The sequence below is a fragment of the Grus americana genome, chromosome Z (assembly GCF_028858705.1).
Source record: "Grus americana isolate bGruAme1 chromosome Z, bGruAme1.mat, whole genome shotgun sequence".
In the NCBI taxonomy this organism is placed as follows: Eukaryota; Metazoa; Chordata; class Aves; order Gruiformes; family Gruidae; genus Grus; species Grus americana.
The window spans coordinates 27,155,001-27,381,536 of NC_072891.1; the positions used below are offsets into that span (position 1 = coordinate 27,155,001).

A 226,536-nucleotide genomic window follows, 5' to 3' on the forward strand; every position below is an offset into this window, starting at 1 on the left:
AAAGCAACCGCTTCGCTGTCGAGAGCTTCCCCGCAGCCTGCCAGCCAGGAGACAGTCGGAGGCGCTGCCTTTGACTCAGCCGGGGCGAGATGCAGATATTTAGAAAATAAGCAAATAGGAAAACGCTGTTCTTAACCGTGTTTGAGAACAGATGACAGAAGACCCGAGCTCTCCCCGCCGCCCTCAGGGAGGCTGTTTTCGGAACACCTGGCGACTGCGTTTCTGAGCAGCTGCGATCGTTCTTGCCTCGGATGCCTTTAAACTTCATAAAGTTGCTTTCAAAGAAGTATATTTATTGCAGCTACAAAATGCTGCATGCAGCCTAATGTCGTAAAGCAGCGATGATCATCACATTTAGCTCTGACTAGAATGAATAAATTGGGATCTGTAGCTGCTGGCAGCCTTGTCCTTCATTTCCAGAGAAGTCATATTTTCGAGAGGGTTGATTGAAATAAAAACACGTGTTTATGTTTTTCCATTTCTTAACTCCAAATTACGCCTAACGAAAGGATATAGTTTGATTTGTCATTTGTGTTTAGGGTATGCCGATGTGGAAAAGTAAACAGGAGCCTAAGTCACTTGATTTGTTTTCTGTAAGCAAATAACACTCAAAAGCATAGCTGTAATTTACAACGAATTAAAATTGATTCTTTTCATCAGGCAAGAAAATAGAGAAATGTGAGGTCGTTAATTATTGAGGGAGGCGCTTCTCATTAAAGCGAACAATGTTACAATGCAGCACTGAGAAGCGGGAATGTGAATAGTAATATCCGATATTTCAGCACTACTGTCTGGAAATAAAAAAAAAAAAAAAAAAAGCCGCGCGAACAAGCCAGGCAACCAAAAGTTACATTTGATAAACGCTGGGAGCGTTGCTAAGTGTAAAAAGCAATTACGGTGCTCTGCATATAGCAGCCCTCTTAACTGGATGGATGCTCAATAAATACATAAATAAAATATCAAATTACAAACCTTATCAGCCATTTACACCAAGCCACCCTGCTGACTTTAGCAGTTTAACCTTATTTTAGCGTGTTTCTCGCTCCAAATATAATTATTCTGATAAAAGAAGGTTCTGTTCCTAAATCAGAGCAGAATTGGTTAAATACACTTGTTTGTATTACGGCCTCATTCAATCAGGGCTTGAGTTTAGCGGGGAGGGGGAGAGCTCTGGGGGTTGGAAAGTTCTCTACCCTTTCTTCCCAGGGTCACGGCACCGGAGAATTAGGGTTGTATTGCTCCCAAACGCGGCACGCCTCGCTCCCGCGGCCCGTACTCGGGCGGATCGGCCAGTGTGGGCAGGAGAGGGGGGCGGAGGGGAGGGGAGAGCCAGCCCCGGCCGGGACCCCGGGATCGGGCCCGCCGGGCTGGGGAGGGTTGGAAAAGCAACAGAAAGGAAAGAAAAGGAAGGTGCGGGGGGAGATGATCTCCCAATGCCTAGCCCCTTGGCAGGCGCTCCTGTACGAAATTCAATCTCTATTTTTTATGAGAAGTAAACTGTCTAAATAAATTTTATTAGGGGCAACCAATATATTTTCTGGTAGTTCCCTTTGTTCCAGTTCTACGTGTGTGTAACAATCTAAAACCTATTTATTGAGGAAAAATCACTGGATCCGTCATAGAAAATCCTTTTACTTTGCGCTGAAGTGATTTCTGAACACACTCTTGTCACTCTGAAGATTTTGGGCCATTGTGCTAAAGCCTTTTCTTGTTAGGAACTTCAGTTCCTATGATCATGTGGGGAATACCGTAAATTATAACAGGGAATGTACTTGACTGGCAGTTTTCTGGCTAAACTGGGAAAATGGAAAGATGACGGGGAATAAAATCCTTGTAAATACATCTCCGAGAGTGCCCAGGTGAATTCTGGCACTTGACAAAACAAGAGTGCGCGGAAGCGGAATGTGATTAGAGTATTTTACATATGCCCCATTGTCATTTTCTTTCTGACACGCTTAAGTGTCAGCCCTGCCCGCTCTTTTCTCTCCCGCAGACTTCCTTCTGTGATTTTCCCCCTTCCCTTAAGACGATTGCGCTCTGAAGTCTTGGAAGAAATGATTTAGTTTGTTTATACTGCTATAAAAATCAAGAGCAATAGAAAAGTCATAAAATGAAGCGCGCTATCAATCACACCGCAACATTGTTATTCAGCAGTTACTAACAGAGATTGATAATCCTTTGATTTCATCCCATTGTTATTACTCTGATGTGTCTGCGCATTAACTATTACACATTTATTTATCGACCTGAAACATACAACAACACGGAATAGATGCACACGCACGCCGTGAGACCCTGCCCGCGGCACGCTCGGCAGAAGCCGGCTGCAGGCACCTGCAGCGCCCGGACGTGTTTGCCAGTAGCTATAGCTAAAACTGAACCCCAAACATCCCCGGCCGACCCCTGACCACTCGCGTAACTCCAGCCCCAGGTAGGGCCAGACGCGCCGCAGCCGCGAGAGGCTGCTCTCCCCGCGGCTCCCGCCGGCCCCGGCCCGACTTCTCGCCGGCGGGCCCCGGCCCCGGCCCGCACCGCGCCGCTCCGCCGGCGGCTCAGCGGGTTCCGCGGGCTGCGCTCCGCGGGTCCCGGCGTCCGGCAGCGGGCCGGGAGGGCGACCCTCAGGAATTTTCACCGCCAGGGCTTCCTCTCCTGCCCTGGACCTGCACATAGACAATAATTTTCAAAGGGAAAAAGCAAAACAAGCGAGTCATCTCCGCCGTCCCCAGTCCCACCGGGAAAAAAAGGAAGAAAATTCCGAAACTCCCACCCCACCTCCACCTCTTTCTTTCTTTCTTTCTTTCTCTCTCCAGCTAAATTGTGGCCCGGCTCTGAGTGTCTCTCCCTCCTGGTAGCGGCCGTTCCCCGGCACCCAGGTTCATTGCAACAGCCCGACGTCTCGAAAGCTGAATTGAATCAATGTAGCCTGAGCAGGGAGGAGGGAAAAAAAAAAAAAAGCAGCAAAACTGCCCTAGAGATCGGTCGGCCGGTTCCTTTGTCTCCTTGTTCAGTCGCTGCCGAAACCCCTGCACATCTGAGCTGCAAACAAAACCACTCTTGCATCTGTTCGCATGCAGTATTTACAATGTTTTGTGTAAGTCAATTGGATGGCGGAAAAAAAAGCCATTGGCGCTGTATTATTTAACACAGACTTCACTGGGCTCCCTTTTTGGTGGAAGCTTTATTTGCACTAAATGAATAATCTTAATTGCATCACTTTTGAATTAAAAATCAATGTTAATCAAGTTGGAAGTAGTAAATATCAGTTTTCATTGTGCCCGGGTAGAGGGTATTTTTCTTGTTTTGCAAATAAAAATACGAGTCAAATAACTTTAAAAGGGCATTATGTTCTGCTACAAATACAATTGAAACGGATAGTTTAGGAGTGGATCAGAAATGGTACAGAATTTTGCACTTAATTTCCTCAGTTATCATTTACAATAAGAACCTCTTGGCTTGACAGCCAAGTCTAAACAGTAGTAAATTAGTACAAATTTATACTGATTTTACTCTAATAATCGTAATAAAAGCTTATAGATTTGGCACTAATTACATAAATGCCTAATGATCTTGAAAATTACTCTGGTTAGAAATATATTACTAATCTAAACTTTGTTGTTGGCTGGCTTTGAAAAATCAGAACATTAGAAATGGTTCGCTTCACTTGTGCAAAGCACTTTAAATTGTTCAAGTAGTTTAACATATTCAAGAGGAAAATAAGAAGCATTTAACTTTATTTACTGCTTTAAACTGAGTTTGTAGGCTAGCCGAACTTGGAAACTTTACCCGAAAAAAATAGGTATTACGGGCTTTTAAATCCCGGCCAGGGATGCAGCGCTCCCCGGGCGGCCGGGACGCGCGGTGCTTGGCTCCCTTCTCCCGAGCTGCGGTGTGCTTGCGCAGCGAGCGGGGCCGGTCCGGGATGACGGGGACCCCCGGGGGCCAGGGCAGCCTGTGCGGGAACTCGCGCAAGTTTCACTTTCCTCGCCGCCCCACAGCCGTCGGGGCCCGGTGGCGGCGGGTGGGTGGGTGAGAGCCGGGCCGCGGTCTCCACCGCAGACCCCGATCCCCGTTCCCGGGGCGGCCGGCGAGCGGGGCCAGCGCTGCCCGCCCCCGCGCCGCGCCACCGCCCACGCTCACCCATTTACATCCCCCCGGTGGGTGCTGGGCTTGCGAGCCACCCCCGGGAGCCAGACCGGGTAGGGTCCGAGGGGTGCGCTCCGAGGAGGCATTTTAAAAGAAACAAACAAAAAACAAGAAAAAAAACCAATAAATCAGAGGTGACCCGGAGCGGGAGGAGAGTGACAAATGTGCATTTGGAAGAGAAGAGGAGAGGGGGAAGGAGGGCGGTGAAGGCGAGCAGAACAGGGGAAGGGAGCGGCGGCGCGGTGCGGGCCGGGCCGGGCGGCGGGAGGCCGGGGAGGCGGCGGCGGCGGGCGGGCGGAGCGGGGCGCTCCGGGCGCTGACATTTGCAGGCTGCCCTCCTGATTGGTCCCCGCGCCGAGCTGCTCACGGGTTCATTGAAGTGTTAAGCACCTCCCCGTCTCTCTAAAGGACATTATAATGCAAGAGACCCCCTTTTTAACCACACACCGAATTTTCTTTCATTTAGGCGATCTATATATATATATCTTATATCTTATATCTATTTTAAATAACTTAAGGCCGCTAAAATTTGGGGGGGAACAGCCTTCGCCCTGGAGCGGTGCGCGATGCTGTCTCACGCCGACCTCCTGGACGCCCGTCTCGGTGAGTTTCCCCCAGCACCCCCCCGCCCCGCGGCGGCTGCACCGGCAGCGGCGGCGGCGAGCGGGGAGGAAGCCGGGGCAGGAAATTGACAATTTGTTCCTTATTTTACCTTAATGCGATCTAAATGGGCTAATTCCTTTAAAAGTAATTGTACTGTATTAAAGTTTAATTTGATTTAACATAAAAAAAGAGAGAGAGAGAGGGAGACCTACGGAGTATGTAGATCTACAGCGAGTTGTGGATCATTTAATTTCTCTCGCCCCTGTTTTTATATACATACCTACACATTATTGCTATGATGATGATTATTATTATTTTAGGACAGATGATCTCGATGGTATTTACGGAGGAGTTCTGGGTGGCCTTCTCCTGCTCGTCTGCTCGCTTTCCTCTCCCCTTCATTTCCTTTAAAAAAAAGATAAATATCTGCATCTTCCTATTTATGGTTATTCATGCGTTTGTTTAGAGGAGAGGGGAAAGATCGGCTAGGGCGACCGAGGTCCCCGCACATTTGTCGGGGAGGTAAAGCTCCGGGCAGCAGGGCGGCTCGAGTGTTATTTCTTTCTTTCCATCTCTTTCTTTTACCAGCCCCGCTGGAAAAACCAAGCTGAACGCGGTAAAACTTGCCCTCCCCCTTCCTCTCCTTTGGTCTCGTATGGGGAGGCTCGGGAGGGAACTGTTTTTTTAAGCAGGAAGAGGAGCTGCTCAGTGTAAAGTTTTCTCCCACCCGCCCCGAGTTGCGCCGGACCGGGGGCTCTGGGCGCTGCGGGGCTGAGCCGGGCTGCGGGGCTGGCGGGCGGCCGGGGGGCGGTGGGGGCGGCGGGGCGGAGGCGGTGGCTGGATGCCTCTCGCCGGCTCGGTGCGCTGGAAAGCGGCTCTGGTGCATACATGCCCGCATGCAGGGAGTGAACGCGGCTCCTTTGCTTTCGCAGGGATGAAAGATGCAGCCGAGCTGCTGGGACACCGGGAGGCGGTGAAGTGTCGGCTGGGCGTAGGGGGCTCGGATCCGGGGGGACACCCGGGAGACATGGCTCCCAACTCGGACACGGTGGAAGGCACCACCCTGCTGCCGGGGGAGGACATCACCACGGTGGGATCCAACCCCAGCTCCTTAGCCGTCAGCGCCAAAGACCCCGACAAGCAGCAAGGCCAGCAGGGCGGCCAGAACCCCAGCCAGGCTGGCCAGCAGCAGGGGCAGCAGAAGCAGAAGCGGCACCGCACCCGCTTCACGCCGGCGCAGCTCAACGAGCTGGAGAGGAGCTTCGCCAAGACCCACTACCCGGACATCTTCATGCGGGAAGAGCTGGCCTTGCGCATCGGCCTCACCGAGTCTCGGGTGCAGGTATGAGCAGCCGCCTCCGCGTAGTCCCCACCCCCGCCGTGCCCCCCGGTCCCTTCCCCGGGCACACTGACGGCTGCGCGGCCGGCAGCGAGGCAAGACACAAACGGGTCGGGAGGGTGGGTGCACCCAAATCTCAGCCCGACGGCGGGGGGGAGAAAACTAACCCCTGAATGCAACAGTTTGGTCAGGAAACCTTGAAACCGGACACCTTCTACCTTTCCGCAAAGCTGTCCCCTTGGGTTGGTCCCGAGCGGGGCGCGGGCGGCGCTTCCCCTCAGCTCCACGACCCAACCCGGGGCAGGAGAAAGTCCGGCGAGGCACAGCCCGAGAGGGGCGAGTCTCAGCCATCACAATAGCTCTACGCGAAGAGGCGAGCCCAAACCGGTGGGGAATCGGCCCCGTTTCCCGGTGCGGGGTCCGGCGGCGGCAGCAGCGGGGCGCGGTGCCGCTGTCCAGGGTGCTGCCGGCGGCTCTGCCCGGCTCCCCGCGGAGGGGGCGCGGGGCCGCTGTCCAGGGTGCTGCCGACGGCTCTGCCCGCCGGCGGGACGGGGCGTGCCCCGGATCCCGCCGCCGGGAGGGGAGGGGGCGGGGGGGGTGGGGAGCAGGGGAAGGCACACAGCCTCCGGTAAAAGACAGTTGTATGTGGACTCGGAGTTTCCCCGTACCGGCTTTTCTAATGACTGGGGACGGTAGGGGTTCCGAGTAACTTCAACATCTAGGATGTACTTCGTTCTCTAAAGTACAGACATATACATATGCACATAGACATACATATAGTTGCACACAGGCAGATTAGAAACTATTTAGTCAAATAAATGTAAACGAAATTTGGAAAAGGGGGAGATGGATCTAACCGCTAGATTGCTCAGATGCGGCTTTTGTGTGTAGAGGGATGTTTTAGCGACTTTCTGGGCGAGTCTCTTCCAAGGAACGAAAGCCTGCACAATGGAAGGACTTGCGGGATGTGCATCCCCGCTCAGCTCAGCGCACCGGGGATGCCGCCGCACTTTACCGCAGCCGGTGTTCAATATTCCCCTCGGCAAGCCTAGGCTCCTCAGCTAAATAAAGACTCGTCAAAATAAATCCCTAAATGAACGTTTTTATGAACGGAAACAGACTCCGTTCTCGAACGTGACAGAAAATGCATGTCTTGCTTTTAAAAAGTAAAACAATTTGACTGAGCCTACACAGGACTATAATTAGTTTAAATTAAGAAAGAAATTAGATTCACAAATAAAATATAATTGGACAACTGACTCTATGAAAAAAGAAAACGAGGTCGATTAAACTTTATTGGGTTTCTCAAAGGTTAATGATACCAATTTCAATATTAGGAGTGTGGTAAATGAAGTAAAATATAAAATGGAAATAGTTATTTTCTAACAGCACATCACAGAAATTCGTAGGAAGAAAGACAAAGTGTTTTAATGGCCTCGGCATAATCTTAAACCAATGCTAATAGCTCGAGACTGCTGATAAAAACAGTTTAATAGAGTGGCAATTTAAATATTTTTTACAATAATGTTCTGTAGTTTAAAAAGTAATCAGATCAACATAACCTTCTTAATTAACACTTCAAAATGATTAACATTATGTAATCTAAGGCAAAATAATTTATGTAAAATGTATTTACTTCGCAATCCGATGTATCACTGCTCCTTGACCAAATTTAAATTAAATAGTAATTGGTTTATGTTCTTATACGAGTACTTTACAGTTTTCTTTACAGTTAACAGATTGCCTATACATTCCTTGCAGTATGTGGGCTCCACACTGATTAAAGAATACTCCAAATATTTAATTTATAGCGGCTGTATATGTTTTTAAGGGTTTTAGATGCTAGGATAAATCACCACTTTCCTCATTTTAGATCTATATTTAATGTATATGATACATTTAAATAATTGTTAAAGCGGCTGGTGCTTAAACGGGAGTCCAATTCCACGTCTGATATTGCTCTGCTTTTCAGGCTGCTGTAATAAAACCATTCTTTTTATAGCATGCCATTATTAGAAACCAATTTCAGAATTATTTATAACCTGGAATGGCTTATTAAGCAGCAATGCGAGAATCATGCAAATTATGCGATCAAATGCAATATAATAAGCATAATCATTAGTCTCTAGCACGGATTAATTAACTTTCAATATTTTATTTACATAAAAACCAAATCAGTGAAATAACTTCTGCACAGTCAGGCTTGCCTTTCAATATTTTATAGGAACAAAAATAATGTGCTGTAATTCCATTGACCGTGTCCCCCACAATGGTCCCGTCACCTGCCACATCTTAATAGGGGACAAGCTGAGAGTATTTTCTAGTTTTCTAATGGAATGAGAAATTGCATTTTCTTCCTCTCCCAGCACTATTAAAGTGTAATGAATTCGGCCCAGAGTTCACGGCTGGCTGATCGAAATGAACCTGAGATCTGAGCTTTAATACAGCTCTCCAGATTTCCTTCCAAATCTTCACATTAATCATCCGCTGGATTCCAATGAGATCTTCATAAAGCTTCGGCTCCTGGGGAAAAAAAAAAAAAAAGAAAAAAAAAAAGAAAACCAAAAGTGATATTGTCTCCCCTTCTCTCTCTCTCTAACCCATTTATAGCTGGGGAATTAAATGGGCTATATATTTTAAAATACATTTACAGTATGTCTATATTACTGTAACAGCAGACATCATCAAGGTAGATTTTTAGATTCCAACCTCCATTAGATTCTCACTGTTGTATTAATAATTTTCAGGGGCTAGTTGCATTTTAAAAGGAGGCCAAAGTTGCAAAACGCTTGTGGTTAATATATTTCTAGAGTTGTCATGTGTGCATTTTCAAAATCTCCCCCAGGTTTTCCTTGCGTTTTAATCTGTCATGCACCAGTTTTCAACTGGAAACATTCACATTTTAAAAGCATATGCAGCGTAGCTATGAGCTGAGGCGATCAGACCTGATGGAGATTCTTTACAACACCAGTAAACCATGAAACATAAAAAGATTTTGTAGCCGCAATTTAACTATTAACACTAAAACATAATTGAACGCGATTTTTCGATTATTCATATAACATTTCGTTCCCTAACGGCTGTTCATTCCCGCTAATGGGCGCCCGTGTTTCTCAGTCTGGGTACGTAGCACGAATCCACGGACTCCGGCAGGTCCGGGCACTGCGCTCGTCTGGATTTGAAGCGGAGCCGGCTTTTCCCCCCGCAACAACTACCCGGTGCTTTCGGCAGCGGTGCGGCGACACCCAACAAGTCATCCCTGCCTTCATCACGAGCACCCGCTTACCTAAATCACCTTCGATTTTTGTTTTTTTTTTTTAAAACCCAAATGCGGGCGGTTTGGCGGGAGGGTTTCCTGCCCTGGGAGCCGGGCGGGGGTCTGGCCCGGGGCAAGGCTCCTCGCCCCGCTCCGGTAGCGGTTCGGGGGCGCTTCCACGCAAGGACATGAGCCGTGGGCCAGTCTTTCCCCCCGCACCCGCCCTCGCTGGGGGTGGCCAGGCTCCTCTCCCACAGCCTCCCTCCCCTCGAGGGAGGGCGGCCGCAGGCGGCTTCGTCCCGGGACGGACACATCGATAAGTTTGGTTATAAAAAGTTCCAACAGTTTCGTCAACCTGTGACAGGGACACAGGTGGGACGGCGGGTGTGAAGAGCGGCCGTGGGAGACACAACGGCCGGGGAGAGTAGATACTGTGGGGGGGAAGGGGGTGGCAGGAGACGGGGCGGAGGCCGGGGCGGGGGTGGAATATCCCGTTTCACCGAGCCGCGCCCCGGCCGCACCGCGGGTGGGTTGTGGCTAACGGTGCGTGTCGCTGCCGCCGTCCGCAGGTCTGGTTCCAGAACCGTCGGGCCAAGTGGAAGAAGCGCAAGAAGACCACAAACGTTTTCCGCGCCCCGGGCACGCTGCTGCCGACGCCGGGGCTGCCGCAGTTCCCCTCGGCCGCCGCCGCCGCCGCCGCCGCCATGGGCGACAGCCTCTGCTCCTTCCACGCCAACGACACCCGCTGGGCCGCCGCCGCCATGCCGGGCGTGTCGCAGCTGCCGCTGCCGCCGGCGCTGGGCAGGCAGCAGGCCATGGCGCAGTCCCTCTCCCAGTGCAGCCTGGCGGCCGGGCCACCGCCCAACTCCATGGGCCTCTCCAACAGCCTGGCGGGCTCCAACGGCGCCGGGCTGCAGTCGCACCTCTACCAGCCCGCCTTCCCCGGCATGGTGCCTGCCTCTCTGCCTGGCCCCAGCAACGTGACGGGCTCGCCCCAGCTCTGCAGCTCCCCGGACAGCAGCGACGTGTGGCGGGGAACCAGCATCGCCTCTCTCCGCCGCAAAGCACTAGAGCACACAGTCTCCATGAGCTTCACCTAATGGCTGACGCCTCGCCCCGCGCCGCCGCTGCCGCCGCCTCGCCCCGCACCCCAGCCTGGCCCGCCCGCCCCGGCCCGCCCCGGGCCCCCGCCTTCCCCCACCTGACTTACCAGGGAGTCGACTCAGGATCTGACATCAGACGCCAACGGACGGGTTTGTGGGCCGAGAAACACCCCACACACCCCCCCCTCCGCCCCCGCGCATCCCCCGCGCATCCCCTCTGCCTCCTGCGGCCCGTCCCGTCCGGCGGCTGCCTCTCCCTGGCGGCGGGAGAACTCGGGGCCTCCCCGAGCCGGGCCCTGCCTCCCTCCCTAGCCACGACCCGGCGCTCCCGCCAGCCGAAAGATCGGCTTTGCAAAGAAATGCATTTTGATCTTGTTTTCTTAATTTTTACGGTTTATTTAAGGGCAGCGATCTGCCGCCGGCTCCCTCCGTTGCGAGGGCGCCGTCGGGGGACGGCCAGGCGGGTTCGCGGAGCGGTACGGAGACCCCAGAGAGAATCAAATCAGTTTTGATAAAGCGTTTATAAGCGAGAGAGAGCGCGAGAGATGGGGGAGGAAAAAAAAAAGTTTCTTTTTGTAAAAGTAAAACACAAAGGGGATAAAAAGAAAAAAAAAGCTAGAGCACTTCCCTTTTTCGGATTTTTGATTTCGTGACAGTTGAGTTGCCGATCTGCCCCACCTTTATTTACGCATTTATTTACTTTCCTGCTGCTATTGTCCCTCCTGCATCTTCCGCTGCCGCCGGCGGAGGCGCCGCCGCGGCCCCCTACCCGCCCGGCCCGGCCCGGCCCCGCGGCCCGCCCGCCTGCATGTGCCGGTCACCCCGCCGAAGGGCAGGGCCGCTGGAGGAATGAACAAACGATGTGAAATAGGATGTTTTGTGTAGATAAAGCATTCTTGTTACATACTGGTCTATTCGTGATATGTTTTAACTTATTGTCTGTGCTTATTTATTGCATTTTGGGTTTCTTAATAAATGTTTGAGCTAATATAAAGCATATTACTTGACTTTTCCGGACACGTTTATATCAAGTTAATGTGAATGGATAAATAAAATAATTTTCAGTATGTGATATGAAGAATTATGGATTTTGATGTGGTGTGTGAGATATGAGAGGTGTCTTGAACTGCAAGCAAAAAAAAAAAAAAAGACAGGACTTCCTTCTGTGGATTTACTCAGTCCTTTGTCACAAGTTTGGGGATAGTTTGCTTGCTTGAATTTTGCATTGAAGCCTTTCATTTATCACAGTTTTAATATTTCATGATTAATAAACTTTTGTTAATCTTTCTGCGTGGTTTGCCTTTAAACTGCAAGACAAGAAGTTCCGCGGCGGCACAAGGCGGGGCGATGGGCGAGGGAGAGCGGGGCGGCGGGAGGCCGGGGCGGGCCGGGCAGCGGGGGCGCCTGCCCCGGGGCCGGTGCGGGGCCGGGGGACGAGGGCTGGGATTGCGGCGGGAGCGGAGGCGGAGGGGCGCTTCGCCGCGGAGCTTTATGCCGAGGCTGAAATGAGTGCGCGGCTGCTGGTAGGGCAAATCCCACGGAAGAGAAAACCCTCGGTTTACTCCCGTGCAAACTGACACGGGGGAAATAAAAGTGCAGGACTTCGACAAGCATCGTACTGCCCGGTTTGGGTTTCTTTTTTCCTTCTGCCCCCCCCCCCCCCGCGCAACGCACTGAGATCTCTTCTCCTTGTACATCAATTACACACCTCTTAATTACACACCTGAGAGTGCCCAGCTCCATAGGCACCCGCAGAAGGGTCCTTGCCTGCTCCAAAGTGCATATTATGTATGCATATTTAATTTAAAAGAGAAATAAAAGCAGAATAAATTATTGGCGATCCAGGCCATGAGTGAGTCTGCTGGGGGTCACCGGAGAAAGCAGCCCTGTGCCCTTCTGCAGGAGCCTGCTTGTGCAGGTGCCGAAACAGCCCAGGATACTCATCCTGAGGTAGGCCAGTCTAGGTGAGACAGGTCCATACCATAACCCATACCGTGGTAACACCTGGGGTAAAAAGACACTATGCCCCGTCCCTCTTTCCGGCCCTCCCTCTGGTCCCCAGCCCAGCCTTGGGCCAAGCAGTAGCCCCTCTGCACCCAGGTTTAGCTCCGAGTTTTAAATCTGTGATCAGTTTAGATCAGCCATCAAAAATGTAGGTGCACAGGGCACCTATGGAGCAGGGCTGGTCAGACTACACCCAGCCCCCTTATCCCACAGATGCCCCTGCAATCCCAATCCCAATCCCAAAGCAGTCCCTTCCCTGTGCCGTGGCCTGCTGGGAGGACAAACATGTCTCCACTTAAATGCAGAGGAGTGCAAATCTCACTCTACTTCTTCCAAATGTATGGAAGGTTGTTTACAAGCATGTAATTTTTACAGCTGCTTTATATTGCTATAAGCAAGACAGCTTTATGATGTAGGAATGTCGTAAAGTGTGGTATGGAAGATCTTTAAAAAATATGTGCTTTTTAATGGTAGAGAAAAATGCTCTCTCTGGCTGGGGTCAGGGGATTGAGACGCAACCTGTAAGATCCAACTCTTGACACCAAATGCTGCGGTTGTGTGGAAGGGGCCTTACAAAGGTCCTTTGGCTTAATGCTCGCTCCTGTGACATTTATAACTTCCTCCATATTCTAATGCAACTCTTGTCATAGTTATAAACAAAGCTTTTTGATCCTACCCAACTTTACTACAACATTTGTTTCCATGGCAATAGATCTTCATGTTCTGCATCCTGGAGATTTTTGAAATTATATGTACCCTTAGCACCAGCTGAAGCTTTGCAACATAAACCATCTAAGCTGATGCTCTTATGTATTTAACATAAAGGAAGAAGGGAAGGGGACCACAGGTTTCACTCATGTTGCAGGTTGTGTGTGAATGATTTTATTACAAAATCTCACTTGTCCTGATATTAAAAGATAAAAATTAAACAGCACTGACCAGTTCTACCTAACAACATGAACAGCTTTGCTTCATTCATGCAAAGTGATCAAAATAAATGAGCGAATTCCATATAATTCGAGAGGGAACATTTATGCTGAATAGCAATTAGCTTATTACTGACTGAGTAGATAACACCAGGCACTAGCGCTGTTACAAACTGGCCTTATTTGCTTACCTTAAGGTGAGTTTTAGCTTTGAGCAATTCTACCCAGTGTGTAAGTAGACTGAGAGTTACATTTGTATATATGGATTCATTTCCACACTGGCACATATCCACATAGGTTTACTTCTCTCTAAACACAACATCACCCCTAATGTCTAAGGAATATACATAACGATAATGTCACTGAACCTTTCATTTGCTCTCTTGATGAAATGCTTTGACTCTCTCTCCCTCCTCTCTTCCTCCCCTCAAATCCCCCTGGAAGGCAGAACCTGCTCTCCAGCCCGCTGCTGGAGATTGCATTCACTGAGCAATTACTAACATTGGAAGAAAGTTTGTGCAAGGCAAGGGATCAGATAACATTACAGCACAGACTGTATTATTGTACTAGCAGCAATGATCCCTGCTCCTAGAAATGAAAATGTGGTTTAATTTGTATTGTGGTCTTTAAATTTTCATTTTTCAGAATAAAAATCTCTGCACATGAAAATGTATCTTGCAGTAATGGCGGTATGGCAGTTAACCTGTCAGTTGAAAGTATGTAACCTTCCTTTTCTCCTTTTCATGACAAAGGTAATCTCATCTGAGGGCATTTATGTGAAGAAATAACAGCATGGCATGGTGAAACCACTGGCTCATTAATCCTGGCATCTACTTCCTTCAGGGCTTCTTGATTAGTTAGATTCATTCATCAGGTATTTCGGAGTTTTTGATTTCTCACCATTGGCTAGGTTCACTGAGTTCAGGCTAAATTGAGCCAGAAGCAATGTTTATTAGTAATTTTGTAATACAGACTACCCTTATAATTCAGGACAAATATCTCATCTGAAATATATCCATCCACCCTAACACCTAATGCAGTTTGCAGCTGTGTTCAGAGAGAACCGAGAGAACACAAGTGATTGGGCATGTATTTTCTAAATTATTAATATGAGACCTGGTAGTGAACTCCTCTTCATTTCCAATGTTGGAATTAAGATCCCTTTTTTTTAAAGCAAGCCCTGACATGGAGGTGACCACCTCCTGCCTGCCATTAAGGCTGAGCTCAGAGCAGTTGGTCTGGGAAGCACGGCCTGTTTAGCCTTTCAGCATAGAGACAAAAGGGAGAACAAAGGAATTTTAGTTTTTCCCTCATCTATGCTATAAACATTGGAAAAATGTGAATGCTGCAAAAGGAAAAGGAAGACAAATCCTCAGCAATTTGCATCCTGTAATGTCATGGATCTATATCTCAGCAGTTTGATAGCCATAATAGAGTTACAGCTTGGGCAAAAGCGACAAAGAAGCAAAGGCCCTGATCCTGCAGCCTTTAAAGCCCACGCTGACCTGGCTGAGAGTTCAGCAGATGTGTGTGTGAAGATTTGCAGGAGCAGTGCTCAAAATTATTCTGCCAAAAAGCTTTCCCCAATTTTGTAAACTCTCTTTTCTGAAAGAAATAAGAGAACCACGCATGGACAGCATTCAAATGTCTGACCGCAGCTTGTGTCACATCGGCTCATCCAGCCATTGGTAGGAGCTGGGGCTGGAGAGCCAGTTTGACTTTATGAATGCATGCAATGTACCCAAATTCTCCGGGCAAGACAGCTGACAGCTGTGGCTGAACTAAGAGAAGCAGAATTTTCCCCAAAAGACATAGGAGCTACAGACTCCTTTTAAACATCATGGACTGATCATCACCCATGGCAGTGATGCAACTGTGAGAGGAAAACAGAGGTGGTGGTGGTGGTGGAGGGGGAGTATGGACAGCATGGTTTTGATTTTTCACCTCATCACAACAAGAATAGCAGCAAGAGCCAGAGGGGCTGGTAATGCCTGGGATGTGGTAGGGGACTCTCTTTGATTAACTGTCATCCTTTTATTTGACTAGTGCTCAAGGGGCTGCATTAATAGCCATGTAAGGCCCTCTGTGAGATTTACTTCTACTCTGCAGGGAAAAAATGGTAGGACGGTGTCTCTTTTCACGCTGCTCACAGCCAGGGCTCGTGCACAGATCAGCCTGTCTTTGTCTTCCACCTGGGATGTTGTACAATGGTATGGGTGGGAGGTCGCCTCTCTTATTTGCCAATAAATTGTGCCTGCTTCAGCTTCTCCCGAGACCGTCTTTGAGGCTCAAGAGCTCTGCTTCACCTTTATGTTGCATCGTTCATCAATGCTTATGCTTAAATACATTTTTCAGAGCTAAAATCACACTTTTATGAGCTTTGAAATCTTTCAGAGGAGAATCACTCTCCGGGAAGAAGGAATCCAGAAGTGTTTGTGCAGGATTTGCCACTGGAGGTTACACAACTGTTCTGCAGAGATCCTTACCCTCCGTCGAAGGTCGAGAGGGAAAATGCAGAATATGCTTAATACACTGTCTGTGAGGGTGACGTTCTCTCCTGACCCCCATACACAGTTTGTGCCTTGGAGTATGAAGTTTGATTAGCCTTTTCTTGCAGCACTGGAAGCATCATGGTAGTGATCCAAAAAGTACTTTGGAAAAAAACAAACTATGGACTTTCTTTCACTGACCTCCCGCTACAGTGAATTTCATAAGCTGACGATGCACCCTGTAAGGACACATTTCTTTTTTACTGGTTTCAATTTATTGCCCTTTAATATAATTTAAGTGGCAGCTATGATTCCCTGTGGCTCCTTTACAAGCTTTTAAGGTTTATTTTTTGCTAACTTTTTAAAGACCATTTCAGAATGACTATGAGGACCCTTCCTTATTTTTGGTATCTAATAATTAAGAGGAAGCACCACCCCCTGTTTCAATGAGTAAACATTACTTTATAATGAAATTCCTGTGTACTGGAAGGCTGTGATGTTGAGCTTCCTGCCTTGTATCACAGTCCAGGCAAAACTTGATATGACTGTACCACAAGGACCCCCTGTGTCATTGTATCCGGAGGATTTGGTTGTGCCAGAGTCACAGTCAATGTAAGCCAATGTGGGCTGAGTAGAAGACATGATGTTTGAAGGGGGCATAGCATGGTCTAGCTGCTGTTTGCCATGGCCACAGCCATTACACGGTGCTCTCTGGTGTCCCCTGGGCCCCTGAGGCCAGGACACGCTCAGGGAATCCCTGGCAGGGAGGTGGCTCTCATTTCAGCAATGCCACCCGGCTTACAGGCTTGTGTTGCTAGGCGGATATCCACTGAATTCAGATTTATAAACAAAACTGAGTGTAAAAAGGTATTTCAGCAGCTACACGGCCACAAAATGTCACCAGAAATTAACCAGCTTTGCTCTTTCAACTGAAGAACAAAATGAGAAGTCTACAGAAGGTCAGACATATAAAAATGCATTGAGATGAACAGGGAAGAATATTAAATTACTAAATAAAGAATTACACTTGGTACAGTTGGTGGCTCTAATCTGTGTGTCTATTATAAGCAATAATTAACACCCACAACCGTATTCATTGTCAGCTTGTGTTCTTATCTTAAGGTCTCGGTGGCAAATAAATGACTCATACTTTATTCTTGAAATTTTAATTACTATAAGAAATACTTGAAGATAATTCCACTATATTTTATATTACTGTCACTTTGCCCTTTCTGCTTTAACTCCTGTGCAATTTTAAGCTCAGGTTTGCCCAAACTGTGACCGGATAGAGCCCCTCAGGGGTGGGGAATCCTGCTGGGCTCTGAGGGGCCCCATCTAGGTAGAGACAGCTACAATGGAGATGCTTTCTAAAGGATGTGGGATGCTGTGTTATTAGCTGATTGCTCTGGACTTTCTTTGTGTCTCACACAAAAAAATGCTGCCTCTGACCCACTCATCACGTGGTTTGTATCCTCACTTAAATCAGACCTTTCTCATTTCTGTTGGAGATGATTCTTGTTCTATCTACAATAAATTGCTCTAATAGTCCTTCACTCATTATCTCCTCCTCTCTTAGCCTCTCCAGTAGGGTGTAAATCTGTAGATTTCATTCATGGATGTTATAGTCAATCAATTACACCCAAAATATAAAGCCAGCCTGTTACTTGTTGATGTCTTCCATACACATCCTTCTTTATGTTATAACTCTGACAGCAGCTGGTTACACCATTACTTGCTAAATGAAAGCATCCAGTGTTGCAGGTATTTTTTTGAAAAGCATCTAAGTGTCTTGGTACCTAAGTCTCCTCTTCAAAATAATGTAGGCTTCCAAGTTCCATCAATTTTAATCCTCTTGTTACCTTCACCAGCTTCCTATCAAACTACAACTAGTTCAGAATTTTCTTCTTTATCAGGTAACATCCTCTGAACTTGTTCTGTCTGAAGTCGCTACCAATACACAGATCTCTTCTTTCCATTAATTGCACTGCTCTGATCCTGGCCACCTTTGACATTGCTGTTGCCCAGTCATTCTAGAAGTGCTCTTTCTACCAAGCCACAAAGTCCAATCTCATCTTTAAATCTCATCTTGATCCTTGTATTTTACCTCTAGCTTCAGAATGAATTTATGAGTAAAGCAGTTTGGGATCCTCTACATGAAAGATTATCTACCTGCCTACTCCTGCTTTCACTGATGCCTCTAGGATTTTGACACATCACATACTTTAGTGATTACCTGTGTGATTCACATCAGGTGAAAAAAAGATTTAGCTCTCACCTTCAGCCATCATCATGTATGCCACTCCACTGGTGAACCTCCATGAAATGACTTTGATATATCTAGGCACATCTAGGTCTTCTCATTTCCAAACTGGCAGGGGAAAAAAAAAAATCAAAAGAGCTGGCACTTGACCCATCAGCAAATCATTTAGTGGCAAAAGCTTTCCTCATTCCATGTACTCAGGGCAGTTTTAGTTGGCCCTGCCTTGTAGCAGGGTCTGTGCAGTAGTGGAAAGTCCCAAAGGTGTCCTGTTTGCCTCAGCACAAGTTTCTCAAGAGGCTCCCAGCGAAGCAGCTTGACTGGCAAAGGCAGTCAGAGTCTTGCTTGCGTTCTAGCTGACCAGCACTGGCTGGAGTAGCGGTGCATGGGGCCAGGCCATCACTTCCACAGCTTTTGAGAGACTAACATTGTCTTGTGAGTACCTGCATGGGATGCCTCTGCTTATTTCCGAGTCTGCCCTGCCTTGCATGAGAAAGAAACACATGAAAATTTTTCTCAGTTTTGCACTCCTCTGGATAAATAACCATGATGCAGCAGATTGTAGAGACCTACAATGTGCTGCATTTAAGCACAGACTGCTGACATGGTGGCAGCTAGAGCATTCCTGAGTTGTTGAATTGCTCTTTGACTGCTCTGCTTTACAGCATCTTCCTAGAGAGCAAGTGGCTCTTACTAATGGTGGCTTTACAAAGGATTATAGTAGCACTCCTGCATTTGCTAAAGGTGTGTTTGTGTTTTCACACATTCCCAGTTGGTTTGGGTGCCTACATCAAAGCAGCTGGGGCTGATTTTCAAGGTAGTGGTACATGAAACTCTTCAGGCCTTGTGCTGGAGTTGTTGGTGCCCAGGGTCTCTGAATTTCAGATTCTCCTGTTGTTGCATGGGTCATTGGACCCTGGAGGCAGGTAGAAAATCCTCAGATACTCTTATTCTTATGGGCTAATTCAGACTGCAGTTGATACTCATCTGGGGAGAGGATGATAGGCACAAGAGAAGGGTGACACGCTTTCACAGCAGGGTGAGGGAATCTTGTGCCTCTCAATTCCCTAACTGGGGGACTAGGCTGCAGCAGCATTCCTCCAAATCACTCCTTGCTGGCTTCAATTTAGGTACCATAGCACGTTCAAGTGTCCTAAATTTCACCAGTGTCCCTGTGCTCACTCAGTGCATATCTCTGAAGACTCTAAAGAGTGCCAAGGATAAGCCAATAGGAAGTACAAAGCACCAGGTTTATGCTGAATTTAGGTTGTCGGTAGATAGCCGGGTGTGACTCGGATGCCGCTGCAGGAGTTTGTCTTGTGCACTGGGATCCAGTGCCAGGCTTTGGAGTCCAAAATGCAATCCTAGACATCATTCACTGGCCTGGAGTTGTATTTGGTGAGTAATAATATCAGGTCGAGAATCTTACTATGGTTTATTTACTGGTCATATTAGCATGTGAACTGATTCACATTGCCACAGAAAGCCTGTGCTTGCATATGAATGTTATTATGCTATCAACTGCTTCTGATACCTCACAGATTTTTTTCTATTTTCTCCCTCCTAATCTATTTTTTTTAGGCCAACAACCCTGCTTCAATGCCAGCATCTGCCTTTCTAATAATGTAACTATTTACTGCATCATTGTGCTCTACTCTCATTTCATGTTGTCACACTCTCCACGACATTATTTGAAAATTGTCAAAACCCTCAGTGAGAAATTTCTACCAGAACGAAAATGAGAAACACAAACAGTGCAGCCTGGTTACCATGAAAAGGCACGGAGACTGAAGTCGTGCCGTGCCTCTCCAGTGTGACCTCCTTCTGGACTCAGGCTGAGACACTCGGTCCACATGTGCTAGAAAAGCTGATGCTTGGTTTATCTTGCCACGTGTGCTTTCAGTATAGATGCTGAAGTTCGCTCCAAGTCCCTCTGCACAGCTCTGCACTGTATTTCCAACATCATCCTTCGTGTCGTTCGGTCAACAGAATTCACCACTTTCTCCAGCAACAAATGTCCATGCAGCGATCAGTGAGTTATTATAAAAACAGGAATTTCTTTTTTCAAGTTATATCTCCAGGACTGAGCCAGCCCGACTTAAGGTTAAGGGGCTTTAACTGAATCAAATGCACTAGATAAAGGAGAAGAAAAATAACTGGGCACGTTGAATCGAGCGCCATCAAATGTTTCCCTGAGCTCAGTCCCCAGACAACTCTACCTCACAGTTGCTTTGTCCTTGTCAAGGTGATCCTTAGGAATAAAAAAATAGACTGGGCTTTCGGTGCCTTGTCAAAGCCTTCCTGCTGCGTGGCCTCGGCAGCCTGTGGCAGCCCAGGACGTGCAACAGACATCACACTCGGGGTAGGGAATCATAGAATCACAGAACAGTTTGGGTTGGAAGGGACCTCAAAGATCATCTACTTCCAACCCCCCTGCCATGGGCAGGGACACCCTCCACTAGACCAGGTTGCCCAAAGCCTCATCCAACCTGGCCTTAAACACTTCCAGGGAGGGGGCATCCACAGCTTCTCTGGGCAACCTGTTCCAGTGCCTCACCACCCTCACAGTAAAGAATTTCTTTCTAACATCTAATCTAAATCGACCCTCCTTCAGCTTAAACCCATTACCCCTTGTCCTGTCACTACACTCCCTGATAAACAGTCCCTCTCCAGCTTTCCTGTAGGCCCCTTCAGGTACTGGAAGGCCGCAATTAGATCTCCCCGGAGCCTTCTTTTCTCCAGACTGAACAATCCCAACTCTCTCAGCCTGTCCTCATAGGAGAGGTGCTCCAGCCCTCTGATCAGCTTCATGGCCCTCCTCTGGACTCGCTCCAACAGCTCCATGTCTCTCCTGTACTGGGGACCCCAGAGCTGGATGCAATACTCCAGGTGGGGTCTCACAAGAGCGGAGCAGAGGGGCAGGATCACCTCCCTCGACCTGCTGGTCACACTGCTTTTGATGCAGCCCAGGACACGGTTGGCTTTCTGGGCTGCAAGTGCACACTGCCGGCTCATGTTGAGCTTCTCATCAATCGATACCCCCAAGTCCTTCTCCTCGGGGCTGCTTTCAATCCATTCCTCACCCAGCCTATAGCTGTGCTTGGGATTGCACTGACCCACGTGCAGGACCTTGCACTTGACCTTGTGGAACTTCATGCATTTTGCACAGGCCCACCTCTCCAGCCTGTCAAGGTCCCTCTGGATGGCATCCCTTCCCTCCAGTGTGTCGACCACACCACACAGCTCGGTGTCGTCGGCAAACTTGTTGAGGGTGCACTCGATCCCGCTGTCCATGTCGCCGACGAGGATGTTGAACAGTGCTGGTCCCAGTACCGACCCCTGAGGAACGCCACTTGTCACTGTTCTCCACTTGGAAGAAAAGGTGTTTTAGGAAGAATGGTACATTTAGGCAATCAAGTGTTCGGGGCAGTGTGGCTACATGAGAGCTCATCTCTAGGATGTTGCCCACTATTTTCTTACTGTTTCCCAGCTTCAATCCCACATGCCCCAGAATTGCACCAAAGTTATCGCTGAACCAGGTGGTGGCTGCTGAGCTGCTCAGCCGTCCTGGCGCAGAGGGACGCACCTGACACCGACACCTCCCCGCCTCTCCCAGCAGCAGCACGTATCTAAATCTCCATGAGCTGACTCCAGCTGGAATGGACATGTCAGCTGTTAGCCCAGTCCATTCACACCCTGGAGGTCAGAAACACTCCTCTTCAGGCATTACACCAGGATCCTTCGCTGCACAGATGGGGGTTAGCAAGCTGCTGCAGAAGATGCCACCGCAGAAGGGAGCAGCTCAACTGTTGGCAGGCTGGCTGACACTTGGTAGTGTCTGCTTCTCTGGGTAATTTGTTTGTGGAAATGTGCAACCCATTATTCATTAGGTAATGTCTTAGTAGCACATGGATCACCTCTTCTGCGACTGGTGGAACAAGAAGTCTCCAAAACAAGAGGTGCAGAGGTCTGCTTTGTAACCAAACAGTTTTAGACTGACCCAGACAGAATGTTCCTCAGCTGTTCCACAAGCTTCTGAGTAGAACAAGGTAATTTATTTCTGGAACCAGCACTGAAGGGAATGAGGGCTGTCTGCAGTAAAAAAAAAAAAATAAAAAATGTAGTGGTACACATTTAGAGTCTCTCTTCTCAATAAAGAAGCTAAATACAGAATTGTACTGTTTAGGCTTATAAGGCACACAACTGCCGGATGTCTGCGTATCTGTCTCCATCTAATAAACATGATATTGTGCCAAGCGTTATTTCCTGTGGTTTGAAAATCCACCCATGAAGTTAACGTATTGTCCCATATCTGACATGGCTGTATAGAGGCCTTTTCCTAATGTTGATAAGAAAAATGTATACTACAAAAAAATAACATCCCCCCCCAACAAACAAACAGAAATATACATCCAGTTACTCATAATTTTCAGCCAAATCAATTATCAGAATGTCTTCAGAATAAAGCTAATGTAATTTTCTAAGTTTTGTTTGGCTAATCCAATGATGCCACTAAATATTGCCAAGTATTAAGGATGTGAAGTCAAAAAGCTTTTTTTCAGCTCAGCTGTGCTGAATGGCAATTACACATTCTGAACAATCATACAACTTCTTTAATCAAATGAGGTAATATGAAATTGGCTAGATTTTCCTCAATACTTTCAACTTCAGTGAAAAATACAATAATTAAACTCTCGGTACAATGACTTTCAAACCTCTGTGCACTCTCAGCCCCCTCCCTTCTTCTCTCTCTGGATAATAAATCCTTATGAAAGCTGCCACCACGACTGAGACAGGTTGTGAAATTGTTTAATAATGTTGACTCAAGTAGTGACATCATTTTGAGACTTTTGGTTTTCTTGCAACATCTTTAAAGACAACTGCGAGCTGCCGGATGTGACAGAGCAGATACAGCCCCCGGCAGCAGGAAGGAAGGTGTCTGTTGCAAGGGGGGGGCTCTATATTCCCCATGGGGATTGAGGTGAGTCAGCTTCAGGGGGAGGAAACCCCAGCATTGTCCTCTTTCTCCTTCCCTGGTGGCCCATCTTACGAGCTCTTCTTTGAAACACTTCACTTAGGAGAGGGACAGAGACAGGCGAGTTAATGCCTCACATTTTGGCGGCCAGGGAGGGTGCCCAAGCCACTCTTGACGGCCCAAGCAAACCATTTTAACATGCCTGGTGAATAAAAACACTCAGTGGAAAGTAAACCCCGCAGAGCCAATTGCTTTCCCCATTCCGAGAAGCAACCGCCACATCAGGCCCCGGGTGGAGTCAGCAGTCGGACTCTGGGAACATTTGTTTTACAAAACTGATTATTTCACCAGGAAGACGCAAATCTACTTTAAAAAGAAGATAAAGAATGAGCCTGAGAGGTTCCATCCCACTGTCGTGCTTTTTCATCTGTGAATAACGTAAGCCTAACTCCAGCAAAAATAATCATGGTGTATTTCAAATGGCTGTATATTGGGAAAAAAAATCACTTTTGCTCTTCCTCTTATGGGAGGCGTTGTGAGTGAACACCCTGGCTCTGGTGTGAGAAGCACACTGTGTTTCAAAAGGCAGTTCAACCCCCACAAAGTACTGCAAAATAATAACATGCTCCCCAAATATCTTATGGTTTTAAAAGTATGTATCTAACAAATCTGAACATTATCTGTTTAAACGGATGTAAAATGTCTGTCTCTCAAAAGCTGGGCTGTAATTCTAAGGACGCCATGGAAAGAAGAAAAAAAAAATTACTAGCTCTAGTAACAGATGTGAAATTACATTAGATAAATATAATCATTAGTTTCAGTCTCACCCTGGTTAATTTGTTTGTGGAAATGTGCAACCCATTATTCATTAGGTAATTTTTCACACATTGATTAGAAAGGCATGTCGAATTGTGACCCAGCACATTGGGGTTTGCCTATCTTGCAGTGAACTATATCGCTTACAATAGTGGAAATGGGGGACAAAATGTTTATCTCAGGCTGATTTTGTGCCAATAAATAAAGTAAATCAATAGCCAGTGAAGTGTGAACGACATTTCTCTGCTGTATAATATGGTTTTGGGGGCAATTTGACATGCTACAAGGGGAAACAAGGGTCTTGAACAGAAAGGTAATAAAAGCAAATCATGCTGGTAACTGTTACTGAAGTCCTGTATTTTTCTCTACATGGGCAGCTTTAAGATGAGAAAAATAATGCACATAACCGTATAAAAACACCAAGACACTCCCTGGCTTTGTAAACATTGGGGATCAAATCCAGATGTGGTCGAGAGAGGGGCAGGTCTCTAGGAAATAGATGTGCCCACGGTGCCGGCTCTGCCTTTAGGCGGGACCCTGGGCTGCGCTGGCAGTGCCGGCCCTTCCCCGGCAGCGTTTGCCTCCGACGGCTTCTTCCCTCCGGTAGCTTCCTTTCTAGGGGGTTGAATTCTGAGGCTATAAATAGTTTTGCATCAAATCAAAGAAGCAGTATTCCCATATTCCCATGAGACCATTGCAGCATGGATGCAGCTTATTTTAAGTGGTGTTTGCTGCTGGTGTAAAACGGTGGAACTTCATCAGCTTTGGTGTGGTACAGCTGTTTGCACCAGCAGAGAAGTTGACTGTTATTAAACGTTGATATTTTACCTTTGCAAACTGCAGGTAAGTAAAAAGGGAAAGGAGAGAGAATTACACATTTGTGGTTGGTACTGTCAGGTCTCTCTTTTACACCCCTGCCCAAATTATTCTTCCCAAAAGACAGTTTGGGCAAGATAGGTACATGATCACTGATTTTATGCAAGTATCAGTTGCGGAGCACCTTGTTTCATCCACACTGCTTCTTGAGTCTGCCAAATGTAAATGGGAATAAACCAATTTTTTTTTTTTTTTTTTTTTTTTTTTGGTGTATGTGGTGGCATTTCTATAAGAAAGAGAGTGGAAGAGAAGTTACACTACAGTTCAAGCCAGTCTTCAATGAAATCTCAGAAATTAGTCTCAGGTTTCATCACGGCTGGCATCTAGACAAGAAAAGAACACATGGCAAACACAGGGAAAATAGCTCCTTTAGCAAATTTCAGCATCTCCAAAGCACTCTGCAGTTGCATCATCTGCAATGCCCTGCACAGACCAGCACAGCATTCGCAGCAGTCCATGTAAGGTAAAATACAATAACAAACTCATTCTGGAGAAAAAGCAGTGTAATAAACTCATCAAGCCCCAGCCAGGAACCTTTCCCACCCCTGTGCCCACGGCTCTTGGTGGGTCTCAGCTTTCTCCTGTGGAGACCCAAGCAGGCACGTCTGCCCCGCAAGTGGGGACAGTGCAGGGGCTGGAGCAAGCTGTCACCCATCTCCCGGCTCTAAATGCTGGTTAATGGAGCCGAGACTCTATCAACCATTAAACTGAATTTTGGCCAGTGTGAGCAGGTAGGGAGAGGTGGTTCTTGTGTTACCCCAAAGAGTTATGACTATGATGCTTTCTAGTTCGTCCCTTCCCCATCACCCCAGTCTCAGGGGTGGAAATCTGGCAGAAAATCTTCTGCAGTAGTGAGGTCTGTTTGCCCAGGTACTAAGTAGTTTAAGTTAAGAGAAGGCGAGTTGTGTCAGCAGCAGGTTGCAGGAGGGAGGCAGGTTGCTCTAGAGAAACCCTCAGAGTTGGGAAACAGGCAATCCTGTTTTCTTGGGGGTCCTGGCAGTGATTCACATGTGGCACGGTCCCTCTGAGGATGATTGCACAACCGTCTGACTGCCACAGAGGGGGCAGCACAAAGGCATTCGTGTCTATCCAGGAATCAAGATCCTTCAATCAAACCACACACTCTGCCTGCTGAAATTAGAAAGGATCCAGCTTCTGATGTATTTTAAAATAAAAATAAATAATTGATGTAATAAAAAACTATCAATACATCTTATTATCATATAAAATTGGCTATTAATACTGCATTTGTGGTTTTCACAGAAATCAAATTAAATTGTCTGAAAGAGTTTCTACCTGAAAGTCTGCAAAATAATAGAACAACATGTCTATTAAACTCATAGGAGTCTTTTCTAACACCAAAGGGGCAAGAGCAACATATATCTGTCAATTTATAAGGTGCCTCTGCCTGGCATTTTAAGCCTCAGATGTTTTCTTTAAAATAACTTGCATTTTTCCACATAATGCAGACTGCATTAAGGCAATTAACATTTAATTAACAGCAGGTTTTCCTCAGCAGGTCAGATTGCGAAGGGCTCACTGTTGTTGCCATAGAAAGTGGAAGGCTGGGCTGTTTGGTTTCCAGAAAAGAAACAGCTGTGTTTGAGCCCTGACAGTCTGAAATCATCCTGGCTAGGCTATAATGCTCCAAAGGACAAGGAGAGGAGGCGGCTGTCAGTGTCACAGAGACCATCTTGGGCTGCTGGAGAATGTTATCTGCTTTAGAAATCAGTGTGCTGTTGTTAGGGTATTTTTTTTTAATTGAACTGACAGTAGAGCTTTAAAACTCCTGCAAGCACTCAGTAAGCTAATTTAACTGTTTTCTTCTGATGTGCTTTTTAATTGCGTGAATAGAGCAGTGCAATTATTTCTCACAGTTTTGCTTTTCATCTTTTATTTTTGCTGCTTGTCTTCTCTTCAGATTCTTCACTCTTTCTCTTGGTAGCCATTTGGGGCTCATTATGAATATTATCCAAGAATAGATAGATGCACAGATTTCATTAAGAAGTCACATTGTTGCTCTGAATTGAAAGCTGCTATCAAGATGATGCAAACCATATTTGTAAAGGGATCTTTAAAAAGGACAGAAATACTGAAATGAAGATAACGAGATAGATGTAGTGAATCTGTAATAACACAGACTAATATCTCCTGGGGAAAATAAAATTTTTTTTAAAAAAAAGCAAGCCTAAAGAGAACTTGGAAGAGCATGGGGGGTCCCAGAAGGCCAGTGGAGTTTGCCTTTTCAGTAGGCTCAAGACAAGGCTCTAAATGATAATATCAGTGAAATGCAATAGCAACAACAAACAACTGTATTTTTCAACAGCATGATTCAAAGCTTCATGCTGGGGAAGGAGATTGTCCTGGTCTGCTCCTAGACTTTGTAATTGCAGGCAGAGCTGCTCCTACCGTCCAAGGCAGTCAGAGAGAGAGATTCTGACAAAAAAAACCCCAAACAAACCAAATAGTTTTGGTTGTTGTTTTAGTCCTCACTCCTTTCCAGAGCAGAGCAATAGATCAGCTCCCTCTTTTGGTAACAGATTTTAACCGTCAGAACTAATCCATTTGTCCCAGTGAATTCATTAATCCCCATACCTGCGTATGTTTGCTAGAGAGTCTGGCGAGGAAGAGCCATGATGCAGTGACAGACCTCTGGGAAAGTGTGACCCCAGGAATCATACATATATATATATATATATATGACCATTTAAAAAGAATAGCTTGATAACTGCTCTGCTGATGCTCTTCCTCAGATTATGGAGGAGACTTTAAAGAAACATGAAGAAACTAGTCCCCTGAGGGCAAAGGCATGAGCAACAGCTTTGCTAGCTGTGTGTTAGCATGTCCAGCCTGTCCCAGCGTGGCCCTTCAGTGGTGTTAGCTAACACTATGGGATGCACTGACCCAGGAAGCCCAAGGCACGTGACTGAGATAGACCCTGATGAGAAACCCAGAGACAGAAAGAAGCTGGTGCTCTCTGCCTCCACATGTTGGTGCCAGGAGCTGCAATAGTGAACTAAACCCAATCTACACGGACCCCTTTGGGTTTCTTCCTCTTGGGAGGCTCTTGGGAGTGCTGCAGGGCTGTGGGCATCCTCCTCCCTGGCCCCAGAGGTGCAGCTGAGAGCCAGGGCTGGGGCATCACTGCCTTCCTGGGAGCCCTCCATCTCCTCTCTCTCCACCTGGGGGGTTGTGTTTAGTGGAAAATGCTTCAAAAAGAAAAGGAGGACCAAAGTGGTTTAACACTATATTTATCTTCACAAATAGCATGCATTTGCGTAGCTTGGACTGAGGGCACTTAAGGGTGATGGCTTTCTCTGAGTGCCAGTGTGATTGCCTGCAAGGATAGCGCTCTCAATGCACGTGGGGAGTACAACACAGAGAGGGGGAGACAGCGGCTTTATTTATATTTGTTAATGAGGGTAACTGAAAAAATGTGGGAACCTGTCTACTTGGGGAAATCAGTGCAGAGTCAGCAGAGGCGAGGGTTTCTGGAGCCATAGCTCCCCAATGCTCACTTGTGTTCGGCTTCTGTCTAGTGCGAGAAAAGGAGCTTTGGAAATCTTGCTGTTTGGACGAGACTAATCATGCCAAAACTACCCTCTACAGAAACACCCTCTATGAGGAGGAAGAGGATGATCATTGAGATTTCCTTATACCTAAATTGCCTACTGTCTGTCCTCCTCCCAGGGTCAGAACAGCGTTGTGTCCAGGGTGTAGGGCTCCAGGACACCCCCAAAAGATGCACTCTGCATGGGGGCGAGCCACTGCAAAGAGTGCAAACTGCTCCTGGACAGGTTGAGTTGCTTCTGAGCTGGCGGTGTAGGGCCCAGATGTTGTAAATTGGTTGCCATGCCTTGTCTCCCACCTTCCCATTTTTCTTTTGTTTCACGGTTATTATAAAAAATTGGTAGATGGCTAATATTACAAGTCCAGGGCAAAACTACTCATACGTTTAGTGTAAGGACATTTAAATATTTAAAGCAGATGGTTCCCAATGACCTTACATGTCTCCTTTATAAATGTATGTACTGTCTTATAGAACCATCTGCATCCCAATATGCAGCTCATATGTTTCCAAGTGTTTCCTCGTTAACCAGCAGAAAACTTCATCTTCCTTCTGACGTGAGATAAAGGTTCAAGCTCAGTTACCGTCATGTAAGTCAGCACTCCAGTTGGGAGTAGTGTTTACCCCAGGACAGTGAGGTGTTGGTGCCTTACACTTTGCATTCCAGATGGGTTGACAAGGGCAGGATTTGGAGCATACCAGCAGGCTTTCTCACATAAGCTGAGCCTGGGAAGTCCAACAGGAGAACAAACAATTTGCAAAAGCATAGCCACTGATAACGACAGGGCATATGCATTGCCTGATGCATCTGCATTGCCTTGGTGAGGCTTTCTGCAAAATGCAAAGCAGTGCGGAGCGATGCATGATTTCCCATCCCCCTAGATCAGCCTTATTCCTTGCTCCTTATTCCTTCTACAGGAGAGCAGAGCCAAACTAGTAAAAGCAATTTTCCATTCTCGGAGGGACCCAGGGGAGATGAGCTCTGATCTTATGCTCGTCTCACACTCCCGTGATTGCCTGGACTGGCAGCCTTCCTGTGCAAGTCTCCACCATGCAGAGCTGCTCTGTCATTAGAGCAGTATGGTTGCCTCACTCCTTTCAAAGAAAAATCCTTTAATTTTTTAGGTCTCGCCCTGTGACTGGCTGTGTGTTACCTGCACTTTTTTGGTAGGAAATCATCTTAAAGAATTGTTCATAAAATATATATAAGTGGCAGGTGGATGGGAAGTGGCATGCCTCTAATTTAAATTTCGATTAGAAAAAAATACAGAAATGTATTACATGAGGAACTGCTAAGAGTTGTATGGAATATTGTGTTTTAAGACCTACTGTAGATCTATGTCGGTGCCTGTGAAAGAGAGGATAATTAGTGCCCGTACTCTCAGTCATATCAGACTAAAGGTAATGGGGTGTAAGAAATGGTTCATTAGGCTCTCTCAAGTACTTTTACTGTGTCCATACTATTTATACCAGCAGAAAAAATTCAATGTCTTTAAAATCAAGTCAAAGCATTCGCCTTAGATTCTTCAGTTTAAGAAATAACATTGAGTGATGATCTCTTAAAGTCAAATGGAAAAAAAAATGTACATAAAAAACCCCTTAAACTGGTTTTATTAGCATTCTGTGTCACTCCAACGCAGTCTCCATGCCTATGCAAATCCTGCCTCCTTCATTTGTGCTTCCCTCTATATGTTTAGCTTGCATAGGGGAAAATCTGTGGACACAGGAGGCAAGCAGGCAAATGCAAAGCATTTATTTTCAAGAGAAACATGCGTATGGAATATCATTTGCTTTCTGGTCTGAACAAAAGAGCAAACTGTGTGGAGAACAGCAACAAATGTGAGTAAGGGAATGGAAAGAATGACTGATAAAAAAGGGTTAAAAAAACAAAATATGTGTAGCTTGACTAAGTGGGGAGGACAGGATGGCATGCTACAAATGTTTGAAGGGTACAGCTATCAAATGAGGGTGGGAAAGTTATTTAGGCTGACAAAGGAGATATAAGTAGGAGTAATAGGATGAAGTTAACAAAGGAAAAATTTAGGTTAAGAATCAGGAAAAGCTTCCTGACAGCAAATATATAATACAGGTCTGGAGCCATTTCTCATGGGAAGCAGAGAAGCCCCATCACATGAAGCCCTATGCATTTAAAACTAAATTGGAAAAGCATTAGAAAATATAAGGAGAATAAAATATAAGGCACTTTTCTGCTCACCAGAGGCTGGACTGGATAACTGGGGGCTACTCTCCTCGCCCTCTATTTCCAGCTTTTTCTGGTTCTTTGCTAACAATGTGCCATTTGTACTTTCTAGAAAAGTAACTAGCACAGCAAGGGTAAATTTGGGAGTCAGTCTATTAGCATAAATTACACTATATATCTACAAGATAATAAGGGCATAGCAAAGACACATTGTACTAATACTGCATGCAATTCTGAGTGCACTTTTGCACATACCTCATTTTTTGATTTGCAGTCTTGGGCATCTCTGTTTTGAGAATTTGGCCCTAGGTAAGTGCTTAGTCTGGTACCTTTACAGTCTCTGGTAAGAATTAAATGAGCTGCGTTTGACACCATAGGCTCCACCATGGAGTGAGAGACACTGCTAAAACCAGGTGTGGAGCACCCACAGCTCTCACTGGCTTGAGGGGGCAGCTGGGGTGCTCAGCACCTGTTGGTGGTAGGTCCTTCCCACCCCTCTCAGGTCAGAGGCTTGTGTTGCACGGGGCTATGGAAACGCAAGCCCAGCAGTTTGAGCTCGGCACGGCGGGCAAACATGTCACAGGGACAGAAAGTGCGAGCAGGATTGCCTGAGACTACGGTGGCCTAAACTTGTAACCCTTTGCTTTTGGGCACCAGAAAGGGGCTGCATAAATCTTTTCAGTTCCTCTGGGATAATATGTTTTTCAATTGACCTATCTCTAGGGCACAGATTGACCCAGTGGCTATATTGTATAAGGACAGGTAGGACACTCAACTCTTTAACCTACAGACAATGAATGACCGCAACCGGAGAGAATACACAATTAAGGCATCCTGATAAATCTGATATCGCAGAACAGACATACAAGGGGGAATAGGCATATCCCAAAAGAGGTGAAGAGTAACTATCTACCTATGCAAAATATATACCATGTGCATTTAAGTGCCTATTTAAACTTGGGCTGTTGCCACCTGTTCTAAAATTGCCCCATGAAAAGAAAAGCTTCTAACTATACAATATTATTGGGAGGTTTAGTTATACTAGCACCATAAATTGCCTTTGCATACATTTTGGAAGATGTGGTGTCTTGGTCTTAAAAGATCATGGTTTCCCTCACACAAAAGAACAACTGCATCTTGGCTAAAAATATATTGTCATGAAGATGGGAGTATCTTAGAGACTTTTGTCTTTATGTATACACAAAAAAATGGTCAGTGACCCACATCCTCTACCCAGGAAAGTGTTTATGCATAGCTTTCAAATCACAGAGAACAGCTTATGTGCTTCATATAAGCTTGTCCTCCAGAGCTTTCCTGGTGATTTTGATTGTCACAAGCATGTGTAGGCTTTTGTGAGGAAGCCTGACGTTTTCCTGCATTTCCTTGGTCTTCCACAGAAAGAATTTTTGTTTACCCTGAGAATTTAGATTTATTAAAATCAGCCTCTGCAGTCTTTGCAGAGACAGAAGAAATGCTTGAAAGCCTACTGACTTCAATGTTTATTGGATTTCTCTTTTTCTCCTGCACTAAGACTGCAGGACCACACCATATTTACTTTGTGAGTCAAGTATTGGGCTTTCGGCACTCCCTAGGTTTGATGTTTCCTCCTGGAAGACAGACTGAAAAATGATTCATATGTTTTATATTTGATTAGAAAGCAACAACATCCACTCTATGCAGAATGCAGAATGAAAGCTGCCCTCATGTGTTAGCATGAAAAACATTTATTAAATGTTTGGTGAAATTCCGGTGTGTGCTTGCTTTACCTCAAAACCATTCTGTAAATCAGCCTGCATTTGTATCACTTTTTAAAAAATTGTCCTCCGTACTGTGGAAGTGCTTATGAGGGACCAGTAATGAGCCATGATCCTGCTGTGCCAGGCCCCGTACAAAGAGAGAACCGAAAGATGATGCCTGTGTGGAGGAGCTGACACTATTTACATGTGAGAGCACTAAATGATACTTGCATCACGGTTTCTGCACGGATTGAAAACTCTGCGCTAATTCCTGCTGGCGCCAGGTTTGGCAAAGGTAAATCAGGTGCCCAGTAAGCTGCAAAAGCAGGGAAAATGCCAATTCAGATGCTGTGTCCTGCACGAAGGTACAGCACATCTCTCTTCCCAGGAAGCTGCGAGGAGGTACAGCACTCTTTTGATCAGGCACAGTTGCGCGTTACCGGCGTCTTCCTCGCCCTGCCGTGACTCATTTCAGTAAAGCAAGGTATTTCTGCACAGAAACACCCTTTGTAGTAAACTTTTGGACCATTTCACGATTTCACACAGGGCACCTTTGAAAATAAATCACTCTTCATACGGTACTTTGTGCCTTTCTCTAGTTACACTCCCCCCACCCCCCATCCCCCCTTCCAAAATTCAGGGGAATTCCAGAACATTTTGCAATTAGCTAAGGATTATATTTCCTTATTTTTATTAATTTTATGTAAAGTGGGATTTATCAGTGGAGCATTCATTGACACTGACTTCAATTTATTCTGATGAAACTGACTGACATCTGTGTGTGCTGTTCATCAGTCATAATTTAAACCATTCTTAATTGCATTAAATGTAAATTAAGACATTCAATTTCAGCCATTATTTTTCATAAAACACTGTGAACTGAATTTTAGTGGGTCATGAGATCTTACATTCAAAATAAATAGGGTAAATTTGAAACTTACCATTGATGTTCATATTTCACCCTTTGTCGGGTGTATTTCTTTTGTAGCTTACTAGATTGGAACAATTAATTTTCTCTCTGAAGGGAACATGAATGGCTAAAGATGATGTAGCTGAATTTTTTAACAAATGACTTTATCATTTCTAGAGCTTGCTTGTTACCGCAATGTATTAAATATATTAAGAGAAAACACAATTAACCTTTAATCTAAACCAAATGACAAACGAAAGCAGAAAATACAAACCATGCCAGAATCAGACCTCTGATTTTGAATTCACGAGGCTATGCTGCCGGATTTATTTGCTGACTTTCCTCGAGGAGGTTTTGCTTTGCAGCGAGGGCTTGGGTCGGGCAAGGCTCAGAATAACGGGAGGATGCACAAGCTGCCTTTGCTGTCAAGGAGGGTGGCGTTCAGTGAGCGGGTTGGGGGACTGTCCAGGGAAGGTCATATATCTCATTTTTGGAAGTTAAGACCAAAACTCCTTTTTAATCCAGTGGATCCTGTCCCAAATGTCAAGCATAGTGACCAGCAAGCCCCAACGATGAGGAGGTGATTTTTAAAATTGAGCGTGTTTTGCTCCAAATCGAGGGGTGGCTTAACAGAGGGAGCATCCCCGCCACGTTCGCTTTTCAATGGCTCGGCTTGTCCCCAGCTTAACGCCGTGACCTCGGCTGCCAGGGAGCTCGGGTCAGGGAAAGCTTGTGCTGGGGGGATCACCCCATGGGAGAGAGGCAGCTTGTGCTGTGGGCTCTCCCTGAGAAAGGCCAGAAGGCCAGATCCTGGCACCTGGGCTACTGAGCTGGTTTGTGGGGGCAGGCTCTTGGGGAAGGGCTGCAGGGTTTCTCCCTGGGGTTCCTTGTGGTGGATTTGGATGGGCAGTTACACAACTGTTTGCCACTTTATGTCACAGGACTGCTAGTCTTTAGTGGGTGGCACGTTGGTGTAAGTGGGTGTCCACACTGGCTTAAACCAAATGATACACTCATTTGGAAAAGCTTTCCAGCTCAGCTTTAGCACCTGCCTTGTTGCTTCTTTAGACCACATGCCCAGACGGTGCTGGTGTGAAACGGTGCTGAACCCACTTGGTGCCAGCTTTCCTCCCAGCCCACTGCTAAGAAAGTCCCTGTTATGCTGCTAAAGCCCTGGCATGTCCCAAATTGGGACTCCACTCCCAGGATTCACCCTTACAAGTCATTAAGTAAAGGCTGTTCCTGTGGCTACAGCTCTTCAGGATGGGGTGCAAAAGTTGGCCAACAAAGTGGGGACCACAGACCTCCCCTTACACATGTGGTAAAGTTTCATATAACTATTGTATATGACATTTACATTCCCATGCCAGTCCAACTGATGGAGAATGAAGTGCTGCAGTAAGTCTGGAGATGGGTAGTGATGCAATCATTCTCCCAGTTTCTTGCTATTAATATATGTCTCTTACTCATTTTTAAAGATAGCGTAAATGAGAGTACTGAATATAAATGGCTTTTGTAAGTCATTGAGGTCAGTGAAGCATGTCATTGTTTGCAACTTGAATTCCATGAAAGCTCTGGCTGGCTGAGAGGCACACTATATATTTTTCTCATAAATAAAAACCACAAACAATATTCAGTATGTTTAATGATAATTATAAAATAATACTGTGTACAATGAGTTTCCAAAGCCAGAACTAGTTACGAGTGCTTAATAATGTGACCTTACGGTGTCATCTTTAGCGTACGTGATGCCTATATGCCAGCAATGTATAAATTATTTCTCTGGCTGTACGTTAGCAAACATTTGATTATGATTTATTTTGGGGTACTCTGAAAGATGAAGTAAGTTCTTTAATATTAGCATTACTAATGATTTTAATGAGGCATTAAAATGTTGCAGTATTGTAGGAACATTTTTCTTTTTTAATATTATTTCATTAATAGTTTACATGAATGTTAATGTTAAATTGATTATGGAACCTGAAAGAGTAATCCACAAAATGTCAAAGTGCCATTAGCACAGTGAAAGAGCCCTCCAAAGGCAGGGATCTGGTAAGAGCTAATGAGATATCTCTGTACCACATAACACTGAAGCAGCTTTTTCTAAAATTAAGACTGAAAATTAGGTTTTAATATCCTTCACTTTGGGACTCTCCAATCATTTCAGCGACTGAGTATTTGGCCTCAGGCACGCAAAAAGCCAGCTCAGACCCAGGTCCCCGAGACAACTCCCACAGAATTTGGTCTTACATGTGTGAGTTTTTTAAAAATTTAAAAAAGCCAAATGCAAAAAGATTGAAAAAAAAGGTCTTTCATAGGGTGTGACGACTGCACTATCCATCTATTGACACCTCTACAGAGCGGATCAGCTGTGGAGATTTATGGTTCACATGCCATAAATACTGTATGTATTACTCTGCAGCTGAACAAGAAAGAGTGCGATGAACACTTCCACTAAGTTTTGCAAAGCAAGTGTTTAGCTAATGCTCTGTTTTCTCACCCCACAGGGCAGGTGTATTCAGAGGAACATGGGGAAATATGCTGCATTAGAAAACCTAAATGGCAGTAGGGGAAAAGGAGGCCTGGGAAAGGATCTGACACACATCTGTGATGCTCTCCACCGATTCACAGATTTGGGAGGTAGGACTGTTTTGAGAGGCTTGTCCCACAGCAGCTCTGGCTTAAGCAACCGGCACTTATGCAGCAGATGAAACAAGGTCTCACCGACCTTGGCAGCTTTACAAGGGAAAAGTTAATGTAAAGATGAAGTGTTCTCAAACAATGTCGTCTATGTGTTAGGTAAATCCATGCTCTCACATGCTGTCTGTGTATGTCTTGAATTTCCAATGGTATTTTTATTGTGGCTGGGGCAAATAAAATTTACTCTCTAGAGCTGATTTATTCTTATATCATAAGAAGAAATTAAGAGGTGAACTGGGTAATTTTATGGTTCCCTCCTAACTTAGTCCCATGCTATGGAATATGTAAGAGTACCCAGGGATGCTAATTTCTGTAAAAGCGTCATGTTCACACCAGAGCAAAAGGTATATTGTCTTTTAAGTATGACCATCAATAAGAATCCCTGCCTGCAGTCTCCTAGCAGCCCAACAGCTTCTATGATATTCCACATCAAGTCTTGACTACTGATGTCCAAGTCTTTCTCACAGCAGTTATTTCCAGGATCTCAATTTCACCACCAGCCTCCTCCCAGCACCTTTCAAACAGGCATGGCCAGAGGTTCAGATACCCGTGGGTCCTGGGCCGATGGGGACAGCCTCAGGACAAGATGCCATGGCAGGGCAGGTGGCCCTCATATCTTCAGCCTGAAGCACACTGGAAGCAGATCAGGGCTTTGGTGCAGCACAGCACCCTTCACTGTACTTGAACTGCATCCTAAAAACTCTAAGCCCTCACATCACAGCAGCCAAAACTGTGAGGTGTTGAACTTCCTCAAGCAGAGAGGAGCAATTCAGACTTTCTGTAGTATGGGGCTGCTCAATGCTGGCTGCCTTATGGGTGGTGGAGGGAGCTGAGTGCCCAGCTGCAATCTGGATGTAGGCAGGGTGCCAGCCTGGCAGCTCCGGGCGGTGCATGATTTGAACAGCTCCAGGTGTCCCCCTTCAAGGTCCTCCAAACCACCACAATTCTCAAATGAACCTCAGGCAGCAGCAGGTGCTGGAGGGAAATCCTGGTCCTCCACAGCCCAACACCGTAGTGTGTCACCCTCGTCCCTCCAGATCATCTTCCTCTGAGCCGAGGCTCTGGCTGAAGCAGAGGAGAGAGCTCAGCCCCAGGTGGGACTGATGTCTCTCTCTCATCTCATCCATGTAAGACTCTTGTTGCAGTCTGGTAATGGTAATTAATTAGTCCAACAACACCCTTAGGAAAAACACTTCTCCTCTGTCACAGATGAGGAAACTGAGGCTCCGTAGCCTACAGCCTGATTCTGCTTGGCCTCTGCCTGTCAAAACCAGTGAAAATACTTTCATGGGCCAAATGAGAGGACTACAGGTCCTTTCCTATATGTCTTTTCCTATAGACAAAACTCAGAGTACTCATTATTGCGGGAAACAAAAGGACTTGGGGAAATTACTCTGAACTCTTGTATTACAAAATTCCACAGTGGATGTTACTCCCCCGACCTTCCCCATAAAAATTTCTTGGTTGATTTCATAATTCACATATTCAGAATATGTTAATTAAATCTCATAGTTTGGTGGGGTTTTGTTTGTTTGTGTTTTTTCCCCATAAGTAGGAAAACTGGATTGAAAAAAAAGCAGTTGAATAATTTTCTTCTACCATGACTTGTTTGTGTCCCTTTGGTTGGAAAAATGGCTTAATGTAGCTTTGCCCAGTACGTGGACTGAAGTCAGCAAAGCTGGTCCTGAGCATCACTCCATGGCCAGAATGCTCCCATGTTTCCATTACCCCTCGCTTCTCTGTGGGGCAGTGGGCAGTGAAATGCCATTTTGAGTAGCCTTGAGAATGCACTTAGCTGTCAGGAGGCAAAATGAGGAGGCAGCAATCTCTTTCCTTTCGTCTCCCACCTTAGAAATTTGTGATGGCAGCCTTAATCATTAAACCAACAACTTAAAAAAAGCAGTTAAGTATTTAATAAATGGATAATTTTCCAATAATAATGAGAGAGACGATCAGCTGAGAGAGAGACAGTTCTGGCTTTTAAGCAGAATTCCTCTTTCCTCTTCAAGCCCATGCAGAGCTCTTCTTTGTTTTGATTTCACTTGGGAGTTCTGTGCAGAAGCTGATGGTATGATCTGGTCTGTTATACTTAAGAGGGCATGTATTTATTATCCCATTTGTTTCTGTAATCTGAATGTTCCAGCTTGCATCTAATACATGGAAATTACAAATCAGCTTGATATGATGTTCTGAGTACAAGGAATCTGTTTATCTTGTAAAGGCCTGTTTTGTTAAAAATGAGTGATAAGATTAATACGACACTAAACTGCATTGCATTACTCCCTATACTGTTGAGGCAAACCTAATGGCCTCTCCCTGCACTCATATGCGGAAGAGACTTCCACCAAACCTAACAGGAGATTTTCCATATGTGGACACCGTCAGCTTGGCCTTTCATCTGTTCCTAACATTGGTGAATAAGCAAAGAGTTAAACTAGAATTCTTTGCCGTTTGCAATCCAGTGTGCTGGTTTCCTGCTAGGGAGAGCTCGGGGTGAATTAATTTTCAGCTGAATATGTAATTAAAGAACAGGATTTATTAATGACTTATTAATGCAGAGTAAAACTGAGCTCTGGTGCAAATCCTCTAGGATTTGAAGGAAATACACAACTGCTTATGGGGCACGTGGTCTTATATGGCTAGTTCCTGCCATCAGATGTGGATATATAGGCAATATTAAGTATTCTGTTTAACACTGTACACTTATATTCATTACCACTCAGAATAATAAAAACTTCCCATTTTACAGTGACATTTATTTACTGCCGAGCATCAGCCTGGGTGGAAGAACTCCCAGTTCACTCCTGTATATAATCTCAGGGTCTGTCATTCACACGTAGAAAACTCAGCTCTCTATTTAGCACAGTGTTGGTGAAAGATAGACATTTACAGGGCCCCTCTGCCCTTGAGCTGTTCCATTAGTGCATGGAAAGCACCTTGCAGCCTGTGACAAGCGCAGCAGATCGGCACTAAATCAAAAATCAGTGCCAGCCAGGGATCTAAGCCACCATGAAGGTCACAGCCATCAGCTGCATGCCATCTCAATCCAAACAAAACACGCTGGATACAGGGGGATTTTCACTACTCACAATAGGAGACATGCACATCATGTTAGAGTAATCCCCTGATAGCAGTGAAATGGGTAACTGACCTTTTAAATACTTTTGAGTATTCAATAAAACTTTGAAGATGGGGAAAGGAGGTGTTGGTAATTTTTGGGTGCTTTTTGTAGTGTAACTGAAATGTTGGCTCTGTGCCACAGCAACCCAAAACATTAACAAAGAATATCTTTCCAAGTGCTGGGAGACCTTGTATGCTTTAGAAAGTTGATGAATTAATTCACTATATTCAGTTTTTCCCTAATTAAATGCTCCCTGTTCAGAATATTTTTTTCTATTGAATGGTAAGAAACTTACCCAAATGTACAGAAGCGGTTGATTAATCTTGGAGAGATTTAAGGGAAGATACAGTTGTACACAGTACCTTTCTTAAAAATGTAACCCAAAGCAATATCCAGAGCTACATACTGTAATAGCAGCACAAAGCTAAATGTGGAGAAAACAGAGAGACAGGAAGATTAAGAGGTTCAAATAAGGTAGTTAAGGTAGTCTATTGCCCGAGTTGAAATGAGGTGAAGAGAGATTGATTTGGCAGGATCTGGGCCGACCGAGCCGTGTGCCTTCTCTCAGCCAGGCTGCAAGAGGGGAACTGGGTGTCTGGTGGTACTGTGTATGAACCCCCGTGCTGGTATGGACATGTACAGCTGATCTTCTCAGTAGGGTCTGTGCAGAAGGTGTCCATGTCATACATAACTCTCCATCTCTTCTCTGGAGAAAGTGGTGTTGAAAAATGTTTCCCTCTACAGGACTCCTCAGGGTCAAGAGGACAGAGAAGACAGTGATTGAGCTGAAAAAATAAATGCTTTCTTCCTCTGTGGCCACCAGTGTCCTATTCTTTCCCCAGCCCTTGGGTCTGGAGCTTGGGGTCTCCTCACCTCCCACAGGTGCCTGACTGCAGGGGTGGTGGGTTGACCCATGGTGGACCTGCACACACAGGTTTCTGTTTGGGGTGCCCTGGCCTTCTGCAGATTCCCCCTGGGGAAATTTGGGGATTTGGGAGCTAAACCCTAGCATCATTACACTGATTTTGTCCCTTCTCTTTGGGCAAATTTTGGAGCAGACTCCCTAGGTAAACTCCAGAGAAAAATGCCTTCCCTTTCCCAAGTTCCTTCCCTCAGGCTTTGCTGAAGGGGAGCCCTTCCCACTTCTTCAGGGTGAACTATGTACTCTGATGGACGGAGTCTTTATTTCCTCAGCTCTACAATAACTTATGTTCTGCAGCTAAAAAGAAAAAAATACAAATATGCTGCCTGTGTGTCTGTGTGTGTGGCATACAGGGCATGTGCAAGGGCAGGATGGTTTCCCTTCCTTCGCTATCCTACATTGCAAAGCTCACATGCGACTGTGTGAGAGGCGAGTGAGGCCTCGTCAGAAATAAAATGACCAGAAGAGGGATGGTAGAACTGCTTCCCCTTGGAGATCTCCACCTCCTGCTTTAGGAAGGACCATTCCTGTTAGAAATGTAAAATGTGTAAAACAAAAGGAAAGGCTCTGAATGGGTAGTATGGAAATAACATTTATGCAATCTACTCAAACAGATCTATTAAGTGTCAAAGCTTATTTTAGCTATGGTATTTCAGCCTTTGACAGACTAATTGGCTGCATCATTAATTATACAGAAATCTAATTTAAATAAAATACAAACCAATGCACTGGGTCAGGCTATGGGTTCATCGGTGCCCAGCAGTGGATACATTTTCTTAAGAAAAGAGTGTAAGAAGCAGGGCACATACAGAAGTAATCCCCCCTGTGCCATACTTCCATGGCTGTGGGAATCAGCCTCAGCCGGATCTTGAACTAGCGTGTTTAAAAGCCACCAATGGACCTACCTTTCACGAGACTGCCTATTCCTTTCCTGAAACTGTTGCAATGTACTTTCCTAAATAAAGACGAAAGACCTGCCAACATGTTTGCAGGAAAGAAAGGTTTCTCTTAGAGGAGAATATTTGTAAAAATGAATAGCATGTTTACATCACATCGCTGCTCTAAATGCTCATTTTGCTATTAAAACCCCATGCGCATCCACGTACATGTGGCTGATTCACAGATCATTTTATACAGATCAGGTACATCTTATTTTTGTGTCAAAATTATATATATCATTTATATACTTGCACACACAAACACAAGCAAGAACTCTGCAACCTATGGTGGGGTGTTCCAGCTGACAACTAAAGGCAGCCTGTTTGAAAACCAGGTGCTGCGAGGCCATTGCGAATAGAGGGAAACCCGACGGCGTTTTTTCACATCCCGAGAAGTTCCCCGGGATCGCGGAAAAACCCAAAACGGTGCCGAGAAAATGTGCGTTGTGGGCGGCTGCCACCTGGTGGCACCGGGGGACGAGCCCGAAGCGGGGGAACGAGACTCTGGCTCCTGGGGCCGGTTTTTCCTCCTTTCGGCTGAGGGTCGGGATTTTGTCTCCGCTGCGCCAGGGATTTCGGTAAACCCATGCGCATCTCTGAATGGTATTATTTGATTTAAATTCTCCTTAGTGGCAGTTTCGTAGACTCTCAAGCGAGCGAGGCGCTTGAAAAGGGGCTAGCGTGAAGTGTCCTTTCCTCTTTTCCTTTTCTTGTTAGTTAATAAAGTTTTTGTATTCATCATTCATCAGGAGTCAGCCTGGGAGTGTGCTCTGTTTAAACGCTCTGGCTTTTTACTTAATGCATCCCATCTGTTTCTGAAATAAATTGCAATAATCCGTGTTTAATGTTAATCAATGTATTACTAAATATGCAAATTATATTAAAAGACGTGGTTTGAAAAAGCTTTCATTTGTAAATATGGTAGCTTAAAACAGGAAGCATATCTAAAAGCCATTTAGATACAGTAGCCTAACTCTAACAGTGTGGCTGATTTATAAAGCGGTTTGCAAGTTGATCTTTCTCCCACAAGGGGATATGTAAAACTGTTGCATATCAGATTTTGTTAACATCTGATGGGTTACTGCTAACAGTGTAAAAGCCTAATATTCACAACCATGTCTCTTATTTAAATTAAAGCAATCTTATTCCAGCTTTCTAATTTTTGTGCTCATCCTAACATATGAATTTGCATGAAGAGTTTATGAATCACAGTGAAAGTAATTTGAACAAGCTTTTTAATCAGTGCTACATCTCAGTGCCTGATTTAGGTAATTCATTGTCTAAGGGGCTCTCTTGGCCTTTCCTTCTCCTTTTCAGGGGGCCTGGTCTGTGAAGCTGGCTGTCCCTGATGGTGTGGCCACAGTGGCTCCACTTCAGCACATCACTTCACAGGAGGGTCCTGTGTAGGACCCTTGTGATGCTGCTCCCATCACCAATGTGGCTCCCCTCGCCAGCTCACAGAGGCCCTACAGCATTGCTTGTGCTGCTGTTGGACATACAGTAGAGGGTTGTTTGCACTGTTGACTTTCCATTGGGCAGTGGTGCTGCACATCATGGAAATGCATCTGCACATGCAGTAGTTTACATGACCCCTGCACCCAGCCTCATGGCCCTGAATGCAGGAAAGGACACACTGGTGAGGAGCATTGGAGAGAAGATCTAGCTGGGAAGATGAACGTGCTGAGATGTCCTGGAAACAGAGGCGGCCCTTTGTGGTCTTGGGCCAAGGTTAGCCATTGCCTCTCTTTTTGCTTTGTTTTGTTGTTCACACTCCTGCTACCCTCACTGGACAGACTGATGAAATCATTGCTTCTCCAGGCCTGTCTGGAAGTCCTGGGTACTGCAGGCAAGGGCAGGTAGGAGAGGGAGCTGTGACCACTGCAGTAGTTGTTCTCCATAAGGCAGGGGGGAAGCCCAGGAGGTGCTTACCTCCATGGCTAGGGCTGCCTGTGTGAAGGCAACCTCTGCAAGTCCCATCCTTCTCTGAAAATGTAAACTATCTTTTGATAGTTTTGTAGTTTTCCCTCAGCTGGCAGCATTTGCTCAGTTTGTGTTTAGTCTGACAACACTTTTTTTTTTTCTTTTCTATTTTTCCCCTATGCTATGTTATAGAAAATCCTTGATATTTCAGGATGTAAGTCAACCTTTAAACACAGTTGTTTGAAAGGTGGCTTACCCCCTACCCTGGGAGATCATCAAGTCATATCTGCATGTGAGGCAGTTTCTGGTTTGCTTTCCTTTCTTTTTTTTTTTTTTTTCTTTTTGTCGCTTCCTGTGAAGCAGCCAGTGAAATTTGTTGAGACGTCTCAGAGTACAAGGACCAGGAGACCAATTTATTGTAAACTCACCTGTGCTTAATGGGGATCTCGGTTTCTCACATATTTGCTGTAATTTCCATGCCCTTTGGAAATGTAGGCACCATTTTGAATGAATTTGGGACTAGAAACGAGCAAATCTGTGAGTGTTCTGACTGGACGTCTTTCAAATGACCATTTGATGACATATTATTAAATGCTTGATGGCTTTGTCAGTTTCCATGAGAAATTGAGCACAGATGACTTACTAGCTAAGTTTTGCTAACTTTTCAGGTGTCCTGAAACTCAGATCTGGTCTTGTCTGTATATATGAGAAAACCTCTCAGAAGATAAAAATGGGAGCAAGGTTAGCACAAACCCTGTGAACCCAAACTGTTGAGTTCAACGTGGCTCTATTTGTGACACCAATGCTACAGCTCAATAGTACTGTAACCATCACATATCAAGCAGTGAGGGAGAGAGAGAGCAAGTGCTACTGATCTACTGTCATGCATTTTATGTTCAAACTTATAGAAACATTCCCCTTTTTGCCTCGTAAGCTTAATAAAAGTATTTTTGGGAAATGAAAAGCTGAGAAGTAAATAAAAACTCCTACTTTCTCCTGGAGAAGAAACAAGAGGGACATGGTACAAAGGAAAGGATACAAACTGGTTAGAGAAACAGCTGGACTATAGGGTTGAGGGCTATACTTGCCCACATGGCATGGAGCTCTGAGGGAGAGTTAAGTTGATGAACTAGTTGTGATTTCCCTGTTGGTTCCTTGTGTGTGGTACTTAAGGGATTGGTAGCACAGGTCTAGGCACTCCTGAGGGTATCCTGGGAAGGGTGACACAGCCCCCCGTCCCTCTTGGTGAGCAGAAGCCACACGTGAGTTTCTCCCAGGAGGCACTTTTCACTGCCACAACCCTATAAGCTGAGTGCCCATTTTTGGGTCCGAAGTAGCAGCTTGGTTTGACTTCTTTGCAAAGCACTGCTATTCCTTCACATCACGAAGCCTGGGGTTTGACCTCAGTCCTCTGGGGATTTCAGTGACGTCACTGTGTTTGGTGACTGAGATTGGCCTCAAGGAATTTTTTTTAATCTCATCTAATCAAATTGAAAAAGTTAAAGTAACAACCAAGTCTGGAATGAAGATCCCTATTCATAGAGGATTTATTGACAGTACCTTTGAAAGTACTGTTTAATATGCAAGGTAAACAAATTAAAAATCCCAGCTTGTGGTCCAAGGGCATTCACAAATTAGAAATGACCCCCTGCCTGTCCTGAGAGTGCTAATGATATAAAAGCTGAGAGGAGCTGAAGCCTCTTGGGAGAAGAGAGCGGGTCAGAGGGGCTTTTGTTGAATGTACCAATCTGTTTGGCTTTGACAGGCTCTTTGTCTAACTTGGGAGATGACAAGAGGAGCTGAGCCGTCTGGCAAAAGTGGGGATGTCTGTCTACATGGAGCCGCAAGCTTTATGTATTCATCATTTTGTATTTGCTTAGCTGTTGGTACCTCTTGGCTGCCTGAGACCAGGGAAAACACTTTTCATTGCCTGCAGCTACGAGGAGAGAGAAGCAGTAGCCTGAGTCAGTATGTAAAAGTGTGACACCAGAGGGGGCTTAAAACACAAATCCAGTAACTCCGTTTTGCTTCACAGCTGTTCTAATCACAAAGGTTGTCTCTAACCCGGAGCTGAGAAAGCAAAAAGGTCATCCAGTAAACTGTGTATCCACATCTCACTCAAAGGCTGTCATAAGGAGCGGAGTGCAAGTGGTGTCAGCATTGGTGCGGTCTGAAGGCTGAGATGGGTGTCTTGGTGCTGCCAAGGACCATGCACAGGAGCCAGTCTTCTCTCCAACACACACTGACCCTTGTCCTCCAAACCACACTGCTGCTTAGGAAAGACTATCCTGTCCTTTTTGCGCAGCCGAGCTGTTTTGGGTTCTTATACCTTGCACAAGAAAGCAAAGCTCTGTCCCTAGGGATGCACGCACAATTTTCCTTGACTCTATCAAGAGTTTGAGTGAAGTTCTAGCCCCACTGAAGCCTGCACATTTCAAAAGCTGTTCCTGATTTTCGTCTGTCTGTCTAGAATCCCCTTGAGATGCATTTTCCAGAGGCACTGAGCACCAACAGCTGTTGACAGCCCTCCTTTGGTGGGCAGCACTCAGCACTTCTGAAAGTGGACCTAAAGCCCGGCACTGGAAACCAAAACACCCCAAAGTGTGTTAATTTAAGATGGAAGCTACTGAGCTTTGCTCTGGAAAGGTCCACTGGTATTTAGAGCCTTGATAGTTCTTGATGGGAAACATGTCTACCTGCTGAACATATCTCTAGCAGAGAAGAGCAAGAGATTGTTCAAAGATTTCCCATTTTAAGTTCTTAACTGAGTGAGTCCTTGCCAATTCTCTCTCACCTCCACCCTTTCCCTTGCTCACACCCAGGAGGTTTCCCTTGAGCCTGCCAGGGTGCTGAACATAGTCAGAGCTGCTGGGCCACAGCACAACCTCATTTGGGTCTGCTCAAGAGCACCACTCCTTCTCCATCAGTTTTGAAGGCCCTCAGAAGTGGGAGAGGAGCTATGAGCCTGATATTTCGCCATTCCTCCACAACAAGTGATAGGAGCTGTGGCTACCCCCAGGGCAGGAACGTGTCTTTTTTGTCCCCTAATTCTTTCAGTCAGGCTGAGGCTGCCTATTTGGTGGCTCTTTGTAAAGAAGCAGCTCATGTCTGTGAACAGCAATAACTGGACTTTTTGTCTCTTGGGCTGCATGCTGCATGACAAAATGCTAAAACCACCTGAGGCATCCACAATCGTTTCTGTATGGCTTTAATGTAAGCATCATAATCTGAACTGGGTTATGCTTTACCATGACTGAGTTCCCACAGCTGACACAGGAGCCATATTATCTTCTGCTGGACTAAAGATATGTAAGACTCTACCCCAGCAGCTGATCATTGTTTTTTAGAAACTTCTGTTCAGATGAGATATGAGCTTTAATCTTTATCAACCAAGCTCAGCAGTCCGCAGAGCCTACATTCCAGTCATCTCAGAAGTTTTTACTTATGTGGATTCCCTCAAGTACAGTCCCTCAAGTACAGTCACAAAACTTCACATAGTGTTTGGTAGACACCATTCTCTAATTCCTTATATAATGGAAGATGAGTAGTGAGATAAGGTGAGACTATTCCGCAGGGCTTGTGCTCTCACAAGTCTGTGGACAAAAGAGGACATATGTGCAGGTGTGCAAGCTCACAGCATTAGTATAGTAAAGAGATGAGGAAGGAGATGCCAGCTGCTGAGCAAAAATACATCTGGGAAAGAACAAAAAAAATTTGGAAGTAGAAGAAAGTACATAGAACTACAGGAAAGTACTTAGTTGCTCATTTTGCTGACCTGACTGGGAATGAACGGAGTAGCGATTGAAATCTAGCAGAAGAAGACAGACCATGATCCCTGTGGTTGGATGTTATAGCCGGACAAATTCCAAGACTTTTTAAACATTTTTGAACAGTGAGGTGAATCAAGCTCTGGAGTAGCTTGACCACATATGTGTCAGATTCTGTTACGGGAGATCCCTACATGGAGAGTGTCTGCCTTTAAGAGGACTTCTTGCAGCTTGTGTGGAAGCTTGCTATAGAAATGGTTGGGTGAAGTTTTCTGGTTTGTTACATGAAAGATGAGAGTTAGTGAACATAGTAGCTTCTTCTGGCTTAAAATCTATTTCTGAAGAGATAGACTTTTGTAGGAAGAATGCCTGAGAGGAAACGTTTAGAAAGAACTGAAAGTCTATTAAAATGTTCTTCAAGCCAGCACTCCACGGAGACCAGTGCATTACACAAGAAAGCAGTGTTGAAAGAAGACATAACCTGGCCTGGTGTTGGTGTCAACACAGCCTCTCTTATTCTAAGAGGAAAGTGAGAGAGGAGGAGGAGATGATTCTGAGGATCCCTGTTTAGTCAGGGCAGCTGATTCTCCTGAAATCCATGTTGCTTTTATGCCAGCTTTGTTCTTTTGACCAAGGCTCCCGGTCTCATTGGTCACCCATCCTAACTGTTTTTGTGCCCTTTTTTTGGCCCTTCTCGTCATGAAGATAGTGTGAGAGAACAGGCTCTTAGGAATCATTCGCGCACTAAGCGGAAGATTGCAGCTCTCACCTAACTTTCCTTGCAGCCCAGATGCAGCATCTGCCTGTACTTGCTCTGGAAAACAACCAAGACAAGTTTCATACGGGAGGAGGTGAGGAGAGCCAGCACAGTGACAGGACAAATGACACAGCTGGTTAGCTGGCACTCAAACACACTGTGCTGCACCATCCAGACTCTTCTGCCACAAAATTAGCCTTGAGAGCAACACTTTTAAGCTTCCAGCTGTACAATGTGCAAGGATTTATGAGATCAAGGCCAAAGAAAATGGGGCTCTCTCCTGACTTAACCTTACTCATTACTTCAAGGGGGAATTTGTATGAAAAGAGAGCAAAGGATGTGGCCTAATACCGCTGTCTTTTTGTGGCATTTCAGTAGTTTCACATGGAGAAGGGAGTCAGAATTAGAAAACCATTTTATTTAATGACATAGTATGAATTAATATAGTAATATCTTTTAAGCATGGTACCCGTAGAAGGGAACTGTTCCCTAGCTAATCTTCTAAATCATTATGGCTCATCAATTATAATTTTTGTTTGAACTTATTATGTAAAGTTGAATGACATTTTATTTCAAACTGTGCAGACTGAAATGTGAAAGAAAAAACCTCAGTATATGGTGCTCATGTAACCTACACTCTACTGTATTTCTTAACTGGAGTGCTGGATTTTACACTCAGACTGGATAACACCATTTATGACTGAGCCTTTACTCCTTCAGATATTTAGTTGCCTGCTTCCCAGTAACTTGATTGGAATAAATGAATTAAATAATGAAATATTTTCAAGGATTTGGATTTATTCTATTGTTCTGAGTGGCAAGATTTCTCTTGAATAGTGGAAAGGGCATGCCATGTGAAATCCAGTTATGGGCAACATACTTAAACACGGACTTGCCTTTTAATATTTTGCTGACCCAGTTCAGATAGTACACACTGGAAATGTGATGCAAATACTTTGCTAGATTGGACCTTGGCAAATAAATGGTGAAATTTCCCCATCACCTCCACCCTCAGTTCAGAGATCAGTTTATTCCCATCTAATTGTATGGCTGAAGTGGGTACCTAGTGGCCTTGTGCCAGCCCGGTGCACCAGGACAGGAGCATAGGAAGGGATTTCCCCCTCTGTCCCTACAGACCCTTTCTGAAGCTGCCCACCTGCCATTGCACAGCTTCTTAGGGGCTTTTCCCACCAAAACTTTGCTTTTGATTAAAAAACCTTCCCAATTCCCAGCTGCCTTCTAGTGTCTCCAGGATACATTAGGGAGAGTGGTTCTCCCTTCTCCACTTACGTTTGGTTGAGCTGAATTTCTGATGTCATCTGATGTGATCAGCCTTGGGGTTAGGGTGACTGCTCCCTGCTCACATATAGGTGTGAATTCATGCTTTCTGACTGGAGGCCCAGACTTGCACATAACACAGCGAGTCAGCCCTTGCTAGCATCCTGTATGTTGGTCTTCATAAAGCCACGTCTGTACTAGAAGTGTCTCACCATTGCAGTTGCACAGATTAGTTGCACAGTTGCGTCACACTGCCAATGTGTTCATATGGCCAGGAACTGTCACCCCAATGGAATTAAGCAATTAACAGTAGAGGACGTTCAACAACTTCTTCTTTGGCAAGGCCCCAGAGGACACCAAGAAGTGACCTGTCCTCTCATTGTGGTGACTTAATGTGCTGTAGGTATTGAAAGCTTTTGCTGTAGCCACCAGAGTATTCACTGCAGCTAAGGCAGTAAGGCTTTTTCAATTTTGGATCTCTCTGCTATATGCGCGAAACTTTACTATGATCAGCTGTCTGGCTATACTTTGCCTCTCAAGAGGAATTTTTTACAAGGGCAAAGGAATTTCTCAACCATTTCTGAATTAGGGAAGAAGAGAATACCCTGTGACCAGTTTTGCACTTCCTGTGAAGGGGATGCGCTATTAAAATTATAGGTCTATGTTTAACATATAACCATACCTAAATGCCACTAGAAAACACAGGATGAAAAAATGTGACCAACAAATAGGAAGATAACTAAACAGAAATATGTCACATGCACAGTACAAGACAGTCTAAAAAGGGTTATTCATAAGTCTTTGAGCACAAACATACATGACTTTGTTTCAAAATCCATTTACATTCAAAGAAGTTTTTCATTTGTCCATACCAAAGCCTGGTAATACCACCTGCACTAGCTTAGTCCCTAAAAATACAGTGAAATGACTTCTCAGGTGTACTTTTGAGAGTTTTAGGGCTGAAACACAGCAAGACAGATGAAAGTTTGAACTTTAAACTTTCCCTCTGTGTGTCCTGGTGACCCACAGTCTCACACTGCCACAGCAATTTGGGTTTTGTTGCTTTAGGAAGTGTGGTTGATGATATTGTGACTTAGTGACTCCTCCTAAAGTACACTCTGAAAGATATCCAGGGCAGTGTGTAGGCCAATTTTTATTTATGACTTATTACATACCAATGTATTTTAAGCAATAATTTAAATTAGCTCCATTTGCTTTATTAAATATGATTACTGTGTATTTGTGCTGCTGTATCCCACTGGAATCCTCAAGAGGGTCAAAGATCCCATTTGTCTGAGTGCTGCACAAATATAAACTAAAATGGTCCACCTTTCAAAGAGGTTATAATCCAAATACAAGCAAAGAGATTGCAAGGAGACGCAGATGGGGCAGCCCATGGTGCATGTGATAAGGTGACAGTTTTGGTCAGTGCTGTAAGGACGACTTGCAGTGCATCAGCCCAATGGTTTCTAAGGAAGTTGTGGGTGTTGTTGCAAAGGAGAATTGGAAGAAGGGATTCAAGGGGGAGCAGTGAGGGGTTTTTTGTGGGCACTCCTCCCGCACATTTAAGACAGTGTGGGAGAAAGCACGTAAGTGTTCACCAGCAAAGTAACGATTGGGCGTGAGATGGCTGAAAGGGAAAAAAATGTTACAAGCGTGACACCAGACCCCAGTCTTTGAACTGTGAGGCTGATGGGGAGAGAAATGCTTCAGCAGGGAGTAACTCAGGTGAGGAGCTACCTGGGTTAGGCTGAGTCAATCTCTATGGGAGTCATCTCTCCTCCAGTGAATGAGGGAGCTGAAGATGAACCATCAACACCCTCAGCACCTAAACTGGGTGACTAAGTTATGAAGTGCAAGTCATGCTCTTTGCAAAGTTCTACTTGTTACTCCTGGAAGGAAATAAAAAATCCCACCAGAATCCCTTTGCTTTCATGTAGCCATAATATCGAATTCTGCCTGGATTTCATTGTGACTCAGCATCAGTTAATATCCATGTGTTGTAAAGTATTAGTCATAATTGGATTTATACTTTTCTCATAAAGTTGTTGAAATGTAACTAATTTTACTGTAATTGTGATCTTTAAAATGTGAATGGTATCTTTTATTGAATAGCTGTTGCAGGACATCATCAGCTTACGGACTTTAATATCTGGAATATAGTATAATTTACATGATTCCATTAAATGTCATCAGATTTCAAGCTGGGTTTGAGGCTACTGCATTTGAATTACCAAAACGTATACAAATTGGAAACTTAAAAAGAAGGAACAGAGTATGGCTTTAATTTCTTAGTTCAAATATTTCATGAGTGTGAAGAAAATTTCTTTTTAAACAAAAGAATCGGATCCATTCCTTATGAAAACAAATGATTTAGAAAAACAAGGTTAGAATGCCACCTGGGGGCTTATATTGCCATCACACTTCACTTAAGATCAGAGCAGCTTGTGATTTGTACTGTCAGATAAAAAAAGATTGTTCGCTCCATTTTCTTCACAAAGTGCAGTCAGACTTTTAGGAACTCATGAAGGTGTTATTCCATTTTATGGCACCTGCTTCCTTAGTCTTTCAGCAAGAATATAATACAAGAAATGGGCACTGAAGAAGCAAACCAATTTGTTTTGCAAAGGGAAACACAGCATTATGGCTCTATGTAGGATGCTCTGCTTCTTCTCACAAATAAATGTAAACCAAACACAAGATACACAAAAATAAGCATATTTATTCACAACGTACAGTAGAAAACACTAGATTAGATCAGCCATATGACAGAGAAGGCCACAGAGTTCATGGATGCAGAAAAGTGATTTTTCGAGCATAAATAAACTGTGTAATGCAGCAAATCAAAGCATTGAAAATGGAAATATACAGACCACATTTCCAATCCATTAAAGTAGCATTAAAGGTGAGTCCTTCCTTGACTTTAAATTAGGGGATTGTGAAGCCAGTGTGGCAAAAGTGAGAACTGACCCAAATCTTTGCCACAAATTACAACTAAATACAAAGTTTTGCCGTTAGAAACATGTGGGTAACCTCTCCCTACTATTAGTATTCATCTGCATGTTTGGTGAACTCCAATGAATCAGACCAGACAGGAGAACTTAATACACATTTTGCACACTTAGATATTAAAGCGAAAGCCAAGGGGAGAGAGGTGATCCCACTTCCTCGAGAATTTTACCAAGTCACCATTTAGTTTTCCCTCAGTCAGGAGCAATGCAAACCCCTTCCTTAGTTCTCCCCAGTCTCTTGAAATTCTCCATGAAGGGGTAGATGGGAGCACTGTGCTACCTGACTCCATCTTAGCTTATATGATGAGCTGCATCACAGTCATAAGACCCTAAAGCACTCAGGTACCTACTGTTGGATCCTTCCACTGAGCAAGCTGCTCCAGGGCCAAAGGCCTAGGAACCTGGCTGTCCTTGTGGCAAAGTGGACCATGAATGATGTCTATCTCTAGAAGCAGTTATTGTGTATTTGCCCACTTCAGGGATCACTTGCTCACAGAATCACAGATTCACAGAAGGGTAGGGGTTGGAAGGGACCTCTGGAGATCATCTAGTCCAACCTCCCTGCTAGAACAGGATCACCTAGAGCAGGTTGCACAGGATGGCGTCCAGGTGGGTTTTGAATATCTCCAGAGAAGGAGACTCCACAGCCTCTCTGGGCAGCCAGTTCCAGTGCTCAGTCACCATCAGAGTAAAGTTTTTCCATTGAGATGGAACTTCCTGTGTCCCAGTTTGTGCCCAATGCCCCTTGTCCTTCACTGGGGACCATTGAGAAGAGTCTGATCCCATCCTCTTGACATCTGCCCTTTAGATATTTATAAGCTTTGGTGAGATCCCCTCTCAGTCTTCTCCAGGCTAAAGAGATCCAGCTCTCTCAGCCTTTCCTCATACAAGAGATGCTCCAGTCCCCTAATCATCCTTGTAGCGCTCTGCTGGACTCTCTCCAGTAGTTCTTTGTCTTTCTTAAACTGGGAAGCCCAGAACTGGACACAGCACTCCAGATGTGGCCTCACCAGGGCAGAGTAGAGGGGGAGGATAACCCCCCCCGACCTGCTGGCCACGCTCTTCTTAATGCACCCCAGGATACCATTGGCCTTCCTGGCCATGAGGGCACACTGCTGGCTCATGGAGAGCTTGTTGTCCACGAGGATTCCCAAGTCCTTCTCCACAGTGCTGCTTCCCAGCAGGTCAGCCCCTAACCCTTACTGGTGCTTGGGGTTATTCCTCCCTAGGTGTAGGGCCTTACACTTGCCCTTCTCAATGGAGAAAGAAGATAGCATGCAAAGAGTATCCCATGTAATTGGGCAACATACGAGTTTCTGATGTGGCTTCAAGGGCAGCTGAAGCTGTTAACTGGTAGGATTCACAAAGTCTTTTCTGGCAGCCCCAAAAATCTGGTAAAATGCAAAATCATTTATTTGCATTTATGAATCTGAATCCATGCACTTCTTTGGCGCATGGGCAACTCCAGCAACCCTTGACAGAACCAGCTGATTCCTTCTTCAGAGATCTCAGAGACAACACTGTGACTGGCACTGCAGAAACCCTCTCAGGATACATAGAGTCAAGTTAATTACCACTTGTGGTTGAACTTTTATTCCCTAGCAAGTTCTTAGTGGAGTTTAGATCCAGGCTTGCTTAGATCAAGCTAGTATCCCATGCCAGCACAACCTGGACTCAGGTCAGGAGGAAGAATGCAATGTGCTTGGGTGGTATTGCTGGATGGTCTCATGCCCTGCTCCTAAACCTCTATATGCTGATGGTTAGATGTGAGATAGGTGGTGAGACAAAATGCATTGACTACTTGAAGAAATGCCCCCGGATTGCCCTAGTGGCACGTTGCAGGTCTACCACAGTGACCTTGACCTGGCGAGACCCACAAGGTCTGTTTATTTCTCAGCACTTTAAATCACCTTCATTCACTAAGTGAGCTGGTCAGACAGCATGGCCTCAAGCACCAGAATGATGTGACACTTGGCTGTGTTATCCCTCATCACCCAGGGCTGCATCGTACCTCTAAGAGGGCCTATAGATTGAAAGGGCTCACTTCTCTGCAGGAGTAATGGATGTCTGAGCATTTGTATTACTCACTCGACCTGGGGAATGCAACATCATGACCTATTAGCCATTTCCCATGGAGTGGATTTAACTGCCATTGAATACAGGGAACAGCAGAATGGACTTTTAAGACACATATGCTGGTCATGGAGGAGTATAGTGTATGCTGTCCATTGAACTATCATCTGTTGGCTGTACTACTCTGCTTCTAACTCTGTTTCTTTAATATGTATTTGATCCTGGCAGAGTGTGAAATCCTTGCAGGCACTTTTCAACTGATATATTTATTAGACGTAAGGGAAAATACTGTCTGGATTAGGTATGGATTTTGAAACTGAATCACAACTAACTATATCTCCAAGGTTTACAGCCTGATTTAGAGAAGTCACCTTTAAAAGAACGTTTTCTAGTACCTTCTTTGTAAAAATCTCTCCAAGTAATTCTTAAAATGAGACTGATTGCAAACTGTTTACTTGTTCCTAGCTACTCTATTCAGTGAATACAATCTATAGAAAAATTTGAATTGTGAGGAGACTGTAATAGGCTTCAGTAATTTGTAAACGAAGCAATGTCACTGCATTAATCAGTTTATCTCTCTCCTATATAAAATTAAATTCTGATGTACATATATGTTAGCTACATAGATCCATACCTGTGTGTTTTGTACGGGTGTGTATACCTAGATACCTCTGCATAGATACATGCAAGTTCATGCAGCAAACAAATGCCACATTGTGGAAGACAGTCTCCTTTTGCAAGTGTAATCATAACATGCGCTGCTAATTTCCTGCAGTGACAGTTATCCTCAAAGTGACCCATCATTTCTATATTGTTTAAGAGCCTTAAGACAACCCTTTGGCAATGGGCAATGGCTGACAGCAACAAGCCACTACATTACAGAAGACACTGCATCTCGGCCTGGCAACTGGAACGCTGTGGCGGATCGCACTCTTTACCTAGACATAGCACCTGTAAAAACTACACTGGAAAACAGAGAAGTTGTTTCTGCTTCCAGGAAGCGTACAATACATCAGATGTTTGGAATAGCCAACAACAACTCCTTTTTTTAAGATTACAAAAAGGATTTAAAAAAGAAGTATACAGAGATTCATACAACATACAAAGGTAGAGAAATGGAAAATGGAGTAAAATACTGGAAGCAGACTGTGTTGTTAGTTTAAAGACAGAATTCAAAGATGCTCAGAAGCAGAATCCTGAGGTCAGGTCTAATTAATGAGACAAAAAGCACTCTCCTGAAGTTCATCTGTGGTGGGCTGACCCAGGCTGGAGGCCAGGTGCCCCCCAAAGCCGCTCTGTCACTGCCCTCCTCAGCTGGGCAGGGGAGAGAAAGTACAACGAAAGGCTCCTGGGTCGAGATAAGGGCAGGGAGAGATCACTCACCAGTTACCGTCACGGGCAAAACAGAGTCGACTTGGGAAATTAATTTAATTTATTACCAAGCAAATCAGAGTATGACAATGAGAAATTAAAAACAAATCTTAAAACACCTCCCCCCCACCCCTCCCTTCTTCCTGGGCTCAACTTCACTCCCCATTTCTCTCCCTCCTCCCCCCGCAGCGGCACAGGGGGACAGGGAATGGGGGTTGTGGTCAGTTCGTCACATGGTGTCTCTGCCACTCCTTCCTCCTCAGGGGGAGGACTCCTCTCACTCTGCCCCTGCTCCAGCATGGGGTCCCTCCCATGGGAGACAGTCCTCCACCAACTTCTCCAACGTGAGTCCTTCCCACGGGCTGCAGTTTTTCACCAACTGCTTCAGCGTGGGTCCCTTCCACAGGGTGCAGCCCTTCAGGAACAGACTGCTCCAGCGTGGGTCTCCCACAGGGTCCCAAGTCCTGCCAGCAAACCTGCTCCAGCGTGGGCTCCTCTCTCCACGGGGCCACAGGTCCTGCCAGGAGCTTGCTCCAGCATGGGCTTCCCACGGGGTCACAGCCTCCTTCGAGTACCTCCAGCTGCTCCAGGGTGGGGTCCTCCACAGGCTGCAGGTGGATATCTGCTCCACCGTGGACCTCCATGGGCTGCAGGGGATATCTGCTCCACCTTGGTCTTCTCCAGGGGCTGCAGGGGAATCTCTGCTCCGGTGCCTGGAGCACCTCCTGCCCCTCCTTCTTCACTGACCTGGGTGTCTGCAGAGTTGTTCCTCTCACATCTTCTCACTCTTCTCTTCAGCTGCAGTTATATAGTTTTTTTCCCCCTTCTTAACTGTGTTACCTCAGAGGCGCTACCACTGTGGCTGATGCTGTGCAGTCCTTTCTTCCAATAAATGAAATGCAACAAAACGAGTCAACACTTGCTAGTTTGGAGAAGATACCGTATTGTTTAGGGAGACTGCCAAAGACCAGATTTGTGATGACAAAAAATTACCCTGGAAACCCTGGCAGATGTAGCTGCACTGGCTGTGCCCTCAGTCTGCAGGAACAGCACCTCTGAGCTGGGAATCGAGCACAACCGACCTGAAATGGAAAAGCAGAAGTATACTAAAGCAGGAGTAAACATCTCCTGCTTTAAAACTGGTTTATGGCTGTCATCAACTTTAGCTTGCTGAGAAGCTGCAAAGAATTCACAGAAGTTAACAAAAGGCAATACTCAGGTTGTATGCCAATACAATATTGTTTGACCAATACTTGTCAAACTTGTGTCACTACAGTATTTCATCCTAGACCTAGTAAGCATCCCAATGTTTCTGCATACAGGTTAGTCACTACTAGAAGTTCAGGTTTTAGCAAACCACCATTATCTCCTGACCTAGATATTTGGGAAATCTCAGGTATATCTCATGATACTGTGGTGTTGATTACCTGAAACAATGTGGGTGGAAAGACAACAGGACAAGTGAAACGTGTAGATTCAGATGTACAGAGCAGTGCCTGTTGGACATGTCTGTACCTTAGGGGTTTCTTTGTAACCGGTGTCTGCTCAAGAATGGGGTTTGTGAGGCCTTTTGGTTTGGGTTTTGTGATCTTGGTCCATGTGCACCTAAAATTCAAAAAGGCTGCCAAAATCATCGCATTAAGGACAGAGGAGGAGCAGGACTGTGAATTATGTGAGGCTGTCATTTAGCCCAACGGTGCAGCCTCATCTGTATTTGCTGCCCCATCCCAACAAGGACATCACAGACCTAAAGGGGGTTCAGCGAAGGGGAAAGAAAACAGTCGCAGTGAAGAGAAATCTGTTATATACAGAAAATGTTGGTGGTCATTTACTTCAGGAAACAGGTAAGGCGGTCACAATAAAATGGTAATAATTATTCTTTTGTTGCAGCATAAGTTTAATCTGAAATTGGAAGACAGCAAGTAAAAAGCTAGCACAGATTTGTACGTTATACGGAATTAACACGATTGGCAGTTAAACTGCAGCATTGGCCTGCAGGGTAACCTGAACCAGCCTGAAGCTCCCACCACCCCCTTACCACCGTCCCCTCACGGCCGATCCCCCCGCCCCCTCACGGTCCCCGCCTCACCGCCGCCCCCTCACGGCCGATCCCCCCGTCCCCTCACGGTCCCCGCCTCACCGCCGCCCCCTCACGGCCGATCCCCCCGTCCCCTCACGGTCCCCGCCTCACCGCCGCCCCCTCACGGCCGATCCCCCCGTCCCCTCACGGCCCCCGCCCCGCCGCCGCCCCCTCACGGCCGCTGCCCCCCGTCCCCTCACCGCCGCCCCCTCAGAGCGCCCCCCGGCGGCGGCACGGCACCCACTCGGTCATCGATTGCTCAGGCCCCTCTGTGCCCCGCCCGCTGGAGGGCTGCTCGCGGCGCGGAGCTCGATTAAGAGAGTCTTTCCCCCATCGGGAGCCCCCGCCCCCGGCCATCCCGCCGGGCCGCCGTGTGCAGCAGGCGGCGAGGGACAGTCGAGGTGCTGTAGGGAGCCGCCCGTGGGGGGGACGCGGGCGTCGTTCCCGATGCTGCGGTGGCTGATCGGCGGCGGCCGGGAGCCGCAGGGCCTGGCGGAGGTAAGGCGGCGGGCGTGCGTGGCGGAAGGGGGCAGAGCAGCTCGCGACGGGAGGCGTGGCCAGGAGGGGCGTTAGGGCCGTTGGCGGAGGGGGGGGAGCGTTGTCCGTCCGGAGCTGCCGGTCGGGCCGTGGGGCTGCCCGTGGGGACAGCCGCCGTCACGCAGCGCGGCGCCGGTGGAGGGCTGTGGGGAGCTTTAGGTCTGGGGGCGAGGGGAGCGCTGTGACCAAGGGGAGCGCTGGGCGGTGGCCTTTCTGTCGACATGTGTCTGCCGTCCTCTGGTAGCGTGACGGGGCCCTGCGCAGGGCTTTCCGGAGCAAGGGGCCTTCGGGGCTAGCTCGCAGCCTGTGAGGCTTTCTGGTTGTTAGAAAGGGTTACAAGCTTCGTCGAAGAGAAAGAGCAGAGGGGGGAAAAAACCACAAAAGCAAACAGCAGGACCCCGAAGCTGAGCTTGCCCTGGAGGTGAGGGGCTTGGGGGCTGTCCCTGTCATGAGGGTCCCAGCTTCCTCCCTCCTGCTCAGCACATCCTGGGGAAGTGGGCGTTATGAGCAAGTATATGGAGTCCTGCCCTCGGGACTCCCTCGTCCATAATGTAAATTATAGGCAGTGTCATTATTTACGTGGCCTAGTTGTAGTTTGTAGTAACTAAATGCTGGTAGTTTCTAGCATTTATTCTTAATTTCTCATTCATAAAATAAACTAGGCCTACGTAGTACACTGAACGCTGACATCCTTCCTGTTGCCTTACTTGGAAAAAGAGTTTTACTGGATTTGAGGGAGAGATTATTGGGATTTTCTTGTTCCTAAGACTCTACTGAAGTTCTCAGACTGGATTTAACAAGAGTTAATTAACACCATTACTGGCTTCCTTACACTTAGTGCTTTTGTAATCTAGACAAATATGAGGAAATAATTATTTTTCAGCTGCTGTACATGAGCAAGTCATGACGATATCATGGTTGATTTCAAAGTTACTTCAGTGGAAATTGGAGTCTGTACCAATTTTAAATGACAGTATCTGGGAATGCCTCTGACCTTTGTCATCAGTCACAATGCTGGTTCTTTTGCAGCCATATTTAGTAGATTTGTGTGCAGTTGTTTTTAAAAGGAAGTCAGGAACTACGCATCAGCTTTCTAAGATGTTGGAGTAAACTACATTGGTGTGTGTCCCTCTCCAAAGTCTGGCTATTGTTTAGTTGTACTGTGATTTAATAAAGCATAAGCCAAGGTGTGGTCCAGTTCTTCCACTCTGCCATTTGTAGCTTGGTTAAACCCTATCCACAGGAATCTTGTTGCCATTGCTACCACTGCTTTGCTGAATGATGGTGATCATTTTGCTTCTTTGTAGAAAAACTGAATAACAAATATTGATAAGGGTTAGTCCCTAAACTATTTTTCTTTTCTCTTGCATTATGTAATATTGTTTCATCTAAAAATCATCTTCATAACCATTAATTCTCTCTGTACTCTTCTTAAATATAAAGGAAGCCCATAGCCGTGTGTAGGCATAGACTTAGGGTTTTTGTTTCATGTGCTATTGCTTCAGCCAGTCATGAAAAGGCTGGGTGTATTAGAGTGACATTGCACTGGGTGAATAGAGAAAGCCTCTGGCAAAGCTGTCCTAAATTCATGAAATGTAAATTTCTCCTTACCCATTTCTTTTTTTACTATGGAATTGAAAGTCATTTAGACTTAAGCTCCTGAATCTCTTCAGTTCATGGCTGTGGTGTATGTGTTAAGCAAGGTGGCTCTGGTAATGGGAGCAGTCTAACTGCAGTGGCATCATGATCCATGTAAACTAATTTATCATGCTTCATGATACATGCATAAGTATGTCTGTGTACTCTTGTGTCCATATTTTTTGTGAATTGCTTTTGAAAATCCCACTTTTAAATGCTTCAGATCAGAGGGGCTATAGGAAGTTCTGAAGCTAAGATGAATGCAATTTTTTTACTGGTTATTGTAGTGATGCTTACAGGTCCTGCATAAAAACATGCAAGCGGGGAATGGATTCCATTAACATCAGCATCTAGCTTTCTCTTCTAAAATACTTGATGTTGGTATAAGAGGGTTCAATATATCAAAAATAGATTTATTCAGAGAACGAATGCACATGTAACCCAATGCCAGTAAATATTAATGAAGCTCTGAAGAGATCATAGCTTGTTGTATGGGGGAAAACCTGGCGGGTTTTTTTGTTATCTGTAGTGCTTCATCAGCACTGTACCTTTCAATATGCACGGGCATTCTTAGAATTAAGAAAAAATAAGATTAGACACATTGTGCAAAAGAAATAGCAGTGTCTTGTCCTGAATAGGAAGCAACAACAGAATATAGGCATGTTAATGTTACAAATTCTGACTTTTTCAAAACACTCTTACAGTCGTTTGTGAATGTATGTTTCTATTAGTAAACAAAACCGGAAGTCTTCTGACTACAGTATTGCTGATGTCATCCAGTGATGCTGAGATTTACTTAGGATTTTTAGAACTCTCAGTTTTTTAAAGGAATGTTTTGATTAGCTTTTGACAGCTGAACTCCAAGTTTCCTTATTCGTCCAACTTTTCTTTATAACCATGCAGACTCTACTTGCATTATTTTAAACGGGAACTGCTATTCTCACATAATTGCATAAAATGAGGAACAGTTGCTTCATGAAATGCATCAGATAGCACAAAACCAAGATAAAATCACAAGAACTAGCATTTTGACACCCTCTTCATTTTAAAAATAAACACAGATTTCTTTCCCTATTTATTAATTTTGTCATTAACTTCTGAAGAATAGTATCATAGTACCAATAGAGAAGTAATAGCAAATAATTTATTATTTTTGCAAGAAAATGTTGAAGTTTCTGAGGATAGTATGTTTGTCTTTCATGTGGGATTACCTGCTATGTATGCTGCATGTTGTAAAGTGTTCAGTAATTACTGTTTTACAGTGTGGGTTCTGTTGAAGTCCTCAAAGAAGAGACAGTCCTGGAAGTAAGATGATGTTGACTGTTCTGTAAAATAAATCTAGGAGGCGGCGAGTGCTGTCACTGAGTTACTGCTGAGCGATTTAGATTTTGTTTTTTTAAAAAATAATGTGTAACAGCAAGTTGTTTCAGAAAGTGGAAGACCTTAAATACAAAAAAGTTGTCTTCTGTTGAAACAAACTGATGATTGGGATTAGCAGAACTATTGTGCCTTGAAACTGCAGCCCTGTGCAATATTTTATTGACCCTGCCTGGTGATGAGCTTGCTCTGAGTGATTGATTGTTCTTTTAATTAATAGTCTAGTTTGGGGTAATTGCTGATGCTATTCTATAAAATGATTAATCATTCCCTATGTTTTTTTAAGCGGTTTACTTTGGTATTTGTGAATAGAGTCCCAACAGATGATTTATATATTATCTAACAGAACAGCATTTATTCTTATTTATTTTAAATATGTCATCTTTATATAGGATTTTAAAATTGAACGGTAGATGAAAGATATGAGAGGTTCACAGACCTCTCGGAAGAGGTGTAATTTAGTGAAAAACTGAATGTATGGTGAATTGAGTCATGAGGCTGGCTCCACATGACAGGTCATGACTAAACTGGGTTTTCATCTTGGTGTATCAATGATTAAAGCAGTATGAAATGTTTTTTTAAACAGAAAATGCTATATTATAATTTAAAATATATGCTGTAGAAAGGTATTATTTAGTTGAGATAATAAGAAGTGATCTTTTGTCATGATTTTCATTAAGGCAAAATGGTATTTCAGAAATTTAATTTACCTTCAACTGTAACTATACATTCACATAAATACTATAAGTAGATTGTTAGACATTACAAAGATCTGATGAAAATAATTACATTGGTACAAAATAAATTTCATTCCTTTTTTTATGAATTCTAGAAATCATCTGTACAGACAATTGGTGAAGAACAAATACAGAATCCTTATACGGAGCTCCTTGTGTTGAAAGGTCATCAAGATATAGTACGATTTCTAGTGCAAATAGATGACTGCAGGTATGAAATTGCATTGCAAATTGTTTCACAGCATCATTGGCAATATGTCGGAGTATATTTATGAAAATGTAGTAATATTTTTAATCCTCTTTTTTATTTTTTGTAGCTAATTCAGCCCTTCTTTTTCAAGCCATTTGTGGGTTGAATGTTCCTTTCTGTACATTTGTACGCACACTTTCTCCCAGGACAATAGGCAGTAGTATCCACTTCTGTTCTGAGTGGATGCATGTCTTTTATGTTTTTCAATTGAGGACAGTTGTTATTTCACCTGTTGGTTCTACAAAAGAATGTAATAGAGTCCTGTTGCTACAGATACACTGCAGCAATTGAACATGATATTCTCAACAATGCTGTTCCTTTCTTTCCAATCTTTTGTTAAACTTTCGTCTGAAACTCTAGTACTTAATTCACTTGGGGTTCATTTACTGCAACTTTTTTCTGAACTTCTCAAATTTTGAAATTTTCACCACTTTATTCAGAATGACTACTTAGTAAAATTCAACATATCCCTAATCTCTGCATTACATATCTCCTCTAATTCCATCTTGTTCAACTTACTGTACTTCTGTGAAACCTGGCAGTTCCTTTGTTTCTCTCTTCCAATTTTTAGCTTTGTGCACTTGTTTTCACTGACAATTTTTACCTGTTCTGTTCTTAGCTCCTTGTAGCTAGGTCCAACTTTGTTGTGAACTCTGAGGACAGAGTTATCTAAAAACTGGAAAACTAGTTATGAAGCAGAGATGAAGTCACGACATTTACCATTGTCACTTTGGAAGTGTGACTGAGAGAATGAATGATAATAGTTTCACGTTATGAGCTGGCTTCTCTCCTAGCTTTGTCTAAATTACCCTTGCATGTTCTCTAATTTAACTTAATCCTGCAAGAGAGGAAATATTTATCTGCCTTAAAAGAAAGCTTGTGAAGCCTTTAGTCAATAATAAGTGTAGTGACTCTTGGCTGATGTGGAGAATTAAATAGAAAACCTTTAGAACTAAGAAGGTAAATAATAGATGAGTCTCTCTGTTAAGGAGCTATAGTAATTTATATCTTTTATGGATTAGGCACAGAAGGGGATTTCTAATATATTCATCAATACACCACACAAAGTTAACATGGATAAGAGTTTGGTTTATATCCTTGCAGTGTACAGCAAGTGTTGTGTGAAGGAAGAAGGTTCTCTGCTTCCCCATGCATATTGATTGGGCCGGTGGTCTCTTCCAAATTTGGAATGCCTGCAGAATCTTATTTTCTAATAATTTTGTGTGTGTGTGTGTGTGTGTGTATATATATATATAAAATTTCACAGAAGACTCCATGGAGAATTTTTAGCTTGTCAGTTTTCATTCTTAGTGTCATAAATATACATATCAGAAAAGTTACATGCATTACCATGAAATTTATTTTTCTACATTATAGTAATCCACCAGAAGATTCATATAAAATAGAATATTCTTGCAGGGTTTTTTCAGTCCCTTTTTTCCCCCAGGCAAGTTATTAAAATAACCTTTCCTCAAAGTACATTTTTCCCCAAACACATACGCAATAAATGTAACTTATCTTTATAGAAATACCAGAGTATTGTTGGATTGCATGCGCTGTGTGATGCAAAGAAATCTTTTACCATTTTTGGGCTTCATTGTGTGGTAGCAGGTAAATTATTGAAGCTAAACTAATGATAATCAGTGTAAAACTAAAGCCTGGATGGCTGCATTGAAGATAGGTTATAAAATAGCATATGGATAAGGAGCAAGTTATATAGCTGGTTAATATTCTGAGAGTTTGAGGAGTTTAATAGAGTCGCTTCACTGGACAGTAATTCTCAGGTTTTATTTATCAGGAATATGGTAGTTTCTGGATTGTTAAGCAGCTGATAATATTTTTCACTTGATTATTTTCAGTAAAAATTAGTATTGTTACTCAGCTTCTGAAATGTTTTTATTTAGTTTCTGCAGCTATTCCATTGTGTGCTTTTTGTCAACTATTGTAAGCCAAGTTTCACGCTTGAGGTCTTTAGATAATATCATCTTATTGAGAATTTTGCAGAAGGATTTTCTTGTTTTCTCAGTGGCTCAGCTAAAACCAGTGAGTGGAAAATTTTCTCAGATTGGTTTTTGAAGATACTAAATAAATCCTGTATAAATGTAACAGAAAGCTGGTGGGTTTTGGTTGTTGGTTTTTTTGGTTTTTTTTTCTCTTGTACTTTTTGAACATGAAGTAGGGGTCATATTGATTGTAAGATCAGTAAAGAAGGCTAAGTCTCAGCAAGTCTTCCAAAACATGGACTGAGATAAAATTGCATGTAATACACTAGCATTTGACACATTAAACTAAACAGAGTTCATAACACATTTTAAGAATGTTTGGGGTTGGTTGTTTTTTTTTTTTTTTTTTTTGTTACTCATTTGACCATTCCTTGTTCCTTCAGCAAATAAGCAAGGTGACCATGACTGGAAAAGAATCAGGTGACCCATGAATCTTCACCTTGGTGAACAGAATGTAACTGTAGGATAACTGACTTTACAATATGGCTTTCTATTTAGACAGAAATCCTGGTCAGAAGATGAGGAGGAAAATAAACAAAACAGCACTCTATTGAGCTTCTGTGTTAATGAATTACACTCATGCCTTCTTTCAAACACAAGTTTTCTTCCTAGAATTTTGTTCAAGTGGCACACAGCTCCAATGTCACTCAAGAAAGGCATTAGAATTTAAAGGATTATTACTGAATTATCAGGGTCTTGCTATTTTAAATTCTTTATGTTGTGACCAAAAAAAGGTACAATAGTGATAAAAGGCACCTAAAGATAAGAAATTAATGTTATCAGAGATGCGCATGGAAGATTGGTTTTTGTTCTGATCATTTTAAAGAAGAGGCTTGATCGGATATAAAATAATGAAAGATATGAAGAAAGTACAGCTTTTTTTTTTTTTTACTATAATTGAATAAAACAGGAGGATATATGGGAGAAAGAGGGGGAAAAAACCTTACGGCTTTATGCCTGAAAACTTACTTTGTTAGCAAGTTTCACAAACATTGTAATTGCAAAAAGTCCGAAAGAAAAGAACAGGTATATAGTTAATGAAACCATTCATATCTGGTAACAGAAAAAAATTCAGAAGTGATATAAAATCTCTTCTTAGGGACTTTCTTGCACATAGTACAAATTTTAGTTCTCTACATACTAACTGTTTAACCCTTGGTGAAGGCTTAAAACAAAAGGAAAAAAATAGAAGGTAGGTATATTTGCAAGTAACAACTGAATTCACTTTTCTATGGAAGGTCTTGCTGCAGGTTCTAGGCTTTCTCAATTCATAGTACACCTTTGCTGGGATAGCCGAGATATGTGCTCCGGCTACAGTGTAGCTGTGGTGGTCGTAAGGTGCAAATGTAGGCAGATGGTTAGGTATTCACTCTAGCCGAGGGAAAAAGATTGAATTTAGGTCAGATTTTATTAATGTGAGATTAACATGCTAATATGAACCTGTTGTTTCCTCAGATGGTGTGCCTTCCAGATGGATTTTCAGCAGAAGTCAAATTTAGCACCTTAAATGCACTCCCTTTGGGAGTTCTTTTTAAGCTGCAGTTTAAAGTATCATGATGTATACTGGGCTCCTCTACTCCTGACCTGAACTCAGATGACTGGTTTTTAATTTGTTACATGTCTTGCAGTCAGTTGGCTCTGATGAATAGTATTTGGTTTCAGAGTTCACTGTTATTTAGTGTATAAGATCTTATATTTTTAAACAAGAGAACTGGTTCTGTAATATGGTATTCTATTTATAATAGTATGTATTGAAATTCTTAACCCTTGTTCTTATATTGAGTATATGTTGATAAACACCTATTTAAATGTATTGACTTCAGTGTATAAACTGCAATTGGGATTTACAAATATGTGTTTATTCATAGAGTTACAGAACGGTTTGGGTTGGAAGGGACCTTAAAGATCATCTAGTTCCAACTCCCTTGCCATGGGCAAGGACACCTTCTACTAGATCAGGTTGCTTTAAAGCCAGAGTAATAAATATTGCAAATATTTTTCTTACATAACTGTTTACTGCTTTTCCATTACTTTATGCTATATTGAAGTTTTCACAGTTTTGTGGGGTTTTTTTTTCTTTCTTTTTTCATTTCAGGTTTGCATCTGCAGGAGATGATGGAATCATATTTCTTTGGAATGCTCAGGTGAGCTCTTTTTTTGGGGGGGTAGCTTGTGTGCTCTGGAGAGGGTAGAAGTTGGGGAGAGGAGTTAGAAATGTCTAGTAGCAAAAAAGCGGAATAAATAAGAATTGCTGCAGAGCTACTATTTGAAAACGTAAAAGTGAAGGGAGGCTGTCAAATCTTAGTTTTCAAAGGAGAGCTAGGAAAGTAAAAGTTGTGTGAACCCAAGAGAACAGTAAGTTTCAAAAGTTAGAATGTTTTAGGAAGACGTAGTGATTTTAGAGAGATTTGAGATGAAATGGTGATGTGAAAAGCAGAGGTGTGTATGAACTTGTGGCTTTAATTCATTTTTTTAAAATATGCTTGGGATTTGCTGTAAACACTGAAGTGTTGACTGGTAACTCAACAAATATGTAGCAAGGTCCCAATCCTGCCAAGATTTATGTATATACTTAAGTTTTAAGAACATTTCAGTGGTTTTATTAGCAATATCTATTTGTAGTATAACTGATTACACTAAATGGAGAGCTAACACAAAACTGTGTTGGAAAGGCACCAAAGTCAGCAGAAGTTAAACATTTCAGCAGTGCAGAAACAAGGCATTAATTGCTTGCTTAATTGCTGTGATAAAAATATTTTTAAAACCTTGCTAAGACAGTAGATTTATTATAGAAATAGTGCTCTGTAAGTGTGGTGCCCACTATTCTGCTCTTCTGCTCTGTGCCTCCGTATCATTGACAAACTATAGAGAAGGGATGAGCATTAGACTTGTGTTAAGGAGGGCTAGTATACAATTTAGATTGTTCAGTAGGAAGTCTAAAAGGGAGACATACTGTGCTGTCTAAACTGTGAGCATCAGATGTTCAAATTAAGGAAGAAAGAAATCTCAGACTGTAAATTTTTTTAGAAACCTGAAAAATTGGTGACATTTATGATGGTGTAATTGTAAAATATGGAAGGGGAAGCTTGAAACATTTCCTGTCTTTTGAACAGTTTCAGTTAGTGCTTTGCTGTTGTTGAAGGCCTTTTATAATTCTATAATTTGGAAAAGGAAATTGTTTTTCAATATTCAAAACCACATATGTGAGTGTATATATTCTATGTTCTGAGCAGTTTGTGAATGTGAAATGCATTTAGATATCCAGCTTAGGAACTGAGTTCCATTTACTACTTCTGTAGGATTCTTTCTATGTTTTTGTTAAAGCAAATCTTCTGTAGTTTAAATTTAGAAAATTAACCCACAAGTGTAAAGAAGTTTATGGTTGTAACTACCCTGTATTTTAATTGCATGTTTAAAATGCCAGTATGCTTCTGCATGTTTGTTTGTAGGGTTGTGCCTTCTAACTAAACAGAGCAGAAGCATCTGCAGTTATCTAAACCACCAGCTTGAAGCTATAGAAATGTACATACTAAATAAAGCTGTCAGGAAATTGGCAGTACTCTGTTTGCCATAAATATAGGTCAAGTTTTTCTAATCATTAAAAAAAAAAAAACCTTTCAGGAGAGGGTTTGTCAACAAATCTGAATTACTGTAGTATCCATTAAAAAGAGCTAATGACCAATATTTGCATTAAAATGAGATGAGTTTAATACAGAACTTAGTTCTTAAGGGCTTTTACTCTTACTTTATTTTTACTCTTTGAGTAATTTTTATTGCGTGCTACTCCATTACACTTGCACTTAATATTTTATTTGATTCCGTGTAAGATCTTGAACAGTAGTGAAAGTCGTAAGAAGTAAATCCATAAATTACTTTAGAAAGGGAGATTTTAGACTCTTAGGAATTCTTGTTTTCAAAAGTCATTTGGTACCTATGTCATATGCTACAGTAGGCATTTTCCAAATTTTACCCTTAGTTTTCCATGTTTTTTATTTTTCAGACTGGAGAAAAACTTTTTGAACTTCATGGACACACACACAAAATTACAGCTATAGCACCATTTTCTTCATCAGATGCTTCTGAAGAAAAAAAACATTTGATTTTAACAGCATCAGCGGATAGAACAGTTATTGTATCCTTACATCTGGAGAGGATTCAAATTTCTATGGACTTTTTGTTGGTTTTTACTTTTAAAGGTAGCAATGAGACAGGCTGCAGGTGGTTTGAATTTATTACAGAATCACAGAGTGGTAGGGGCTGACAATATCCAGTAAGTATACTTGGATATAGTAGGATTTTAGTAGTTATTGCTCACAAGTAGATGCAATCCTTGCTATGAAAATGAATCCATAACAGACCTTTATCAATATGTCATTTTGGCCAAATAGTGAAAAGGCAGTCAGAGTTTAAAAGACTGAGTCTCTGAATACTTATTTCCCAATCTGTAATTTAGTTACAAACATAGGTGTTATAAATATAATATATAAAATGTTTCCTTTCCTTAATGAATAAAGTCAGGTTTGGGACTGTACTAGTGGCAGACAGGTTCAGAGGGTATCATGTTTCCATTCTACTGTAAAGGTAAGCTGAGGAAACCCTAGGTATGTCTGTTGTTTTGTTCTATACAAGAATCTATTATGTATGGCTCATGAGCCATATGGGCAGGTGTGTTAAAATGAACAGCAGTGTTTGGTTTAAGAACAGGTACATAATGAGGGGCTGAGAAGTGGGCACAATTCTTAATTTGTTTTTGGAACTCTTAATACCTTAATTTTCTTTTTGAAAAGATGTAGAACAAAGGTCATTTTCTGGCTTGGTTTTGTTAGTGTGTTGGAAAAGGCAACCTGTGGTGAAACTAGTTCTTGAATGTTAACAATAGAAAAAAAATCACTGAAAAATCAGTTTTTGCATTGTTGATGGAAAAATGTAACATATAGTACATCATTAAATCTGTATTTCTCAGGAAATTGACACCTTAATACTGTATTTCATAGTACTTACAGCTTTATCTAGCTAAAGTTCATGATCATTTCACTGAGAAATTCCCTGTAGAACTTTTGCAGGGGACATATATCTGATTTTTGTTCGGCAGTGTTTGACAGTTCTTCAAAGACTGGATGTATGGTTGTCTGGAGGGAGTGATCTATGTGTTTGGAACCGAAAATTAGATCTCTTGTGTAAGACCAGTCATCTTACTGATGCAGGTAAAAATGTAAATGACTCATAACAGCTGTTAAAGTGCAAGTAAAATGGATCTGTATAATGATGCAAAACCAACTCGGCAAATTCTCTTTAATTCTAATGATAACATTATGTATTAGAGCCACTATCTATTTTTTTAAATGTCAGACTTAATCATTTCAGAATTAAGATTGCTTTTGATCTCTTGTACTGTGCGAATTTCAGAATATGTCAAATCTCAGTAACTGCACATTAGCTTGGACTTCAAGGGCTAGACCTCAGATGCTGATTTATACATGTTTGCTGTAATGTGGACCAGATCCTTTGGCTGGCTTTTTCTGTGAAAGAGCAGGAGCTTTATTATTCCTAAGTAAAGCTTTGTAGTATTAGAGCAGTAAAGATTTCTTTTTATTATTAAGAATCAGAACTTTTAATGTAGAAAATGCAGATTTTGATAGAAATACAGTAAATGTAATAAGATCTCAATGCCAATCATGCTTTTCTATTAAGAAGCTTATGTATTATCTGTCTACGTGAAGGAAATTGTTGCATGTTATTGCAGTACTTTACAGAGATACTTACAAAACTGTGAATCAAATTGAAAGCTGGAACCCATATTTTCTTTGTTTTTGTCATAGAATGGAGTAGTGGTACGCAAAACCTGAATCTTTGAGGATATTAATACTTCTTTTGGTCAGTGTGAAATATCCTGCCAAATACCCATTGGAAGTGGTGCTATAGTGTTTAGCGTGAGGTGCTGTTGAAACTTTTGTACAAGGAGTCAATGAGATGTGCAGCATGAGCCCTCTCTTCCTTCCTAATCTCTTGCTTCCTTTGCGGGGAAAGAGGCAGATTGCTTATTCCTTGGGGAGTTTTCCTTTAATGGTGTGGCAGCACAGACTGGGGGAATTCTGTACAGGATGAAGGCAGAGTAACAGCAAACTGGACGTTTTACCTTGTGCCCCATTCTCTTTCAGATGGCTCTGCACATTGTTTTAGTACCATGCAGACTGTGGTAGTATTAGCATCTAATAACTTTGGTACTTGTGTATATTTCAAGTCTCAGTAATTACCACAGTGTCCTTAATATTGTCCAGCGTTAGGATATAAACATCTTAACTGTATTTAAAATAGATTATTGAATCTTAGCTTCGTGTCAAGTTTGTTCAGAATTCTGCTGGATTCAGGACCAAAATTCCTGACTCTACCTCCATCTGAGGTAATCTGTTCACTTCCAATGCCGTTTCACTTTCACTTCAGGCAATATGCTTTTATTTTGCTAATAACTTATAAGTGGAAGGAAGATTATGAAGAACTTTTATTAATAAAAGGAATTAACAGTTCGCTGTGTTTTCTTGTGGCCAATGAATATCCCTTTCTCCTTTCTCCTGTATTTTTTTGAAAGGTATCAGTGCTTTGATTGAATTGCCTAAAAATTGTGTAGCGGCAGCTGTTGGCAAAGAGCTAAGTAAGTATGTTGCATTTCTGTTAAATGTTCATGTTCCTCTATAACAGCTGTTTATTAGAGATATGTGTAAAGAGCACACTTCTGGAATTGTATAGGAAAAGTAAATGGTATTAGGTTGTGATTAGCAACCTTCATCCTTTTTCACTTATTTGGCAAAGAGGCAGACAGTACTAATCTCATTGAGGAATTTTGTTGAGATCTAAATGACAAAACTTTTTTATGTTCTTTGTTATTACTGTTGTTGCCACCTGTCCAGATCTTATTGTGGTGATCTACATTTGTCCTTCTGGAGAAGGTCTGAAACTCATTATCTGACCTGACAGATACTAGGCTTCTCTAGAGCCTACTTCTTCCAAGATCAGGAGTATGAGATATTGCCGATCTCATTATACTGTCCGAAGCTATGACGAGACAATGTGATGGTTTCTGTTGCTCACTTGGAGACGGGGTTTTCTATGTATGCAAAGTATAAATCATTGGCTAGCTGTTGTGGAGAGTCTTTTAAATAAGTGTTTTATAAAATTACTGAAATTTCAAAATAAATTATCAAAAGAAATTGCAAGACCAGTTAAAATAAAATCTTAATTCCTGGTGATCTTGATTGCCTTACTGGAGAATATTGCATCCTTTTGAATAATAGTTTTCAGTCTGATGAGCCCTTATGAAAGATAGAATCATAGAATCGTTTATGTTGGAAAAGACCCTTAAAATCATCAGATCCAACCATTAACCTAGCATTGCCAAGTCCACCACTAAACCATGTGCCAAATACCTGCGGGGATGGTGACTCAACCACTTCCCTGGGCAGCCTCTTGCAGCTTGACAACCCTTCTGGTGAAGAATTTTTTCCTAATCTCCTATCTAAACCTCCCCTGCACTACTTGAGGCCATTTCCTCTTATCTTATTGCTTGTTATTTGGGAGAAGAGACCAACACCCACCTGGATATAGCCTCCTGTCAGGTAGCTGTAGACAGCGATAAGGTCTCCCCTCAGCTTCCTTTTCTCCAGACTAAACAGCCCCAGTTCCCTCAGCAGCTCCTCATAAGACTTGTGCTCTAGAGGCTTCACCAGCTCCATTGCTCTTCTTTGGACACACTCCAGCACCTCAATGTCTGTCTTGTAGTGAGGGGCCCAACACTGAACACAGTACTAGAGGTGCAGCTTCACCAGTGCTGAATATACGGGGACAATCACTTTCCCTGATCCTGCTGGCCACACTATTTCTGATACAAGCCAGGATGCTGTTGGCCTTCTGGGCCATCTGGGCATGCTGCCAGCTTGTATTTAAGTCGACCAGGTCCTTTTCCACCAGGCAGCTTTCCAGCCACTCTTCCCCAAGCCTGTAGGGTTGCCTGGGGTTGTTGTGACCCAAGTGCAGGACCTGGCACTCAGGCCTGTTGACTTCATACAGTTGGCCTTGGCCCATTGATCCAGCCTGTCCAGATCCCTCTGTAGAGCCTTCCTACCCTCCAGCAGATCAACACTCCTGCCCAGCTTAGTGTTGCCTGCAAACTTACTGAGGGTGCACTCGATTCCCTTGTCCAGATCATTGATGAAGGTATTAAAGAGAACTGGCCCCAGTACTGAGCCCTGGGGAACACCACTTGTGACCGGCCCCCAACTGGATATAACTTCATTCACCACAACTCTCTGAGCCCAGCCATCCAGCCAGTTTTTTACCCAGTGAAGAGTATAGCTGAGCAAGCCTTGATCAGCCAGTTTCTCCAGGAGAATGCTGTGGGAAACAGTGCCAAAGGCTTTAGTAAAGTCCAGGTAGGCAACATCCACAGCCTTTCTTCACTAAGCGGGTCACCTTGTCATAGAAGGAGATCATGTTGGTCAAGCAGGACCTGCCTTTCATATATGCATGCTGACTGGGCCTGATCACCTAGTTGTCCTGTACGTGCTCGTGATGGCACTCAAGATGATGGTGATCTGCTCCATAACCTTCCCCAGCATCGAGGTCAGACTGACTGGCCTGTAGTTCCCCAGATCCTTCTTACATCCCTTCTTATAGATGTGTGTCACATTTGCTAACTTCCAGTCAACTGTTTCACTTTTAGTTTACTTATCCATAAAGATGTCTAATACTTTTCACTTCTGCTTTCTGCAACTTCTGATGTTGAGCAATTCTCTGAATTTCAGAGTTACTGGGCTGAAATGTTTTATCCTATGGTTGCTGTAGTAAGAGGCTTTTAATAATAACATAGAAATAATTTATTCCCAATTTTTTTTGGTGTTATGAGTAGTCATAAATGGCTTTGTACATCTTGTACTGTCTTATAATATGTGTAGTTTGTATCTTTCAGAAAAAGTGATGTATTTTATTTAAGCATAGCTATGTTTTATTCTGAATAATAAAGCTTATTTAGACAATCTCTGTCTTTGAAGTCATTTTTAGGTTGCTTGCTTCTAATGATAGGTCTGAAGGTTGGAATGTCCTTGAAGTAAAACGCCTTGTTGACCATCAGGATAACATATTGTCATTAGCCAGCGTCAATGGTAAGAATTGTTTTATAACGTTACTAGTTTTGTTAGTTACCAGTGGGATATTTCAACTATGGAGTTTTTATTGGGACCAAACTTTTAACTGGAGTGAAACTTCATAACTAGTAGATGTACCTTCCTGTGTAGCTGCAAAAGTAGTGAAATGTGCAAATATAGTGGCTTTATTTATGGATTAACAGTGAAATGAAACCAAGCAGGTTATGATGTAGAAAAGGCACAAAAGAGGCAATGTCTTTGATGGGAATGGAACTCTAGGTCTTCCTCCTGTTGCGAAAGTTTAAAATTCTATTTTTTTTCTTGTTCCTTCTGATTCTTAAAATGGAATATACAATGCCACATCCTTTGCAATTGTAGTCCCAAAGTAACTGAAAGTTATGGGTGTGTGGATGTGGGCCTGCATATAAATCCATTATTTAGAGGCCCTGGAAGATGCAGTTTCTGCTTCTCATTAGGGCAGTACTGAGCTATTACCTGAAATTCTGCCTACTCTACTGCAGGTATCAACCCCTTCTAATTTGTTCTTCCCTGTCTTTTTTTATGGAGCACCCCTAGAGCCTGGGTCAAGTTATTCCTCGTGTGGTAGAGAGTGTATGTTTGTTCTTGGGCTTATTTGTGTAAGCCTGGTTGGCACGAGGTGGCTGTGGTACAGAGGTAATAAGAAGCTGGAAAGAAGAAAACTTGGATTCTGTGGTAGTTGTTTCTGGGGTTTCCTGTTGCCATTGTTTCCTCCTTTTTGATTATGAAGGGGAAGCAATATTGGGCTTTAAAAGACAATGTGCTACCTGCGTTAAGTATCATTGAAGCAGTTCCTTTCCATGTGTGATTAACAAATTTATAAGCAGCTACTTCAATCTTGCCATTAACTCCTCCATTTAATTTGTGATCAGTATTTGTGTTTATGGCTAAGATGTACTTTGCTGTGTCTGAGGTGTGCTGATAAACCTACTTGTCCGTGGAATAGAAGGGGTTTGTATGTAGGCAACAAGTGAACTTCAGATACTTGTACATACTTCTGGTGGTGTTCCTTGCCTTTGCTCTACTGTACTGGGCACTGTGGCTGGCGAATGTTCTCCTTCCTAGTTTTAATTTTACAAATTTGAGAGAACTCATCTCCCTTTGTTCATTTGAGATATGCTGACCAATCAAATGAGTATTTACTCAAAGGGAGAGGTTTTCGTCCAGTCAGTTATGTACTGCACATTCTACATAGCTTCACTTGAAAATGGGGTCTCTTAACTTTCTAGGGTTGTAACTTTGTGTGAAATTTTTTTTTTATGTATGTCACATGATTTCTCTGTGTGTTGGGTTTTTTTTTGTTGGTGTTTTTTTCCCTCTAGACTTGACTTTTGTGACAGGTTCTCACGTGGGTGAGTTAATAGTTTGGGATGCACTTGACTGGACAAAGCAGGCATCTGAGTGCAACTTCTGGGACTCCTCTGTCCATCCAGATGTACAGCCGGAAATAAAATTATCCCAAAGCCCAAATGAAACTTCAATCCAACACTTAACATCTGATGAGGAGGTAAAAAGCTTTAAACAGAATTAACTACTTCAAGTGAGCTAGCATGACCTTACCACAGAAGGCCAAGTGTTTTGTGTTTTCAATTTGCTTCTTTTAATATGAGAGGTTTCTTTAAAGTGTGCACAGCTGGTTTTATATACAGTTTTGGCAACTGAGCTGACTGAAGGTTATAATATGTTGATGGTATGGAAACTAATATAATGGACTGTCACAACAGCATTTCTTTTTGACTGGCAAAGATTTATTAGTTGTTTACAATACCACTAGAGAAAAATAAATAGGTGTGTGTTTTGATGGCATACATCTTTCATATTCTGTGGTTGTGGAAAAGCAGCTTCCACAATAATGCACCTCTTGAATAGGTATAGCTGAGGGCACTATGAAGTGAATTAAAGAACAGGCATATGTCTATGCTTAGTAGTAAATAAATATTGCTGCTTCTCTTCAGATGGGCTATACTCATTTGTAAAGAGCACAAATACGGGTCCAAAATCCAAGAATTCTTGGTCAGAATACTCAGGCAGAACCCAGTTGTTGTTCAGGAAACACTAAAAATCCTCAGGTTGTTACTTACTTTTGTGAAATGTTACCAGCTGTTAGTGGCAAAAGAAAAGATGTTTCATAGTTGGAGTACAGTGGGATTCTGTTTTGGGGCCTGTAGGTCCGTTGCTGGGGAACGGTTAAGAAGGGGATTCCTGGAAATGGGTTCACAGATATGAGCTATAACAAAATAGCTGTGGAAAAGCCTGAATATAGGCTAAGGGCCAAGTAATGCCCCAGTGAATTTGTCTGTTTGTGAAAAGAGCATTCTTAAAACACTAGACAGCAGATTGTTGGGGGGTGTGGGTGTGAGGGGAAAGAGATGTAGTTGTCTCTAAAAGTAGGATTTCCAGTGGGTTTATTGTGGGTGCTTAGTTCTAGAAAGAGCAAAAAAACAATCCTATTCAGGAAAAGGTCTATAATTGGACTTCAAAACATTTTGATTCCCTGCTTGAAAGCTACACAAGATGTGTTTTAAGGGAGGGGAAAAGAATTTTGTGAAGTTCAGAAGGAGTTAAAACATTGAATGTGGAATCTGAGGTTGCTGAGGACTTTCTTCCATTCATGGACCTGAATTAAATGCTGCAGAATTTTAATTCCTGTGAGGCTTTTGAATGGTGGGAAGAAAAGGTGATTCTAGTGTTAGATCCTGAAATAGAAGGTGCTTTTAGAGCAGAGCTGTCTGCATTGTAAAGTTCCTACTTAGAAAGTGGTGAAGAAATGTATTCCTGTAATGAATTGTTACTTAGTGATCTGTGAAGAGCATCCTTTGCAAAGCTATAAGACCATATGAAACTCAAGAACCTGTCTCAAAGTGGAACACTGTAAGGGAGAAAAGATGAAGATAGAGGAGTGGAAGAGTGATGTGGAAGATGATTGAATTGAGCTTCACACAAAACCAGGAAAATAATAAAAATAGGCGCAGTATTTTTTCCTTCATTTGGTAGAGTGTTGTCAGAAATCTGAGCTTAGTTTCAGAGCTATTTGAGCTCTCACCACAGATGTGCATAAGGAAGAAAACCAACAAGGCCTAAACCAAAACAAAACCCAACAAAAACCTGGACAAAGAGTTTTGAACAGTGTCAAAATGCTGTTGAATATATATAGGAAATTTTAGTCAAAGACCCTAGGTTACCAGTTTTACAGAGTGTTGGCAAGTGTGTAGTGTGAACTGCTTATGAGACATTAGTGTTTGGGCTTGAAGCAGGAAGCAGGCCATTCAGGAAAAAGACCCAAGCATACCGTCAAGGTATGTTCAAAAACCCAAATATCTACTGAATGGAAGCATTTTGTACTCCTCTGTTTGGTACCAAATATTTATCATGTATACATATGCATGATTGTACATTTGTCCTCTCTAAAATCATTACAAGTCATGAGAGGGTCCTGGTCCAGTGATCTGTAAACTGTGGCTTCTTAGGGCTGTGATGGTTATGAAGTGGAATGCCGGCGCTTTTCTGAAGAAGAGCATTGAATGCAAAATGGTTCCAGATCTTTGCAGTATTGTGTAATACCTTTCTGTTCCTTTTCTACACTCAGTAGTGCCCAAATGCTTGAGCAAGACCTCTTTGTGCAGCTTCAGTTAAATTTTAAGAAAATGGCAAAAATGCAGAACAGCTTCCTGTATTCTCAGTCTTTCTTGATAAAACACAGACCATTATTTGTCAAAACAGTTTGTCAGTTTGTCAAAACACAGAGCATTATTTTAGTGTAAGAACATAAATGTTTAATTGCAGAAGTGTGTTGATTTGTTGGTGTCCTTGGTTTCTGCTTAGACTGTAAGGTACAGGATGAAAATACAGAAATAAAACTGCTTAGAGCATAGGAGGATAGCTCTCATTTCCTCTCAAACATCCATATTTTTTCTATAACTTGCTGATTCCATATGTTTGGGATAAAGCAGTAACATGAGGACAGAAACCAGCTAGATAATGCGAGCTAGATGATGTCATAGTACTGCTGGAAATCCATTACACGCAGGGTGATCTTTCAGTATCTGTTTCTGTAAGTTGTTCCATTGAATTTTCTTTCCAGTGTGTGTTTGCTGCTGTTGGGAAAGGCATATACGTATATAATCTTCAAATGAAGCGTGTGATTGCCTGCCAGAGAACTGCTCACGACTCCTCTGTATTGCACATTGAGAAGCTTCCAAACAGGTACGAGTCACGGTACATTTTGTTAATGCAGTAAAGAAATGCAGAAATTGGAAGGGTGGCTAGAGACAGTCTGCAAAACTACATCTAATTTCTAGGGCAGGGACTTGATCTTTAGTTTGATCTGCTTTTTTTTAGGTAGAGCTTGTTGATCTGATTTTTGAAAATGCATCATTATAATTCAATGTGAAGAAACTATAATCCAGTATGCTTGATGCACAGGCTCAGAAATTATTTTCAAAATCAGACTTGATAAAGCACTTTTGTCTATGTTGTGAAAAATATAGCTTAATGGCATTTTACTTCTATATAGCGAAGGCCTATGGCATATTCAGTAAATACTTTTCACTAAATCTTTTGTTAACAGTTGAAATGTTTTAACAAAAAATAAGAACTTCCATGTTTTGTTTATTAGTTCTGAATTTCTAGTTGGAACTTATTTTGACAGCCAAGTTGGGCAATTTGTTACGTATATCTATAATCTAATACTTACATATATATAATCTAACAGTTGCATTGTTAAATCCCTTTATACTCTTGTTCAATGGAGCAAAAGTCTGTCAGAAGATAAAAAATTAGGGCCTTGATCTTGTAAATGCATGTGCTGTTCTAAACTTTTCTAAACATGTAATGAAAAGGAGTATCTTTCTATTTTCTCCATAAGAAAAAATCGTTTATACTTAATGAAAGTAATCTTATGGAAGCCACTTAGTGGAACTGTGTTTGCAGAGTACAGAGTTGTTATTTTTTGTTTTACAGAGTGGTATGCTTTTAAAATGATTGAAAATGTGTATTTTTTTCCATACGTTTTTCAAGTCCATTATAGTTTTTTTCTGCTACAAATACACCTTGTTTTGCATGGAACATCTGGATGTACTGCTGCATTTGAGAGTTTTAGCAAACTTGTGTAGAACCTGGGGCACTTGTCCTTTTTATAGAAGCATCCCAAGGTGACTTGCGCAGATAAGTATCCATGCTAGCATTGCTTATCGACTGATTTTACAGGCAGCTGATCTCCTGTTCAGAAGATGGCAGTGTGCGCATTTGGGAGCTCCGAGAAAAGCAGCAGCTGCCAGCTGAACCGATTCCAACAGGTTTGCTAGTAGTGGGGGCGTGTGTGAAAAAACCATTTAAAACACATTAACGGGAAATCCAGTATTCACCATATAGGAATAGAGAGGCTTACAGGCTTTGTAAGAAAAGATGATGTCTTCTGTTCAACCAACTGCTAACAGGTGTGAGGGGGAAACTGAAGAAGATACGGGTGTACAAGCCCTCCACAATCTGATATGTGAAGTTCAAATGTCCAGCTGAAGCAGTTCTGTGCCATAAAGCTTTTGTAGAGTTTACAGTTATATCAGCTGCTTTAACAAAAATTATGACCTCTCCTGACAAACTTTGATCTACTTCTTGTACTGAATAGTGCTAAATTCTCTTCCAGTCAAGAGTAAATAGTTGCAGAACCTTGTGAAGAAAGGTAAAGAGAGACTTGCATATGAGCAGCTGACACAAAAAAAAATTGTTTTCTACATCTCATTGAACTTGCAGTGATATTGGGATTCGCTTTAAGGCTGTATCCAACTTCACCTACGTACTACCTCTGCGTGTTGCAGTCCTCAGGGCTAGTTGCTAGTGTTTCAGCAAGCGTTTTCCCCAAGTACAGACATTGCCTATGTAGTGCTTGCTGCTCTTTGACCAGCAGCTTCCCTGGGTACTAGTAGTTATGGTCTTGGACAGCTGCTCTGGACAATATAATTAGAATTATGGACTGGGAACAGTAATGAGCTGTTACTCTTTCTTGTAGGATTTTTTTTATTTGAGCTGTGAATAATTTTCTTGATGTATTTTATCTACCTACAGTTGTTCACCTGTTAAAACTAAGTTTTGCAATTATCTTTTTGTTGCCTGGATTGATTTAGAAACGCTTTTTCAGGAGTGTTCTGACTTCAGTATTGCTGCTGACAGCTGATCTATGCAGTTCTGCTTCTTATTGTGACAAGTGGCATTTGGTTTCATATGGGAAATTTATAACTTCTGTGATTTGGAGACATTTGAAAGAAGCCATATGCAATAGTGAGATAGATGGACTGCAGTTGATCTGCTCTATTTTTATTCTAAGGAATCTCCTGAGTAGTTGTTCATCCTTCCAGTTATCTCCCTTGCACCAGGGCCATAGTCTAGCACGCTTGTTTTGTGTGCTGACGGGACTAAGGGAAGGGTCAGGAAGAAAGTCTGAACTGCGTTGTGTGCAGAACATAACTTTCTTACTTCTATCAGTATTATTACACAGTACTGAAGGCTGTGGCACAGATGTGTATCTTCTTGCTATCTAAATGGAACATGTGGAATACTATCTTTACACTCTAGTTTGGCTGATAGTTTTAAGTCTGAAGGAGAGAGCCAGTGGGCAGTATAAAACCAGGCAATTCAGTGTCAGAAACTTGCTTGTTACCTGTATGCCAGCACTATAATGCTTTAGTGCAGGACACACAGGGGAGAGATTGGCACCTCATTTCTCTCCTCTTTGCACAAGTAACAGTTTAAGAGGACAGAGAAAGGTAAACATCACTGTCCTGTATCTACCTTTGCTGTTCAGTTAGTTCATTTAAGGCAGTCCTTGGATTTCTTGCTAAATCTGTACATTGTCTCATCCAGGTGAGTAATTCGACATGTTTGCTGAATTACATCTAGTAAGGACAAAAGACAAAGTAGCTATGTTTCCTTCCTCCCTCAAGATGAATAATCCAGATGTAGAAATGCTGCGCAGTACAATGCTTCTGTCATTTTGCCTTGCAGACTGTCCTGCTTTTAGATTTTCAGTGAGTCCTGTAGTTCTCTCTTTAGCTGGAAGAAATAAATTGTATTTGTGATTTTTGCCAAAATGTTTTTTTCCCCCCCCAGGGTTTTTCAACATGTGGGGATTTGGGAGGGCAAACAAGCAGGCAAACCAAGCTGCTAAGAAGATGCAGGAGAATACACCTATGTATTTCTTGGAGCTGGTTGGTGATTTGATTGGTCATTCATCAGCTGTGCAGGTAGGTCAGCTTTAGTGAGAGCAAGAAAAAGTGAATTTCACGTACTACTGTAATTCTGGCAGTGCTTCTTAAACAGCTGTAACTTTCAATTGTTTGGCTCTGGAGGCTGGGAGCACACTGTGTGGTATATTTAGCGCAGTGTGAAAACAATAATGCATACTGACTTAAAGCTCTAATGAGAACTCAAAGACTCAGTGATGCATGAGGATTGTGTGTGCAGATATATACATTTGTGCTACAGATAATCTGGTGGGGTATTGGGTTTCTTTATAGACTGCAAACAATACATGTGGGAACTGTGTGTTCCAGCTTTCATCTTAAGTTTGCAGTCTAAACAAGGGCTCATATAAACCAAAACCTATTCAGGAATTTCTCAGCGCTCTGTGTTTTGAGCCTTAATGAGGTCTTTTAATTTTAGATCAGGTACCATTCTGTGCTTCTATCTGCCTAATAAAGTATGGTTTTATTTTAAATGGCATTTTCCCTCTGCACCTTTTCACATTTGACAAACCTATTGGAGTAACAAATCACTTTCTTACAGTGGACTTTTATACATAATTTTGGCAGGAGCAGGGGGAAGGGCAGGTAGAGAGTAGTGATGTGGCTTTGGAGTAGTTTTGCTCACAAATAGTCATGAGGCTGACTGGATTTGAGAACTACTACTGCCAAAAGCTGAAAGCTTTTCATGAATAGCTAAGGTGAACCTTTATGTTACAGAGATTTCTGCAAGGCTTTCTGCCCCTCTCTACCATCTTCCTTTCTGAAAAAATGTTGAAAGAGGCCCTATTATCAGTATCAAAAGTTGCTATCTAAGAAAGAGGACATGGTATGTAATTCAGCAAGAGGCACAGCAAAGACAGTGAGAAGCACATGTTGGGTCTTTGCTGGGATGCTGCAGAGCCACGGAGTAACTGAGACGATGGTGAATGTGATTTTCTGCAACATTCTACATACGGAAAATTCCATTTCCAAACACTGGGCAGACTGGAGCAATTGAAGCTGGAAATGTGGAGTAGTGTTGGAATGTGATGGTCAAAGATGTGGGCTTGGCCAGAGTATTTGTACTGGAACCACATAGCTAGTAAGTGGCTGTTCCCAGAGCAGGTGGGCTATAACGCAGTCCTTTACCTGAATGCTTCCCCTGGGCAGATCCCTTCAACAAGCTGAAGAGTCCGGACACTGCAAGCATGCTGTCATGGCATAATGTGACCTGGTTCCATTGGCGGTTGTGTTGAACTGCAATTAGTCACTAATTCTAGGCAGCCTTGTGGAGGTCTCTGAAGTCAGAGATGACTACATGACTTGTCAGCTCCATTGCTCTTGCACAATCCCTCCAGTGCTGCTGTACTTTTGTCCTGTGTTGCAGTTCTTGCTGGTTTGGCTTCCTCGGTGTGACCAGGCACGTGTCGATGTCGGTCGCAGTTGTTTACTCTCTGATCCTTCCAGGCCTTGGTGATGGTAGCCTGTGGTGTTGTGTGGGAAGGGGACAGTGTACCCAAGTGAACAGAACAGTGGCTTCTATTCCTAAGAAACCAGGAGGTCAGAGTTCTTTCAAATCATTCACTCTGCTGCTGCTGACTTGGTACAAGATTCTTCAGTATTCTGTACCTTAGCTTCCCTATCTGTAAGGCTTTAGTGTTTTTTCTGAACTGAGATCTTTCAATGTGAAGTGCTGTTTAAGAGTTGTTTTCGTGTAGGGATTTTATGTCTCAAACATATAGAAAGTATACATTTTAATTTTGCATACCTGTGTTCAAGCAGAACCATTTCAGACACATGTATTTTAGTCCAGCTGTACACTGAAGATTTAAGCAAGCTGACAATCTCATGTGAGCATTGTGGTAATAGTAGTTGTTTCATTGCAGATGTTCCTGTACTTTGGTGAATTGGGACTGGCTACGTGCTCTGCTGACCACCTCATTATTTTGTGGAAAGATGGTGAACGAGAATCTAGACTCCGCAGTTTAACGCTATTTCAAAAATTGGCACAAAATGGTGATTTGCAGCTCAAATTTTAAATTGCTCCAATACAGGCTACATATGTATAAACTGGATGTGTGTTAAATGTGAGCGTAAAGGAAAGTCTGAGCTTCTGGGAATGTGACTACCAGTAAGGTTTACACTTAATGTCATGTATTATATTGGAATTATCATTAGTTGCTACTACTCTTCTCAAGGGAGAATTTTGCATGTTGAAACTTACATGGCTTATTTATGTTTCCGTCAGCAGAAATGGTGTTCTCTTAATAGACTGAAGGTAATGATGACTTACTAAATAGTTTTTAATATTATTCATAATGTTTAAAAATATCATGGGTGGATGTCAAAATAAAGATTTGTGAAGATCCTTAGGTGGATCGTAACTAAAGCAGTTGGGGGCACCCCACGGTGTTACGTGCAGAAAGGAGGCACAGAAAAAAATCTGAGACTTCCTGCTTTATGTAACTTGTTGAAGCTAAACTTTAATCGTTGATGATTCAGATTTATGTATCTACAAAAAAACCCCAAAAGAAACAGTTCTGAAATACTGACTTCAAATGCAAAAATTCTGTCTTGCGGCGAGGGTAAGAGCAAGACAGAAAAGTAGGCAAAAGTAGGCAATACCAGTTTGTTAGGTTTTAATTTTGGGCAAAGCAAGATATCTAGATACTCCTTGCTTGCAGTAGCTGCAATTTTACTGTGGGTTAACCTACGCTACTGGAGTTTATACAGCACCATTACCACGTCTTGCGTGAAGTTTGATTGGTTTAGCTTAGTCTTTCCATAGTGCATTAATCAAATTAATTTGTATCTAATAAAGAGCACTGACTTTACCATGGATTTTCAGGATGCAAAATACTTTCTTAAGCAGTAGCAGTTGATGTGTTCAATCCTAGCAAAATACTTCTGCGAAATGAGTACTAAATTCTCAGCTGAAGTTTCACTGCAGAGAAATCTGCACCAAGTTTGTAAGGATAAATAGAGGCTTTTTATTTTTAAACTCTAAGTACACCATGCTTTTTTCAAGTCTGAGATAGCAGCAGTAATCTGCAAGCTAAACACAAGTAGGAAAAAACCCCAAACTAAAACAAAATCCCAAACCCAAGCAACAAACACCCAAAAGCACCAAAAAAAGCAAAACCACCACCACCAGACAAAAACAAAAAAAAAGCAAAACTAAAGTTAAATCCAGAACTGCTACAAAGAAAGTGGGAGGGAAGATGAGATAATGAGTGGTAAGTTACCATTCCAACAGAGAAGAGCTAGCGAAGGGGGCAGTTTGGGACCTTAGGGGTCATGAAGCCATGTAGAAGAGGGTGCCACTGTCCTCAGTTCTATTCAGAAATTCCAGCACTAAAACAGCTTAGGAGTAAGTCTCATGGAACTTTTCAGTGCCATCTCTCCCCTTTGAATAAATGAGAACTGTTTTCAATACAGGAGATTATAGGGCTTCAGAGCTAGTGACTGCAGTAAGTGTAGTTAAAACAAAGGGCTAAGCAGATCCTCACAAGAGCAGAAGCAAAAGGAGGAAGCTCCAGCTTCCTAGAAGAAACAAAGGAGCCTTTTAGACTTGCTTTCCCCCAGCCCCTGTGGGCATTTGCCTTGCCCCTACCACCCAAAAGCTAAGCTTTGCCTCCGAAGTCTGACCATAATCTACCCTGGAAGGTGTGGAGCAGAGAGACAGTAAAATTTTGAGCTGTATTTTTTTTCCTGTCACTTTAGTCAACTTGTACAACTAATCTTAGTTGAGTGTAGAGCTCAAAATGGCATATTTCAAAACCAAAAACAGATGGACAAATTGTTAATCATAGAATGGTTTGAGATGGAAGGGACCTTAAAGATCATCGAGTTCCAACCCCCCCTGCCATGGGTAGGGACGCCCTCCACTAGACCATGTTGCCCAAAGCCCCATCCAACCTGGCCTTGAACACTTCCAGGGATGGGGCATCCACAACCTCTCTGGGCAACCTGTTCCAGTGCCTCACCACCCTCACAGTAAGGAATTTCTTTCTAACATCTAATCTAAATCTACCTTCTTTTAGTTTAACTCATTACCCCTTGTCCTGTCACTACACTCCCTGATAAACAGTCCCTCACCGTCTTTCCTGTAGGCCCCCTTCAGGTACTGGAAGGCTGCAATTAGGTCTCCCCAGAGCCTTGTCTTCTCCAGGCTGAACAAGCCCAACTCTCTCAGCCTGCCCTCATAGGAGAGCCCTCTGATCAGCTTCGTGGCCCTCCTCTGGACTCTCTCCAACAGCTCCATGTCTCTCCTGTACTGGGGCCCCCAGAGCTGGACGCAGTACTCCAGGTGGGGTCTCACAAGAGCAGAGTAGAGGGGCAGGATCACCTCCCTCCACCTGCTGGTCACACTTCTTTTGATGCAGCCCAGGACACAGTTGGCTTTCTGGGCTGCAAGCACACACTGCCAGCTCATGTTGAGCTTCTCCTCCACCAGCACCCCCAAGTCCTTCTCCTCAGGGCTGCTTTCAATCCATTCTCTGCCCAGCCTGTAGTTGTGCTTGGGATTGCCCCGACCTACATGCAGGACCTTGCACTTGACCTTGTTGAACTTCATGCAGTTCACATGGGTCCACCTCTCCAGCCTGTCAAGGTCCCTCTGGATGGCATCCTTTCCCTCCAGTGTGTCGACCGCACCACACAGCTTGGTGTCATCAGCAAACTTGCACTCAGGACAGTTTTTCTGTATTCTTCCCAGGCTACCTGCCCTTGCTTCCACCCTTTCTGTGTTTGAGTTTGTCCAGAAGCTCCTTGTTCATCCATGCAGGCCTCCTGGTGTTTTTGCCTGACTTCCTTTTTGCTGGCATGCATCGCTCCTGAGCTTGAGGAGGTGATCCTTGAACACTAGCCAGCTGTCTTGGGTCCCTCTTCTCTTCAGGGCTTTGTCCCATGGTGCTCTACCAAGCAGGTCCCTGAAGAAGCCAAAGGCTGCTCTCCTGAAGTCCAGGGTAGTGACCTTGCTGCGCGCCCTCCTTGCTGTCCTGAGGATCTTGAAATCCACCATTTACTTCATGGTCACTGCAGCCAAGTCTGCCCTTGAGCTTCACGTTCCCCACCAACCCCTCCTTGTGGGTGAGAACAGGGTCCAGCATGGCACCTCTCCTTGTTGCCTCCTCTGTCACTTGGAGGAGGAAGTTGTCATCAACACATTCCAGGAACTTTCTGGATGGCTTGTGCCCTGCTGTGTTGTCCTTCCAGCATATGCAAGGTGGTTGAGATCCCCCATGAGGACCAGGGCTTGTGAATGTGAGACTGCTCCTATCTGTCTATAGAGGACCTCATCCACTCGGTCTCCCTGGTCAGGTGGCCTGTAGCAGACTCCCACTATGATGTCCCCTGTCCCTGTATGCTCCTTTTAGTCTTGACTCATAAGCTCTTGCTTGGCTCCTCATCCATCCCCAGGTGGAGCTGCATGCACTCCAGCTGCTCATTGACATAGAGGGCAACACCCCCTCCTTGTCTCCCCTGCCTGTCCTTCCTGAAGAGCCTGTACCCTTCCACCCCAACACTCCAGTCACAGGAGCCATCCCACCACATCTCCACATGATGCCAATAAGATCACAGCCCCGCAGGCGTGCGCACTTCAACTCCTCATTTGTTCCCTATGCTACATAGAGGCATTTCAGTTGGGCCACCAGTGAGGCTGACTGACTGGCTGGAGTGGCTGGAATTCCTCTGACGTAGTTTACCAGTGCTTCCCTGTTGGCTTGTATTACCTCAGGAGCCCTTAGCTTATCTCCTCTAGACTTCAAGTATTCCGCAGTGTGTCCAGCACATCTCAGAGCAACAGGCTGAGGGCCCTGGCTGGCAGCCTGTCCCTCCAACCTTGGCATGTCATCACACAGCTTGTCGCAGGCATGCCTGATATTATCCCCCTCCCCCTTTGAGCCTAGTTTAAAGCTCTGTCAGTGAGCCCCGCTAGCTCCTGGGCAAAGACCTGTTTTCCCGTTTGAGAGAGGTGAATCCGATCTGAATTCATCAAGTCTCGTGCTTTGTAGGCCATCGCATTGTCAAAAAAACAAAACTGTGGTGGTGATACCAGCCATGGAGCCGTGTATTAATGGACTGTGTCCATTTCTTCCTCCCAGTGTTGCTGCCCCCAACTGAAAGGAGGTAGGAAAGAATAACCTGCCCACCAGATTCCTTCTTAAATTACCCTATCCTTTCAATTCAGAAAGGTTAAGTCAGCATTAAATTCTGAGCTGCACGGTCTTTGTTCAGGGTGGCTATTCTTTAGACCAGCATAGGAAAAGCATTTGGATTGCAGCCGATGATAACATGCCTTTGGGTATATGGTATTAAACTTGGGGGGAGAAGGCATGTTAAGTCTTTCCGCCTGTTAGTCTGCATTGTTTCAGCTTGTCTTTATCAGCAAGTACAGCTGGGGAGATCAGCTTCTCTTTGTCTCTTTTTGCCTTGTTTCAATTGAAAAATAATTGTTTAGTTGTATATAACGTGCATGTTTATACATTGTTACTAAAACTTTACAGTGAAAGCTTATAAAATGAATTTTTTTTGGAGAGGCTACTGCTATCATAAGTTATAACTGGTGAGAAGGTAGTTACTATCTTTCTTCCTATACCATGAGAACAACTATTTCATTTTTATGTGACTACTTTTAAGTGAATACCTGGTAGAGAAACAGACCTATTTAACTGAACAGTTCTAGTCACAAAACTCATTGCGCATTTTACAGGGATGTAATTCAGCCTTCAGTAGTCCTACATGCATGTATAAATATTTATATCTATCAAAAGTGCTGTTGTTCTCAGATACACTCTGTTTGTAATAGATCTCCCAAGGGTCTCTTCCTTTAAAGATGGTTGAGCTGAAAGTATTACATCGAGTTCTATGTTTTTCAAATGAACTTTGAGCATAACAGTGAACACAGTAGGGTTATAGTAGCCCACTCCTGTTAAATAAGTTTGTCACTTGCTGTTGGGAAGTGCAGTGAACAGAATTAGGGTGATCAGGTTAGAAATTTTACTTCCACCTTGTGTCCTTTTAAATTTCTTTTTCCACCTCACTGTAATGCAGAATTCCGTATGTTCACATCATGAAAGTAAATATCAGACCTACCCTTAACAAACACTTGTACAGAGGTGGCTGTTTTATGTATCTGTGCACCTACAATAGCAGGAAACAAGCAGCTGTTAGGCAACTGGACAGGTTAGCGTCTATAGGAGATCTGACACAACAGTCAGATGATGATTAATCTATGCTGATTTCATAGAATCATAGAATGGTTTGGGTTGGAAGGGACCTCAAACACCACCTCATTCCAACCACCCTGCCATGTATCCCATTCACTAGACCAGGTTGCCCAAAGCCCCATTCAACCTGGCCTTGAACATTTCTTTTCCTCTTAAAGAGGACGTATCTCCACACAAATTACTTTTTTTGCTTAGTCTCTGACTGTGGGAAGAAACAGGATCTTGCAACAAATATACTGATGCCACATTAACACCTTAACTCATGAACCAGAACTGAGGCTGAACTTTATTTCTTAGGTTCCTTCCACCATACACGTTTTCTTCCTTGTGACAAAATTGTGACAAAATTGTGACAAAAATAATGAATTGAAATGTTTTGCATGGATGTGGTCTTACAGTGCTGCTGCATTTAACAAATTAAGATGACAAAGCTTTGAATCTTGTGAAATTCTTTTCTGTAATACAAGCTGCAGTGAGTGTTCAGTCATCAGAATAGTTAAGGTTCAACCACTGAGAGCACTAGTTCTAAATAAAGGAATGCTAAAAGCAAACAGTTTACAATATAAAAAAACAGGTTCAACTTACCTGAATAAAAATCCATTGAAGAATGGTGCAATAGATAATAAGAAAGAATGAATAAACATACTTCACCAGAAACACCTATTTTTCAAATAGACACAATACAGCATTTTAACACACAGCAACCTGCCTTAGCTATGATAAAAGTAAGGTTCTATTACAATTCTAACAAAAATATAGCTTATATACATTTCTCTGCACATATATTTTATGAATGTTTCTTTTTGTTTCTGAACTTGGTACAAAACATACAAAAAAGGTTGGCACATTATGTAAGCTACCTGCAGTAAACAACAATCATTGTCGCTTTTCTCACAGCAATCTAAACTCTGTTTTTTTTTCCTTTGCCAGGTTCAATTCTTGATACAGCATAGGGGAGGTAAAGAGTATGTCTCAAGACCTTTCCTTTTAATGAGTAGTGGACTGCTTCTTCAACTTCTACTGCAGCCACAGCTTTGATGCTCTTGACTGCAGCCTGGAGTGCACAGTGTTAAAAAATCAGCAATTCTGCTAGTATTTATTAATTGAATAGTCTGACAATAGGCTAAAATTTGAACTCATGTTCTGCATGTGATTAAAATGAGGTGTACAAAAATATGCATTTGTGCTTTGGAAGCTTTAGCATAAATTTAATATCTTTAATGAAAAACTGTGTTTGATTTCTGACTTATTTACATCTTTTGAAATACTTTTTTTCATCACAAATGAAACCATTTTATTACGAGGGAAAAAGCAGTACAAATTATTATGCTGTTATAAATTATAACCTGGAAACTTTTTTTAAAAAGCGACAGGTTCATCCTAGAAGTAAGTAGCACAACATATGGACTTATCATAAAATTCAGACCGGTTTAATAAAATTGATGACCACGTGTACAAACACTACTTTATAAAAAAGGATGTTGATCAAGTGCCACAACATTTTTTTGTGTAAAATTAGATGAAACATTGCATGGTAGCATCTCTAAGATGGCAGAGAAATGTGGATGGCACCAATTATATAGAACATGCTTATTTTCCTCCCTTATATGACAATTGTAAGGAAGTTTGACTTCTACCAAGATTTTATATGGAAAAGAAAGAAGAGAGAACAGATGGTGCTCTGAGAGAGAGAGAGTCTCTGCAATAAGAAGGTTGCTTTAAATGGTACAGGGTTTGTTTTTTACCAAGGTTTACTTGTTCTAGCGTGCATGTTCTCTTTAGAACTATCATTCAGAGAGCTGAAGAACATCAGTACAGTTGGAGCAAACTTATGCTAGATAAAGGGAAAGTTTTTATGCTTATTTATCAACTTGTTCGTACTCTACTGGTGACTGGATTACCTCTCTGTCTGAGAAACAGTTGTGTGAAGTGTTAGTGAATACAGTTGTATCAATTACAAAGTTTGACAAATGCACGTTAGTATTAGAAATTAGTTTCAGAAGTAAGTTTTCTGCCACAAAATATTATTTCCAAAGAGCACTTATTCATCTGTGGATTATGTAGCCTTTTTGAAAACATTTTTTGTAGGATTCAGAGAAGCTTAAAAGTGATGAATAAAGTACTGCCTTCTTGCCATGCAGTCTTAATTTCACTGGAAAGGAAACACCATCCCTCTTGCAGCTGAGTCGGTAAGGGATTCACAGTGAAACTGGTAGATCAAGAAGTCTGTTTTTCTTGCTTTAGTGTTAGTTGTTGTTTTCTGATGGGAGCCTGAGAGTCTTGCACTTTAACTCATCCAATGTTTTCCAGTGTTTGTAGTTATTAGCCAAGTTTTGCATCAAAACAGGCAGATGTGCAAATGCTGAAACAAACAGAAGCAGTTGTGTTATGTACACAGAACAGGCAGAAGAACAGCCCAACCTCATCTGAAACTGGCATTCTCCTACTCTCTTTTGTTCCTTCAGCTATAAGCTTATACTGAAAGGGGAAAGACTTTTTCAGTCTTTCTTTTTCAAGCAAATCTCTTTTTCAATGTATGATGACTTTATTAAATTATGCTAACACGAAACCACTGTGGTCTCAGTTTCTGCTGCTCAGGAGAAATACATTGCTAAAGGAAAATAAGACCTAGATGAAAAAAAAAAACCCTTAGTTTTAAGCCATTACTCCTTTCTTTACATAGATTGTCTGGTAAGCACTCAGCTTTCATAAAGCTGGTGGTGTGTACAGTGAAACAGGCTTCAGCAGCATCATTGCTTAAATCCTGTGCAGTACTGCTTATATTGGGTACTGCCCCTGAAAAAACTGGACTCAAGGCCAGCTTCGGACTATTCATTTTAGTCTGTAGAAATCTCTGCCTCAGAGCAAGGAAGACAAAAGCAGTACTTACCATCCCATGCATCAAACATATCTGTTATAAAATAATCAATGAAGGAAATTTGAGACTTGGGGATGCTGCAGGTGTTTCTATCAAATACTGGCATTACAACAGGCAGACCTTGTCTCTTCTCTTCATCAGTCTAAGAAAACAAAACTGCAGTTAGCCCCTAGAGCTTTGCTGGCTTTCATGCTGGAGTAGCAAAGGCCAGGGGATTAGATGAATTGCAGTAGGAGATTTGAGACAAACCTTAGAGCCCCAGAGGTGAACTACCTTAGTTTCATGTGCTTTATTTTATCTGGAAGAGGGACTGAAATCAACATTTCTTCCCTTTCACAAGTACTGTATTACTGAAGTGCTGTGATTGCTCTTAGCTCTGGCAAGAGAGAATGCACTAATCTAAAAAAGGGAAAATGGTGTTGCAGAGTCCTTTAGCAGAGGACAGGTTTGATCTTTCCTTTTTCCATGTTTCCAGTGGCTGTTTCAAACTACTTGTCTGTTAAGTATGAGGGATGTTACTGTCGCTCTTTTCACTGCATTTATCGGGTTAGAAGTAAGGCTATACCCTTTAACTCTGTGACCACAACTGGAAGAGGGCTGGTTTTGTTGTGCTCAGTATGGTGGAGGAGCAGGTTACCTCAGTAGTGTTAGAATTTAATTGCAAATAAACTTTTTAAGTAGTATAGGCAGCACCTAATGCTAGAATTGGCAGCAGAGTAAAATTACTAAAATTACCAGATGGGGTGAATCAAGAGCAGAACAGTTCTTAGCATCTGACATTGCTGCAGAAAGGCAAGTGCTAGCTCGTGATACCTTGACTGCTAGGGAGAGACAACCTAAGTGATTCTTGGTCTTACCTAGGAAGTGATCAAATTTATTCAGTATGATTAAAATGAAATTCAGACATGTCCCAGGCACTAACTGCTGTTTTCTTTCAGTAATTGTCACATGTATGCTTTGAATTCGGGTGGTAGGCATGCCCACTTCTCTCGCTCTCCAGTCGTAGCTGCTGATTTCCACACCGTTAGTGGCAAATAAAAGCTGGGAACGTATCAGTTGTTCAAATAATGAACTACAAGAGTGTTTCACTTTCAGGAAGCTGGTGCATTTGTGCTAGAGAAACTGAATATTAAGAAAGGAAGTTGAGCTTCCAGTTCTGTCCAGAGCGATCCCACGTGATAAGCATTTACACTGCCCACATGCCCACAGTATTGGCCTCTGCATCATCTGGCTACCGTGACGATAGTTTGGCGGCCATCTTAGAAGAGAAAGGGCCAGCCTGATGATTCTGCTGAGGGCTTCGTCTCGCATGGATCGTCATGCCCTCTTCAGGGAAGGTATTGCGACTAGAAGCTAGAATGGTGACAGTCTTGAATTTCAGGCAAGTAAATTGACTAAGGTTAATCAAGTAATTCTTTTTTGGCCAAAGTTCCACCATTCTGTACTGCAAGCTTCATGGTAAGCAAACTAGCTAACTTTGGCTGGGGTGGATTCTTCTGCCTGAAAGTGAGGGGCCAGTTCACCCACACCCATGGGGGTGAGGCCCCCACCCATGTCCCCAGTGAGTGGGGACGAAAAGCTTACCTCTAGAGTCTGTGGTGATGCCAGGCAGACCCCGCATGGAACAGCAGACCCACCGATGTGAACTTTTTTACATAACATAATAGTCAAATTATAAAAATATACATACCTGTGCAAAATACTCCTCTGAAATCCTCCCTGCCCATTCGATACACAGCTCTAGGGGGCGACATGGATTTGCTACATCCGCACATTTAATCATCATGCGCTTGATCAGTGTCTGATTATCTGGAAAATTCTTTTTATTGGCTGCACATTCACAGTCACTGCCTTCGCTCTGTAAAAGAGAGTTGGTTACAGGGGCTGGTGGCCCGCATCCCTGCTAGCAGGAGTGAGGGCATCGTTATCAGCTCCGTTGCACTTGGGCAGTAAGCGGGCACCTAGCCTGACTCCTTCTAATTTCATGCAGAGCACCAGGAATTTGGAGGAGAAAGTGATGTCTGGGAACTGCAGCTTTGCTAGGTAACTAATGATAACCCCATTACATATGAGAGTTGCAGAGATTCTCAGAATTAATAGCAAAGTTTGTGAAATAAAGGACTCACAGGCTCTTTATCAGCTAGAGTGAGTTACCCTTCTCTGCATCCCAGCCTTGACTACCTTGGAACAGGACCAGGATAGGGGACGCATCTACCAACTGCAACCTGATAAACCATCCTCACTGCTGAGTGTTTAAGTCTGGGGGTGGGGGTGGTAGGGGGCTGCTTTTTTAGGTGAGTTTCTAGAGTTTGGTTTTCATTCCTAGATGAGAAAACTGAGGCGGGCACAGGGGGGAGAACCAACTTGCACAACTGACTGTCTCTTTTACAGGCAGAAAAGCAGGTCTATGCCATTCAGTTCCAGCATGTTCACGAATAAAACTGCCTTCTTTCTGCTGGATTTTGAACCCTCAGCCTGGAATACTATTAGTCTTAGTTATCAGCTAGGATGAAGTCTCAGATAATCAATGAGATTAACAGGAAAATGCAGGAGTGGCAGACTGACTGCAGAAAGTCTCTGCTTGTTAGGCAGTAAAATACCGAACTGCTCATTGACTGCTCTGGAAAGCTGGTGAAAGAGACAGAGTAGTTGTTAAAAGTTTGCTGTGGCATCATCTTCTGGGTCTTTAACAGTTTAGAAGGGCACAGGTATATTATGTTCCTTATTGAGTAATAAAAAGGCTCCACCTCAGTTCACCATGGCATTAACACTATTCTCAGTATATTTGTGTAATTATGGCCTCCCTTCACTGCTAAATTCAACTCTTGAATCAAAAATTGAACATAAATACTTTTTACCACCGTGGCTAAATTAATGTCTTTGTGGTTTATGGGGAGATATTTTGCAGTGACTCTTGCCAATTCAGGCATTAATCATCTAACTTTATGTTTAGCAGTTAATTTTTTTTCAGCATGGATAACCCAAAGAGCTGCCAAATTAACCCTGCTCCTTAAATGCTGTTTGAGATCAAAAAATAGCAAGAGCCACCATTAACAATAAGGAGCAGAACGACCTGATACTGGGGAAAAAAACAAGTCTGTAATATAAGTGGTTCTGTACTCTACTTTTATTGCTCTCCAATGATTGTGCATTTTAAAAAAGCCTTTTAAAAGGAGAGTGAGTCAAAGAGAATGTTTTCTATAAGTTAGAAAAGCTGATTGCAATAGAATGTATGGAGAGTGTTTTAAAGCTCTTTAGGAAGTGTTGGAACAAATGCATTTGTGGAATAAAAGGGAGATTCAGAGGAATGTGTTCAGAGCTTGGAAACGCTGTGGTTTCAGTGACACTTGTGAATCTAAATCCTACTGCCCAGTGTGGGGATACCAGAAAACTGAAGAGATTTTTGAAAGGATCGAGATAGAGGAAACGTTTCAGGAAAACGCTTAACCTGTCAAGAGGGAGAAACGAAGCACTGTGAGAATCCACATTTCCCAGCGACACCTCCGAGGGCTTTTTTAGAAAGCGATGGAGCAAGCTGCTACCTGGTCCACATATAAGTACAGAGAAAACTGAGACCAGGTAATTCCACGCCGCCCACGGATATGGACCTTCCTTTCCTCTGGGCTGTGATCTAAAGTGGAATCCCCCACTGTACTGGCTTAGCCTGTGCCACGTGGGCAAACCCACAAAACACAGCGCCAGGCGATGCGCTGGGACCGCAGTGCAGAAGCAGCAACAGGGGCCCCCAGCAGACATAATGCTGGCCCTAAAGTCATAAACCCCACCAGTTCTGACTGGTTGCTGCATCCAGGACAGTCTATGGTGCAAAAAGTCCAGTAACGGAGAATGGACAGAAGCTACTTTTATTTATTTTCGACATAACCGACCTTCAATTTGGTCTGGTTTTTTTTTTTTTTAATGTTTCTGAGAAAGCATGATTTTTACTAAACTGTGATAAGATGTTCTTTGCTGATGTGGGTAACACTGCCCTGGAGAACCCTGCCAGTCACTGAGTGTTCAACCTTGAAAGGAAACGAGGTAAAGAGGGGCCTGGGCTGGGAAACTGGGAGGCACCTAATGAAATACAACCTGGCTGGTGATGGAGCATTAGGGTATATAACTGATAGGAATAAAGGCCCAGACATCCCCTGGTACAATCAGGAATGTGGATGGGGTGGGCAGGTCTCAGGAAGCAACAGATTTATGCCTTGAGGCTTGAAGGATCCAGATTACATAGACAAAACCATCAGGGCAGGTTCCTCAGTTACAGCTCCAGGAGTAGGCAAATCCCACTGTGTGGAGGCAGGACCGTAGGTACAAGTGCCAACCTGGCTCCATGCACAGAATTTTGCATGTGCAAAAGCACCCACACACGTGCTTTGTGAACGCCAGATGGCTTTGAAACCAAGGCTTATAAAATGAAGTGTCTAAATGAGCTGAGGGCAGAGCCAGACATAGAAAACAAGAAAATAAAAATATTTTTTCCACACTTTGAGGTGTGAGGTCATAAATGCAATGGTGTGTTTTGGGCATTACCACAGTGCAAATTAATACAATGTGAATGAAAATGATACTCAGAGTTATCTTGGAAGAACTTCACTGAAATGTCTGAAGACATAAAGTCCTGCAAGCACTTACGCGTGAGCTGGTCTCTTCAGATGCCATTGGCTTGTTGATGCTGTTCACAAATTTGTTCACGTGCTCAAAGTGCTTTGTCATCTCCGTTGCCAAAACCATATCAATAATGGACTGGCGCAAAGACCGGTAGTGATTTCTAGGAAAGAAAAATAGTTGCTGCTGACAAGCCTCCCAGACAGAGCTCCGTCCTTTCCTTGTCCCTGCCCAGACAGCGCTGCAAAACACTGCTCAAGGGGGCTCATCCACATGAGCCAGCACCTTCAGAATTGTGAATGGTCTAGGGTTGGAGGAATGGACTAGATCATACCTCTCTGGGTTCCTCCAGCTCTGAATTCCCATATTGCCTTTTTTCCGTTATTTTTACCTAATGAAAACCAATCCCCTGAAGTCAATAAAAAATTACAATTCAATTTCATAATGCTGTAACAGTAAGACACCTTCTCCAGGAATGGCACCAACACATTTCCATCTCACTGTATGTTACCTTGGAACTCAAATCTCCGGTTTTTCAAAAACCAACAGTGTTGATTGGCTACAAAAATTCATTACCTGCTTGGGGTCAGGCCCTTTTCCTTTCAGACCCCTTTCTCTCCCATCCTGTCCTTGCAAAAGCTAGGCTGATGCAATGGGAACTCCTAGCCCATGTGCATGCCAAGCAGCAGGGTGCCTCCAACTCTCCCAGAGCTTTAGCTCCTGCTACCACCCCTTTCTGTCCCATGCGAGTGCAGCAGTGCCAGCAAGCATGGGGCCACGTGCAGACACAGCACGCAGCATCTGTCTGCTTGGGTGGAAACACATAGCCCTAAAAAGCCATTTCCAGGCTCTTGCAATGGAAAGGCAGTGGGTCAAGATGCAGCCTTGAGGCTGCCAAATAAACCACGCTAATGTAACCCATAAAGATTATGAAACATCTCTATATGCTTCAAAAAAATACAAATTGGAGGTCGGGGGGGGGGCGGGAATTAACGTCTTTTTAAAAATCATGTCTACATAGGATTCTGGAAGAGGTTAAATATTAATGTCTCTATTCAAATTATATTTTCTGGTTTAGAAGGTAGGCTCTCAATCTGCCCAAAATTAAAGTCCCCAAACAAGTAATCCACACATGCACACTCCCCTTCTCTAGCAGACTTACCTATCAATATTTTTGAAAATGTTGCATTTGCTGTCTTTAATTGTAAGCTGAAACGCCAGTGCTGTGTGATGACTCTCTAATACAGCTGTATCGTTGTAAAGGACAGCTAATTCACTGCCTGCATTGCACAGGAAAGAGTTGGTCCGTCCAGGGTGGTCTACGTCATGAATGGTGGCAGCTATTAATGCAGCCACCTCATCCAAACGGTCAAGGCTTCCCTACAGAAGAGAGAAAAATTGTGACATGGCACAAAAATTACAGTAAATAATTTCTGATCATTTCCAGGTACCCACAAATACACAAGTGTAAACTTGAGTGCAGGGTTTCTACCTCCTTGCAATGATTTTCCACTCACTGTGCCCACAGGTTACCTACTCCAAAACTCCCCGTCCCACCCTTACCCAAACCCACTATACTTAATGAAGCTTTCTACTGTGCTGTCACCTAAGCAATATCTTTGCATTAAATCCTCTAATGGTGGATGGCTCCTCTAGTGGTGTCCTTCCACCTTGTGTGCTTGCCTGAGTGACTCTGCACTGACTCTGCTTCTACACAGCTTCTGTGTTTTAGAGTCGGATAGGATATTTCAGTTGGAAGGGACCTACAGGATCATCTAGCCCAACTGCCTGACCACTTCAGGGCTGACCAGAAGTTAAAGCATGTTGTTAAGGGCATTGTCCAAATGCCTCAAACACTGACAGGCTTGGGGCATCGACCAGCTCTGCAGGAAGCCTTTTCCAGTGTTTGATCACCCTCTCAGTAAAGAAATGCTTCCTCATGTCCAGTCTAAACCTCCCCTGACACAGCTTTGAACCATTCCCACGCATCCTGTCACTGGATCCCAGGGAGAAGAGCTCAGCGCTTCCACTCCAAAGCTTCTGCAAAGCTTTATTAAGAGCTGTTACCAACAGCCAGTTACCAAGAGATAGAAAAGAGCCAGGGTTTCCCCCCCTGTTATTGCTACTTAAAAATATAAATTCCTTACTTGTATAAACAAACTTTAGAGAAACTGCGTGGGCCTGCAGGCATCACAGGAAAAGACTTCAAGGGCAGAACGACTTTATGAAGCCAGGACCATTTTTTAAGTAAACATCTGGCTTTTGAATGACACACATAAAATGGTAAACACACCAAAATCCTAGCCCAAAGGACTTGTAGGTGATGGTTATACCTTAACTCTCTCCTGCCCAAGAAAGAAGGCGGTAGCATGCAGGACATCCGCTGCGTGGGTGGAGTTGTGGTATGAGTTGGAGGAGTGGTAGTTGGCTTCAATCACCTGCAGCCACGCTCGCAGTGTCGCTTCCGAACAGTTTAAAAACTCAGAGACCCCAAACCGGGAAAAAATTTTTAAACCCAAAAACACTAGTGGCCTGAAAAACAGCAGAAGAAAAAAGCACTGCTGTAAAATAAGAATTTCTGATGTTCTGAAGAGCTATGGTTTTGATGAAGAAGCGAACAAGACCTCAAAAATGCGAAGCGGGGCGGGGGGGTGGGGAATGTTAAACATGTTTAAATTGCATATCTATAATCTCTCAAAAGCCAGGACAAGGTTACAAATTATTACATCTACCTTCCTTTCAGACATTATTTTGTTTTGTAGAAATGGCGCAGTTCCACAATTCTTGTGGCTTCAGAAAAAATTATTAAAAGCTCAGGTCTTTCATGTTTTTAGTATATGTCAATCAATCAGAAATACATTTTTTTTTCCTGAGGAGAAAAAGCAGGCCTTGAACATGACATGGGCACATCCCAAAGGCTAAAAAGCCCTAAGACAAAAAACATCAAATGTTTACTATTTCAAGTAATCCCGTGACTTCAAGTGGTCCAGATTTCTACTTCCCGACTATTTGAAGTTGGCAATATGCAAAATATATTGATGCTTCTCAGAGCAGCTCTTAGCGTCAGGTTACTATTTCATGTGAACTTTCTAGCTTTGGGAGGGCTGGATCACTTTCTAGAGCTGAGGCGGGAGTCAGCCCTTGGGTGGGGGTGTCTGTGAGTGCGTGTGCGTGCGCGTGCGCACGTGTCTGTATGCGTGTTGGTTCTTAAATCCAAATCCACTCTGAGTTGTCATTTACTCTGTGTGGCCTATGTCAGGGTCCTATCTATGTCACATTTTTCACTCCTGCAAGACGATCTACAGGGCTCCTGAGCTGAGAAAGGCATAACCAAAAGCGAACATCTGCAAATTAAAAGCAGGCAAATGGAAATTAAAAAAATGGCCATTTTCTTCAAACAGAGTACAAGAGACCTGGTAGTCTTTCCTATTTTTTGCGTCCTGGAATAAAAATCACTTTTCCCTGTGGATGACGTTTATTTTTGTAGTCCGCGTGACCTCAAAACTACTGGTATCTTCTTTCATTTTAAGCTTTAAAAGTTCAGGATTTTGATCCTATCACTGATTTATCCTCCATCCCAGGTTTTTATCCCTATAATCAAAAGCCACATTTGCCTCACACTTTCCTAATCATAGGGTGATTTAGGTAAGGGAGGGGAGAGTCTTGCTTTTCCTAGCATGACCATTTGTGCATCAGCAGGCAAAAAGGGGCATCTGTGGGACATCCAGCGTGTAACGTCATCGACCTGTACCAAACAGCGTCACCCGGACAGAGTGGATGGGAGTCAAGCAAGGTAAAAGTTGGACGGGAAACAGTCCTGGAGGGCTGCAGACGCTGTCAGGGAAGACATCAGTCTGCAGAGGGCTCTCCATGGCCTGCGCATGTGTCTTGACCATGGCTTGTGCCTGGCTTGTTAAATGGGACAAGTGCTATCAATACACACACACACACAAAGACAGACAGCTCTTGCAGATTTGCTGTGCCTTGCTTCAGTTTTTTTGAGAGCAAAGTGCTTTCTGCTACAGCTCCTCAACAACATTTTTGCAGGCACCCAGGGAAAGGAGTCCAGTACCTTTTATTTGTAAGAGCCTCCAACTCAAAAATATCGAAGTCCCAGCTTTCCTCGTTATCTAGGAGCTGTGTGATACAGGGCGGAACATCGTTGACGGTGTTTGGCACTGAAAGGTGACTATGGCTCAGGTTCATATCTGTTGAAATGGAATTTGGGAATTACAGCATTTCTAGGTTAATTTTTTTTCCCCCACATGAAGAATTCCATTTAGAAAACAACTCTTTTTCAAGGAAAACAACTCTTTTGCTTACATGAAAAAGTCTGTAAAAGCCTATAAAATATACGATTTATACTATTATAGATTACTTGGACATAAACCAAAAAAGGTCAGTGAACATTTCTTTGAGTGACAATTTAGTTTTTTCCTTGTCTGATTTTCTACTTTTTGAAATCTATTATTTTAATTATTTGAACCTGCTTCAACTCCAAAATGGAGGCAGTCTAGCACTTGTTCTGCAGTCACTTAGACAACCATTTCCCAAGACATATATCCCACTGCAAATCAGCTTGGAGCTCTATGTCACTAGCATCTACAAAAGAAGCTGCACCGGCAAAGGGAAATTTAAAATGGTGGCTTACTCTTAGAAAACACATACTCATTTCCTGACAGTCTTCTCAAACCATCCTGAAAAAAGCAAGTTTATTGTAAGTTTTAGGCAGAGTATCCATGCATCATTAATTGCAAAAGCCGTACATGCACTTTCTCTTTAGGTACTATTCCTGAGCACTGAAAGTACTGTTCCTATTGTAGCACTGGAAGAACCATCCTTGTTTTAAGGTCTTTCAAAACAGACATGAAAGGATCCAAGGAACACTACTGTGAGATCTCCAGAAAGGATATTATTAACTATACAGTGTATTGCCTTCCTTGACCCTTTCATTGGCACCTGCAGGATTTCATCATTCAAATTAACCACTATAATTTATTTTTCATCTTCTTTGTATTATTTTGACAAGGATTAGCTCAGTGTACATTAAAAAATGAGGTAAATTATGATGAAATCTAGGCAGTCTGTCTCTGGCAGCTGCTGTTGTTACAGGACCAAAGTCAGAACCTGATTAAAGTAATCTCACTCTTACAATGCACCAGCTGTAGAGCAATCTCTTTAATCCCATCTAAGCTTCTAGGGTTTCTAAAAAGTACCTCCTTGAGACAAATCAGATTGGATGATACAGTTTCTAGTGGCAACCGTGTTCACTTATGTATGAGGATGAATGCACCCAATGGACTGAGCTGTGGCCATATCTTACCACATCTTGGTGCATACTGTTCGCATGGAGGCCAAAACACTTAAGTGAAATGGTGACGAATTTCGCCTCCCCTTCCCGTTGCTTATGCAATTTTATTAGAGCAGATCACTGAACTGTGATGTAGGACACTGGTAGCAGTAATTTCATCTTTACTAATTTTACTCACAGTCATCAGACCTCCAACAAGATCACTTGTGTGAGGATCTTCATCTTTGGTACCTAGCTGAGGAGAGTAAAGTTCCGTGGTCCGCAGGATCTCCAGAACTCTGTCCAAGGCCTCTGCTACTGTGACGGGGCTGTTTTCCTGGGCAGCATTAATTATGTTAATAACCTGAAAACAGATCAAGGAGGCAGGTGAAGAATAGTGAATGGCATTTTTGTCTTTTCTTATTACAAAATCTTTATTCTTGGCTTGATTATGCTACTTCCCATCTAGCAAATGCTATGTAATTCCCACCAACCCTTTAAGTACAACATTGAAAATGTAAATTTGTGCTCTGATTCCCTGGTATCCATCTGCTATTTGTAACTGGAAAAATCCTGGGAAGTGAAAGCAGAAGGGTGTGAAATATCTGAAATAGTTGCAGGTAGTTAGACCAAAAACTAGGCCTGTCCCATCGCTTCAGCATAGCCATGGCTGCTCAGAAGCAATCATTCAGTCCCCAGAGGAAAAAAGCAAACAAACAAACTCCTGGTTATGACTCAGACATCCTGACATTGGATATAAAATATTAATTTTTTCAGTGTGAAAACAAAGGGCAGAGAGCAGCAACAGGTGGGCTGTGGTTGAGGGAGAAGAGGATGGCTGTTCTTTGCCTCCCACCTCGTGCCTCAGCTGCTATCTGGGAATGGAGCAGTGACACAGCAGCAGCGAGGACTGCTCCTGGCACTGCTGGGACCGAGAGGGAGAAAGCCTCCCCCGGTGCTGTCTTCTCCAGCAACCAGAAGCTGCTGTGGTGTCACTATGGGCCTCCCTACGGGTACGCTTGGGGAGAAGGAAAAGGAAAGGAGTCAGCTGCTCTAATGGACATGCTGGTGCTGGGAAGTAAGGAGCTTGATGCTGGGAAGAAAAAGATGGGGAGAGACGAAAAAATGGTTTGAGTGTGGTAGATGGCAGGCACCCCGGTTTGAGGGACAAGGGGTTGTGCAGCTGGTTTGTGACAGCAGAGTTTGTATAATGCAGATAGTGAAAAAAAGACTGCAGGAAAGTGGTGGGGCAAAATATGGTGCAGGTGCTCCCTCCTCTGCGTGCTATCTTATAAATATCAATGGTAAAAGCAAAGCTGAGACTGGAAGCACATGTCCTCCTACACATGCACGGCCCAACAGAGCAGGGTCCCCTTCCTGCCACAAGAAGTGCATCTAGCAAAGACACCCTTTCCCCCTTTTGACTTCTTCCTTTTGACTAGGATTTGGAATGAGTTGATGAGATGGAGAAAGTGGTAAGAAAAAAAAATAATTAAATTATTCTGTTAAATATAAGGTGCAGGAAACTCCTGGCCGTCCTGCCACAAACTACATACTTCCCTATGAGAGCAACTTCATACTCTGAGTTTATGGAAAAGGCAGTGCTCAGGACTCACCTTTGTGATAGGAGCTTCTATTGTCATTGAGTGGATCCTTGCCATGGAAGAGTAGCGTCGGGTCTGTAAACTTGAAGCTGCCGTTAAAGAACGTAAGTCAGATGACAGCATTTAAAGAGTGCAGGACGCTGTCACGGGGGAACAGCACAGCAGAATCCAGCCTCATCTCCCATTTCTCCTGTATCTCGCCTCCTGCAAGTTCTTGCTTTACTGCTTAATTTCTTGCACTGTTATCTACCTCCTTTTGCACCCCCTTGCTTCTGCTGTCGGTTTACCTGTCCATCCGCCACTTCATCTATACTGAAATGAAGCTATATTGTACTTCATGTCCAGTACCTGCCACTCTCCCTTTGTTTGCAATGGATCTCTGTCAGACACGGCTCCTCCTGTGAGAGTGTGTGTGTGTATGTCCCTCATCTCAGTGATACAGCTGCTCTAAGGAAACCCGTTCCTGCTCCCCGTAAACTGTGCTTCTCTCACTACACACAGAGGCAGAAAGGAATTTCTGCCCTCACCATCCCAGCCCAAGCAAGCAGTCACAAATTGGATCAGGAGCAGAAGCACTGCTCTCAAGTAACCAGCAGCAACAGATCCCCTCATGCCTCACACTAAAGAAACCAAAATACTGGCTCGGGAGCACCAGCTGCAGCGTTCTAGGGGAGGTGGAACTAGCGCTTCACCACACACTCTTTTGGCACACTCCATCCTGCGGCACAGCCACTCCTCCTCTCTGTAAAGGCACCGCACGCTGCATGCATTGTATAGCGATGCTGGTACTCACGCTGTTTTGCAAAACAGAATAAAGACGTTTTACAGCAGTTATAAAAAAAATGGAGTAATCTCTGTTTAATCCGCTGTGGATATGTCTGGTTCCTCTTTCATTCTGCATTTTTATTGCCCAGGTCAAGTCTGTTCTTTATTTATATCGTTATTGACAGTTTCTTACCATCGCTACTTTGGGATGTTATTGAGTTAACATCAGTTGAGTCTTTTCTTCTGTTCTTGAATTTGAAGGAATAGGATTCTGAAAATACAAACCAAAAGCTTTAAAAATGCATCAAGTAAGACCTCTATGGAGTCTCCTCCATCTAAAATTCTGACCATTTAATTAAATGATCTTAATGATACCACATAAGTGAGGGAAATAGTGTAATCGCTGCACATCAGAACAAGGGACTCGGTGTCTATCAATTTACAACTTGTCTAAAGTCACCCGGAAAGATGTTTCGCAAAGAATTCAATAAGCCGTATAGAACAGGGGACTTGCTTCACCTAACTTTAGCTGCCAACAGCTTTTCAGGCTGTCTTTGTCTAAGGTAGTTGTCAAAGATCTTGCTTTAGGAGCAACCCTGCTGTCTCAGGCAGGTGGGTTGAATCCCTCCTGAGAGTCCCTTTTGCTCTCCACTCACCACTGAATAAGCCTGAGTTATACTGCCTACAAATTTAGCCCAGTGAGAAAAATCACAGCCCAGATTTCACTTCCAGCCAAGCACAGTTCAGACTCAGACAGCTTTTGCTTTTAGTTGCAATAATTGTTTGTACCCTGTGTTGAAGAAAAATCCAACATACTGAGAATGATTATAAACAATCAATCTAGCTGCTGTGAAAATTTACCGTGCACCAAGCTATCATTCTTGAAACTGCCATTTGCTAAAGCAAGAGAAATTATTGCATCCAGACAAATGCAACAGCTGGATGAAATGCCTGGAAAGAGCCTAAAAAAAGGAAATTTGGTAAAATTTCATTTTCCTCCAAAAATTACAGTCCGCACTCTCCCTCATGTTTAAAAACAGCAACCATGCATCTATGCACCTCTTTTCAAGAGTCTCTATAGTACCTATTCCCAGAGTATCTGAAATGCCACTCAGAGATCAGAGACTCCAACTGAGTTTCAAAAGGAAATAACCACCACATGAAGAATCAGAAATATCATAAAACTGATATTCTCAACTTAAGGACAGATTTGCATAACTGTGTTACAAGACAGAATATATACAACCTCTCTTTAAAAAAATAAGATGTCAGTATACAATTCTCCGGAAGTAAAAATATATCCATCTTAAAAATAACTCAAATACAGTTTCTGTTTTAATTCTTTTCTTTATCACAGATTTACAAGACAGCTTGGGTCTTTTTATTTTGTTGTAGTCCAGACTGGAGAAACTGAAAGCATTTTCCCCTGTCGACAACTAAGAGCAGGGAATATCTAATGCATGTTAAATTATTTTATTTATTTATTTGATAGGACTCCTCTTTCAAGCCCCTTTCCTGCATTTGGAGGAGTTTAACATAAGGCACTTGAGTGGGAGCAAACATTTATATATAAACATAGCTGCAAGTGGCAGTAGCAGACAAGACAACCCTCCTTGTATGAAATACCAGCTAGCAAGTTGGAAACTTTGCTAGTGCCACCTAGAGAGTCACAAGTGCATAAAAGTCACAATTTCAGCTGAAAATATTTAAATACCTAAATAAAAAAGTTTCCTTCACCTGGTGAGCAGAATGTCTCCCCATCCAGATGCATCACAAATCACGTCATTGCAAAGAGCACAATACACATGGATTATATTTCTACCCTCATCGCACGCTGGTATATGCCCATGGCTCTGGGAACTTATTCTGGGAGCACCACCATGAACTGCAGGGACCGATAACCTACGTCACATACACGTGACGCTAAGGTTGCCTGCTTTCGCTCTACTGCAGTCATCAACATGGCTTCATGGGACGGGGCTTCTCAGTCTTACTGAAATTGGTCACAATAATGAGCAAACCTAAATGCCCCACATAATCTGTAAAACACATTAGTGAGCTGGTAACTACATGTTAACTAGTAACAGGTGTTCTTCAGCTTAATTCACGGGCGTTCTCACCTTCCCCTGTTTGCAGGAAAAAACAGTGAGGAAGAAAACTGCATTTATTACAGGGACACAGGAGCAGTTTAGCACATGATGGATCAGTAATGAGAGCAGCAAATTCCATCTATTATCTCTTCTTGCCCCTGCCCATTGTTATCTGGCATCACAAAGCTCTCCAATGCTTGTATGTATTTTTATGCTACTTGAAAAAGTAGGGGATGTCAAGCAGTCCCTTCCCATGCTCTTGGTATGTTATATCTGCCTCCCATGCGAAAATCAGAAGCTGCCTGACATTGCACAGCAACTTTGTCCAGTGTTTCACAGTGGAAAGGGCCTCGAGTGCCAGAAGGTAACAGGGCACGACAACCTGTTCGCTCAGAATAAGACAGCAGTGCTGCATCTAGCTCAGATTACTGCAATCACAAGCTTAAAATTGGCCTTTAGTGCCGCCTTCTTCAGGGAAGATGATTATTCCAAACGATACACAGCATTGGAAGAGCAAATTATCCCCTTATACTCTACACCTTTAGTCAAAAGCTGTTTGCAGAAGTTGCTGAGAGCTTGAACGTACTGTCTGCGAGTGAGCAAACGTGCTCGAGACACGGGGCAAGGGTTGTGCAGACACACTGCAACAGCTCAGCGCTGCCTGGACGTGACTGGCTCTAGCCCGGGCACTACAGACAGCTATCTTAGCCCTGTGCTGGGGCCAAACCAACGGCCTGCTAACAGGTCCTAAACTTGGAAACACTAAGGCAGATCTGCTGGCACAGAGCAGCACAGTTCCACATTAATTTCAAACAGAAAGGGGTGCCAAGGTACACCAGCTTCAGGATCAGATAGTGTTTTAATTCAGCGAAGAGCAACACATCTTAACTCCGAATGCTCGGCAAGAGCTCTGCACAGGAGATTGAGTTATTAGTGATTGTTACAAATCCAATTCATGGCGTGACATCAGAGCAGCTGGCATCCATCATTGCCCACGTGCTCTGACCACTGGCTTGACAGAGGGAAGAGACAACATTTCATACCAGCAAAGCACCCAGCCACGACCTCAAGCACAGCGGTATATAAAGGCAAATGGTAGTATTCTAACCTGACTGAGAGTTGTCTCCTGCGTACTTCTCATCATGATGACTCTTGTAGAGCTGAAGATGCACCAAGAGTAAAATACATAAGTAAGAAAAAAAGAATACAAAAAGCATTTTAAAGGGCTACATTCAACACTGTCCTTATCCAACATGTACCATTCAGTTATTTAAAAACAAAAAAGTGTTGGCAAAGACTCCTCTTTAGGTTTAATTAGATGTAGAGAAAAAATACGAAAGTAAACAGATATGCAATACAGGAAATCACAGATACAAGAGTCCTTTTATGTACTAAGTTCCTGTTTAATGCCTGTGTCTGCAAGAGAACTGACATTCATTCTTAGATAGTGTTTTAAGTGCAAATTGCACATGAACCTGAAAGATTCCAGGAGTAAAACACAAAAAAGAAAAAAAATCCTAAAATGTTAATTTTTGTCCTCTGTGCAGTAATTTAAAAAACATTTTCTTAGTCCTATCTAAACTAATTTTGCATGCACCCTTTCATGGGTCACTGATAAACCAGACTTCAAAAAGCCCACTTACAAAAACAACTCTCCAGCAACTGAAGGGTAGGGGTAGGTGCCATCCATCAGAACTTACTTTATTTCCAAGTAATTTTATATAATTTTTATGAATAAAAAAGTTAAACACAAAAATCTTAATTCTTTGTGCTTCTTGGGTAGTTCCACCGATAGATATTTCAATCTTTCTTAGAATTTAAATAGGATATTTCCATCATTTTAAAGTTTACACCTATTGCTTCATGTACAATAACATAGCTTAACTGCTCCTCTGTTTTTCCATCATGCTCAGAAACAAAAGCACAGCCCATCCAACACGTGACAGTTTAATATTTGCTTATCATTTCACCCCGTTCCTTTATTATGTGGTTGCTGTTAATAGGAAACCTGAGCAGTCCCTCAAGTCTTCCCTCCAAAATTAGCACGTGACATATTTAGGTATAGCTAACAGAGACACTGAAAAAGACTAAAAATAATGCATTACTTTTTTTACTGTATTCACTAAAGAAGGTATACATACCCTCTGCTTCAGATGAGTAAACTTCAGTGCTTGACACTGCATTTACACATTATTCATTAGACATCATATTTAGGAGTTCAGTACTGTCATCTAATCTATGGTGATTGCCCTTGATGTCCCTGGCCAGATTTAATTCTGTCGGGGCTTTTGCTTTCCTGACCTGATCTGTGGCTGCTTGGATACAGTTTCTCCGTATTCCTCCCAGGCTACCTGCCCTTGCTTCCACCCTCTGTAGGCTTCTTTCTGTGTTTGAGTTTGCCCGGGAGCTCCTTGTTCATCCATGCAGGCCTTCTGGTGTTTTTGCCTGACTTCCTCTTTGCTGCACTGCATCACTCCTGAGCTTGGAGGAGGTGACCCTTGAATATCAACCAGCATTAATCATGCAGGAACTCTCAGAGAAATAATTTCTTCCAAACAGAGTAAGATCGAGAAAGCTCATCAGATATGGTACAGTGACACAAGGCATCTGAACTGCTCGTTCTGGTCCCAGAGTGGAGTTTCTCTCAGAGCTCATGGATATATCTCTGTCTACCACACAACTGGCAGAAAACATTGGCACAGTCCTCTGAGTGCTCTACTAAAAAATTAAAGCAAACCACATTTCAATTCTGAATACTTCTCTTACCCTTTCTGCAGGCATGACCTGAAAGAGCCACGTAAGGTAAGTTATGAGGGCAGTTACACAGTTAATCTTGGGCCGATATGTTCTTAAGAGGAGAAACACCATCTCTGTTGTAAATTTATGAATGTGCAAACATTGGACTCCATCCTGCCAGGTCTCAAATTGACAAAGGCAGCATTAATCATTACCTAGGCTTCAGCACATGGGAACAGTCACATGAAAGTCAATCCCCATTCATAAATCTTCACTGTAAGAATACATAATACACTCTCAAATTTTTTTTTTTTTTCATGCATAAATCTAACGTGCTTAATTTTTGTATGCGATAAATCTGGTACAGAAATCCATGAAGGTTCCTACACAGTGATCTCTAATCATACTGTGATATTTCTTACGGAGGCTGTCAGTAATGACAAAGAACACGTCTACATTTTTTAAGGTGAAACAATGCGTAACAATGTAAGGATGTTTCTAAGTCTGCAAATAGTGTCCGAATGCTGAGATCAAGCCATTTATAACTATGTTGATGCAGTGAAACATTAGACATTTGAATCAGAATTTGAATCATGACAGTTTTTACTGCTCTGTAACTAAATAAATAGTTTGATTTTCTTTTATCTTTCCATAAAGAATTATCTGTGGCTTGAAAAGAAACCTAGGTTTTTTAGGGTAGAGAAAAGTTCTACTGCCACAAGTATTCAGGCATGGATTTTAGGAAAACTGCACTGTCCAAATGTTGATCCAGACTGATACCATCACAGCAGTATTGCTACAAAAATAACTCTAAGAAGTCTTATGAATATAATACAGATATTCTTATACATCACCATCACTGCTCATCTAAAATGAAAAAAAAAAAAACCAAACCCAACCCAAATTCAAAAACATACCCCAACCTCCAAATTTCCAAGAAACTGAATTTTTCATGCAATGCAAAAGCCCCTGGTGCTCTACTAAAGGCAGGAGGTATTTCCACCACAGAAGTGAAACAGAATAATTGCCTATTTCTGTCGGATGCACTTTGGTTTTTCCCCAATGGACCTTAAATCTCCACAGACCATGCTTTCTGTTAGATCTTTAACCTTTGTGGTAGGTCTCTACATCTGTGGAGAACCCTTTGAAGGCCTATAGCTCATCACGTTAGTGCTTTATTTACCAATAACAGCTCATGAACCAATACTAAAAAATGTGAACTGATGGTGCTTTCCAACAGCGCCAGTACTGTAGAGAATATGAATGTAGCCTTGGACACAAATCCCTAACTAAAATTTGTTTCTTAAGCTTCCTGGTTTGGGCAGCCCAATGAACAGGGCAATGAAAAACAGAAGAAAGAAAGGCTTTTATCTATATTCGTACCTCTGCTTTTCACAGATGCCTGCAAGTTAGTAATTGTTTTGTACTGATCATCTTGAACTAAGAGTACGACATCCACACTTCCCTGTGCCAGTATTTCAGCTGTGTGTATGTTATAGAAAAAACCCATCAACTTGTATCTCACTTTCAAATCAACATCAAAGCAGCTATAAATGAAACAAGAACAATGATGAGGTTTACATAATGAATTAAAAAGAAATACATGTAACTTTAGCTATGCTTCTGTTACAAAACTCTCTTGCACTCTAGCCTGAGCCCTTTAAAACATCCTGCTACTGTAAATGATACTTTGCTGCTAATACAAAAATCCATGTTTTAGTCCCAAGATGAGGTCAGTTTAAAACATTTTGAGCCTTGCTTTTCACTGATAGACCTTCAAAGTTCTTCCAAAATTTGTTCATATCTCTCCCTTGACTTGTGTTCTAGTTTCATCTGAGATAATTTTCTTCATAGCAGCTAGCACAGGGCTGTGTTTTGGATTTGTGCTGAAAACAGCATTGATAATATAGAGATATTTTTGTTATATAGAGATGTTTTTGTTACTGCTGAGCGGTGCTTACACAGAGCCAAGGCCTTTTCTGCCTCTCACCCCACCCCACCAGCGAGCAGGCTGGGGGTGCACAAGAAGTTGGGAGGGGACACAGCCGGGACAGCTGACCCAAACTGACCAAAGGGATATTCCATACCATATGATGTCATCCTCAGCGTATAAGGGGCTGGGGGAAGAGGGAGGAGGGGAGGGAATGTTTGGAGTGATGGCCCAAGTAACGATTATGCGTGATGGAGCCCTGCTTTCCAGGAGATGGCTGGTGGCAAGGGGGGAATAAATTCCTTGTTTTGTTTTTCTTGCGCATGTCTTTTGCTTTACTTAAACTGTCTTTATTGCAGCCCATGAGTTTTGTCACTTTCACTCTTCTGATTTTCTTCCCCATCCCACTGAGGGGGAGTGAGTGAGCAGCTCCATGGTGCTTAGTTGCTGGCTGAGGCTAAACCACGACAACTTGTTACTACCTGCCCCCACAAAACCTTGTGCAAGGGGGATGGTTTCAACAGTCAAATTTTATAGAACACCACCTATGAACTTCTTCCAATAGTAGAAGTTTTCCAATAATGTGTTAATATTCAGTACTGTTGTACTGAAGAAAGGGCAATGAGAAATAGTAGTGACTTTCTAAATACCTTTTATGCACAAGTGTCTTTACCCACATTGTAGATAAAAGCACATTAAAATCCTAAACAAACCAAGATACATAGCCCTTCCCCTAAAGAACATGGAAAAATATCATGTTTCCCAAGCACATCCTCAGTCAAAATGTTTTCAGTTACTTCCAATGCTCCCCACTTTATATTTCACCCCTAAGACCACAGCCTAAAGTTTGATTTCACTCTTTTGCTCTCAAAAGTTGAAACTTCTTTACTCTACAAGCCATGTACTGGAGTATTATTGAGGTCAAGCTTGCGATATGATCATTTGCTTCAGACATTTTCAGAGGGTGGGAACCAGGAGCAGACAACAACAAACAGCTCCCCATGCCACCAGCTTTGTTGCAGGACCTGCTGGGGTGAGTACGTGTCTGGACTGCCGAGACCGGGGTCAACTGCTACTGCTGGTTTACTTGGGCTATGGCTTGGATTACACCCCTCCACAACACGTGTTCTGATGAGCATGCAATGTCTCAGGTCCTGCGTGAAGGTTCATTTTGTTCAAGAACCACACATTGGCAAACTTTGCGACAGCTGAGCATAGGTCATTATTAGACATAAGTACACCAGATCAGAGTGGCAAGAGCAGCTCTAGAAAAAATCCCCTGAAGTCCCTTTGGACTATGGTCTGTGTTGCTCCACAGTATCAGGGACTCAACATCCATGCTGCAGAGAATCAAACCTTTTCTTTCTCTACTCAGCAGTCCTATGAAAGTAGAGTAGTCCATGCAAATACTGAAGTTTTCACGCTTGCTTCAACAATCAATGAGAATCTCGTTGACAATATAGATCACAATCTCTTGGGAAAATATCAATTTCTAAACAACAAAAAAAATGAGTTTACCAAAAATGATGAAAATTATGACACGAAAGAAATACGATACCTGTTTGCTGTTTTCACTGGCACAATACAGCCTTTTGAGGGACACAAAGTGTCTTATTTTCCTAGCAACAGAAATAATCACTTGTTACCATATAAAATATTAAAGAGAGAAGTGAAGTGACACACTGCTGTTTTCTAAAGCAGAGGTCTCCACGCCCTCATGAAACAAGATACCAAACCCAACACCAAACAGGCAACTGGGCGACAAGCGCTCCTTCAGCATTACAGCTGTGTTTTTGTCCCGGGACACCTGATCCTTTTGCTCCTGCAGGAATTCACCTGCACATCTGGGAGCAGAATTGGGCAATGTGCCCACGCTACACTGCAAAGGTGTGAGCACGTACAAGCACTCAGGCGAACAAAGGGATTGTCCAGCTGCTGATCCATCCAGCTGACCCGGTAACAGTTTGGATATGGGAGAATAACTTCATGAAGAAATGTATGGTAACAGGAACATAAATGTCAGCTTGCAGGTATCTATAGCAGTAACACTATTAATTGTTAGGACTTTACCATTCTTTTAGCCAGCATATGATGACACCAAAATGGACAAATGTCAGCAAAGAACATGACATTCTCAACTTTGCTTATTCTTTCCATGTTGCTTGGAGTCAGTAGTTATATCATTACCCTGTTACTAAATACGTGAAGGTTCATGCCAAAGTTACAGATGGGGAAAGCAGAGAGGAGGCCCTAAAAACCAGAAATCAATTATGTTGTGGACAAGTTAGTTACCCTCCTTGACCAATCACAGGTGTTATCTTCACGTGCTGCTGGATACTGTCTCCTGATTTTCTTCTTGCATAGTAAACTCCTTGCCATTCCTAAGCAATCACACACAACAGAGAGAGCATCTAAGAATACATAGCTTGCAGTCAAATATTCATTTATTATTACATAGTCCTTACGTAGTAAATAATTACACATTATTTCATATTTTTTAAAATAGTGTAAAATTTATTAATACAGAGTAGCACCTTTAACAGGCATTTGCTAACGTAAGGACAGTGTAAATATGTTTCTCTTGTGAGAAAGTATGCAATTTTTACACAGAACTTAGGAACCATCCATTTCAAGGGGTTACAAATATCTTGCCAGGTACCACCATAAGCAGTGGTGTTTGCAACCCATCCAGAGAATATCTCCCTTGGGAGCAGCGGAACCAAACTCTATGCTGAGCATCATTCAGCTTTGAAGTTGTCAGTTGTCAAGTGATGTGTACCTAAATTTCAGAAGCCCTTGACCTAAGGATGTCTTTCAACTAACCTCAGGTAACCAACAGCCTATTGTCACTCCATGACTGTTTTCCCATGACCATAGATATTCAAGGCACTCTAGACCAGCAAAAGGAAGAAACAATTTCTTCATGGCATCTTTTATCCTGTTCTGCCATGCAAATGCCCATTTCTCTGACCGGTCACTAGTTTTCCCTCCATCCCCACTGCCACAGGAAAGCATCAAGAGGACTGCAGGCTAACCAATCCTTAAGAAGTCCACTGATGCAGAGATAAAAGATATCCTCTGGTATAGATTGGAGAAGAAAGGAAGACAAAGCAGAAGGCTTCTCTCTCCTTACCATCTCAGAGAAGAGAGATTTTAAGGAGGGAACTACTTGACAGCAGAGAAGGATGAAGTTGGAAAATGGGTGCAAGATACTTCCTACAAGATGGATGGATGCAGAAGACACACAGGGCCTTTGAGCAGGCAGTGCTAGCAGCTGGGCAGCCTACGCAAATGAGGAGGAGTAACAGCAAGTGTGGTCTGCAGGTACTGCTAACGAACCAAGGTGGGCCTGCGAACAACTCCAGGCAGTGACCTCCAAAGCTCGGATCATTGCTGGAAGTGACTCAAAGGTTCAAGAATGCCTCCAAGTTCATGAAGCAGAAGGTGAGACAGGGAAGGGTGACAGGTACTTTTGCAGCTCATGGGAGATGGGATAAGAGAACGTTGGACGTATTAGGGGAACATCTATCGCCAGGAACACATAACCTTTTTGTGGCCTGTCACCACCGTGACAGGAGTTCACTGCAGATATTCTATCTACAGGTAGAAAACCAAACCCCACGAGGTGCTGACATATTTTGCTCACAACTGATTGCGCCACACGGTGCTTACAGCATGCAATGAAGGCTCTGTAGTTAGGACAGAATAGTTAAACCTTTGGGCTGGATGTTGCAGCCACCTGAGAGACTGACTGAGGAACCAATTGTTACATTCCAACTAATAAAGTTCCATGGGCTCTAAGCAAAACAGAAACACAGAAAACTTTCTTATATTGATCTTAAGCCAACAGACTGGTCAGATCCTAAAAGCAAAGCTGAAGAAATCTGTAGTCACTTGTCTGAGACATGGGCTGTTGTGCTCCTAAGACATCTAAGGAGCAGAGTTCTGGTCTTATATTTGCACTCATGAAAACCACATCTTATGTTCTTAAAGCTAGAGCATTTAAAATAAAGCAGAACAGAAATCTAAAGCAATTTTGTGTGTGTTTATTTTATTTGCTTACCTTTCCTTTTTTAATACATGTGTTGATAGTGTCTAAAAGATCCGCACAGTTTTTATCGCTTTTTGGTAGTTCAGTAAGTTCCTTGCCAATAAGCTCTCCCTTGTGATAACCCATCATCCGTTCAAAGGCTGGATTAACATACTGCCAAAACAAAAGCACTTTAGGATAATAGGAAAAAGAACATACTTAAAGGATAATTACTTACATGCAACTATCAAAGTGTTACAAATTATACATCCAAAGCCATAACCACACGTCCCTACAATTTGGTGTTTTTCATATAAAAATACTATGTAATGGTGAAACATTTTATTCAAGTAAAGAGCAGAGCACAGAAGGCAATATGTAAGCTGTTATCGGAAGGCACAGAAAGAGAACAAAACTCTTTACAGTACAGGTTATCTACTTCTGCTAAAGGTTTCGTGCTGGTTTTACCATAAGAAACATTACTTTACTGAGAACTATCATCTAAATAAAGTTACTGAAGAAAAAGTCTTAAAAATTCAGCAGGCGTCAATGTGCAGCATCCAGAAATAAAGCAGTTCATCGCACAGGGCTTTCTAATGGACAACAAAACTAAAATACTGAAATGCAACAGAAACCATTGAGCAAAGATATCTTTAAGGTTCCTCTTTCCAAGTTTTACAAAACAGTTAACTTTTTTCACCCTACCTGAATGACATGATCTTCACTGGTTATTTCTATAGCTTCTTGACAACGGTCTAATGCTGTAAATGCTGCATTACAAGCCCTGAAATTAGCAAATTATTCACATTAGTTTTATTGCTAGAACATTCTGCCCATTATAAATGCATTTTTATGTTGTACTTATTGGTAGATGAATGACAAAGTAGCATGTTGTTTTGACTAAACCATGTCACTATCTCCATTATGATTTTTTTTCACGAAGTTCAGCTTCCGACCCCCCTGTTGTTAACGTGTTTTTACTGCAGATCACATTGTAAAATTGCTCATGGGTACTGCAGCATCTTAATAGTATTATTTCTTTCTCCAAACATGCTCTACATAGCAGGAACTAGCAATTAGCAGTAAAAATATCAAATGGCTGTTACATCAGCATAGAAAGTTTTGCGATCATTAAAGACAGGGAACAGAAAAATCACTACAGCAGATATATACAAAGTTTTCAAGACAGCAAATAGATAGGCACTATCAAAGAAGTTGTAAAACAATATAATTAAAGGAAATAATTTAAGCCATCTCAACATCCTAGTCAGAAAAATATAAATTTTCCTGCTTCCAAGTAATAATTCAGTGACTTGATTTCCATACATCTTGATCTCTACTAAGGGCCAAAAGGATCTTTGTTTCCCATTTTTTTTCAGGATCATCCTTGAACTAATGCAAGAAAACAAAAGCCTTACCTTCTTGCTAGAAAATTTAAATTGCTTAAATTATAATTTACACAGGATGGGATGAACATTAATATAGGCTCCTAATACTAGAAAGAAAAATAAATATTATATATATTTTTTATATATATATATCTATACACACACACACACACAGAGCATATAGTAAAAGCAGCAACCCAGGCATACTTGCTTTGATAGATGTCAGTACTTCATCTTTGATTTGGACTAAACACAAACTAATTATCTTCTGTGTATCTCTCATTGCAGGGAGCATAAATGCACCATACATAAACATTCTTGTATACAGTTATTACCTAAAAGGAACATCTTGCTCCCAGACTGCATAGTGGGGGTTGAATTAATACTGATGACTACAGAATTAAGAAATAGAGGACATGGCTAGTTCTGCTCATCATGGAAGTAACTGGAAGCAAATAGAATAGACAAAGAAATATGCACAGAGACATAGACATGCAGCCGTGCGGATGAATATTTGTAGGAAAAAGTGTCGTATACAGAAGACGACAGCAGTATTTCAGCTCATACAATAAAAGGATCTTCCAATGTAATTTTACAAGTGATTTTCTAGCAGTCCAAGCCAGCTTCAAAGTGTGATTCTGTGCTATGTGAAACAACTAATTTATCTCAGTGATAGATGCCCGTCTGGTATACCAGCTGCTAACATATGTCATTATGTGAACTTTCTGCAGGAAAACACACAGCTATGTTTGCACTATTCAAACCTTAGTATTTTCATTTGATCTGGCAACCAAGCCAGCAAAATCACAAGTTTGAATGGCCCATATCCTCTTTGATTGATACAGACCTCCCACAGATGTCCAACCAAGCTTCAAACCAGAAGCATCTATGTGGAGAAGTGGAGTCCCTGCTTGGAATGGAAAGACACTTCTGATCACTGACATGACCTTACGTGCTGCCTTCTTGGGCCAGTCCTACTCTTTTACCATGTTTCTCTTGTATCTGAACACCTGAACTATCCTGGTTTTAATTCCATCGACTAACTCTGAAAATGTTCTCTCTTCCTTTTCACATTTATGAAGCTGTATAGAAGACCTACTGAGACAGCAAACAGATCAGAAACCCAGCGAGATCGACACACTTCTTTCCCCACTTAATTAAACCACATGGATGGAAACAAATTATAACCAAACAGCGTTACCAAACACTAGCTCTGCTTAATTTTTAATGGTAAATTAATTTAGAGCACCTGCCTACTCAGGCAGAGGTAGGAGGAAATCCTCTGCTGCAAGACATCAGCTTCCCCAAGTTACAAATACGCCTTTTCTGAAAGTTTGTCTTTTAAAAGTCTGCTTCATGCCCTCAGAGGTCAGTACAAATGTTGCTTATAAGCGTTACTTCTGCTTGTTACATGACAAAGAGTATTTAACTATTTATCTGTCCTGGGCCTGTATCTGTTAAACTCTTTAAATTACTTAACTATTCTGGAACTGCATCTGGCAGCGGCAGTGGCCAACCCAAAAATACCACCATTTTTTTCAGTGTTTTGCAATGCTGCCAAAGGTTGCCAAACCAGTCATGTTTAGAGGTGATATGAAAATATATACACACACATAAATATATATAATGGGTATTCTCAATATACAAAAGACATGATAACACAGAATATATTTTATATACAGTTATTATTTACATAAATTAAAAGGAAGTAGGCTCACAGTTTATGTAACTACATTCAAGAGAGCAAAATCAAGTAGAATTACAAGCGGGTGGTACTGCTGCTTCCATAAACAATATGGATGAAAGAACTGTCAGTAGAAGAAATGCCACTGGGGATTAACGTTGTTTCCCTTCAATTTTAATGAATTTCAAGATTTTTTTTGTGATCGCTATAAATAGGCTTGCAGAAAAATATGGTAGCCAATATGAATCATGCTCCCTGTATTGGAGTTTTAATTATCTGCATTCATAATAGTTACTACTCATGTAGAGACACTCAAACTGTATTTGCATCTTGTTTTTGAAATGAAACATAAACTACAAGCATTGGTGTATGAATGACAGCTTAATCTTTCTATAGAAAACTTATGTTTCTGATCTATGCTGACTTAATTCAGAAGTCACTCATTTCATGTTGCATTTACAACTGAACAACAAACCAAGTCAAGACCACCTTAATACCTAATTAACTTCTGAAATTTCACAGCTGCTTTGTTTTTCTGCCAAGTTTTGGAAAACACCTATTAAAAATCATGTGAGCCCAAATTTTATTTTTTTCCCTGAGAATTTTACTGTAATTGCATTCTGCATGAACAAACATGTAGTCACTTGAACATGAAGTCACTTTGGGATCAGTTTGCAAAGAAAATCTTGGAAAAATCTACTTCTTAAATAGAGACACTGAAACCTGTGGAGAAGCGATAGTATTTTCTGTAGATGGAACTGGAATTGATTTATGACACACAAGGAACTACACTTTCTCTGCATGACACTCAACAACTTCAAGGGCTTTTTTTTCCATATAGTTGAATTGCAAATATATTTACATGCATGTATAAGCACCTGTATGAACTGTAAAATTAGTCACAGTAAAGAAAAAAATGATAAGGGTATGAATGTAGTTTAATTTCTCACTAAGATAAAAACCTGAGCCCCTGGTCTGCTAAGTCTTGCCCAAGGAAGAAAATAAAAACTCAGGGTATGATGAGCCGGATCAAGACTGCATTCAGCTCAAGCTATCAGATATGAAATCTCACACACATGAGATCAAGAATGACTTTGTGAAGTTTTACTGTCATATTAATTTGCAGCCCATAAACCTTACACACAAGATGGCATTTTTATAATGCTACCTTTGCAATTAAATGAGCTGAAGTCACTGTTCTGCTATATTTCTGCTAAAGGATCTTGCCCTGACTGTAATGCTGATACTAATGGCTGCTAGAACATTGCCAAATTCAATATGGGCACCTCAAGACATATGGGACACAAGCAAGCATTAGAATAAAGGACATGTACTGCATTTTGCATTAAGGAAAGCCGTCATTTAAACCAATAGTGAATGAAACATACACAGATTAAGCTTTCTCAGGGTACCAGTTACTACAGCACTTAAGTGTGTCCTTTACAAAATGACAGAAGAAGGAAAGAAGAGTATAGTTTATTAGTGAACACACAGATGTAAAGCACACATATGCATAGCTGGGAAGAAGCAGAAAGTAACCTGATACAATTAGGTAGACCAAGCGGTTGATGTTTGCAGTTTCTTACACTTCTACATACCGTAATTTGAACTGAGATCGCACTTCCCCATGTTCTATTTGAACCAGTTCATTGTAACAAGCAGTTATGCTGCTATTCTCCATGAATTGCTGGAAGACAAATCAAGAGCGCATGAAATAGATTGGAATGGTTTTAAACTGTTATTTGTTCCTGCATCTAAAACTCTAACCTTATAAAGAGAGCTGGCATGAGTCCAGCAAAGGGCCACGAAGGTGATTAAGCATGTTTCCTGTGAGAAATGGCTGAGAGATTTGGGACTGCTCAGCCTGGAGAAGAGGAGGAGGGATCTCATCAAGGTATACAAATATCTGAAGAGAGAGTGTAAGAAGACAGAGCCAGCCTCCTTCCAGTGGCGCCCAGTGACAGGACCAGAGGCGATGGGCACAAACAGAAACACAGGAGGTTCCCTCTGAACATCTGGAAACACTTTTTTTTTACTTTGAGGGTGATTGAGCACTGGCACAGGTTGCCCAGGGAGGCTGTAGAGTCTCCATCCTTGGAGATATCCAAAAATTGTGTGGACACGGTCCTGGGCAACCTGCTTTAGGTGGCCCTGCTTGATCAGGGAGGTTGGGCAAGATGACCTCCAGAGGTCCCATCTAACCTCAACCATCCTGTGATTCTGTAGAAATAAAAAGATTTAGTTGTACCTTTTGTATTCAGTAATCATCTTTTCCACAGGAATGATTTTCTAGTTCTTAAGACAACACAGCTATCTAAATACAAAGCAAGTATAAAAATATGCTAAAACCTCAACTGTGAATTTTCCCATTTGGTTTTAGCAACCCAGTTAGAAACAGATAATCTAAAAAAACCCCAAACACAGTCTCGCACAAAACCAGCATTGCCTTGATGTTTAATTTCATTCAACATCTATCCTTAATTCAGAATGGAAGTGGAATACCTTAGAGACATAAAACATTCATGTTAAAAAAATAAAAAATTTAAAAAAAAATGGCATTTCATTGCTTTTCAAGCAAATATTGCAGCTGAAGCCCAGAAGGTGAAGTAACTTTTCTCCACAAGTAGTCTCACTGAGCTGTCACTGTGAATTCAGAAGGGCAGAAAAGTATGTAAAGAAAGGAGCATGCTGACCACAGTTAGCAAACTTTTATATCTCCAGACAGGAGTCCTTTCTTTGCTAGGCAAAGGTAGTAAGCTGCAAGGTCTGGTGCCTGGTCCTGTTGAAATCAGAAACTTTATGTTGATACAAAAGAAGTCGATTCTCTGACTTCAGTTAAAGTTTACTTCTCATTAGTAAACTTCTGCTGTGAAGAGCTAAATCACTGCTTTAGAAATACATGCGTAGACTCTACTTTTCACAGAAAATACCCCGTGTTGTCCCTGCTTCTCACAGCACAGCTGCATGCAGAGTCAAGAGGCAGCAGTCAAACCTCCAAGGAACAAAGAATGGCTTTTAAGAAATCTACGCTTCTCTCCTGTATGAAAAATTGTGTTTTGGGGACCAAAGGCTTAATCCCAAGTTGCCAGCAAACTGTAAGGGAAGTAAAATTAAAAATAACTGTTGATATGGGTCTGCTTCACTCCTTAATGTTAAGATCTTAATATATTTCTGTAACTCTTACTTCACACACTCAGTGAATGCATGGGGAACCAAAAGGCACAATATCAAGTTGGTAGAAGCAAAGGTGCAAACGATGTTGTGTTTTTGCATAACAAACTACCTGCAAACAAACTTGTCTTCTACAACACTGTAGATTTAGATTTTCAGTTTTAGGGTGCTCTTTTAAATATTCAAATATGCTTGTGCTAAATTTAAAACAATATAAAAACAAATCTATCAATAATATACAATTTAATAATGATGGCAACCTATTTTACAAACCAAACTTACTAGAACATACTAAAGCTCTTTATAAACTGAATTTTAAAGTAGTGCTGTTTATGAACAGAATTTAACCACTGCTGTTTACTGACAAAAATCAACCGCTATCTCAGCACAAATCTTTGGCTAAGAACCAAGAATTTCAGCTTGTGGAAGTGCTAAACCTGCTCTTAACTGTTGTATAGTCTTCTGCAGATGCACAGAATCTTTTTATTTAAGGTTATAGTACTAATGCCATTCATTCACTGGTTCACTCAAAGCTGAGCAATCAGTTGGGACAATTCCTTTTTCTAATTCATGCATCTAAATGAGGCACAAGAAGATGAAGCTCTATTAACTCTCAAATATTAGAAGGCAGACAACAATACTTTCTTTTAAAAAAGTTTAGTATTTATACAGTACATTTTGATTTAATTGACATATACTCTTAAATTACATTTTACTTCATTATAATTGGATTCCACTGTTGTCCTACACAGAACTTGACATAAGCCACAAGAGTCCTCAGCTAGTAGGAATGCATTATTCTTCTTGCTTAGAAGATCTTAACCTTTAATATTAATTAATCTTTAATATTAAAGATTTATTTTGTTGCAAACTAGAAAGTTTTAATAGTAGCTGGTTAATGACAATCAACATTTGTTTAGGAAAAGAAGTTCAAAATACAAGACAAGATTGTAACTGAGTAACTGGAAATATTAAAGTCCCTTGTCTGATAATTTAAATCATAGTTAAAAATCAGTCAGGAAGCCAAATCACTTATTTAAATTAGTCCATCCTAAGTAGGCCATCACTATCAGATTTATGAGGCTGAGAGGAATACCAAAATCAGCACAATAAATGTGCTGCATTACCACGACCATTAATACACAAACACAAAAGCTGTCAATGATATAGGGGAAAAAATCAGAAGATGTAATAAAATAGACTTTCTTGAGAAGGAGGAAGAAAAACCAGAAATAACTCAGCATAAAGAAAAATGCCAAAAGAATGTATAAAACTAACAGAAAAAAAAATCCCAAAATATCTCTCTGTCCATAAGATCTTTTAGTGATCATGGCGATCCAGATCTGGATAGTGATCAATCATTGCTGGTTTCAGTAGAAGAAATGAAAAGTGATTTCTTTAGGACTACTTACAATATATATTATAGGCACTGTATTGGGTTTGCATGGCAAGGTTTTGGTAGCGGGGGGACTACAGGGGTGGCTTCTGTGGGAAGCTGCCAGAAGCTTCCCCCATGTCCGACAGAGCCAATGCCAGCCGGCCGAGCCCATCAGCCACGGCGATAGTGCCTCTGGGGTAACAGAGTTAAGAAGGGAAAAGAAATCAACTAGTGGCAGCTTTTGCAGCCAGAGAGAGGAGTGAGAAGATGTGAGAGGAACAACTCTGCAGACACCCAGGTCAGTGAAGAAGGAGGGGCAGGAGGTGCTCCAGGCACCGGAGCAGAGATTCCCCTGCAGCCCCTGGAGAAGACCAAGGTGGAGCAGATATCCCCTGCAGCCCATGGAGGTCCATGGTGGAGCAGATATCCACCTGCAGCCTGTGGAGGACCCCACCCTGGAGCAGCTGGAGGTACTCAAAGGAGGCTGTGACCCTGTGGGAAGCCCACGCTGAAGCAAGCTCCTGGCAGGACCTGTGGCCTGTGGAGGGAGGAGCCCACGCTGGAGCAGGTTTGCTGGCAGGACTTGTGATCCCGTGGGGGACCCATGCTGGAGCAGTTTGCTCCTGAAGGTCTGCACCCCGTGGAAGGGACCCACGCTGAAGCAGTTGGTGAAGAACTGCAGCCCGTGGGAAGGACTCACGTTGGAGAAGTTGGTGGAGGACTGTCTCCCATGGGAGGGACCCCATGCTGGAGCAGGGGCAGAGTGTGAGGAGTCCTCCCCCTGAGGAGGAAGGAGCAGCAGAGATAACACCTGATGAACTGACCACAACCCCCATTCCCCATCCCCCTGTGCCGCTGCGGAGGGGAGGAGGGAGAGAAATGGGGAGTGAAGTTGAGCCCAGGAAGAAGGGAGGGGTGGGGGGAGGTGTTTTAGGATTTGTTTTTATTTCTCGTTATCCTGCTCTGATTTGCTTGGTAATAAATTAGCTGATTTTTTTTTTTCCCGAGTTGTGTCCATTTTGCCCGTGACGGTAACTGGTGAGTGATCTCTCCCTGCCCTTATCTCGACCCAGGAGCCTTTCGTTGTACTTTCTCTCCCCTGTCCAGCTGAGGAGGGCAGTGACAGAGCGGCTTTGGGGGGCACCTGGCCTCCAGCTCCAGGTGGGGACCTGGCCAGGGGATCAACCCACCACTGGTACACATAAACACAGATAGATATTACATAACATAAGTACACACGAAGGCAACAGAACATTTTAAAGCAGAATGATCAGCTATTCACTACACAAAAAAATTTATGGTTATTTGCAAGAGTATGCTCCAAAAAGATTAAAGGAGTTCTTTGGAATCTTTAGATCCAAACCTGATGTAAAAAGTCTGGTTTTGTCTACACAAACTCTACAAAAATGTGACAGACGAATTTGCAAGAAGGTCAGGTTGGCCATACACCTAGAAGACAGCCACCACCAGGGGAGCGATTGCATTCAGTGTTTTGTGAAAGGAAGAGGATGAAGATGGTGAGCAAAAATGGGACAAATGTTCGTACAATGAATAGTGATAATGCAAAATAAAGCTACCAGAAAGGTTGGTCTGTAAATATAAAAATAGTGAAGAGAAACTTATAATTTGAACAGATAAGATTTTCCAAAATTAAATTCCATTTTGCTGAGGAAGAGATTCCCTGCAAATATTGTCTCTCTACTTGAAGAAGGGTATTTTTAAATCTTTGTGTTTTCGTGTTAATGGATTTAGTCCCTACTGGTCCCCATCCAAGCAGAAATAATTTCTATATCCACCCCACTGCGAAAATAGGATCTTTGACATCAGATGTGTTTTAAAGGCTTGAAAATAATTCCAATAGGGAATTACTATATTATACAAGCTCTCTGATAAATTTGGGACAGCTAGAGGGAATGGTTAGAGCAGATGTCAAGTGCAAAAAGATTTTACTTTCCTAGGCAGACAGTGTGCCACTGAGATGTGTCTCAGAGCCGGACAGTGTATCTTTGGACTCTACTCAGTACTACACCTACAGTTATAATATAGCCCACAAAACATCTTGCCCTGCACTGTTTTTCAATGAAACACCAGACTTGAGAAGAAACAAAGATTTCTTGGAAAATAATATTCAAGCTGCCTTTTTTTTTTTTTAATAAGATATTGAGAGAGAGGGGGGAGAAAACTGCACTAAGAAAGCCTTAGCATTCTTGGACTGACCTTTTTCTTAGCCTCAGCATTTCCAATTTTCAGAGCAAGTAAGAGCTTCAGAAATGCTTTTACCTTTAATGCTTTTGCCTCCACAGTACTCTTGCAGGAGAAGCAAGATCTATTACCTCTTTTTTGGAGATGATCTGCAAATGATGACCCTGGTGCATGTTCTGCTTTGTAAAGAAACTCAAACTAAATATGAGTTAGCTCAGATACCGGACTCAGTATGAGCATATTGGCATGAGATTCTGCCTGGGTTAATTCCCTCCTCCTCTGATTTTCCTTACTACAGTTAATTGTCCTAACTATATATAGTTAATTCTCCCTAACTACAATGTCCACTGATGTGCTTCTATCGCCTGAACACATAACCTTCCTTACTGCATATTACCGCTGATTTATATGACATTAACATAACATTAATATCCATCCAAAGCCACTCAAACAAAGGTGGGAAGAGGGTGAGCAACTGAACCTAGATTTTCAGAGTGGAGAACTCCTGCCTTTCTGTTCTCTCCTACCAAGCTGTTTTGAGAAACATTATGAACAGTTATCTTCCCTTCTGCTGCCTGTCTAGGAGAGCCTCTGATGCTGTCCTGAGACAAATGGGTGCAAGCCAACACAACAGACCTCATGGGGAAAAAAAAAAAAAAATTCTTCACATCAGGAGGAGCAGGACTAGGCTTGCAGTCCCTTTGGAAGAGGAATGCCAGCAGTCTGAGGCACACAGAGTTTTCCGGGTGACTAGTCAGCATGCTGTGATATGCAGCACACATTAATCAAGGTCCTCCATCATTGTTCTTTTAATGCAGTCATAAACAAAACCCACCCACTCAGACCACAAGAAGTTATTCTTAGTATTCCTGCTTATTCTGGAGGAGTTAGCTAGATCACAGATTCTGTTATTTCATGCACTTCTTGGATACACTGTTGAAAAGAAAAGAATACCCAATCAACTGTCACTGGTTTCTCATCCATACATTTTTGACAGAAGCAAATGTATAGTTTTCAATTTGAGGAAGTAGAAGTGTCTGTAATTTACGAAGCAATCATGGTTACTACATTGAATATGTTATTTATACATACCCTATCAAAGCCTGCATTAAGAAGAGGAAGAACAGAAGTCTCTTCTTGGTCAGCAGATCTACAAAACAAAATTGTAGAATCATCGAGCACAACTGTGAACCTAGAACTGCCAAGTCTGTCACTAAACCATGTCCCTAAGCACCACATCTACACGTCTTTTAAATACCTTCAGGGATGGTGACTCAATCACTTCCCCGCGCAACATGTTCCAGAGCTCGATAACTCTTTTGGTGCAGAAATTTTTCCTAATACTCAATCTAAACCTCCCCTGGTGCAACTTGAGGCTGTTTCCTCTTGTCCTATTGCTTGTTACTTGGCAGAAGAGAGCAACACCCACCTGGCTACAACCTCCTGTCAGGTAGCTGTTGGGAGCAAGAAGGTCTCCCCTCAGCCTCCTTTTCTCCAGACTAAACAGCCCCAGTTCCCTCAGCTGCTCCTCATAAGACTTGTGCTCTAGAGGCTTCACCAGCTCCATTGCCCTTCTCTGGACACGCTCCAGCACCTCAATGTCTGTCTTGTAGTGAGGGGCCCAACACTGAACACAGCACTCGAGGTGCGGCCTCACCGGTGCCGAGTACAGGGGGACGATCACTTCCCTGGTCCTGCTGGCCACACCATTTCTGATACAAGCCAGGATGCTGTTGGCCTTCTGGGCCACCTGGGCACACTGCTGGCTCATACTCAGCTGGATGTCGACCAACACCTCCAAGTCCTTTTCTGCCAGGGAGCTTTCCAGCCACTCTTCCCCAAGCCTGTAGGGTTGCCTGGGGTTGTTGTGACCCAAGTGCAGGACCTGGCACTCAGCCTTGCTGAACCTCGTACAGTTGGCCTTGGCCCATTGATCCAGCCTGTCCAGATCCCTCTGTAGAGCCTTCCTACCCTCCAGCAGATCAACACTCCTGCCCAGCTTAGTGTTGCCTGCAAACTTACTGAGGGTGCACTTGATCCCCTTGTCCAGTTCATTGATAAAGATATTGAATGCAACATTTAAGAATTAGATGGTATCAATTTGTTACTTAAATAGTTACTTAAACATAATGAATGCAGTGAGAACACTCTTGCCCAAAATACATACATAAAGTCATACTATTACAGAAGCTGAAGCTGTAGTTTTCTTCGTAGGTATTTGCAGCTATTACTACAACCTGATAGTTATCCCTACAGCAAACCTGACAGATAATCTGCAGAATTAATGTGTCTCTTCACAGGCACACAAGGGCATTATAAAAGGAAAGCATGAAGAGAATAAAAGACATCTTGTGACATCCTATAAATAAGAGAAATAATCTAAAAAAGTGTTATTAAGTAAAAGGCGAAGCAAGTTCTAAAGTCCTGCTCAGCAGCAAACTTAGTCTGTTTTCTAATCTTGGCAAGAATAGTTCTTCTCCTGCCACTCTGTTTCCTAATATTTTTATTGAGCTAGGAAATTAATAAAATTAGAATGGATTCAGTAGTGTACAGGATTTTTAACAAAGACAGGAAAGGTGTCTTTTTTGAAGGTATTTGGTAAAAGTGTATTTAAGTCAGTGTCATGGTTCAGCCCCAGCCGGCAGCTGAGCACCACCCGGCCGCTCGCTCACCCCTTCTCCCCGGTAGGATGGAGAAGAGAATGGGAAGGAAAAGGTAAAACTCATGGGTTGGGATAAGGACAGTTTACGGGGACAGCAAAGGGAGAGGGAAATTAGAACAATACTTAGAATATACAGAGCGGGTGATACACGATGTGATTTCTCACCCCATGACTGTCTGGACACTCACCCTGTCCCGGAGCCGCGCTGGCCCTCCCCGGCTCCCTTTTTATGATGAGCATGATGTCATATGGTATGGAATACCTCTTTTGGCTAGTTTGGGTCACCTGTCCTGTCTGTGTCCTGTCCCAGCTTCTTGTGAAAATTAACTCTATTCTAGCCAAAACCCGGGACAGTCAGTAAGAATTCTATCTGAATACACGGAGTATGAATTACTGAATAAGGATTTCAGGAAAACGTTCTGGTGAGTTAGTACCAACAGGATGGAAGTTTACTTTATTACCCACTTCCCTAATAACCACAGTGTGTTATTTGATCTAGTTATTTCCTTTAGAAAGTAATACACAACTTTTTCTATTTTTTTCTTCTAGAAACCAACACAAAGCTTTCTAATTTTTCTTAGTATACAAGCCACTACCTTACGATCCTCCGAAGGTGATGGCATTAGTACTAGTCTGTATAGATGGAAAGTAATAAAATACTTAAATAGGCCACATAAAACATCACTAACCCATTTTTCAGGTAAAATAATATTAAACTTACTCTATAAGACTTGCTAGTAAGATACTTTCTGTTGTTAGATAACTGCTAAGTATAACATTCTTATAGAGCAAAATAAAAATCTTTCATAAACCAGTAATACTTACGTGCGCGGAATGACAGCAAGTATTACAGTGTGCTCGGATGGTTTTGTGGCGCGAATAGACCTGAGGAAACAAAAATTTCTCAGTTACACCACATGCTTTGTCAATGTTACGCTGGGTATCTTCACAGACAATATAAATTAAAACCAAGACTGAAAGACACCATTGAGGCTAGAAAATAGGATATTACCCTGCCAAAACCTACGTATCCCCATTTAGACAATGCATTTCCATTTTGCTACCAGATTCCTCAGGTTTTGGTCAATGCGGTGAAGAGGCAAGAGCTCAAAAAAACACAGAGCATGAACAGCAGCTCTTCAAATACACCTAGCAATGGTTTGCCCTGTTTACTTAGCTTATTTGCAGCAGACTGCCCTGAATGCATGGGTTGAGAAAGGTCAATTTATACAGTCCATTTTCAATACCCACGTCATGGTTTAACCCAGCAGACAGCTAAAACAACCACAGAGCTGTTTGCTCACTACCCCTCTCCCAGTGGGATGAGGGAGAAAACTGGGGGGGGAAAAAAAGTAAAACTCATGAGTTGAGATAAGGACAATTTAATAGGACAGAAAAGGAAGATAATAACAACAACAACAACAACAACAACAACAATAATAATATACAAAACAAGAGATGAACAGCACAATTTCTCACCACCCGAAGTCGATGCTCAGCAAGACCCCGAGCTGCCCCACCTCCTGGCTCACCCCCCAGATATATATGGAGCATGACTTCATATGATATGGAATATCCCTTTGGCCAGTTTGGGTCAGGTGTCTTGGCTGTGTCCCCTCCCAGCTTCTTGGGTGCCCCTCACCTTCTTGTTTACAGGCCAATATGAGAAACTGGAAAGTCTTTGACTGCTTGGCCACGACTGAAAACATGAGTCTGTTCTCAGCTTTATTCTCATCCTAAATCCAAAACACAGCACTACACCAGCTGCTAGGAAGAAAATGAACTCTATCCCTACTGAAACCAGGACAACCCATTAGCTAATTTAAACAAGAATCTCCACCACCTTCTCCTTTTACTGGCTGAAGATAACTTTTTTTTCAATCATGTCACATCGTCCTGAATAAACAGACTTTATTTCTCAGTGTTTTAGAAGGACTTCCATCAATACAAACTTTGAGCTTTAAAATGCTTCTTGTCATAAACCTGGCAAATTTCAGCTCATGAGGGACTGAGAAGCACAATATGGTGTATGGTAAAAAATGTGTGCTTCAACTAAACAGTGTATTTTAGCAAAGAATCCCAATACTAAGCACTTGCAACCTTAGAGTTGCTAAGACAGTGTCATGTGGAACAGAAGAGTGACCTGAACTTTTGTGAAGAGCTGGCAGTGCCTGACCCAGTGGACAAACACATTCCTTTGAAGCCCTGCAGCTTCAGGATTTGTTGCAGCAGTAACCCAGAAAAGAAGCAGGCACAGACAGCAGGGAATAATTCCACAACAGCTCTGGCTTACGCTCTGATAGAAGTCAGTGACCTAAAGAGATAATTCTACAATTCAGCTTTGCCAAAAGTGTATTTATCATATTGTTCTCCTCTTACAGATGTATGCATACCTCCAGGTCTCAATCCCCAACCTTCCATTCTACTATAGTTTTGAGAGTTCCCCTCCCCACCCCCACCCCCCTTTTAATTTTTAGAATAAGGAGGTTTGGTTTTGTACAATATATTCTGAAGTTCAAGAGAAGCATAAGGTTATTAAGGTTACCTGCAGATATCTTCCGCATCAAAATATCTGGAGTTCCTGTGATCTATAACAATTATTTCCTGGTGCTTATCAAGAAAAGATTCAAGCGCTGACTCTGGAGTCCGGGCAATATTGCACCTGTATCCAGCTCTGTCACAAGCCCACCAGAAACCATCACTTTGGTTGTCTTCTTTCGCAAAGATCAGCAAAACCTGCAAATCATGCAAAACAGTGATACCACATTAAACCTACAAAGTAGTTCTCTGCACGGTGCAAATCTTAACAAACACTTCTACTATACGAAAGATTGAGTCTACTCTGAAAGTGGGAAGATGGAACTACAGACTAAAATAGCTGATGGAGTGGCACAACTTTCTTAATACAGAGCGTGATTATTGACAGTCAATAGTTACCTGCATAGGACTGACATTTAGGACAAAACCAGCTGCCAGATGATGAGTCTCTTCTAACTCATGTTCAAATTCAATCTACAGCCACCCAGAGTAAGTGGGTAGGAGTTCAAACATCATTGCCACTCTCATCAGGCCATCCCAGCTACACACATTTTTAACTGTAATGAACTGTCTGAAAAGCAACTGCCTTAATTACCACTCTTCAGAGACAAACAATTAACATATGTATTTATTTATTTATTATTTTTCCATCGATGTACAACAAAATGGAGTTAACCCATATTCTTTCAAAAAGGAAAGGAACAACAGGCAAACAGGTATGGACAAAGCTGGGTAGGGGAAAAAAGACTAATTTCAAACATCACAATTTTTACCCAATAAATTGTTCTAATTATGTAAATATACCAAGTAGTTTCAACAACTTCAGCTGAACACTTAAGGAACTGCTAACAAAAGATCGGGTAGGATATGTGTTGACACGCTGTTCCAAAAATCAAATTGATGCTGTAGGAAGTCTGTTTGCAAATTGCCACACAGAATACAAGCTGAAAACAGCTATATTTATGTGCTTCTTGTGTGAAAGAAAGAGTGTTTTTAGGAGGCAATAAAATTTTCATCTTTGCCCTATAGTACATATATTATTAGTGTAAAAATTACACGGCTAGGAACACAGGTCATGTAGACAATCCGTATCACAATTTGCATGCATTTACAATAGCAACTGATCACTAACCATGCCATTCTGTGTGACAGATGAAGAAAAAGGTTAATTTAGTGCAAATATGCTGTGAAAAAGAAAGGCCTCAAAAAGAGAAAAGTTTATCCACAGCTATTCAAATTGCACAGAAAGCCAGCAGCCAGAGAATAATCATAGAATCATTTTGATTGGGAAAAACCTTTAAGATCATCACATCCAACCATTAACCTAGCACTGCCAAGTCCACCACTAAACCACATCCCTAAGCACCACGGCTACACGTGTTTTAAATACCTTCAGGGATGGTGACTCAACCACTTCCCTGGGCAGCCTGTTCCAGTGCTTGACAACCCTTTCGGTGAAGAATTTTTTTCTAATATCCAATCTAAACCTCCCCTGGTGCAACTTGAGGCCGTTTCCTCTTGTCCTATTGCTTGTTACTTGGCAGAAGAGAGCAACACCCACCTGGCTACAACCTCCTGTCAGGTAGCTGTTGGGAGCAAGAAGGTCTCCCCTCAGCCTCCTTTTCTCCAGACTAAACAGCCCCAGTTCTCTCAGCAGCTCCTCATAAGACTTGTGCTCTAGAGGCTTCACCAGCTCCATTGCCCTTCTCTGGACATGCTCCAGCACCTCAATGTCTGTCTTGTAGTGAGGGGCCCCACACTGAACACAGCACTCGAGGTGCGGCCTCACCGGTGCCGAGTACAGGGGGACGATCACTTCCCTGGTCCTGCTGGCCACACCATTTCTGATACAAGCCAGGATGCTGTTGGCCTTCTGGGCCACCTGGGCACACTGCTGGCTCATACTCAGCTGGATGTTGACCAACACCTCCAAGTCCTTTTCTGCCAGGCAGCTTTCCAGCCACTCTTCCCCAAGCCTGTAGCATTGCCTGGGGTTGTTGTGACCCAAGTGCAGGACCTGGCACTCAGGCCTGTTGACTTCATACAGTTGGCCTTGGCCCATTGATCCAGCCTGTCCAGATCCCTCTGTAGAGCCTTCCTACCCTCCAGCAGATCAACACTCCTGCCCAGCTTAGTGTTGCCTGCAAACTTACTGAGGGTGCACTCGATCCCCTTGTCCAGATCATTGATAAAGGTATTAAAGAGAACTGGCCCCAGTACTGAGCCCTGGGGAACACCACTTGTGACCAGCCCCCAACTGGATTTAACTTCATTCACCACAACTCTCTGAGCCCAGCCATCCAGCCAGTTTTTACCCAGTGAAGAGTATAGCTGAGCAAGCCTTGATCAGCCAGTTTCTCCAGGAGAATGCTGTGGGAAACGGTGCCAAAGGCTTTAGTAAAGTCCAGGTAGACAACATCCACAGCCTTTCCCTCATCCACTAAGCGGGTCACCTTGTCATAGAAGGAGATCATGTTGGTCAAGCAGGACCTGCCTTTCATATATGCATGCTGACTGGGCCTGATCACCTAGTTGTCCTGTACGTGCTCGTGATGGCACTCAAGATGATGGTGATCTGCTCCATAACCTTCCCCAGCATCGAGGTCAGGCCAACAGGCCTGCAGTTCCCTCGATCCTCCTTCCAGCTCTTCTGGTAGATGGGCATCATGTTTGCTAACCTCCAGTCAACTGCGACCCGCACCTAGTTAGCCAGGACTGCTGATAAGTGATGGAAAGTGGCTTGGTGAGCACTTCTGCCTGCTCCCTCAGTAACCTTGGGTGGATCCCATCTGGCCCTATGTATAAATATATGTAATCTATGTATAAAGCAAAATCATCCTCATTTTCCAAATAAAAGTAATGCCCTGACTTCACTGAAACAACCTGTCTGAGCCATATATGCAAAATTTTGCCACAAATGCCCATAAGAAAGGTGAATAACCTTTCATCTGTGTTGTTCTATGCAGCTGTGGTGTCACCATGTGAAATTCAACACCAGCAGTCTACAAGCTAGAAAAGGTGACCCTAACTTTTCTCTTATCTTGAGCTGTCTGGATTGTTGAATTCTAAACAATAAACAAATCAATTAGTGTTACTGTGGCAGGACAAGCAGTCAAGGTTTCATTAAACAGTGGAATAAAATTATGTGCTCAGAATTTCCGTAAATATTAAGAAATATCTTAAGAAGTTTCAATTTATTAGAAAGATTTTTTTTAATTGCAGTTAACAATAAACAGGTTTGGCTTACTGACACTTAATATCCAAGGTAACTGTTGTCACTCTACCTAATCCCTGATTTTCCAGCCACTGAACTGTTGCAAAGCGGTGACATGGTTGAGCTGCAGACTTTGTCTGCGGATATTTGGGTGAAGTCCCTACTCTGATACGATCTTCTATTTGGTTCCAAGTGCTATTAGCTTTTTTTTTTTTTTTTCTAGTTTGATCAGTACAATATGGTTCAGAAAACAGGTTTTTGGAGGCACATTTTTTCATATCTTCCTTCTTTCATCATTCCCAGTTTGGAAATAAAGGATTGCAAAATCCAATCATTTACCAACTGTAAAACAATGGAGTTTAATTAAACCACCTGATCTCCCACAGGTAGACAATTACCAGTGTGTGAATCCTTCTGAGAATATTAACTTTAAAAGGTTTTTTAAAAGTATGTCTACCGTGTTTTCTCATTAACATTTGTATGAATCTTACTATAAACCATCAAAACATAATGTCACTAGAAGTGTATTGCAAAATACACTCTTAAAATCAATAAAAAATTAATAATCTATATAAACAACACTGTCAAGGAAAAGCTTGAGTTCAATCTGTGTTTCTTGGGGGAAAAAAACCAAACCACCATCCAAAACCCCCCACGTAGCTATTTTTTCCTGTATAATTTGTCAGTGTCACTGTAAAAATATCATTTTACTCAGTAGTAGCCTGGTTTATGAGCACTGTGGACTTCTCCTGTGGAGACCATTACATTTTTTGGTGATGTGTTGGTATTTTTACCATCTTTCTAAACATTTGCTTTGCACAACTATTGCATGTCTTGTTCCCAATTTGTCATACAAATACAGAAAAATGGACAGAGATTTTCTTTAAAGAGCTCAAAATACAACAAGACACATCCACTGAATAGAGACACATAGGATATCACAACAAAACTGAGAAAATTACAAACAGCAACTTAAGAAGCAAAAATAAAGTTACTTAATTATCTTTATGTTATTGTATCCTAGCAAGAGAGTTTTAAGGTGGAAAACACATAGTGGCTCCGAATTAAGTTAGGGAGGAGCTCTTGTTACACCGAAAATTGGCATTGGGAAAACAGTAAAATGCTGTGCTTCATTACGCTTTGTTTGCAGCTCAAGTGGCAAGATCACCATCAGAACAGAAATAGAGTTTGATGTCAGTGCTGTGAAAGAGGTGATGGCCAATGAATGTCCTGAGGTAAGAAAATGCAGTATTTGAATGGGCATGACAGCATTTGAATGGGCATGGACATCCAAAACTTTATCAGCCCTGGTAAACACTTCTGCAAAAGGATGCAACAGCTTTTTTATGGGCACTAAACAGTTATAAAACCCATCTTTCTCCTGTGTCCTCTGGAGAAAATGCATTTACGTGTATGCTTATTATGGTCATTTCTAAGTTCTCAGAACCAAATCATGACTATTTGCAAGCCTTGGTACAAAATCAGGGCAGATGTGCAAGCTGTGTGTGGGGAGGGTGTTTGGAGGGTTGGAGCTGGTAGGTTTGCTTTGGACTCTTCTCCTTACCCCTTAAGACCAGCAGCATCTCGGTCATACTCTAGTACAAACCAAACAAGATTTGTCCTCCAACACAGATGGTCATAAAGTTCAGTGAAGAATCTACTAAATGGTTTCTGGCAGGTCACTGTCACAAGTAAGGTCACCTCTCAGACAAAAAATACGGGCCATGTAGAGGTTGGTACAGGTGTCCCATAACAGCATATAACACGCACCGGAATAAAATGAACATTGCTAAAAAACCCCCTGTGGCAATTGTTTCAACAAATTAAATTGACTTATCTGACAATTGTGAACATGACTAAGCACCCACAAATAGACATTTAAAACATAATATTCAGTAGTTGTTTGCACTGCACAGGGAAACACATAGCTCCATTGTCAAGATGGAATAAAATATTAACATACATTTTTCTAAATGCGGGGATGTGTGCAATACTTGCCAAATTAGCTGAAGTAATGTGGCTTGTTCCACAAGCAAAGGAGGTGGGTTTACATAAAGTGTTTTCCCTTTACTGTAAATCAGTTAGTGTATGGAAATGTCCTTATGGAAAACTCCTCAGTTAATGGTTTTACATAAGGTCTGCTTTCTGCTTTACTTAAGGTCTTCTGTGGTAGCACCAAAGATTCTCACTTGTGTAATGTAGGGACAAAATAATATTGGCACCTGACAAGATACCAAGGGCAATGTCAACCACTTTTAAAAACAAGAAAGAAACTACTTTCCCTTCTTATATGAAAAATCTTCACTTGTAACAACTAAGACTGGTACTATGATATTTCGGCAAATCCAATTTCTACTAAGTAAAATCCTGACATAAGCACTGAGGGTATTTGTACGTGTTAAATTTCTGCTTGACCATCTTTCTGAAGATGATCACAGTCTAAAGAACATATTTCCATGAAGAGTTACACACAGTTCCAGTTGAAATTCCTTGCAAAACCGAAGACTGGTCTACTGCTGAACCCACTGTTCCACACTCTTATAATATAAACAAACAGTTTCATCAGATCAAGTCATCATTAAGACTGAATGCTTAATACAGAAATAAAAATGTAAAGCTTTATGAAGCATATACACATGATTTATTTTCCCTGAGAATAGTATTTCTTCCACATGTAAGTTTTTCCTCTCATACCTAGATATGGGGAAAAACCAACCAACCAACCCAACCAACCAGAAAAGGTGACTGGTGACTGAATATCTCTGTATTTTACAGAGATAAGTGACCCTAAAAGTTAATTCAAATGAATGCTGTAACACTGCAGCAATGTTAAAGACTAAGATTATTTCATTTCCTATCATCTGAGAGCTCTGACAACCACTATAAGCTAAAAAAAAATTACGCTTGGCATCTGTTTACTGGCACAGGAACAAAATGTACAGAAACAGAAGCAAGTATGGGTGGGAGCTGTTGCTCCTTAAGCTGAAGTTCAACCTGGTTTGTTGGAAGTGGTGTGATTTCTTGGGTTGGTGACCTGTAAAAGCACAGTTCTCTGTCCTGTTGTGCAAAACCCAGCAAAACTTGCCAGGTACTAAACTTTATAGTGGAGCTCTCCGCTTTGGTATATCAGAGCCGAACAGTTTTTAACATCCAGAGAGGCAGCTCTTTCCCCTGCTAATGCACATATGCTCACAGTCCTGTTTACAGGACATATAAAAGGAATGATTTGATGCTAATGGAAATCTAAGCACCTTGTTTACCAAGATAATTTACTTGTAGATCTCTTCTCAAGCAATCAGATAAACCAAAACACCAATTAGTGATCTCACAGTCCTTGCACAAGTAAAATGAAAACATTTTACTTAACTATAGGGGTTGAACCTTAGTTTCTTCATACATTAACACTGAATTGACTGTATCAAGAAACTGAAAGAGCACCTTACCTGAATTGGATCTTGTGTCAGTCTCATGGGCCCAATTTGTACTTCAGCAGTTGAAGCCTGCTAAAGAAGAGTAATATGGATATATTTTCCCAGTCTGGTTCTTAATAAGACAGCATTTTACATGCAAGAATGAAAGATCAGACAGAACCATGAAAGACTCTCAAAGGCAGACAGGCATATGACTAGCAGCCTTAATTTAGTTGCTTTGAAGGGTATCTTTTATGAACATATTTTACCAAACTTCTAATTTTATTTGTCTTTAAGTTAAAAATTGTAGAGTTTTAAATAAGGAAACAAGAAACACCACTTCCCTTCCCCTCTTTTCCCCAGCAACGCGTACCTTGGTATCACAGAAGAACTTGTATTTTGTTTAAGACTACAGAAAACTATTTTTTCTGTCCAAAAGTAGCCTTATTCATCTGAATGTAATACAGAACTTGTATTAAAGTTCTTGTGACGTATATTCAATAATAATATTTTAATGAGTTTGGTTAGAAAAAAAAAAGTAACTTTTCAGACAAGAGAACTTGTTTGGATTGCAGGTTTAAAATAGTTTTCCAGAATCACAGCCTTTAGTTTGCAGGAAAGAAACATTGCTACCATGTAAGCCACGACTTTTTCAGAAGACTTGAGAGCCCATCATAATTTAAAGCTACCGTAAGAAAGCCAGCAGACATTGGCTGTGGCTGCTTTGTTGCCATATTTCTTAGGAGTTGGACTACCTTAATACTTCTTGTATCTTGATACATTTCAATACACTTCTGTACACTACTGATTTGTTTCATTTCAGACCATTAGCTACAGAAGGTTGTTAAGCAACTGAACAATACCTATGTCCTCCCACAGATGCATGTACTTAAGGGAAAGAATCTTTGAACCCTTAAAATATTTTTCCCCTCATGCGTATAGAGGATTATTTGCAAGTTAGCAATCTCCAAAAGGGCAGATTCTCTGCTTTCCTGGTGCCAGTTAGCCCAGGTGCCTGGTGTAAGCAAGTTAAAGAAATCACTGTGCAAGACATGTAATTTGAGCAAAACTCTAATTGTGTGAAGATTCCCAGGACCGTTCCCTGACACGCAGGAATCCCGGAGCCTTATTTCTGCAGCATTTTGCTCTGCAGTCCTTGTTAGTTTGAGCCTTTTGTCCAGGTATTACCTTATTCTTAAATTTAGTATTTTTCAAAGGAATGCGTATAAACATTCAAAAGGCATGAAGTTGCCAGTATTCAACTATTTTTCCTCAGAGAATACAATACCGTGTTAAGTATTAACAGCCTTGCCTGCATGTGAGACAGTGGTATTATGTATAGTTACAACTGACACGTTAGACTTTCATGCACCATTGCGCATCGATTCTTCTCAGCCCAACAACATACGTCAGAAGGTGGTAACAGGCAATATTCCAAAAGATTAAACTACAAAGCCTGCCACTGTTTTCCAAAGCAAAAAATGCCCCCAATATAAGCGTAGTTAACCTCTCCTTTTCTCACACAAAAGCTTCACTTCCCACTTGAGCTCCTGCCATAGCAGAACGTAACTTAATGCCAAATAAGTGTATCAGAATAGAAATGAAAGCGAGTACCCATCATCAACCATGAGTTATCAGTAAGATTACAGTAACAGGTCTCTGAAAGCTCCCAACCCCTCTTCCCCCACCAAAAAAGAAAAACAGCACATTCACACTCCAATTGTATTACATAGGAAATTCTTAAATATATTTTTTATCATGATTCACTTTGATTTAAAAAAAAAAGTTTTAAAGTAGTCTTATTAGACAAATCTGTAAGAATACACAACACATGTGGGTCAGTGTGAGTGCAAAAGCTTGTTTTTTTACAATGCACAGCTCCGACTGTCCTGGAATGTATTGATCACAAGCCTTCAAGAAAGACAATTAGGACACAGATTTTTTTTTTTATTATGCATTTATTAATGCTACTAGGAAACTGACATTGTAAATTAATGCCTTCCACTTTTCTACCACTTCAGAGGACATCCAGTTTTAATTGCTGTGTTTCATCCCAGATGGAATAGCTGCGTCTAAGCCGTAGATTGATGCAGGCAAGTCTATCAATCCCTTTACAGAGATTCCTTTACAGGGTAGCCACTTCTCTTAGCCTGGGTGTTTTAAAACAATAACAATAAATCCACACAACTGTGACTCAGGATTTTGCTCCCTGCTGCTTCTGTGTCAGCCTCATGAATAGAAAACACCTGAATAGAAGGACCTAAAAATCAAGGTCTCTCTCTCTTCCCCCCTCCCAGTTTCAGGGTGCTCCTGCCTTTGATAACAGCAGGAAAGCTTCATGAGGATTAGAAAATCTGAGAGCCCCGATGTAGATGAACTTGTCCCCGTCCTGCTCTGCACAGACATGATAGGGTCAGGACTATACAGGGATGCAGAAAAGGTTCTGCTGTATCTGAAAGATTGCTATGTATAACCTTTAGGTCCCTAAGTTGCTCAGCTTCATTATTTATACAATACATGGAAGCAGATGGGACTCTCAGATTAAGAGTGTAATGAACCTGAGCATAGGAAGGATTAATAAACCTTCTCATCAGATACAGAAAAAAGTATGTCTGCAATCCTCCTTCCTGGACTTGGAGTTTTGAGTTTTGTTTTATAAGCTGAATCAGTACCTTGGATTTATATGCCAAAATTGCTCTGGGTACAAGTGACTGTCTCACTTTTCTCTTTCAAAACACAGCTAGTAGAGGCAGCAAGAATAATGACATGAGTGCCTGGCCTTCACAAGTGTCCTGCAGATCTGTCCTTGGCCTGAAAGAACTAATTCCACATCTTCCTAACTCCCAAAAGAATCTGACCATGTGGACATTACATATTAGCGATACCATGACCATACCTCTGCTCATTTCCTGATTTAAGTGAAGATGTCATTGCTGATGACTTCCAATTTAAATAAACCTCTCATTATTTGATTGGCTGTCAGGAAGGACTGCTAACAGATCTGCAACCTAAATCAATTAGCACAGTGGCTTATGACAAACTTTTCTCGTAAAACATGTGGAGACAAGCCTGGTTCCAAAGGGGTCAGAGAAAATCCCTGATTTCAGTGAGCAGAGGAACAGACACAGGGTTGGAAGCAAAAAACCATTATAAATAAAGTAACCATCGGGGAGTAAAAAAAGCTTAAAGACAGTGAAGAAATTTTTGTTTTAACATTATACACTGCCCAATATTATTCCCAGTATCATTCTAATCTCCTAGGCAATCTCCACAGGAATCAGCTATTAAACAAAGAATTAAAGACAAAGTCAATGGTAGTTTCTTAAATCATATGTTTTTATGTGAATCAGTGATGATCAGTTACCTTACTATCATAGCAGTACCAGTAAGCAAAATGGACTTACCACTTCATTAAAGTTCCACCCTTTTAAATCATCAGTATAAAAATCTTTATCTGCCCCATATGCCTGCCGACTTACAGCCCCTGCTGTAATCATCAGTATGATGATTATGAATCATCAATAATTAGTAACACAACCACTGTAAAAATAATGACTACTTAGTACAGCAAAATCTTGAATAATTCTTCATTGCTCCAGAGCAACAACAGCAACTAGAGCCAACCGAGCAGTGAAGCAAAGGTGTTGGTGAGTTCAGCCTCCTGGAAAGGCTCAGGATGGACGTGCCAGTTGTGGAGCATCGCACTCGTGCCAAACTCCCTACGGACACCCTTTTGCCCTGAAGGCTGCTTCCCCCTACCCGCTATATCTTCTTTCCTCTTCATCCTCTCCACCCCACCAATACAGCTACTCTCCCGACTCTCTTTTAGCGAGCACTGCTCTCTGCCACCTCTATTGCCAAGTTCTGGCATATTATTCTCCCCTTGCTGTGGCTTCCAGTTGCCTTGTGCTCCTGCTCTGCCAGCTGCTCGTACCCTGCATTTCCCGGGCTCCCACTAGAGGGCTGCCAACGCACGCTGCTCCGCAAGCTGCGCCCCTCGCCCGCCGGCTGCCACCTTCCCCACGAGTCCAGGGCAGGGCTCGACAGTGGGATAATCAAACTCTCGGATTAATGTAAGGTCATGCTATTTTATTAATTGAAAATAATGATCAAGCACGCATACAGTTGAGAAGAAATGAGGCTTCATCGCTGTTGACTTAGCCACTGCAAACTCTGCAAGCATCCGTAACAGAAGCCTGACCCATCAGATACATAGGAACTGCTAAAAAAATACGCATATGTGTTTTGAAAAGCTAGCCTATTCACGATATGTGTGACATAAGCTTTGTGTAAGTCACAAATATTTTTTCACAAACAGCAAGTATGAGCTTTCTGTGTGGTGTTTGGAACCAAGAAACCAGGACCACTACAGACCCTCAATGCATCAATAACCTTTACACAGGCTTCCACTTGTGGTAACACCATGCAAAAAACCGATTCTATGCCATCTGCTGCTAAGACACAGCTCCACTGAGGACTTGCATCTATACCCCTCCACTCCAGACCTCTTTCCACTTCCAGCAACAGAATCTCAGCTTTATCCGTGTCTAGCTGGCATTTCAGGTGAACTCCCCTTCCAAATCTGTGTCTCCCCCATTAACTTCTATTTGCAATCATCTCTCAGTCACTGTGAGTACTTCCACCAACCTTCTTCTGCTCATACCCACTATCTGTAAGTCATCATCCACTTGAGCTTCTCTTTAGTCCTCCCACCCTGGCTCTTTCTAAATCTTGCTAATTCTACATTATCTATAAAATGCGGCCTTTCCTCTGCAACCACTTGCAGCCTTTTCGTCCAGCTGTCTTATTTTGCCTGCAGATTATTACAGCATCCTTCTCTTTAGCTGTGTGTTGTGATTGAGCCCAAGCCAGTTGCTAAGACCCACGCAGCCACTCACTCCCCCCACCAGCGGGACAGAGGAGAGAATCAGAAGAGTGAAAGTGAGAAAACTCATGCACTGAGATTAAGACAGTTTAATAGGTAAAGCAAACAGCTGTGTGCGCAAGCAAAGCAAGACAAAGAATTCGATCACCACTTCCCATGGGCAGGCGGGCATTCAGCCATCTCCAGAAAAGCAGGGCTCCGTCACGCCTAACGGCTGCTTGGGCCATCGCTCCGAGTGTCCTCTCCTTTCTCTCCTCTTCCCCCAGCCCCTTATATGCCGGGCATGATATCATATGTTATGGAATATCCCTTTGGTCAGGTTGGGTCAACTGTCCTTGCTGTGTACCCTCCCAGTGTCTTGCGCACCCCCAGCCTGCTCGCTGGTGGGGTGATGTGAGAGGCAGAAAAGGCCTTGACTCTGTGTAAGCACTGCTCAACAATAACAAAAACGTCTCTATATAACAAAAACATCTCTATATTATCAATTCTGTTTTCAGCACAAATGCAAAACACAGCCCTGTGCTAGCTACTACGAAGAAAATTAACTCTATCTCGGCTGAAGCCAGGACACTGTGACATAGGAAATCTTGCCAAGCTTAGGTTCAACTTGTAGAAGGATACCGAAGGCAGACAAAATCTTCTCTGCAGATAAAAACAGCAGAGAAAACAAAATAAAAGGTCTGCAAACAAACCTGTCTTCTCTCTGAAGACCTTTCCCAGCCTATTTCATCCCTATGTGAATAACCCCCGCTCCCTTTGCCTGGGATATCAGGCTGTGCAGCCTGGCTGTTGAGTTTTCAAGTTTCCAGGTTTTCATAATCTCTGCGTTTTTGCAATACTGACAAACAACAACAAAAAGTAACCCCAAAAGCCATTCCCCCAACTGTTTAGATGATTTGTAGATATGATGGTGTCACTCTTACAATACTGTCTCACTCTCATCTGTGCCCTTGTTAACACTCCATCAACAGTTACAGGCTATTCTGTTGAAGGCTATTCCAGTTTGTGTTTTACAGTCCTTCAACGGTGGTGTCTTGGTCTTTTAAACAATACTCAGGGATGTGGGGTTTTTTTGCTTTGTTGAAAAACAAACACACCCAGGGTCAGCACATGCAAAAAAATATGCAAAATGCTAATACTTGCAATATTTTTATCATTTTGTAGGTTTATTCTTTCAAATGGTATCTGCGTATGTGGATTCTTGATTCGGTTTATGTTTTTTCTGCCCAAGGAAACGTTAATGGAACTTCTACCTTAAATAAAAACAAAAAAAGGATGAAAACAACATCCACACATATTTTGCATAAAGCATTAGAGTACAGATTTTTTTAAAGATAGGATGGAAAGTGCAACCAATTTTTTTTTTAAATATTGATATATTAAAAGTACAGCCCTGAATTCTTTATTAGCCTTGCAAAAAAAGTGATATTTTCTCATGTTTTCAGGAATCAGCTCTTATTACTGTAGAAAATACAACCAGAACCAACCTCTCCTTAAAAGAAATTGGAGTGGCTGAAAATGATCTCTTCTCTTCTCCATAATTATACAACTCCAGGTAGAGGCAAGTGGGCTCTGACTGTTTGGAATTTAGGTCTTTTTGTTTTGCAAAACTTTCAGTTAAATTTCAGAATGCTTTCTGGTTTTAAGAAAGTGTTATTTATAATGTGGCACCTCAAAGACATTAATGCTATAAAAAACCCAAATCAAAACCATTTTCCCAACATAGTCCATAAAGAAGAGTATTAAATAGTTTCACTACAAAACTCTAAAATAAGCACAGGGGTTTTTTCTTCATATATTAATTTAGCACTCATTTAAGAGGTCTGCAATATATTTGCATCTTAATGTTAACTCATGCAGTGTAGCATTTCCCCGATCTAATGGTTTAATCACTTAAAACCAAAATGTCAGTAAAATTTTACTATGTAGTTTTGAGTGTACTCTTCCCATATGCATAACCAAAATTCATGATCCATAATGGATTCTCCTCTTCCCGACACCATATGTAATTTTGTTGACAAGCAACAAACCTCAAAATTCCCTTGGGGGAGAAAGAAAAATCTTTTACTTATGTAGCTATTACACACACAACTGCTCAGTTGTCCTCAGCTCAGGACAGCACACACTGAGGAACGTAGCATGAAAACATCACATACACAGGCAATAAACTGGACTCAAATCCACAAAGATGTGTAGGTTTGGCAAGCTCTGCTTTACTTCCATGCATCTAGCTCAAGGGCAGAGTTCACAAACCTGCAACTGGTTCTTCTGCTACCCAACAGCAAGCAAAATTGGGATGGGGCCCTCTCAATGCCTCCAGTTAAAACTATGTCACTGCACACAAGGAAATTGAAAATTTGTGAGGGAGAGGGAGAAAGCTGAGGGGAAGAAAAGCCTTCCCTTCAGTGACCACCACCACCTCTGGGCGATGAAGTCAGGCTCCTGTTGCATACTCTCTCCCTTACCCGTGACACGTGCATTCCTTTTTGCAGTGACCTGTGCCTGAAAAGGAGACTTAAGCACTGCCTAACTTCCTTTCCCACCTTCCTCTTCCCAACAACCTTGCCTTCACCTGGTGGGGGAGCACTCACCTGGGAGAGAAGCATTTGAAACCAAGTTTGGCTGGGCATAGGCTATCATATACCAGATGCACCAGCCTACTGTTGTCCCTGCGTTTCCCACGTGCTCTGAGAATACCAGCCTGACTGGGTCCTTCGGAGGGCTTGCCATAGAAATGTCTCTGGCTGTGAACTCCACTTATTGTTCAGTGTGAAGTATGTGCCAAGACTGCGTATCTTAGTAGAGCTAAGATTGGCAGCAGTTCTGGAGATAAGCAGAAGTCCTCATAAAAACTTCAAAGGATCAAATGGCTAAAGTTGAATTTCTGTGAATTACACAGTTGGTAACATATCGGATTAAGCAGGTTTTTGAGTTTGGTTCTCAGAGCCTGCTCCTACAACTGGTTCTGCACAAAGCTGCAAAGATCTGTCTGATCAGAGTCAGCTTCAGGAGCAGATGTGAAGATTTCTATCTTTCTTCCTTCATCCTCATTCCACTGGACATGGTTTCCTGGCTTGTGTTTCAAATAAGAAATTAGAAAAGTAAGTATTTGAAAACACAAATTTGTTTCTTCTCTAAGTCTCAATCCTTTTTCTCCATGCAACATCTATTTTTAAGTAATTACAGACAGTAATGATAGTTTAATCCTGCCATTTCAATCTAAAGTCAGTGGTAAGGTAAGAAAAGCAAACCGACTGGGGTGCAGGTAAGCCTCTGAAACACGTTGGGAAGAGAGAAGGGAACAAAGGGCAGCTAACGCAAACAGGTCACAGAAAATTGGATCATCCTTAAGTGAAAAAGAATTGAGAAACACAAAATGCACCAGTGCCGAGTTGCTAGCAATTTTAGGCAATGTCTTGAACAGGCAAACTGACACTTGTAAAATAATTCTGTGAGCTCTAATACAACAAGTGTGTGCCTGATATAAAATGATAACTGAAGCAAGACTATTATATTAGGACTTCTTGCATTCTGTTCATATTTTGATAGCAGCTTCCTTATAATACACTATCATAACAGGAAGTAGAACAATCAAGTAGAAAAGACGGTAGTGTGGCCATTATTTTGTTAAATTTGGCATTCAAACTACCACTGTCAATCGGTCCTCAATTCTGCTCACAGCAGCAGCTGCTCTGAGACCTGTCAAGGGAAAATAGGCTATAAACCCCCCATAATCCATGAAGAGCAGTCCACATCCCTTTTATTCATATAACTTGCAGATTAAGGCTTTTAACAGAATCTGGAATCAATCCTGCAGGTTTGTACATACAATTTCTCCCCACACGCATTTTTCTTACATGGATTCAAGGCTCATTATCTTCACATTGGTCCTACTGAGACCAGTACCACCATTCTGGTTCTTGATATTAGCACAAAGTAGATTTGATGTCCAAGTTACAGTTGGTTGAACACAGTTGATTAGGACATCCCTTAATAAAATCTACAAATCTCTGGGGAGATCTCTAAACACATTCCCATGTCCTTTTTAGAAGCTCTGTGAGGAACAACCAAAAATCAGTCAGACCAACCAGTCTTGGCCCATCATCCTGTCTCCAGAAGTGGCTGAAAGCAGATGAAAACCGAAAAATGCAAAATCAGAGCAAGCACAGAGTGATACTGTCCCTTATACCACCTAAGCTTGATGCTGATAGGTCATCTCAGTTTATGCTTTCCTCAAACAAAAAGCCATGCTAGCTCTTCTCCAGCACATCATATTATCCAATTATCTTCCACATCTACTTGTGCAATGTTTTATCTCTAGACACAGTGTCTTGACCCGTATGGAAAAAGAATGTCTTCTTAAATGATCTTTGGTACCCTCTAAGGAAGACTAATGTGTCACTATCCAATATTCACTCCTCTGGCATTGTGATCAGTTTAAAGAACAGGTGACACACCTTAATTTGTGGTTCACCAATTTCAGATGTATGTTCCTTGTGAACTCCTTGGTCAATATGTCAACTAGGTCTTGGCAATCTTTCCTTCTTCTTCACCTCCTCCCTACAGCAAAGCAATAAACAGCTGACATCCCCAGATCTACTATCCACATGTCCCTTGTTCAAGAGCAGAGTGCCCAGACAGGTGGCTCAGATGACTTGTCAGTTATTCACATTGCTTGACAAGGGCATAGTCTCCAAAGATACAGTTATCATTATGAGTGTACTTACTGTCAGTGAAATTTTTATGCCAATGACATTAAATAAAAATAACAAAAATGTTATAAATTAATTTTAATGGGTAAAATATACACCAGGAAGACATCAAATTACAGAATTCTGCATCACAGTCTGATACGATCCACTTTTCTTTCAAGAAATCCTATCTTAGATGCATCCTGTCTTTCTCACTGTAAATTCAGTATTGATTTTAAGGAAAAAATCATATTCCTTAATGGGTTTTCTGGTTAAAGTTTTACACAGAGGTCTACAGAAACAAGAAAAATACAGCACAGTTGTCTTATTTCCTACCTTTTGATGAGAAAGCTAAGAATTTCTTCCTCTCTGCATTAAGCTGCTCTTAGTTATTGCAGGTTCCTTATTCTTGTGTTTATGTAGGAATTCAGAGGTTTGCTTGGAATTGGCTGGATTTCTATACCATAGGAATACAAAATTTGAGAAATAAAATTGGCTATGACAAGGTATCTTTTCAAGATAACTGCTTCTTATCCGCAGATGCTGTTAATTTGTTAAAAAAGGAAAAACCCCACCAAACGTCGAAAAAGGCAAAAAAACACCCTGCAGCATTTTTTCCTAATTAGGGGGTTAAGTCATGGCAAAAATCTAATGCATTGATTTCCAGTAGTATTGTGACTAGGTACTCCTGCTCACAAAGCAACAGGACACATAGATTAAGAACATACCTTTCTCCACTATGTACAGCGCCTCAGGGTCTACAGCAGTAGGAAACTTCTTCCCCTTCCCACGGGTACTCAGAACCTGAATAGGAGGAAGGGGCCTGACTAACGTCTACAGATGCTCAGTGAAACACCAATGAGTAAACAATCACAAAACTGTTGACCTGAAGGGATCTCTGAAGGTCATCTAGTCCCTACAAGTGATGCTATCGCAATGCTACTTCAGGTCAGCTATGCCTTTACCTATCTCTTTTTAGCATGGCTGCTGCTCGGGCAATCAGCTCCCAGCCTGTGCTGACAGGAAGGAATTAAAATCCATAGACTGGCCAAGTGCTTTAACTTCTGAACTACTGTGTAAGAGAAATATCTGCTATCATAATATAGCCCTTTTTTATTTCACTCTTTTCCCCTACCTGTAATATTGAGCAAATTCAGACCAAACTGGCACATGTTTGTTGGATTTGTGGGGTTTTTTGTTGGTTTTTTTTTTTTTTAAACATACAAACAACTTTCACTTTGAAATACTTTTAAAAGTGAACTTGAACAGACTCTATGGACTTCTCCAGAGATATGAAACTTCAGTAACTCCCAGTATAACTATTGTGGCAAGATCAAAAGTGATGGCTTCTTTAAGAAAAATGCACTTCCACATTTTAATCCAGCAGCACACAGATGATAAAGAGACAGACTCATGTCACAAACAACAACATTTGTAGACTTATGTAAAGAAGACCAATTACAGAATGCAGTCCCCAATGAGATTCGGTTTATTTTGAATAATGACTTTGTCAACAGAAGTTTCTCTGAAAGTGCATTTATTTTGTTAGCACACACGTTTCACTTCACTAAATATGCATGGCAGGTAAGTTAACATCCTTGCAATGTGAACAAACATGGGGAAAACAAACTTTTCCAAACATCTGTCAAAGTAAGCAGAACGTACCCAAGAGTTGTGGATCTCAGCATGGTGAGACCTCTTTCTGTAAATCCCTTTGTCATTCCTGTCTGTTCTCAACGTTGTAAGAGCATGAATCGCACATGCTACTGGAGAATCCAGGCCAATCTCCTCACAACCATCTCAGGGAAAAAGAGAGCAACTAAGCCTGAACTGTTTCAGAAGCACATGCACTGGTGTTTAGGAGGGACTAAAATCCAAAGCTATAGATACAGAAAGATTTAAAAATTAATCTTATTTTCATCTTTGTATGTTCAGCTCGTCAAAAAAGCAACCTATGTGACGGTAGGAACAAATTGCCAAACAAAACAACATTGTGCTGCCATGTAAATTTATGATTAATCCACACTTTCAATGCTGTACATCAGCTTTTGTCTTCCTTAAGATAAGTTAACCAAAAGTAGAAAAATTAAAGAGAAAGCAACAAGAATAATCATAGATATTCCAAGACATCTCCAGAGAACTAAAAAGACTAGGCTGCTTCTGCCAGGAATAGAGGTAACTAAAGAACAGAATAGGCATCTATGAAATCATGAATGGTGTAGAGCTGAATGAAGAATGACTTATCAATAGTTTTCACAATACAAGAAATATGATCCTTTCACTTGAATTATCAGGCCACCAGAGGGGACGTTGTTCAAACAGCAGTTGAACAAAATTTACCAAATGCAGGCGCCTGTGTTGCTGTGAAACATGTCAGTAGGAACAACCTCGGCTCAGAATACCCTTAGTTATAGGTTAAGAGAGGCCCAAGTAGAGATCCTTCTCCATCTGCTCTCTTTTCTGTCTGTTGCATAAGGCACTCTGCTCTTGGCCAAGACAAGATAATGGGCGGGCAGGCCTATGGCTCAATACAGTAGATGAATTCTTGGGCACGGCTATTAAAATTGATACAAAAAGATATGAAGTGAGTTTCGGTGCTGGAAGATTCAGGTAACATGATCATGTAAGTATGAATGGAAACAGCTAGGACGTTAACTTGCAGCAAGCTGCTAGCTAAATAATCCTGACCTTCTTCCATCAGCTCTTGGTCTAGGTAAACACTCACAACTTACGAATCATACTGTTAGTCTGCAATCAAACAATCATTTTAAAATGTAAAATTAACTTTGTCTTCCACACACTGACTAAGAAAAAACATCTGGAGGTTGCCTGCATACACCTGAGGGGCTGCCAGCTCAGCATTTGCTCTAGAAGACTGTTCAGTTCCCTCCACCTCACATGGAAGGTGCTGCCAAAACAAATTCCAAGTCCCACTTCTGTGCTGGGTTGTGGGGGCAAGCTTCCAGGGCTCTGTGACATCAGTAAGAGTTTTCTGGAAGACAGTTATCAAATTTGAAATTCCTCCTGGAAATTAGCAAAGGAAGAAGTTAAATATTTTAATATGTGAATATTCAAGAGCTTTCCAGAAGTCTACTTCTACTAGAAAAGGGAAGCCTGTCTCCTTTCTCCTCATTCAATGTATTGCTGGCTTTGGCTGCTGCTTGTTGGTGGACTATTTTGGTTCAGGAAGATCTTGACAAGAAACACTGTGTTCTCGGATAATTTAACACTGCTGTTACACTGGTAGATAACCTACCTCATTTCTTACTGAAGGAGAAAATTTTAGTTGTCTTGGCTTCCACTGTTTATCTAACATACACTATACAGTGTTTTACTGAAATTGAACAAACCAAGATTGAGCTGAATTTATAGGTTCTCTCTTGCCTTCAAACCCACTAAGATTATGCCTGTCAATAGTCTGAGAGCAGTCAGAAGCAGCACTTCAAATACTGATTTTCAGGTGCACACATAGGTATTATGGACTCTACTCCAAAGGTTAAAAGGAAGACAACTTTTTGAACGAAGGTATGTACTGTGGTTTTAGTTATGTAGATACGACTAGCTGTCAGTATCAACCTTAAGCTGGAGTGGTTAGCAGGATTCTTCTTCAGACATTCATGATGGATGCCAGAGCTTTGGCTTACTATGACCTCCTCTTATTTTTTATCCCAAGTGGGCATAGTGGAAAGAATTTCTTTCTGGTTCAACAAGGTTTGTTTATATCTTCCTTTGCCAGCTACTCTAAGGCACCTACATATTATCTCAGCCTAAACCCAATATTATACTCCTCTTGCTGGATCACAGGAAAAAAAAAAACAACCACCAACCAAAACCCACCCCAAACCCACAACAGAGCAGAACAAAGATGTTCTGATGAGCACCAGTCACTTACTGAAGTTTTCTGAATTATCTTTTACTTACAAAAAAACTCAGCTGTGAACTTTGATCTACATTTTACAAAAACAACAAAATAAGGTCTAGTAAAGGATAGCGTATTCCTCACTTTCTTTGAAGACATAATATTCTCTCTCCCTCACTCCCTCACACTGCCAGACAGTGTCTGCTTTGCAAGTCTCCTATCTTGGTTGTTTGAGTCTGGGTACAGGCAGCTGAAGCCAACTAGTTTGGCCTTTTAATTAAAATTTTAGGATCCACAATATATATCTTAGAATTATACCTAGAAACTCTATTTAAAAAAACCTCAAACCCCAACAACTCCACATTGCAAATACACAGTACAACCACCAATAAAATAAAAACGAAATCTTCCCAAGTTTGCAGGATAAGATACATATGTGCACTTTTTACATTACAATCTAACATTGACTCTAAAATCTAAAAATAGCATTTAAATATGTTAAAATTAACTATTTTGTTGTTGATCCTTTTATCAGAAGCCACAAATAGAAGAATTATTCCCAAAGCAGACCCTACCACCTCACTTATCAAGAGCGATGCCGTCTCCAATAACAAAGCCTCCAGCTCAACACCACCTGATATTGTGCAGCTACAAATTATCAACATGAAAGTTTGTGCCATGTCTCACACTAAAAATTGTGCTGACAACAAAAATCAAAGCCAAATTCTTTTCAAAATAAACAACTCTGAGGCTCTCATGCTGACTGAATAATTCATGATCACATTTCATTCAGCTTAAACTTCTATTTTAATTTTGACAAAGCCACTACAGATAATCCAGGGAGCAGCAGTAGTGTGTGACTCTAAGATTCCAATACTGACATCTGGATATCACCTCTGGGATGTGCATAGTTCCTTGCCCACTGGTGAGTCATCTGAGCCACATGGATGTTACCCAAATCCAGCATTTTCACCCTCTGTATTTTGTCATTCAAGACTACAGTGTTTATGAAACTTGTCTCATCTATTTAGATTATAAATCTCAGAGGCGAAGATCACCTCTCACTTTTATAATACCTTGTATAACAGGGCATATGGGCTGACTGATCCTATAAGCCCTACCCAAATACAAGAAGAGTAGAAGTAGTATTTATACAAGGTGAGTATAGCAGCACACATGAAGTGGTCAGAGGAAGGGAAAGCTCTAACCCAGAGGAACAGAGTAGCAGGTGTTAGATGTACCTGAAGTATTCATACCTCACAAGAGTAAGAATTGCCCTAATAAACCTGGAAAATTAATTAACAAGTCTTAATGAGTGCCGTCATGTTAATTTCACTGCTCTTTTACTCTAGTCATGTAAATGCTGGTAGCATCAGCATCTTATGTTGGGGTTTAACTTTTGCATAGATCTGCAATCCAAATAAGCTCTGCAAAAGTATGGAGAGAAGTCATTGCATAGTTCTGCTGGCCTGCATGGGAGCAAATTACTACTTATGAAATAAGCAATAATAATTTTGCTATTATTTATCACTATTTCCACAGTGTGGGGGGAAATCATTAAAAGCTTACTGGAAAAGGACTTTTTTGGGACATTTTATTCTAGTCTTAACTCCATCAAATTTAAGTGCCACTGTCCGGACCCAGCATTACACAGTCATGCCAATGTTCTACAAAGAGCTCTTACTGCTATTCCAGTTTTTATGTACTAACATCTATTTGAACAGAATATAGTCATTTTAGTCCACCATTAGGATCATCTATCATTAGGATGTATTATGCAACTCACTACCAACACAATACTGAGAAGATAAAAAGCCCTACACTGTTATATTCTCCACAGATAGTGAAACACAATTGTCTTGCAAATGTCTTGACAACTGATCCTCTCCCATGGCTTCTGCATGTGCACAGTATGAACTTGCACACTCAAGAATCAAAAGCAGAACTTCTGGCCGCTGAATGCAGTGTTAATTGCTACACTTTCTCTCCCCAAAGAATAGTTACAGCTGTCTATTTTCAACGCACCTTATATTGCAGAAGTTAAATTCTGTGCACCACAGCCCGAATTCGGCAATCTGTTTATCACTGGAGACAAAAAGGGCTACTCGTACAGTTAAAGGCAGCATGGCCCAGATGCTCAGCATTTTGCACAATTAAGCAACTATTAAGCAACAGGAACGATATACATAACATGAACTATTAGAAGAATATTAGTCTTCTCTCCAAGAGATCACACATACAGTTCAAAACCTGACACTTTCCAACCACCTTCATCTAGAAATCCTGTCTCCGAAAGTCCTAAAAGATTTGACTTCCAATTCACTGACAAAATTTTCACCAACAGAGCTTTTATAAGGCACAATTTCTTAATTTTAGTGGATTAGACTCAGTATCATATACAGCTCCACTGAAGAACTGCTTATGCGTAAGTTATTCACAATCTAACACTACAGTCTATGAGATCACAACAGAAAAATATATTCCTGGATATATATCTCTCTCATATATCCATTTTACAGCTGTCTTTGCATGGGCTCTGCAGAGAAATATGTCATGTTTCCTCTTAATATTGTACTTATTCACAAGTGCATATCACAATATAGAAAACAGTAACTGCTATAAATTACTTGCTGAGTCACATTCAGTTTTCAAAGAAGTTGAGAAATATTTGATTGACATAAGCTGGGGTAAATGAGCTGCCAAGAGAGCAGGGGAAGCGATCTGGGCAATCATAAGCCCATCATATTGGCACTCATGCTAAAAATCTGTGCCAGAGTTGTATGGAAGAGTAAAGACATTGAGTTATATTGAACAGAAGATGCAATTCGGTATTATTTTACCAAACTTACTGGGTCACCCTAATATGACAGCTGATAAAGATGTATAAAATAATAAAGGTGATTTTCTAGAGAAAAGAAACTTGATAAACTTGTGCTGTTCAAGACGGCTGAAAGGCATTTGTTGGGATGCCAGAGGCAACACAATTTAAAAAGCTGCAGAAAATATGGTGAATAAAAGAACTGCGAGGTACATAGGGTAGCAGAGAACCTTGGGGGCAGGAGTCATTGAAACAGGCTGAGATTCAAACAATATGAAGTGCCACACTTATGTATGTTGCTATATTTTAGAAGCTTCTTAGCTGAATAGAGATGACAGCTTATGACTCTCGTCAGTAAAGTCAGAGAGGACCAGAAGTAAACTTTTTCAAGGCTTTCATGAAATTGAAGTGGTTACAGAAGGTGGCTTCCTACAATTGCAAGGGACAGCTCTCTAACCCAAGAGTTCTTTCCAGAAATTGCATTTTACTTCACATATAACAAGTTACCGTTAGGGTTTAAATGCTTCTCCAAAAGTAAATGAGAGACGTCAGGCTGGGAGGCCTCCTAACAAAATATATCTGTAATGAAATGTCTGTAATTGTTATGGTCATTGAACATTTCTGGGCACAGATAAAACAGTCTGACTAGCTCACTGGTCCCATCTGCAGAATCATAGAATCATTAAAGTTGGAAGAGACCTCTAAGATCATCAAGTCCAACTATCAACCCAACACCACCATGCCTATTAAAACCTTGTGATGAAATGATAACGCAGTACGGATAGCCAGATCCTCCACATGGACTAACACAAGAGCATCACTGATTATTTCAGTTACGGCGCTGCAAATATATTAATACCACTCCTTTCAGAATTCAGGCCCCAAGTCTTCAGATCCACATAACATTGTTGGAACAAGACATTTTCATACATGCAGCTTTTCTTGGGAAATACCGTTTTTCCTTTTTAGACCTTTGTAGTGACACAGAGTTAATCAACTGTTCTATATTTAGCTGCCCAGACATAGGTAATAACCACCCCAAGGCTGTTTTAAACTTCTTCTGAGTGCAGTGACCCTGTGGAAACGTAAAGTCAAACCAGTGCTCTGTTTTTTCCAGACAAGCTAGATGATTCTATTCATACACTGAAATATTTTGCTAAGTCAGGCTTCAGTGGAGGCCAGGATTGCAAACACATAACAACAGGTACACTGGGTCAGATCAAGCCACCAAACTAATGTCGTGTCCCTGAGACTGGTCAACACTGGATAACGCGTACAAGACCAGGGCAAGCACGTGTGATGCCTCCTACATCCATTCCCCACCGCAGGCCTTAGAGATTTCCAAAATACACAGAAGTAATTTTTGATTTATTAATCTTCCAAAGATCTCTCTTTCACTTATTTTTTTGGTGTCCTGGTGAACTCATGTTATGAGCTCCATGGAACACTACCACAGTTTTGTATATATAGCTGTAAAGCAAGGCACAGTCTGACACATTCTGTAATTTGCAGTCATCATGTTTTTCACAGAAACTGCTGTATATTGGGTACAGATTACTCTGAAAACTTTCATTAAACATAAAGCAAAACCATTTTTAAGTCCTCAAGGTAGATAAAACCATATTTTCAAAGTTAGTGTGAATCAACATATCCCTGACTTTACAGTAAGTCTGATACAACAGCTCTGGTAACCTTTAAGACAATTTAAGAGTTGGCATGGTGAACTTGTCTTGCAGAGACATCCATTCTGAAATGGGAGTTTGCCTGGTGTACTCTAAAAGAAAAGTGTCCTTGATAAACCACTTATGTGCGTCTTGTCCAGTGATTTTTTTTTTTCCCTATAGAAACTGAGAATGCTGCTTTTCAGATCCAAATTAGGATAGTTTGATTTTAGGGAGACCTCAGGAAAGAAGCGCCCCCAAAAAGTTAGCAGTAAGATGAGAAAGAAGATGAGAAGTCATTTTTGCTAGTGATGAGAACTGTACGGAGTTTATAGAAGCATGCATTGTTGGCCCATTTCAGCATCAATTTTTAAAAAAGTTGTGCAATGAACACATACAAAATACTGAAACAACCCATTCCCCCATAAAATTCTGAGTGCTGAGTTATGCTTAATATTTAATGTTTTAGAAGTTTCTAGTGTTTTAATTCCTCTCACAGCTTCCAGTAGAGAGGTGCATACATTTGCTGATACAATTCTTCCCTTAACAGTTCTAATGAAAGATGTTTGCATTAACTGGCATTTTTATATTTCATTTTATGAAAACAGCCCAAACAAATATCCTTTTCCATTAAAAATATAAATTAAAAAAAGTCATTCCCTAATCTGGTATTTTAATTTCAATCATGATGTATGCAGAAATATTTTTAAATGATTCAGTCACTCTTACCACATTTAAAATATGATCTCCTCCAAACACTTACCATGAGCCAGCTAAGGAACATACATTGGGAAGTTTTCAGAGGATAACTAAAAGCAACTCTACATACAGTTGCCATTTTTCTCCAGAGTTGGATCTTTATCTCTGGATTGGGAATTGTCCTTCCAGCCAAGGAGGAGTCAGCTAGGAGCTTGGTCCCACCTGGCGACACTGAGACAACCTCTGTGGTGGTGTGCGTATCCTCGTCACAAAGCAGGAGCTCGCTCTGCAGACAGCCAACTCGCAGCAGCAAAAGCCACAGCATTAGAGATATCAGGCCATCTCAGACCCTGGGACACAGAAGCCTCAAACTGACTTTGCCTATATCAGATCAGAAAAAACTTTATTGTATTTCTATATGTCATAACACTTATTATTTTGTAGTTATCAATCATGTTATCGGACAAAGAAAGTGAAAATGTGATGTTAGAATAGAAACCTTACCTATGTTCACAGCAAAAAACCCCTATTCTTCCACGTCTCATGCATGCTAGTTACTTTGAGTTTCTCTTTGTTGCATAAGACACTTGCTACAGATTGCAATGACATTTTATGCAGGTTCAAGTAACTAGATTATACCAGGAACACAATAATTTCACTGGTACCCACTACAACTTATTTTATTATCCTTGGAAGACTAGTGGAGATGCTGCAACTGTGTACATAACTAGAATAAATACACTCTATTGTCAAGGATTCATAAGCGAGCTCTAGTGAGAAGACTAATTCTGAGAAAATGAAACAGCTACAAGAATGTCCATCTTATTTAAGATAGCTGGTTTAATAATTGTCTATGCTGCTGTTGAAAGGTAAACTGCAGACATTTCTGTCTGAGATTATTACTTATCACAGAAATGTGTACAGCATGAAGCAGTACAGAAGTCTCCATGCATTTTTATGTACAGCAGAACACACATGATTGACTGTTGTTCACTTTACCTTTCTGTTGCTGACAGTAATATCAGGTAAGCATTTCATTCATATCCTTCCTCATACGACTGGGTTCTCCGTGAAAAGAAGCATAATGACAATGTATTGAGTAACAGCCTACTGGTCCAATTTCAAACCTTGCTTGGCTTCTTTTGACTGATTTGGACCCAGATGCAAACCAAGTCAGAAACCATATTTATTTAAAGATAGCTTGCTAAATTCTTCACCTTAGTGCTCCACTTCATCTTTTCCTTCAAAGGGAATGATTTTCCATTTCCATATGTGCTCACTGAACACATCTGCAGTATTAAACACAGACAGCTACGTAAAATATGTAACAACACAAATGATGTTATGGTTGATGGCAAGAAAAGTAAATAATCACGCTTTTTATGTTTCACCTTGAATTTTGATCTAACGATGCAACCTCTACCAAAGACGCAAAATACAACGTTGCAAAAAGTGCAAAAGTCAAGTCAGTTACCATATGAGGAGGAAGAAGAACAGCAAGCATTGCAATCCCATTTGTGGAGCCACTGGGCCTTTGTAGATCTGATCCAGTTGTCCAAGGCCATCTACTTGTCCTTTACAATAGGGCACAACTGAGGTGTTTAGGGACCTGGTCAGGCCCCTTAGCATAAGGCTGGTTGTGTCTCAGCAAGAACTATGAAATCTTGGTGTTATGCTTCCAACCTCAAACTCTTACTTTGTTGGGCTGTAGTTGGCTTGGTCAGCGCAGCCAGCTGCTGAAGCATATATCCAGCTTCCCAGTGTGTGCTTTACAGCTGATGTTGCTGTAATCATTAGCCCTCAAGCTTTAGCAATTTAAAGTTGATTTAAAACTACTGTGGGTATCTCTATGGTAATGTGTCTTTGACTCTCCCAACTGCAGCATGAAGAGAAGATATTGAAGCTAGCATTGTCATACAGATAGAAATTTTCCAGCTGGATCCTCCCAGTGACCAGAAAATTTTCATGTATTAGAAGTAAAGCCTCTTGAAGAAGCAGTAAATCAAGTGGACGTTTTTATCAAGATATAAACAGAATCTGAGGTTGACTATACTAAGTTGTGATTGGCTTGACACGTTTTTCCAGAATTTTATCTTTGAAATATTTCTCTTACTGAAGTGACATTTCCAAATAAGCAGGAAATCCAATTCCCACTAACTTCTCATCAGCATACAAGTCAGTTGCCAAGCAACTCTCTGAGCAGACAAGCATCAAAAATTTGGAAGGTGTTTAGAGAGGATGCACAGAAGACTATCTTTCCTGTTTAACGCTTAATCCTGTGATAGGCAACAGTGAAAGTACACACATCCCTGCCATGATTTTTTCCTGTCCATGGCATACATACCAGTAGCAGAAAAGAAGATATGCCTACTGTTGTCAGATACTCATCAGTTTTCATAATACTTGGAACAGACAGATAGAACTGCTCTCCTCCAGAGTGAGACAGAACTTAACTGATTGTCAGAGAATGAACAAAGAGACTTGGCAGCTGGTAGACACAGGATGTGAACTGTGACCAAAAAGAACCAAGAAGTCTACACATTTAAATGTATCCTGCTTTGATCCCATTCTCAGTAATGGCAACACCTCTGCAAATGGAGGCAAAAAAACCCCAAACCAACCAAAAGTGGAGGGGAGATACCAGAAGATGGCTCACCCAACCTGCAGACAAGCATACACTAAGTATATGTGCAAACACACAAAGGGATTGCCCATGATCCAAAGAAGGACGACTATCCTCTTCAGTGATCCTATGCTGAAAGAACGAGTGAAAAATAAAAATCCTCTGAGAGTGGCAGCTCAGCAAAAGAGAGTGGTGGCAAGAAGTGCTGCCAACATCTCTAAGTGATGCAAATCTGGTGTGTTGCACCTATGCCATGCCGCTACCTTCTTGATTCACCAAGAAATTTTGAACACTTATGGGGGACAGTTAGGAACGAGGCATTCAGAGAAGTGGCACTGCCCAGCCCAACTACTAGCTACAGCTAGAATAGCTAGGGACTGTGTGGGAGATATGCCACCAGCTGTTTTGGTTCCTGACAGCCCATTAGCCAGAAGAGGAGGTATCAGGGTCTAATAATTTATTTCTAGTGAATTAAAAATAAAACGTGGGGAAATTTTCAGAAAATTTGAATAGCCTTTTTCCCATCGCTGTCTTTCTATCTGAAAAAGGCCAAATCTTTATCTCACTGATGTCAGTGGAGTCTTTCCAGAAGCAAGATTTGCATCCTAACATCTGGAGTCATGACTTCTGAATTTGGCCATTTTTTACCAGACTACGTGTATGAATTACACATTTGTGCACTGGGGCTGTAAGTGCAAAAAGGTACAAAGTTTTTACTGTTGTATCATTGAACACTGTTTTGTATTTTAAGCCCTTTCATTGGATTTTGAAATAAATTGCTGTACTTACTTCAATGATAAGAAGTGATACACAGTAAGTCCAGAGTACTTCTTGGTAAGCACCTTAAAAAGTAATCACATTTGTCTTCTTCATGTTCTGATGTTCAGTTAGAAAGCTAGCTCTGTTAAATGTTCTTACAATGTGCATCCACAATCAGAGTTAACCTGATCTCTCTCCTAAAAGTTTCTAAAGTGCACAAAAGTTTATTGCTGCTTTTGCCACTCAGATATTCCTAAATCTGCCTGATGACAGCATCTTGTAGGAGTAGCTCTCCAGCACAAATTCAAAAGATGATCGTACATGTCTGGTATCAATTTCACATCATCAGTAACACAAACTAAACCACCTTGCAATTGTGATCAAGTTGTCTCCATTTTCCTCCATTTTGTTCCAGTGGATCCAGTGCAGCTATACTGCATGAGTCCCCAAATAAAACAAGGGTATGTTGACATGCTTTACTCAATTGCTGTTTAACATGCTACATGCCAAAAACTGTATGCGTACCATAAAATACCAATTTGTAAACATGCATGTATCTCAGACTTGGATAGGTAAACTGCATTATGTACTGACAGCAGAGAATAAGTGTGAGTATGGAAATTAAGGATCGTCCTTTCACAGGAAAACCATCTACATTAACCATGCAGGAAACCAGTGTTCTCTGTTAAGACTTTACATGTGAGGTACATGAGTACAGAGCCCTTTTAAATTTTAAGCTATCTGCAGACTATTTGCAATCAAATGAAAAATAACAATGAAGTGAACATGAAAGGATGGCCTTAAAGGAGTTACTTTCAGCACAGCAGATTTTTCAAATCTAAGGCGAGGCCACATATGTCTTATAGCTCTAAGGGGAAAAAAATCCTTGATCTAAAAATAACCTCTTGTATAAATCTGGTGGAACCCATGAAAACAATTTCCTTCTTTGAAGATGATTCATTACTGAACTCTTTGAACTGTATGGATGGTCCCTAAGCCACTGAAATGCCAGAGGGTCAAAAAAGATCTGTATGTGCATCGGCTGTTCTAGTTACTGTGTATCTGCAAACAGACAACAAAGGAAGCTTCAGAGTTGATAGGGTAGGAACGAAACAAACAAATGTAAGCCCAAAGTCTAAAACTGCTGGTTTGAACTACTTTTTCATAGAGTTTCTCAACACCTGCTAGTTTTTCTTCCTGAAATCTCTAAGCATGTGTTGGGACAAAACCCAGGAACACACTAAAATACAAGACTTTGCTCCACATACATTCATGAGGGCCCAAACCCCCAAGGGCAGCATACAGATCTAATTCACTCCACTATCTTACCAGAGGTCATAAAATGTCCTCACCTTTCTGGTTGAGCGTAACACTGATTAGTCCCACTAGTTTTTATGTTATTGACAATATTATTATATTTCACTTTCTTAAAGATCTGGGTTCATACCTGAAATAAAAAGTCTGATATCTCTAACACCAGAATGTGCAGAATCCAACTTATAATGATGAAATTTTAAATATAATATTTTTAAGACTGGCACAACTCTTGTCTTGAGCTTTAGTCTTTGGTAATATCTATCAAATACACGGTTTTCAATCTACTAACCGTGTGAGATACAAATTCTGTTGCTCACTCCAAGCCCACCTGAAGGACCAGAGTAGTAAAAGGTAGCGCCATCACACTGAAACAAGCAAAAATGCCAGAACGCACCAAAGAAACTGTTGCACCAAATAAAGTGACAACATTTATACAAAGTCACTTTTGAAAGAGAAAACTGCCATTAAGATTAAATTCATTCCCACACACCAGAGCCAATACACTGTGTGAGTCCCCTCCTGGTAATGTCCTATTTGGGCCTGGAATACAGGAATGCTTGCTGTCATTTCACGAAGTTGTACCAGATGTGTCTCCATATTACAACAATTTTGATTGTTACGCCCTGCTTGGTGGTTTGGGGGGTTTTTTTGTGTTTTGTTTTGGTTTTATGGGAATTTTTTGTTTGGTTTGGGGGCTTTCGTTGTGCTTTGGTTTTTTGGGTCTTTTCCACCTTTTGTCAAAGCTCTCTTCAGGACAAGACGTCCCTCCCAGCAAGCTCCCTTTCTTGTCTTATAGTAAAAGCACTGATTTAGCTACCAACATTCTTCCCCCAACTATCATGACAGCACAACAAACCAGCATGGTTTGTCTGGAGCAGTACTCCAGACAAGGAGAAAAAACATGTGAAGCTAAGAATTTTTTTCCTTTCAAGAGTATAGAGCTTGCACTGGCAAACACACTGGTTAGTAGTCTTCAGTTTATATAGACAACTAGTAGATACTTCTCTCTCGCTCTCAAATATTTAATTACATAGATTTAGGAGGAGTCCTCTGCTGTTGTGATAGGGTGGGAAATAAAACCACAGAAAAGCACGGGCTATTATGTGACTATTTTTTTTTTCCCAAAAAACTTCTCTACTCACATGCTCCTTTATCCCCCTGCCTTTGGCTTAAGTATCTGTCCTGATCTTCTCCAGCCCGTAACAGATGCTCCTTCCACAACCACCCCAACACAGACTAGATTGATTACTTTCTTCTCACTTGAACGATGATGTCTCACTCTACTTAGCCCATCTCAGATCTTCGCTTTGTCCATCTGTTCTCTAACCATCCACTCCACCCTCATAGTGCTCTCGTTGACCTTTTTTCTGTCTGCAAAAACCTCCAGAAGGAAGATGGCCAAAGATTTCCCAGGTTTCCACCAGCACACTACGGCCACCCTCCAGAGCTCCATGGGGATGGGAGCGCTGTCCAGCAGCTGCAGCCTATCCCACCATGTCCACGAGAATGTAAGAAATCAAAACTTTTGAGATGTCTTGGTACCCTGGCCTTCCTCACTTTGCAATCTGAGGCAAAGGGAAGCAGCCTGAAACGAGGTCGTGGCAAGGTGTTTGACATGGCAGTTACTCACCTCTTCCACAAGTTACAACACTGCCTGGCATGTAAACACAGCCCTAACCATTTAACACATGAGGATAGTTTTATTCTGAAATGGAACATACCACCTTTTCCTGAAAGCTTGTATTATTTCCCAATATAATTAAACAGCTGTTTAGGAAACTGCTTTCGTTATGACAGGAGGAAGCAGTGATTCAGCAGGACAGGACCCTCTGGAATGGATGGATTTCAGGGAAACGATCTCAGAGCCAAGAGGGAGGCGGGGAATCACATGGGAGAACCTCTTCAGACTCTTTCAAAACAGAGAATTGAATTTGGGTGTGCCATCTCCAGGAAACACCCTAGCCACCATGTTAACCACCTACCCTGGGTCTCTGAGTTTCAGAAGAAACTTGACTCACTTTGGAAATGAACATACACAAAAGTTAAAGCCTCATTTTCCCTCTCCTTTTCTAAAAGAGATTTCTTGTACTTATCTAGCACAGCGGTTTGATAAGTTGCATTGCATGAATGGACACAATGATGATTAAATGTAACTGCAGGAGAATGACAATCATCAACAACATCCAAGTTCACAATGCCTTCAGGCAAGCCTTCCAAATCTGTGATGAGGGGGGTGAAGAAAAACTCTTTTTCTGTCCCTGTGGTGAAATAGCTGACCGAAGAGCAAAGGTAAAATGGATTGCTGGGAGCAGCTCCAAAGATAACTTCAGAGACCTCATGCCCAATTCCACATTTGACGAAACTGATTGTTTTATAGCACTAAAACGTATGCCGCTGGTAAATATATCGCTATTTTGATTAAAACATGTATAAAATGAGAAAGGAATCAGAGCCCTCCCCCCCCCCCAAATATAAGCAAATAAATCATAATTAAATCTAACAGGTTACAGCTCTACATGCAAACTGGCTGTGAGCACAGTTTGTCCTAGGCTTATAAATAGCTGTTGAATAGCTTGTTTTCCAATAGCTACATTGCTTCAAAACCCTGTTCTGCCCATTTCAGCTCATTGCCTTACCTCATAGTGGACATGACTAGCCCTGCTAATGCAGAGTCTCTCAGCTAACTGTCGTTTCTTTGGATTTCTTATTTAAGCACAATTTCATAATACCTATACACGTGCTCACACCTGGCTGCACTCTCTGTGAATTCTGAGTGCTGGAGTCGAGGTGGCCCAGTCCTGCTCCACTCTTCCATGCTATGACACCAACTGACATTGGTCCAGTTTTCCCATCCTTTCAGAAAGAAAGCTGCCTCTTCAGATGCAATATCAATCCAGGGCAAGAGATCAACGATTTATAAATCTACATCAAAATTAGTTCTGTATTTTCAAAGTGACTAACTCACATTATTGAGAGTTAACATTGAGACAGATTCTAAATTAGCACCATTTAGCTGAGGGGCTTCTCAGCATAAATCTAAGCTCTACCCTTTCTATATTCAACATATGAAATATTTGGGTCTGGGTGGCCAAATCAGTGCGTAGAGATATACAGGGATTCTTTAAACAATTCTCCAGAGTAACTCTCTATTCCCAAAGTCAGAGGTAATCAAACGAACAGAATGTCTCTAATATATTTTTCTCTTTTATAGCTGACAATACAGATGAGAAAGACATTTATAAATAATTGGATGCTGAAGACTGAGGCAGTGGTTGACACAAGTGGTTGACCTGCAAGGGAAAAAGAAAGCTCATGAGCAAAAGGACTAATGGTCCTCTCAAGTGAAGAAAGTTACCTGCGCTAGACACTACCTCCAGAAGGCTGTGCAGCATGCCATCTTACTCACAATTAATAATGTATCTCCGGACAGCACTTCTTCCTCACACAAAAGGAAAGGTGACTCAAGCTTCACAAGCCACAACATCAGTGTTTTGGGGGAGTCATGGGAGGTCCTATTGCATGAGCTTGTTGTTCTTTATGGTCTGTGAGAATTGCCCCAAAGAAGATGACGTCAGAGAAGCAAGGGAACAGACAGCTGTGGCTGCCCTGCAAGACCGGTGACTTGCTGGCCTAGAAATGCACCTACTAAACTGGGCCAGAGGGAGCCAATACTACACAGGAGATCATCAGGAGGCAGTAGTTACTGTAAGCTCCTGCCCTCAACTACAAAATGATGCACTTCAAACACACATGATGAATTCCACAATGCTCTGTACATTTATCTTTACATGAATAAAGGTAGCTGTTGATTTTATGAAGCCATAATCCTGCTACCATTGACTTATTTTGAAGTCCAAAAAATACTGGGTTTGGTTACCATGACAACACTCCCCCAAAAGAGTTAAAATCTGCTACACCATAAAACACTTGACATGATATTTCCTAGCAACCACACAGGTACATACAGCCTTTGCTGAAGGCAATTTCAGAAAAGTTATATGTACATTAAAGATAATTCCACAAATTTCATATACACTATGCATCTTTCGCTTTGGGCTACACTGAAAAACCCTATAACTGAGACAGACCTAAGTCTTTCAAAAAAATAAAAGGAGTGACCAACAGGCAGACAGGAAATACAGGCAGAGAATGATCTGCATGGAAAGTGAAGTACTGTGAGATCTGGCAGCAGTGCAGGAGGAAAATTTAACACAAAGCATGGTTTCTTTTCCATCTCTGGTTCCCCTTCACACCACTACTTACACTTTCACCAAATCTTACTCTCCTGGGCTTGAATTTCAAGCTCCCTCCCTGGAGGTGTTCAAGGCCAGGTTGGATGGGGCTTTGGGCAACTTGGCCTAGTGGAGGGTGTCCCTGCCCATGGCAGGGGGGTTGGAACTAGGTGGTCTTTGAGGTCCCTTCCAACCCAAACCATTCTATACACTGTAGAACACTTTTGAGGGAGTACACAGATAATCCAAAATGAGAAGACAGTAGTTACATGAATAGCATGTCTGCCTTGCACAATGAAGATTTTAATAGAACAAACAAACAAACAAACAATAAAACAATCAACAAACAACTCCCCCAACTCTGCTTCTTTTTTACATATAGGACTAAGGCTTATGAATGTTCCCAGCTCTGGTTGCATTAATTTGATGAGCTTACCCATGAGCATACAGCATTTCAGAAATCACAAGGATCTAGAAAAAATACCCCTTTTAACTTCTACAGGCTTTAGGTATCATTACACAAAAGTCAGGACTACTTCACAGAACATTACCAAGTTATTGAAGATATGCACTTGCATTACTCTTTACTTCAGGAATGCCTACGCTGTACAATCCAGCCTGGTACAACTATCTGATCTAGAAGCCCATGCATACAGAAGCAGTGCAGCAACCTGTCTGAAATAACAAACTCCTGAAAAAGTTGAGGGACCCCTGCCATGAACAGGAAACATTTCTGTGAGTCAGGTGCTTAAGTGCTCATTACAGCAAATAGGCGACGCTCGTCATCTCACTGTGATAGACGTCCAAGGCACAGAGGGGGCACTCAAGCTGAAAGGAAATGTCTACAAGAGATGTTTGGTAACCTTGTCTCTCTCTTAGACTACCCACAGAGCAGATGTAATGTTTGGTTTCACAAACTAAACCTGCTCAATTACTTTATCTAAACCACTACTTAAAGTATGATAAATGACTAGATTATTCCTCACCTGAAGGAGAGGAATGGGAAACTATGTGCCCATTTTCTGCATCACACCCTAATGATCATTAAGCATTCTCAGCTGCAGGAGTTCAAACCTATCTCCTGCATCCTAAGAACATGCACTATTCCCCAGGGTATATGGCACAACTTCTGAGCTTGCATTATGTCTTTCAGCCATGTCAGTTTTATTTGAATTGAAATGCCCCTGCTCTGCATTCAGCATGATGATGGAATATTAGAAATTGTCAAAAGATCCACATCAAGCTCCTCAGAAGGTAAAACCTTGGAGTTCCATTTTGCGCATAGCAAATGGTACAAAGTAGAAAACAGGTGCTACTAACACTCAGTTTACCTAAAACTGTTCGGTAATTTGGGCACTGAAAGCAAACGTTCTAAAATAACTTTTTACTGGAGGACTTAGAGGGGTCCAGGGGTCATGAGATGCCCATTGGCTTTCAATGTTGAAATGGTTGAGGCTCATTGTTCTCTTACAAACTTCCAACGCTTCTCCTACACAAACTCTGTGTGTGTATAGGGAGGAGGTAGGGTGGACGGGGAAGGGAGGGAAGATACATTTTATATTCAATGATATAAATGCGTATCACCTAGAACATCTTTGGAAGTCCAGAATGTTGTGTGACTCAATACCAAGTAAGTTTAATATACCAGGCTTCTCTGTTTCCTTTGCCAAATGGTTTATTATTTTCCGAGGAAATGGTTTTCTCCACTCTGTAACACTTATCCTGTCTAGCATTGCTTAAGAGCACAACTACAGTGCTTGTTGAAGTTTACCTGCACCATTTGAAGGAAAAATGGAAAGGTCAGATACAGAGCAGCAAATCTTTGCAAAAGTCATTTTAGTATATTCATTTAAGAAGTCTGGGTTTAGTCCAAGAAAAGCACTTCTCCACTAGTAATTTTCTTTAAGAGTGATTCAGGCCAGCATCTCTCAGAGAACATCTAGCCTAAATTCAAAAGGCTCTGTACATAGTTCAACACTTTTTGGTCTGCTCAAATATTTTTCTGCCAGATTTGCAGTCCCAGAGTGTGTTCAAGAGGACTCTGATGTCTTAGATGTCCTATTGAATTGTGAAATGGATCTTCATCACAGTAAGTTACAGAGTTGGGAGGTTTATTTTCCAAGTTTACCCTTTATCCACGTTCCACAGAACATACTAGTGGCCAGGTGAACAGTAGTACACTTCAAACAAAACAAGAAGTGCAAGAAGTACAGTGACTTTTCTTACATGTGATATTGCTTTAAAGAGAACTGTATTTGAAATCAAGGCAATGCTTGTGGTTGCATTTCTCCAGGACCCATGGACCTGATGCAACTCTCTCATACCTGGATTTCTCAATGGTCTCCACAGCACTTTGTATTTGGTGGCTTCATTCTTTTCTCTATTCCCCCAGATTTTTTTTAAAAAAAAAAAAAAGGTCATAAAAGTTAGATGTTTGAGATATTGGGATGTATCTTTCCCAATGCTTCCAGACTTAACACAGACCAACATTGGTAAGAGATACTGTCCTTTTGTATTTCTTCTCATTTCTGAGTTTTGCTTCTAATAATTATTTTGCTGTAGAAAAGCCTGAAAACTGTCAAAATGCAGTCCTAGTGTGACTGACTTTCAAGAGAGGTTCATAAAGAGGCTTCTTCCTTCCACAAAGAACATAGCATAAGAAGAACCAAACCACAACACCTGCTGTTCTTATCATTTCGAGAAAAAATAAGATAAAGTAATCAATACAAAACCACAGGGCAGTTTTTTCCCCCTCTAAGCTATATGTTAACAACAAGAGTCTTAAAGCTGGTCTGTTCTCCTAGTCTTTAAGTTTGGCTGGTATTTAAGCGCCAAGACGTTCAAGAAAAGCACAGCTATGCACACACTTTTGCTTAAGATTTGTATTTGACCATAATTAAAATATGTATTTGTAAACATAAATAAGACAAACTTTTATTATCTTTTCAAATCCCCAAAGAAGCGTTCAAGAAGCTGTTTACTTCTTGCTAAACAGCTGGTACTGTTGCACTTCAGAACCAACAATAGTTGAGCAATGGGTCAAGCAGCCACTATGCATTCAGCATCATCTAACGCTCAATGTTATGTTTCAGTGATGTAAATTAAATGCCTTGTATCTTTTATATAAAGCTGATGTAGGGTTTGACATATTAACACTGTTTGGTTTTATTAAGGAGGGAACGTGGGCAAGTATTGTCTGGCTTTTACTTGAGTGTTTCTGTCCAAGTATCTTAGTAACATAGCGTATGGCTGGGCACCAGAGACTGTGGGTCTTATTCCAAATTAGGGCACAGATGCATCTTACGATACTTAACAAGTCCATTTAAGTCTTTGCCAGGTAGCCTGTAGATATTTGTTACCAAGCTTTTGAGATCTATGAAGAAACACACACACACTAGAACTGCTGAAGGGTTACTCATAACCAGTGTGAGCAGGACGCGACCAACACATATGAACACTCTGAACAATTCAGAAAGTTTTATTAAGGAAAGGAGAAGAAAATAAAACAAAAAATTGTCTTTGTAACACTTACCCCAATGAATACAGGTTAGATGGACTTAAAAAGTAAGGTTTAGGTAAGCCACATATTTTAAGCAACATAGGATTGGTTTTGGTTTTTTTATTTGAATTGCATCAAGTTGAAATAATTACATTTCTTTTAACTCCAGTTTAATATTATGGTATGGATGAGTTTTAAAACATTGTATAAAGACAGGGTCAAATGTAAGTAATGCAATACCTGATTGTGTATACAACTAAAGAACAGTTTAGAACAGAAAGTGAAGACAAATGAAGCAGCATGGGTTAAGTGGGTTAAATAGTTACACAATTGGAATATTATATTAGTATATAATAGTGCTAAAAGCTATTTGACCTATTTGTTTTGTCCCCTAAACACAGTTAGATGAGATTTCAACCAAGTACTACAGCAGTTAAAACCATGCAGTATTACTAGATGCTTTTTCTGTGCCAAAATAACTAATATTTTTTCATAATTTTTGAACTTCTGTGGAAATAAATATTGTTATCATGTACTATTGGAGAACCTTATTTACATACTTTCCTACTTCTTATAGCCCGCCAGGTATCAAGTACTATTTTGCCTTTATGACAGTTCTGTAATATTCCAACATTGCTTTGGTCAGACAAATACTTAAGTATGATTTAAACTGTAGGAAACTGTGTCAGGAGTAGCAGCAAGAATGAAGGCTCTAACTCAATTTAAAAATGATATAAAATTTAAGATCTATAAAACATTTTATAAGAATAGAAACATTTCTACTATTATCGTTGAAGCAGTTGCTAAATACCGCCCCCCCCCCCCCCCCATCATTTCCCTTAGGTGCTTGGGACTCTAAAATTGTAAAAAGAATGGAAACTATCCAAAGTAATATTACAGTGCCAATTATGAAGTTCAAAGACATCTGAAATACATTCACTTTTAATAACCAGAAAATTGACAAATATATTTTTTATAAGAGCACATGATGTAATAACAAATAACAAACAATTCTTAAAAACAGAAAAGGGCATTGGCACTTAAAAAAAACCCCAAAACTTTTTTTTCAAGTCTCAAAGAATTGTGCAAGATTTTCTATTTCTAAATTGTATTTTGTCTTAAGTATTGCACCCTGAAATGTAAAAACAAAATCCCAAACCCCAAGAATGTAACCTTTTTTTTTTACTCCAGTCCTGCTCAGACTTTGTGCCTATCACTGATTACGCAGGTTCTGCTTCTGAATGAGTGAAACAGTCAATGTAACCACAGAGAGTTGTGGAAGTTTCTCAGCATTCAAACAAATGAATAGACTATGGGTTGTGGTGGTGTGGGGTTTTCGGTTGTTTTTTGTTTGTTTGTTTTCTATGTGCGCTATCACTTATGCTTTCTTTAGATGATTACAGAATTTTTTAGATTATAGAAAAAGATCATATAATCTTTCAATTTCTTAATTGTATTCTAACAAAATACCAGGATCTATTTAAGCCCATGGAATTACTTTATGACATGATATCCTGCTTTATTAGTAGAACAGAAAAGTAACCTAAGGTGCAGCTGGGATCATGATGCCTTTTGTTTTGATAATGAACTTTGGAATAGGGCAACAAAGCAAAATTGAATTCTTAGAAAACTTTCAGGGAAATTAATGAAAAATCTGCTCTGACATTAAATATATATATATACACACACACACAGAGCAATCATGTCTTTTAACTGCTAAACTTAAGTGAAGATGTTGACAAGCAGGTTGCAGCAGCACCTTGTCTTAGCCCCTGAGAGAGGGACCGAAACCGTCCAGATCTGTAGTGAGAAGACCCTGCAGACACAGCCCCTGCCGGGAGTATCCCCTAGCCCTACACCAGCAAGGTGTATTTACCTGTGTGTGCAAAGCATAGTCGTTCGGTTCTCAGCTGAACATCCACGCCTAGCAGCAACAGTTCTTTTTAACTAGATACGGGGGGTGAGGGGGGGGGTGGGGGGAGAAAAAGTGATGAAGAAAACCCAACAGCAAGTACGGGCTTTTTGCTGTTGAGAGTTAAGCAGGGGGAGATTTGATTCCGGGCTGTTAACACTCTCCCAGACGCCCACTCCCTGCCATCAGCCAAAAAGCTCGAAACAAACTCTTTCCCCCCTAGCAGTAAAAGGGGCACCCGGGAGCCCCCCCAGGGCTGCGGAAAGGGGGCGGAGGGAACCCGAGGGGCTGCCGGCGGCGGGCTCTCTCCCCTGGGGGCCTCCAGGCGAGACGTCCCCCGGGTCGGCCCCCCCGCAGCAGTGCCAGCCCGGCCCGGCCGCCGCAGCTGCGGTGAGTCAGTGGGCACCAGGGCAACCGGTCCTCACAGCTGCATCCCGCCTGCCGAAGCATCATCTCCCTCCCCGGCAGAGGACGCTCTGGCTCCGTCCTCCCTCTGCCGCGGCCGGCGGGGACCCGTACCAGCCCCACCGGGGACCCCCTCCGGAGCGGCCGCGCTTTACCTTGACGCTTGCGTTGCTGGTCTGGGTCTCCGCCTCGATGCCACAGCAGCGGGGCGTCCTGGCCCGGGCGGAGGAGCCCGGCTCCCTGCGCTCCTTGCGGCGAGGGCCGGCGGAGGGCGGCGGCTGCTGCCGGCTCTGGTAGGCGAGAACGGAGGGGATGGAGTCCGCCGCGTCTGTCTTGATGAAGAGACCGTGCAGGGTGGCGGTGCCCTGCGAGATGGTGGTGGTCTGGTTGGGGGAATTGGACTCGTCCGAGTCCCGGCAGTAAATCACGCCGCTCTGCGAGACGTGGATGCTGGGAGCGCAGCCCATCCCTTCCCTGCCCCACCCCGCCCCACTGCACCGCCGGCGCACCGGCCCGTTCCGCTCCCACCTGCCGCCGGCCCGGGCTGCGGGGCCGCCGCCCCTGCGCCGCGCACCCCGCGGCAGCACCGGCACCACCCCCCGCCGGTGGCACTGCCCCGGCCGCTCCCGCCCATGCGGTGCCTCCTCGGCACCCTCGCCCGTCTCCCCGCGCTGCCTCCAGGGACCCCAGACCCGTTAAGCCCCTTTCCCTCCTCGGCAGCGTCTTACGAACCGCCTGCGGCCACCGGGTCCTTTAGCCGGGGGGTGGAGGGGGTGGGCGGAGGAGGAGAAGCATCATCGGTGCTGCAGCCCCCTCCCGCCCCTGGCAGAGGGTCTGCTTTCAAGCCTTCCGTACGTACGACATGACACAGACCTCCCAGTTGTGCCAAATACCCTTTTCTTTTTTCTTTTTAAAAGCTGTTAAAATTACTTATTCTGACAATCAAAACGTGACTACTTTTCTTAGCCATGGGTGAGCAAATCTCAGTTGTCCGGGGGGACTGCACGGAGGAGTTCAGAGCCACACAGCACCCACTGCAAGTTAGGAAAAAAAGCCAGGATTGTTTCACAATTTTTAATGCTGTTTTTTCCATTAGACCAATATTGAAAGACACAAACTGCTATTTTAGCCTGTATGTCTGACAGCTGCCAATCCCTGTTTCCAGTCCCTGGGGAGATAATCAAGCAAAATGTTTAATGCTGCGGAGATTTACACACCTTCTTAGCTTTCCACAGTGAATAGTTTCATTGACCTCAGTGAAACTACCTATGAAGTGCAAAGCTAAACATGTGGAGTTTAAGTCTTTGCAAGATTTCAGTTGAAATCTCTCTGTCTTCAATGGCACGTTATAAATCCTTCAAGAATTGGTAATGTCATCAAGCAGTATGCTGTCTGCTTAATAAAGCATTTATCTGACACCCAGTTACCAACGAACACTTGTGTATACATCTTTTCTTCTCCTTGGAGTGTTACCTGATGTTTGATCACTGTTTCTCCACCTAGTTTTTAGTCAGTGATGTAAAAAATACTAGAAATGTGAAGTAGAGTTGATGCGAGGTTTGTGATGCTGAATGACAAAGTGCTCTGAACGTGTTATTTTGGCTCCTGATACTCCTGAAGCGCTTTCATGGGTTAGAGACTAGTTCAGAAGTCATGGCTTCACAGCTAAACCGCCTCGGTTTACAGACACTGTATGAGCCTTTGGCCTCTGTCTCTGCTGATCCAGTCCATGGGTCATTGTAATTATGGCAATATGAACATTCACTCATCCATTGAGAGGACTGAGATCACCAACCTATCTGACGAACTATGGTTTTCCAGTTACCAGAGATGGCCTGTGTTTGCCCTAGTAATCAAATTTTTCTAGGTAATTTTTTTCCCCACTAGTTGTCAATGTTCACAAGTTGTGGCTCATATCTTGCACAGGCTGCATGTTTGCATGCTACCATGCTGCTCTGCTGATGGCTGTCTTTGAGGACCACCTTGAAGACAGGCTCAGTATGAGTGAAAGGAAGCAGACTCCGCTTCATCACCCAACCATGCAGCCTTTCTCGCTGCTTAGGCTGCAGCTCTGTGTGAGACCTTCCAGTCTCCCAGAGCATAATGCACTTAGTTGCAGATGAAAGTGTCCTAAAACTGCATTTAATAACACAAGAGTAACCAGTTGTATGTATTCCTTGCAATGTTTTCAAGTCCCTCTTCCTTTCTGTTAATGGTTGGGAAACTAAAGTTGGGGATTTGAGTTACCTGCCCTAGACCACACCTGAGATTTACAGCAGAGCCAGAAGCTCAGGAATGCCACTCAGAACCCATACATTGGTGTGAATGATGTTTCCTCAAAAGACTTCTAGGAGTTGTTGACTTGTTTGAGACTTTGTTCATAGGAATTTACCCACCCCAGGTAACATCAGCATCTAGAATTTTAATAAAGGATGTGAATGTAAACTGTGTCTTGATTTTGCAGACCGAACTTGGTGAAAACCTCATGTCACTGTGTTGCTAGCTATTCACAGTCAATTTGTATGAATCAATATCAATGAGAAGTTATTTCATCACTCAGTCAATACTTGGGTTTCCTTAACATCACAGTACTCGGGTTTCTGCCCTGTTAGTACTGAATTCTGTGACAGCTTTGCTATTGATTTCAGACAGCATTGCAGGCACCTGCCCATTTCTACATGGATTTCCCTTCCGTAGGTATAACATTTGAGTTATGTCAGAGAATAAGTTGTAGGAATAACAAGTCACAGTTCAGGAGAACCTTTGCTAAATGGGGCTCTCAAGTAGCTCTCCCTGCGTTGTTGATTTTGGGGTAACAGGGAAGGATTACCACCGAAGAGGATAAGCCTGCCTGTGTGAAGTGCTAGAGTGCTTGAGATGAGTGAAGGCTGCAGCATGGGGAACTACACGGACTGCTGAAAAGCAACAGAAATGTGTGGAGAGTAACTTAATGCTTTGTTTGACAGCAGAATCACAGAATCGTAGGATGATTGAGATTGGAAGTGTCATCTGGTCCAACCCCCCTGCTCAAGAAGGGCCACCTAGAGCCGATTGCTCAGAATAGTCATATATAGATGTTTTTTGAATATTTCCAAGGATGGAGACTCCACCACCCCTCTGAGTAACCTGTGACAGTGCTCAGTGAGCTTCACATTTCCCTCCTGATGTTCAGAGGGAACCTCCCATGTTTCAGTTAGTGCCCATTGCCCCTGGTCCTGTCACTGGGCATGACTGAAAAAAGCCTGGCTCGATCCTCTTTGCACCCTGCCTTCAGGTATTTGTATATATCGATGAGATCCCCCTGAGCCTTCTCTTCTCCAGGGTGAACAGTCCCAGCTCTCTCAGCCTGTCCTCATACGCCTGGCGCTCAGAGGGAACTTACAACAAGCAAGTGATGATTAGTACGAGCAGAGGCTGGAGTGGAGCAGAGTGAGTGGATGCAGAGGAGACGGGTGACTGTCTGCTGCTGAAATAGCAAGTGAAGAAATGGAAAGTTAAAGATTCCTTTTCCTAACATCGGTACTCTTCCTGCATCTTGCCTGTGAGGAGAAAACAATGGATTTACTGGACGGCGGGGGAGAGGCAATACTGAAAACACATGCATGAACACTTGCACCACCTCTTATGGCACGCTCAAGTCATGCTCCTGCAGTCATTTTGCTGCTGTCTGCCCTGACTGATGCCCTAAAGTGAAAGGTTTTAACGTGAGCAGCAACTAATTAAACCAGGGACTTACAGGAGGGACAGTTAATGTACTGAAGCACACTCTGCCCTCAGAAATGCATATTTAGTATGGCCTCGGAATTAAGCCAGTGCATCTGACCACTGGAAGGTATTCACATGCACTGTTTTTTCCACTATTAAAGAGCCTGCACTGGCTTTAGTTGCAACTGTGCAAATCCTAATAAATTTTATGCTCAAAGGAAACCAATTTCTTACATATGACTAATTTCAGCATATGAGTGATTTTGGGAGCTGTCAGTGGAACCCTGAAGTGTCTTGTCTCTTTTCCGAGTAAAAAGCAGTGGATATACATTCTCTGTGGTGTTTACATCTGCAAATCCCTCCACAATGAAGAAAATATACTCCTCCAACTTTATATCCCTTCCAAAGCCAGTCATAGGCTTCCCTCTGACCTCAATATTAGGACTCTGTGCTGTGAGTAGATTGGTAAGTTTATGTTGGCATTATTGGAAGTAACATCTGTAAATTCCCGTTCATTGCAGTAAGAATATACTACTTCAGAGGTCGCATTTTACACAGACTTTAAAATCTGGTACTTGACAACCAGCTACTGAAGACAGTTACCTCTATTCATGGTTCATTTACTGTAAAACTAGTTTAAGAATGTATAAATAAGCCTGTACAAAAAAAAAAAAAAAAAAAAAAAAATTACTGGGCTCTTAGGAGGCTCAACAGTTTTTTAGTCATTTCATATTGGTCCAACAGATTTCTAAACTACAGTAAAAACTAAAAACTAACATGCTGCATACCCAGATTAGAGCAAAGTAAATATCTAAAATTATTTAAATTAACCAGACTATGTGCTATGCTTTTAACTTAGAATAGATATAAGGAAAATAATAATCATGGCAGCTAGAACATAACTCTTTTCTGTATACCTCTATTTTGTTAAAAAACTCCCCACCTCAATAGTAATAAAGTATATAGTAATCTATAATATAGTAATCTATAAATAGATAATCAAATGCTGATGTGCTTTTACTCATCAACAATACAAGCAACGATGGCACTTAGAAAACAGAAACATACTAAATAAGAGAGGTGAAGGTTATTTCTTTTGGCCAAGGAAGAACAGAATGTATTTTTCAGTCCACAAATCAGGTAACTCTCTCACCAATGTAATCAAGAGTAACTTCATTGAAAGTAATGACCTTTCTGACTCAACCAAAAGCAAAATCAAGTCCTATTCTTTTTTTCCCTGCCCAAAACTCTTTTCATAATATTGAAAAATCATTCATTGCAGCAAAACTTTGTTTTAATTTACCATGGCTTTGTTACACTGTGTAACTAAATGTTACACTGCATACTAAATTCTGTGAGTGCTGTGAATAACAATCTCCAAACAGCAACACCCTACAGGTTGGTATTGCACAGACAGAATGGGTTTACTGGGATTTCTTGCTAATCATACCTTAAAACCTGACTTTGGACTTCTTTTACAGTCAAATTCTGACTGGCTTGGACCATGCCAGCTATCTCAGTTTTCCCCAGAAGGTCATAAAATACTTTGCACTATGGATATTTTGCAAGTGGGGAAACTGAGTCATGGAGAGGCCTGTTTGCCAGCTCCCCCAAGGGAGCAGAGCTGAAGAAGGAACTCTGGTTCCCTTTCTGTTAGCAGTCTGTGCTGCTGTCAGTGCTGCAAGGCACAAATTGTGCTGAGAGTGCACGGAGGGGCAGGGGCCTTCCTCCACCCTCTACCTTCTCCACCCCTTTGTGTGTGAGCAAGGAAGAGCCGCGGTTCTTGCCCTCCTCTGTCTGCAGGTGTTTCTCTCTCCCCAGGGGCAGGAGAAGATGGAGTCCTGGACTTTTGCTCCTCACTGCTGACGGGTGATGAGCTGCCCCAGGGATGTAGATTTCCTCCTGAGCACAGACACCTGCAGTTGTTTTCCCTAGAATGGGCCAACTTGGCACTGGCCTTAATATCAGCATGTTCTCAAGAGGCACAGCAACCTTTTACCGCATTGCCTTGAAGAGGAAGAGTAACATATAGAAATACACAGTAACTACAGGCTTCAGCCACCAGCCGTAGCATTGTGTGTTAGCATTATTCCCCCTGAGAGGCTCAACTTTTGGCAGGATGGTGGCCAGATACTTCTAGTTGTAAGCAAATTTTCTAGGACAACAGTGATCACATCACATTTAAGAGGCTTAGACTTCTCGCCACCAAACTCTTTGGTTTGCCTTCAAATAGGACTGAATCAACTACTTTACAGCACTGAAAGTTAAGAAAAGCAACTGTGGTTCTCCTACCAGCATTGAAAAGTCCCCCAGCAATACTTCAGTGGTTGTTTCCTCACAAGAAGCTGGTTCTTTGCTTGTTATTACTTTAATAACACAATTCTTCTCCCTTGATTTATTCTTCTGCAGGAATATTTGAATATCTGCACAGCAAATGCCTCTCTGGTGGTCACTGCATTCACAGGAAGCCTTCGGCCCCACGCTCCAGACACTGCTGAACACAGCTCCCGGCGAGCTAAGCCGTGTTGAGCGGGGTCAGGCAGACGCTTTGGCAGCACCAGCCGTCGGACACATCTCCACCGGCCCCCGGGGTGCCGCCCGGAGCGGGAGATCACCCGGACAGTGTCAGCACCTGACGCCCCTGTGCCCTGGCTCTGGGCGCCTCGGAGCAGGGGGGAGCCCCTCGGCATCGCCCCGCTGCCCCACGACCCGCCGGGCTTCCCCTTACCTTCCTCCCCGGCCCGTTCATCCTCCGAGGAGCGAAAGGGAGCGGGACCGGCGCTCCGGCGCGGCTGCCCAGGTGAGCAGGGCAGGCCCCGCCGCCGCCGCCACCTCTCCCGGGTCCGGCCCTCCCCACCCCCCGCCCCGAGCTCCCCCACCGCCCCGCGCCCGGCCCCGCTGGGCTGGAAGCGCTCCAGGAAAATGAGTTTCGCCTCCGAGGCTCCACTGGGGAAGAAGGGCGAACCGGCTTCCCCGAGTTGTCCCGGCCCCCTCCCTCCCCTCGCTTGTGCACCGTACAGATCGTTTGCTGCCTCGATGGGGAACAGGTAGTAATGGGGAAAACCGCTCCGGGGGAGTACGGTGAAACAAATGCTCTGAGCACGGCTTGATAGTTATGCTGATAGTTACACAGCCTTTGCAAAAAGGCAAACCCTTATGTCCCTTGGAGAGAGCGGTAAATCCACTCACAGAGCAGACAGCTCGTTGCTGGTGCTTTTCAGGATCCTCGGGTAAAATCCAGCCTCGCAGTCAAGGAGAGGGGAAACAAACTGCCTGGGGTTGAGAGAGGGCAGCATGACCCTGATCTGGAGCAAATCTCAACTGCCAGAGGTGTGACCAGAAACACACTTTGTTACCAGAACAGTCTATTTTCATCTTTGAGATACTCTAGTGTGCAGCAAGTACCAGGTAGGTGGAATGCTTCGTCTTGGGAATACCATCTTTGGGCTTGACTGGACTTGACTCCCTCACTTTGTTGTTCTCTCCTTCATGCTTTAAGAACAGATTATTGCTGTTTTTCCTTTTGGAATATTGCTATTTCTTGGGAGTTCATTAATACCATCAATACTGTCATTGCTCTGTAGTGGTACCCAAGGCATCAATGAGGGACTGGTACAAGATGCTCAGCAAACACAATAAAAAAAACAATCCCTACCCAAAAAAGTCAAAGGCTTGCACACAAGACAGTGGACAGCATGCGAATGTCACAAAAGTAGAGCAACATTAAAAATGACTGGGAGCTGTGGGACAAGTAGTGGTCAAGTCACAGCAGCTGCCAAGCCAAAAGCCCACAAAACCACAGACCACAACACAAAATAAACCCAAAGCACTGAACCTGTGCAGAAAATCAGTTCTAGGGAGGAGGAGAACCAGTATGGGTCAGAAAGTTATGTCAGATTGAGCCCAGGGACTGTGAAGAGCTGTCCCGCTTCTAGGGGAGAAGACACACAGTCAGCAAACACAATCCTTGAGCTCCCCAGAATCCCTAGACAGCATGCATATTGCAATGTCCTCAACAGCAGGTCAGAACACCCCCCCTTTTGTGACCGTACGTCTTCAGGAGCTGTTGCCTCGGAGCTCATGTCCTTGGCACTCTCTCAAAGGTCCTGGTCCTGCATGGATGAGGTGGATGGCAGGTTTCCTACAGTCTCAGCTGCACACAGCCACGTTCTTGGATACCTGGGACCACAGCTCTGGTATGGTCTCAGCGGAGGCATAACCTTTCCTCTCCAGCACCTCTGCACAAGTGCCAGGTGTCAACCAGCCTTTAACTGCAAACCTCAGAATCAGCTTTGCCCAGTTATTTCAAAGGATTGTCAGACAAGCAAGCATCACAGCCTGCCCTGGCACCTTGCTTTTCCCAGGTGGACAAATTAGGGACTAATCAAATCATGCCTCTCACTCCTGCCATTCTGTGCAGCCAGGCTGCCTTCCCAACAAAGACCCAGGAGAATGAGGAAAGATCTCACTCAGGCATGGCATCATGATCAGGGCAAGGTGCTCATCTGGACACAGCGGCTCAGAAGTGCCCACAGTGTTAAGTGTTGGATACAGCCACACAGACTTTTGCAGTTCGCACACAGGCCTTTCCCTGCTTTTCTCCTTGCACCATCCCCTTCAAGCTGATGTGGCTTTTGAAGCCTCGCTAAAGGAATGCTGAGACGAGCCAGAGTATCAATTCTTTACAAGCACTGAGAAGCTGACACAGGAAATGCAGAAGGCTCAGCCCCATTGCTAACAACCACGCTCTGTATGTTGCAGACAAATGGCATTTTGCATGTGTTCCAAAAGAAGGATGCCATCCTGTGGTGACTGGGCTGTCAGCAAGGCTTTCCCTGAGCAAAGAGCACAGGCACAGACCCACTCACTTTTAATTCACCAGTGACTTGGGACTGGGCTGCTGGCACTACCTGCAGCACTTTAGAAGATAAAAAGTAACTTGGTCTTTATTTCTGGGGAAACAGCCCAAATGTAGGGGATTATTCTGCCTACTTTTCTTTTAGATCTAGAAGTTAAATAAAAGGTAAATTGTCTGCTTTTTTTAGTACATTTTGCACGCATGTAGCTTTTACCATGCACTAGAAACCCCACTCAGGCTCGGTATACTGCTCCCACTGAACTTAATGGGAATGTAGATGTTTAGGTTTTAATAGGGATGGAATTAGGCCCTTCATGTGAACTTTATAGCTTTTTTTATTCCTTTTTTTATTAATCTATTTCATCATTCTTAATTTGCTTCTGCTGTGTTCTCAGAAAAACATAAGTACACTTCGTCATCCTGAATAACATCTTTAAATTCTAGTATGCAAACATTGTGCCTCCTAGTGGGTAAAGCATACAGGCTTCAACTCTCCTTCAGGTTGCATTTTCGTGTTAACTTCTTCGGACTTTCTTCTGTTAGTATCAAGGAGGTAATTCTCAATATTTTAATCACTCTGGAAGTCCCTCATTTCTTTCCTATGCTGTTCAGTTTGCTCTTTCTTACACACAGCCAGTTAAGTTGTGAACATTTAGTCTGTTCTGAACATTTGGCCTTTGCAATTTTTTTTGCTGTGCGTAAATCTGCCATTAAAATTCCTCTCATCCACAAACCTTTTTGTGAGAAGCCCATTCCTGAGACATTATTGCAATCATACAAATAGTAAGGGAGTATTTGTGTGTCCCCCTGAATGGATTTCCCTGAGTACATAATCTGTGCCTGAATTGTACTGAGACAGCAATAGAGTACGTGTTTCTTATGCAAGCGAAATGCCCACTCCATGGATTTTGGGAATTTTGAAAGAGGTATCCAAGACATGTCCCAGATAAGACCCAGGATACTGCTTTTGTTGGGTGAATTCCCCAGTCTACAGAAGCAAATGACAAACTCCAGCAGCAGACCAGTAGGTCTAGGTACAGAAAGGCCATAATCCATTTCTGCTCATTAGCTGGCTGCAGCCTGGCTCTTGCTTCAGCTCACAGCATCCACATGGAGTTTATGAAGAGATTAGGTACCTGCTGGTGGTGAAGCTGAAGCTTGCTCAGACACTCCTTCCCGCCCCAACCGCAAGGACCTTCGTCCTCCTAGGCTCAGGCACACTCCAGAGCTCAGATAAAGTTTGCACTTCGTTTGGCATTAGCAAAGCACATGACAAAACATTCCTGGTCTTGCAGACAGACCTAGTCCCATGAATGGCCTCCTCACTCATTTCTCTGCCATCAGAACTTCCTCCTCTGATCTCATGGTAGGCAGGAGTAGGCTGTCTTTGCCAGTTAGACAAGAAGGTTTTTTTCTTTTTAATTTATATTTGGCCAGCATTGGAAATGCTGCTAGATCTCCATAGATAAGAAATCATCTAAAACTAGCTGTGCTTAAAATGAACAAACAATTTTTATCTCTGAACATACATATAGTTTAGAATATTAATCCCAAAAAGGCCATGATTTGCCAGACTGCAAGCCAAATTGGAGCACGACACAGGGTTTCATTATTTTTTTATCCAGTTCTTATACACTAGCTTGGGTTTAGTCTCTCCTCAGGTTTTCAGGTCATCACAAGGACAAACAGAAAACAAAAAATCATTAAAGGTTGATGCTAGAGGCTGAGGCAAATAGATACTTAACAACGCTCTCTGGCAGAGCACAGCTGGGTGAGTAGGACACTGCCTGATGGAGATTTGTCATGTGATGTGTACTCAAAAAGTGACCAGCTTTTGTCACTGGCCAAGAAAGAATCATTCTTCAGAGAGGAAGTGTCATTCAGTAATAGTAATAATAATGATGATAATAAAGAATAATAACAATAGTAACAGATTTGCATTCCTGAACAATTCACTGACATTTTATAGAAAAGATAAAGCTGATAAACCTGTGGGCTTTATGCTGCATTTTAGGTGCCTGGTTCTTGGATACACATTGTATTTCCAAGCTCTTCCCCTGCTTGATGGTGTCTCAAAAGTCTTCAGGGGAAATGGAGGGCTAATACTGTCCCACACTGCCACACACCTCTGTGGACCTTTTGAGAAAAAAAAAAAAAAAAGCGCAAGCACAAAAGAGTTGAGTCACTCCTAGTCCCACTTCTTGAGCCCGGCGGGCAGAAACAATGGGATGGCATGAAATGGTCACTGGTCACTTGAGCGTGAGAGGTCTCAGTTCAAAGGATTTCCAGCAGGCTTCGGATAGTCCTGATAGCCTTTAGCTTTGCTGGGACTGCTCGCAGGAGTAAAAGGCTGATCCTTCATTAATCCTGTTGTTATCTATAGGCTTCAGAGTGTATCAATTATTTAATTTGCCCTAGATAATCTTTTACAGTGTAATCTTTGTATGCAGCCAATGCCATAATATTTTAAGTACATATCAGCTGATGCTATAAATTGCATCAGTTGATATGTACAGTAGCTTCTTGTCTTGCCTTGGAGTTGTTAATCTGGTTGGTAGACAATCAATTTATTGTTAAATGTGTCCTCAACTGATAGTCTGATAGAACTCTCTTATGTTCTTATGAAGTAAATAAAAAGTAATGAACTATAAAAACAGTATAAAAATAGCATGGGAAAATTTGTAAACTACAGGCCAAAAAGCCACAAACATCACACGAAGCAAACACTCATGAAGCATATCACCTCTCTAGACTTACCACAAATCAGAAAAGAAAACTGCACCACGCTGTGAAGGATAAAGATACTGAAACACTCAACTCGTGTCCAGTCTAGTAGAATTAAACAGCACTAAGTCACCTGTATCTAGAACATGGAACATAGACCTCACCACATATTTCAGATGAGATTTTCTCTCCTTCAAATATATTTAGGACACCTAAGGGGAGGTCCTTTTGTCAGTGAAGTTCATATGAAGACATCATCTTGTTCTCTCATCAGTAGGCAAGACAAGAGTTTGGCAGATCATACAGTCCTCTCCTGACTCTGGAATAAACTGTGCCTCTAATAAAATCAGATGAAGGAGGCATTCTGTAATTGGAAAACAGTTTTAAGGAACCCTGTAATTCCTGACTTGTACTGCTGTGTCTTCAAAAAATAAGATGTTGCAGAGCAAACTTGGACTAAAAGCAGTGTGAAATAAAAGTCTTCTCTGGCTCAAGCAAAGTTCTCCACCCTTTTTAGTGTCTCCCACAAACCAGTAGTATTACGAGCATTCATCTTAGCCAAGACAGGGAAATTCCTCTTCTACTGTACTTACTGAAGATATGTTCCCTCCTGGAAGGGCACGAGCATGGCTTTCAAGAGCTACAACACTTGGCAGAACCCTGTTACATGGCCAGGGCTCAAAAGAAGGAAGCAACATGAATAATTTTGTGCCTGTAAACTCTCAGGGTAACACTTCAGACACATGAACATGAATTCCACTACTTTGGAGCACCCCACAACAGGACTATATTGTAAGTAATCCTTTTTCAAAGATGATGATTACATCACAGACTGTGTACTTGTGCGACACCTGTGCATGGATGGACAGGCACATGGCTCATGCCAAGGCAGCTATGATGAATACTGACTTCACATGAGTCATTAACATTTGTAAAATTCATTGGGGTTATGGGACAAAAGACAATATGTCTGTGGAAAACACGCGTTAATTTGATGTTTACAAATGCGTATTTCTGCACCTGCTAGAATACAAATATTTTAACAGGTGCATTTGAAACCTCTCCAATGTTATAGCTCTGAGAAACCACTCACATACAGAACTAATCTGATTTTTTCATCTCTTTGCTATAATGCAATGAACCTGCACAAACACAATCCCTCCTGAACAACTAAGGAGACAGATGCAGCAGAAGAATCCTCTTCTTTCCATGCCACAATGTCTAGCCCAGAGCATTGCATCAAAATATTGGTATTCAGATCCACAAGTCATGGCTATCAACAGTCTCAGTTTAGAAAGTTCCACCCCCTTCTTGGCTCTTTTGCTTTCTATTACACACATGGATGAATTAGTGTAAGCACATACAAGAAAGAGTAGCATTACATTACTCTAGGAATGACTAGAGTGATTTAATTTTAGAAAACATTGTAGTGAAGATCTGCTACCTCCAGCAGTTGACAGAAAAAAAATCACTGAACCATTCTACTTTGTGTCACAATAAAATTGTAAATACTTTATTATAATAGGTATGTTTGCCTCATGGTGTCTGCAAAGTTAGCTGTAGTTATGGAAGGCGTGGAGAAAAACAGTTTCCAGAGCAGGAATAGAAAAGCAGCAACACTTTTTAAAAAAAAAAAAAAGGGATATGGTGGCAGAAGTACACATTTTTCTCTGAGCTGCACAGTCCTGTCTGAGGCACAATACCTGCAGTCTGCTCATTTCCACAAGCACTGAAGATGACTTGTGTTGCCCTCCAAGAAGCATCCAAGAATCTTCACTACAGCTTAGTCTCTCTTCCCAGAGGTGGTAGTAGGGGTATTAAAATTATATCTGCACAACAGGCAGAGAAGTCTTTCGCACAGGGCAAATGAGAGTATAAAAGGCTGTGGTGGGTTCAAGACACAATGCTGGAAGCGCAGCGTAGCCAGCAAAGAAGCGCAGTCACCCCATGCACAGCATGGTGGTTCCTCTGTCCTGAAGGCAGCCTGAAATTCATAAACCCAGGGGATGCAGATCAATGAACAGCTGCATACCAACAGTTTTACTTGTAAAGCGGCAACGTGATATCTGCCAAGCCAAGAGCTCCCAGTCTGGTTGCAGCCTGCAGCTCATCCAGCCTGCAGACTCCAGAGGGGTGTTGATGAATTGCTGAGCTGGTGGTAACCAGCTCCTACCTGCCTTGCTTCCTTCTTTGCCATTGTGCTGGGCTGCCGTATGTGCTCTACATGGCTGCGTAGTAGAGGTACATATCTGTGTCCTTCTTGGGAAGATGGCAGAGCACCCTGGGCTCTATCGGCTGCTGTAGTTACAGCAGTTGCTTGTCCTTCTTTAGGAGAGGCAGACTGACTGATCTGCTCACAGGCCCCTTAGGTTGGAAAGGTTATATGCTAGTCATATCACACAGGCTGTGAGATCTCCAAAGCAAAGCACTCCTGACAAAAGTCACAGATAAAGGCAAAGCCACTACTCAGTTGAGCGAGGGATTCCAATGTAAGGACAAAGGATACAAAAGCTATGATTCCTCCCCAACTCTTTTCTGATAACAGCATGAGCATATAAAATTGCAGGTAAGAGCGCAGTCCTACCGAATTCTGAAAAACACCTTCTAGAAAATGGAATGAACTCCAAATATGAAAAAACAGGCTTTTTCATTCTCCGTTGTAATCTAGAGTGCAAGATCATTTCAACAATACACAGCTATTTGCAACTTGTTTGCTGACCCAGACTGTTTTCACCCACAAGTCAGGTAGATAAAATATTCTTTATTTGCAGTCAGAAATCACTGTGTGCAATGTTTCCAGGCTCATATCAATAAACCAAGTTCAAATCCATTTTAAAATCTGACCTTTAAAATGACATAATGGGTTTCTCAGTGTATTGTATGAGAGTGATTATTTTTCCATAGTGGATAATTTCAGATAATAACGAATGCCACAACTTCAGCTAAAGAAGGAAACAAACTCCAGGAAAAAAAAAATCACACTGCCTTAGACTTATGACAGTACCACTTAATTTTCATTAAAAAAGAGATGTGCTTTTGTGGAGACTATCCTGCCTCAGTTTCCCTTCAAATTTCCAAATTAATCTCATTACTTCTCCCTCCCTTGTATCTTTTTCCTCTTCTCTCTTTGAACAGTTTCTCTCTTACAGTTTTTGCCCATTTCTCCCACCTGCCTATAGGGATACACTTTAGCTTTCTTTACTTAATTTTCCTGTAATTAAATGGTGACCCTTTAAATCAGGTGTCTGGCTTATGCTTTTTCTCTGTTCCATCAAATTGTTCTTTTAAAGGCTGATGATGTTTTCCATCTATCTGAGTCCCACCTACTGCTGGAAGAGTAAAAAGCAACAGTGACAATTCACTCACAGGCAAATCGGTATTGCTCGGTCGCCTGAGCACAACCAGAAGTATGATTCTACACACAGGAAAGGAGGAATGATTAAATACAGTCAAGGGAACAAAACCATCCCAAAGCAGTTCTGCCTCTTCTTATCTGTGACCACTATCACAGGCTCATCCTATCTCATGGTCAAGAGTAGCAGGATGAATAAACTGCAGCATTCATATGATACTCCTCTCCATTGAGAGAAGGTCATAATCCACAGCTACTGCTGCTCTTTTACTTACATGGCTCTGACATGAGTCTGATAGGAAATACTGAAGGCAGATGGATTGCCTTCTCATCAGCCTTTGTACAAGAAGTAGTTTAGCATCAGCTAGTAGTTAGTAAGACCACCATTGTACAGATACGTTTGCTTCAGCAGAAGGCCAACAAAACCTCTCTGAAGAAATATGATACCCTATTTGACAGAGGCAATGGAGAAAAGGATCAGAGGTACAATCTGGCATCAAAGTGAGTGACTTCACTGAAACTCTAAGAAAACTCCTTGTCTTTTTCCCTGAAAGATTACATTCTTAGCCCAAGTTAGTAAAAACCTGGCTTACTCTGGAGCAATTTCATCCACAACATGCCTGCGGAGCTGTATACAGCAAAGGCACTCAGTTCTGTATCCACAGGGTATAAACAGGAAAAGTGCCTGACCTCTTTCTTTATGGAGACTTTATCTCCTTGCCCCCACCCATCTCTGAATGTTGCGAATGGCCTGTAGTCACACGTTTTTCTTCTTGTCCACCTGTTGCTCTTTCCTTGCAAGCCATTAATTCCAGGAATCCCCTAAAAGGTGAGCTTGTTTTTTTTTTTCAGCTATGATCTCCCAAACATACTTTTAATTAAATAACTGTTCTTTACAATGTCTCGTAGACTGGAGCAGAAATGAAAAAAGGTAACATTGTTTGGGTTTTGTTGGCACTGTGTAGGTATGTGGTGTTCCACTGATGACTAAATTACTGCTAAAGACTAGTTCAGCCAGGAGGCTGGTTGATAGCTATTCAGCTCTCCTGATAACAGCAAAATTCTTCCCTTTGTCCCTGAAAAGTGTATAAACAGTTTACATGCAAGGTTTTTAGAGTCACCACAATGACTCCCACCTGGCAGAGGTTTTTTACCATAGGATAGTGATATTAGATAGCACAGTGAAATGGACTTACTGGAAGAGTTGCAACACTCATCATGTATGAGGCTTACATAAGTGCTGTGTATTTGCTTAGGCTTTTTAGTACAGGTGACAAAGTGAGTAATTTTAGGACACGGAATGTCTCCTTGCATGGGAAATTGAAGTTGTTATGTCCAGAGAAGACAAATATGCTTAGGTTTTTAGAGGGGATAGAGGAGGAAGTGAGCCAAGTACTATAGGTTTGCTTACCCTGAAATGGCCCTGGATTCCCAGATTCTGCCACATCTATTTTATTCACTCGGAAGCTGTTGTTTAATGCTGATTTCACATTTACGGTGTTGTAAGTCATGTTTGGCCGTGACGTGAGAAGCGACACAGTGAGACTATTTGTGCTGTGCTGACGAATGCCATTAAAATAGCATCAAGATGATGAACTACTAAGTCATTCAGCAAAAGTGTTTCAGCTTGCAGAAGCTCTGAATAAAGAGATAGAGGGAAAACAAACAAGCAAACAAACAAAGCAGCCAGAGCAAGTAGGAAGATGAGAATTAAAGCCACAAATAACTGCATTAAAGCCAAAAATCCCGGAAACGATGATTTATAAATTCCCAGTAATACTGCTATCTGAGCACCCTCTAGCGGTACACAGTTGAGAATAAAGAGCTCCAGGGATGAAAATGGGTTCCCATGGGAAAAAAAAAAATACAAGCAGAAGATGTAGTGTTCCGTTGACTTTGTTCGGGCAATTAATCACTTAGGTGTGTTTCCATTTGGAAGACTCAACTTTCAAAACCAATTTTGTTATTTATCTCCTGGCGTTGTGTCCCCAGCATTTCCTTAATTTTCATGTCATCCAACCAGTTAAAGTCTTCTGTTCATGTAAAAGTAGTCCGTTGATTTGTTTTAAATTCATTTTCTTCAGAATGGGAGATTAGAATCAAATGAAAAATAATAAGCCAGTATAACAATGCAGAGGGAAGATATGGATGAAACACAAGTCAATTCAACTGATTTCCAATCCCTATGGCACCAAGGTATATTTTAACTTAACTGCAGATACATACTGAACTTGTTTGGTTTGAAGACAAGTCTATTCACTATTTTGCACTTGTATTTAACCTAGAAAAGGAGTGGAGAGTGGTCTAATCACGTAATGATCACACATCACAGCTTTATAGTTCAATATTTTTCAGGAAAATTTTAAACTTAATTTTATATATGCACAGAATAGGCTTCATGTTTGCTCTTTTCCACAATTTTTTTGACTTATGGTCTTTTATCAGTTGGGTTCAACATACAAGAAGTGTACTCTACTAAGACTATGGTGCTACAATTATGAATTAATTTACGGTAAAAGAAATAAAATTCATCCCAGATAGCATGAGTTCTCTTATTTCCTGCGGAAATCTCGTATGCTTACGACATTTCTAGATCCACCAGACATTACTCCTGGAGACTTTGCCATAGTGAAGACACTTGTCATCAGGAAGAGTCGAACTGGAGACGCTAGACAAAACTTAAGCTCTTATGTTCTCTTACCTCAGGAATTGTGGGCGACCTCCTCTGTGGCAGCACTAGCCTACACAATGCAAAAAGAACAGCTTCAAGATGGGTATCTGTAACCATGCAGAGGCTTAACACATTGGACAATCAAATCAATCCTACAGCAGGGCATAGGATCCTTGAAGAAAGACAGGACCATAGATAAGGCTCCCTGAAGCTGAGATATCCGTCTTTGGTACCTGTCTTGCCAACTGACCAGATTTGGCCAGCAACAACAAAAAATGGTGACTTCAGAAGGGGAAAGGCAGCCCTGTCAGACCATGTCCCCAAGGGCTCCTGGCCTGTGTGAGGACATGTGAATGGAGGCACATCTCTATTAAATCACATAGCTGAAGCCATCCCTTACCCTTAAGGGACAGGACTCTTGCCTCCATCCCCCTCTTTTTTTTTTTTCTCCATGGGGAGTTCCACCTCCACCACATCACACCTAACTGAGCTTCCCACACCAGGCAAAAATTGTTGATGAGTACATTGTTGTTGATTCCTATAGAAAATAAATGTGTTCTCAGGGTTATGGCTTGACAAGAGAAAATGGAAAAGACCTTATGTCCTGGATGAAAGACATGGAGGACAATTACTGTCCTAAGGTAATTAAAAAATCCAGGGTAAAATATCACTCCAAAACTGTCTTCAACCTGGGAGGTGGAGATCTAAATTCTGGAATATTTCAGACAGTTCACAAAGTCTTGTGACTCAACTACCACTCAGAGTCCTGAATACAGCCATGATCCAGTAAAAATGCATATTCCACCTTAAGCAGTCATCTACAGAGGAAAAAAAAAAATCAAAGTGAGGACCCCAGCAAATATGTCTAGTTTCCAATTATCTCTCACTTTTTCATCTTCTCCTTACATACGTGAGAGAAATAATTTTTACCTTGATCATAAGCTATGCAGCCAGAGGGGTCATTTAAAATCTTTGGTGGAGCATGTATTTGAGAAATACAAGCAGAAAAAAAAAAATCTTCATTACAGTTAATTACAGTTAAAATGAATTTGGAAGAGAAACTGCTCATATTTTAAAGGCAGCCATGAAAAAAAATGTAATGAGAGTCAGACCCTGATCCACACTTACTCTGGTTTGCATTGGTGTAACCCTGCTGCCTTCAGAAGAGTTTCTCTCCCGTTATACTCCTCTGGGTGAGATGAGAATCAGGCCCACAGCCTACCTGCCCACTCTGGCCATGATGATGATGATAACGATAATGAAAAAATTAATGGACCTGGAGTCAGTATTAAAAATTGCTTGTACCTAATAATAATTTTCCTCATGGCTGTGAAGCCCTCTTTTTGATGAGAAGGAAAACAGAACAGTTACCAGCTGTTCACATAATGACGAACACTAATAAGTGAAGACATGCATGTTAATGAGCTGGGGGAGGGGAATCAGAGGGGGCACTCATCAGTGTGCAGCTGTAAGTGCAAATCTATCCTCTGAGTATTTTGGAAATCTGATGGCATGTCATGCTGGCAAATAGGCTTGAGACTGAAATCAGTCCCAAATAAGCAAAACAGCACTCCTAGAGTCTGCTTCCAGCCCTGTCCAGGTGAATATCAGCCTGTCTTTCACCATGCTGTTAACAATATTAGGACAGGTATTTTCACCACATGTGGCATCTTCTGAAAAATTATTATTGCAGTCACAAATGAACAGTCAAACAGAGATGACCTCATGGGTCCAACAGAAAATAACAAGTGAAGAAAGAGAGAGACGTGGATGAGAGATGGGGGAGAACAATGATGCCCTTTGTACTCTTTGGTCTGTACATCACACAAACAAATTGAAGCTTAAAGGCTTGCCTGCATGCAGAGTTGTAAAGTCGTCTTTCAAAGTGCGATTTAAAACCTGATGCAGCTGATTTAGTGCAAAAGCCAGCAAAAATCAGCCTTCGCTTAGTTTAAACCCAGCTTATTTTCATTAGGTTTAGGTCAGACAAGCACAGGCTTATGCTGAAATGTGCCATTCAGCCCAAAGTAATGTCTGCATATAGGCTTATGGTGCTCTAACCAACCCACCGCAATTATGGGCAGACAGGATCTGCTCCCAGGTCTTATAGAGGCAATGGACTTCACACTACCATAGGTGCAAGACCTCTGCTTGCAATTCTCTTCCTCCCATTTTTCTGTAAACAGTCTGAATGGGCATTAGGTTCTTTGAGGACCTCAACAGCATGAGTCCTGGCAGCTTTATTAGAAAATAAATTTGTTCAATTTGTTCACCCTGAGGAATCTTAAGAGACTAATCATCAAAACTGAGCAATGTTAAAGGGTAGATCTGGAGAAAGAGGACTGCTTAAAAAGAAAATCTTGTTCCAGAGCTTTTGACCTGCTGAGGATTGCTTGTCCACATCCACAGGTGCCAATCCACAAATCTATGGATTATAGTTCTACATAGCCAGAGGTAAGATTGCCAATATGAAGGAGAGTGTTTGGTGTAAAATAGAATAGGTGATGTAAAATCACATATCTGGGCCTATGCTGATTTGCATCAGCTAAAAATGCCTTTAGGATTTCAGATGTGTAAACAGGTCTTTACAAAAGGGTTAACATTTCATGGAAGGATGCTCACTTACTAGGTTTTTATTTCTCAGTAACAGATGTGGCACTTAAATCAGTACTGCAAGTTGTTATACCAACCTCTATGTTAGGCTCAGATTGAAAAGAAGCTGCTGGGGACACGTTCTCTCCTGATTAATATGAAAACAGAGATGCTTTTTTTTTTTTTCCTTAATGCAAAGAGGAGACTGAAGAGAAACATTTACCATTCTAGCTCTGTTTATACAAGAAAAACGTATGCTGCACAGCAGTCAGCACTTCTCAGCAGGAAAAACTGAGACCAAGAACATGGAGAGATGTGAAATCGGAGAATAAATGGAAAACACGATCAAGGGAGATAAATTAGAAAAATCATTTAGAAAAACTCAATTTCCTAGTAAGTTCTAGTTAGTCTCACAGAACGCACTGAAATGAAATGCAAAACAGGGAGTCCGACTCCATCAAGATGCACAGCAACCTTTCACAGCCAGTGAAATCATACAAATTCATTTAACTTTGAAAAAGTTTTCAGAAAAGTAAGAGCTTCTGTTGCTTTTGCAGATGGCTGTAATGGTTGAGCCTGAGAGACGTACCAACAACAGGATGAAGTGCAGAGTTAAAAACACCCAAACACAAGTGTTTTACAGCTGAGAGTAGAGAGCACTTCAAGAGGTGAACTGATCTGACGCCTACTGGACCCACAAGCTGACTCCTACTCGATTGGCTAGGTTGCTCCTGAACACTAAATAGCAGGGACAATAGGGCTCGAAGAAGCTCCAGAAGACCTACCCTGGCTGCATTCTTGGAGGCAGGACCTGATACAAGATGAGGACACGTTGGGGACAGCTGTCCAACTTGCTGTTATAAACTTGCACTCTGCCTGGAGATTTCATGACATTGGCCCATGGAAGGAGGAAGTTTTCCAAACTCAGTTGTCTTTTGCTGCATATTAGGCTCATTTATACTTCTTTCCCTCATAGATATGGCAGATAACTGCTTACCATCCTCTTCAACACCATGCCTCCACAGTCTTTGTCCATGTCTACTCATTCCTTTTTTTTTTTTTTAGGACAAACAAACCAAATTCTTCAACACGACCTCCCAGCAATGTTTCCCAGTCCTCTAGTCATTCTTGCAATGGTTCTCCAGACTACTTCCAAGTTTTGGCATGGTACAAGGTGAGTGGTGGGGATGAACAGAAGAAGAGGTTTCTGAAGGCCAAATGAATGCTCAGGTTGCTTAGATGAAGCTGAAAATAATCAGGAAAACTCCTGCCATTCACTTGGTGAAATCAGCCTTTGCAGAATTTCCAGCACTTTTCCTACATGCAGACCAAAGGCTTTCATTCTGCTTAAGCATGACGGCAGAGATGCATAAATCACTTGTCCAACCTGAGGAAACCGAGGTTTCTTGTCCCCATGATCATCAGCCAGACAGGCAGCTGCATTTTCAGCTGCCACTTCAATTATGAAGGGTGCTGAAGTCACCAGGCTGGTGAGAACAGACTCTCTGCATCCTTTCAGTCTGCCCCTGGCTCAGCTCCCCATAACAGCCCATGTCAGGCCAACGCAGAAATCCCTTCTGCACTTGGGAGATGTTGTGCAGGTGCGCTCCTCTGTGCCATTGCTCTGATTGTAATATCCATTGATGTGGCCATGCTGGAGATAAAGTGATCTCCACCTTTTGGACTCTTGGTAATAGTGTTGCTGCCCTACAGGCCCAAGGCAATGGTATGCCAGTGCATAGCTATTGCATGACCACTTCTGACAGGAAGCAACAATGAAAAGCGCAGAGAAAATTTAGTGCATGGAAAATTTATCCATATGGAGTTGCAATTCTCGAGGTTCAAATTTGGTCAAAATACTTCCATGTGTGCTGAAAACCTTATGGAAACTTTAGCAGCCCAACTAAGTTAAGATCTTGGATTCTCACCTCTTCTGGAAGTCCGCAACACAGTAAGATACTGGCCATGTACTCATAAGAGCCTTCAAAGACTGGTTTTGGACTTCGAAGCACTAAAGTGTGTTGACTGACTTTAAGTACATGAATAACCAACAGAACATCCAATATGGCTTCACTAAGGGCAAATCATGCCTGACAAATTTGGTGGCCTTCTACAACAGGGTTACAGTGTTGATGTATAAGGGAAGAGTGACTGATGTCACCTACCTGGACTTGTGCAAAGCATTTGATACAGTCCTGCATGACAACCTTGTTTCTAAATTGGGGAGACATGGATTTGACGGATGAACCACTCGGTGGATAAGGAATTGGCTGGATGATCACAAAGAGTTGCAGTCAACGGCTCGATGTCCAGGTGGAGACCAGTGATGAGTGGTGTTCCTCAGGGGTCGGTACTGGGACTGGTGCTGATTAACATATTTGTTGGTGACATGGACAATGTGATCAAGTGCACCCTCAGCAAGTTTGTCAATGACACCAAGCTGTGTGGCGTGGTGGGAAGGGATGCCATCCAGAGGGACCTTGACAGGCTGGAGAGGTGGGCCCATGCCAGTCTCATGAAGTTCAACAAGGCCAAGTGCAAGGTCCTGCACGTGGGTTGGGGCAATCCCAAGCACGACTACAGGCTGGGAGGAGAATGGATTGAGAGCAGCCCTGAGGAGAAGGACTTGGGGGTGTTGATTGATGAAAATCTCAACATGAGCCAGCAATGTGCGCTTGCAGCCCAGAAAGCCAACTGTGTCCTGGGCTGCATCAAAAGCAGCGTGACCAGCAGGTCGAGGGAGGGGATTCTGCCCCTCTACTCTGCTCGTGTGAGACCCCACCTGGAGTATTGCGTCCAGCCCTGGGGGCCCCAGTACAGGAGAGACATGGAGCTGTTGGAGCGAGTCCAGAGGAGGGCCACAAAGCTGATCAGAGGGCTGGAGCACCTCTCCTATGAGGACAGGCTGAGAGAGTTGGGGTTGTTCAGCCTGGAGAAGAGAAGGCTCTGGGGAGACCTTATGGCAGCCTTCCAGTACCTGAAGGGGCCTACAGGAAAGCTGGAGAGGGACTGTTTACAAGGGCATGTAGTAAAAAGGCAAGGAGTAATGGCTTTAAATTGAAACTTAGATTAGATACCAGGAAGAAATTCTTCCCTGTGAGGGTGGTGAGGCACTGGAACAGGTTGCCCAGAGAGGTTGTGGATGCCCCATCCCTGGAAGTGTTCAAGGCCAGGTTGGATGGGGCTTTGGGCAACCTGGTGTAGTGGAGGGTGTCCCTGCCCATGGCAGGGGGGTTGGAACTGGATGATCTTTAAAGTCCTTTCCAACGCAAACCATTGTATCACTCTATGATTCTGTGACTTGAAAATAGTAGGTGACTGATGCACTTATATTTGGAATCATAAAAGTGTCATTTATTTAACCAGTGGCACCACTTGCTGCAGCTTCAGCCTCATGTTCATGAAGTAGTTGTAACTGCACTGCTGTAGCACGGATGGTGCAGTGCAAGCAGTATGGGATGGTCCAAGAAAGAGTATGGGATTTTTGGTGCAGGCCAGAAGATATGAAGAGTATCCGTATGTGGGGAAAGGGAAAGTGAAGAGAAAAAAACTGATCCAGTTGCATGCTAGCTAAGCACATTCCCTCCTGTGCAATAAAAGCTGTAGAGGGACTTCGGAAGTAAAGAGGGCATGAGAATATAATTATACATTAAATCGTGAAGCAAGAAAACTACATTGAAACAACACTGTTAGCATCATGCAGTTAAGCATTCAACAGCTGGAAATTCTGATAAATGTTCAGGCAACTGTAGTTCTTGCATTTCTGCAACACTTGAAGGCCTGACTACAATGTTAACAACATACTCTTCATGCTGATTTTGTGTGTGTTTTAAGTATCAGTGTGCGCAGCCATGTTTCAGTTATTAGCTCTTGTTCTGAGGATCTAGGGCTTGGGACCTATTTCTCTTCTTATTAGTTCTAGCATAAATTCCAAGGAACTGCATTGAACTTAAACAGGTGCTGTCATAAAAAAACCAGATGCAAGCATCAATGAAATAATATTGTATTCTTAGATAATCAACAGAAACTTAAAGTGGTGAGTAGCTGGCAAAAATCCCACTGTGAAAGCCTAAGGTGAAGACTGCTATCCTCACTTTGAAGAAAATGATTTTTTTACTCTAAATGAGCCTTGTAGATTCCAAACTATGTTTTGTAAAATCATTGCTAACTGTCAGGTGATTGAGTCACTCCAACTGAAGTCAGTAAAAAAATCATGCCACTGCAGCTGTCAAGAGTTACGGATTTTAAGGCCCTAGACTATTTATAACAGCATGTAAAAGAATATAAAACATGTAATTATTCAAATGAGAAATGCGCAATCTGAAATATGCAGTGTTTTGAAAATAAGCAGGCATCCTGACACCTGTAACATTGCTGCAATTTGGCTGGCACTATGATTATGCCAACTATTAGTGCAGCTGTGACCCAAAATGCTGAATACAAGCAGGGGGTAAATGCTTCATTTAGGTGAGCAAACATATCAGGGCTTCGAAATGAATGACAATAGAAAGATCTTCCTTGGCTAATTGCTGTGGTGCCACACACACTTTGGCAGGAGGATGGTGCTTTGAAAGAGGAACACATTTTTCAGTTTCATGTCATGTTGTTCTTCCGATGTCTGACATAAATATTTTAATTTCTCCTCCAGCTTGCAGAGTTAGGGCACGTGTATGTGTGCGCAGACTTCTATACCAACACTCATGCTATTATCTACTTACTAACACTGGCCTATGAGCATCCGAGGCCAGATCATTAGCTGATGGAGGTTAGCGTGCACTCACTGAAGACAGAGTGACACGCTAGTTGGTACTCCTGCCCTTATATTTCAGAATTTGCAGGCTGCTGTTTTGAGCTTTCAAACCCAGGCACACTGTCTGTATCCATGTCTGCATAACAAAAACTTCTTCCTTTTAAAGCAAAACAAACAAACAAACAAAAAACCTAAGGTGAACAAAATGATATGACTCATTAGTTAAAATCCCCCAAGAAAATACGTTCTTTACCTAAATCAGTTGTGGCAGCTATTAATAATCCTGCCAGCTGTTACAGGAGGCCTCTTCAAGTGTACTGAGATCTCAACTTAAAGGTCTCCTGACAACGCATCCACTGCAGCATTTTAAAAATGAGCCTTAGACTCAGTTAAGCCTTCTTAATCTTTATTTGTAACGACAAAAGTGATTTATCTAGGCTTCAACAGTTCATTAGTTTTAATGGTGAATACTGGGAATTGGAATATTACCATAGCCAGGTGTCAGCAGCATCTAGGGGAAAGGAAATACTTTCCTGAATGCAGGTCACAGGACAGCGAGGAAACAGGTGAGGCTCACATCACATTTTGTAGACAGTTGTTTAAACATTTTTGCAATGTTTCAGCATCCCTTGAATAACTCCAAGCACAGAGCCTTGGAAGAACCAGCTAGCCTTGTTTTTTGCTGAAGCTCTGAGGAAGAACAAGCAGTGGCTACCTGAAGTGAGAATGATTACAAGCTTAAAACCACATTCAGTTTCCACTCAACTCTGGCTGTGGCAAAATTCAATGCAAATAGCATTTGAGCAAGCAAGGCGCAGATTTCAACTGTCAGCCCAGTGGCAGGGTCTCTGCAGGGTGCCACAGGTACAGACCTATGGGAAGCCAGATACAACTGAAACGCAGTCATCTTTCACGTGTATTTCTCCATCAAGTCAAACATACACAGAATATCTCAATCGGTAATAAACCCCAAATAGTGCAAATTCATCAGAAGAGCTATCCTTCTTTAAATACCTTCAAAATTTGACACTAAAGACGTATAGTGGATAAAGCTATTTTAAAGAACTTGTGATTTTTCTCCTGGTGTGTGCTGTGAGCAATTTCCAAGTTGAGTCTTTTCTGTATAAAGACAGATGTCTAAAATGAAGCATTTATATTGTAAAATGAAAAATGGAACTACTGTCTCAAAAAAATCACACTTTTCAACAATATCTCAATTACACTCTCCTTCTCATGAAGTGCTTTAAACAAGAAGGCCTTGTCCACCCAATTCTCTTGTGCTCACCCAGAACAAACACAAGAAGCATATCTCTAAGTCCTTCCTGATTATCATTTCCACATTAGACTGATCTCCTTGGTAGAAAGCGTAACAACTGCTCACGGTCAAATAATCCACCCAGCCAGAAGCTCTGCTCTCCCACAGCAATCACAACCAAAAATCCCCAACATCTTGGTTGACACAGATCAGAAAATCTCTCAAAAAAATCTCCAAACAGAAAACATACCTCAGAAACACCTCAGTGGTGTTTTCTCTGCCACTGCCTTTGTGGAGGATCAGTGCACCTACATCTCATTGAGCAGTCATCTACAAATAGTTCTATCCAGATCTGCCTCTGAGCAAAAGTTCAGGAACACCAGGACTTTGCACAACGTCATGCAACAGAGAATTGCTCTTTATAAAGCATATCACAATGTTTCAAAAAGCCAAAATGGCCCAGTGCTGTGCCACTTACTTGTGCATTGTATCACTTTTTTAACCCATTGTTTCTTTGTTATGCTGCACATAGGAACGCTGGACTTGCCAGGCTGAAAGAGAGTGTTGGCCTACGGTGTGTGCCGCCGTGGCAGCACCAACTGCTTCAGGCAAGGTTTGATGGAGTTCCATTCTAGTCTTTCCAGTCCATATGCTGGCATTTACTCTAAAGAATAGTCACTTGTGTACTTTCCAAAACTTCTGTTTAATATTTAACATTCAGACTCATCACATGCTTGCTGTTCTTCTTGCAGCTTAACCTCTTCTGGGTCATGAATCCTGACCTCAAGGAGAGCTGGTGAAGGGTAGGCTGGACAGCAGATTGTTTCTTTCTGTTAAGTCTTAAACTGCCCACTCTCCTCATTTTTTTTTGTTGATCTTCTTGCTATTGTTAGTTCAAGACTGCTTTTTGCCTGCCTAGATATGTCTATGGCCTCCACACCTGTAGCATCCAACTGCCAGCCAGTTCCTCACCACAACTTCTGTGCTAATCACAGACCTACAGAGCAGTTGAGGTTGGCAGGGATCTCTGGAGGTCATCCGTCCAATCCCCTGCTCAAGCACGACTACCTAGAACTGACTGCCCAGGACCATGTCTAGACAGTTTTTGAGTATCTCTAACAGGGAGTGAAAACAATTATTACTATTGCCATGGTGCAGATAAAGAATCTACCAGAAAGACTAGGGGTTTGCCAAGGAAGTTAAGGAACTACAACTGTAATTTTGATTCACACTAAGCCTTACTCAACATTGCTGGGCACTTCAGAGACTATTGCTGCCCAGTGGTGGTACAGGGTGAAAAAACAAATCCAGTGAGCAGTGTGATGGTGGTTAACTCAAATAAGTATCACAGTTTTATTTAATCAGGACTTCATCTGATTTTTTTTTTTTTGGTGGGTAGAAAGTAGCTAAATGAAAAAAACCTCATGATCTGAAAGAAAAAAGCCAGGGGAAACAAAAAGGAAGAAGAAAGTGAAGGAAAGCAGGGGGAAAAGGTTCAAGATGAACAGAGGTTAGTGCAAGAATCAAGGTGCTACAAAATCTAGCCTTACCACCTGTGCAGAAGTTTTAGTCTCACAAAGCCCAACAGTTGAGGTTTGGCCAAAGCATGCTGTCTGCAGTAGCAATCAGACTTCATAGAATCATACAATGGTTTGGGTTACAAGGGACCTCAAAGACCATCTAGTTCCAACCCCCCTGCCACGGGCAGGGACACCCTCCACTACACCAGGTTGCCCAAAGCCCCATCCAACCTGGCCTTGAACATTTCCAGGGAGGGGGCCGCCACAACTTCTCTGGGTACCCTGGTCCAGTGCCTCACCACCCTCACAGGGAAGAATTTCTTCCTGATATCTAATCTAAATCTACCCTCTTTCAGTTTAAATCCATTAACCCTTGTCCTTTTACTACACTCCCTGATAAACAGTCCCTCTCCAGCTTTCCTGCAGGCCCCTTCAGGTACTGGAAGGCTGCCATAAGGTCTCCCCAGAGCCTTCTCTTCTCCAGGCTGAACAATCCCAACTCTCTCAGCCTGTCCTCACAGGAGAGGTGCTCCAGCCCTCTGATCAGCTTTGTGGCCCTCCTCTGGACTCGCTCCAACAGCTCCATGTCTCTCCTGTACTGGGGCCCCCAGAGCTGGAAGCAGTACTCCAGGTGGGGTCTCACAAGAGCGGAGTAGAGGGGCAGGATCACCTCCCTTGACCTGCTGGTCACGCTGCTTTTGATGCAGCCCAGGACACAGTTGGCTTTCTGGGCTGCAAGCGCACACTGCTGGCTCATGTTGAGATTTTCATCAATCAACACCCCCAAGTCCTTCTCCTCAGGGCTGCTTTCAATCCATTCTCCTCCCAGCCTGTAGTCGTGCTTGGGATTGCCCCAACTCACGTGCAGGACCTTGCACTTGGCCTTGTTGAACTTCATGAGGTTCACATGGGCCCACCTCTCAAGGCTTGACCTAAGACTACTAAGACAAGGCCAGTCCACTATCGTCCCTGGTTAGAAAAGGGAGGGAGAGCAGATGCTGAGGAGTAAGGGCCGTAAGGCATTTACCACAGAAGGGCAGGGAACTGCAGGTTAAGAGACAGCTCCTGTGGGATGAGGTGCTCTGCTGGCCCACGAACTGGCTGAGGCTACTGCCATGCCGGCTCCCTTGGCAGGTTGTGCTGGCTCCTCCTGGCATTTCTTTCTCAGGACCGCTCCTGAGACTCCACTCCTTCTTTCTTAGGATAATTTCTGATCCTAAATGTTCAAAAAAGTCACATAGATGTCCTTTAAAAATAGTATCTATGGATCTCATTTTCTTTTGTGGCTACTTGGCCTCTGGTCATGTTGTCCTGTGATGGATTCCTTACTTCTTCTGCTCCTCCCTAGCTGCAGGGTACCACATCGGCTGCCAGCTCGGAGAAACATCCCAATTCTCTGCCTTTCCTGGAGCTCCTGAGCCCGCGGCAAGGCCGGGCAGCCCACGGCAAGGCTGTGCAGTCGAAGCGCGGCCCCGGCGGGACACAGGCGGGGAGGTTGCAGATGAGGAGGAGAAGCGTTTTTAGGACAAGACGCGAGGCGCAGATCCCGGTCGGCAGCAACACCAGACTGGGGAGGCCGCGCTCCTCCCTCAGCCGTCCCAGCACGGTGCCGCCGCGGGGAGAGCGCCGCGCCGCGGCCGCTGGCCGGACGGGACGGGACGGGACGAGACGAGACAAGATGGCGGCGGGCCCGGCGGCGAGGTAAAGGTCGCCCGTGGCGGCCCGGGCCGGCGCCGGTACAGCGTGGCTCCCCGGGCTCCGAAGCGGGGTCTGAGGCTGGCTTGGGGCGGGGGGGGTGGGGAAGGGCCGGTGGCCCTGCTCGGCCTGGCCCACTGCCCGGCCTCCCCGGCACAGAGCCGCCTGTGCGCGCAGGAACGGCCTCGCCGGCGGGACGGCCAGGCCATAACCCTCGTTTTTCCCCCCGCCTTAACCGAGGAGGTTGAGGAGCAGCAGAAGAGCAGCGTGTGCCCTGTTTGCAGTGCTGAAGCAACACCGAGACGCTTCGGCACAGACGGATGAGAGTGGATAGTGCCCTGCCATGCTGTAGGGCCGTACTGAGATCAGTGCTAGCTGGGCCACAGAAACCGGTACGCAGGTATGTTCATCGGCAGAGAGTTATGGCCAGATTAAAATAAGATGCAGATAAAACCCTCCACATTTTTAAGGCAGCAACAGAATGAGAAAGAAATCCCACGTTCTGTGGTCACAAAGGTATGCAGCAGTTATAAAAAGGCCATATAGAACGAAATCTGCTGCTATGCACGTCTAAATACATCTTGTTTGTATTGTACAGGATGATACTTTTGACATCTGCTGCTGCTACGGGTTTGTTATCTGCTGGCTGAAAGCCCCTATCAGGTACTTTTCATACAACCAGTTATGGCAGCAAAGGGTCTGTTCTTGCTAGAACAGAAACTCCAGTTTTCATCTATGGTATGTTTTGTAAAATACTTCATATGTATACAACAGTTCAGAGCCCCTGTTGGCATCGGTGTTTAGTCCAGTGCCCTTCACACAATGATGAATGCACTCCTGTTTTTATGTGCCAGCTGGGTTATTCAGCACTGAAGACACAAAGATATCTGCTCTTCTTAGTTTATTTTAAATGTCAGAAATTGGTGCTTTGCAAAATTCACTGTTAGTTTATATAAACTGATGAATGTAATGTTATTCTTCACAACTTTAAGATTATGTATATTCACTAGCAATATTTATGTATACACATAGTAAACTGGTAAAACTTCTGACTCTGGATGTATAGAAAAGCAACTTAGATGAATATTGAGTATAATAAGTTGGAAAAGACGACAGGATGGTTGGAGGATTGAGAAGGTAAGACAGTTAAATTTATGCTGTATCTTACTGGTTATAGCCTCCAAAATTATAATAGTGCAATGGCAACTCATGTTCCCCTCCTGACATGAGGGAAAGCAGTACTGCATTTGCACATAAGGCTTATCATAGAATGGTTTGGGTTGGAAGGGATGTTAAAGACCACCTAGTTCCAACCCCCCTGCCATGGGCAGGGACACCCTCCACTAGACCAGGCTGCCCAAAGCCCCATCCAACCTGGTCTTGAACATTTCCAGGGAGGGGGCATCCACAGCTTCTCTGGGCACCCTGGTCCAGTGCCTCACCATCCTCACAGTAAAGAATTTTTCTTCCTTATATCTAATCTAAATCTACCCTCTCTTAGTTTAAACCCATTACCCCTTGTCCTGTCACTCCATGCCCTTGTAAACAGTCCCTCTCCAGCTTTCCTGTAGGCTCCCTTCAGCTACTGGAAAGCCGCGATAAGGTCTCCCTGGAGCCTTCTCTTCTCCAAGCTGAACAATCCCAACTCTCTCAGCCTGTCCTCACAGGAGAGGTGCTCCAGCCCTCTGATCAGCTTTGTGGCCCTCCTCTGGACTCGCTCCAACAGCTCCATCTCCTTCTTATGTTGGGGACCCCAGAGGTGGATGCAGTACCCCAGGTGGGGTCTCATGAGAGCAGAGGAGCAGAATCACCTCCCTTGACCTGCTGGCCATGCTGTTTTTGATGCAGCCCAGGACACAGTTGGCTGGTCATCTTGAGCTTGCACACCATCCATGGCTTTCACCTAACTCATTTGTACTTAAAACTTTCTAAGAGGTCACTAAGGTAGGGAATGAAAAGCCCTGCTTAGCTCAATACAAGTCTTCCTACTCAATAAAGGCACACAACTGCTTGATGAGGATTAGTCAGACCTTTCAGTTGTTTTGTTAACAATTGTGTGTATATTAATGGCACTGCTTTTTCCGCTTTCCTAGGCAGCATCAAGAGATAATGGGATTTGTCACACCAACGCTAAACTGAGACTAAGCTTCAACCCTTTATATGGAGCTGTTTGTTGAAAGAGGAAGCTGCGGTGCTAAAAGCAGTCAGTGCTTGACTGCATGAGGCCATGCCACTCACAGAGATGAACGATGTCTTACTTCAAAGACTTTATGAAAGGCAAACTTAGTTAAATCCTTTCAAGTTTCTTCTTTGCAAGGCAACAATAAGCAGTGACTTTTCTTAGAGCTGTTATTTGAGTACCTGGGCAGAGTTAAAGCTAAAGCATGTACCAGATGTCTTGCTCTCCCCTCAGATTAAGATTTGTAGTTTGATTGACTATCAAGACCACAGGTCAGCTTTAGAAAAAAAAGGCAAAAACTTCCTTTTAGCATACGGGTTTTTTTTTTTTCTTCCTGGTAGCAGAAGTGCCATTTTAGATAGGTGGTGAACTAAAACTTAGCATAGCTGTTTCATACAGAACAATTTTCACAGCTAGAAGTAGGTAGCCTCTGAAAACATGAAGCTGTCAATAGAAAGGAATGCAACAGCATAGCAAGCCAATAATTCATAACTGTAAGCAGGTTTTTTTTACTGTTTTAGTGATAAAGGCAAACAGTGAACTGATTTTAATTAAATTAAGCAATACTGCTGTTGGCATTGAGTGCTCATAACTATCTTCAACTCTGTACTGCTGAAGTAGCACGCTTCAGGGTATTAGAACTTGTGTACTTTATTTAAATAACATAGATTGAATATTTTGCTTTATATTGTGTGCATCTCCAGCTGTATTAAGATAAATAGGTAGCAACCTGTCCTAGTTTTACTCTACAGTGCTTGACAGTTGCCTGCATGATCCAATAGGATGGTGAGACTATCAAGTTTCCCTTACTTGGACAAGTATCAGAACTTTAACTTGACTAAAACAGGATTAATTTTTTTTCTCATTTTAGAAGAGCACTCATATCCAGCATATGCACAAGATAGTATCAAGAAGCACACTGCTTAAATTGACAATGATTTATTGTGTTTAGGAACATTCAGTAAATACCAAGCTTTCAGCTTCAATTTGGCAATCCTTCCCCACCAAAAAGCAGTTGGTTAGGGTTTTTTTCTGGCAGAATCTCCATTGCCAGCAATGGATGTATCAGAACAAGAAGTTAATAAATAAAACACACAGACAGCAGTTTTTTTAAACATACTTTGTCTCTTAAAGGCAGGATACAGATTTACTAAACAAATCTTAAGCAAGTTCTTCACAGAAGAAAGTTTTGCTAAAGCCATCTCTGAACATTGTTTTCTTCACCAATGCTGGTAGTTTATTTCATGGAGTACAGCATTTTTGAACAGTACTGGTGAATCATTTAAAAACAAGGTTCCCCCCTTCCACCCTTAAGCTGAGACATGTGACTAGTACTGAATGTACTGTATGAATTTAAGAGTAGTGTACCTCTTGCTGAGCATTTAATGGCAGTCATGAATAAACATACAAAAGAGGAAGAGGCTATATCATACTCTTAGTAGAGGTCCAGGGGCTTTTTCTTTTCTTTAGCTTGCTTTCAAACCACTGTTCAAATGTTAAAGGTGTCAAATTTAAATTTAACAGGTGGGTTTTTTACTTTCCATGAAGAATTGTGTTAAAAGCACAATTGAATAAACTTCCTGCCCATGATGAGAATCACTTTCAAGTACTTAAATTTGAATATCCCCCTCACTTCCATTCATTTCTTATTAAAAGTGTGTTTTATAAAAGCATGAAGACTACAGAAAAATTAATGTAATAGAGTTAATTTTGTATATTTTTTCCACAACTGTATTTTACATATCACCAAACTTCTCCTTTAGCAAAAGAACAAAAAAATAAATTCTCTCCCAACTATTTACACACAGGAGTTACCCTGCTGTAGAACCAGATACTTTACTCTACAGTCCCTCTAACCCAAGGTGTAATCTTAGGTGTATCCCTTTCTGATTTAGGTTCTTGGAAGTTTTCAGCAAACCTCTCTCTTGCTTTATCCCAGTTCTTTTTATTCTTGCTTTGGATGATCTGAACATCTTCAATTGAAGCTGGTCTACTGGTACCCAAACCTGCGTGTGTCTTATGTAACTGAAGGTGGATCTGTCAAATACATTAAATATTGTAAATGCAAGTTAGATATTCTAAATACTTTAAATCGTATTTTATAATACTAATTCCACCACCCCCCCACCCCCCCCCCGCTTCTCTAAGGCTGTAGTATACTTACATCTAAAAATACAGTTAAAATGATGTGTAAAATCACCACCTCCAGAACTATGATCTACAGTGCTAAATGATGACACCTGCCACTAACATTACTGTTAAGTACTCCTCACAGAGTGAATACCATATGATCCCTGTGCTGGGTAGTTTGACAACAAAAGGTATGGTGTGGCTCTGAGCAGCACTACTGCCAAAAGATGACCACATCCCTGGTGACAAAAATGGTGCTAATGTGGCTGCCGCACAGGCGCAGAACTTGGTGGCTACAGTGACTTCAGCCAGCTTTTCCTCTTGTGGCCTGTTGTCTAGCTTCATTTTTGTGCTACATTAGCCTCAAAGAGAGAAGGATTCCACCATAAGCCCATCTTTAATTGAGATCACTTAAAATTATCTCAGTACTCCTCCAGACTTTGTATTCAAGTATGAGATTATTAATTCAGTGGCTAGAAGCTCTCTGCCCTTAGTTGCTTAGTTTACTAACACACATTACTGGCATTTTCCACTGAAGGGCCAAGTCACTGAAAAATTTCAAAATACATCATTAATCAAGTAAAAAAAATTGAGATTAGTCTTACTGAGGTTATTCCTCCCTAACCAGGATTTTGAAATGTTTCAATTGAATAGTGGCTTACATTTTTCACTGCAAATACATTTCCATTCCTTTTTGCTCCAAGTAAAAACCAGAGACACCTACCGGATCCTTCATACCACCACCATCCTTTCCCAGGCCTTCCCCTTTCTTCCATCCCATCTTCTCCAACATTTTATGTCCTTTGTTGCTGTTGCTGATTTCACTTTGAATAAAGTTTAAGATAACTGATGAGAGTTAATACAAAGAATATGCTCTCCACTCAAATACTGAAGGACAGAAATGTGCACACATGCTGCTCTAGAAACTGGAACTACCAGGCTGTTCCTGCTTCCATCAAGAGCTATTTTGAAGACTGTAGAGTTACCAGAGCTATTGCAAGCCTCTGGTCAATAGCAGCTTGCTTAAAACTCCTTCCGAACTACTTGCTTGCTTTAGGAGTTAAAAGATGCAGCATGGGTGAGTGGGAATTGACTGCACTTGGCAAAAGGTGGTATTGCTACCTCACCAGCAAATTATCCTAATGCACACATTTAATTGTCTCACACTTCCTTTACTAACTTATAAGCACTTACAAGTTCATGTTTCTTAAAAAAACCCCAAACCCAAAAAGCAACTACAAAAGCAAAGGTATAAAGGAGGAAGATTAAAGTAAGTGTCATTTAAGAGGTATGTAAATGTATGTCCTATGATAGGCTGCATATTGACAAACTGCAGGTGAGAAATTCACATATGTACTATTACTGGGACTGGATAGGAAAAATATAAATTGAGACACTTGAAAAGTAGATACTATTGAAGGTGTCAGCAGTGCAGCTGGAGAGTTCCTTGATGGTTTTTAGTTGGTAAGAAAGTGATTTAAGCATCCTTACTGCTAAGTTGAATTCTGTGTGGAAGGTGAGGAGTTAATGAAAAGAGCATGTGAACTGGGAGGTGAGAATAGATTACTATGTTCTAGCTCTCCTAACACATTATATACAGGTAATTCATAATCTAACAGACTGTATCCTAGTAACTAACTGATACTTTATAATAATTTTTTAAGATTAACTAGAGAAGGGGACAGAGGATTTATGCCCCCCCCCCCAAAAAAAAAAAACCCACTTACATATGAACAGAAGCTGGACTATCATCTCTCTGGAAGGTTCCTTCACTTCCAATGGTCTCTCTGCGTTTTCCTGCTCTATCTTTGTACTTTGGATTCTTCACTGCTTTGTTGTCTTCATATTCTGTGTTCTTATAAACAGATTAAATTCCACCAAGGCAAAGAAAGCAGGCTTTAAATTCTTTATTTTTGGTAACTTCACTGCTTCCCTCAAGAAGTAAGGCAGCTTCAGCCTGTTTCATTAATTCTAAATCTTGTAACAAAAACCTGTAGTTCTCATTTAGTAGTTTCTTAACCTACAGCCATACCTTGTAAGGTATGTTATTACCATCATCGCATAATAACGTAATATTGCCAAATGCATTAATTTCACAGAGGCTGTAAAGAAATTAACAGATTCTCTTGAATCTTCTCCTGGTATGAAGAATCAATCTCTCCATATTAGCAGAAAACCACATGGACATGCCACTGGCTTTTTGTTTAAACATTTAACCTGTTGCTCAGCAACTGTTTTTTCAAAATAGATGACAGAACTAAGCACATGTATAGATTCCGTATCAATATTCTTTTGGTAGCTGGAATTTAAGAGAAACTACACCATTCTGTTTTCTACACCAAGACTTACTACAAGTCCAAGGTGTAACCCCGTAGTTAAAATAGTCTCTAGAACAGTGCAATTTAGTGCAAGTTTTATTTGCAGAAGTAAAAATAGAACTGTCTTCAGAATTCTTAACCTCAAAAGGATGAGGAGTCTTGTATGCATTAGAATGGATCTTCTTTTCCTAAACTTTTAATAGAACCTTCATGCCCTGTTACCATCATCTCTCTGTAGAGGTTTGTAAACAATCATTAAGTGTACAAAAGACAAGCTTGAGTTAAACTACCGGGCTCAAGTTTGAGTGCATTTGAAAACTTTCCTTATTCACTGAAGTCTATGGCTTAAAATAAGAATCAGAGTAGAGGTTGACTTCAAACTGTAAACTCACCTGTAAACCATATTTTACCCGTATTTGTTTTAATGCTTTTCTTCTTACTAACTCTCTCTCTTCTTTGCTAAGTGCTGGGCAAACTAAAAGGAAGAACACAGGATTGACTTTCTGATTAATAATGTAACAATGTTTTGAAACATAAGACAACTCTGAGAAATTTTGTTGTAACATTATTACATAGACACACATAACAAGAAGAAAATACATCATCATGTATTGTAGAACTATTCCTAGCTGACAACAAAATTGTAAGAAAACTGAAGTAATTATGTTTACAAAGGGCTGTAATAAACAACGTATCCCATGATAACACGACAAACCAGAAGATTCCTTTTTCCTGTCCAGGCGAAGATGCGCTCTGACTTGTCCTGGTTCACATCCATCACAAGTGTCACTGCCAGGATGTATATGAAAAGAAAGCACCGTTTCACCAATCTTCACTTCATCTCCATGCTCCAAGATGTAGGGATCACATTTTATTTTAGGCTACAGCAAAAGAAAGTTTTGGCAGGCATGTTAATTAGTTACTAATGAAAAGCATGAACTCTATTTCATTAATACTGCTCATAATTTGGTAATTCAGTTTGGTCTCAGAAATGCAGGCAAGTACTTAACTACAGTGGGTATTTCACTGTAGCAACTGCAACCACAGTGGATTTTTCCTAATATAAACTAAAAATGAAGTATTGTAAGTGGCCCTGAAACCACAAGGAAACCAAGAAAGATAGTAATGTATGAAAGAAACCAGATAATGACATTGGTAGTGATTTGCCATAACATATTTAAAATGACCACATGACTACAGTTTTCTGCAATGTACACAGCATTGTAACAGGTACTCACCTGGAGAATCTGATTTCCATTAACAACTGTTCCATTCTGACTGCCTTGATCCACAAGAACATAGTTTTGCAAATCGTGGTCAAAATATACTTCTGCATGGAACTGATAAATAGAAGCCTAAGTGAAATGTTCTTATTAAGCAAATACTTCACAATTCAGTTGCTATTTTAAACTAAGATTTCAGAACATATTTTGAGGCCTTTTAACTGAGCAGCTTTGGTACTCGAAGTTAATACAGTATCCCACACCTTACGATTTCATCCATGGGAAAGGTACATGAAGGGACTACAACAGCATCAGCTAAAGTATGCTATTAATAATATAACTATTTTGATCATAAACTGCTTTAGTATTGGAAAAGTACATAATTCTGATGTGGCAAGTATGCTTTACTTAAAGGACTGAGGATTCAGTAATACAGCATTTTTAACTGTTCTTACAGGTAAAAGGCTTTTTTTCTTGTACATTACAGCACTCTCCATTTTTCTCTTTCAATTAAAAAAAATGTGATCTCTTTCTACACCTTCAGGCTACTTGGTCTTTCATATCTGAAATCACTCCCTAAATGCCATGCTTTTGTAAATTTCACATAATTCACCTTCATCTGCATTTTAATGCCCAGGACACAATGACTAGCCATTGTTTGTTGTTCCTTCTATATACATTGTGATATTGATACTAACAATCTATAAATTTTTTGTTTGTTTTGTTGTTGCAATTCTATATAGGTATTGCTTCCAAGCCCACACAGAACAGAAAACACAACTCCTGGCCAGACTCAAAGATGAGTGCTACCTCCAAAAATGGCCACTGAGCAAACCAAAATATGGCCTACTAAGACTTCCAGTAAAAACCTGAAGTGTAAAAAAAGGGAGTGTTGCAAATTTGACAAGCAAAGACCCTTTTGGTATAGTGGAGAAAAAACCCAGGAGTCAATCTGGCAAGAAAGTGTTCATGTAAAACCAAATCTTTTCTTATCTTTGAGCAATAGCAGTCGCTACATTCAGTAATAAAAATCTATATAATATTTTGTAGATTGGCTAGCCTTTACAACAGGAATACTGCCATAATGGTGGAAAGATTGACTAGCTCATTCAACAGATAATTTCTACCTGTTTTATTGAATAGGATGAACCCAAACTTCTGAAGATTCTAAATCTGTAGTGCTGTCTTTTTTAAAATCTCACTTTACACTTAAGAAAAGCAAATGCCAAAGTGGTCCGCAGCTCTCAACTATGAATAGTGAAAAAAACAAACTGGAAGTTAACTTTTTGTTTCTACAGATGTGTTGTTTATCTTCCTGCCTTTGACTCCTTATCTGCAAAGTGAAATAACTTCTCTTATAAACAGGTACCCATGAAGTACTAAAATGGTAGTACAGGAAAATAAAAGCCTTTTGGCTACTTTATGCACCCAATTTCAAATACAGGCCTGAAAAAGTCATTAATAGCATGGAAAGATTTGCTCTGGAAATTGTTCGGTATGAAATATGGTACATAGCTGATTAATCAGAACTATCATCTGGAACACACAGAGTAAAGCATATTCCAGATACTTGCATTTGCAGATGTTTTTATCAATTTCCTTTTTCGATGACATGTCTTTGGAAATCTACATTTTCTTTTATTAAGAGTGCTGTATTTATGGTCTGTGTTAAAGCAGTTAACAAAACAGAGCACATAATTTATCTTTAATTTTTCTTAACCAGAAAAATTTTTTTCCGTTATAATCTGTCACTGAAAGAAATTGTTACATTTTCAGACTCCCTGTACATCACATTTATACAGTTGCCTTGAAGAAAAATAAAACCTGTTGCTCTGAGCTCAACTGCAAGGATTGGATTACTTTATGACAAAATTTAACTAGCTGAGATCAATATATTATATAGCATTAATACTTAACAGTAATAAGTTTTCTTCAAATTCAATAACTAAGAAATTCAAGATTCAAAGTACAGGTTTTTTTGCTGTGCATTACACTGATTAGTAAAACTGCAATTTAAAAAATATTTAGCTTTTTTAAGCTTTGAAATCACAGTGCTGTTTGCATTAAATTCCCATTAAGTAAAATACTGTATGTTTTCCTTTTTCTAACTTCATATGTGGCTAAACCCACATCTCATTCTAAAAGTTCTTTACAAAAATTAACATAAGATTTTGCAAAATTTAAAGTCGTAGAATCCAAAGCTTCATTAATATCTGATCTACCTTTCAACAGGCAGAAACAAGAGTTACCTTACTGACTCCAACTTCAGGAATCTGAAGTGTGTGTCCAACATCTTTTTCTCTGGAAAGGCAAGTTGATACATAAATCACAACAAAGTAGGAAGAGATGTGTTAAGTGGCTTACAAAATGTGTATTTCAGTTGAACCTTAATACCACATTGTTCTTCTGAGCTATTAGGGAGCTTTACAGATGTAAAACACTGTGTGGCAATATACACAGTGTAAGACTTGCTTCACATTCCTTCTTCCATCTATAAACTATACGCAGTAGGCAATGAATACGATAAAGCTGTACCTTTAAGTTTTTATTCATAAACCTGACATTTCTATCTGAACTTTTATATTCGTACAAGACCTGTAAATACTAGTCTGAACTCTGCATCCTTCAAGCTCTTCAGTGTGTCTTGGTGTAAGTCTTCAATGCCGAAGTTGAAATCTTGGTAGCATTAGACAGGTAATGCAAGCAATGAAAGAGTAATCTTGCACATTGCGAGCAGAATTGTCATTTGTTAATCTTCACATAAAATGTAACTAGAAAACTCCAGCTATAAGAGTAAATCCAAACACATTTATCAGCATTAGATAAAAGCAGCTGAAAAGGGCTGAGGTTTTCAGTAAGCACGGATGAAAGCATTAATTCATTACTAAATTCATCATAATGAACAAACTAGATTTTTTTTAATATTAGAACTAGAAGAATCCATATAGGCTAGCACAAACCCCAACTTATTATTTAAAAAAAGATAAGCCAACACTACTAGAATTTGAATGTGCGAGGAAGTCCAGGACATGCTTCCTTGTGATCCTGAATTTCTGAAGAGTGTTCTTCCATTTCTGAAAAAGTTACCTTAGTGGCCCAGAAGAAAAAAGTTTACTTACTTTCTAGAAAAAACCAGTTTTCAAAGAATAACTTGCAGCTATGCTGCCATTAGGTTTTAGACACAAGACCAAGTTCTCACTAACAAATTTTCATGACTGCTGAGCTACATTAACTGCGTATACTGTTATCACAGCAAGCATGACATTGCGTGATGTGACAAATTTCTTACCGTGAGCTAACCTAACTCAGAGTACATCACAACTGCTGCACACTAGGACAACAAGCATGAAGAGTAGGGACAAACAATCCTGAGTGGCTTCCACAGCTTTCAAAGTGAAGTACAGTTTCAGATATATATAAGAAATTTCATTCAGTTTTACCTTCCAATTGTAGCAGGTTTCACAGCTGTGATAATATAAAGTGATCCAGTCTGTAGAACTGGCGATCTTATTACAATTACTCTGATACAGGGAGGCCAGATCTTTTCTTCATCTATAATTGTAAAAAAAAAAAAAATACTGTTACTACCAATAAATTACAGTTTTACCCCTATAGACCATAGCTTTCAAACAGCTGATACATATTCAGCCATTATCTGGCTGAATCCTATGAAACTTTCAAAGAATAACTGTATAAGCACATCTGAGAGAAAACTTTGATGAGACTACTGTTTCAAAGGCTTTCTGACTACACAGTAAAGTATTAAAAATGTTTTCCTCATTTTGGTTATTTACATGTGCACAACTGTTTAGTTACAGTAGTAAAGCATAAATACATTCACAGAATTACTAGCATATTAGAAATTTATGAACAATTAGTCTTAACAGAATAAAATTTTACTTTGAGAAAAGGCAGCACCTTTTTGTATACATCACAATGCATATAGAACTTTAAATTTGACAATTTCTGTCAAAAGTATTTTTATTTGTTTTTACTCTTATTAGCAGAATGCACCAATACAGATAAGAAAAAATAATATAGGAGCCTACAGATGCATATGCTTTTTTTGCTTCAGTATCTTTTAAGTAATTATATTCTAACAGCTGTATGAATTCTGTTCTTGGATTTACATTTGCAGAAACAGTTTCCAATGATCTCAGTTAGGAATAGACATGGTAAAATGGGAAGACACTAGCTCAAAAGGTACTAGGAGGAGAGAAACTGTCTCCAGTTTTTATTACTACTCCACCATTACTGCAGAATTGATTATTAGAAAATAAGAGAAGGAAATTTAATCTGAAAGCCTGGTGGCAGCAAGCACATTCTGAATGGCATTAATCACTTGATCTGAGTAGTTAACTAATGAAAACAGAAGAAACAAACCATTTAACTGTGAGCAGGGCACAGGCAGTACAGACTTCTATAGGTTGTATTTCATTCTGTGATTTGGAATATTCCTTGCATATATAGTTCCAATTGGTTACATTAAGCTTTTCACAGATTACTTTTTTGTTTTTACAAGAGACCATTCAATTCTTGGGAAGGTCTTATGGACCTAGGAGAATACTTTTTGGTACAGAACAGCACACAGGTTTCCTCTCTATACCTGTTTCTTACACATTGCCACTGGAATAAATACAAAATAGAATTTAAAATAGTACCAAGTACTCCACATTAATCCTGGAGAAAGCTGGAGAGGAATTGTTTACAAGGGCATGTAGTGATAGGACAACAGGTAATGGCCTTAAGCTGAAGGAAAGTAATTTACACGAGCTATTAGGAAGAAATTCCTCACTGTGAGGGTGGTGAGGCACTGGACCAGGTTGCCCAGAGAGGCTGTGGATGCCCCCTCCCTGGAAGTGTTCAAGGCCAGGTTGGATGGGGCTTTGGGCAACCTGGTCTAGTAGAGGGTTGGAACCTGGCAACCTGGGCAGGGGGGTTGGAACTGGATGGTCTTTAAGGTTCCTTCCAACCCAAACCATTCTATGATTCTATCCTTTTCACCATGGTGGATTCATCTTATATTGAATTACACGATTGTTTATGAACAGTATCAGAAATATTATACATCAATTGAAGAGTGTTAATATGCAGAATTACTGTGAGGTTTGTACTAGAATATCTATTTTAGCAGCAGACTTTCTTTTTTCCTGTCACTATCCTAATCTAAACAAATCTTACTCTACACCAAGGTTTCTACACAGGAAGTTATACCCCTGAACAGCTTTTACCAAAACACCACTACTTACTTCTGGCTACTGTGTAAGTAAAGAGTTACCATACTGGTAATATAAAGCACTTTTTAATTCAAAGTATCTCTAGTCACATGTTTGTTTTTTTAAAAACTTTTAATTATCCAAGCTGTTTTCTTGTAGTTTGTTCTTAATGAGCTCCTGGAAAAATACAGTAAAACACATAAAAGCTACAATAATTCACCTTCATCTTCTGAATCTTCTGAATCAGCAGTTTCTTCACTTGTTACTTCATCCTCACTGCTGTAGGCTTCACACTCAGAATCTGTAATTTCACCTTCTTCTGGCTCACTCTCTGTGTCTGCTGTTCTACTGTCATCTGTATATGCTGCAGTATCTGGTGTACTTTTGCGTGAATATGAATTTATACTGTCTGTAGAAATGGATTCTTTGGCTGTTAAACTCTTTCGTGGTTTTGTGTCCATTTTAGTCTTCTTCCTTACATTTGGAAACTCTTCTTCTTCATTAGAACTCACTTGCTCAGTAGTGGAAAAGCAATTCAGACTGTTAGACGATTTCTGCTCTTCCGTGTCCAAATCCTGGAGGGGAGTTATAGAATGTTACATTCTTTACAGATTGAGTTAAAGTCTGCTATCAGCCTGGAAGTAAATTCTTCACTAGGAAGAATTATTTTTACAACTATCAAGAAATGGTTAAATTTCCAGAAAGTTTAGCACATGCAGTCAACAGAAAATTTCAGTAGAAATATTTTCACCTCCTATTAGACATGACTGAGACCATCTTCCATTTGGGAAAGTGACTGCACTCCTCTTCTAAACTTCACTTATTCCTTCCTCTTTTCTCACACAAAACTTAAGTGAGAACCTTGTCCTCGCTTTCAAACTTGTACAACAGCGTCTTGAATATTTTCCAGTTTTGCTTTTGTGACACTTCTCTCCCTCTCTTATTTCTGTCCCTCTCTTACTCACTTCTGTCCCTCTCTTACTTCTTGCAACTTGTTTAAAAGTTCTTTAATTGATCTTCATCATATCTTCCTCCTGTTTTTGTCTTCTCATTTTTTTCCACAATGGTCCAGAATATCTGGAATGCCCACCCATGCTTGCCTAATGACCTGCTCTTCCTCCTTTCAAAATTGGAACTTTAACAAAGTCTTTCATCAAGTTATTGTAGAGAACTTAAGTTTAATTTATGCCATGTGGAACAGTTCTACTGAGAATCCATTTTCTACTGCCTCAAATTTCTCCATTGAATACCAGACAGATTAGATCTTTGCAGGTTCTTCCATTGCCACTTGATTTCATCAGCAGGAAAAAAGACTTTTTTTTAAACTGATAAATCTAAAGTTTCAGATTAATTTTGCCAGAGTACCTTGAAAATGTAATTCTCAATCTAGTAGCCCTGATGACCATCTTAAAAATTAAAAAAACCCAAACAAACAACAAATGGCTTTAAAAGAAAAATTTTTAAAAAATCTCAAATAAGTTATTTGCCATCTTGGATTCAGAATTATACCAAATAATGCAACACAGCAGTTAAAATAAAAAACACCCTTGACTTTTTTTTCAGTAAGTTTTTTTATAGAGCATTTTACATTTTAAAATATATTAATGAGAATGTTAACATCATGGAAATTAAAGCACTTCCACAATTCAGAATTGTAAAAACTCAGCAGTGGCACAGCTGGAAGATAAACACAAGCATTCCTCTCAGCCCAGCAGTCAAGCTGTTGGATGGGACTTTACAGCATACTTTTGAAACACTTTCAATAAGACGGTAGATTCTCAGGAATAATCAGCAAATTTCAAAAGACTTCATGCTTTAACTGAAGGACTATTGGTTTGTTTAAGGTTTCTCTATAATGCATTAGCCGTCCCCCCGAATCCTCTAAGTACAGGAACTAGGAAGGAACAGGATCACAAGGTCACCTCCTACTGTTGTTTATTTAAAGTAAGAGATGTAGCAATCCTATCAAAAGAAAGACTACACAGTTCATACATGGCAGACATTAATTCCATGAGAAATCTTTTTGGCAAATCTGATTATCGCTTTTATGAATGATATTTTCCAGTCTACTTATCTTTGTATTTATGTTTGGTATGCATATTAGATTGATACCTGACATACTAAGGTGCTTTGCAATCCTGTATGTATTTCTTCCCATAATACTGTGAGCTACCAAAGTTCTACTAACCTAAACTGAAAACAGAAGTGCTATATAGTCTGCTCAAATCACAACTGAGGCAAAGCAACAGATGACTATGGTGCACTGATGCCCAAGTATAATGCTCCAACCACTCAGGTCTTTCTCCACAGTGAATCCAGTGATACTTGTTTTTGATGTCACTTCAGATATTTTAAATTAGAAAATAAAAAGGTGCTGTTTCAAAGCCTAGCTACTAAAGAGTCGACTCTCTGTTCTGGGTTGAAAACAGAAATTTTAAAAACCACTTTTATAGACAGACCAAGGGTTCTGTAGATAAATTCTGCCAATATGACCATTAAGCCTGTTCTCAGCAGTTTCTGTATTTGTTCCACTATTACTACAATCAAATGTTAAGAGAGCAAATAAACTAAATTGTTCTGTTAAGTACTCATAAAAATGCAATCTCCACATTTAGAAATCCTTGTACAAAATTGAGGATTTTAAAACTGCATTCCTAAATAATATGTATTTTGAGCCCTTTATGATTTCACAGGTTTGTATTAAAATACACATCTTGACAATGTCTAAACATTAAGCCTGAGGATGCTGAATATATTCTTAAAGCATTTGAGAGCGTCTTTACTTGTGCTGAAGAAATCCTTTTCCATTATATAGGACAACTAGTACTAATCTAAAACATATATAGCATGCATGAAAGTGTAACTATGCAAACAGCACCTAATACCTTGCCTCCATACAGCCACTGCTTAAAAAACAGGAACCATCAGTAAGCAGAATATTCAGTAAATACCATTCTGAATGACCTAACAAATACTAGCAATGCACTTCATTTCTCAATGGCAGGATATTTAACTCTACATCCCCAACTCATGACACAACACAAAATATGCAAGTATGTGCTCATTATAACCATGTTTGTTATACAATGACACCGGGCACACATTCCTTTGTATGTTGCTTTGCCTAATATACCCAAATAGTCAGGAGACCTACCCCATATGTTAGGTATGGTTGCCTTTATGTGATTCAGCTTTGAAAAACTTTGTATCTGCTAGGCATTGCCACATTATCTCTTGCTTTTCTCTCACTAAGCATGAGTAAAGTTGAGGGGTGGGATGAATCTGATCCATAACAAACTATTTCTTAACTATGGGGCTAAGTCAGTTCATATTTCTGCATCCCTGACAAAGTCAACAAAAGGTGCAAGTGAAATCAGGATATTTATGTATCTCATGAGGAGTGATCTAATAAGAATTAGAAATCACGCTGGAATTGATGGGTTTGCTTTATAAAGAATAGGCCACAAACTACTGATTACAATGACAGTCTGAAGTGCAGATTGGCCTATTTACAATACATACGTGAATTATCATAGTAACTGAAGTGCTTCTAATGAAAAATGCAAAATATTTTAACCATTTACCTATACTTTTTGCTTTACTGCAACAGAGCAAGACATTTTGTCTTTCAAAACTCCACATTTCTGTAATATGCCTGATCAACATGCACGTTCATGCAATTCTTCAGCATGTCTACAAATCAGAACTTAAAAATTATTGTAAGCATTATTAGCTTAATTCTAAGAAACATACTGTTTAAAGTTTGTCTTCTAAATTAATTTTTTACAAAGTATACAAATATGTAGAAATACAACTTTTCATAAGTGTGTGGTCTGTTGCTTCTTGGTTTGCTAGAAGTTCAGTACATGACTTAATGGAATCACGGGTACTCAACACCCTCATCTAAAGAGCTGAATGTTAGATCTTTGGCACTGACCTTCTTAATTTGAAATGTTAATCTAAAATTCAGTATTTTACTAAAGAAACATTTTAAAACAATTTGAAATAGCTCTTTTCCTCAGATGACTAAGCTTTCACTTGCTAGCACCGTTTCACAAGTACTTCAGATACTGTCTTCCACCCTATACAATACTCAAATTTCCAATGCAAAAAATCTAATTAAAAGCAGAAAAAGAGTAAAGCTTTTCCTATATCATAAAGAAGCCATTTTATACACTGGTGGACAGCTCTGAGATACAGGAAACATAAATTTGCCTTACCTAAAGAACACATAGTTTGTTTAGTCAGGACACCTTACGTTAATACAGTGATGCTAAATGTCTCTTCCCAAGTATTCTAGAATGCCATCAAAGTTTTCTTCAGATGTTTTACTTATACAGCGTTTCAAATATATTTCAAAGTCACTTTGCAGATGGACTGATTTTGATCAAATAGCTTAAAAAATTTATTAATAACTTTAGGAAAACAGGTATCTAAAACTACTAGATATTATTTTTCCTTTAATAAAAATATCTAGGTTAAAGGTAAACATCCACAGACTAATGTGTTTGGTGTCTCAACTCTACCTTCACCAGAAGCTGCCAATCCAAAAGAAGAAATCTTCAGATTAGCCATGGTTTCTGTCAATTGATGTACCTAAAGATGGGACGAATATCAGCAAAAAGTAAACTACACGTGATAAAAAAAATAAAAATCACTGCTTCAATAGTTCTATGGGAAATACTACTACAAAAGCCTTGTCTCTCCTACAGAAGTAGCTAGGATGCGTCTATAATGGAAAATATTATGGCAGAATTTAATTTTGAGCACCACACTGAAATAAAATTTATTAGACAGTAGTTTAAGAATAAACTGTAAAAATAATTTCTGGGAAAAAAATGGCATATGTCAGACCCTGCATCTAAGTTCTGCTAGGTATTTCTAACAACCCCAATCCAGCAAGTAGAACTACATGATCACTATTGCACAGAGTCTATTCTCCAACCTGTATGGAAGCACTGGCTCTAGACATTGGGCCAGGGATCACATTATCATTGATGCCATCTTGTGATTTAGTTGGGGGTTTTTTTGTGGGTTTTTTTTAAACTTTTCCAAATTTACCTATTTAAAGGTTTTTCTTCTAGAGGAGATAATTATGGTATTTCTTACGCCACTACTACAAAAAGATACCAGAACTGAACTATATGCCTGAAAGGTCCAAAGTATTGCACCTGTCCTCTTTATATGAGCTGCACAGAGGCTATCTAGTACTTCATCCTGGCAATTAAAATTCCTGATTGTCTATTAAAAGCAAGCATGTCAGCAGCATGCTTAGTTTCACAAGTCAAAACTATTTGTAATACAGAAGTTTGGTGACTGAAAAGAATGTCTTTGAAGGAAGTTCTTACATAAAACAGCAACATTCCTCAGGAGATACTAAGCATGTGAGTTCCCATCCACTTTTTTTTTGCAATTTGAAGTACATTCATTTTAGCAGACGTTCACTAGTATTTGCTTGTTCGGTAATTCAGTTTGTTAAATACAATACTATTTTAACAGATCAATTTTATTCTTTAGATTTATATTGCTTTTTCAAGAATGCTGCAATATTTGTGGAGAATATGCTTGCCATTTCTGTAGTGTTAGACATCCCAACTTACTACTTATAAATAGATAATATATGTAAGATAGATGAGCACATGAAATTCTTCACAACAGCTACAAACTAAACCACAAATAAAAAACCCTCCTGTGACCAGAAACAGGAAGTTAACAGATAGGTCCAGTTACAATATTTTTTTTTAGATTAAAAAGAGACTAACTTTGGTTTAATCAGAACAAGTCATTAAAAACACACATACAATTTTTGTAAAAACTATATAGCTAGCAGTACTATCTATGTACAAACATTTGCTGTGCTAATCTACACACACAGCTGAAATTCTCTTATTTCTTGTATTTGACAACTTTTAAGTAATGCTAAATATCAGTACTTGTTTACATTTAATCCTTTAACTGAAAAAGAGATAAAACAAGTTTAACAAGGGGTTTGTGTACTTGAGGTTCTGTAACTACTGCTCACTGTCTTCCCCCACTTCACATACACATTCTTATAAACCACCTCATCTGCATCCAGGAATAATAATGTTCAGGGGTGGTATGACATATTCCCAGAATTAGACCCTGGTATTGCTTTATTTACCCCTATTAGTTGTCCACAGACCAGGCAATAAACCAAACCATTCTCTTACTTGTTCTGACTGTAGAAAAAGAAAGTTGAGTAAAGCCTACTTCAGCCAAGAAATAAGGTAACATTTGGAGGCATTTTTCAGGCTAGCAGCATGATTTAATAACCAATTGGGAAAAGCAATAATGAAGTACTAATCTTCAAAATAATTGTTACAACTTTAATAATTTAATCAGTATTCAGTGATAGGTTTTATTTCAAGATTTTTTTTTTGTCAGGAGTGGAAGAGGGAATGGAAGGAAAAGGGAGAAGGCTGGGCATAAGTGTGTAGAAAAGCATTTCTATAGACAACACTTCAACTACAAAGTTCTACTTATACTTTTTTGGTTTTGTTATAGGATGTAAATAATACAGTAACTAGCATGAACTAATTAGTGCCTTTACCAATACCAGACCAAACTGGAGAACAATAATATTGACAAGAAATAACCAGGCATCTATGAACTGGATTGTGCAGCTTCTAAAGTACTTTTTTCAGTTTTATAACAGAAAAATCTATATTTTATTCTACTAAATCTTAATATTTTACTCTAATGTAACATTTTTTAAACTAATGAATTCTTATATGATTAAGAACCAGACAATAAGAATAAAGTATTTTAACTCAGCTATGTAAAATAGGACAGTGCTTTGTTTTTTCTAAATCTAACTGCATTTACATAACAGTGCACTGACAAAAAGGCATTCTTTTCTTTTTGAAGTTTAAAGTGGAGAGTAATTGGTTTAAGTTTCCCTTTGTATTCTCCCTTTCTTGGTTTAAAAAGAAAAAGAAAGGGCCTTGATTCTTACTATGATATTAACTTTCACTTACTGTTCACAGATGCAGAGGTCTGCGTACTACAGAACCTAGTGTTTTCCCTGTTACCTTGTTGGTCAAACAAATTAATTCACAAATAAAACAGAGTATTCAGTTCACTATCAATAGAACACATCATAAAAAGTGGATGTTTATCTCCTAGCTTGTGACTGTGCAAGCTTCACACAACTGATTTCTTAACAAAACCATCTATATAGAAATACTTTATCAATATAAAATAAACTAAACCCAAGTAGCTATTTGTAGTATAATCAGATGACAGAAGTGGATTGTGATGAGATGCCAAAAAAGTAGTCAAAATTATTTGTTTAGGTCAGAGCTATATGCGCCATAGAACTTTCATAAATACACTTGTTAATTTAGGTCAATGTGTAACAGTTCATCACATAACTAAATTTAAGAAATGTATTAATTGTACTATATGATAAAGGCTCATTCCTGCAAGCTTTCCATGATGCTTTCCTGACACATGATGAATAAAATTCTTTATTAACAATGCCTTTTGAGGGTGGCTGAATGCTAATTCAGCAGTTGCACACAGCACACCCAGAACTTGGATGCTGGTAAAACTTCCAGCTTCAACTGCATTAGCTCCCCTCTCTTAAGCCTATAGGACTGTTACACTTAGGTGCCGCTAAGTATCCACTTCAAGCTTTCAAAATGGGACATTCACATGAAGTTCTCTCAAAGAGTAAAAATTCCCATATTAGCCATGATCTATTTGTAAAATCTGTAATCGATCAGCTACCACTATCCATTTAACCTGCCTTCACTGGTTCTGAATGTAAACAGTTTCCATTTTTAAATCTTTTGGAAGACCTCACTCCTGATACAAAATTTTTAAACTCTCTACTGATGCTTTGTAACCATTATGTAAGAGTACCTGTACACTAACATAATTATTTCAGATTTCAACCAATCAGCTTGACTGAGAACTACATAATGAAATTATGCAATAGCAATATTAAGCAATAGCTTTAAAAAATGCAGATTAAGGAACACTGCAAATGAAAAAATCAATACGTTCAATTAAATGTTAAATAATAAATTTGCAGAATAAGACTATACAAGTTTGATTCAACATCAATGATAGCGTTCATTAAGAAAATGCTTCTTCGTTTAATAGTGTGTTAGAATAAAACTCCTGGTGTTTAGGAGTGAATAAGGTTTTTCAAGGCAGTCACTATGTACCATACAGTATGTTTTCTTAGCAATCAGAAAAACAGAAAGGAAGTTATGTTTTTTTATAACTTAAAATACAACTACAGTGGGCACCTATTAAGATGTACAGCTTATCCACATACTATGGACAACAAAAATGTATTGACCAAATAAAGTATCAATAGGAGAGCATAACGTGCTAAGAATTAGAACTTCACAGACATTTCATCAATCCCAAATGATAGCAGAGATACAGTAAAATGTCAACGGAATGAGGTTTGGAACACAGAGTCACAGAAAAGGGGTGGTGTTTGTATTTTCAAAACCTTCAGTTATTTTTTGATTCATCACATGAATTAAAAAAACCAGCCAGCAAAACAAACAAAAACCCACAAGCCAAAACCCTAAAACCAAACCCACAAGCCAAAACCCTAAAACCAAACCCACAAGCCAAAACCCTAAACCCAAGACATTGAAGTAACACTGAATTTCTGACATAATTCCAGTCCACACAGTAACCTGAATTCATTCTAGGGTGCTTGCTATTCAGAGAGCCTCACTGACTCAATTTTAGACACCTATACAGTTGTATTGTAATAAAACAACATTGAAAAAGGGAATCCAAGTTTAAGTTTTCAACCTTAATCACTCACTGCGAAAATTATTTGAACACTAACTGCATGTTAGCAACCTGCTGTATATAAAGAAAACAGGCATACATCCACTACATATAACCAAATCCAACCCCTAAACTGCATCATAAAAAGCCCCAGGTTCTGCATTTTCTATCTGTCAGTTCTAAAGTTACCTTATACTCATTTGCAGTAATCCGTTCTGGCTCTTTTCTCTTCTTTTTTCCTTTTTTCTCCTTGGTGCACTGAGTACTAGAGGCCTGATAAGACTGCAGATCCACTCGTGAATGAAACTGGTATCGGCCACTTTCCACATCACAATAATAATAAATTCCTGTTGCTGGATCATAATACAGTTGATTTTCCTTTATAAGAAACAAAGAACAATGTTATCATTACTTCAATAAATACATTGTTCAGAGAAACATCCAGTTAATAACCATACACTAAGTTTAAAAAATACTCATACTAAAGAACTGTGGTGGCTTGACCCTGGCTGGCTAACAGGTGCCCACCCAGCCACTCTCTCAATTCCCCTCCTCAACAGCACTGGAGAAGAAAATAAGATTAAAAGCTCATGGGTGAAGATAAAGACAGGAAGATCACCATGACGGGCATGCCAGATTTGACTTGGTGGAAATAAATTTAATTTATTGCCAGTTAAGACTGCTGGAAGATGATAAAGACAAAACACCTCTCCCTGCCCCTTTTTTCCCCCCAAGCTCTACTTCACTCCTTCATTCCCAACTCCTCTACCTCTCTTCCCCCTGCCCAAGTGGCACAAGGAGACAAGGAGTGGGGAGCTGCAGTCAGTTCATAGCAGTTCCTCTCTGCTGCTCCTTCCTCCTTACACTTTTCCCCTGCCCAGCATGAGTCCTTCCCCATGGGTTGCATCTTTCAAGAACTGCTCCAGCATGGGTCCTCCACAGGCGACAGCTCTGGCAGGGGGAACATGGTTTCACATGGGCTCTCCATGGGCCACAGCTCCTTAACGAGCTGCTCTGCTCTGGGGTCCTCCACAGACTGCAGTGTGGATATCTGCTCCAGCATGGTCCTCTTCCATAGACTGCAGGAAACTGCTTGTTCAGAGAAGGAGTGGGAGGAGGTTCTCCTTGATCTTGCTGTTCACAGGGTTGTTTCTCACAGTGCCCCCCTTTCTCCATCCCTCTGCCACATACACACTCCACTGTTGCAGTGTTTCGCTGTTTTTTAAACATGCTTTCATAGAGGCACCACCAGCTTCTCTGATGGGCTCAGCTGTGTCCTGCAGTGGAACCAGCCATGTCCAGGCAGCCCCTGACCTCTTCTTGCAGAAGCTGCCTCTGCAGCCCCCAACCCCACTACCAAAACCTTGCCAGTAAACCCAATACAAGAACATTTCCTGTAATTCAGAACATTTACTGAATAAGAAAGCATCTTTTGTGTAATTGTACCATAAACTGTAATCTACAGCCCTAAACATTTATCTATCTAATTATATCTACAAACTATGTCAACAGCAATGGTATAATTTAAGACTATTTTTTAAAGTATCCCTGAAAACAAAACAAGTAATTTTGTATACCACACACTTTTTTCCCCCCTCCAATTGACTTGAATGTAATGCTGCAAACAAAACCTCTGTTTTCATCACACTAGTTCCACTGGGCTTTGTGACAGTGTATGGATCTATATATGCATGTACATATACACACACTTCATAGGACAAAAAGAAAACCTCACCAAAAGCCCTCTTATGAAAAATGTATAGCAGAAACTTAACTATTATGACATTTTTCTAAAGAAGTATTTCTTTCCCATAACACCAAACTAGTTGGTAACCATACACAAAATACTTGTACTTTTACTTGAGTATTTTCTCTCAACACGCTTTTCATTGTGGAAAAGCCACTGACTTAGTTCAGCAATCTATCTTTTTCTAAAAAAGTCATCTTTTAGGTTAAGTTTTTAATTTTGATAGTTACAGAGCAGCTTTATAGTATAAAATTTCTACAATGCCAAGCAAGTTAAAGTAGGAGACATCAAAAAGAACTGAATTAAAATCTAAATTTATATCTTAGCCTGCTATCTTTAATTTGACTGAAATAATTCAACAACTAATTAACAAACTTCCATTACTATTAATCCTCAGTAACATGTTTTTCAAATCATAAAGTCAACTTGGATCTTAGGTCTTTCTTAACATCAACTTTTACTAATTAAACTTTGCAATAGAGAAAAAATGCCAAGGGTTTTGAAAATGATCCTTACCGAATTATAGTAGAATCCTGTACTATGGTCATAATATAGTCCTGTATTTTCATCATAAATAAAGCCAGTTTGTGAAACAGCAGCTTCTGCAGCAGCTCTCAAGCTCTCTGCCAAAGAACCCTCTGGTACTGAAGTATCTTCTGCTTCCTGATACCAGAAAGTAAGAAATTAAATTTTCTTCTAAAAAGAACCTCCTTGGTTCTTTAGCATTTTACAATGCCCTGTTTCAAATAAAACAAATTAATGCTCTGTGGACTTGGATCGATTCAAGAACTGTTAAACAAGAAGGCAAAAATCTAGCTGTAGTTTACAGATAAAACTACTGATTTCAATAGGACCAAGTCTACATCCTGTGCCTTTTGTTTTCCTCAATTTTTGAATAAAAGTCGTTCACACGAAAAATATACACAATGAATCTCTTTCAGTACATTCCTTCTGCTCTCCTTTTCATTTCAGTTGCTACATGCTGAGGCACAAAAGCCTTAAGCGAGTGAGATGGAGTGAATTATCTAAGAGAAGGCTGGATAGCAGGGGGAAAACCCCTGTAACAAAATAAACAAATAACCCCAACAACTGTCTTCTCCTTATATATTGCCTCCTTATATCAATAGAGGAAAAAAAAAAGTACACTTTAGGACAGTTAGCATGGCAATATTAAACATATTCTGCTGACAAAAAATGTCATGCTTCCAGGCTATATAGGACATAGGATTTAGAATGTGCCTTGCTTTTTTTTTTAAAAAAAGAAAATTAAGAGTATGTTACACTTGGAGCATATTACAAGAAGAACTAGTTTCAAAGCACAAGGATGTTTGTCTGCTATCATTAGCACCACACCATCACAAAAGTCATTTCATACAATGACATCAAGACCAAAAGCACATCTTTTAAATTAAATGAAATATTAAGAGAGTGCTGATTTCAATATTGGTAAAACTCCAATACTGGTATAACCTGTGAACTCTGGACGAAGTTTTCCTCTTCTCCACCATCAGCAACTTTGGTGGTATCCATCCTTAAGGGAATACTAGCACCTGTCTCTGATTCCTCTCTGGAGTTATGCTCAGTGCCTTCAGTCCCATGATTGTGCTGCACTGGCAGTTCAGATGCACAATCTTGAGCATCAGTGTGATTGTAATAATTTTCGTAGTAGTAATAATCTGCAGGGGGGAAAAAAGTTGAAGTTGCATAAATTAGCAAAGCAATATTTTACACAATGCAGTTCAAAGATCCTAAATCTTAAAATTCATGCATATAAGTAGTCTAGTGAAAATCAATTATTAGGTAGTGCCCCCACTTTGAATTTATTCCACTCTTCCTGAACAAATTATGTCTTGTTTTAAAGTTGTCATGGTTTAGCCCCAGCTGGCAACTAAGCACCACGCAGCCACTCGCTCACTCCCAGCGAGACAGGGGAGAGAATTGGAAAAGTGAATAAACTAGTGGGTTGAGATAAAAACAGTTTAATAGGACACACACAAAAAGGAAGACAATAATAATATACACAATTCAAGTGATGAACAGTACAATTTCTTATCACCTAGCACCTGAAGTTGATGCTACGCAAGACCCTCAGCTGCCCAGCGTCCCAGCCCACACATGCAAGCAAAGCAAGTCAAGGAATTCATTCACCACTTCCCACCAGCAGGCAGGTGTTCAGCCATCTCCAGAAAAACAGGGCTCCATCATGTGTAACAGTTACTTGGGAAGACAAATGACATCATCCTGAACACCACTGTGAAAGACCCTCAGCTACTGCACTGAGGTGCAGGCCCCCAGCTGCTACGTCTCTCAGCCCACCCCCAGTTATAAGTGGAACATGATGTCATTCAGTATGGAATATCCCTTTGGCCAGTTTGGGTCAGCTGCCCTGGCCGTGTCCCCTCCCAGCTTCTTGAGTGCCCCCCCACCTTCTCATTGTCAGGGCAGTATGAGAAAGTGGAAAGTCCTGGACTACTTGGCAACAACTAAAACATCAGTGTGTTATCAACATTGTTCTCATCCTAAATCCAAAACACAGCACTATACCAGCTACCAGGAAGAAAATAAACTCTATCCCTACCAAAATCAGGACAAATGTACTTTAAAAATTGGTAAAACATGTATGTGTGTAATGTATAAGACTACTATGTAACAGATTACTATGGCATGAATTCTGCCACAGTCCATGCTACATTTTATCCATCCAAAGGAATGGCTTGAAAAAATAGGAAATGGTCCCAAAGGCAAGTCAGGTTACTGAGTTTGATGCAGCTAAGGATACAGACATGAAACGCATTTTATATTTAAAAAAAATTCAAAATAAGAAACCATTCTAGATGCCTGTTTAAGCAATCACCACTCTCTCTACCTGCTTGTGACCACGCAGCATAGTCCTCTGTCTGTACTTCTATGCTAGACGTATCTTTCTCCTTCCTATTATGGATTTCCTTAGTGAGCTCTTCAACCTGAAAGAAAAACACCATGTTACAGAATACAACACTGCATTTTAGGGGTCTATGTCACAAAAGACTATCAGTCTATTTGACATTCTGTAATTCAAACAAAACATAACTGCATCATAGCTATTTCAATTGATCTTTGTTTTGCAGGAAGCAATTTTCTACTTGAATGGTTGCCATACTGAAAAACACATTTACTGCTCACAAAGGGTACAATAAAGGCAAGCACTTGGAAGAAAAATGAAAAACTTAACCAAGTTGATTTTTAAGATGCTCACCCTGAAAAGTTTAATTTCAAGTAATAATCACTGTTCTGTGGTTACAAACTGTGGCATTTACAAGACCTCCCTATTTTGCCATAGGCATCCATGGGACCCTTCTTCCACCCTTCCTTTACCTCACCTTGCTTATTAAGCTTCTCTCCTTCTGCTAAATGCAGTTTTTCCTTCTGACTGCGAAACCAGCTTTGTGGCTAAGACGACGGTATCATTCTCCCCACCACCGCCACCCCCGGTCGGTCCAAACTCGGGGCGGCAAACTCCAGCCTGCAGCAGCACCGCTTTCTCTGGTCGTTCAAGTCCCGCAGGCCGGGAGAGCCTGGCGGGCTGCGGGAGGGACGGCACCCGCCCGCCCCATGAGCCCAGCCCGGGCGGAGGGGGTACGCCGGGGGGAGTGCCGGCAGAGGGCGGGGGGCGCCGGCAGCGGGGATGCCTGACAGGGCTGGGGCCGGCTGCCGCCCGACCCGGAGGGAGAGAGGGGGTCGGGGAAGCCGGTTGCCGGGACGGGGGCCTACCTGTCTCCTCAGCGCCTCGTTGTCCTCCCGCGCCTCGCGGTAGAGGCGCTCGGTGCGGCGCAGCCGGCGCTGCACCCGCTCTAGCTGCCCGCGGCAGGCGCCCAGGTCCGCCTCCAGCGCCGCCACCCGCTCCCGCAGAGCCCGCTGCTCGCCGCCGGGCGGGGAGGCCATGCCCGCCCGCTCCTCAGCGACCGCCCGCCGGCCGCCACCTGGCGCCTGGGACAAAGCGGCGGCCGCGGCCCCGCCCGCCGACCCCGGCCATGGCGCCCGGCCGGGCGCGAGGGCAGCAAAGGCAGGATCGCGCGCGCGCGCGCTTCTCCCAGCGGCGCCGCTGCGGGAAAAGTTTCCCCTCGGCGCGCGAGGACCTGCCCGCGGGGCGGGAACGCGGCGCAACCCGGAAGGCACGGGGAGAACCCGGAAGTTATATGAGAGGCAGTGCGCATGCGCCTGCCACCGGCTTCTGGTTGCCAGGCGACGCGCTGGGGCGGGCGGGGCCCAGGCTGCGGGCGGGAGAACGCCGGAGGCGAGTCGTGAGTCGCTAGCGGGGGCGGGGCCCCTCCGTGCGGGGGCCAGCGTCGGGGAGAAGCTGAGGGGTGACCAGAAACCCCCAGAGAGAAGCGGGGTGTTAAGCTCGGGGCCTGCGTGGGGCGGTCTCGGGGCTGGAAGTGCTGAAATCTGTTCCAGCATCTGGACTCGGACGTGCCGGGGAGAGCTTGATGTCTGTTGGCGTACTCCAAGGTGTAACCTGTAACGGGGGATAGAGTGAAAAGTGATTCTAGGATGTACATTGCTCTACAAAAGTACAGCATGGTTTTGCTCATTTTTTTTTACTTTTTTTTTGTTTGTTTGGTTGGTTTTTTTGGCTTGAGATTTCTCAGTCTCTGCTGCGGCGAACTGCTTCATATCCTTCCTAGAAATTGTGGTATCTGGAGAATATCTCAATTGTAGCCATCTGAGCATTCAAGACCACTATGTTAAATCTGTGCTGAGTATTGCAGTCCTGTATAAAATTGTGTTGTTGGGATTTCTAGAGGCAGCTGCAACGGGTCCTTGGGTTTTCCCCCACAGCCCCATCTCAATATGATAATTTTCAAACCTTCACCACACAGGCTTGTGTTTCTTAAGTGTGCTTTGTCTCTGATGAGCACAATCCTTCTCGGCTGTTAACAAACAACTTTGTCAGTTTTGCACCTTGCTCCAGAAACAAGAAGTTCATCATAGTAGGTCATAGCCTAATAGTTTTTAGACCTGACAATAGTGAATGTATGACATACACAGACACCTACTCCCACTTGCAGATATGTCCTGAATAATGCACTGCCTTTAGAGGAAGTGTTCACCTTTAGAGGAAGTGAAGTAACGTATACATATCATATACATATATTTCATATTTTTTTGTATATATATTACATACAACTTTTGTTTGTTTGTTTTGACCTTTCCTTGGCTGCTGGTTCTCACTATGCTGAAAGATTCTCCAAAGGGATGAGGGCTTTAAAGTTTGCAGTGTGTCATGGTGCAGGCCACAAAGTTGTAGCCATGCTTCTGCGTCCTGCTTTTTGGCTGCTGAATACAAGGGGGTGGCTTATTGCCTGTGAAACTTTTGTCTCAACATCAAATTAGTGATTAGTTTTGCCACTGCAATCTATCTAGGTACTTCTGAAATGCTTTTAGTTTGGCCTTGTGCCATCAGTTACTAAAGCTTGGTAGCAATATGGGACTACAATAGGTTTCGGGTTAGACCTCATTCAACACAAGCAAGCTTGAACCTTACGTAGCTCTTGTGGAGAGCAGATAATACAATACTTTCAGTCTATGATTTAGAA

At 41.8% G+C, this 226,536-nt stretch overlaps 4 protein-coding genes, 1 long non-coding RNA gene and 1 other non-coding gene across 16 annotated transcripts; 4 read left to right on the forward strand and 2 right to left on the reverse strand.

Annotated features, from left to right (window-relative positions):
• Positions 1-4,709: 4,709 nt before the first annotated feature.
• On the forward strand, positions 4,710-10,441 carry OTP (orthopedia homeobox). The gene is made up of 3 exons (XM_054811078.1): positions 4,710-4,746; positions 5,679-6,088; positions 9,911-10,441. Exons 1-3 carry the CDS (start codon positions 4,710-4,712, stop codon positions 10,439-10,441), a joined length of 978 nt encoding a protein of 325 aa, XP_054667053.1.
• Positions 10,442-57,447: 47,006 nt separating this feature from the next.
• WDR41 (WD repeat domain 41) lies at positions 57,448-88,528 on the forward strand. Of its 5 annotated transcripts, XM_054811075.1 has the most exons (14): positions 57,448-57,637; positions 61,524-61,639; positions 65,777-65,825; positions 67,682-67,813; positions 68,200-68,262; positions 68,774-68,885; positions 70,268-70,330; positions 72,723-72,833; positions 74,177-74,361; positions 76,936-77,057; positions 78,060-78,148; positions 79,956-80,089; positions 81,955-82,084; positions 88,231-88,528. In XM_054811075.1, the coding sequence occupies exons 1-14, from the start codon at positions 57,587-57,589 to the stop codon at positions 88,251-88,253; spliced, it is 1,380 nt and encodes a 459-aa protein (XP_054667050.1). In that variant the 5' UTR covers positions 57,448-57,586; the 3' UTR covers positions 88,254-88,528. The 5 variants fall into 5 exon arrangements, 4 of the variants coding, with proteins under 4 accessions (XP_054667050.1, XP_054667049.1, XP_054667051.1 ...); XR_008574771.1 differs by lacking the exon at positions 79,956-80,089; XM_054811074.1 differs by having other exon boundaries at positions 81,955-88,528.
• A 1,000-nt stretch (positions 88,529-89,528) lies between these two features.
• Positions 89,529-168,983, reverse strand: PDE8B (phosphodiesterase 8B). Of its 4 annotated transcripts, XM_054811073.1 has the most exons (23): positions 168,974-168,983; positions 168,397-168,606; positions 134,915-134,974; positions 128,265-128,455; positions 126,545-126,604; positions 124,150-124,207; positions 117,905-117,993; positions 113,940-114,018; positions 113,268-113,408; positions 111,497-111,585; positions 110,763-110,823; positions 105,647-105,698; positions 102,642-102,719; positions 101,696-101,772; positions 100,279-100,443; positions 99,441-99,486; positions 98,862-98,997; positions 97,123-97,321; positions 95,952-96,169; positions 94,817-94,952; positions 91,869-92,036; positions 90,191-90,320; positions 89,529-89,662 (listed from the first exon to the last, which is right to left on the reverse strand). In XM_054811073.1, exons 3-23 carry the CDS (start codon positions 134,939-134,941, stop codon positions 89,547-89,549), a joined length of 2,316 nt encoding a protein of 771 aa, XP_054667048.1. In that variant the 5' UTR covers positions 134,942-134,974; positions 168,397-168,606; positions 168,974-168,983; the 3' UTR covers positions 89,529-89,546. The 4 variants fall into 4 exon arrangements, with proteins under 4 accessions (XP_054667048.1, XP_054667045.1, XP_054667044.1 ...); XM_054811070.1 differs by lacking the exon at positions 168,974-168,983 and having other exon boundaries at positions 134,915-134,971; positions 168,397-168,708; XM_054811069.1 differs by lacking the exon at positions 168,974-168,983 and having other exon boundaries at positions 168,397-168,708.
• Positions 168,984-197,204: 28,221 nt separating this feature from the next.
• On the forward strand, positions 197,205-199,706 carry LOC129199919 (uncharacterized). Of its 2 annotated transcripts, none has more exons than XR_008574773.1 (3): positions 197,205-197,369; positions 197,607-197,763; positions 199,457-199,706. It is a non-coding gene; the product is annotated as an uncharacterized LOC129199919 (long non-coding RNA). The 2 variants fall into 2 exon arrangements; XR_008574772.1 differs by having other exon boundaries at positions 197,208-197,369; positions 197,604-197,763.
• Positions 198,486-198,613, forward strand: LOC129199997 (small nucleolar RNA SNORA47). The gene has a single exon (XR_008574789.1). It is a non-coding gene; the product is annotated as a small nucleolar RNA SNORA47 (small nucleolar RNA).
• Positions 199,707-201,378: 1,672 nt separating the features above from the next.
• Positions 201,379-225,092, reverse strand: AGGF1 (angiogenic factor with G-patch and FHA domains 1). 3 transcript variants are annotated; one of them, XM_054811081.1, is made up of 14 exons: positions 224,711-225,092; positions 223,827-223,923; positions 222,431-222,636; positions 221,477-221,623; positions 219,403-219,591; positions 210,650-211,004; positions 208,654-208,765; positions 207,463-207,514; positions 205,229-205,330; positions 204,706-204,871; positions 204,383-204,465; positions 203,400-203,527; positions 202,397-202,496; positions 201,379-201,579 (listed from the first exon to the last, which is right to left on the reverse strand). In XM_054811081.1, the coding sequence occupies exons 1-14, from the start codon at positions 224,879-224,881 to the stop codon at positions 201,379-201,381; spliced, it is 2,109 nt and encodes a 702-aa protein (XP_054667056.1). In that variant the 5' UTR covers positions 224,882-225,092. The 3 variants fall into 3 exon arrangements, with proteins under 3 accessions (XP_054667056.1, XP_054667055.1, XP_054667057.1); XM_054811080.1 differs by having other exon boundaries at positions 204,383-204,871; XM_054811082.1 differs by lacking the exon at positions 210,650-211,004 and adding an exon at positions 214,956-215,025 and having other exon boundaries at positions 204,383-204,871.
• Between the last annotated feature and the right edge of the window lie 1,444 nt (positions 225,093-226,536).

Coding starts and splice junctions, on each gene's coding strand:
- PDE8B (XM_054811069.1), bottom strand. CDS start 168,708: ATGGGCTGCGCTCCCAGCATCCACGTCTCGCAGAGCGGCGTGATTTAC. Junction 113,409..113,939: donor GTGAAGATCATGTCATTCAG/GTAGGGTGAAAA, acceptor TTGTTTTGGCAG/TATGTTAATCCAGCCTTTGA. Junction 101,773..102,641: donor AACATCCCAAAGTAGCGATG/GTAAGAAACTGT, acceptor CTTTAACGGCAG/CTTCAAGTTTACAGACCCGA.
- WDR41 (XM_054811074.1), top strand. CDS start 57,587: ATGCTGCGGTGGCTGATCGGCGGCGGCCGGGAGCCGCAGGGCCTGGCG. Junction 74,362..76,935: donor ACTTAACATCTGATGAGGAG/GTAAAAAGCTTT, acceptor TTTTCTTTCCAG/TGTGTGTTTGCTGCTGTTGG. Junction 80,090..81,954: donor GTCATTCATCAGCTGTGCAG/GTAGGTCAGCTT, acceptor GTTTCATTGCAG/ATGTTCCTGTACTTTGGTGA.
- AGGF1 (XM_054811080.1), bottom strand. CDS start 224,881: ATGGCCTCCCCGCCCGGCGGCGAGCAGCGGGCTCTGCGGGAGCGGGTG. Junction 204,872..205,228: donor ATGGAAATCAGATTCTCCAG/GTGAGTACCTGT, acceptor CTTTTGCTGTAG/CCTAAAATAAAATGTGATCC. Junction 203,528..204,382: donor GGGTAAAATATGGTTTACAG/GTGAGTTTACAG, acceptor TCTGTTTATAAG/AACACAGAATATGAAGACAA.
- OTP (XM_054811078.1), top strand. CDS start 4,710: ATGCTGTCTCACGCCGACCTCCTGGACGCCCGTCTCG. Junction 4,747..5,678: donor CCTCCTGGACGCCCGTCTCG/GTGAGTTTCCCC, acceptor TTGCTTTCGCAG/GGATGAAAGATGCAGCCGAG. Junction 6,089..9,910: donor TCACCGAGTCTCGGGTGCAG/GTATGAGCAGCC, acceptor CGCCGTCCGCAG/GTCTGGTTCCAGAACCGTCG.